This window comes from Spermophilus citellus, assembly GCF_964194105.1.
Source record: "Spermophilus citellus genome assembly, chromosome: 2".
Taxonomy (NCBI): Eukaryota; Metazoa; Chordata; class Mammalia; order Rodentia; family Sciuridae; genus Spermophilus; species Spermophilus citellus.
In genome coordinates, this window is record NC_138183.1 from 4126716 (window position 1) to 4384336 (window position 257621).

Genomic DNA, 257621 nt, shown 5'->3' on the forward strand with positions numbered 1-257621 from the left:
AGACCAAAAAAGGATAAGACCTAACTCAGCCCAGAAGCCCTCACACGATTCTCTACCAGAGACCACCAGGTTCCTAGATTCCATAGGACAATTTTTTTGTTCAAACTGTTTTCATCAAGACACTTGAAAGTAAACGTTCCTCATTGGGTAAGGAGCTGGGGGACCACGTTCATCTCAAAATGACACCAAGCCTTCAGTCACTTGAAAGATATCTTTTAGTTCTGGAGATGGTGTGCGCTGCCCTCCCAGAGAGGCCCTCGCGATGGTTAGGAAGAGCACCTCTCCACGCCGTCGGCTTCCTCCAGTGCACGGCTTCCCGTGCTCTGGAATGCTCCACAGCTCACGCCCTTCTACCCTCCACTACTGCATTCAGAAGACAGGAGAATCACAGAAAGGACAGGGGCTCTGCAGCAACCTCTTAATCCAGTCAGGATCTGCAGAAGGAAGATGAGAGGCGTCAAGCACCAGCCTAGAGCAGGCCCAAACAGGATGCGTGCTGCACAGCAGCACCAAGACCACATTCTGGCCCCAGTTCTGCAATGACCATGAGTCCCTAGACAAAGCACCCTACTCTTTGGGCTTAAGTTTCCAACATTCTACAAGCCCTGGTCAGTCCACAGTGACAGAGCAGTAGCCAAGATCCACTTTGCTCGAAGTAAAGGCAGTGTGCACTTAACAACACACACTCCAGGGACCATTTCCTAATCAGTTCTGGCTTCACAGCAACACTGTGAAGAGGCCGGAGCCTGCTCTGTCCCTGACAACGGACACAGCAGTGTGGAGCCCAACCCAGCCATGACGTGGGGTGCTAGCACTAGCACACTGCCCACCCACACCTCCTTGTCCCCTGGATGGGAAAGCACTCACCTTCTGGGGCTGGGTGCCGAGCGATGCTGTCATGGAGCAAACACCGTCTGTATATCAAGCTCTGGCAGGACTGGTAGGTTAAGAAGCACCTGAGAGAAGAGTGATTGTACTGTCAGGGCAGGGGCGAGCCAGGGTCCCACCAACACTGGGAAGGCGGCAGGGGCTGAGGGCAGCTCCAGCAGGGTTATGGCAACAACGCGCTCTACCCTAGTGCCCCACAGGGCAAACCTGCATCACCCGCACTTAGCAAGAAGGAAGTGGCCTGTCATATTACTGACCAGAGATACACTGCCTCCAGGCCAGATACTCACTGCAGCTGCTGTGTGACTGCAGCACTGGGAGGATTTAATCTGTCACCCCTGACTATTCTCAATTCTTATTATGTTAAAAAAAAATTGAGCACACTATTACACGGAAGGTCATTCTTGTTAGTCACTGCTAGGCTTAGGTAGAAGCACTATCTTTAAAAACCTGACAGCTATGCGGAAAACCCGAAGGGCACCAATGATTCAATTCCACCCAACAGGTCCTCACCAAGCATCTACCAAGACCAGGCCAAAGGGGCAAGTGGAGGCCATGAGGTGGTCAAGGGTGCAGGTGGGCCCTGGAGGTTGTCTCCCCAAAGGCCGTAGTTTTCCCTGAGCGATTAGGGAGCTGGGAATACAAACAGGTGAGGGTTAGGGGAAGGGGCTCCAAGCAGATTCACCTGGAGTGAAGACCTGAGCATATGGTGGAACAGCCCACCTGAGAGAAGCTAGCACCCAACCTCATGGAGAGAGACCATGCTGAGGTACTTTAGCACTACTTTAATCAACAAAATGGAAAACAACTTTTGTGAAAGAGTGCACCTAGGAGGGGTTGACACACAGAGGTCACACGTGGACTCTGGAGCCAGCAGGACAGGCGCTGAGCTCTGCCACAAACCACCGGTGTGACGGGCAAATTCACTCACTCTTGCAACGCAGTGTCTTGTCTATAGATGTGAACAACGTGGCATCTCCTGCGTGGGGTTTTTAGGAGGTACAGTGATGTAAGACACATCACTGCTGAGACTGTGCCTACAAGGTTGTCAGTGCTCAAGAAATGTTCTTTTTACTATAAACCGAAAGTCTACCATAAGCTTGTTTCATATTCTGAAGAAATTAAAAAAAAGAAAAAAAGAAAGAAAGAAGAAAAAACAAAGTCCGAAGAGTAAAATCAGAATCAGAACAAAACAAAACAAAAACAAAAAGACACCTTCCAATGAAGGAATAAATCACAGAGCGTTCACACACGGAGAACCCTAGCGCTGTTACACACGGGGCCGTGGTACCAATGCTGACAACACGTGCAGCACGCAACCTGGTGGCCAGCTGGCAGGCTCTAACAGCCCCTCAGTTAGTGTCTACTGAGGGCCTCCACACACCAGGCACAGTTTCAGAAAGAGCTGTGATGAAAACACCAAAGTCCCTGTCCTCATGGAGTTCCCCTGTCCACAGGAAAGAGAAGTAGACAAACGTAACATGCCACATAACAGTGACCATGGAGGAGGGAGCAAGGCGGGAAGAGGGTGCCAAACGCGGGAGGGAAGGGGGTCAGCAGGCACTACAACTTTAGCCAGTGAGTCGGAGGGCCGAGAAGGGGTCTTCTGAGGAAGGCACATGGTATCTGCTGGAAGAGCCTACAGGTGGAGGGGTCAGCCCCACAAAGAGCCAGAGCAGGTGTCCCTCACGGACCTGAGCAAAGAGTCCAGGTCACCTGGAATGCAGAGAGCGACAGAGAGATCAAAGCGAGGAGGTGGGGAGGAGGGCCCTGGTGTGTGGAGCGCTCGAGTCACTGAAAGGAATCAGCCCTGCACATCAGAACAGTTTGTTCAAAGGGCTGCAGGAGCTGACCATGTGTGGACAGGATCACGGTGATGACTGGGCTGAGAAGACTGTCGAGGCAGGGAGTCAGGCGGCCAGACCAGGGAAGACAGCTACGATCCATGGGCCAGAGACAGGGCAGAGACGGAGCAGTGAGACGAGGCTGGGCCGTGTAAAGCGCTTGCAACACCCCCGAGAGGCCGAGCAGCAGTGAGGCCCCAGGTCCAGAGGGAGGCCAGAGACATGAGCTCCCCAGTCATGGCTGGGGTGCGGGCCTCCAGGAGGCTGAGAGGAGGACAGGCCCCAGACCCACATGGAGGGGAGGAGGAGAAGAGCAGGGGAGAGCCAGGTGAGGAAGCAAGGACTCTCCAAGAGGCTCACAGTTGGTATAGACTATGAGGATGGGAGGAGAAAGGCTTCTACCTTTCATTATAAATTCAACAAATAAAAAATGTGTCCAGGAGCACACATAAACTCATCCATTCAACAGACAACATTTTGTAATAATTCCTTTAGGAACTTCCCACTACTTTACAGGAAAACAGTACAACCAAAGCAAACTGGAAACCTCTATAAACCAGGCAGCAAGTCTGTCCTTCAAGGTCCTGCTCCAGTCAGACTGAGGAGGAGTCCACACCAGGCTTCAGACTGCAGATCTCCTCTAATGTAGTGGTGGGCGACACGTAATGAGGTCACCTACTCTTGGCCACAGTGGCTCACGCGACACAACACTGAGAAATGAGCAAGAGCAGGGTTGAGATACCGGCTTACCGGAGCCAGATGTGCCCATTAGAGCAGACGGCCTGCTTGCGATCTGTGAACGGCAAGATCTCTTTACACAAGCTGCAGTGTTCAGGGAAAGTCTGTTTGTTCATCTTCTTTGAGATGTGTCCGATCAGCACCTAGCGAGACAAAGTGGTCAGCGGTCAGCAATGGTTGCAGGTGTCCTGGAGCAAAACCCGTTATGAGGAGACAGCCACACATGGCTGAATGGGACTCTGCACTTCCACACTAGCCAGGCTTGCTGTCGGACAGGAAAGCTGGACCTTGGACATGTCAACTGACTGAATAAAACAAACACATTCAGGCACCTTGTGACCACAGGGTGAACCAGGACCATTACGGGAAAAACTGTGAGGACCAAACTCACACTACTTGCCTTGCTTTAGTTGCTCCTGTCTGAAGCAAGGATTTTGCTGTTATTAATAATGTTTTGATGGGTTGGGGATGTGGCTCAAGTGGTAGCGCGCTCGCCTGGCATGCGTGCGGCCCGGGGTTCGATCCTCAGCACCACATACCAACAAAGATGTTGTGTCCGCCGAGAACTAAAAAATAAATATTAAAAAATTCTCTCTCTCTCTCTCTCTCTTTCAAAAAAAAAAAAATAATAATGTTTTGACATTAACCTCCATACAAAATATTGAGTGATACTGCCAACTTTATAGAACTCTACAAACGTCTACCCTTTGAGAAAGGCTTACGAGTACAAGAGTCAGGATTAAAAAATAATTTTCCTTCTGATGGCCCAAGATCCACGGCTGAGCCAGTCAGGCAGCCTGCCTCTGAGGTCCAGACACCCGCTGCAGAGGTGTGGCAAGACGCGCCTTGGGAGGGCAGGAAGCAGAGTGAGATGGGGGGAGGGGGGTGTGTGGGGGGGGTGGCACGCTAGGCCTTGCCCTCCTCTAGCTTTGCTTCCCTCTACTGTTAAGATCACACTCTTCAAAACAAAATCTGAAAAACACAAATCCACTTCATTATTTTCTTCTTTCCTTCCCTTTTTGGGGTGTTGGGGGTTAAACCCAGGCCTTGCACATGTCAGGGAAGCACTCCACCCCTGAACCATAATCCCCAGCTCTTTTATTTTGAGACAGGATCTCACTAAGTCGCTTAGGCTGGCCTGGAACCTGGAGTCCTCCTGCTCTTAGCTGGGATTACAGGCATGCACCACGGCCCAGCCATCATTTTACTGGGAAAAAAATGAAAACCTCTCTTCTATCTCATTGGGAATCACAGGACGTGCCAACCCTTTAGAACCACCTTTTCTAACTAGCATAGTGCCTTTCCAAATTTTGAATCCATTTATACTTCTTGTGAAGAATCTGTAAGATTTTGGATTAATTCACTAAAATTAGTTCACTTAAATTTCAAAGTAGCTCAGTAGCAAACTGCTTGCATAGCATATAAGAGGCCCGGGTTCAGTCCCCAGAACTACCAATAAAACAAAAAGGATCTAACTTAGGACCAGTCATAGACATGTCAAGCCAGCCCAGAGTTCCTGCAGTGCAGACGCACCTAAGACTACTGTGGGGTGCTCTCCGTGGCTTCCATCATAAAGCCCAACTACTTCATCTGATTCACTCTCAACGGGGCTCATAGTTCTTCATGAAAGACAAATATTGGTTCTTGGGGGACAAAATATCCTAAAAAAAAAAAATTTTTTTTTTTTTTGTTTTGTTACCAGGGATGAACCCAGGCACTTAAACACTGAACCACATCCCCAGCCTTTTAATTTTTTTTGAGACAGGATCTCATTAAATTGCTTACAGTTTCACTAAATTGCTGAGCTGGCTTTGAACCTACAATTCTCCTGCCTCAGTCTCCTGAGCCGCTGGGATTACAGACGTGTGTCACCATGCCCAGCCTTAATCTTAAGTATTCAAGTGTCTATATATATATATATATATATATATATATATATATATACACACACACACATATATATATATACACACACACATATATATCATGTAAACAAACAATATATCTGTCATATTAACATTTCATGGGCAGGAATAATCGGGAAAAAAAGAACACTCCAGGGGAAGGTGATAATAAACGAAAGGTTGAGAAGCACAGCCTGCCAGGCAGGAATCTCAGAGGTGGTTCATGACCACTGGTAAGAACAACATCCCAGGAGGGAGGATTTTCTTCTTGGCCCATGGTGCAAACACTCAGGCATTGAGCTACAGCCCAGCCCAGACCTTCAACTAAAAAGGCCCTCAACTGAAGTACACAGTTAAGATTTTAAGACGCAGAGTGCACTGTCTGCAGTCAGAATGCAGTTGGTATAGCCAGGTAGGTATAATCTTTCCATTTTTCAGACTGGCTTTGCTGGAACCAACCAGCTACACACAGCTTCCCAAGTTCACACAGCATCTAAACCAGAATTATAAACTAATAAGAACGAACTTTATTACTCATTCTCCACAATGCTTTTGCCATCTCAGTGACCCTCGAGTCAGTCCCATGACTTGATGACAACCAGAACACTTTCCCAGGCAATTGAAACATAAGGAAACACTACTTAAAAGCTGACTTTTAAAGTAGAAAAGTCAGTTACATGACCAGCGCACCTTGGCCACTCTGAGGGTCGCTGCAGACATCTTGGCAGTCATTTCAGGAAGGACAAGTGTCACTGCCAGCAAGAAAATGTAATGAGTGATTTCTGAATGATTTAACATTAAGGATGAAGATACTTGAATTTTCTGTTTTCAAATAATACTTGTTAAATGAGACTTGAGGCAGTGAGAATAGTGCTAGCCTTCAGAGCAAAAGGCCAGGCTGTGGTTCTGAACACCTGTGCACACAGCGTGCTCCTCGGAGCTGCGTTCTTTGGTATCTCAGCAGATGCTAGCTGCTAGGATGCTTCCCTGGCGGAGACATCTGGGTGACAAAGGCACATTTCTCGTCTGTAGGGAGTTTTCAGAACCCTCAGAATGGCTACCTGCATAGGGTCCCTTAAGAGGAACAGAGAGTATGCAGTCCCCAGGCTTGGGATCCTGGTGTTCTCTCAGGGACCCCAAATGCTACAGAACATGTTTTATATAACACTGACGACTGTTCCAGTGCCAAGAAAAAGATAATACTCAGTTTTTGTAAAAATAAAATATATATGTTTCCTTTGTGTGTTTTGGCAAAACCAGAAGGCCTCTTTAAGTCCTTTAAAACCAAAACTGTGCCCCCTACCTAGAACTTGTGTAAAACAGGATGGGTAGGGAGCAAGGCATGGAACCTCCACCACACTGCTCTCTGCTCACGCAGCCTCCCCAAGCTCATCCACAGACTGGAAAGCTCCTCTGGCAAGCCCTGTGCCCCAGCCCAGGCCACCAAAGGAAGAACCCAACATTCTTTGTGTACTAAGAAAGTGTCCTTGCATTTAACCCCTATTTCCTCTTTGTTTCCCTAACTTCATGCCAATCAATTACCTACAAAGTGCCAACATGAAAGCTTAGCTCTAGCGACCCAATCTAACACGTGTCTCTCAGAAAGGGAGCAGACGTGACAGTTTTGGGAAACACCTACCCGAGCCGTTCTGTCCTCGTACTCTTCGTCAGACATTAGAAAGTTGCACAGCCCTCTGGTGGGGATGCTGGTGTTCTCCGTGATCCAGGTGTGCAGGTACACTTCCCCCAGGACGCGCTTCATGTGCTCCCTGGTCAGGTGCATCTCCACAGCCTCGATCTTCCCTTGGATCTCAAGGAGCTTCTCCTCCACTGCCTCATGGCCTCCACCGTCTCCCGATGGGGGCAGTGAGTCGTCTGTGGGCTCCTCTGCTTCGCCCTCTCTGCTCCTCTCCTGCAGGCCTGGCTTAGTCACCTGCCTGGAAGAGGTGCCTTCTTCTTGCTGCTCATCCTCTGCATTGCCCATCCCAGGAGAGTCAACGATCAAGATTTTTGAGTCTTCATGGGCAGGTTTCCATAAGGCTTCTGAAGGAGTTTTCTGCATTGACTGGTATAAAATCCTCAGGAGAAAAAGCTTAAAACGCCAAAAATAGGTGACTCCACTGCTTTCGATCTTTTTTTCCAAAGCTTCATGTAAAAACTGAGGGATATGTTTATCTTTTAAAATTTTCCAGCGTACTAGGTCTATTAAATCCACCTGCTTAAAGAGGTTCTGCACTGAAGACTCCAGGAGCTGAGCAGCTGCCTCCTCAAAGGTTTTGAGAGTAACGAACTGGACCTGATAATTTTTGTTGACAGGATGAAGGCCATTGACCATGCCCTCAGTTGTGATGATGGCCAGATATGCACCACACGGGCTCACTGCTATCCCATGAGTCCTCACTGAGCCAAACACATCTGAGAGTTTAATTAACTGGTGCTCAAACTTTAATGCGACATCTGTGAAGATGGGAATCAACTGCCTCACCTTCCCATCGCTGGAACAAGTGTACACGGTTCCGTTCTGTTTGTCTGCAGTCATGGAGACAATGGGCAGGGAGTGAAGGCCTGTGACGTGGGAATTGTGAACATTCAGACCTGCCTTGGAGATCAAAAGAAGACACCAAAACACGTAGGAGCCTCTTGCAGCCACCACCAGGCTGCAGCTGCACTTCTGGTAGGGATGATAAAGCGGCACGCACTTAATGCTGTGCACAGGCAACTGGTCCATTTCTTTCCACAAGACAACAGGCTGCCTCAAGGTGAAGTAGCCCTTGACTGCTTTGAGATTGACAGGGAGAATTTTTACGGGTCCAAAAGCGCTCCCCACAATAAGGCCACTCATTTTCCGATTATTGTGCTCATATTCCCACCAGAATAAAACACTAGGGGAGCTGATTCCAGACTCGATCGTGTTGCATGAGGAGATGGACTCCTTTCCTACAAAGGGCAGCTGAAATTGCCACACGGCAATGTTACCGTTCTCAAAGAGGACAGCCAGGAGCACACTGCCCACGTCCCGGCACTCATTGTTGTGCTTGACCTGCTGAGTGGTGCAGATGCCCGACCACTCCATTCTGACTGGGGTCTGCATGCTGTGCCTCCTCTGAAATTCGGCAAAATCCCCGAGATTTCCCTCTGGAGCCTCATTTTTAGAGAGCCTGTAACTGGTCTCATAGAGACGCTCTCCGTAAATCTCAGTCAGATCAACCAGCTGGACCCACTGGAGTCTGTTGAGGTTCACCTGGACAGTCAGGCGATTGTCCATGGTCAGCGCTGCCAAGAGGCACCTGCCATTTGCATCACAACCCATGGGAGACCAGCTGGTGTATTTGAACCCTCTCATTGGTGGCAAGGCCTTCCCCTCAGGGTTGAACACCCTGTCCAACATGAAAGTCTGGCTGATGGTGGGGTCTTTGGAGCTGGCAAATTTCTCCTTGCACTCAGCAACTTCTGATTTTGAGCCAACCTGAAAATAAGAGAAACAGAAACTATCAGATAAATGTTCACTTGTATTAACTGAGTATTTATGATAATATACATAATAATTTGATGTCAAGTCCATTAATTTTGGCATTAAACACATTTAAAAGATCATGTCCAAAGACTGAGTATTTGCATAAGGAAATAGCAATTATTTTTTATTTTTTAGTCATAGTTGGACACAATACATTTTTTCTTTTTTTTTAGTATTTATTTTTAGTTTTCAGTAGACATAACATCTTTATTTTATTTTTATGTGGTGCTGAGGATCGAACCCAGCACCCCACGCATGCCAGGTGAGTGCGCTACCAGGTGAGCCCCGGACACAATACTTTTAATTCATTCTTTTTTTTTTTTTTTGTAGTACTGAGAATTGAACCCAGCACCTCCCATGTGCTAGGTAAGTGCTCTACCGCTGAGCCACAACCCCAGCCTCACAGTAATTTTTTTTAATTTTATTTTTTTTTTTACTTGTTGATGGACCTTTATTCTATTAATTTATTTATATGCGGTACTGAGAATCGAACCCAGTGCCTCAAGCACTCTAACACTGAGCCATGATCCCAGCCCCACAGTAATTGTTTTTTAAGGGCCAGAATAAATGTCATTATTCACAGACTGGTTCCCATATGCTTCTTGACAAAAGCAACAAAATGTAGCTGATTCTTAAGAGAGAATGGAGTACTTAGCTGAGCTTGTCACAGAACAGTACAGGTGCTAAAAACTTATAAAATATGTATCCATATTCATCTTTGATACAATTAGATACTAGAATTTTTATAATACCCTTACAATACAAACCCTAATTTGCGAACTACCCTGAGGGCTGACACCAACTGCTCTCATGCTATACAGCTCCAATCAGACTACTCTGCCTCTAGTTCTTGAACATTCCCTCCACTGCTTCACTTTGACCCCTTGCCTAGTCCATCCCCTATCCAAATCTCACCCAGCTCACCAGGCCTGATTCTAGGAGGCCTTCCGAGATCATTCTAGCTATCATTCACCTCTCCCTTCTCTGGGTCCATACATAACACACTAACAACGCCTACCGGTATGATGGCAAGTTCTTTATAAAGACTTTTAAGGGGATATTAAACGTGGAGGAAGAGGTAAATGACAAAACAAAAACTATAAAAAAGTGATTTGGAGCCATGAAATAGCCAGAAAAAGCAGAGGTGAACCAAAAGACGGTTTGTTTGCTGTAAGCATAAGGACTTCTTAAGAGAAATGGAGAGAGAAAGAAAGTAGCATCTTGCAATTCTTTAGTGTCAATCTCCTTATTAATAGAGACTGATCTTCAAACTTGAAAGGGCAAAACATGACTAAAAGAGTTCAAGTCTCAGACATATATGAATATAATAAAAGCCACTTTAAGTAAGTCCCCAAGCACAGAAGAACTACACTCTAGAACACAAAAAGAACTTGGAAAACATTAACTCAGAACTACAAGCTGCATTCTGGGTAAAGCTTAGACAACTGGAGACCTGTCAGAAAACCAGAGTGCAACAATAGTCTAAGAAGATTCCCCAAATGATGAACACAGGCAAGCTAATAAGCCTGATTAGGAATAAAATTTGTCAGCATATTAACAAATGAACAGTGAGTGCATGATGCAGCAGCAATCATTAGAAACTAGCAAGAGATAACTGGACGAGTCTTTTTTTCCTTCCTGCTAACACTGCCAGATAAAAGTTGCCCACCTAATGAATTAGTTGGCTAACTTTTCCTAAAGTGATTCACAGAACACTACCCCCCTAAACTGCTTCTTGAAAAACAGTTCTATGTCCCAATAGCTTTGGAAATACAAAACATTACATATCATTCCTACTTTCAAAGTACAGACTTGTTTAACTAGAGTTAGCCAAAAATAAAAAATAAAAATTTAAAGTAGGACCTTTTGGGGGAGTTGTCATCCTAAAGAACACTCTGGAAACAATGTTTTAGGCAGCACATCTTGATTTTAGAAACATATTTAAGATAATTTCTTGGACACGATATAGACCCACGGACAGCCACAGACTAGAAACCCCAATGAAATGAGCTGTAGGTGGCTACATGGGTAGATACAATGAAACACACCATAACAATGCACACCACCGGAATGAAATCTGAACCATGATCCCATACTTCATGTTCAAATGCTTGTTCCATTATACTCCAGTTCCACGACTGTGTGCAAATTGCTTAAACCTTTTGGTCTTAATTTTCTCATTTACAAAATAATAATAATACATGTCTCAGAAATTTAACTAAATCAAAATATGTAATACACATTAGTGTTTGATAAACATTGTCTGTAATGATGATTATTATTAGTATTCTCTGAGGATTAAGTGACTGTTAATGAGACCTAATATAAGTATGTAAAATGTAGGGTACATACAAAGTGGTGCTGTCACTAGGGAAGAGATGTCACTGGAGAAGGATCTTGAGGAGTTTTTGGAGAAGGGGGCCTCAACTCAGGACAAGTGGAGAGCTTAATGAAGGTGACAAAAATTTCAACATGAGTCTGTAGAGGCATAGAGATTTACTTAGTAAAGCAAGGAGTACACATTCAAGGGAGAATGTGGGCCATCTTCAGAGTAAGAGATGTATTCTGGGGGTTCCTGACTCTTCTTCAGAGGTAACTTGGTGAGAGGTGGGTATGGGAAGGTGTGGGGATGACCTCAGGCTGGGTATCCATAGGAACCTTGGGATGACCCAGTTTCCATTATTTGACAGGAAGCATTGGAAGGTCCTCTAAATAATAGGATTTTATTTGTTTGTACCAGGGATTTAACCCAGGAACACTAACTATGAGCTACAACCCCAGACCTTTTTTATTTTGAGTTAGGATCTCCTTAAGTTGCCTTAGGACCTCACTAAGTTGCAGAGACTGGCTTCGAACTTGTGATCCTACTGCTTCAACCTCCTGAGCCACTGAAAATTATAGGTTTCTTAAAATATCAGCACCCAAGAAAATAACTTAGAAATAGGCTGGTCATAAATGTTTGAACTGTTAAATATCTGCAGATTTTCCTAAAAGAAATTCATAATCTAAATAACAGAATCAGCAAAAGCCTAAAAAGGGCTCAGCATGTGTCTGAGCGTAGGAGTGCTACACACTGTAACTGTGATCCAGGTTGCAGACTGCCTGTCATTTGGGTCAGAACAAAAGCAAAGTTGGACAACACTGAGTAGATTTAAGTCTGCAGGGATCATCAATGGGTTGAGCCATCAAAGTGCTGATGGACTGTTACATCCTTACCATTACGCCAGTTTTATCCCATGAGGCCTCTTCATGTCAGCTCTCTATCAAATCATGAGAGGGCTAAAGAAGGATTTCCTGGTACTATTTAAACAGTGGTGGCAAACGTCCAATGTGGCAAGATGAGTCAAATTTAAAATATCCCAAGGATTTAAGGATATCTTCACATTCACACTCAAGTTGTGTTTGAAACTTGAATTAAGTTTGCTAAAAAGCAATAAATGCTACTGCCACTCTACCTACAGTGAGTGACTCAGATTCAGAATGGCTGTCCAGAGTTCAGTAAAACTTTACTTTCCAATTATCCCATCTCTGTCTGTGGACGTGATCTTTATGGTGGGTATCACTACCTGTTACTGCATTATTATTTGTTCATAACCAGCCAACGAATCTCAGCTCCATGAGGGCAGGCACTTACTCAATCAGTGGTGAATAACTATATAATACACTTTGACAGGACGCTTACTGTACTTAAGAACACAAAAATCTGTAAAGGGACAAGGAAGTTTTCATATTTCTTTTTTTAATTTATTCTGATTTATTATATCTGACAGCAGAATGCAATTCAATTCATATTATACAAACAAAGCACAATTCTTCATGTCTCTGGTTGTACACAAAGTAGAGTCACATCATTCATGTTTTAAGTTTTCATATTTCTAAGCTACTAAAATGAACAAAGTAAAACAAAGTAAAAGTCTTACTACTAAAAACCTGATTAAACAATAAAACTTGGGGCTGGGGATGTGGCTCAAGTGGTAGCGCGCTAGCCTGGCATGCGTGCGGCCCGGGTTCGATCCTCAGCACCACATACAAAGAAAGATGTTGTGTCCGCCGAAAACTAAAAAAAATAAAAATATTAACAAAACAAAACAAACAACAAAACTTTAGAAACTCTACTGAAGTTGAGGTGAACTTAGCTTTTAAGAAGCTGAAAGTACCAAGTTTATACAGAGACCTTGGACTTGAAAGTTTAAGCACTGCATCTGTTTCCAGAGGCTTTTGCATTGCACCTCCCAAAGATTTTCAGCTAGTAAAGAAAAACTAGAGTGTAAACCCCGAGAACCAGTGTTTACCTTTGGGCCCCAGGTGTGACATAAGGATCATTCACAGCAAAACCGATGAACCGGTAAAACAATGGAAAGGACCAGTTTTTCTTCTCCAAAGCAAAAGCGGCGCGAGAGGACGCGACACAGTAAACAAAGCCAGCCCAGGGCCTCGGGGAGCCGGGCCCAGACAATAGGAGCAAAGCTAGGGGCAGGTCCGGGGTTGGGTCAACAGGGGGTGGAGTCTCGGGAGCACGGCGGAGGGCAAGCAGCGCCAACAGCCCGCCAGAAGCAGGGGCGAAGCCAGGGCCGCGGGACCCGGCGGGGTCCCAGCCCGGGGTGATCCTGCCACGGCGCCGGCAGCCGCGGGCTAGCTCGAGTTCTCCCAGGCGGCGGCGACCCTCCCCCTCGGCCTGCGAGGCCGTGCGAGAGGCGCCCCCCGCGCGCTCGGGACGCGGGGCTACCCCGCCGGGCGCACTTACTTTGAGCAGGCAGCTGTTGAGAGGGGCGGGCACCGAGGTGCGGTGGATCACCAGGTCCTGGCCCGGGTTGTGCACGTCGCAGATGAGCTCCAGCACCGCGATGCTGCGGGCCGTGGACACCGACACGCGGTGGTCCTCCGACCAGGCCAGCGGCTCCAGGCCGCTCACCGCGTACTGCAGCTTCACGGCCGGTTCCCGCCGAGTCACCATGAGGCGGAACGAGGCGCTGGGCCCGGGGGCCGCGTCCGCCGCCGGGTCCTTCCCGCCCCCCTCGCCCTCCTCGTCCTCGGGAGGCGCGGCCCCGTCGACCGCGGGCCCCAGCCGGGCCTTGTCGGCCGCATTCATGTCCCCTCCGCGCAGAGGTCGGCTCCCGGCGCGCGCAGCCCGCGTCGCCGCCCCGCGGCCGCCCCCGCCGCGCGGCCACCGCCCCCAGCGCCCTCCGCGGCGGCCTCCTCCGCTCAGGCCGCGAGCGCCGCCGAGCCAGGAAGGACCCCGCGTTGCCAGGCGACCAGCCCTGCCGGGCGGCCACGACACTGCCTGTCTGGAAACCGCGCGAGCCTGCGGCCGCCTCGAGCCTCCCTCTGCCGGCGGCCGGCCGGGCCCTCGGGGACCTCGCCGCGGGCTGGCCACGCGAGCTGCGTCGGAGCCGCGGGCTCGGAGCGCGGCGGCACCCCGAGCGTCCCCGTCGCTCCCCGGCCGCGTTCGGCCCCTGCGCCGCCGCGTGCTCGGGGCCCGGACCCGGAAGGGGCGGTGGCGGCCCGGCCGCCCACGTGTCGCGCGCCTGCCATGGAGGCCGCCGGGAGGGCGCGGATGGTGAGTGCGGGGGGCGCGGGGACCGCGGCGGGTTGGCTGCGGGCGGCGCCTGAGCTCAGCGGCCGGCCGCTGTGGCCCCCGGGAAGGAGCACCGCGGGGCGGAGGCTGGTGCGGTCTCCGATTGCAGAAGAGCAGGAGGGACTCGGCGGGTTTGGGGCTTTGTTTTTTGTTTGTTTGTTTTTTGGGTTGTTCCTACAAAGCAATTCGTGATTCCATTGAAAAGTCAGTTGCGAGAGTGGGTTCAGCCCAGCAGTGTCGAGGACGAAGTTCTTTACCGCATGTGAACAGACTTGCACCAGCTAACACCCCCCGTCTGGGTTCTATTTGGTGATATTTTATTCTTCCCTTTTCTTGAGTGTGTAACAACAAACTCCTAAGATTTAGATGATCGGGAGCACGCAGTCTTCAGCTAGCCACTGGTACAGCTGAGTCTGTAGGAGGAGGAGTATAGAGAAGAGCAAAATATTGACCCACAGGGGCACCTACTAAGTGCCAGTGCTAAAAAAATCATATTGTCACATTTTGGATAATAGATTGCTACCCAGGGAAGTCAGTAGGTTTGCTTGTATCACATACAAGCCTAGTAACAGATACATAGAAAGCACTTACTAATACAAAGGAAGAACTAATATAGACCAAGCCCGAAAACTTTGAGTGAATTGACTAAACAGTATCTACTTTTTGATTGCTTTAATCACTGTTTCAAATGGGATTAACTGAGAAGCAGGGACAGGTATCAGCTGTGGCGGGGTCTGTATCTGCATTTTAATATGTGTCTCCAATGGGAGTGATCCACCTGCTGACCAGGTCTGCTGGTGGGTAGCCAATGTGCCAGATTTGCAAGCATCTTAAAGGCTGAAGTTATGTTGCCATGCCTAACACTGCATGGGATATTTTCTTTCCAATTGCTTCCTGATTATTAAATTGATACAAGTTCATTTTAGGAAGTTCAGAAAGAAGATAAAACTGCACTCATAATTGCCAAACTCGGAGAGATAACTTTTAACATTTCGGTATATATCCTTCTAGAAATGAAATTACATGTTTTATGGCCAAGCAGGGTTCAGTTCAATAAGTCCCATTATAGCATTTCATCAGTATGTAGAATCATAATGCTGGCACAAAGCCTGGTTCCCTCAGTGATCCTGGGACAAATTACCTCACTCTGAGTGTTCTCATTTTAAAATAAGGTGATACTATTGCCTGTATTAATAAATAATAATTAATTCACGTGAGTGCATCATGTACTGCCTGGCATATAGTGACTACTTGGTGTGTTTATTAATACCAAGGACATGGTACCACAGGCTCACAGGGCTAGGCAGGCCCTATAGATCACCTTCCATAGTTCCTGCCTTTCACAGGCACAGGAACAGACTCAGGGAAGTAGCTTAATGTTGCACGGCTAATTTTAGTAGATCTGTTATGCCCCTGTTCCCTCTGCTCAGTCGCCACCTCAGAATGAGTCCCTGATTTCTTTCCTCCCTCCCTTTGCCATAGGCCTTGTTAGTGTCCTCTGTTATAGTAACATGGATTTGAATTTATGGTTTGACACTTATCTTCTACTTGTCTGTGACTTCCTCAGGGTCTTGGCTAATCTTGGAACTTTGTATGTTCAGAATCAAGATAATTGACAACTAATGAGTGGGTATGTTATGGTCGCTGGGGAGAAGAGCTAGCAATGGCAGCAGTGTCCAGATATGTGAAGGGCATACTCCATCTTGTGTCAGTCACAAAATTGCCTCACAGGTGTTTGTCGAGTGCTGACTTTGTGTCAGGCATGGGCCATGCAGGGCTGGCAGTGTTGTGCAGGACAAGCTGGGCCTTTCCCTAGGAAGTTTGCAGCCTAGTAGGCAGGCAGGCAGGCACCAGACAAGGTGCTTTGCTTGTTATTGTGCTGAGCACCACAAAGGAGAGTCAGGGTGCTGGAGAGCCAGGATCCTGGAACTTTTGCCCAATGGAGCACAGGGGGGGCAGGAAAGGTGCTTCCTAAGGTAGGGCAGGTGAGCACTGTAGCCAGCCAGAAGGCAGGTTGGAGTCCCCTGGTGGGAATAGCAGGTGCTGGGCCTAGAGGAGGGAAGAAGCATGGCATGTCCTGGGAATCAAGAAAGCCAGGATGGCAGAGGGTGAGGCTGAAGCTACTGACGTTGGCTGAGGCCATGTTCTGGAGGCTGCGTGGATCTCACTGCGGATTTTCACTTTTAGCCTCAGAGCAGTGGAAAAACCTGTGATTTTGCTTGCTTTTAGAGAGATGTTGATGGGTTAATGAAGCGTGATCAGGATGATAAGGTTTCTAAAGCTTAGATACTACTAGGAATATTTAGTTCAAAGAGGGAGGAGGGAGTTGTAAGTCATGGGAAGCCACTCTGCTTGAGGAATGGAGCACAGGAGCCCTGTGTGTCTCAGAGCACATCCTCAGCTTGTGGATGCTCAAAGAGGCAGATCTTTCCTGAGGGCCCAAAGAGTTTCCTAATCCTGGGATTGGTCAGGAGCAGAATAGGCTGCCTCCTGGGCTGTAGGGGGTGTGTGGGCAGAGGCTGCAAAGCCTTCTGCTAGGGAAGGTGTGATTAGGAGTCCCAGATATAGTAGGAGAGGCCTTCAGGCCTTTGATGCCCCTCTCAGACAGTGTAAATCAGATGAAGTCAGCAAATTTCATAGTACCTTGCAGATGATTCAACAGGCCTGAAACTTGATTTCACCCCTTTCTTTAATCTTCAAGTTCATAAACTTGAGGCTTTATAAAAAAATAAATTTACAAAGTGAAGCAATTCGGCACATACGTTATTAGTATTACATATTTGAAATTATATTTATAGAATTTTTTAAAGTAAAGAAATCCTATGATCGTTCAAGAAAAATAACTGTGGTTTGTATTAGTAGGTTAGCTTGAAGTTACAGTCAAGGCTGATGCCAGTCAGTGTGCACACACAAGCCATTATTTCAGGCAAGAGGAAAATAACCTATTCCAAAACTCAGGAATAACAAGCACTGGCTACTTAAGAGGTGCTCATACATTCTTGAGTAAGTTGGGGGGGAAAGTGAAAGACAATAAGGAATTGGATGTTTCTCTTCCTAGGGAAACTTCCCCTTTGTGCATTTAATCTCATTCCTGTTATGGAAATAAGCTACAGGCTGGAAACGCCTAGCCGTGGCTAGTCTGTAGTCTTATAGTCTCCTATCGGGCAGGGAGGGATGGAACTGGGTTGGAACCGCTTGTGATCCAAGTGACGGATGGAGCAGTCTCTCATTTGGAATGGCAACGGCAAGTAGTGCTGTCTCCAGACCATCTGAATCTGGAGGAGCAGCTTGAGGGGAGAAGATGACAGAGCCAAGAGCTGGGTAGAGCAGTAATGAAGGTTCCCGCTTCCTGGGTGCATAAGCTGGGCTGCAGCATTGCGCTTCCTCCCGTGTTGAGGCTTGAGGTGCTCTGTTGATGGAGAGGTTCACTTTCCTGCCCCTCTGCTCCTGCTGTTCAGGGACATCTCTAGGGGTGTGGGCAGTAGCTGGCACACTGCAGCAGGTGGTTCTCACTTCCCTGCAAACAGTCTTAATTGGTGAACATCATTTCAGGAGGCACGTCTTCCTCCCTGATCCTCACCCTCCTTGAGGTGGTTTAAGGATCAAGATAGACAGTGAGGCCATGCAGATGAATGAGCTGAGACTTTTTTTTTTCTTCTTTTTTTCCATTTTGGAAAAAGTGGTGAAAGAATCTGGTTGCAAACCCTAAACTGTGGCTTGGCATATGGGGCGTAATGATCCCTGCAGGAAGAGCTGCAATTCCGAGGGCAGTCAGGCTTCACTCTGCTCTCTGTCTTCATGGACTAATGCACCTCTTGATCTTTCCTTTGGGGAATAACAGCAAGCAAAGGCTACCAAGAGAAAAGACCAAGCGTCCAGTGAGGCTCCCCCAGCAAAACGGAAGAAAGAAACGTCCTTTCTCCCAGCCAAGAAAACTGGTGTTGGAGAAACTAGGAGGGCTTTTAGGGGCAATGCACAAAAAACATTGTCTCCAAAGAAGAATTGGGCTAATACAGGAGATCAAAAGCAAGAGGATAAGCCATGCGTCAAGACTTCATCGCTGTTCAAAAATAACCCTGACATCCCAGAACTCCACAGGTATGGTCAGGTGCGGCTGCACCTCAGGCGTGAAGAATGGCCTGTGTCTGCCTTTCTCCTGGTTGGCATGGGCACTGATCCTGGGCTTTGTCCGTCCTCTGCAGACCTGTGGTACATCAGGTGCGAGAACAAGTATTTGCTCCGGAGACCTTCCAGGAGCTGGGCCTGCACCCACATCTCGTGAGTACTCTCCTGCCTCATACATCGTCTTGTGCCTGCATGTCTTTCAGTGTCTGCTTTTGCTCCTAGTTACCTGAGTGCATTCGGACTTCTGGACTGGCTGCTGGCGTGGTTGAGCTACGCCGAGGTTACTCTTCTCTGTCTCCTGGCCCTACCTGCCCCACCCTCATCTTTTTTTTCTTATTTTAAGGCCTGGAGACTTTGCCCACCTGATGCACTTTGAGGCCAGGGCTTCGATTACTGGACTTGAAATAGCTTGCTAATTACTGCATAAATGTGGTAAAGCCATTAGTGATTGCAAACGTCACATTGGCCCCAGGAGTAGGAAGCAGGATTCTTGTAGTTAAGGGGTGTGCAGCTTCAGATGATGAAGGTGGAAGAGACAGCTTTCAGGGTGTCTTCAACACACAGAAACCACTTTCCCCCTTTTTTGGTACCATGAACATGTTTCCTAGGCTTACTGTGATTGGGCTGAGGAGGCGTGTCCTGGTTTCCTGTGCCATGAAAGCCCAGCTCCCGCAGCCCTTCTTCAGGTGGCTTATGGAGGGTCATTTTCTCACCCATGGTGTGTAGACCAGGGTCTCCCCTCACCACCGTGGGCAGTTTGGGCTAGGTGATTTGTTGTGACTGTGCTGCTCACATTCAGATGTTTAACAGCATCCTGGGGAATAATAGTAGCACCCTCTCCCAGCTGTGGCAACCAGAAATTTCTCCAAATATTGTCACATGTGTGGGGGCAGCAGAATTGCCTCCCAGTTGAGAACCACTGGGTGGGTGGAACTTCACTTGATCCTGGCAATCGGTGTCATTCTAGTGTTTTCTCCTGTTTTGTGTGTCATTTCCATTAAATATGTTTGTATAAAAAAAATTTGTTTTCTTCTTCTCTTTTAGGTTTCTACAATAAGTACTGTCTTAAAAATATGCACTATGACCAGGTAAGAGTTTAGGCTCTTAACTTTCTTAGGGCTTAAGTGGGAAAGACAGAAGAAAACCGTCATCTGTGGAGGGCAGAGCGGGTTGTGAGTCTTGGCACTGGAGAACAGAGCTGGGCTGTGGGCCCTTAAGGGCTTGGCCTCGCACTCAGATGTTCGGGTTCCCACGTGGCAAACGGAGAGCCTCTGTTTCCACTTTAATCCTCAAGAGAGTCTGTTTAAGAAGATCTGCTGTTGCCAGTTCTTCCCTGAGAATGATTTGACCTGAATACATAATTTGGTCACCTCATTTTTAAATAGTAAGGTCAGGGTCAAACAGAAGTATGTGGTTAGATAACATGGGAAACTGAAAAAATTTTGTGTTTGTTACAGGGTCAGGTGGGGGAGGAGAGCGGCCTCATTAGAGCACGTGTACTTCTGTACTTTAGTCGTGATGGCTTTTTATTGCTATAAGTCAAAACGAGAATATTGGAGAATGAGGATGAGGACCTCTTAGTACCAGATTCTTCTTTTCTTTTTGGGGGGTGGTGCTGGGGATTGAACTCAGGGTCTCACACATGCTAAGCAAGCGCTTTACCACTGAGCCACATCCCAGCCCCTTTTTGTTTGTTTGGTGAGCCAGATTTCAATGACTCCTGTAACTGGCCTTAAACGCACTGCAGACACATCCTTCAGCGTCTGACACATGCCTAGGGAGGGGACCGTGCTTCTGGTTGGGTAGCTCGCATACTTCCCTTCGCTCTTCCAAATGGAACTCTCCTTTGTCGTGTCTGTAATCTCTATTACAGAAGGCGAGAGAGCATGTGGCATGTTACTGTGGTGACTCTAATTTGTTGTCATGCCATCTAGTTTTTTAAAAACAATGGCCAATCTCTGACTTGATTCACCATTTTCAGCCAAATTCAAACAAATTTACTAGGGACTTATCCTAATAACCAGCAGCCTCTCAGCTCCTTCCCTTGCACTTTAGGTGACTTCTTGGGGGACCATGGGTAGACAGCTCAGAGTATGGGGCAGCTCCTCCGCTGTCCCCTGCATCTTTGCCTACACACCTGATAGAGACATGTCTTCTCTTTTGGGTGATACCAGTGTTCAGAAGCAGAGCATTCCCGTGTTGCTGGAAGGCAGAGACGCCCTGGTGCGCTCCCAGACAGGCTCAGGTCAGTGATGTCTAGCTGCACTCCTCCATGGCCCCAGGACCATGGTCGTGCGGTGGGCTCTGTGTCTGGCAGTGGTAGCTATTTATCCTTGTTAGGAGGAAGGAGGCCATGCTTGTGTCTTATTAGAGCCCCACATTTGCTGATAGAATGAAGGGAAGGGGACAGTGGGTGGTGATGTGGTCAGCAGTGACAAGGCGGTAGCTGGCTCTCTTGTTATTTCCTTGGGGCCAAGTCCCACCACCTGTGGCCAGAGCCACCCATCCTCACTGGTTGGGGGTGACTCTTCTTCTGCTGTTAAAACAGTCTGGCATGAGCACAGGCTGCTTGGATGCCAGCTGTGGTCCTGGGGCAGAGCTCTGCCTGGGCGAACTGCCCCTCTGCCCCTCGTGTGCCCTCAGTGCTGCAGACGGCTGTTCTCCACTCCTGCCAGTGCAGCCCCGGGCAGGGGCTGGGACTTCTGCCTTGCTGGGTTTCCCAGGGCTTACACTGATCACATCAGCACTGCAGAGGCCTGATTGACCATGAGGCTCATCAGAGAGGTTAAGGGGGCTCCAGAGGAGGAAGGTCAAGCTTCTGCAGATGGCCATCAGGTTGAGCATTTTGTGTAACTTGGGAAATGCCGTTAACCTCCCTTGCTGGGTGGATAAAGGAGACAAAGCTTCAGACTTTTTAGAAGCACTGAACTTACAAAATAGAATCAGGAATTATGGCGATGGGTGAGGTCTCTTGATGTGCACTTGATCTTCTCCCAGCTACCAGGGACAGCAGAGCCTGTTTGCCCTTTAACTGCTTTTGTGCTCTTTTTAAAGGTAAAACTCTGGCCTATTGTATCCCCATGGTCCAGTCCCTTCAAGCAATGAAGTCAAAAATACAGGTGCGTGTGAATGTGCTTCTCTGTTCTCGTCTACAGTGCTGTGGGTGACATGCATTGCATTTATTACCCAAGTCCTGGCCAAAGACTGTCCAGTGTGGAGTGGAGCAGCGTCCTTCCCTGTCACCCTCATAAGTGTACCGTGTGTGCCTCGCACACCTCACCTTCCGAGCCTCTTGATGCCATGCGCCCACCACATGCCACCGTTACTCTGGCCCAGTCCACAGATAGAAGCTGAGGGAGGTGAAATGGCCAAAGCCATGCAGCAGGGAGGTGGAGCCAGATTCCCATCGCATCTCTTTGGCTCCGGGGTCTCACTCTGTGGCCCTGCAAGGGTTTCATGGGACAGTTCAGCACTGGGCCTCTTTCTGTGCTTTCCACTTAACCAGCATCGACCTTCTGTAAGACCATCACTCAGTAAATGCCTCAGAATGACCTGATTTGCATCTGTCCACCCGTGCTCTGATCTCGAGTGTTGTCATTATGTGGAATCGTGCTGCAGCCTTTATTCTGAGTTCAGTGCCTTGTTGCTTTTGACCAGAGAGGCTGCACTTGGTGTTTACAGTGGCGGCTTGTTGGTTATAGGTGTGAACAAGAGCGTCTAGTCAGCCAGCGTGCAATCGGGCTGCCACAGGTTGCTGTTGCCTAGAATTCCTCCTCAACTGTGAAACACTTAATGCTGAGGCCAGAGGGCCAATGTGGGGCTTCTGTGGAGGCCAGTTAACTGCTCTGATCCATGGGCAGAGGCTTTTCTCCTCAATCCCAGCCCAGGGGACCGCAGATGCAGCCCCAGTCACTCGGTTGACAGAAGTGGTGAGACGTGAGACCAGAAATAGGAATGAGTGCCCAGAACAGGAAAAGAACAAGCAGTGGCTTTCTCTGGGGTTGGACATGGAGAATCAGAAGGGCGTCGGGCCTCCCTGATTTCAGGTGAGAAGAGAAGTAACATGGACTTGTGCTGGGCTCCAGGGACTAAGGTGTGTGACCGTGTGCCCAGGCGGGTACCAGGAGGTTATAAATTATTGAGTGAATAGGTAAATGGGAGAGGAGGAAAGCCTTTCCTTACAGGGGAACCCCGTGGGTGGATGTGGTGTTGTGTCTGGCAGGGCCACGGAAGGCTGTCCAGGCATGAGGTGCATGGAGGCTGAAGTGGGTGTCCATGAGGCACATCTTGGTGAAGGCAGTCGGAATTGTACAGCGGGAAGCCCAGGTGACCAGGTGTGTCATCCCCCAGAGCCACCTGAGGACAAGGCTCTTTGCTGGGTTTGCCACAAACACATAACCTGATTTAGTTGCAGGGAATCACCAGACAAATTAAGGGACAACCTACAAAATAACTGGCCAGTAGTCTTCAAAAGGGTGAAGGTCATGAGAATAAATACTAAAGAGCTGCCTCAGGTGGAAAGATGTGGGGGGTGGGACAGCGGAAGACCTGTGGTCCTGGGTTGCAGTCCAGCCAGGTTACAGGACGTTTATAGGTCAGTTGTTGGCGTTGAATAAGGTCTGTGGAGTAGTTGACAGCATGCAGCGTTAACCTCCTGGTTTCGGTAATCATCCTGGGGTTTTGACATTGATGGTGGGGGAACTGGGATAAGTTATGGGAATTCCTTGTACTATTTTTGCAATTTTTTTTTATAAGTTTGAAGCTATTTCAAAATGTGTAGGTTAAACATATATAAAGATGGTTGAAAGAAGAAACCGCCACAGTCATTCCCAGTGATAGGATGCTACGTAGCCCCTGGAAGTAACGTTCCTTAAGTTGCTGCCGTGAACTTGAGCAGTGTCTGGCTCAATGGAAGAAACACAGGTTACAAAGCAGCATGTCGTGGAACTCGAGTGTTGCAGACGCCGGCCCGTGTCTCTGCATAACCAGCTGAAGCGCAGCCGGCTGCTGAGCCGCACTCTGGGCAGGGGAACCAGGGCTGTCTCCTCCGGGACAACGACTTTGCCTATGGAGTGCTTCACAGCGGGCACGTCCCCACAATGTGCCCAGCGTTTCCTTGGCACACAGAGGAGAGGGGGACTCATGTGGCGCTCCTGTCTGAGGTCCACTCACTCACACACTGCGGAGCTCCTGCCAGTGGGGCTTTTCTTCACACCAGCCTGAGAGTTAGGGCACCGTGGGAGTTGGAATGAAGCCGCAGTTCTAACCCAGCTCTCATCTCAGACTGGGAAGTGAGGGCAAGACAAGATGGCCTATGTGTCAGGTGGACGGTGTGGGCAGCTCTGCTTCAATCCTAGGTCTGGGTGTACTTTTTTTGGGGTGTTGGGGATTGAACCCAGGGCCTTGTACATGCTGGGTGTGCTCTCTGCTGCCACTCCATGCCCAGCCCCCTGTGTCTCGGTGTTGTCCTGGTTTACCAGGAGCCACAGTCGGTGCCTGTCTCAGCCAACTGTGCCTGTGAGGCTTGAGCCCTGGGGCCTGGAGGTGGCCTCTCGTGTTCAGAACCACGAGCAGCAGCCCTTTTCTGTGCTCAGGGACTCTACCGCCATCAGCAGACCTTCTATTAAGACTGAAGTGTTTTATAGAAAAAGTTTCCAAGCCCCAATTTAAGTTACCAATTTCCAGGAGTATTCAGTGAAGTCTCTTGACATTCATTATAAAATGATTTGGCCTGTGACCTCTGGGGGCCCCAGGACTCCAGATATCAATTGCCTGGTGATGGACTAAGGGTGGTCCGCTGCTCAGAGCTTGCACCGTGTGGCTGTGCTGTGTGGTGTCACATCTATCCTGCTCTGCATGCCTGTGCCCTGCAAGGAGCTGGCCTCATCTCTGAGCAATGCTTTGTGAAGTGCCCCTGACCTCAAAGTGGCACTGCAGTATGGGCACATAGGGTCCTAGGGCAGATGACTTAAGTGTGAGCTCTAAATCCTTCTCTCCTGTAGGTAAATGTTTCCTGTGCAAAACACAAAAGCTCTGCTGGTGATTGAATTTGCCACTGGGTTTGCTCTGACTCATTGAGCATCTCTGCCCTCTCTGGGTGGGACCAAGGCCTGGGCAATGTTAGGGTAATTATTTAGATGCAATGTGTCTAAACAAAAAATTCAGAGTACCAAGAGTAGATGGAGTAAAAAGTCCTGCTCCCCTCTCCAGGAGCAGTGTGTGGCTAGGGAGGAGTGATGTGGCCTGCCAGGCTCTGGAGTCCCTTTCCGGGAGTATTTTTTGCATATTATGCAAATGTCTTCCCCTTTCCCTGTGAACTTTTTCATTTTTGTTTGATTCCGTACACGAATGGTTGCTTGTTACACATGAAGTTCTGTGCTGTGCTTTTGTTCATATTTGGGGGTTGGTTTCTTATCAGTTCCACATTGAGCTGCCTTTGTACTGGCTGCCTGGTATTCCATTATACATATGCATCATAAATCCCAGGCCATTCCCTCATTGGTTGATGGACCTGACATTATGTCCAGTAGAGCATGATAGCCAAGGCTATTGGTAGTACCCTACAGCCTCTAAAATATTCTGTGGCTTTTTACACCCGCATGCCTGTCCGCAGCAGCCATTCCTGTGCGTGGCCTTTGCCTTTCAGCATGGCAGCTAGTGCCAGAGCTGCCAGGTGTTCTGCCAGCTTGCCCTCCTGCCAGCAGGCTACATTGGTTCATGTTTGCTCACATCCTCATCAAAACTGTCTGCTGTTTTAGTATTGGTCATTTGATGGGGAAAATATTATATCGTAGTTTGAATTTGAGTTTTTTCAGGAATAAAGATGAACATTGCTGGGTGTGGTGGCTCACACCTGTAATCCCAGTGTTTTGGGAGGCTGAGGCAGGAGGATCATGAGTTCATAGCCAGCCTCAGTAATGGTGAGGCGCTAAGCAACTCATACCCTGTCTGTAAATAAAATTCAAAATAGGCCTGGGGATGTAGCTCAGTGGTCAAATGCCCCCCCCCCCAATATGACTACATATATGTAATAATCATATTTTTGAATTTTAGTTTTCATAAATTATTTGTTTTTCTATTTGAGTTATTGATCTTTTAATTGAATTATAGGCCTTCTAAAAAGATTATAGAGTTTCTGTAAAAGTTAAGGAAGTTACCCTCTTCTCTTCATTGTAGCATATTTTTCCCCTAGACTGTTACTCGATTCTTTATTTTACCTAGGTACATTTCTCCATTTTGAAGTTTTAGATTTTTAAGTAGTAAAACTTACCAGAATTTTCTTTATGATTTCTGAATTTTGTGTCATCTGTAAAAGTCCAACTTTAATGCCAGTTTTGTTTTTCTAACTTGATTATTTTTTTTCCAAAGGACTTTTGAATAATCCATTTTTTTATTTATTGGTATAAAATGGCCTTTGTATATTTTTCTAAATTTCCATATGTATTTGATTCTATTCTAGATTATTTGCTATTGCAATCTCTGTATATCACTATCATATTTTAAATTGCTTTGGCTTATAATTTACATGTGATATGTCTTCACAGACATCAGTTATTTGTACACGTGTACTTTTCCATATTTACCTTGACATCAGCTTGTCTTACTATGTATTTTATTATACATTCGCGCGCGCGCGCGCACACACACACACACACACATTTTTAAGGTGTCTCGTTAGTATTACGTCACATTTATGGATTGGTGTAAAGAGAATTAATTTAGTTATAATATTGAGTCTTCCTATCCAAAAATGGGGTACAACTTTACCTTTATTCAGATTTTATTTTATGCCCCTCGGTGGTGTTTTTAATTTTCTTCATGTAGATCTTGTACACTTTTAGGCTTTTTCTTTCCATCTTTTTTTGTTGCCATGGTAAGTGTGAAATTTCCCTTTATTGTGTTTTCTAGAAATCTGAAATAGACAGCTATTGATTTTTATTCTCTAATTTTGCATTCAGCTGCTGGACTTGAAATACCTTGTTTGCAGTTATTTTTTCAGTTGACTGAAGGTCTTTTTTTCCTAAGATGAGATAGCATCATCTGCTAATAAAGGTGGCTTTGCCTCCATCTTCCGGTGCTTCACATCTATTCCTTTGTTTTATCCAATTGCATGGGCCAGGAGCATGGCCTGCTAGCATGGTGTCCTGTGGTAGTGGGGTTGGGGGACATGCATGTTCCTTTCTCCCGTGAGTGTGCTTCTGGTGTCTCTCAGCAGGCCATCTGGAGGCTGGCCTTTGTTGGTCCTACTCATGGTCTCTCTTTCCGGTCCACAGCGCAGTGACGGTCCCTATGCTCTGGTTCTGGTGCCCACGAGGGAGGTGAGTGGCCGGTCATGTGGTGTTTCCTTGACAAGATGGTTTTATGGTTTTCTCCTACTGTGCTGACCACTGCATGCTTGACCCCCTACACAAGGACCATCCTTCTGGTTTCTATCAAGAAGAAAAGTTGAAGTACTTGTAGAAAATCAGAAGATAGGCATGGGAAGGCATTTCCTATTGTTTAAAAACTAACAGCATTATTAAATCTCTGTTCTTTTAAAGGAATTAAAAGAAACATTTTTATAAACAACTAATTAAAAAACAAAAACAGCTCTGGAATGAACCTTTTTTAAGAAGCTGTTGCTCCTAGAACTTCACTTACACCTGGAAGTCAGGCTGCAGTTTCTTCTTTGGTGGAACATAGTGACATAGTGGGTGTGTCTGCTTACAGAGTCAATTTCAGATTAAGGTGTCCGGTTCCTACCAAATGACCCCGCTGCCTGCGGAGACCTGGTGGTGGGGGGAGTTTCCATTGGCCTTTCTCACAGCTGCAGCCTCGTGCTCTGCTCATCGGCTTGGCCTGGGGACGGAGCGGGCACAGAGACTACCGAAATTTACTACATCGAGCTGGCTGCTTCACGAATCCTGAAGTGGAGGCATGTGTGTGTCTCCTTGGATAGCGGGATTCTGAGCCTGTTTACACCCATTTTTTTTACTGAGCCTGCTGGTTTGGTTTCGTGTGAGAATTTGGGGGTGGTTACCCACTGGGTCTTCAGATTCCCTGGCCCAGTTCTAGGACACAGCAGTCACCTCAGGTGAAGTCCCTAACGTGGGGCTGTAGCAGCCCCGCCCTGGTCGACCCTTCCCACACACCACCTTTCTCTGAGGAGAGCAGGACTCCGGCTGACTGTGTTGCCTTCTGCTCCATCAATGGCTCTGGGAGCTCGGGCCAGCAGAGGGAGCACAAAACTAGGTTTGCACGTGGCTGAGAAGTCCCCGCACTCTCTACCTCACCCCCAAACCAGCAGGCCGCCAGGCCAGCCTGGGACAGGTCTGTTTTCAGAGTAGGTTCTGTGTAAAGAACTTTTTTTCCCTGAGTCTTAACTTGAGGTCCACGCTCAGATCCTAATCATTTTAGATTATCTTAAAAAAAAAAAAAAAAACCAAAACTGGATGCTGTGCTCATGATCTATAACTTTTAATATTTGCAGCTGGCCCTGCAAAGCTTTGACACTGTCCAGAAGCTGCTTAAGGTAAGACAAGCCTTGAGTTCAGCCTTATCTTCTTTTCTGCCATGTTGAGGAAAGATTAATATACTTCAGTCTTTATTTTCAGAGAGGTCAGAAATTATTCTTGTCTCTCTCCTTCCTGGATATCTCAGCTTCTCTAGATATACTTTGTAGGTTTTTACGATTGAAACCTTTGTAACTATTGATTTCTAGCTTAGCTAAGTTACCAGTGTTTCCTGGAGCTTACAGTCCCACAGCCTGTTCATGGTAGCCACCAGCAAGCCATGTGCAGGGACTCCCAGGTGCAACCCTCAGGCCACCCAGTGGAGAGCAATACAAGGCCACTGTGGGGTCTGTTTAAGAAGGCAGAGGGAGGAGGTTTCAGAGGCAGAGCCTCTGACCCACCAGAGTCCATCATGAATTGATCTGTCCTTTATCAGAGGTGAGAAGTAGGGAAGGGTATCACTTGGGTTTTATTTTAGTACCCCCAGCCCTGCCAGAAAAAATTGACTTACTCAAATTTATATTCTCTTCAGGCTCCATGGGGAGAGGTGGGGGCTTGAATCATTTAGGAAGCTCACATTAGTGTCCTCTGGCGTCAGCAACTAGTTACGTAGCTGTGATCCCAGGACCTGTGTGCACATGACACCCCACACAGCAAGGAGGCTGTGTCCCCAACCCTGACCTCCTTAGGGACTACAACTTAGTCTCTGTTTTCAGGAAATGGGGCTTTGATTCTGTTCTGTTATCTGTAGCCATTCACCTGGATTGTACCTGGAGTATTGATGGGTGGAGAGAAGAGAAAATCAGAAAAGGCCAGGTAGGGGCGCTTGCTAGTTGTTCATCTGTTTGTCCTGTTTCTGTAGCAGGACATGGTCCTGCTGAACCTGGCTTCCAGCTGTGCTTCCTCTTCCCAGTGCTAGGATAGACCCAGCCCGGGGGAGGGGGGGTAGGGGTGGGGGTGAGGAGGGTTCCCTAGTTTGGATTTACAAAATCAAGATCTTAAGTTTACACAGTGCTTAGCAATATGCTTTTACACCTGCACACGTTGATTCCTAATCCTGTATTAGAACTTGTAGTGGGTTTCTGTAGAAAATTGTTAACAGGTAAATCCAAAATTGCACCTGTATTTTGAACACTTTTAGTAGTTACACTGAACTCTGTATGTAGTCTCTAAGTGAAGAGTAAATGTGAAACTTAACACCTAAAAAAGTATATTGATTAGGATTAGATGCAGCTGAAAATAGTAAAAACAGTGATAGCACAGACAATATAGGAGTTTTCTCTTTCACATGCAACAAGTCTGGTGGACTAGGCCAGGGCTGGCCTGGTGCGCCAGTGTCAGAACCCAGGCTCCTTCCTTGTTTTGTATGCCCTTTGTTTCCAAGGTAACCTCTTAGTCTAGGACAGGAGCTGGAGCTCCAGCCATCATATCTAGTCCTTGTCATCAGTAACAGGAGATCATTACTCCTCTCTCCATAGGTACTTTTTGACTTACACACTCTGCCTTTTTATCCTATTGCTAGGACATGGCATAATACCATACTTTATTGAAAGGAAAGCTTAAAAACATACCGAGCTAAAAATTGTATTGTTTATGGAGTAATGGGATATAATGGTTGTTTGGGGAGTGAGAAATGAGATTTATTCTACATGGTCTATGGGGCAAAGCTTAAGCCCCTCTAATGGAAATTAAGGGTTCAGTATAAGAAAGAACATTCTAGGGGCTGGGGATGTGGCTCAAGCGGTAGCACGCTCGCCTGGCATGCGTGCGGCCCGGGTTCGATCCTCAGTACCACATACAAAGATGTGATGTCCTCCGAAAACTAAAAAATAAATATTAAAATTAAAAAAAAAAAAAAAAAAAAAAAAGAAAGAAAGAACATTCTAGCAATTAGAGCTCACTGGCACAGGAAGTGCAGCTTTCCCAGCTGGGGGGTTCCTGGTCACTGACACCTTCCAGAACCGGCTGGATGCTATCCACAGAGTGTGTTAGCAGACATCGACGAGTCAGATACCCAGCACTGGATCCTGTTGACGACTCTTCAAAGTAAAGGTTTAATGACTGGAATGTGATTTTAGATCTTAATAGGCACATTCTGTCTTCCTGTCTGCTTGTCACTGTGTTTGGCCGTGACTTCGGCTGTGGCACATTGGTGCTATACATGAAGTTAGTCTACCTCCTTTGTCTTTCCTGTGTTTTCTGTTTGATTTACTTTCTCTTATGATATATAATTTTAAACAGGCTCCGCAAAGGAATAAACATCCTTATCTCAACCCCTGGGCGTCTGGTGGATCACATAAAATCCACAAAGAACATTCATTTCAAACGGATGCAGTGGCTGATTTTGGATGAGGCAGATAGGTGAGTCTCCTCTGGGAAGCATGGAGGGGAAGCTGTTTCTGCTCTCCTCCAGGCAGCCACTGGCCTGGTATCACACGCACTCTCACGTAGATTAAATTCCTTTCTTATGATCACAGAATCCTGGACTTGGGTTTTGAAAAGGATGTCACAGTGATACTCAATGCTGTAAATGCCCAGTGCCAGAAGCGACAGAACGTCTTACTGTCCGCCACGCTCTCAGAAGGTGCATTGAAAAAGAGCTGAGGTCCTGGGGGGCCCAGGGAGGACTGGTTGTTTGCTGGTACTGATGCCCAAGCTCAGAAAGAGGGGAGGAATGTCCCGAGAGTACCACTTCCAGACCATTCTGTATTCCCCACCACTTCCAGCTATCCAGGGCCTAGGGCAGGGGAGTAAGGGCAGGTCCCACCCAGCTCCAGGGTCATTGCAGGTGGGAAGGAGGAGAAAAGGCTGCCCACCGCTGGCCTATCGTCTCCCAGGGTTTCACTGAAGTTGCAACCAGAGGGAGCAGGGCCTCTGTTCTAAAAAATGGTGGTGTGCATGCTGGGCGGGTGCTCTGCCCGAGTGGCACCCAAGTCTTCCAGGTGTGGCTTTTAATGTAATCCTCCTACTTCTTTCTCCCACCCTCATGGGGTGGAAATTCTTAGCTCTTCTGCAGATGGGAGAACTAAGGCTTGGAAACATGGGACCACTCCAGCAGGCTCACCTGCATAGGGAGGCCACAGCCCTGCTTCCTTGGTCACAGTTTGCTGAGCCAGGCGTCACTCCACAAAAAAAGCATCCTGTGGTCCAGTAAATAAGTTTAGGAAATGACCACCAGCTCCCCTCCTGGGAGACTCATGGTGCAAACACACTCGAGTCCTGAGAAGGCCTATGGCCAGGAAGTCTGTGGCACTGTTTTGATCTAAAACTTACTTGACCCAAGAACCTTGGGTGGCAGTGGAGTGGATGCAGACATCCTTTGGTACCTTCTGGATGATCTCCTCTTGGGGAGAGTTCAGAACATACAGACAGGTGTGGGCATTGGGCTGTGGACTGCCCCACCAAAGTGGCATTAGGACAGATCAGTGCTGGGACGTCAATCTACTTATTTTTATGGTTTTGGAGATTGAAAACGGGTGCTCTATCACTGAGCCACATTTATTTATTTTTGAGATAGGATAATGCTTAGTTACTTAGGGCCTTGCTGAGGCTGGTCTTGAACTTGTGATCCTCCTGCCTCAGTCTCCTGAGTTGCTGGGATTTGGTGGGTGTTTGGGGGTATGAATGTATGAACCATTTCTGTTGTCCTCCTCACTTTTTGTCCAAGGTGTAGCACGGCTAGCTGATATCAGTTTGCACAATCCAGTCAGTATTTCTGTTCTGGACAAAAGTCATGACCAGTCTAACCCAAAGGACCAAGTGACCCAGGACGTCACTCCTCCCCAAGCTGCTGACCAGCTGGGTGGCTTTGCCATACCAGAGAGTCTCGACCAGCATGTGGCACTGGTGCCCAGCAAACTGCGACTTGTGTGCCTTGCAGCCTTCCTCCTCCAAAAGGGCAAGGTACGACTGGCCAGACTTGGCCCCGTGGGGAAGGGACACTGTTTGGTTTGCGCCAGGCGTTGAGAGCAGTGGGTTGCGGAGACACACGTGCATGCGCGCACGCAGAAAGCAGACCTTGATACATCTCCTTTCAATCAGAGGTTCCAGGGTGGTGGTAAGGAGCTGGAGGTAGCGGTAGTCATGGTGTTCAGGTTGAAATCTGAGTACCTTCCCGGATTGAGTGTGGGAAGGCCATGGCCATGTCAAAGACGCGTAGGAGCTGCTGCTCCTGGGCCTCGGTGCTGGTGCCGTGTACCCATCAGCTTCAGGTGCTGGCTCGCCCTGCGCTGTGAGAAGGGGAGATTGCAGGACTTGGGATGAGGCTTCAAATTTATTTATGCATAGAGGACCGCAGTGGGTAGTATTGCATGTGATGAGCACTGAGCAAAGAAAGGCCGGAGATGGGGGGTGAGCTGTATCATTTTCCTTCCCTGTGTTCTTCGTAGAGTGGAGTATCAATTTTTTCTCTTGAGTAATTGAAAGCTCTGTCACCAAATCGGGGCCGGCATGATCCTGTACTTTAGAAGAGCTCATTTGATCCCAAACACCTTAAAAACTGCGCTTCTCCCCATGGTTCTGACACAGCTGGAGCAGGACCAGAAGGTGATCGTCTTCTTCTCGAGCTGCGAGCTGGTGGAGTTCCACTACCACCTCTTCCTGCAGACCCTGCTGAACCGCCTGCGGGCCCCAGCCCCTGGGCAGCTGCCCTCTGCCTCACCGCAACTGGCATTCCTACGGCTGCACGGCAACATGGCGCAGGAGGTGAGCGCCCGGCCCACAGCAGACTGCAGAAAATAGGGGCCCACCAGGTGGGCATGGGCGAGGGTCCCGTGGTTCTGCTTGCTCTTGCTCCGGAAGCCCACTCCTTCCACCTGAGAGCTTCCCGGCCCAGCTTGGCCCGAGTCTACCCTAGCCAGCTGTTACAGCAACAGAGTGCCACTAAGTAGCTGGCACCAGGGAAGGGTTTTGCCTTTTTAGTACCCAGTGTGTAATTAGGGCTTGATGTCTTCAAATTAAGAGCATTAATGGAGCTAAACTGTGGATCCCATATGGCACTGCTGAGCACGGCTGCTGCCATTGTCAACAAGACGCAGCGCCGCACGCTGGACGCTGGGATGGGAGGGTCCAGCGCACCACAGGGCTCCAGCCGTTCTTCTCGGAGAGTAGGACTCATGCTCGTGAGGAAGAGTGCCCTGTCTTCCTGGTCTCAGATGCTTAGTCCTACATGTCAGGAGGTCAGGGCAGAGTAGGGGAGAGGCGTGCTTGCCGGAGCTGGGGAGGGGAGGACAAGCGGGCCTGGAAGGGGGGCCATCTTGTCCTCGAGGTGGGAGCAAGGTTACCTGGAGCATAGGAGGTAAGAAAGGGAGGAGGGAAACCATAACACACCACAGTGTCGGGGCTCAGTGGTGGGGGCCCCCATGGGAAGCACTGGGCTCACTGACACCCCTCACCACCACCCCCAAACCAGAGCAGCTCATAGCACTCTGAGGCGTGAACGGCCTGATGAGGTCTTAAACAAGGCCATTCCCTCTTTGTCCTCTTTGTTTTCATAGCTCAGGAAATGGAGGCTCAAAACAGTGGCCTTATTCAAGGTCACTGGTGGACTCAGCTTATTTGCCACCAGATTACATAGAGGTCCCTCAATTTCCAGCCTTTGTGAGTTTTATTAGCCGTTGATTTTTATCTTCCGCTGAGTCGAGGCTATTGGTTCCGTTAGTCTTCTGGGCCTGTTTTCACAGAGAGGTTCTGCAGGGCGGGGCCGAGGGGCTGCGGCTGCACCTGGAGACCTCTGGGTATTGATAGTGCAGGCTTCCATAATGGGGCGGCACCAGCATGGCGCGCGCCCTGGGCCCCCCGGAGGCAGAGTGCTGTGTTCTGGTCCTGTTCTATCTTTGGCCACCTGTGAGACCTCAGGTCGTCCCTCTGCCTATGGCGCTGTCTGTGAGCTGGGGACGCAGAAGCACTGCACAAGTCCCTCTTGGCGCGCTTGGGCTCACAGGGCCGCCCTCGCATTGTTCTTTTTCAGGAGTAGTTTGGCTTTTTATGCAGCTTAACGACTGTCAACCTTTTACTGATGTTATGTTATTATGGATTTGGCTTTCATAGCCTCCCATGGCTAGGTGGAGGACAGGAGGTGGGGACCCTGCCTCCCATTTTAAATAGTCCCAGTTCCCTCTTCCTGGCCCCTGCCCCTGAGCAGTCTCCCTGGGTGCTTGACGTCCCAGACGAGTCTGTGAGCGCCAGCCGGGAGCACCTGCTGGGAGGAGAGGCTGGGGGGGGGGGGCTGCTGCCAGCACCAGGCCCGGGTTCGTCCCTTCCCCAGCCTAAGTACATCTGTCCTGTCTTCAAGACGTTTTCTCTGGCTTTCAGGAAATTTGCTGAATTTGAGGCTACGATGTAATCAGTAAAAATCATGCTTATAGAGACTGCCACACAGTTGGCTGGACAGTGACCTGTCCATGTTAAGGTCTGAGCACCAACCCCCCAACACAGCCTGGTTCACCATGGCGTGGCCTTTCCGTGTGTGCCCCTCAGGCAGGTTTCACAACCTCTCGCTGCCTCCATTGTCCGTCTGGAGAGGGAGTGAGGCTCGGCCTTCACAGGATTGTCATCAGCATGGATGAAGGACGCGTGCCCCAGTTGTGGGTTTCCTGAGGTGTGCTGTCACTAAAGCCTGCTCTGATACCAGGTCTTGGAGTTCAGCTTGATGTCTTCCTTTTTCCTGCTAAACCTCTCTGTGCCTAAAAGTAGAGCAGTAGGAAGGCAGGAATTCACAGAAGTCGTAGCTTTCCTTGGTGGCATTAGCTTGGTGTCATGAGGCCCTTTGTTCTTTGTTTTGCAGGAGAGAACATCGGTGTTCCAGGAATTCTCACGTTCCAGAACGGGCATCCTCCTCTGCACGGTACGTAGCGCTCTGCGCTTGCGTGGGGCTCGTCTGGGCTGGGGACGTGGCCAGCTCCTCGGGGGCAGTGATGTGGCTGCTCTCCTACACCTCTAGTTGCCGCTGTGCAGGAGATTTGGCGACTTGGTCACTAATAGTGGCAGCTGTTAGTCTGAAAATGTGTGAATTGTGGTGATTTCTATCCACCAAAAACTTGTAAATTACAGCTATCGGGAGTCATTAGAGCTGAGAAAGTCTTTCCGCAGCAGAAGTGACTGCTCACCTCTGCTCACCTTTTTAAAGGAAATAGATGCTCTTGGACAGCTCCGTTTGCAGTTGTCCAGAATTGGCATTTGCCTGTGATCTTCAGGACCAGGTGACTGGGCCTCAGTGGGCCCTCCACACAGCATGGGCTTTTTTAATCTCTTGTGCTCTCAAGATTGAGAACCACACCTTAAATGATCCCTCCTCTCTGGGGACTCACTTGACCATGATGTCACTCTCTCCCAAGAGGAGATGCCTTCTCTGCTCATGCCACATTGGATGGCATAACATGACCCTGTGTAGTTGCGCAGGAGTCCCGCGTGTGCATTGAGGAAGTGCAGCATGCGTGCGGGGTGTGCTGCGAGCGCGGCCTGGAGGAGAGCAGCCTGGAGCCGCTCCCCTTGCTCAGCAAAGCACTTGCTTTTTGAGGAGCTCCTGCTGTGTGTTCAGTTTTGAAGGTAGGAGAGACTGTGTTCTTTTTAAGCTTGGGCGAGTGCAGCTTTGTCTGTGTGAGTTTGTTGTGCTTGTTTAACAGAAGCTCTTCCTGGAGACTGCTTGGTGCAGTGCTGTTCTCACACAGGCATGGCAGAGGCTTGCCTGTGTGCGGCACTCAGAGCTGAGAAGCTTCTAGAATGTGTGCCTCCTGGGAGGCCAGCTGTGTCCGTCCTTCAGCCAGCTCCCCAGGCAGATACCGGAATTTGTTCCTAAACCAGCGTTAGGCTGGGGTGTGGTTCGGTGCTAGAGCACCTGCTTGTTCAAGGTCCCGGGTTCCATCCCAGTACCATAATCAACAAACAAAGGAATAGACCATCTTGAAATATCTAAAGATCCAGTCCAAATGGTCTGTTGATAAGGACACTGGGAATCCATGTCATGCAGCAGTGGTATTGTCCCAGGGCCTGTACCTCACACGCCTCGCCCCTTTCTCTCTACCTCCCAGCCCAACCTGCCCCTCTTTAAATTCCTTGAATGTGCCTTGAGAAGTGTTAGGTACTTTTCCTTTTGCCTCCAGTACCCAGACTGACTGGCCTGAGCCTGATATGGGTCAGAGCCTGTGTTTCGCCGCCTCAGAAGGCGGAGCCCCAGGTGCCTTGGCTGTCCCAGGGCCTCCCATGCCTGCTCACTTCTCTTCCACATGTGGCTGGGCGTTGCCGGGTCACAGGCTCCATGAAGACATGCAGTGCATTCTCCTTCATCCCGGAGTCACCCACAGAGCAGGCACTGCCTATGGTTGGCTGGTGCATGGGTGGGGCCAGGAGCTCGTGTCAAGGACCACCAGTGCATGCCGCTGTCTAAACAGGCACACTTAGCCACAGCACGCTCCTGCTGTCCGCTTGGTGGTGTGTGAGGCTGAGTGGTACAGGTAGTTTCTCTGGGAGCAGTAGGAACCTTGCTGGAGGGATGTAGGTGGGGCTGTGTACAGAGCATTGTCTCCTGGTCCATTAAGTTCCTGGATTGTCCTGGGGACATTGTTGAGGCTCCCAGTACACATAAGCATCGTGCTTTAGGGAAATGGGCGAGCACAGGTCTCAAAGCTGTTTTTTTAGTAGCCCTAGGTGGAAAGTAGACCATTCTTTCTGAAATGTCATTTCTCACTAGGTCAAAGCATATGATCGCTTTTCCTGTTCTTCCTGGCTGCTACCTGCAGTCAAGTGATATCAGCCAGACAAAAAGCACGAGCCCGAGCCCTAGCCCCCTGCCAGCCTGGTGACGAGTGCACAGCCAGCTGCCTGCCCGCAGCCTGATCTCCTAAAGTCTGTGGTTGAGGTCCCCGGCTTCCTGGTCACTTCCAGTGCCACACCTTCCGCCACAGCCTGCGCTGCCCCTGGCCCTGCAGAGGTGACTGGAGAGTGCCGAGCCGGGTGAGCCCAGGTGCTGGTGCTGGTGCACTCTTATTCACTCCGTGTTCCTGCCACTCCTGCTGTGTCTGTTGGCTTTCCTTTGACACTTCTGTGTTGGAGAACCACAGGGTACGTGAGGCACACACGCCGTGCTAGATCGTCTTGGGTGGGGCGGCACTGTCACTCTGCATCCTTTAGGCAGCCTGTTGCTTGCCAGGCTATCTGAAGGCTCCCCAGGAACCTCCTCGGTGCTAATGAGGAACGAGGCTGCGTCAGAATGAGGCAGATGGAGAACTGGCTTTGTCTGATAAAGGGGACTCATGTTGTTAATTGTTGCATCGGGATTTTTCTCTCCTTCATACTGTACCTTTGGCCATTTTAATGTATCATCCCAATACCTTTTAACAAGGCCGGAGAAGACAGTGTCTGCCAATGTGGAAGTGGAGATGGAACCACACACGCTCCTTCCTTCGCCCTCTTTCCCTTACTCCTAGGAGCAATTAAGGGCGGTGAGTTGTTGGTGTCCATGATGTTCATCCTAAAGCAAGGGCCTCGGGCCCCAGGCAGCCCTCCTGAGACCAGGTCCAGGCCTTTGTAGCCTGACTGTTGGGAAGTGCTGGACTGTGTCCAGATGGAGCTGAGGCAGAACTGAAGTGTGGTCAGGGAAGGAGAACACTTGCCAAGAGAAGAAGCCTTCACACGTTGGCAATGTGAGAAGCCAGATTAAGAAGGGAGTTAGGGATAAGTAGGAAGGAGTCATTGGAAAGTTCCAGTCCTGCTTTCCCAAGTGGAACTGGGAGCAAAGAAATCAAATGTAAAACATTGAACTATCTTCAAAATAACGGCTGCTGTATAGTGAGGTACCAGCCCACAGCCAGGGAAGGAGCCTGGTCTGTGGACCGCTGCGCTGGGGCTTTGGCAGAGGGAAGAGTGCAGGAAAGGGGGTCTGGCTCAGACCAGGCCTTCTCTTGGTGCATTGGCTGTCCATGGTGGCCCCTGGGAAGTGGAGCACAGAGACCTCCTCTCCAGGAGGGACAGGCCTGGGTTGGGCAGCTCTAGGTTGTCCAACACGTGTGCTGCTTTCCTTCACCTCCCTCCGCCTCCTGGGCATTTTTCTGCTTGGAACGCTGTCGCTCTTAATTTCCTGTCCTCCTGGGGAAGTTCCGCTGTGCCAGGCGGCTAGGAGACAAAGGAGCTGAGGTGTAGGAGTCGCGGGAGTGTCAGTGCAGCACCCCTCACACTGTAGACTTCTTGCTCTTCTGGGGCGTGCTTGTTGGGTACAGTGGGTCTTGCGTTCTGTTTCACTGGTGTTCACGGAGGATCATCTGGAGATGGGTCGCTGTTTACTCAGTCACGCTAACTCATGTTGCCAGTTTTTTGGCGGCTCCAGCCAAGCTCTCTCGCCTCTGACAGCTCTGCACTCTCCCCTTCCTCCTCTGATTACGCAGCCCAATCTGTCACCCGGACAGCGGGGGCCTGTACCCTGCTGATGGCTTTCCACACACGGCAGTAATGACTTTTGGCAGGCCGGGAAGGCGTCAGAGGCGTGTTTGCTGCGTCCCTTCTCAGAGAGGCAGCAGGCCCCCTCTCCCTGTTAGTAAAAGTGCTTTGCGAGGTTCTTGGGTAAATAAATGAGTCATTTTAATCCAACTGACAGCCTGGCACCTGAGCAGGCTGCCTTCCATCTGTACTCCTGGGTCTCATGGAGGCAGCCAGTTGTCAAGCCCGGGCCCTCAAGGCCTTGCTGGTGAGTGTCTTTCAGAACTGACTTTAGCGATTCTTTTGCCCTAATTAGGTTAGAGGGATGGAATGGGCGGCGGCTGGACTCGCATTCTGAGAGCAGGCCGCACACCGCGACCTTGGGAGTCTCCAGCAATCTTTGGTTCCTGTTGATCTGGGGCTGCTGGCTGGAGCATCTGGGAAGATGGAGCATCTCCTGCTTTCCGAGGTCCCTGCCCAGGATGCTGGGTGGGTTCTGATGGGGCAGAAGAGTGCAAAGGGGCTTGGGTTGCCACCGCCTAATCCCCACCATCTTCCTTCCTGACAGGAGGCAGGACACACGTGCACAGAGTTGAGGTCCTTTTTTCACATAAACTGTCTGATGCGCTCTCCACGGCAGCCTCATGAGACAGAGAGGGCTGTGCTCTAGCCTCTGTGTGGGTGACCACTTGAGGCTCAACTGACTTGACCCTGCTAAGCCAGTGGCCATCCTCCCTGTTCTGGACCACATGACCTTCCTCCTCAGCTCCTCCTCACTCTCTGGTAGCCACGGCTGAGCATGTTCGAAAGAAGCACTCACGGCAGTGTTGGCTCAGATCTGGGCAAGAGCCCAGCAGTGGGCAGCGCCACCCATGCCAGGCAGCAGGACCCAGGAAGGCAGTGTCAGCCAGCGGTGCAGGGCTGGACCCCACCTTCAAGCAGGCTGCCGCTCCCCCCGCCACTCGCCTGTCAGTGTGTAGGCGCAGGGAACTTCCCGCGGGTCGTGGCTGGCTTTGTTTTATCCAAGTTTCCTGATGGAAGTACTGAACCATCGAGCGTTAAATGTTTTACAAGGCCTATCTGTAGAGCTCAGGAGCCCCTTACCTGCAGAGCACTTAATAAGAGAAGTCGTTTCCTAACAAGAGCTTTGCAGGTGGGAGAGTCTGTCAGCTTTCCTGAAGCCATCGACTGTTGGTGTAGCCAAGCCGGTCCTCTCCTCTCAGATGGGAACACTCAGAACATCCTCTCTTGGGGCACTTGTGCCATCTGAAAACACTGCGGGTGGTTGACACACCTGTGTGCCAGCCTCTGCTTGCACACTTACAGGCGCAGCCTAGCACACTCCAAGGGAACTAGGAGTTCTCAGAGCGAGTAGAGAAGGTGGTCTCTGAGGTACCTCCGGGTGAGTGGTACAGGACAGCGCCTCATTGAGTCCCCCCTCACTCTGGGCGCACAGCAAGCCTGGTCTTACAGGATCTTGGCATGGGATTACTTTTCAAAAAAGCCATGTATATCATCTGAATCCTGGTGACACTTAAAAGTGGTGGAGAACCTGTTCCTTACTGAAGGGTTTCCCAGCTGTGCAGTGGAGGGGAGGGGTGATAGAAAGCCATCTTTTGTGCCATCAGGGCCACTATTGGTGCAGACAAGAGCGTCAGTGGAAGCCGGAGCCCTCAGCGGAGGTATCTTACGAAGCCGTGTTCCCAGGTCTCCATGTTCCACCTCCCATTCCCTAGTCATTGCCAAGAGGAAAAGTCCCCTCGCAGTGTCAGAGCCAGGCACTGCTCACTGCAGGTCCTTGCCTGCCCAGGTCAGACCACCCTGACGCCTCCTGTAAGGGGTCCTGGGACACACACCACCCTCAAGTCATGTCCTGCCAGCGTGTGGTGTTCCTCGAGACAGCCACACTCTTGAGAAGCCAAACTGACGAATGTCTAAAGGAGTCAGTGCAAGGCAGGGGTGCTGTGGTGAAATCTGGGGGACGCCGCAGGGGTCTGAGCTGTGTGTATTTGTGTGAGGTCCTGGGACTGAACCAAGGGTGCTTAACCACTGAGCCACATCCCCAGCTCTTTTTGAGACAGTGTCTCACTAAGTTGCCCAGGCTGGCCTTGAACTTGTAGTCCTCCTCCCTTGGCCTCCCCAGTTGCTGGGTTCCAGGCGCGTGCCGCCACACCCAGCTGTGTGATCTGCTACATTCTCCTGGATGGGCTGTTCACGAGGAGGTGGTTTTGTTCAGTGTTGGATTTCCTAAAACGTGCTGGTGTAGTGGTTATGTGGCGTGTCCTTTCACTTAGGAGATACCCAGTGAGTCTCCAGGGCTGAAAGGTGGTGGCAGTGTGTGGGGGAGGAGAGGGCACTGACCAGCAGCAGCTGCTGGCTCTGACCATGCCACCGATGCTCTCTGAGGCAGTCTTCAGCCCACCTGGGCTCTGATTTCCTGAATCAGAATTTTGGGAGAAATGATAGCCAAACCAAGGGAAACGCAAAGAGAAAGGTGAAATCACCTTGTCACCTTGGATCCCCCAGTCCAGAGATGACCCCAGCTGGCCGCTGTGCCCGCCAACACCACCCGTGCCTGCTTGAGCCATCTGTCCGTCTGTCTCTAGTGGTTTGGTTTTTCTTGCTCCTTTCTTCCCCCAATGCTGGTTGAAGGCATCAGGTGGCAGGTTCTTGGAGTCCTCCGTGGTTGAATTTGGCCAAGAGTGCCCCTGGGGGTGGTTCAGTGTCGTCCTCCCTGTTTGTTGCTGGAGTTGGACCTGGACTCTGAGGTCTGGGTGTCAGTTCTGCCGTTGGTCCCTTTGAAGAGAAACAGTACAGGCAATTGCGCTGCTCACTGCTGCCCGAGAGCTGCTTCTCCAGCTGCTCCTAGCGGCTCCACTTGCTTCTTAATTAGCCTGCACGTTCTCAAGTCCAAGTTCACTGAAGGAGCCAGTTTGGCTTCCACCTGTGCCTCCTCCCCTGTCCTCTTCCTGTCCTATGGCTGTTTCCGTAAGCTTTGGGGGTTTTCCTGGAATATAAGCAGGTGTGTGGGTGTCCCCCAGTTTCTAATGTGGGAGCACACCCGGCCCACTCAGCACGTCCTGGAGCATGTCCAAACCAGCATCCTGAAGCCGCTCTTTCTAGTCCACTACATGGAGCGCAGCCATCTCACACGGCCCGTCTCCTCACACTGCGGGAGGAAGAGCCTTGAGTGTGTGTCATTTTGTGTTCTTGCCATTGTACCCTTCTAGAATTGAGATGGTTCTGGACTGCAGGGCAAGTGCAGGGCAGTGTGCATGAGATTTTGAATTACCAAATTCCCCACTGCAGGGCTTGGTACCATTTTGCATTCCCACCGCCTGTGGGCAAGGGGGACACGGTGTCTTTTTTAATGGTGGAATGTAGCCTAATCTAACATGGCCTTGGAGAAGTCCCCCCTCTTCTTAGCCTGGACATGTTACTTAACCTCTCTAACTTTGGTTGCCTCATCTGCCAAATGGGGATGTAGTTGTTTTAAAGAGCTATTTTGAGGGTTCATTGAAATAATGCAGGTAAACCAGTGCTCAACCCAGTGCCTGGTGTGTAGTAAGTGCTCAGCAAATGTCAAGTGAAAATGTTCCTGTTAGACCAAAGGGGATGCTGAGTGAAGATAATTGATAGACTGGGAGCGTCCGTTTTCCAGGCCCTCACCAGCAAGAGACTTAGAGGGAACTGAGAGTTTTTGCTCTCTGGGCAGTGACCAGTTAAAAAGAAAAAAGAAAATCTCAGTTGTTTTTGGTCTTGGCTGTCTAGTTTAGCCTTTGAAGTGATCAGCAGGCATGGCCTGCCTTCTGACTTAGCGCTCAGAAAGGACAGCGGCATGCTCCACCCTTACTGCCCTTGAGCTTGACAGACAGTCCTGAGGAACACTTGGCAGCTTGCAACACCTCCCCCACCCCTGTGAGTCCCTTGAGGAGGGGCATTCCAGCAGCCTTACTGCTGGCCACTGGCGTTGCTGGGAGGGTGGGTGGGGCAACAGTCCATGGACACTTGCTTCATGGGCAGCTATTCAGATGGAAGGTGCAGTCCTTTAGCAACCTGAGTTATTAAAGGGTTCTGTTGAACTTGCCACAAAGATTTTTTTAGCCACAGAGGGATGTGAGTGGGTTTCTGACCTACTGAAGGTGTGTCTTGAGTTGTGTGTGGGCAGGTTGTGGGGTGAATGAACGTTCAGGGTGTATCCATGACCCCCAGAAAGTCAGTAGACTCCTTCTAAACATGCTCTTTTTCTCTCTTAAAGGATGTTGCAGCTCGTGGCTTAGATCTCCCACAAGTCACATGGATTGTTCAGGTAATTTTTTAGTAGTTCAGGTGTGAACTTGAGGCTGGAATGTATGATTATGAACAGATGCATTGGCCTTAAGTAGAATAATTATATCACCCTCTTGGGTGTTGCCCTGGTAACCAGGCAGCAGTCAGCCCTGTCTGCACAAGTCTTCTGGTATCTTTCCTTAACCCATCCCACCTCCCTGCTGTAGTAGAACAGCCAGGAGGGAGGTGGCAGCCTTGCTTCTGGACTGGTGTCACACACCAAAGTTTCAACAGTCTGAAAATCACAGGAATTATCTGTGCCCTTGGGAGGCCTCATTGTGTCCAGAAGGAGATGGCTCAGCTGTCCTGAGAACCATGTCCATGTGCATTGGCCTGCAGGGAACAATTAAGTCCCTGACACCATCTTATACACACCCCTAGCCAGAGGCGCTTTGCCAGTAGGTGCAGATGTCAGCGCTGGAGTCCGGTGGGTTTGCTTCCTGTTGTTCTTGGTTAGTGTGCAGAATGGTGTCTTCAAGCCCTTCTGTATGTGGCCAGAGGACACTGGCCTGTTTACGAGAATCAGGGTTTGTTCACATTTTAGTGGAACTGCATGCCTGTGTCTGGCTGGGGAACCTGATCTGCTCGTAACAGGTGATCACTTGGGGACTAGAGGCGTTGTGTCTTCTTTCCTGCTGGCCAGAGTGAATGAAAAATGAGAGGAGAGGATAATTTTAATGTGTCAGAGGTCAGACACAAAATTGATCATGGAGGGTAGTGTACTGTTAATATTGATTAGTTTAACATCCCTGGCCTCCTGTACAGTGGGCTCACATTGACCCTCTGATCTGTGGTTCATGTAGCAGCAGAGAGAAAAGGAAACGGTGACTCTGGTCATTTACCTTTAATGATGACAGTTACTGCCGTCAATGACAAACACACTGTGCCAGGGTGCTGCTGAGTTGGCGTGGCTCTTACTCCTGTGTCAGGAACGCTCCCCTGGAGCAGAAGCTTGGCTGGCCCCCCTGCAGGGGACTGAGGGCCAGCAGTAGAGGTGGACTCTGCCGGCACCATGGCCGGCCCTCTTCCTGTCCATGCCACCTGGCGTCCTCTGCTGCCTTATCCCTGCTGCTGCCTCCTGAGGAGGGGGCCAAGAAGCCTACCCCACCTGCTGCACCTGCAGCTTGCACATCCCCTCAGGGAAAAGATGCAAGAGGAAAATGAAGAGACCCATGGAGAGGGGAGATTAGAAAGGAGGCACTGGGATGAGTGATGTCTGGTTCATCTGGAACCTGGCCACAGCTCGCTTGGTGTGTCGGAGCCTGTTACTTCAGTGAGGCCAGGAGTGTCGGGTCCGAGTGACTTCTCCCTGTGGTTGTTAGGGTGACCATAGCACCGGGGTCTAATTCTTGGGCTACCTGCGGCAGGAGTGGGGGTTTGCACTTGTAATTATCGGCAGTCCCTTGATCTGTGAACACCTTTGTTTCTGTTGCCCTGTTCAGTACAGCGCCCCGTCTTCACCTGCAGAGTACATCCACCGGATTGGAAGAACCGCCCGGATTGGCTGCCACGGGAGCAGCCTGCTCATCTTGGCTCCTTCGGAGGCAGAATATGTCAACTCGTTGGCTGCTCACAAAATCAAGTGAGTCAGAAGCCCGCATGGGCTTCAGCTGATCTCACCTAATTAACTTCCTGTCGCCTTTTACAGTGCATGGCCCTTGTAAGCTGCCGACGAGCCATTAACCCTTGTGATCCCTAAATGAGTCCCAGAATAGCCAGTGGCAAAAACTAGAGCCCTTAATGCCATCAGCACCTGACAGTTCCCATTGTGCTGCCAGCGGAGTCAGGATCCGAGGCACTTGGCTTCTCCTGAATACCGAGGCCCGTGTTGGTGTCTCTGACTCTGGGTGAGCATGCCCAGCCTTCCAGCCAGCTCCTCAGGCCCTTCCTATTCCCAGTCTTCATTTCCTGTAGTTAAATGTTTATAACTTCAAAACAATAAGCTTCTTACCTACAAGTAACCCTGGGAGATATTTAGAGGCAGTTGAAAGGGCTCTGGCTGCATGTCCACGGCCAGGATTTCCCAGCCACCACCTCAGTGTAGCAGACAGCAGACCTCAGGCCTGGGAGGGTACGGGAGCCCCCAGAAGCGACTCACTGGGCCACACATGGATATGTTGTGTCTTCCATGAAATCCTGGCACCTGCAGTAGCAGTTCAGTGACGGGCTCCTAAAGGTGTGCTGTTTTCAACACAGATCTGCTTTGAAGGATTTCTTGTACTCCAACACAGCACAGTGATGGATAAAGGTATTTTGGGAAGCACAGAAAGAGCCCTGTGTCTGCCCGAATGGCAGTTGTGACTCTCAGAGCAGCACTGAGGTCGGGGCTGTTCTGGGCACGTCTCAGCTGTGCTCCTGGCTGCTACAGCTGGTTTCCTATAGTTTCTGTGCCCAGCCCGAGGTTTTATGTAAAACAGCAAATAAAACTATGTGACATTTTCCCCTCTAAAGTACAGACCTGGGAAAATGACTGTACTATACATCAGAACTAAACTGTTCAAGCAGACCGGGGACCAGGTCTGATTGCTGGCCGCCCCCAGGCCAGGGCTGCATGTCTGTCCCAGCAGTTCCCCCCATGCTCTCAGCCTTCAGAGCCCTGCAGGCCAGTAAGACTTTCAAAACCCTTTTAAGGCTGTTAGTGTGGACTGAGGCTTGTTCTCAAAACATACCTGCCTCCTTTGGTGATCAGGGGTGAGTAGTAACCTGATCCTGGGGTTAATTTCAGATGGGCCAAAATAAAGACTTTGGGTTTTTCTCTTCCTAACTTGTTCTTTTCCCAATATGATCTGTCATTGAAGGAGTGGTTTTTTGTTTTAGAAAGGTGTGAGAGAATTGCATGTCGGGCTGGGGATGTGGCTCAAGTGGTAGTACGCTCGCCTGGCGTGCGTGCGTCCCGGGTTCGATCCTCAGCACCACATACAAACAAAGCTGTTGTTTGTGTCCGCCGAGAACTAAAAAATAATTTTTTTTTTTTAAAAAGTAACAATTAAAAAAAAAAAAGAAATTGCATGTCAGTCAGTTGGTGGCACCTCAGGCAGAGGCGCTTGGGAAGTCCTAGCTGGGTTGAGATGGAAGCCCACTGACGGAGCCGGGTCCTCTTCTTCCACACCTGCAGTTCTCATTTCCTGTCCCTCTCTGGTTCCTGGTTTGTGTGTCTCTGTGCCCATTCATGTCAGCCTAGTCTCCTTGGGAAGCAGGGCCACAGTTGTAGACCACATGGCTGCCCAGGGCCTGAGCGAGCAGCATGGTTCTATTATGGTCCTTTTTTTAAAGAAGGTTAATAAATAAACACATTCATGTCTATTGCTATGAAGGGTTCAGATGTAAATCTAAAGCTGGAAAGGGAGAGCAGTGTTAGCCAGGCAGGAGTTATGGGGGCCAGGTACGATCAAGACGGGACAAGTGCAAGCCACTCAGTGCTGTTGTCTGGAAAGCAGACCGCCAGCCTCAGTGGGAGACTCTGCACCAGCTCACTGGGCGTGAAGCGCCAGGGCGGGGCGGGGCCAGGCCCAGGCCCTGGGAAGGGTGCCTTGTGCTTCCCAGAGGGGGAGCCAGGGTTTCTGGGGTCACGTGGAACTTCACAAGGAGGCTGGGTTGGCTGGCCAGATGGTGGAGTCGCACGCCTGTCTTGACTCCTGCTTGAGGGAAGGCTGCACACTGCCTGTCTACAGGTAAACTGTGTCTTTGATTTAATACAAGATAAAATAAAATCTAGTGAGAACTGGTTGCAGAGTGTGCAGTGGGAAGGTGCAGACTGGAACATTTCTGGAATCCAAAAGGCACACTCTAAAGATTAAAAGAAGGTGCAGAAGGAGGAAGCGTTTTGTGCCTGAGCACACAGGAGCCAGGCGGCAGGACACCGGGTGGCTGATGAATTGCAGAGAAGATGCAGGAAGGCAGGCAGAGGCTCTTGGCAGCAAGGGCATCACAACAAATTGCTGCCTACCTTCATGTACGGGTGCTGTAGAGCGCGTCCTGACAATTAAGTTTAGCAGACCAGGCAAGAGACAGGTGCCCTGGGCCACTGCTGCCATGCCTATGTGCCCAGAACTCTGCCTCTGTGTCCTTTCGACTTCTCTGTGTTCACCAGCTCCCTGACTTTCCCTGCTTCCCCTTTAAATGTGTTGATAATGAAAGTCATGACTTCATTAAAATGAAAATTCTGCATCAAACTGTGTATATCTTAGATCAGGCATAAGACAGACCCTGGATTTATTTATTTTTCCATCTCTCCCCCTGGCAAGGTGGGTGATTCAGATCTGTTGATAGGACCATAAATAATCACTGTAGATTTGCTTTGTTCCTCAGAAGCAGCGATTTCTTAGAAATACAGAAAGAAGGCCCTGGAAATCACTCCGCTTCTTTCTCGGTTCCTGAGTGCCTAGGGCAGTGCTGTTGGTGCTCCAGGTGCCCGGGCCATGCCCTGGCCAGGGGGAAACACTGGTGCGTCGAGCGCGTGGCCTGGCTGTGGCGTGTTTCACTGTGTGTATCCCTGGCTGTGGGGGCGTCATTCTTCCTTCCTTTCCCCCATTTCAAGGTTTCACTCCAAGTTCTTAGGTTCTTTTCCATTTGTACCCTGCCCCCCAAGAAGAAAGGTGCTGAAGAGAGCCAGGTGAGCTGGAGCAGGACAGGACAGGGCTGTTGGCACCTTGAGGCTCCCGGGAGGAAGGGAGCAGCCCTAGGTGCTGTGCCCCCTCTGCCTCCTGCCTTGACTCTGGCCACTGCCAGGGCCTCTCCTCTGTGGAGCGGGGACTGGGGTGGGGGCTGGGGAGCCAGTGGCAGTCTCAGTAGTGGTGTTTTCATGGCCTTGTGGGGGCACCTGTGGGAAAGGGGAGGACAGTCCCCTACCATTGCAGAGGCTGCTGCTCGTGCTGCAGTGTGCTGGTACATTAAAAAGACCACAACGGATCATTTATCTTTTTATCTGTTTTCTCACCCAGAATCGTTTGTTCCCTTTCCCTTCTCCCTGGAAGTAGCATTTCAGAGTTCAGATGGCACTCTCTGACTGTGGGCTTTCCAAACTTGTCTCTTCTTCTGCTCGACTTTTGTTCACAAGGGAAGCCGGTTCTGGTTTTAGCAGTTTGTGTGTAGGTCTTTGGCCCTTACCCGGAACATGTAAGCAATGGAATAGTGGCGGTTCTCCATGGCAGGAGCAGAGAGCAGAGGTGCTGAGCCCAGGGGCTGGGCGACTGGCACCCGTCACTGGAGTGTCCCCAGCATGGAGGGCCTTTGCCTGCCCACTGTGCCTTTCTTCTCCTTCCTCCTTTCACGTTCTCTAGGATGTTTATTTCATCATCTGCTCAAGTCAGGGTAGGACTTCAGCAAACAAGCCTACTTGTGTGGCATTCAAGATTTATTAAGAAATGATGGCACTGTCCCTCTGAAGGGGATTGTAGATGTGCATTGTCTTCCATTCAGAGAGGAGGGCAGTTGCTGGACATTCCAAGAGCTGCAGTGTCATGGGGGTCCTCTTGTGCATGGATTAGCTTGAAGATGGACCGGTTTTATGCATTGGGCTTGGAGTGTTTTTGAAAAAGTAGAGTGTTTACTTTGATGTGTGTTTCCTTTTACAGCATTTCTGAAGTTAAGATGGAAGATATTTTGTCCATTCTGACAAAGGATGATTGTTTTAAAGGAAGAAAAAGAAACCACGTGAGTCTTGTTGATTGTGCTTGTTGCTGGCCGCTAAGGCTCGTATCTGGCCCTGGGGTGGTGGAGACCTTGTGTGGGAGGTGCCAGTTTTCTTCTGTTAAGCAGAACTCACATCTCAAGGATCATGACCATCAGAGGAGGCCAAGTCTCAGATGTGTCTCTTCCTCCTCTGAGCTGGATGTGTGCGCTGGTCCCGTCCAGCTAATGGGCTTCAGTCTGTTCAGTCCGGGTGGCAGCAGACTCCCCAGAAAGATCTGGGCCTGAGCCAGTACAGGGCAGTGTCACAGCTTAGCCCTGGGGGTCATTTTGAGAGTGATTTAACTCAATGCTCCTGCCTTGGACAGCGAGGCAGGAGGAAGGCATCTATCTGCCTCACACACGCTGCTTCACCTGGTTTGTAACGCATGGTGCCGCCACACAGGAAGAAGACCCAGTTTCCGTGTGGTTCTGGGTGGAGGCTGTGAGTCGTTCCAGTGGCCCTGAGCACCCTGCACAGCTGCCTGTCAGGCCCACCCACCCTCCGGTCCCCTGTCCCCTCCAGCCCTTCACTCAGTGTGCCCTTACCCACACATGTGGGTAGTGTCACTGGGTGTGAGTCTGTCACATTTCTTGACTGTTTTGCATTTGGCTTCTTATGCCTGAGGATGGAGTAGACAGTCAGTCTGCAGTGTGTCTTCACGTGGATCAGACACACTCAAGACAGGGACTGGCCATGACTAGTCCTGGCCTGAGTTATAAGTTGACCTGATCAGAGGAGAGGAGAAGGTCACAAGGTTTGCTGCTGGAGTGTGTGTCTGGAACCTGGGAATGTGCCAAGCTGTTACCTCACAGGATCCCATTTAGTCCTCCTGGCAGCCCCGTGAGGTCACCATTGCCCCAGCTGACAGTGAGGAGATTGAGACTTGGGCGAGGAGCTTTTATGAGGGCAGAATGGCACTCACCGATCCTTCTGGGACTCAAAACCAGGTCATTGGGATTCACAGGTGGCACGTTGGACTGTGCTTTGTGCCTGTGTACGCACGACCAGAAATATGAAATGGTATTGCTTGGTTTTGTTTTGGCGGTACTGGGGATCAAACCGGGAGCCTCACATGTGCTAGGCAAGTGCTGTACTTCTGAGCTCTGTCCCCAGCCCTAAACTGCCTTTTAGATTTGTAATCTTAGCCACTTTCACAGGTGTGAAGTCTGGTCAGTAAATGGTACCACAACAAAGATAGTGGTGATCAAAAAGAACTATTATAGACATAGTTCATCAACAAGGTATGTGAGCAATTTTTCTCATAAAACATCCCTGCTCTACTAGACCTCAGACCATCCCTTGTCACGAGTATGTTCATTGTTAGAATGACCAGGCACCGTGTAGATGATCATCGGTCTTGACACACTTTGTTCCTTGGAACTACTGCAAGTTCTCGCTTAGGGTTTTTGTGGGCTTTAATGACCCACAGTGCTTCATCATGGCTGCAGTTGGCTCTGTGGGATCAGCTGGGAGCATGGAGTGCTGCAGAGCCAGCAGGGCACAGTGGTTGGGGCAAGGCCTCAGACTCCTCATCTGTCGCCAGCTGTGAGGCTCTGGCAGGTCTTGGACCTTGCTAAGCTGGCCCCTTCCTGTGCAGAATCAGGAGACAATAGTACCCTTCTTGAAAGGGGCACAGAGGGCTGGGTGGGTACAGGGCACAGCCCAGAAAAGTCTCTCCCTTACTGCTATTAATGTTGTAGCCACCCAAGAAGGTAGCAGGTGTAAAGTTGAAGCCCAGACTCAGTGACATGGGTCCCAGTGCACTGCTTTTTTTTTTTTTTTCCTATTTCTTAATAAGTGGAACATTTGCATCTGCCTGCTCTCCAGAAATAAGAGCCAGAAGGGAAATTGCAAAATGAGAGAGTAAAAGTTGGCTCCGGCTTGACCATACATGTCCGGTTGCAGACCCGCTTTGGTTTCAGTCTTTATCTGGGAACATAGACCTCTCTCTCTCCAGGGAATGAGCATTGTGTCCGTCTGTAGAGCCTTTCCTGAAGGACACGTCCCCAAGCAGGGCACAGAGCAGCTGTGTTCCCTCTGCCCTTTCAGCAACAGCCTACGCCATTTTTTTAACATCTGCCCTTCTGTGGACTCGCAGCATCAATTCTTGTCTTAAGCCTTTTCCCTGGCTGGAGGCCAGCCTCAGGGATCTCCCGAGCCTGGAAGAGCCGTTGTCGGTCTCAGGGAAGAGCGTCCCGAGTCGGCAGACCTGCATTTGAATCCTTGCTTCACAGCTGGTAGCTCTGTGGCCTGGGCATTGTGGAGAGTGGGAGTGCCCGCTCAGAGCACTGCTGTGGGGTTTAAACAGCAGGGTGGAGAGTGCTTGCAGGTTGTGGGCCTGATCTTAAGGCCAGAGCCGGTCTTAGCCCATCGTGCAGGCCTGCCTAAGCTGGAAGTGAGCTTAGATACAACACTTTAAAGATGTGGTCTTTTAAAAAAAAAAAAAAGAGAGAGAAAAAATGTTAATAAGCAGGGTAGGAGTTTCCCTGACACTAAATAGTGAACTTAGAAAATTAAATTAATCATATGGGGTTCCAGATGTCATGCCATTAAAGAATTTAATTGTGGAACTGAGTTTAACTTATATTCAAAAAAGAAAAAAGAAAAGAAAAACTGAATCAGTTACTAATTACATAGGTCTGTATCCTGGGAAAGTGGCTTATGTGTGCAGTCAGTGTCGGAGGTGGGAAGAGCAAGGCAGACGCTGGGCACCGCCGCTTGCTCTGTTCCGCATGAGACACAGGCGCCCTGGCACCCCTTGCTGCTGGGGCTCTGGCAGGGCACCAGGGCTCGTGTATGTGGCTAGTAGTCTAGCCCCTCATATAGAGCTCAGGCCCTGGCTGCAGCACCCTCCTCTGCACCCAGCTCCACTGGAGTCCATGGTAAATGTCCCTTTGGCACATGAGTTTTGGGGCTTCTGTGAACAGAAAGCGAGTGAGTGAGGCATCTGTAAAATGTATATTTCATATTTAGGTGTATGAAATATATATAGCTTCCTCTTGGTGTATGTGTTCACCCACCTACAAAGAGAATAAATTTGATCTTTCAACCTGACTGGGAGGCACTCAGAAGGTTCTGGGGACCGAGGGGTAAAGTGCAGCTTGGCAGGCAAGTGATTAAAACAAAATCTTTCCATTTAGTTAAAGATACCTTGGGAGTGGGCGATGTGGGCACACGCCGCGGCACGTGCCTTCCCCACCACTGCCCCCCAACACTGCAGCAGACTGGTCCTGCCCAGTTACCGGGCACCTCTGCTGCTGCGCTTTGGGTGTGAGATCTTCACCACCAGAGAGAGCATGCACACCCCAGCATATTTTTCTTACAAATTTTTTGTCCTGTGAGGTGTGCCTACAGACTTACCCTGACAACAAACTGTCACAGCCTTGTGAGGTGTTAAAGTCAAATCAGAGCCCTGGCTTGGCGTTCCACTGGTCTGCTCTTTCTTTCTTTTTTTTTTTTAAGAGAGAGTGAGAGAGGAGGGAGAGAGAGAGAGAGGGAGAATTTTTAATATTCATTTTTTAGTTCTCGGTGGACACAACATCTTTGTTGGTATGTGGTGCTGAGGATCGAACCCGGGCCACACGCATGCCAGGCGAGCGCGCTACCGCTTGAGCCACATCCCCAGCCCCTGGTCTGCTCTTTCCAAGATCTGCAGGACGTTAGAGACAGAGGCAGACTGTGCGGATGGACAGTTGGATGTGTGTCTTCCTAAACTACCTGTGGGCTGCTGGTTGCAGACTAGCGTCATTAACCAGCTCCGAGTTCCAGGGCATCTGTGTGCCCGCGGTTTTGACCTACTCTCATTATAGGTACCTGCCTGTCTTCTGGGGTGGCAGCGCCACACAGTTCTGCCCCGTCTTCAGTTTCCACCTGGCTTCAGCCCACCCCGCCGCCCCGCAGACAGCTGAAAAGCCCCCATTGGTTCTCAGGAGGGCCGTCTTAAGAGTATTTCTGCAGGTGGGGGTGGGGAGAGTACGACATGCTTTTTCCTAAGTATAATATGTTTTGTGTCATTAACGATTTCTTATATTTTACTAAAACTGACCTCATCATTTCAAATATGTGAACCTAGTTTGATTGTTTTTTTCTACATATTTCACTTGTATATACACTTGCGTTATATATATATGGTGGGGTTTTTTTTGTTTTTTTTTTTTTTTTTGGTTGGGAAGAAAAGATGCCTCATTTTGAAACCTAAAGGGGGGAATAAGAAAAGCCCTTTGTAATATATTGCCATATTATCACTAAATCCCCTGACAGTTGTGACACAGAAGCAAGTCACCTGTCACTTAAGCTTGAGGTCTCTTTAATTTTCTCCTGGAATTCGCACCAGGCTGTCTTTAATTTGAGGCCTTTATTGGAATTCTGAACCTCCCTGCCTCCCTGGCTCTCAGATCTATTCTGAGAGCTGTTACAGAATGTATACAGTAACCAACAGAAGGGATTCAGAGCGGGCTGCGGCTCTGTTTACTTAACACTCTAGAGGGATTCTTGTGCTTATTCGGTCCTGGCTGCCCGGCTTTCAATATCGCTTTGACAACCATTCTGCCCTTCTCATTAATTTTAAACAGTTAAAACACAGGAAAAAGAGGAAAAAGTTTTCATTATTAAAGTGCTTTACTTTTTAATAACAGAGGATTCTGTCCGCCAGGGGAAAGGGCATCCGCACTAATTTCACATTCATATTAAAAAAAGGACGGGGCAAGGTGACAGTGGTGCTGCTGAGGTGGCTTCAACGAAAGGAGGGCAGTGGGAAGAGTTTGCATTTCACATCGGTTAAGGGGGGTCCTTGTTAATGACAATAGCAAATGTCCACTTTGGTAACACAGTTTCTGAGTGACTCTGCTCTTGACATCCTAGTGGATAGAACCCTTAGGGGGACCACATACGGTGGAATCAGCCAGACTGTCATCAGCCAAACAGGTCGCAGGGGTGATGTGACTACACTGAAAACATTCCAGGTTGTTAAGTCTCTATTAATACAGAGAAGAGTGTCGATCCAGAGAGAGGCTCTCACCTGTCCCCCTTGTTCTTCCTCAGTCACCCTGAAGGGTGGAAGGGAGCCAGGGGTGTCCAGGTTGGGCCCGACACTGGCACACATACCCCATGCTCCAGAGGTGAGGGTGGCGGCCTAGGTCCATGTGGACTTTCCCCCGTGGCCTGTGTGAGGCTGGGGCGCAAGTGGGGCCACACATGGGCACCGCTTCATGGTGGGCATCACCTGCCTGTGGGCCTCGAAGGCTTAGGAGGCTGTGCTCTCAAATCCCAAATGCACCTTCAGTAGGAAGCATCGTGTTTGTGTTAAGATATAGGAGACAAAATTCACTACTTTTTAGTGGAGATATTTAAAAAGTAAATCTTTTCTCTGGTATTATGAAATATGAAAAGGAAGTAATTTTACCCTTCATGACCCTTCTCCATCTGTGGGTCTGTGAGTGGAAACAGTACTACGGTGGCCCAGACTTGCTGTGAAAGCCCGGTCCGTGATGGGCTGCAGGGAACTGGCTCTAGGAACAAACAGGAAACTTCTGGGGATCCAGGGAGTATGCCCTGCAAACCCAGGATAGCAGTGACTTTAAGGCTGAATTTCAGGAGGTCACTGGAATGCCCTTAGAGAGGAATTGCCATTTTCCACTGGTGAGTGGGAGGGAAGGGAGAAAATTTACAGAAATTTATTTGAAAACAGCTTGTATTCAGTGGTGTTTTCAATGCTAAATTGGAAAATTCCAGGGTGTCTCCAATGGTCTTTGGTTTTGAACATGAGTGATAAGAGGTCATGAGGAAAAGTAAGTAAATAAACACACAGACCCAGTCTGCCCCTCGCAGAGCCACCCGCATCTTTGCTTGACTTCAACATCTTGATAGCTCTCTTTTTTCCCTAGTAATATTGAGAGGATTACCCTCGTTGGCCCCTGGGTGGTTACTGTGTGGTTTTACTGTTATTAAATCTATTATAAACTGCTTCATTATTCCTGACTTCAACTCTGTCTCTCCTTTAATCCTTCCATCACCCTCCCAGAAATCCCACGCTGCTGGCCCCCAGGAAATCCGTGAGCGAGCCACAGTCTTGCAGACAGTATTTGAAGATTACGTGCACTCCAGCAAGAGGACGGTCTCCTGGGCAAAGAAAGGTCAGTGGATTTCGCAGGTGATTGTGGAGGACCAGCCCAGCAGGGTGCTGACCCAGCTTCACTCCCACCCCCGCTCGGGTGCAGAGGCACCAGCCATCGCTGCTTCCCGTGAAGCCTGCAGTCTCCGTGATTCTTCAGGCCTGGAAGCAGGCATGAGGGGCTTTAAGAGTGATATTAAATGTTAATTTCACCCTTCCCCATCCTGTGCACAAATGAGGCTTTACCTTGGCTTACATCGGGGCCAGAGCTTCGACCCAAGTCTACAACTTGGAACTTGGGGATCCGTTTTCCTTCTTTGAACACTAAATGGAAGAGATACGACACATCAGTTGAATTAGTAGTTGAGGTGGAAATTATAAGTAAAGCCCCCGGGCTTCAAGTGTTCAATCCAGACAGTTCCTGTTTGAGGATGCACAGAGGGGTGGCCTGTGCTGTGGGGGCATGGGCCATGGAAGGTGGCGTGCTGGCAGTGGCCAGACCCTCTGTAGGAGCAGTTGACCCGGGTAGCCAGTGCTGGGTGGGCTGGGCAGGGTGGAGGAATGTCTTGGCTGGCAATGGTCGCTGTGCTGACACGCCTTCCTTCGAGTAGAAGAAGCAGAGTTCTTTCTGTTAGTTACCCACGATTTTGAGAAAAATGCCCAGCAGGCTAACCACTATAAAAATTCTGTGGCACCCTTTCTTTCTTTTTTAAATAGAAGTATCTGGGGCTGGGGTTGTGGTTCAGTGTGAGAGCGCTCGCCTAGCACCTGCAGGGCCCTGGGTTCGCTCCTCAGCACCCCATAAAAATAAATAACATAAAGGTATTGTGTCCAACTACAACTAAAAAATAAATATTTTTTAAAAATAGAAGTATCTTTTTAAATCATTTATTCAACAATAATTGTTGAGTCGGACACCATTCTGGGTGCTTCAGAGACATGAAGGACCAGGACAGACATCCTCACCCCCGTGAAGCCAGAGCGTTAGTGGGCACAGAAGCAGCAGCAAGCATGAAGGTAGTAAGTTGGTGGCAGCCCGGTGAGGGCTGTGGGGAAGTAGAGCAGGGCAGGGGATGAAGGGGCCACAAGACAGCCTGCCTCTTAAACAGGAGGCTCAGATTACGCCCCATCGTGGAGGGGAACCCAAGAGCAAGATGAGCAAGAGCAGGAAGGGTGTCTCAAGGAAGGGTGCTCCAGGCGTGGGACCACCCGGCAGCTGAGCTCAAGGAGGGAGGGTGGGGAGGTGAAGTCACAGAGGGCCTGGAGGTGGCGCTGCGGTTTGGGGTTTGACTCTCAATGGAACAGACGCATCAGACGGCTATCAGCAGGGACACAGTACGATCAGGCTCATGTCCTGAAAGATGAGCTGGCTTCTGGGGAGACAGGGCCCTTGGGGGCAGGGGCAGCCATCAGGAGACTGGGCATGGACTAGTGTGGCCATCAGGGATCAGGTGAATAAAACAAGTGCCAGAGGCAGAGCACTTGCCTCCCATGCATGAGGCCCTGGGTTCTATCCCCAGCACTGACCCAAAATCCCACAGCAGGTTATCAGTTATTTCAAGTAACTGTCATCTACCTTAGCACATCATGAAAGAATGCACGAGGGGAAAGATGAAATCCCTGTAATTGTCACTACGGGTAGGACGTAGCCTTCTAGTCTTTTCTGGGATAGTCTTTTCTGTCTTAGCATCTCCAAAAGTGAACTCGGCGATTCCTAGGGGTCTTCCTAGTCACCTCTGAGTTCTGGAATATTTCAAAGAGGAATGAAGTATCTGTCGCAGTGTGACTTTACAGAGTTGCCACCTCTGATCAAATCTGGGCTGCCAGCCAGCCCAAGTCCAGGGCCACAGCAGTCTCAATGGAGAGGAGAGCAGGCCCACGCGCCGTCTTTGGATTTTGGTGTTGTGCTTTCTGAGAACTTTGGCAAGACTGCGGTTGATGGAGCCACCTGGGTCCTCCCAGCAGGTCATGGTGTGTCACCCTGCAGAATGTTCAGGAAACAAGCAGCAGATGTTGTGCCACAGCTGTGACCTCAGTGCCTTGGGAGGTTGAGGCAGGAGGATCACAAGTTCAAAGCTAGCCTCAGCAACTTAGTAAGACCCTGTCTAAAAACAAAGAATAAAAAGGGCTGGGGACGTGGCTCAGTGGTTAAGCGCGCCTGGGTTCAATCCCTGGTACCAAAAAAAAAAAAAGAAAAGAAAAAGAAAGAAACAAGCAGAGTTACTTTTCTCCTGTTGTAAGGATGTGGGAGCAGGGCTGCTCCCCAACATTATGTGCTGAGGGAAGTGAATACGTCATTTCCCTCATTTATCATCAGTTTCCTCAAAGGCTGGAAGTGGTGGGAACAGCCAGCCCTTCACTTGGTCTGCTCACCCGTTTCAGCCTCCGGCTTTTCTCTGTTCTCTCCCTGCTTCTTTGGCTTGGGACCTTGGGCCCGGGAATGCACATGCATCTGCCACCTCTCAGGAACTGAACACAGTGCAGGTCAGCCTCTGTGCCTGTGGGTGGTGCCGTGCCTCCCTGCTGTGCCATTTCGGAGTGGTCTTGTATGAGTAATGGTGCTTGCTTTGCCTTTATGACAGGACACTATTAGAAATGGGGCCCGGTGCGCTTGTCTCCTGTGTTTTCCAGCCCAGTCACTGTTAGTGACCAGCTTTTGGGGGGAGGTGGGGTTTGGGGGTTTTAACCCAGGGGCGCTTAACCACTGAGCCACATCCCCAGCCCTCTTTATTTTTCATTTTGAGACAGGGTTTCACTAAGTTGCTGAGCTGGCTTTGAACGTGATAGTCCTCCTGCTTTAGCCTCCCATATTGCTGGGATGTGGAGGCCACCAGCCCAGGTGTGGCCAGCTTTTACTGCTCCCAGCTTCTAGGAGCAGTTACCTTGTTTTTTTCTCATTCCTTAATCTCTTAGTTTAGGGATCCAGGTCCCATAAAGAGTGGTAGCATGCATTTGAACTGCAGGCTCCCGAGCAAAAATTAGGAAAAATGGGTCCTTTGGTGGCCCGTTACCACTGCTCCTATGGCTTACTCCTTTCCATCTTAGGCCACCCTGGAGAGCAGGACCCCCATGTGGCATTTTGCCTATTCTTAGAAGGGACACTTCTCAGCCCAGAACACCCATGCCAGGGATGGCAGGTCCCTGGGATCAGGGCAAGCTGGCCCTTTCCCAAACCCTGTGTCTCCGGAAGGGTCAGAGCAGAGTGCCTCCTTCCTGCATCCTCTGGGAATGGTCGCTGTCGACCTCAGGTGGGAAGGTGGGAAGGTGCACATGCCTGTCCCCACCCACCTCCTACCAAAGGGTGTCCTGAGGAGCTGGGGTTGACCTGCGGTTGTGATGCTGTCCCTGTCTGCCTTCTTCATCTTAGGAATCATCTGTGAGATGTCCCTATTCCTGATCCAGATGTCAGGATTGAAGAAGGACAGATGTCCGTGTGGGTTATTTTAAGTCTATTCCCCCTAATTCGTGCACCTTAGGTAGTTGTCTGGAAGTCAGAATCTGCAGCAGCTGTGGACTCCACTCTCATTGCCTGCAGCTTCATGTGTCCACCCAAATAAACATCTCCTCTCCAGTTCTCCACTTTCTGCTGTGTTGGTGCCACAGCTCTGTTGCTTCTGCACATTCTGGACGCTGCCAGCATGAGCCGCTTCTACCCGGCTGCATCAGAAACCCCTGCCTCTCTGAATTATCCTGGCACAGGAGTCCACGCAAGTCCACAAGGACTGCCCACTGTTGCTGTCCCCGGTGAGATGCCGTCTTGGAGGACGAGGAGTCAGTGAGGGTGTGCAGCAAGAGATGCTGCCTGGCCCCCTGTCTGGGAGGAAGCTCTCCCACCATGCTTGGCAGTCTCCTTATCCCTGTGAGGCTTGGCGCTGGGCAACTGCGTCTCCTGGGACAGACACCTGTGCTGGGCGTTAGGGTGATATGAGGAGGACCAGGTGAGCAAGGTGGGGGCCTAGGGCTTATCTGCTTGTGCAGGGGTGTGGTGGGAAGTGAGGAGGCCTTGGACCAGCACCGGGGTGGCCCTGTTCTTTAAAGTGCAGGCTCTTGTTTTTCTTGTGTATGTCTGGAGTTTGTAGACCAGAGTAAGGGTTGGGGTTGGGGGAAGGAGGGAGGGTAGAGCCGCTCACCTCTCGGCCTTCGCCAGGGTGGGGCAGCATTCCTCTCTGAGGACAGGGCTGTGTGGCTCTGTGGCTGGGAGCCCCGTGTCAGAACCCTCCAGGCAGTGCAGTCCATTTGAAGTGTTAAAGATTCTCTTTGAAAAAGCTAGTCCCTGGTTATTAAAAAGGGAGTGAGCATGGATTTAAGAGGGGTGCCGAGGAGTTGCCGTGGTTATTATTTCTTATCGATTGGGAAAAGGAGTTCACTTTGCTCAGTAAATAGAGCTTTGATGGATTCCCAGGATCCTTCCCGGAGCTGATCTGTTAAAATGACACTTTTTATTACTGTTCATAAACGCCGATCTCCAGGTGCTGCTGGGATATTGCGCCTAAGCTGTGGGCAAACTTGCCAGTCCAGTGGCTCAGCAGGCAAGGTGAGGGGGGCTGGCAGGTGCTGCCTCCTCGTCCGCGCAGTGCTGGGCTCCAGCTTGCCTCGGGGGAGCAGGGTCTGGAAGGATAGCAGGCAGTGGTGGCACGCAGAACACGCTTCAGAACGTGCCCCTCGACCCTGCAGGCCTGAGCAGGGGCAGGCAGCAGTTTCCAGCGTCACTGGGAGACTGTCGGGAGCTGCACACAGGAAAGCCTTTCCCAAAGGAGTGTTGAGAGGCAGCTGGTGCTGCAGCCCCTGGGAGCCAGGTCTGGCTCTTTGCTGGCCGGAGCTGGGGTCCAGAGGAAGCACCCCTGTTCCTCACTTCAAGTGGGACTGTAGCTCTCCCTACACAATGCTGGATGGGCTCTCCTACCTCTGGCCACCCTTGGGGCAGACTATTTCCTGGACTGTTTTAGATATTTAATAATTTTCCTTTTAAATTTTTTTTTCGCATTTCTTTTTTCATTTTCTGTTTTACACGTTCTTTGAGTGAGTTAGACATGCTGTGTTGGTCAGTCCTGGACACTGTTGGAAGAACTTGGTCCTAAAATCCCATGAACATACCAGGGGCTGGGTGGTGATAAGTGTGGACAGGGTGCCAAGAAGCACTGTCATATTCATAGTGAATGATAAAGCCTTTTCAACTTCCTGAATTTTGAAATGCACGCATTAACCAATACAGCAAATTCAATCGGGAAAAAAATTTTCCTAATGTAGCTAACAATTCCCTCATTTTTATAAGAAGGTGATGTCCTGTGTGATCAACTCTTCATTTCTTCACCCATTCTCACCTCATTCATTTATACAACATTTGTCAAGTGCCTGCTGAGCACCAGGTGTGCACTGGGTCCCGAGACCACAACCCAGAAAAGAAACAAGGTCCTCTGCCCTTGGATTATTACAAACTCTGAAGTAAAATCAGAGATTGTGTTGGTTTTATCAAGTAATTGTGACTATGATTGTTTAGGAATTTTAAATATACGCAGAAGTATAGGTTTAGGCCAACTGTGTTATAACCGTCCTGGTTGGGTTCCGTTGCCTGGGGAGATAAAGACCTGGGGTACGCAGCAGTCTGGGGGCTGTGGGACTTCAGGACCCAGTCCTGACAGCCTCTCTCATCCCTCCTAGCCCTGCAGTCCTTCATCCGCGCCTATGCTGCCTATCCCAGGGAGCTGAAGCACATCTTCCACGTACGATCCCTCCACCTTGGGCACGTGGCCAAGAGCTTTGGGCTCAGAGATGCACCCAGGAATCTCAGTGCCTCCACTGCGAAGAAGAGGAGGGCAAACCTGAAAAGGTAGGGCAAGCTGAGCCCGGTGGACCCGAGCAGCGCCAAGGAGTGGTGAGGTGCTGCAGTGGGCTGGTGGCCCAGCATGCCTTCGTATTTGTTTTTTGTGGTGAATTATCACTAGGATCTGCCTATTTCTATGTAATAAGCACCCGAAATAAGAGGAAAAACACCCAGTCCTCCAGAAGTTCCCTGGCGTCTCTGTCGGGCCCGCACAGTGGGGACTGTGGAGCACAGAGTCCTCACAAGTTGTCCTCGTGTCCTAGTGGAGGTGAGCCTCGGGGCCGGGCAGTGGATTCCTGGTGTACTCTGTGATTATCCCTGATAACAGGCCTGTCCTCCTGAGATGGGAAGGGTGAGTGCCAAGCCTCGGGCTCCAGGAGCCAAGGACACCCAGGTGTGCAGCACACCGGCCCCAGGGGCTGACGCTGGGCTGGGCCCTACGCGGGGCTGAGACACCTTGGTACTGAGGGCTTAGAGCAGTGAACTCGTCCTCTTTCCCCCAAAAGAGAGCGTCCCGAACAGCAAGAGCTGGTAAGAGGAGGCCCAGAAAGGGGTGCTGCCCCTGTGGGCTGTGTCTGGCCGCACAGTACCAGGACGACCACCCATCAGACGTCATTAGAAAGTCGTCTTCTCCTCAAGGATGAGGTGTTCTTTGAGCACCAGGCCCAGCCCTTGCCGTAGCTGGAGCTCTAGAGACCCCACAAGTACTCTGCAAGGAGCCGGGCACAGGCAGCACACTGGTCTCAGCCCTGTGACTTGAGGGCACACAGGGAAGGAGTGGGCACAGGCCTCTCCTGCTGCTGCCTGAACCCGTGTGGAATGACAGCTTGAGAGTCGGGGGACATGGACCTCAGTTGCCCTCTGATGTGCATTGCTCAATATCTCGGAGCCTCTGTCTCCTCACCTGCAAAAGGGAGAAGAAAGCCCGTGTTAGTTTTGAGATCAGGTGACACAGGTGAGTACACCTTTCAAACCAAGTGAACACTCAGACAGCTAAAAGGCAGAGGAACAAGGTGCCCGGCTGGATGACCTGCAGGTGAGACCTCTCTAGGCTCGGAACTTGAGGGTTCTTCCTCATGTGACCTCTCAGGTAGGACCAGGCCCTGCTTGTGCTGAGAGGCAGGTGTGTGGAGTCCTGCGTGTGTGTCGCCCCCTCCTCGCTCCACCCCCAGGCCTTGTGGCTGGGCTAGGACTCCAGCGCCCCAGACTTGGGTCCCTGTCTTTGGTTTAGGTGTCATTGGTACCAGCCCATACTGCAGCGAAACCATGGGCTCCCCAGTCCACGTCTGACGGGCCTCCTAGCGTGAGCGTTTAGCCTGAATGTCCTGCCACCGTCTGTAAAACACTGGCTCTCTGAGGAGGCGGGAGTGGACCTGCCCAGTGACCACTGTCAGGAACAGTGCCTCGGTATATTTTGCTTTTGGAGAACACAAACAGTCCCCACATCTTACTGTTCTCAGACGATCTGCCTTTAGGATGGAAACCACGAGTAAGTGTTGGCCCAGACAGTAGCCCCTCTGCCCAGAGCGGCCATCCTGTCCGGCCCCGGCCCCAGGACACAAAGCAGGAGGCAGTTGGGCAGGGGATTGAGGCAGCATTGTCCTACCTTGAGGAGCCGCTAGGGAGGGAGCAACTGCCGCCTCCTGCCTGAGCTGACCCTGGCTAACAGATGGGCACCAAGACCATGATACCCCTGTGAGCGGGGGATTTAACAGGGCTTTATTCAGGAAAGAATGGGCTGATTAGCTGATAAGGGGCATGTAAGATGGTGTGGGGCGGCCTTTGATGTCTGGCTGGCGCGGCAGGGAGCTGGGTGATGAGTGACAGCAGTGTGTCATAGGATTACTCGGCCGTGACAGTGCCGCTCTCTGTTCTTGCCATGTCACCACTCTGCTTAGCCACCTCTTCCGTTGTGCCCTTCTTCGCCAGGCCCTTCCCTCCCCACTCTCCCACCCTGCCTTTTCTGAGGATGCAGTGGGCACCTTTTGTACTGGGGAGCCTTGTTGCTCCTGGAGAGGAATGTCTGCAGCTCCCCTGCACACGGACCGTGTAATTGTGGCCACTGTGAGCGGCAGAGAGACCTGGCAGATTGTCACACCTCAGTCGGGCTCGAGCAACTGCAGATTGCTCCTTTTCAAGGACTGGAAAGAAAAGTCCTTTAAACCTCACAAGGTGCAGAGAATGGGGCTTGGCCACAGTTGCCATGCTGAGCCTCTTCTGAATCCATCTGTCAGGAAAGAGAAGGGGCTCCCATGTTCTGTGAGGGGGGTGATGAGCAGCACTGAATCGTCCACACTCATCCACTCTCCAGAGTGCGGCTTTCACTGCCAGAATAACTGCACATCGAGTGCAAAGCTGTGATACCTGCTACCAAGTCCACCACACTGAGCCAGAGCCCTCTCCCTGCCACCCCAGGCAGGAAGTTCAAGCTGCTGAAGTGTGAATTGAGGGTAGGGCCGAGGACTGTTGACCATCAGGCGTTTCCACTCAACATGAAAGGGACTTGGCGTTCCACCTTGCCTTTATCCCTTCACTCCACCACATTTTAGAACAACAAAATAAATAATGTCTCCAAATGAGCTCTTAATAACTAGATGTCTGTCACCTTCCAGGCCTCAGTTCTGAAAGGGAGCAGTGTCTTCCCCTGCACCTAGGGATACAGTTGTAGCCACAGAGCCTCTTCTGACAGCGACACACACACCTGTCCACACGGCCCCTCCCCAGATACCTACGCGCACACACACACAGTGGTGCTTTGGTGAGATATTGAGAGGCCCCTTAGCAACATCCGGCACAGAACAGCGCCTTCCTTCTGTGGAGCAGTGCCTGTCTTGAAACCGAGTAGGCTCCACAGCTCCTGGGGAACAAGAGGACACGTTCCACCCAAGCTGCCCTCCTTCCAGGAGCCATGACACCGAGCACTGTGTGCTGGCGAGGGCCACAGTATCTGCTGGCCAGCGAGCAGAACGTGCCCAGAGGCCGGGAGCAGGCGTACACAGGGCCCTGGTTCCCTCATCTGCCCATGCCCTCTGAAAGCCACGCACCTGAGGACCTCAGCATCACTGCAGGTCTCCTGGGAGTCAGGGCCACCCCCAGCACTGCTCTCTCCCCAGACAGGCATTCAGCTTGCAGTGCCCCAGACCAGTGCCACCTGGGCTTCCCTCTGCCTCCCTGATGCTGTCCCAGTGACAGCATAGTTGTCAGAAGCTAGTCAGCTTGTTCCCCACCTCAACTCCCTTCTTTAATGATAGGAAGACGACGACCTCAGTTGTTAATTGTTCCTAAAAGAAACATCTTACTTTATTTACGTAAACTTCCCCCGACCCTGCTAGCCCAGTGTTACCTGGTGGCTCCGAGTAGGGTAGATCCAGAATCAGGGGCCCTCCCTGGGTACTTCTAGGTGTGCTGCACCCAGTCCCCACGGGACCTGCACCCCCAGCGGCTGCTCCCCTGCACTGCAGGGCACTTCCTCAACCTCTGTGTTCCAGAGTGCAGAAGCCGTTTTACTTCCTAGAGTGAGCACACGTCCCTACGGAAATCCTGTCCGCCAGGTCCCTCCTCGTCCCGCCTCTTTGCAGGAGGGTCACACTGGGGCGTCACAAGTGCTGCTCACTGAAGCTCAGCCTGGAGCTGTGGAGTCCTGAGCTTGGTGTTCTTGGTCTTCGAAGCCTCTGTCGTTCTCTGACTTTCACCCTCACCTGCTCAGTCGCTGTAAATGGTTGGGGACGTCCATTCCCCGTTAGCTCCCTGCCTCACCACTCTCTTGCTTCTTAAATCCAACTCTCGGGGCATCACACGGGGATTATGTCTGAGTTGGTTCCCACAGACGTTGAGATTGAATCCTGTCTGAACCACTTATATGCTGTGTTCCTTTGGGCAGGTTAGTTGGCCTCTCTGTGACTTAGATACTTCCTTTGAGAGGCACTTGGGCCTTAGGGTGGCACCAGTTACTGAATGTACTGAATCCCACACAGGATCCGGTGCCTGACGGTCATGGCCCCAGCCCTGTGACTGCTGCCCTTTCTCCTTCCTCCAGCATCCTGAGCACCCTTGAGCTTGTCTTTTCAGGGACAACCTTGAGAGCACAGAGTGGGGTCCCTGGATGCTGGTCTTGGGCTGCAGCTGCCTCTCCCTGGGAGGCAGTGCTCTTGTTATTAGGAGCAGCTCACCTGCCAGTTTTTGTGGCACTTACAGCCGCCCTAATATCACTCATTGGCTGATGCAAACCTGGAATCCTGCCACAGGGACAATTTCTTGATTGCATGGAGCCAGTTACATCCGGTGGAAGACAGGCCAGACGTGTTCCCGGGCTGGGCAGCGCTGCCCTGGGAGGCGCAAGGTGCTCCCTGCACGCCTGCGGCCTCCCTCCAGCCACCTTGACCCCGGCCCTGTCTCCACCACAGCGACTCCCAACCCCTGGGCGCCATCCCAGCTCTGGACAGTCTCCTTCCAGGTCCCACGTGGTCGCTGCCAAACAGGCAGCGTGACCACCACGCCCCTCAGCCCGCCTGGCCTCACTGACCTGCTGCCCCTCGCTGTCCTGAGTCTCCTGACCTGCCTGAGCGGGCAGACACCCCATGCCCTGCCACTCTGTCACAGTGGGTGCTTGGGAAGGGTGTGGTTAGAGTCGTCCCTCCCCTCAGAGCCTCACCTGCCCTCTGCCCCTTGTGGCCCCAGCACCTACCTGGCGCACACAGTAGGTGCTCAGGGCATGTTTTCAAGGGGCTGAGTAGAAACTGAAAGCTTTCTGTGATTCTGAGAGGAAGTGCTTAAAGTGAAAGAAGGGGAAGGAAGTGTTCCGACATGAAAGGTGAGCCCTCTTTATCACCAGTCACCTGAGAACAGCAGACCCTGCCTGGTGGGGACGTTGTCTTTGCGAGCCCTTTGTGCCATTTGGCATCAAGTCCGTCCTGAGAGAGCAAGTGTGGGGCCAGGTCTCCTGCATTCAGTGGCCTGACCTGGCCTTCGCTTCCATCGCCCTGCTCCCCCGGTGAGGGAGGCAGGCAGCAGCTCACCTCAGCTGAGACCAGAGAGGACCAGCCAGGGCCAGCAGCATAGCGGGGCCCACCCCCCCCCCCCCCTGTGGATGCACCACCTGCCACAGCCTTCAAGAGTGCTACCAAATGCACCACCCAGGCCCAGCCCCGAGGCCACGGCTCAGTGAAGTCAGTCCACCATCAGGAACATGGAGATGATCGTGAACTTGACCTAGGGCAGCCCAGGACTTGGAAAGTATGGTCCTCAGAGCAGGTGATGGGGCACCCATACTGGCACAGCAGAGATGCTGGCTGAAGGTAATTGCCCTTTAAAGAAGAGTGTGAGGAGACATACTGTAACCCAGTTCGCAGGCTGAAGCAGGGGACTGCAGTCCAGGGGTGGAGCACCCCCCCTGCAATCCCAGGACTGCAAGAAAACCGAGGGCGAGTCAGGGCGGGTCCTCCCTGCACCTAGGTGAGCTGCGGATGGTGGAGAAGAGCACTCCAGGTGTCCTCCGTCAGGAGGGCGGGTGGTGACTGAGACACAGGTTTAGAGGTCTCTGGGGCCCTAGGGGAGAACAGTGCCCATGCCGGCACTCAGGTGTCTATTGACGCGTCCACTGCTGGTGTGGAGCTCCCACAGGGCCCAGCGGGTGGTGCTTTCCCCTGGGCACACCACTGAGAGTCCTCTCTGGGCTCTGGTTTAATTACGGCTCTGCACAGGCAGCTTTTTAGGTTAGGTTTTACTTCTGCCACTATTTCGTTTTTATTTGACACCGTGCGATTACCGGCTGCTGCCTCCTCCCCACCTGGCTAATGAGGCAATTAGAGAGGGCTCACAGTGACCCTGGCCTCCTCCACACCTGGGTCACCTGCAGGCAGCAGGAGCCACGTGCTGTGCGCTCCGCCCTGCAGTCAGGGCAGGTGGCAAAGCAGGGCCCAGCCAGCCTCCCCTGGGAGCATGCTGGAGACAATGACTCCCTGCTAGGGCCGCCAGCACCCACTCCTCCCCCAGTGCACCTGCGAGAAGCAAGGGAGAGCTGGGGCCCATGGCCTTTCACCCCTCCGCAGGGGGTGCCTGCAGCGGGAGGCAGGCCCTGGGCTGGCATTCCTGTCCTTCCAAGGACACAGCCATTCCCCCCTCATGACCTTTCTTGGTTGTCATTTCTGTTCTGGCCCCTGTCAGTCATCGAGGGGGACAGGCCCTGGTGAGGGTGGCAGTTGGTGTGTGAGTGTCACTCGAAGGTGGAGCTTCCTGCGCACTCTGATGCTCTCCCAGGGCTGCACCCGAGGTGTGTGCTGTGGAAGCCAGTCGGCCTATGTGCTTTAAGTTCTTTAGCAGTGGCCTGTCTCTTGAGGGCAGGTGTGTGGCCCCTGTGGCCAACAGGACCCTCAGTGACTGGTGAGAAGCCCAGAGTCCTCAGGCTTAGCATCCCTACCCACTTCAGGGCCTGGGCTGTGCAGCTGCTCAGGAGGCAGCCCTCAGTGTTCCCCAGCTCCCTGTGGGTGCAGGGGTAGAAAGGTGTGTGTTCCTGCCTTTGACCTTAACCCCAGCACTCAGAGCAGCCTACTGTGAAGTAGGCTGGCGCACACAGTAGGTGTCCGTGTCCCAGGGGCTTACCACTCCAGGGTGCCCGTTCTGCAGTGGCCCTGCTCATTGCTAGAACTCCCCAAAATGAGCCAGGCTGACCACTGTCACTGTCCATTCTTTGGTGTCTGTGAGGCTCCTAAGTGGTGTGCACACGGTGTGCAGACGCGGGTGTGTCGAGCCCCTCGTCCCCAGGGCGGTGTGCAGGCTGTCTAATGGTGGCATCTTTCCTCTTCCCTTCTCTCTTCTTTATGCTGTTGCTGAAGTTAATAGGCAACACTTGATCGTTTTGTAAGTGAACAAACATCTGGAGGAATAAGCACCCTGCCCAGACTTGGAGTATGAGTCCAGTGTGCAGGGCCACACCAGCACCCTCCTGGGCCTGTCTCAGCAGCCCAGGTTACCCCGGCTCTTTGCAGAATCTGGCTCATGAAACCACCCAGCAGCAGGACATGGGGCCCTGGTGGCAGTGACCGGAGCTGTGGCTGCAGTGCGTCCAGGGGCAGGAGCCAGGATTCAAACTCAGGCCTTCTGCTTCCAGGTTGAAACTTGCCATCTGGATCCCCTGTGCACACACCGTACCTTCTAAGGGCTAAACTTCACGTCACGTGGACCCTTTTGGTCTGCTGGGGTGTTGGGGGTGTTCTCCATCCATCTGCAAAAGCCACAAGTGTGCTTCAAAAGGGTCAGCATGCTCCTCTCTGTAGGCGAGACCATCACTCCGTACTTGCTGGTTCTTTTCCCAGTTCTTTCTGCCCCAGGGGCGCTACTTGTCACATTCTCTCCAGAGGTGCCTGTTACTCTGTCTTCCGACAGCCACCAAAACCTGTGGGCATCACTGCCTCTCCCTCCTCCTCCATCCAGGGAGGCACAAGCTGTCAGAGAGACTTGGAACCATCCTGAAGTCATCTGAGGCCACCATTGCTTCCTAGAGTCACTCAGAACCCAGGCTTTTCTTCCAGTTAGAGGGTCACACTTCCTGGGCCAGGTCCTTCAGGCCTTGCTGTGGCCCTGAGTCATTTGTTTACAATCAGTGTTCTTCATGGAAAAATGTATCCTCTGCCAGTGTGATTTAATTATAGCACAAGAGGAAAGTTCTCACAAAATTAAACTGACTAAAAGCCAAAGGCAGAAAGGTTTTTGTTCAGTAGAAATTACAGTACCTTGGGATTTCAACATAGGGCAAAATTTATTTACTTTTTTCTCCTTTAAAGCAAATATACAAGGGCTAGGGTTGTGGCTCAGTAGTAGAGCACTTGCCTTGTAAGTGTGAGGCACTGGGTTAGATTCCCAGCACCTCATATAAATAAGCAAATAAAGTAAAGGTCAATCAACAACTAAAAAAAAATTTTTTCTAATGAATGTACAGGGCTGGGGCTGGGGCTCAGTGGCAGAGCGCTCACCTAGCACATGTGAGGCACTGGGTTCGATCCTCAGCACCACATAAAAATGAAATAAAGATATTGTGTGTCGGGGCTGGGGATGTGGCTCAAGCAGTAGCGCGCTCGCCTGGCATGCGTGCGGCCCAGGTTCGATCCTCAGCACCACATACAAACAAAGATGTTGTGTCCGCCGAGAACTAAAAAATAAATATTAAAATTTAAAAAAAAAAGATATTGTGTGTCCACCTACAAGTAAAAAAATAGATATTTAAAAGAAATTAACATACAGGGGCCAGGGTCGTGGCTCAGAAGCAGAGCGCTTGCTTTTCAAGTTATAAAAGTAATGAATGCTTATTAGAGAAATTGAGGAAATAAAAGCTTAAAAGTCATTCTGCATTTGTTAGACATACACGAGTTTTTTCTCTATGATGATGTCATCATTTGTCTAAATTGTATTGAACAAATTACCCGTGGGTTGTTTTTTTTCCTTAAATCATTCACTGTGACTTTGAAGATGTGCTTTACCGGGCGTTCCAGGTTTTGAAGTTTGAGGCCATATAAACATTGTTTTTATATTAAAAATATTTTATGCAAGGAACTTGCTCCTTGTTTAGAGAACTGTGGTGTGGTCAGGTGCACAGGGACGGGGTCCACCTTCCTGAATTCAGCTCTCCTGTTACTGGTTGTAACCTGGACTCGCTACTTAACCTCTCTGCTCACTTTCTTCACCAGTCAAGTAGCTGTTTTGGAGGGTTGTTGGAAAGGTAAAGTACTGAAATGCCTGGTGGTGCCGAGCCAGGGCCCATCACCACCCCCGCCTGGCATGGCCAGTTGGCATGGCTCTGATTTTCTTGCTTTACATTAGACCCACATAGCCCGCATCGCTGGCATCTGCCTGAGTGTTTGTGGTAGGCTGTGGCTTCGTCATCATCCTTGTCGTCTGCGCCTCCTAGTGCGAAGCCTGGGAGAAGTGCTCAGTCTGCAGGAAGTGCCCTGGAGTGCGTGCGGTTCACAGCTCAGAAGGCTGACCCATCAGTGAGGTCGAGGAGAACTCCTGGGAAGAAATAGTTCCTTCTCCACACCCAACCCCAGAGCAGCATAAAATCTAGGTGAAATTAAAGCAATAGCAAACTAGAAGAAAATCTACTTAAATACTCTTCAAATCCTAGAACAAAGACTTGTCTACGTGTGACCCTAAACCGATACATAGTCCTAACCTATTTAAAAAGTGCCACCAGCAGCCAGGCGGGGTGGCATGCCTGATCCCAGCTGCTTGGAGCTGAGGCAGGACGGTTCCTCGGGCAGTCTAGCCAGCTGTCTCCAGGTGAGCACACCTGGCTGGGAAGTAGCTCAGTGGTGGAGCCTTGCCTCGTGTCAGGCCTGGGTTCGTTCCCAGCACAGCCGCTCTCCCTGTTAAGACAGCCTGTGGACAGCCCGCCCTGCCATGCCTCTTACCTGGGAAGCCCCTGTGAGTGTGTCCGTAGTGGAGAGGTGGCCTGCAGTCTCTCAGTGGCCCACCTGGCGGGGTGTAGATCTGCTGGTGAGGCCTTGACTTCACCACCCTGCCAGTGCAGGTGGCATCGGCCTGTCCTGCTGTGTGGCCCAGCCAGGGCTGGGGCGGTAGCAGGTCTTCCGTCTGCCCTACTAGGAGTTGTCTTGGTTAAATAAACTGATCTGTTGCTTGGTGACCCAGGATCACTGCCTGTGAGGGGTGGGGGTACTCGAAGGCAAGGAGTTTGGTAGGTCTCTGGGAGAACTGCAGCTTGGCAGAGGAAGGGGTGCGCCTGCCCCATGCTTGTCTCTGAGCCCTCCTCTCCCATCTGCACTTCAGCTTTTCAGTGGGGCCTTAGCACAGAGAGGACCAGGGCTGACCAGGGAGAGAGGTCCTGCAGGGCTGGCCTGAAGTTCTCCCACCGAGGGGCGTCTGGTTGTGCACCTTGTTGAGTCAAAGACATTGACCAGAGAAGGATGTGACCATCATGAGTGAGGGCATACGAGACCAGCCCCCAGGCTTCCTTCCAGGTACGGGAAGGATCAGAGGCAGGACCTGTGCACACTAAGTGCCCAGTTCACCCCGAGCCACCCCAGCCTTGACAACATGATCCTGGTGTCACCCTCCTGCAACGCCTTCCCTGCTAAACATCCCTGTACGGTGGCTCCACGTGCCACCAGAGCTCACCCTCTGCCCACACACAGCCACACTTCAGCCATCTTTTAATTTATTATTTTGAGACAAGTTCTCACCAAGTTCCCCAGACTGGCCCCAAACTCTTGATTCTCCTGCCAGCCTCCCAAGTGGCGCTCTTCTCCCTTTGGAGGGGGGCAGGGGCTGAGCATGCTGGGCACATGGTTTGCCACTGAGCAGTGTCCCCAGCCTGGAATGGGCCTTGCACACTGAGTAGCCTCTGCCTGGTAGACTGAGGCCAACAGCACTTCACACTGCCTGCCCCCCTGGGCTGAAGAGGTGTCCCCAGCCCACACCGTGTCTGTAGGCAATTAGTGCATCAATCACCCGGTGAGATTTGGGTTATTACTGTGCTTTAGCAGTGGCAGCAGCGATCATTGAAGTGATAGAACTCATGCTGGGGAGAATATTTGGACTGAAATTTTGCATATTTTGAAACTCAGGTTGTTACATTTAAAATTATACACATTGTGAGTACCTGGCTTCAAACGAGAGGGAGGGAAGAGTGCTCCTTCCTGTCAGAACCCCTTCACTCTGTCTGTCATGTAACCTGACTAAAAATAAACTACAAGCACAAGAGGTGGCAGCTTCAGCTGGGAGCAGGGCGCGTGCTCCGCCGCAGGGCCTGTCTGCGCTCCCAGCCACGCCTGGGCCTTCGCAGCCGGACCTCCGCAGGGACAGAGGGTGTCGGGTGCAGACAGATGAAGCAGGTGGGGAGCACTCAGAAGCACCCGGCCCAGTGCTCGCTTGGCCGTGGTCTGCCTGCCAGTCAGAAACCAGCACTTGCCTGCTTAGTCCTCTTAGACCTTTCGAGCTCCATCCTCAGCGCCCCCGCTCTTCAGATGAGGGAACTGAGGTGCAGAGCCCAGGCCCCTTGTCCCCTGTCCTGCTCTCCTCCACTCCGCAGTCACTGGCTCCTGCCCCGCTCCCTCACTGCAGCAACCCCTCCAAACCACTGAGGACTCCCCACCTCAGAGCCTGGTCATTGCCGCTCTCGGGCCTGCAAGGCCAGCCTGGTGGGAAGAGCGTACATGGGCTCTGCGTCCACGTCAGCCTCTGGGTCTGCTGACTGTTGGTCTTCACAGATTCCCCTCCTTGAGTCTTCCTGTCCTCACCTGAGAAGTGAGGGTAACAGTGTGCTTGCCATGGAGTGAGACTGTGGGAGGGGACGTGCACAGCAGGGAGTACTTGCTGCCCATCTCCTCTTTGCTGGCCCCTCAGCATGGCCTCCTGATCACACCTGGCCCCGGGCCTTCTCCCAGCACAGGTGGCCGCCTCCTCCCCCATGTCGCAGTGAAGAGCAGCACCTGCAGGGTGGGCACCAGCACACACACCACGCCACCCGTCCTGCATCAGGTTAATAGTGTAGTGTTGGTCTTGTTTCAAATTCTTGGGTTTCAGGGGAATCCTGTTTAATTTATTTTGACCACAATTTCAATCAATTTCATCCTCTGATTATTACAGCAAACAAAACAGTGGCACGTGTCAGCTGCCCTTGGTGAGCGCCGTGGACACGCTGTCAGGACACTGCTCGGCCTGGCTGCTGGCGCAGGCTCAGGGGCACGTTGCTCTTGTTCTGCAGGAAGCACTCTGCTCTGCAGTTTTCATAACCATTCTTCTGTGTGTCGTTGAACTTCCACGGATTTCCTCCTCTGCTCTGATCAGCTGTGAGACTGCTGTCTTGAGCACAGTTCAGCATCTGAAATGGCTTTCAGCTGTTAGTGTGGATTAGGACTTACCCCTCTGGGAAGGCTCCACACAGGTGCTGGCCAGGCTGCACCCTGAGCCCACCCTCTCAAGGTTAGAAACGATTTTAAGAATCTTCTGGCAGCAATGGACATCCGTGATTGACACCCGCCTTCCTATTGGACCCGGCAGGACAGGTGGGCCTGGTGTCAAGGTCACTAGAACGCCGACAGGTCTCATGGCTTCGTGTTGTTGAGTCTTCGGGTAGGTTTTCTGATCCTTTGGCAGACTGCTATATCACACGCCTCATTTACCATCAGAGTTTGAGGATGTAGAGTTTGTTGTTTTTTTTTTTCTCATAAAACAACACAGAACAAAGCCTCACTTTTAAAAATGCCATGATATTTTGCACCATTATGAAAATCTGTCAGCGCCGTATCTAATCTTCCGGTGCATAGAATATCAAAACAAGCACATTGAAGGGATTGCACTTCTATTAATACAGAAATGTCAGCTTCCGTCTCAGGGCCAGCTGCGCCAGCCTCTTTCCAAACAGGAGGAAAGCATACTAAAGTTTTTTTCCCTCTGCTGTCCCTGTCTTCCAGGCCCGGCCTTCACAAGAAGACCCAGAGCACACACCATCTCGCCCAGGTCCTGCGCTCTGAATATGCAAGTGGCCTGGAGGCTTCGAGAGGAGGCCAGAAGGCGAAGCCATCAGGAAACCTGTAGCCAAGGGAAAACAGAACTACCCTGGAGCCAGAAAACCCAGAGACAACTGAGGACAGCAGCACTTCCTCTCCTCCCTGGGACTAGGCCTCCGAGTGGCTCTGAGGCCTGTTCTCATCAGAGGAGGCACCTCTCCCTGGACACCCAGACCCCAGGACTCAGACATCAGGGCCAGCCCTGACCCCTTGGCAGAGGAGCCATGATGGAGTGAGTGGGGAGGGGCAGCCAGCAGGTCCGATAGCCAGGTGACGGCAGAAGAGAGGTCTTACAGGTGCTCCTCAGTGCCGGACGCCCAGCACCAGCGCGGTCTGCAGTGATGGCACCCTCCCCTCGCCCACCCCGTGGCCTTGTCCAAAGAGGCTTCACAGCTTGACCTCTGCCCTGCCTTGACCCTAACCTCTGCCCTGCCCATGCTGGTGTTGGCATGAATGATGTGAAATGGTTAAAAACTGGACTTGAGTTTGTACAAAAAAGTGTTTGTCAAGTAATTATTTTCTTTATGTTCAAATGCTGTTTTTAATGAAGAACCATAAAGTCTGGTTCCTCCTCTGTCGCCACAGCGTCGCCTGGTGTGTGGACTTCCCTTCCTGCGCAGGGAAAACTCACTCGGAGGCTGGCCGGCTCTCTGTTGCCTTGTTATTACTTGCCTTTCAAGTCAAAAGGCCTGGGCTTTTCTTCCCATCAAATCCCATCTTGCCTTCAAGAAAGGTTTGGGGTCTTTGTCTTGTGACCCAGACCTTAGCTGCCCCCCACTATTGTGTCTCTGGGAGGTTTGAAAGAGGACCCCTGGAGCGTATTGATTTCCCAATAAATGTAAGATCTGGACATGAGAGGGCTTCACAAGAGACAGCCCGGGAGCCAGGCCCCACTCAGGCCTCCGCCTGTTCCTTGTGCTTGCTCTGCACTGTGGCCCGACCCTCCGTGGCTTTCCCAGGACAGAGTGAGGCAGCACTTCAGTGACCCCGCAGCTCCAGGAGAACTGGGAGAGGGTGGCAAGAAGGGCCCCTCACCACCTCCTGGCTGGTCGCAGCGGTAGGTGTGTTTCACAAGTTTTGGACAAGAACGGGAGGAACCAGCTTTTCACGGCTGAGACCCAGCTGTGAGAACAGGATGCCACGTGTGGTCCGGACCACCAGTGTGAGCCCCCAGCACACCTTCTGTCCAGGGGGACTTGCAGAGTCTTTCAGTCCTCCGGAAGTACTGTCAGAACTTCTCAAACTGTGGTGACTTTAATTCTAATATCTAATTCACTAAGTATCAGGTGAGGGTGCCTCACTAGAGATGTTGTGTTGTGTGCTTCTAAATAAAACCAACATACTACCACCCTCTTAATAAAGAAACATGGATTTAGCAGATTTAGGGTTAATATTGTCTAAATTCAAATAACCCTAAGATAAATCTCTTATTATGGCTCCTGGCAGATTATACATTTCAGGCATCAATTAGGCAAAGATTTAGCCTAATTCCACTGCACAAGTTCTAATTTTGTGTGTATTTTTAATTGTGCCTGTTTTTCTAATTTCCCAAACTTACCCATTTATGACTTAAGCCTGGTTGCCATGTTAGAGTCAGAGAATTTGGACATTTACTGTAATGCTGTGACCTTAAAACTTTTCTCTCTGTGGGCTGGCAGAAGAAGGCCTTTTTGGAATCCAGAACATCTCCCTGTTTGCAGCGCTAGTCGCAGCCCACCTTCTGAAGGCCCCGTTCCCATGAAGGGCACATAGCCCTTGGTGAGCGACTAAGCCTGCAGATGCAATGCAAGCAGGCTACTGAAGGCTGGCAGAGGACAGTGGACAAAGCCCAGTGGGCTCCTTTGATTTTTTTCATTTCCCTCACTCCAGGGGAAAGGAGGGGAGATTGTGGGAGAAAGGGGCCTAGACAGGGCCTCCCGAGGCAGGTCTCAGTTCAGCACGCCGGCAGGAGGGACCGCTCACCCCTCTTACCTGTTCCTCCACTGGGGAGCCAGGGCAGGGCCCATAGGGGTAGGCAGTTTAGATTCTCTGGCAATCCCCAAACTGCCAGAGGGCCAGTGGGCATCTAAACTGCCAGCTGTCGCCCTGCCCTGTTGCTCCAGGGTCCCGGGAGAGGCTCTTGTGGAAGGCAGGAAAGGCAACTTCTCACGACCCCCTGTTGTTCCCTCTGCTGGGGGTCCTCCCCCACCTTTAAATGAAGGCTTACCCACCCCCAGGGGTGGGAACAGGGAAACCAATTTGGCCTTCTAAATGGATGAAAGCAGAAGCCCACCTTACAGCTAAGATTGTGAGGTTATTATTACAGATGGGAAATGCAGGACAATTTAAGATATTGTAATTATAAACTTGTAGGGAAGCCTTGTTCTTCATTAATGTAAGATATGAAATCGCCTCTGAGGTACAAGGACAATTACATAGTTGAGAACGTGTCTGTGATTTACACTGCGGCTGTGTAAATGTAAGGGTGGTTGCTCCAGTCTGCCTCCTCCACTTCCACAAAATGAAAAGCACACCGGTGCAAGTTGTCCTTTGATAGATTTTTAATATGATTTTAAAGAGTTTTGTTTGGTCTCATTCTTATTCAATGAGATTAATTTAAAGCACTTATCCCCTGGGTTTAAGTCAATCCATGTAGGATTTGGGCAGGGTTTGTTGCATGGGGGGTTTTGTTTGCAGGAGGCTATGAGAGACTCCTTTCCCACTTCATTAACCCTGAGTTGGGGACAGTCCCCCCTCACCCCCCACCAAAGCCAGAGCTGGGGATTTACCAGCCCCCATTCACATGCAAAAGAACTTGAAAGCCGAGGGGCTCCTTGACTTAATTAGCTGCTGTGCATTTTGCAAAATTAGAATAATACCCTCACCATCCCAGGAAAGAAAGACCAGGGTGTGTGGGGGCTGGGGCCAGGGAGGAAACTGTAACAGGCCCGAGTCTGGTTTGTGGGGTTATAGTCTGAACACGCCCCTCATCTCCCCATCTCTCAGTCCTCCCCCAGCAATCCTACCAGCAAAGGGGTGGTGGGCAGAGTGCTTTTGGCTCCCTAAGCACCCAAACTTCCCAGCCTTGGCCATTTTGCTGCTTGGAGAGGAGCACCTGTGCCCCCTTCCTCAGAGGAACGTCTCAGGGGGTGACCTTGGCCCTTTGAACGTGATCTAGAGGCCTGTAGTCTGGCTGAGGACTCAAGCCCCCTCCCTCCCCTGGGATGCTGGAGCCACAGGCCAGGGTGGTGGGAAGGGACAGGCCTGGGTTAGACACTGGGATTTGACTCCCGTCTGGGTCTCATTCTAACTTACTCCCAGGGTGAAGGGGGCAGTGGAGGATGCGAAAGGGGTTTACCGATGAGATGTCAGCTTCGTGGATACCACCCGATGGGTTCTACCGAGCACTAGAGGCCAGGGAGCCGCCTTGGCGCCCGCAAGCGTCAGAGCCGGGGTCGCCGGGCAGAGGAGGGTGGGATGATGAGGTAGCAGCTTCGGAGTCCATCTGTCGGCCCCACGCCCGGCGGGCCGGTCACCAGCTGCCGGCGCCCTTGCCGCGGCCAGATGAGTTGGCTCAGCCAGGGCACCGCAGCCCGCAGCCCGGCCTGCAGCCGAGAGGGAGGCCGGGCGCTGACCCCGCCGCCGCCGGCCCCGCGCCTCCCGGTCCCCAGGACGGGCTGGGAACAGATGGAGAGGAAGGGGGGCGGAGAGCAACGGACTTGCCTCATTATAGAGATGGGAAGACTGAGGTCGCTGGGGGAGACCCCTGCCCAAGCCCCGCGAGTCTAGTCACGGTCCCCGGTATACGACCACAGCGCCAGGGGAGAGAAGGGGGAGAAAACCCCATCCCTTTTGAGGACGGGAGGGACAGGGAGGCAAACGGTTCTTGCCAAGGAATGGGAGAGGGCCTCAGCGCGGGCCGACGGACGGGAGCGCGGACAGGCGCCAGGTCGTTTGTAAGAAGTTTATTTCGACATTTAAAAAAGAGAACCCAAGAGGCCTGGCTGACCCGGGGACCGGGCTGGAGGTGGAGGCGGGGCCGGGGCGGCGGGCGAGCCCTCGGCCTCCCTGCCCCACCCAGAGGGGAGGGCACAGGCCACAGACTCACTGATTCACGGACACGGTCACGGGCTCATGGGTCACGAATAAATAACTTCATATACACTTTGCACACGGTATGTACAGCGCAGCCGCGGCCTGGGCGCCGCAGCCTGAGCGGGTGGAGCTCCGCGCGCCGCTGCCCCGCCGAGCCCGCAGGGGCGCGGGGAGACGGTCCCCGGCGAGCAGGGAAGGGCAGAGGGAGGGGGCGAGGCAGGGGGTCACCCCCGCCCGCTCCTGGGGGCGGGAACGGGGCGCCTGGAGGAGCGGGCAGAGCGGGAGGGCTGGAGGCGGGCGGTGGCGCGGACGTACTTCAGTGGGTGGAAGTGGGGCGGCCGGAGAGAGGACGCCGAGGGGGTAGGGAGCCGCAGTTGGGTCCGGGCCTCTGTGGACTTGGCATTTGACCCTTCGGGGACACTGGGTGGGGCGCCGCGGAGAGCCAGGCAGCCCCCGTCCCGGGGCGTCGAGGCGCGAGCGCCCGATGAGGCGGGCGAAGGGGACGGACGCCGAGCGTGGCCCGAGGCCATGGAGCGCGGCCGGGGGCGGGCGGGCGCCTCACCGAGGCTGCGCGGCGCGCGGGAGGACGCCGGCCAGCGGGGGCAGCGGCGGGGGTGGCTCGCTGGCGCCCTGGAGTCCGTGGATGAGGATGCGGGGCACCAGAGGTCTCTGGAGGGCCGGAGGCGGCGCGCTGGGGCCGCGGTACAGGTAGAGCGCGGCACCAGGGTCCAGGTTGGAAACCAGACTCTGCGGATAGAAATAAGGCGACGGGAACATCCGCTGGAGCGCTGAGTAATTGCCCGCCTCTGCCAGCAGCTCCAGCCCGACGGCGGTCTGTCGCTTCCATTTAGTCCTGGAGACCGAAATAAACGCGTACCGAGGGGTCAGGACGAGAGCGCCGCCCACCCCTGCCCCTCCCGAATGCTTGGCCCAGAGAGCCTGCAGGGAGGCCAGAGGCACCATTTGTTAATAAACAACGGAGCACCGGACACTGTTCACATGCATTACAGGCATCATTTCGTTTAATCTTTCACTGGTCTTCCACGGCTGTTATCCCTATTTTGCAGATTAAAAAACTGAGGTGCGGTTTTCGTGGTGGTCTGAGAAGGGCAAAGCCCATGTTTTAAGCCAGGCTATCCCACCCAAAACTGGGCCATAACCTCGCCTGCCTCGTTCTGCCCAGGCCATCACAACCCTTGGAGCTCTAGGCTGGGGCTCTCCCCCCCCCACCCCCATCATATGTGTCCCTTGGGAGGACCTTATGAAGTCAGATCACTCAGGAGACAGCAGCAGAGGCAGTGGAGGTCTGGCCACCACTGGAAGCAAGCCCCATGAGTTAAACCTCCACTGTAAAGTGGCTGGCCCAACATACACCATCGGCTCTGCCAAACTGCCACACCTCCATATGCATACCATCCCCGAACACCCAGGTTTGAGGCTGGGGGCTAACTCTGCATCCAGTAAGGCCCTGAAGTTGGGAGGTCACTGGACTGGGCAAGCTATGGACCTGGGTAGTTTAGAAAATTCAGACTGGGAGCCCAGGGCTCACCTGCAGGTGAGGCTGGGCAGATCAGTCGGGGTTCCACTGAGGTGGGCTCAGCCACACCAGCTCATCTCCCTCCCTAAATTATTCATCATCATCATAATTGTGTAATTACTGCAACGGGCCTTAATTATTGATGCCTGGAGCAGTAATCATATTTATTATTAATGGGGCTGCGTGTTCTGAGGCTTGTTTATAAAAAGCACCATTCCTGCCTCTGCTAAGTATGTGAGCCACTGTGGGTATACAGGACTGTGAGTTGTTTGTTGGTGTGTGTCACTGTGGGTTGCGTGTGTGAGTGTGTGTGTGTGCAGATGTATTTAGAGGAAGATTGGGAAACTGATTCAAGACCAGTGCCCCAACACTAATATTCCAGTCACTATGCTCCCAAGGAGCTAGGGGAAAATCAGTTTACCCCGGAGACCCTTTCCTGACTGGGAAAACTGGGGAGTCCCAAAGAGCCCGGCAAATGCACAGCCACAGCTGCCTGGACAGGCAGGGCTACAGCAGGCAAGGGCTGCTGCCTGCTGGTCCTCTCCAGCAGGACTCTGGGGGGATCAAGGTCCACACCCCTTCCATGCCCTGGGGCTTCCACTGGGAGAACTCAGGGGTTCTGGTGGGGGCTGGGGGAAGTCCCAGGCTCGGGTGGGGGCAGGTCTTGGAGCTCATAGGGATTCTGAGTTTAGTCTCTTTTCTGTCCCTCACTGTGGGACCTGGGGCAAAGTCTTCTCCCCTCAGGGCCTCAATTTCCTCGCTTTTACAGAATAGGGGACTCAGGGGGCCCCTCCTTAGAGCCAGAATGTGGAATCTGGGTCCCCTCCGGGATCTGCAAGGGAAAGGCCTTTCCCAGCCCCTCGCCGCAGGGAGCCTCACCTGCGGTTCTGGTACCAGGTCTTGACCTGCGTGTCGGTGAGGTTGAGCGAGGCGGCCAGCTCCATGCGGTCCTGCACGCTCAGGTACTTCTGCCGCTCGAAGCTGCGCTCCAGCTGTGCCAGCTGATGGTCGGTGAAGGCGGTGCGCGCCTTGCGTGGCTTTTTCAGGCGCACTGGGGGACTGTCCCGAGAGCTGGAGATCTCGCGGTCTCCCTCCTCCTTCACTGCGGAGACAGTGGCGAGTCAGCGCCGGCCCGCCGGCTGGTGGTGCTTGTGCAAACGCGGCCTGGGACATCGATGGCCCCGCAGCACCTAAGCGCGTGGGGACCGCAGCACCGCCTTTGGAGCCGGGACTCCCGGCCCCCGAAACAGGGCATGAACCCTGACTGAGGGGGACGCCGGCCGGAGCACAGGAGGCTGAGAGCCGCGGGCGGCCCCGGGGAGAAGGAACCCTGAGCCGCTTTCTCCCCGCCGCGCTCCTGCGCTGCGCTCCTTGGACCCAGGAGGGAGCCACAGTGAGCGAGCCGCACCGACCCGTCGGAGGAGGGCACCCGGGTTTCTGAGGGTGGGCTCCGCAGCATCGGGGCCGCATTCGCCCGGCCAGTCGGTGAGGGGAAGGGAGAGAGCTGAAAGCTGGGGTTCGGGGAGAATCCCGCGTGGAGGGACAAGAGCCTGTCACCCCGCGGCAGTTCATTGTCCTGAAGAATAAAATAACTGTACAAGCACCACACGCGGGCCCTGTGTGGCTACCGATCTAGGGTCAAAGTTCTCTCGGCTCTTAGCGTCCTACGATCTTGGGCGCGGCCGAAGGCCGGCGCGGGGATCTGCCAGAGAAACCGCTCCGTCTGCCCTGGTGCGCGAACCGAGCGAGGTCTGTGCTTCTTAGGTTTCGTTGTCATTTCATTGCCCACTGGGGCTCCCACTACACCCGCGCGGAGAATTCGTTAGTCCCTGGGTCGGGACAGAACAGCACCGGGGTCCCCGCTCCTGAGGTCCAAAGATGGAACCTAGAACGACTTGGGTCATTTCCTTTTCCCCTACTTTCGTTTGGGGTTGGCTGTCAGAAAGCGCACACTTAATCCCACAAGCAGGACGCAGCCCCTCCTTGTCCCCCTAAAGAGACTGTAAAACTAAATAGGCCACTTCTCCAAAACTGAGGGTGCCGGCTGGGGCTCCCCCCCCCCCTTTTAAAATTTTCTTTTATGGTGAGTTTCATTGTGTGTGGCGTTTGCAGTGTCAGGGTTCAGCTGAATTCGAGTTGATTTCTCTCTGTAGGAAACAATAATCCGGTTAATTGAGCCACTAGGGAGCGAAGCTTTTCAACCAGAAAGGCAATGCTTCACGACTGGCCTGCCGGCACCTGGTGCGGAACCTGGCAAGAGAGGGCGAGGCTTTCTGCCGTGGACACAGGCAGTTCCTGCCTGGCAGGCTGGACTTCTTGAAGACACAGCCATCACCAGAGATGGGATTGTGTTAGGGTGAGAGGAAAAATGAGTTGGATTCGTGCATGCTGAGAAAGTTAACACAAGTTTAGGGAAAGGATTAACCAAACCTCAAACTCAATATTACAGAAATCTTACTTTTTAACCTACTGACCTGGGCTATTTATGAAAATCCCCCATTCAGGAAGAACAGATCAGCTACTGGGTTTTTAAAACTCCAAGAGCTCTCCAGCACAGGCTTTGGTGGCCGCTCTGTTTCAGCCTGGGGGCAGAGCCAGCCAGGGGGCCTCCCCTTCCCAGACTTAGGTCTGGAAGCTACAGCTCAATGTTCTAGCAACCTCTCCCTGCCTGGAGCAAAGATGTGGTTTGTTTTCTCCTGCATCTTGACTCCCATCACTACTGTTAAGGATGCCTTACTTCAAAGCTGGGCTCCCCCTTCAACTTCATTCGATGTTAGGCTGAGAAACCTTTGGTATTAGAAACTTGTGATGAGACTGGCCTTTCCCCCTGCCCTCCTTGGAGGAAGTGACTCAGCATTGATAGTGGCTGGGGAGGTGACCACTTACACACTGACTGTCTTCCACAGCTGGCTCCATGTGTCCATCTGAGCCAAACTTCCTAACTCTGAAAAGGTTGTCCCCACACTGGGGAAACATTCCAGGCACAGCCTTTGCGCCCCAGGCCCTCCTCGTTTTTTCACCCTAGGGCTTTTTAAATGCAAAGGTGGCAGTACCTAGGGGTGGGGGAGACCTACCCCTGCTCCTCCAAACCTATATAAGGGATATGTAGACAGCCAGCCCTCATCACCTCCCTGATCAGATATCATTAGGGACAGGAGAAGAAAACTGATATCCAATTACCTTAAATTAAACCTCTCCTAAAATTCTTATTGGGGCAAAAACATGCAAGGAGCACAAATCAAACTGTAAGTTCGAGCAAAGCTGGAGATTCTTGCTGCTTGCTCTAACTACAAAGCTGGGTGATGGTGGTAGAGATTGTTGCAAATTGTAAATAAACAGGATGTTATAAATTATATTTCACCACCACTGACACCCCCCCTCCCCGCCAACACACACACCTGTCTTTCTCCAAGGCAAGTTTTCTTTGCCTCTCTAAACAGGCCCTAAGAGAGGAGCAAGGGTCTCTGGTCCAAGGTCCAGCATGCCTTCGGATTTCTTCCTTAGTGTTCTAGTTTAACCTGCCTGTTTTCTAGGGATGACTGGTCCAGCCTAGATGAAGGAGGTTTCAGCCATTTACACGAGGAAGTGGAGAGAAATAGGATGTGAAATAAGACCCCTAGATGGTTTTCAATTTGGAGTCAGGGTCTGTTCCCAAATGAATTCTTATATTTTTGTTAAATGAGACTTCCTAAATTTTTTGAGGGCTTGATATAAATAGGAGCTAAGAAATGCAGACCCCTGAGACAATAAAGGAGCTGCCTTTATAGGGAAATTTTGTCTTGTGAAAAGAATTCCAGGGTTCTGACAGAGCTGTGAGCAGCCTGGACCAACTCCTAGTTTTCTGCAGGATGGAGACACAGAACTCTCTCCCCAAAGCCCTGGTTCTCCTTCTCACCTTGTGCTTCTTGACTTCTTCCAAAAAAGAACTTTATGCCTCTGACCCCAATAGGCAGTAAAGCTGAGGTATCAGCCGAGGATCAGAAACCAAATTAAGAAATTTTTTCCTTCTTCCCTCTGGTCTTCCCTTTTTTCTTCTTTCCGTCCTCCCTTCCTTTCCCCTTTCCCCCTCAGTCCTGATCTCAGCTCCCTTGTTAAGAGGGAACAAAAAGGGAAGAAGAACAACAATGAAAATTCACAGGGTGAAAAGGCAAGTGCAGGGGCACCAGCCCCAAGGAGGGAAGCAGGGCCGTGGTGCAGGAGCCGCTGGGTCTTGCTACAACCTGGATTGCTCAAAGCACGAAAATCCAAACAGCACTGTGTAGTATGGTGTCCGTCTCTCTCCACCAAACCTCCCAGCCTGTGCCAGCTCGCTGGCCAGCTCCGTGCGATTTCTCCTTTGAAGTGAACGTGTGTTCTTCTGCATGGCTCACAGGGCGGGTAGCACTGGGTCCAGTGGGAGGGAAAGCCGAGTTTCCCTTCTCATTGTGAAATTCAGATTAAAAGTCAGAAAACCCTGACTGTACCCAGAACTCCAGCCGAAATTTTCCTGCCAGGCTTTGGCTTCTACAAACAGCACCCTTCCGGCCTCCCGTTGCTGTGAGGCCTCTTAGAGAGCCACTGACCAGGCAGAGACCTGCTGCTGTCCGTTAGCACCACTGGTGGTCCCACTCCAAGTTTAGAAAGTTTATTTTGTGCATTTTGGGAACTCTGTCCTCAGGCACACAATATGCCTCACCAGCTTCCACTCTTTCCCCTGGACCCTTTGTTGCTCAGAAATACAACCATGGGCCTGGCCAAAAGGTTCAAGCAAAACCAACTGCTCCACAAGGGCCCTGGGGGAGCTCTGGGGTGAGAGCATGCCTGTTTCTGCATGTGTACCCTCAAGTTTTAAATAACAGATTTTAGAAATATACCATCCCCCGAGGTTTTGCCTCCTGTTTTCTTACCTTTATACTCAGAGTCTGATGAGGCGTTGCTGCCACTTTTGTCCAGCTTGTCTCTAAAGTCCTCCCCGGCCTTGGCCACAAGGCGGCCCCCAGGCTCAGGGGCTGCTGGCTGCCCGCTGCTAGAGTAGGGTGCACAGGCCGCGAGTGGTTTGCAGTCGGCAAGGATGTCCCTGATCAGAAAGGAGGAGGTGACGGTGCGCGACTGGGCTGGGGCTGAGAGCTGCCCCGGCTGCAGGTGAGAGTCCAAACCTGGGCCCGATGCCCCGCCAGGCCGCGGGGTGCCCGTCTCCAGACAGTCCCTTCCTGGCGAGGCTGGTGAAGAGCAATCGCTGCTGCTCTCCGAGCGTGGACTCAGCTCCAAGGGTGAGCGGCAGTCCCCGAGCAAGGGGTCCCCCTTGGGAAGGGCGGGGCTGCCCGCACGGTGGGAGAGAATGGAGTCGATCCCAAAGCCATTGGAGCCTTCCATAGCCAAGCTGCGACCTGTCCTCCCCCAAAGCTCCCCACCCACCCCCAACCCCAGCCGCCACTGCCCCTGCCCCTAGCTGCGGGCTGGCATGGGGAAGGCGGGCAGGGAGCCTGCGGGCACCTTGGACAGAGTTCAGCCTTGGGGGAGCTCTGGAGCTTGGGGCCAACCTCCTGTGCGCATTAGATCCAAAAGGGCTCAGCGCGTCTTCTGCAGCATCGCGCCGAGCCGCCGAGCCGAGGGGGGGTGGTGGGAGTGTCAGGGAGGAATGGGAGGAGGGCCGCCAAGTTGGGGAGAGCAAAGGGGGAGAAGGACGGCCTGAGGGCCCCTGTGGCACAGAAGATAGGCGAGGATGTTGGAATCTAAATAAAGAACGGCTTTTAAAAAATCCAAACCGCACGCGTCCTCCAGGCAAGCGGTGGCCGAGGGCAGCGTGGTCAGCACCGCGGATAGCAGCGGGCCTGGGCTGCGCTACCAGCCGGCGGAACCGAGCGCACCTGGCGGCGTCAGCACCGCGGATAGCGGCGGCGGCGGCCCGCAGTTCATGACGCTCCACCTGGCCGGGGAGGTCCTCTATCCGCGCTCCGCCGCTCCAGGGGCCCGTCAGCACCGTGGACAGCGACTTGCGGCTCCGAGGCTGCAGCTCTCCGCCCGTCCTCCGCGCGCGCCGTCGCCTCCCCCCCTTTCTTTAAAAAATGAACTTGTGTCACTTTTACTTTGGGGCTGGGTTTTTTTTGTTGTTGTTGATTCTCTCTTTTTTTTTCGTTGTGTTGTGTTTTTTTAAACGAGACTCGCCCACGTGTCCCCGGAGTGATGACGCTGATTGGCTCTGGCCGATTTTGGGGGTGATGTCACGGCTCCGCAAGCCCCTGCCCGATTCCTTTTCAGTTTGATTAAAAGAGACACTGAATTAATTACAGCACAGACCCAACTGTTTACCGGCGATTTCCACACGGTTTGCTTTCATTAGGCCAGTGATGAAGCCCCTAATGAGGGCGATTAGCCGAGGGGGGCACGGCTGGCGGGAGGAGGACCCAGTGGCTGCGCGGCCGCTGGATTGGGATGTGTTGTTTTTAAAGCGTTCCCCGACCCCTTCCCAGGTCACTCAGAGCTGCTTGTCCGTGGCTCTGTAGTAGATCATTTTTGTCCCCCGTTTTTCTTCCTCCAGTGGACAGAAAGGTATTAAACCCAGCGGAAAAAGAAGTGTCTGTGTGTGTGCGCCGCGCGTGTGTGTGTCCGTGTGAAGAGACAGAGAACCCCTTTCCTAGTTCGAGGAAGAAATTTTAATTTACGTTGTTTTCAGGGCGTTTCTGTTGGGTTCTAGATGTTTCCCGTGTAGGACAATTTGCAAGCCTCTCCTTCTGGCCGCTTTGGGCCCCGCAGTCCTGGGAGGGTGGAGAAGGCCTAGTGTCTGCCCGGAGAGTGACCTGAAAGATGGTTTTTCTCTGGGGCGAGGATGGAGACCGTGGGAACATCGTGCCCGGAACAACAGGGTAAAGCGTAGAAATCCTGTGGTCCAGGGAGGCCGCCAAGGACAAAGAAGGCAGTCACACGCCACTCCCCGGCCAGTGGCCTCCCCTGCGACGCACGTCCGGGGAACTGGTGTCTTGTACCTCGGAATAGGACCGCGCGAGAGCGCGAGTGCGACCGTGCGAGCATAGACTGTTCCGGACTCCGCGCGGAGCCGGGATGAGCGAGCGGTCAAGGCAGGACTGGAAACGTGGCCTTTGCCTTGGGAATATCGCCGCGCCCCCCACACCCCGGCCGCCCTCCCGACCTTGCCTCGGTCTTTAGTTCCACGTCTTTCTGGGTGGGCCTCAGGTGGTGCCAGGGCCCAGGACCCCAGGCAGATCTGGAGCGCACTCGGGCCTGATCCTCTCCGCGCTGCCCCGGGATCGGGACCGGGTCTGCGGGAGCGGAGCTCCAGAGAGCGCCCTCGCCTTTGAGCAGTCCTGCTGGCCCGAGCGCGCCTTTCACCCGCCGCAAGCTTGGAAACCAGGCCTTCGCCGCTCAGCGCGTTCCGCTCCCCTTCCTGGTTCCCCAGAAAACTACCGCGGGCCCGACGCCCGGCTCCTGGTCTGAGCCCGCAGCGGAACCATGAGGCGCCCAAACCCGAGACCTGGCCTGAGCAGCCCCGCGATGTCAGGCAAAGTAAAAACTTTCTCCTCCCTGGGGCCGGGTTGGCGGTGGCCTCGCGCCCGGCTCGCCGCGCTCTCCCTCTGCGCCCGCCGGCAGATTGGAAGCGGCCGGCCGCCGGCCGACCTGGGGGCGAGGACGGGCGGCTCCCCGGGGACAGCGGGCTGCGCTCGGCTGCAAGCTGTTGGGGAGGCAGAAGGGAGGGGGCTGCAATGGACGCCTCCCGCCATGGGGCCTTGCTGGCCCGTGGTTTATTTCAGTTTGGTGAATGGGGAAGGGGCCATAAATCAAGAGAAGGAGGCAGCAGCGGAGGGCTGCACTGGCTCTTCCCTGCTAGCCCCCAGCTTGGACCTCACTCCTGCTCGGGGTGCTTGTGGAGAACCCACTTCCCTCTCCTTACCCACCCTCCCCTGCTCCCTCAGCCTGTGTCTCATCTCCTGGAGCCACCGAGGTCCTTCCTCACTTGGGTCGTGAGATATCCCCATCTCCAGGGACTGCTAACGGTGGTGAATCCCCTGGCCACCTTGCCACAAGAGAGTCTGCAGTCCATAGCAGCCATTGCCCAAGCCAGCACTGGGGAGGTGCTCTGGACACACCGGATCCTTCTGGCCTCTGGGTCTTAGGCTGTGGTCTGGATCCCTGACCCAGCCACAGTAAAACCTAGGCAGCCGCTGCCACTTGATGGGAACAGGGAGGGTGGGGCTTGGGGGTGGGGAGCTGGCTGGAACCTCTGGGGTGGAAAAGAACTCTGTAACCCCAACTTCCTAACAGCCCTGGCCAACTTCTCTGTGCTTTTTGAAGGCGTAAGAATATTTAACAGACCACATATACTATCATTAGTATTGAATTATTAATGTCTATTATAATATAAATGCACTATGCAATTTATTTCATTTGGAATTTAGGATTTAGCTTCCTCTCACTAACATGGTTTTATTCCTATTCAGAGATGTCCAGATCCACTGAGGTACCTCCTTCCTCCTCCATCATCTGGGTGGGCCCTGCATCTTAGCCTGTCCGTAGCTGAGAGGTTTGTGTGTGCTCACCTGGGCTCATGCTCACCTGGAATGGAGCCCAGGACCTGGTGTTTTACTACATGTCCAGGAGCTCCTGATCAGCCCCACCCTTTGGCAAAGAAGCCTAGCTGGTAAGGAGGGGTATCAGGACTAGGAGGAGCTGGGTGTAAACCTTGGCAAATTGCCCAACTTCTCTGAGCCCCCACTGATACAGTGGGAGGCAGGTCTCTCTCCCCAGCCTACTGCTCTCAGCAGTTCTCGGTCTCCTCCCCACGGGCCTGGGAGACGGGCTTGGAGACCTCAAGGGAAAGAAGAAAATGAGTGTGACCAGGGCACTTCCAGGGCCAGGCTCTTAGGACCACTCAATCTTAACCTAGGCCCCAGAACTGCCACTCCAGCACCCATATTCCCTGTCCTGAGCATCCTTTCAAGACCCCAGACCCTGTACAGCCAATTCCCACCTCCTCTTGGAATCTCTTGCGTCAGATTACAGTTCCTCCTTGCCCAGTCCCTTGAGATTGTTTTCTTTTAAAACACTTAGCACTTCTGGACCCAGAGCCCTAGAGGGATGGGGCAGGCACACTCACTGGCAAGTCCTTAGAAGGCTCTGGTCAGCCCCTCTCTCCTGCCAGCCAGGACCCCAGCATTCCCCTTAGTACACAGCATCAGCATCAGGAGCCAGCTGTAGAATCCACATCCTTCTCTAGGCTCTTGGCTTGGACTTGACTTTGGGTGAGGGATGGCCCTGGGAGAGCACGGGCTTCAGGCTGGGTCAAGGCTCCCATCAGCACCCTCAGAACCCAGCCCTGCCTTCCTCTCTCCCCAACCCTGCTCAACCCTGGGGCTGGAGGAAGGGTTGCTTTTGCCGGTTTTGTTCATCTGACTCAGCAGACAGAGCCACCCGCCATGAGAGCTATGCCCAGCGCTCTTGAGAATGACCCTGAGGGTTCTGCTCACATGAGAACGTGGCACGCGGGCAGCTGGTCTAGGGCAGCATGTGGGGCTGGGGATGAACTAGAGCCCTGATTCTGGAATCTAGGACTTGGTAAGTGCAGCAAATCTTTTTTTTTTAAATGTTGATATTCTTGTCCCTCCTGGGCTTTAAATGTTTGGTTTAAAAATATTGTTATCAGAAATGTTAATTACTGAGTTTGTTTGGAAATCCCTTGAATTTTACACCTCAGGCAAATTTTGTTCCTGAAAAGTTGTTGTTGTTGTTGTTTTGTTGGCGTAGGTGGAAATGGGGACTGAACCCAGCGGTGCTCTCTCATGGAGCTGCACCCCAGCCCCCTTTGAATGTTGTCACAGGGTCTCACTGATCTCAAATTTGCAATCCTCCTGCCTCAGTTTCTTGAGTTGTCTCTGTACCTGGCTGAAGTCACACTTATTTTTAATTTCAATTTGGGGGATTGAACTCAGGTGCTTTACCACTATTGACATCCCCAGCCTTTTTATTTACTTATTTATTTTTATCTTGAGACAGGGTCTCACTATAATTTGCCCAGGCTGGCCTTGAACTTTCCATCCTCCTGCCTCAGCCTCCCTAGTGGCTGGGATGACAGGAGTACCACTGTGCCAGCTTTATGTATTTGCTTTTAAAGCAAACCACTGAACCATCTCTTCCAGCTGCATAGTGGGACGATGTTGCCCAGGTGACTTCATACGTGGCCTGGATCCTGGGGAAGGGTAGTCATGCAAATCATGTTACGCTACTACTAGTCATAGCTGGAGACTTTCCTTCAGTGGTCGGTGTCCCTAACTATGAGGATTGGACTGAGGATTGAGGTGACACCAGGCCCGGGTGCCAGCCTCTCTCTGCTTTGACAGCTAATGGGTTGGGCAAGGATCTGAAAAGAGAGTAGGCCTCAAGGCCAGGGTGTTCACGACCTTTTGTGTCTTTTTAGGTCAAAACCCCATGGCACTCCCGAAAGCGGGAAAGAACATTTTCTGGTTTTCTTCCCAGTTCCTCCCATCTTCTCTCTAGCTCTCCCTGCTCCCTCCCTCTCTTCTTTCCCGCTGAGCTTGCTGTCCTGTGCTTCATGCTAGATGCTTGCAAGTCATGGAGAGTGTGGCAGGGAAGACCCACCCCGCTGGAGCCCACAGAATGCAGTGGTGCCCATCGGGTGAATCTCCTTCATTGTGCGGAGTGTGGTCAGTGGGACAGTACTCCCCCAGCATGCCTGAGGCTCTGGGTTTGTTCCCCAGCTCCCCTCCCCAAAATTTTTCTAGATAATTTTCCATTTCCAGATTCAAGTTTGTAATTTTCCTGCATTCAGTTCTAGGAACCTGTATAAAAAGCCAGCCTAGTCCCCCGCCCCCCAACCCTTAATGATGATTCCAAGCATCAAAAGGTTTCCCAAAGAAAAAGAAAGGCAGAAAAACAGTTTTGGTCTATAAGAATAAATGCAAAAGAAAGTTCTTGGCTGGAGACGCAGACCTGCCCAGCTGCAGTGCAGGTCCACCTCAGTATGGAGCATGGACCTGCCATAGAGGCAGTCTGGTCTCTACCATCTGCTGTTTCCAAGGCGGCACTAGCTGGGTGCTAGGATAGTGAATCAAGAAGGCAGACTCTCTCTGGACTCAGGACCTCCTGGGTGGGATTGGATCTTGGCTACTTTCTCTTCCAGCTTCTAGGAGTCCCTGCCAGGAAGGTAGCTAACATGCCCAGGGGCCACTAGTCCTGCTGAGAATCCTTCACAGCGGTCAGCCTCCAGAAGCCCCTGACCCCCTCCTTTCTTCTGGGTTCAGGAAGATGGTTCAGGAAGTGATTTGCTTTAAAAACATACCTGAAGCCTGCATGGTGGCCTGTAGTTATGAATTTTCTGGGTATGAACCCGGCTCTGGTTTATAAATCTGGAAGTAGACCTAAGCCGGTGGTGTCAGCATGGAAGAAAGCTGGGCCCTCGGCCCAGGAGCTCTGTTCTGGCCCTGGTCCTGCTGGTAGAAGGCTCTGCAGCCCTCTTCTCCTGTGGGTCTAGGTGGTCTGAAGGGCCCTTCTGTCCTGGTGAATCCTGTCTTCCAAGGCTCCATCTCCATCTTGCATCCCAGCCTGCTTCTGCTCCCCTCTCCTGCCAGGTGTACACCAGAGGTCCCTCCCACCTCAGAGGGGACTTCAAAGAATTTCAAGCAGAGCAGAGGAAGGTCCAGATCAGCCGTCTCCCTGTGTCTTTTGCAGACAGTACACACAGTCTCTGGTTAGTGGTGCATTGCCAAGAAACCTAACCAGAGGTAGAATGCTCCCGAATGTCAACCAGTGGGGAAATCAGCCAAAACAGGGGCACAGGGCCGTCCCTGTGATGCCCATCCTCACGTGGTGTTTGCTGGCAGTGATTAGGAGGACTTGGGTTGCAAAGCCAAGCCCTCCCCACATTTGTGCATCTTTAGAGGAGACTGGGGGACAGACTGGAACACACAGTGGTTGTCCCTGGCCTGTGGCAACGTGTCAGCCTCCCTCCAGCAGACTCCCTTTCGAGAGAGTCTGTGAAATTGGGTGGTGGTAGTGGAGGAGGTCAACAGGATGAATCCCAAGGCCCCTCAAGCTGGAACCTTCCGGACTAGCCCGGTTCAGAAGGGCAGGTAGTTGCACCTCCTCCCCCAAGCCTGGTTCAGGTGAGGACAGGGGCTCCGCTGAAGATACGGGGTACCCAGGAGGGTGGGTCAGACCTGGGGCTTTGTGTGGGTTCAGAAATTAACAATGAGGGAAGAACCAAGCCCTGAGGGAGAGAGGGACGCAGGGCGGAAAGATTAGGAACCTCTGCTGTCGCTGACTCAAGCACGCCAGCGGGTGGTGCTGTAGGACAAGGAGCCGAGAGGCTCTCCGGAGAGAGTGCTGGGGGCCTGGCGGGAGGGCCTGGGCTGTGCACTCCAAGAGCTGCCCGGCATCTGCAGCAGCATGGGGCAAGTGGTGGGATAAACCAGCCAGAGTCCTGGAGCGCTGGGGGCTGAGCTTGTGCTTGGACAGGCCTTGGAAAAGCAGGCCTGACAGGGCCACTTGCAGGTGGTCATCTCTTGCAGCCAGGGAGGGGCTGGCCTCACCCTTTGGAGCAGCGAGTTCAATTCTGGGTCCTTTGGCAAACTTCTGTCCCCTGATGTGTCCCCCAACCCCCCACCCCACCCCCACCACAGGGAATTTCAGAGCAACCTGTCCTTCTGAACATCCTGCCCTTGTCCCCTGTCACCCACAGGACTCTGGTGCCTGCGCCTTCCCAGTGTGCTTTGGTAAAAAGAAATTAAAAGTTGCATTTACTTGTAGCTTAAAAGTGCCAGACTCTGTGCCAATCACGTTATATACTTTATTTAAAGCCATCGTTATCTAATGTACCTTGAAGAAATGTCCTATGACAGTCGAGCTCCTGGCTCACAGATAAGGCACAGAGGTTAGGGGTCTTGCTCAAGGTCCTGCAGAAAGTATTTGGTGGAGCTGAACCCGTGCTCTTGACAGTGGTGGCGTGGTACTGCCTGGGCTCTCCTCTGCCAGACTTGGTTGCTCAGTGAGTCAAGGGCAGCTTGGGCCAAATGAGTGAGGGTGTGCCAGGCATGGTAGTGCCACCTGGGATCCCAGCAACTCAGGAGGCTGAGGCAGGAGGATCAAGAGTTTAAGGCCAGCCTGGGCAATTTTAGTCAGACCCTGTCTCAAAATAAAGAAGGACTGGGATTGTAGCTTGGGGTAGAGCACCCCTGGGTTCCACCCCAGGACTGTGAAATGAGTGAGGACGTTGTCTCCATGGTGCTGAGGAAGGGGTCCAGGCTCATGGGTGGGTGGGGTCCATCAGGCCCTGCTGAGGCAGGGGCATCTGTGTGAACTGGCTTCTGGTGGGCTACGGTGTGGGTGGGGGGGTCGGTGCTTCCCTCCTAGAGGGAAAGAGGAGCAGGTCACGGCTCTGCAGAGAATAAAACAGGCTGCGGAATTCACCTGGGGCTCTTCCGAGAAAGGCCTTTGAGGAGGGGTGCAGCTAAGCTCTGAATGACAAGCAGGAGGCAAGTGACAGTTGGGGCTCAGGCCTGCAGGCAGAGAGGAAAAGGAGCACAAAGCGCAGGAGCCAAGGCAGGCGTGAGCCAGTGGCCACGGTGGGAGGGGAGCCTGAGGGGTGGGCCGCGGCTCTCCTGCCAGCGGATTGTGGCTTTCTCTCAGGAGTGATGGAAGGGGCTGCGCCGTGGGCCAGGAAGCAGGGAGGTGGCTGGGATCCTCCAGAGAGAGGACCAGGGTGCTGCCTCAAGCTGGTGCAGTGAGGTGGAAAGCCGTGGCTGGCCCAGGGTAGGGTTGGGCAGGTCATGGTGACAGGCTCAGGCGCCAGGGAACAGAATGGTGCAGTTTGGGCCGCAGCAGCTGGGTGGATGGGTCTCATGACACGGGAGAGGCAGACGAGGAGGCGGGCTTGGTGGGAAGATGGAGTCTTGTGTTTGGGTTAGAGCGGAATGCCAGGCACCACATGCAGGTGGCAGGTGGGCAGCCGGGTGGAGAGTCTAGGAGTCCGGGGAGAAGTCCAGGTGAATATCGGCCTTTGGGAGCCCCCAGGGTAGAAAGGGAGTGTAAAGCTCCAAGTCTTGCCTGACTCTGGACGGGTGCGGGGTATGTCTTGGAGGTTAGTGAACCTTGGAGTGTCTCCGGCAGCCACACTGACTCCGGGTGAGTCTCATATCGGTGGCTCACTACTTCAGGGTTTATTGGCTTACACCCAGGGACTTGAGGGAGAGAGAGGACAGACAGCCTTTAAATTTAAAACAGATCAGCATATAATTTGTGAGAAGAAGCCAAAGAACCTGCAGAAAATTGAATTAAGAAGCACCCAGAAGTTTGCCTGAGAAGTCCCACTGGCCTGGCAGCCTCTCTCCTTCTCGGGAGGGGTCCACACCCCAGGCAGGCTGGGTGGGAAGTCTAGCCTGGCCTGTCTGATTGACGGGGCCCTGAGCCGAGGGGTGGGGGCTGTCCAAGTAATGAACCATCAGCTCTGCCTGCTGTCAGAGGTCCCAGAGAGATTATTCTGCTGTGGCGAGACACCAGGCATCCCAAAAAGAGCAATTAAAACTCATGTTTGGAATATGGAATGAGAGCTTTCAAAGCACGTCACTGTCACGCTTTCTGCAGGAAACACAGGTGGTTCTTGATGCCTAATGGGCAGAGTCGTAGGATCGACCCTGAGCCTGGATTTTTAGAAACTGCTTTATAATTGGGGTTCAAGGGGTCAGGGGAGAGCTTGCAGAGAAGCAGGGTGAGCCTGGGGAGGAGGAGTCCCCAGGCCAAGGGTCACTGGGGTAGGCAGGGCTGGTATTGGCTAACCTAAAGCGGGGGCCTGGCCAAAAATATCAAGCTAAGGCCTGACTGGGTCTTTGCCCAGCAGAAACCGAGACGGGGAGGAGGGTCGCACTGGGGTTGGCGAGAGAGCCGAGTCCTCGGGGGGCTCCACTGCGACGGGCTTCTCCAGGCAGGCCAGGGCCTAGGGGTGGGTGTAGTTGCCCAGGCGCAGGGTCCCCTGGCGCACTGCGTATTCTTCCCGCTGGGCTCTGAGTGCTCTCTGGCGATCAGCCTCGGTGGGGAAGGTGTCAAGATGGCGGCCCACCTGCAGACAGAGGGGAAGAACAGTGGGGAGGCTCCTTCGGGGCGCTCCCCTCCTCCACCTGTCCACCCTGCTCCTGAGAAGGCAAGGAGCAGGAGACCCCAGGGGGAGAGGACCGCCGTGTCTCAGGTCCCCCTCGTGGCTGGGGAAGACCATGCAGAGTCCCTGTCACCCATGAGTGGAGCCACCATGTGATGGGACCTAGCAGTAGTGCTGTCCTGACATGCTGATTTCCCACCATTAAGAGCTGTCCCTCCCGGGAATGCGGTCTCTCTCCCCTCCTGCCTGTGTGATCAGGGCCCTGCCATTGACAGCTTCAGGGTCACAGTTCAAGAGTACCACCTTGCCCTTCTGGGGGGAAACACGCCATGGAGACAGATCCAAAAAGTGGCAACCTCTGCAGTCGAGACTTCATGCCATCAGGGGCTGGGGTGTGACAGTAGTAGAGCTTGCCCAGCTTCCCCGTCCCCAGCACCAGTTAGCAGCCGTCCTTGGCCTGCCCTCTCCTCTGGAGAAATGCAGCCAGCTGGGCATGATGGAGCACCCCTGTGAGCTCGGCTGCTTGGAGGCTGAGGAAGGTACTAAGGAGGCAGGAGGGAAGGGAAGGAGGGAGGGTGCTGGGTGAGAACCCCTCCTGCCGCCCGCCAGTTGTCCACTGGGCAGCCTCACCTCCTAGTGTAGGAGATCCCACCCATTAACTGAGCACAACACCCCCTAAGTGGCACTTCTGCCCTGGATGACCCAAAGGAGGCAGAGGAGAAAGGGCGTGGGTTCGCTGTCCGCTTAAGCGTCTTCTCATTGTCCCCTCGTCGCCCCTCCACGCACTCCTGTCTGTTGAGCGCGGCTCCACACCAGGATGGGGACAGACAGCCGCAGGTGAGGGAGACCCGCCCCACCCTCAGGAGCTGAGAGTCCAGCTCAAGGAGAGAGGGCATCCACCGTAGTGGCAAGACCAGGCCTTGGAGCCAGGGAGGCATCCCTGGAGAAGAGGTGCTTAAGGGGTGGGTGGGATCCAAGGAGGTGCAGGGGCTCCCCAGACACAGGGGAAGTACCCCTGCTGGCCTAGGCTCAGCAGGGCTCAAGTTCCCCAGGGTTCATCGGGGGACATGGTGACTGGGTGGAGGGCCAGCGAGGTGGTTCCCTTTGGATTTGCAGGGCAGCTGAGAGCCCATGGTGGCTGCAGGATAAAGCAGGAGCCATGTCCCCAGCAGCTACAGGTTCTCGTCAAGCATCCAGGGCACCGTTGGCTCCCTGAGGGGTGGCCAGCTCGGCCTACGTCTAGCCAGCAGCCTTAACATGACAAAGTGAGAAAGAAATACGAAAAGGGAGAAGACAGAACTTGTAGAGGGAAGTCTCTGTGCTCCGTGCAAGGCAGAGCCTGAGTCGGGTCACGGGCGCTGGTTTACCGACAAGAACGGAGGCTCAGAGCAGGGTTTGGGTCAAGGTTGCCCCACAGGAAATTGGTGGTAGAAAAACTCTGTTAGCCTCCTCCCGCTCCTCTAGAGTCTTTCGGTTTCTTCTTGGGGGAGTTTTGGGTTCTTTCCAGAACATTCTGCTGCAGCTACTGCTGGTGCTGTCTGGGGTGCTCCCTGTTCCTTGACCACAGGTGAAAAGGAGGTGGGGTCACGGGAGCTTGTTGGGAACCCACGGAATCAGAGGGTGGTGAGTAGATCTGGCTATTCCTGGAGTGGCCTTGCTCTTCACTCCCTGTCCTATGTGGACCCCACTTCTTCTGGAAAAAAAGAGAAGGCGCCCACAGGTCCTTGTGTCCAAAAAAGTGCAGGCTGCTTCAGGTTTGTGGCCTGTGCAAGTCCCTGTAGGGACCCCTGTGGCAGCATTCTGGCCTCAGCCCTGGTCTCAAGCTTCAGAAGAGCCCAACCCCAAAACTCGAGAGTCCACCAGGGCAGGCCCTTCCCCAGACACCTGATGTCCACCTGCTCAGGGTGGAGCACCCTGACTTCAGCCCCCAGTCCTGCAAAACTAAATGAATAAATTATGTGACGACTTACATATGGTTTTATAAAAAACTTAACATTATGTCAAAATAATTTCCAATTTTGTTACATCGTCACTGTCAAAATAATAATTTTTTCTTTAAAAACTTTTTAAAAAATATTTATTCTTAAGTTTTAGGTGGACACAATATCTTTATTTTAAATATATGTGGTGTTGAGGATCGAACTCAGTGCCTTGTGCATGCTAGGTGAGCACTCTACCACTGAGCCACAACCCCAGCCCCATCTTTAAAAAACTTAATTTTTTTTTTAGTTATAGATGGACACAATATCTTTATTTTTATGTGGTGCAGAGGATTGAACCCAGTGCCTCACATGTGTGAGGTAGGTGCTCAACCACTGAGCTACAACACCAGCCCCTAAAATACTTTTAGTAGCTGGGCATGGTGATGCACCTCTGTAGTCCCAGTGACTCAGGATTGCAAGTTCTAGGCCAGCCTCAGCAACTTAGCAAGACCCTGTCTCAAAATAAAAGATTGAAAAAAGGGGCTTTGGATGTAGCTCAGTGGTAAAGGATCCCTAGATTCAATCCCTAGTATCAAAAATAAATAAATGTGAAAATTTTAAAAACTTTAACAACCTTATTGGGGTATACTTGACATACAAGCTGTGCCCGTCACAGTGTGTGGTTGGAGTGTGGACATGCGCAAGTCCCTGGGAGACCGTCTCGCAGCCAGGGCGATGCAAATGTTCATTGCTGCCCCAAGTCTCCTTTACCATGTTGGTTTTTGTTTTTGGTAAGAAGAGTTATCTTTTAAAGTTCCATTCTTTTGGTAAGAATAGTTAACATGAAATTTACCTTCTTAGCAAATTTTAGATGCATAATGTATATGCACACTTATGTCATTGATTACAGGCACAATGTCACCCAGAGCCCCAGAACTTGTTCATTTTGCATAACTGAAATTTTTTTTTAAGAGAGAGTGAGAGAGGAGAGAGAGAGAGAGGAGAGAGAGAGAGAGAGAGAGAGAGAGAGAGAGAGAGAGAGAGAGAATTTTTTTAATATTTATTTTTTAGTTCTCGGCGGACACAACATCTTTGTTGGTATGTGGTGCTGAGGATCGAACCCGGGCCGCACGCATGCCAGGCGAGCGCGCTACCGCTTGAGCCACATCCCCAGCCCCTTGCATAACTGAAACTTGATCCCCATTGAGCAGTGTCCCCCCCCCCACGCCCTGGCAACCACTTTCTTCTCCATGCTCCCACGTGTCGCAGCCCTTTGTGATCCATGTCTCTGCTACCCCCGCCCACAGCTCTCCTTGGCCTTCAGACTGGGTTGACCAATGTCCCTACAATGGACAAATGTGACCTTATTTGGAAAGATCTCGTTGCAGGTGTATTAAGTGAAGGATCTCAGGATGAGATCATTCTGGGTTACTAAGGGGACAAGGGTCTTTGAAGAGACAGAAGACACAGAGGAGGTCAGGTGAAGGTGGAGCCCGGGGGTGCAGGGCCTTGGCCCAGGAGCCTCCCGAGGCTGAAGGAGGCAGCCCTGGAACCCTCAGAGTGGGTATAGGCCTGCCCACATCCCGGCTGTAAACTTCTGTCCTCCAAACTGTGAGAGTAAATTGTTTTAAGCTACCAAAGTTCATGGCAATTTGTTAGGAAACTTCTGGGGGGAAATGCAGCCCCCTGACGGCCCTGCACTCACTCAGCAGCCAGACTGGGGGCTCTCCTGGAAGCCTACTCAAGCAGAAGCCTCTGCGGGTGGGCCCTTGGGAGAGGAAAGGGGATGCTGCAGCCATGGAATCCCCAAATCCCAAACCAGTCGTCTGTGGAGAGGGACAGTCAGCCCTCAGAAAGCATCCTCCGGCAGGTGCTGCTGCAAAAGTGGCCTCGGAGGCCCAGAACGGGCACCTGCAGCTACTCCTTGTCACAGCCATGCAGCGTGAGTACAGATGCACTGGGCACCAGGCTATGGCCTGTCTATCTCACGCCAGCCTTGGGACCTCCTGACGAGGGTGGCACCACCCCTGGCTCCGTTTGGCAGATGGGACAACAGAGGCCCTGGAAGTCTCCATCACATGCCCTGGGTTTCACAGACTGAACCAGGGGGCAGGACGCCAGGCCTGAGCTCTTTGGCACTAGGCTGGCCTGCCTCTTAAGGTGCTCCTTGACGGAGTCGGGGAAGCCACAGACAGCGAGGTCCTGGCTCCGTCCCTTGCGCACACTCTCCCTCTGAAAAGAGCAGCTCAGCCACACGTGAGGAGCCTCAGCACAAATCAGGCCTGGAGCCCCGGTGCGGTCATGACCCCCGGCCCCCCGGAGTCCGAGGATGAAGAGCTGGAGTAAGGAATTCCTTCCGAGATGCTGCTAAATTAAGCCATCTGCGGGCTGTCTCCGCCTGGAGCTAAGAAATTGTAACGGCTCCGGCAGGAGACAGGCTTGCCGAGTGAAGCTGCCTTGCTCTGAGGCCAAGGGAGGTAAATACCAGGTGATGCCGCAGCCCCGGCAGGCGGTGCCCTGCCTGACTGGAAGGCGCTGGTCCTGTTGGAGCGGGAGCGGGGCACACCGAGGGACAGAGCACCTCCACCGCGCAGTGCCCTGGAGACAGACCAGAGAGAAAATGGGGGCCCATGCGAAGTCACGCAAGATGTCCTCAAGGGCACTGTTGTTGAAAGGCTGTTAGGAAACAGCTACCAAATAGATCCCGGGTGGGGAAATGGAAGTCTGTGGGGCAGGCAAGGCCTCCAGGGAGGGTGGAGGACAGGGTTGGGGGCGTCCCAGGCAGTGGGCACCAACCAAAGCCCTGAGTGGGAGGAAGTGGGCAGATTCAGGGAACTGAAAGCAAGCGGGTATGGGGGACGGGGGGCCAAGGGGAGGCAGAGAGGGGAGCAGCCTGGCTTTTTCCTGTGTGTGCTGGGGGTTGAGCCCAGGACCTCACTTCATTCATCCACGTCCCGAGACAGGAAAGTGGCGTTTGGGGTGTGGGAGGCTGCCCTCAGGCATCGCCCGCTTCCTTCTCAGCAGCACTGCGCTGACTGGGTCAGGGAGGCAGCATGCCACCTGGGTCTCGGATGTGGATGAATCCCATCCGCACTGGGATCCTGTGGTCTTAACTCACTGGAGATGGGGCTCAAGTGAGCACATGCAGCCCTGGAGTTCTGTGAGGCAGAGTCTGCTCCTGCCTGCTCTGGGAGGGACCCCCAGCACCTGGCTCAGGGCCCCCGGCATCAGACAGGTGTTTCCATAAGGCCGATGGGTGGGCAAAGGAGTGAAGGGATGTCCACCTGGCCTCAGGAGGTCAGGCGTGGCTTGTGAGGCCAGGTGGGACTTGAACGCAGCCTGGAAGGACGGGGAAGGGAAAGGTGGCTTGACGGGTCCTGGGGAGAGCGTCAGTAGAGAGGGAGGCCCACGGGGGGGGGGGGTAAAGAGGGCAGTGAGCCCGGGGGGACACTGGGCAGCTGCACCAGACACACCAGGGAGGCTCCGTTCAGCAAGGGAGCCCCACATGCCAACTTCCGCTCCTCAGTCACAGTGGCCATTGCCAGGGCCTGCTAGCCCAGTGTGGCCAGCAGCTGCGGTGGGCAGGGTTCCGTCCAGGGTTCTGTGTTGTTCCAGGTTTATCTGAACAATCACAAGTCTCAAAAACACAAATTTGTGTAAAAATAGAGTCACAGAAGTCACATGGATTGGAAGCAGGAGGCCACGGGTGCCTCATGGGACACTTCCTACGTGGGCAGCCCCTGCAGAGGTCTCCTTAGACAGAAAGGCAGGCACAGGGTGGTGCCTGGCCTGGTGTCTGGGATGGAGGGGCTGAGCCGAGGGCCACGGCCTGTCCCTCTTGCTGACAGGAAAACAGGTGGGGGTCCCGACTACGAGCAGGTGGGGGAGCAGGAGGAAGCCCCGCCCGGCCCCCCACAGCTGACTCACTTGCTGGAGGCTGGCATCCCCCTCCTTCCTGATGGTCCCTCCCTGGCCGGCAGACCCCAACGCCCCGGAAAACACCCAGGACCTGGAGCTCACGCTGGGGGCGGGCAGCGCCATCCTCCCCCTGCCCGAGGCAGGGGCTTTGCCAGGTGGGCAGCTCTGGGCTGCTTGCTAACAGGTGAGATGCATTTCACCTTGTCTTCCTGAAGCTCGAGGCCTCTGCTGCAGGTGGGGACTTCTGGCCACAGCCGTGGGCTCCCAGAGGAGGGCCCAGTGGTTTGCCCTCGAGCCTCCTCATGGGGTCAGCCCTTGTGTCTGCCAGAGACAAGGTGTGAGGGTCACACACAATGGCCAGGGGGCCCAAACCCACCTCTGACCCCACCCCACGCGGGGCCAGCTGTCTCTCGGTCCCCTCTCTTTAGTCACGCGATGGTCCCCCAACACCAAGCCTTCCTCAGACATGTCTGGGGACCGAGGAAGCCAAAGAAAGCCTTGGAGGGGAAATACCCAGAGTTTTTTCTTTTTCTTTCTTTCTTTCTCTCTCTTTTTTTTTTTTTTAAGTAAGAAATAAATCTGCCAAAGAGCTTAGGGGAAAAAAAATGACAGCCACAGAGATTTTAGTTTAGTTTTTTTTAAGTGACAACTGCTCAGGTGACTGGGAGAGAAATTTTGCTGCAAAGAGATTGAGAGGCTGTCTCCTCTAATGAGAGGCACTTGGAAATTATGGATCAGTCCCAGGTCAGTAATTTCTGTCAAGTTCGGGGCAGCTGGAGGTCAGAGGCCCCAGCAGAACACAGATCCACGCAAGGCCTCTTTGGAGAGCAGACTGGGTCCTCGGCTCTGATGTAGCAGGTTGTAGTCTAAGTAATTAATGAGGGTAACAATCTCTCCTGAGACATCTGGTCCCCGAAATTGTTATTCTGCTACTGGCTCTAATTTCTCTGTGGTCCAAAAATAGATGGAGCAAGGACACAGAGTCTGACCCTCCCTGCTGACACATGCTGTGACTTCAAAGAACATCCAAACCCAGGCTGTGAAAACAAACTTCCTGTCTCCCCACAAGGCTGAGGGTTGGCTCTAAAACCACACCTGTGCCCACCTTGGTCAGCTGTGTCAGCGGAGAGGGGAGCAACACCCTCTGATGCTGGGGCCAAAGGGGGCCCACCTTCATGTCTCAGAACAGGTGACTAAAGCTCAGGAAGGTCAAGACACCAGCCCAGGGAGGCCCAGCTGCTAAACAGCAAAGCATGAACAAGAGCCGGGTCTGTGTTCACTGACTTAACTGGGGCAGAAGAAGACATGGGAATTGGTGTGTTTGAAGATGGGACTTAATTTGCTGTTTCCAGAAATCATCCCATTGCCCTTCAGTCATTCAGCAGTGTGGACGTCAGCATGCTTGGTGCAAGTGCTGCTTCAGGCGGGTGGCTAACACCAGGCAGGCTGCCCCTGGACGTCCACGCACCTGGGGGCGCACCAGCTGCTGCTCTGGCTTCTGAGTTGGACAGGCCCAGGTAATGGGGAGGCAGGAGAAATTGTGGGGAGGGCTGGGGATGTGGCTCAAGCGGTAGCGCGCTCGCCTGGCATGCGTGTGGCCCGGGTTCGATCCTCAGCACCACATACCAACAAAGATGTTGTGTCCACCAAAAACTAAAAAATAAATATTAAAGATTCTCTCTCTCTCTCTCTCTCTCTCTCTCTCTCTCTCTCTCACACTCTCTCTCTCTAAAAAAAAAAAGAGAAATTGTGGGGAGCCGAGGGCACACCAGAACCCCCCATCATGTGCAACCACATCACAGAGGTCAATCGTGACCCTGTTGCAGCCTCCAAAGACAGGGCCTGGGTGGCCATGAGCGCTGGTGATTTTTCAAGTGACCTGATTTTTCTTGTTAACATCTTGATTAACATGTAATGCATATACCATAAACCAAGATTCCAGTATATTCATCATTTGTACGACCACAACCACAACCTAAGTTAGCATATTTTCCTCACCCCCCAAAGAAACCTCCTGCCATTGACAGTCACTCGGCTCCCCCTCCAGCAGCCCTAGTTGTCACCAGTCTACTTCCGTTTCTGTGGATTTTGGTTTTGTACATCTCATGTACACGGAGTCCAGCATCGTGGCCGTCTGCGACGGGCTTCTCTCACCTAGCAAATGTTTTCAGGGTTCCTCCAGCTTGTGGCATGGATTGGCACCGTGTTCCTTTCTATGGCCCCATAATAGCTGGTTGTACGAAGTCCACGTTTCTTTATCCCTCTATCGGCAGATGGTCGTGAGTCATTTCTGTTCTGTGCCATTATGAACAGGGCCACGAGGTTCGCCGTGGATGAGCTTTCCTGTGGGTGTGTTTTCACTTATCCTGAGTGTGTACCTGCGAGTAGAATTGCTGGGCCGAAGGGGGCGCTTCCTGGCCTTGGGGAACTGCCAGAGTGGCTTCAAAGTGGTTGTCTGGGTTCTTATTTCCACCAGCAACACAGGAGAGCTCCGGTTTCTGCGACCTTGCCAGCCAGGGGTACCGCGTCTTCCTTGCAGCTGTCGTCGTGTGTACAGCGCTCGCTCCCGTGGTGTTGATGGGTGTTCCCTGTTGACTGATACTGCTGAGCACCTTGTCATGTATTTTATTGGCAGCTTCTTTATCATCTTTGGAATAATGTCTATTCAGATCATTTGTACATTTTGAAATTAACTGACTTATATTTATCACTGAGTTGTAAGATAACTCATATATCCATGAGTACGAGTTTTCTATCAGACCTAAGATCTTCAAGTCCTTTTCCCCATTCTGCAGGCTTTCTTTCTACTTTCTTCATGGTGTCATTGAGAGTATGGAAGTTTTGAACTATGGTGAAGTCCAATTTATCTGTTTTACTTTAGTGTGCTGTGTTTTATTTCCTTTTATATAAACATCTTGGGCCAGAGACAGAGTGTGGTCTGGCCGTGCTCGATGGCCACATTCTGATACAAAATGTTCCAAGGCTGAGTCTAGGCTCATGAAAAAGTATGCGGTGATTGATTAACAAGGTCTGCCATGGGCACAGGGCAGGGAGAGTGCCATGGTTTTGCTTTAAGAGATGAAACCGGCCTTCTGTGGGAGCAATGTTGAATACAGATCCTGCCTCTCTCTCTAGGCAGCCTCAGGTCACCTGCACCTGGTATGGCCAGTGGGTAGGCAGCAGCCAAGGAAGAGCAGAGAGATTAAGGAGAGACGGGGAGGCCAGCAGGGGGCTGACAAAGGCACCAGCTGGGGCTCCCTGGAGCCTTGTTAGTGAGAGAGAAGCCCCAATTTGGCATGGGTGCCGGAACAGAATAAGCCCTAACAAATGCTCCCGTCGTCAATCTCAAGGGAGAGTCATATGCACCATTTATTTTTCTTTAAATGGTTCGGCTTTTTAAAACCATTCCATCCTTGTTTGGGGTGCAGAGTCGGGAGGGGGGTCAGCTTGCCAGTGGCAGCTTTAGCTGGGCCTATAAGGAAAGTGTGGGCACCCCATGAAATCTCCGCCCTAATGCCATCCTCTCTCCAATCTAGCTGGCATGCTCCTTGTGCCCAGCACCTGTCCTGGCCGGACCATGGTCCCCCAGGCTCTAGAGGTGACCAAGCTCAGGGTGCGCTGGGCTCTCTGCTGCGCCCCCACCAGGGCTCCATTCGGAGCCTCCGGATCACCATCATCTGGGCCTTGCACCTTGACTTCTCTTTGAAACTCTCATCCCAGGAAGAATGGGGCGCTGGGAGCTGCCGGCCGAGGCCAAATGAACACCAGGAGAGAAAGACCCCTTCCCAGTCCCCACTCCCGTCTCTACCCCGGAGCCCCTGTCTTTGCGCACACCCCAGGATGCAAATGATACCGGCCCAGCCATCACTTGTGAAGCTTGACAGAAAATAATGAGAAACACTAAATCTTTTATAAGGTCAACACTCGCCTTAGCCGAGCAGCTGTCAAACAAGAAAAGAATTTAGCGCCGGAGCCACGAAACTTCCATCGGCTCATTAAACCCAACAGGGCCCGGGCCTGGCGTGGCGGAGGAGGCGAGGGGCCTTCCGTTTTGTGTCAGTAATTTGCGGCGGAGGAGGCAGAAGAAACAGCCGTGCCAGAGGGGCCTGGGGGGTGGCTGGGGAATCGTTAGCGCGCCAGGAGCGGCCGCGGCTCCTAATTGGAAGCATTGGGCATTATCAACGGAGGATTTGCCTCGGTTCCCTGACAGCTAGTGGGCCCAAAATGATCGCCCACTTGTCAGTGTAAAAGACCATTAAAAACAAACCATTTTGATTTAATTGGAGGCGGTGCACCATGGGGCCAGGTGAGGAGGCTCGGCAGCCCCGCTCGCCCGGGCCATGCCCCTCTCCCTCTGTGTGAGGGGCCGGGGGTGGCAGTGTGTGTTTTCCAGACTTTTCGCCTTTCAAAAACTGTCTGAGCAAGGAGTGAATGGGAGACAAGTGAGGTCCACAGCGGCAGCGGGCCTGTTGTCAATGGGGGTTGTCAGCAGACACAGTGACAAGCGGGGCTGCCAGGAAGGGGGTCCCTCTCTTCTCATGCCCTGGTGAGGGGCGTCTGCTCCACTCTGTTCTTCTGGGAGGGGCCCCGAGAGTCTGGCTGAGGGGCGTGTTCCAGCAGGGTGCCCACTCCACTTAGAATGAAGGACGCGGACGGTCACGGTAAACGCTGATCTCCGTGGAGAGCAGGGCTTTCTTTTCCTTTAAGCTCAAGTGAAAGCTGAGGAGTTAGTGAAGGAGACACATGCACGGAGACCCTTCCGAGGAGTCTCTGTGAAGGCGACAGCCCCAGCCATCTGGGTTGCCTGGTTGGTGTCCCCCATTGGGGGCCGTGGTGTGGATGGTGTGTGGGCAAGAGCCCTACAGTGTCCCAGGAAGAGAAGCTGAACATACAGATGCCAACCTCCAGTCCTGGTGGACCTACCAAAGGGCAGTGCCGGCAAGTGCACGGGTCCCTCTGGGCGGATCCTCCGTGTGCGAGCCAGAGAGCAGGCCCCCCAGTGCCAGGCGCTGTCGGCTCCGCATGTCAGTTCTCTGCATCGTGCGTGCCGTGGCTACTTGACAATATATCACGTAATATACCAAGTAGCCAGGCATGCATGATAATTAGCTGGGGCTTGCCAGATCTCAGGGCGGTCTACATGTCTGTATATCAGTGTCTCCCCAGCTCACACAGGCCTGAGCCGCAGGAAGGCCTGCTGGGGAAGCAGGAGCACCAGCCAACCCTCAGAGACCTCCACTGCTTGTTCCCATGAAGCACTGGGCTGCAGGAGACACCAGATCCCTGGTGAGCTTCCAACTCCAGAGCTCCAAATTTTGCTGCTGAATTTGGATGGTGGGAAGGCCTTAATCACTTTCTCTGGAAATTCACCTGACTCTGCTTTCACAGGTGGCACACAGGTCCTCAGCTGGCGGAGTCTTTGATTTTGTGCTCGATTGCAAATGGTATCCTTTGCAGCGCCTTTCGCACAGTGCCCCTCAGTGCCCCTCAGTGCCTCATCACTTATTCACGCAGGTCGCGGAGGACTCCTGAACCACTGCCCAGCAGCAGGGCACTCTCGGGTGTCTGGTGTCAGCCCGTGGGGGTGGGGCGCACTGCGCTGGGGCTGGTGTCATTCTTCCCCTTTCTCTTATGGAATAATGATCAGCAAGAATCTTTCTGGTATCTTTTAGGCGGGAACGGAGCCTTTCTGTGGTTGATGAGGCCGACCCCATCAGTCACAAGTGGGAACAGTACAACAAAATGTCCTCAGTGAAACGAAAGATGTCAGTGATGTTTTCTGGACACTGTTCTGGGGAAAATGTCACAGACAGGAGATCTCTACGGGTCTTGAGGGATGAATGGATAGACAAATGGATGGACAGATGGATGGACAGATGGATGGTGGGTGAATAGACAGTTGGATGGAGGGATGGATAAATGGATATTGGGTGGGTGGGTGGGTGGGCAGATGGAACAATGGATAGATAGATGAAAGTTTGGATGCGTGGAAGCCCAGATGGATGGATAGACAATTGAAAGGATGGACAGATGGATGGACAGATGGATGGATTGGTAGATGAAAGGATGGATGGATGAATAGATGGGAAGATAGATTGATGGATAGATGGATGGATGGATGGATGGATGGATGGATGGATGGATGAATGGATGGATAGATGGATGGATGGATGGATGGATGGATGGATGAATGGATGGATGGATGGATAGATGGATAGATGGATGGATGGATAGATGGATGGATGGTTGGGTTAGCAGTCTGGGATGAAACGACAGAGCCCTTAGAAATGCATCTGAGATCCAAGCATCTGGAAGATCCTCCTGATCTGCTTTGCTCAGCTTAACCTCTAAGTGGAAGAGGTGTTTTATTTTCTTCAGTATTTGTACCCTGTCTCCTTCCAAGGGATTTGAAGGTACCCAATACATTGCACATAATGTGAAATAAAATATTCAGTAGCTACTTAAGTCAAAGATGATATGAAGCAAGTGTAGAGACCCCTCAGGTCCCTAAATCACACAGATTCTAACTGTTGCTCCTTTTTGCCACATAGGACACGGAGAAGCACATCCCACCATGACAACTTGGTCTTTTCCACAGTAGAGGGATGGCACTAGCACTTGAAGATCAGGAACACAGGTTTTTGAGTTGGACAAATGCGAATTCCAATCTTGGCCCTATCACTTTCCAGCTGTGTGACCCAGAACCTCAGTTTCCCACTAGCAAAGAGAGGATCATCCTGCCTACCCCAAGGGTCATTTCCGAGTCCCTGACAGGTGCCTAGCATCCAGAGCAGGCTTTCAAGACCTGCTGACTGCCACTGTTTGCTGTTCATGATGCACACATTCAGCTAGAGCTTCGCTGCCCTCAGCAGGGAATTTCCACATCCGGTCTTATATTAAATGATTCAGGCAGCTTTCATGCACATGTTCAAAATTTTGTTTAAAAATATGTGGAAATGCAATTCAATGGACAGATCTTCATGCCTGTGGGTAAAGGCGGAGAGTGCAGAGACTGGCCGGGGTCATGGCGTTGGATCTGCCTGCTGTGACAGCCAGGCTGTGCTCCACCTTCTGACACCCAGAACTCTGCCCTGAGGTGCAGTCAAGAACCCGGTACCTATGGAGAAACAGTCTGACTTCAGGGATTTGTAGGGCAGCGATTCTATAGGGTTCCAGAGGCCAAAAGCACAACCAGGAGGTAGGAGGTAGAAAGAGGCCAACTTGGACTGAACTTAAGAAAGACGTTGCTATGGACTGAGTTGTGTCCCCCAGAATCATACATGAAAGCCCTCCCCCCACAGTGATGGCACTGGGTTGGGGCTTGGGAAGGTGGTCAGGTTCAGATGAGGTCATGAGGAGGCACCAGTGGGCTCCTTTCCTCTCCCTCTGCCCCAAGTGAGGACAGTGAGGGCAGCCAGCTGCAGGCCGGGAACAGGGCTCTCATCACAACCAACCGTGCAGGCACCTCGACCTTGGACTTCTGGCCTCCAGACTTTACTCTTTGCTGTTGAAGCCATGCTGCCCAAGCAGACAGAGACAGAAGTTCACTAGCGAGGGCTGAATAGCAGGCAGCGCCCAGGCCAACAGCCCGTTTCCTCTCCCAGGCCCCACGGTGCTGCACAGCAATGGGAGAGCACCCCCCCACCCCCACCCCCATAAATACTTCAGACCCAGCTATGAGAGTGGAGCTGACCTTGACCTAGGGAGCTGGGGAGCTGCTTGCCCAAGGCGCAGGTTTGGTGGCTATTACAGACCTGCTACATCAAGGTCCCAGGTGGGGTCCTGGAGTCTGCATTAGAGACCTGTCCTCAGAGGACGCTAGGCACAGCAAGTCTGATAACAACTCATCTCTGGGAGCAGATGCCAGGGCCTCATCCAACCCAGATCCTGCCATTGCGCCACGCTCCTCCAGCTCCGCCCAGCTGGGCAAGCGCTCTGGGTGCACAACGGCAGTCACTGCTCTGTGATGGCACCGACCTGCAGATGCTGACACAGAGGCAGCCATGAGGTAGACTGGGACCTGGAGCCAGTCTGTGTGGCTTCTGAGCCCAGAGACTCAGCCCCTACCCGCTCGGTCTGCCTCCCACTTTTAACACGGAGTGTGAGTGGGATCGATGACGCCTTTCCTCTCTAGCTGCGGAGCCAAACTGCAATTTAAAAGGTGCTGGGTTTTTTCATCAAGGCCTGACGCTTCCAGGGCAGGGGAAGTGTGAGGTTTATTGCAAGGGCTTAAGTCAGCCTGAGCAGGGCTGCCACGACGCTCGGGCACGACGCTCGGGATGCCCATCAACGCCTCCCTCCTGACCACCCTCACTTTCCTTCCCGGGGCCTGCAGTTAACCCCACTGGTCTCTGACCTCAGTTGGACATTCTTAGCATTTATCGGCTCTTCCAGGGCCTAAGTCCTGAAGCAGCCAGCCAGAGTCCACATCCCCGACTGGCCCCTTGCTAGCCTTCACCTTGACGTGCTGTAAGCCAGGGAGCTTGGGCTTCCTGCCCCTGAGATGGGGCTATCCATTCCCGCCACACAGGTTCCTGAGAGTATTGATGTGCAATGGGACAATTCACAAAGCGTCCAGGCTGGAGGACTCTGGATGGGCAGGCTGCTGGGGTCACTGTCCTTGCAGCCCTCTGGGACCTCCGTCCTTACAGTGACTTCCTCCCTCCACCCTCCCAGCCATGGGGCTTTGGTCAAACTACTTGAGCACTATTGGAGACATCACTGCCCAGGACTTCTTTGAACAGAGGAAAGGGAGAGGCCAGAGAGCCCCTGCCATGTCTTCCTTCCTCCCCAGTGGACGTTCTCTGGGCAGGGCCATGCCCCTCCGGGGAGCCCAGAACGGCTGCGTGTGTCCCACGGCATCTCCATTCATTTCACCTGCACCTTCCTGAGCCCCGGTTTATCCCAGCAGGTCTCAGAGTGATGCTCCTCTGGGAGGACCTGCTGCTGGCCGTGGGTGAGGTAGCCTTGGTCCCACCGCACCAGCTCAGCTGGTGCAGGGGGACAGGCTGGCGGGCCGGGACACCAGGAAACGAGTGGGAGTCAAGGAAGACGTGGAGGACCTTGCTCCCGAGGGGACAGGCACAGGACCAAACTCCTCTGTGAGCCAGTGGCTTATTCTCTTAGGAATGAGCTGGAAGAAGAAGTTGGGGGCCCCCAAAGTCTTCTCTATTCCCCAAATTCCCCACGAGACTCTCACTCTCTCTAGAGACTAGAGGTGTGTACCTCATTCTAAAGCAAGCTCTCCTGCTCTATTTTCTGGTGGACTTTCAACACAAGAGTAGAATTTTCTCGCCTGGTGGAGGAGAAGAACTTTCTGGATGGAGCTAAAAGCTCTTGGGGGCCAGCAGGATTTAGGACTGGGCCCCAGGCTGCAGGACTGGGCCTGCATATGTGCCAGCCTTGGCCCTCCCTCTGCCCCCAACCTCCGGCTCCACGTGACACCCCAGGACTTCTCCACTGCTCAGGGACCTTGGCCACTGTCCCCTAGCGCCCCTCCTGCACACTTTCAATCCTCTTTCCCCCACCCTAGACCTTCAGCTCTGGTCATTTGTGAGTTGCCAGTATTTGACAGCAATGTCACCTCCTGAGCAGGTGCCAAAATATTTGGTACCTCCTAGGTGCCAGGTTATGTAAAACCAACGGAGCCCCCACCTCTGTCCCTGGGCGATCAGCTCTTCTGCGTGGTGTCAGTTTATAATAGGGGTGTCTGTGTTTAGGGAGGAATGTCAGCTGCGTCGGGGCCTCTGAGTCACTCTTCCCGTCCCTGCGTGTGACATGCCCCACTCCTGCGCTTGGCACCCTGCATGGCAACCTTGGATGATTCTTATTCCAATGCATGAGAGCGACAGGAATCTTAAAATACCACTAGTGTGGGGCCTGGGGAGGGGCAGCAGACCCGGCATCGGCCCATCCTGGGTCTGGGGAGTGGGACTTTGGGATTGGGCACACCTTGGCGAGGGCAGCCCATCCTATGTACAGGAAGCAAGGCCGATGGCGAGGCCGGAGGTGGTGGGTGGACAGGGCAGGAGCCCGCTCCAGGTTTAACAGAGAGTTAACTTTCTAGCCAGCCATGATTTGTAAGAGAGCTTAAAGGTGGCAGAGAAAATCCTTCTCTTAGATTCAGCAGCTTTCACTAATCAGCTGGGTCTCTGGGTGTCGGTGCTTGGCTGACTGCTGGTAATTTTTTTTCTCCATCTCCTGCTCCTGTTAGGGAGCCTGGGGCCCAGGAGACCCCAGGCAGGGTTAGTCTTCCACAAAGAGAAGAGCCCGATCCCGGCATCCAGAGCACAAGAGCCTGTAAATCAAACTGTTAGCTTAATAGCGTGGACCATTATTCTAGAGCAGTGGGGCTGAAACCGAAAGCCAAATGGAAATACCGTCAATTTGTTCATACTTTGGTGGCTGAACGACTATGTAATGTGGGGATCGGCCAGCAGCCACGGGAGGGGCGGAGTGCGCGGTGCAGGGGAGGCCGCCAGGTGCGTGGGCAACCTCTTCCGGGAGGAAAGCGAATCTCCAGTGGTAGCATGGACTTGGCCGTGCAGAGAGCCTCGGGAGGCCAGAAGTCTCCACTCCTGGGGACACGTTGGCCATCGGCCTTTGTGTCTGATGGAAAGTGAATGTGAGAAACCAGCCTCGGCCAGCGGTGGCAGAAAACAGGGTTCCAAGGAGGCGTGACCATGGGGAAACGCCTGGGAAGAATTTGGAGTCTTCATCCTCAAAAAACATTTAAAAAAAATAGCCTGACTAGTTTTATGCAAGTGACTTGTCCTGGGTTCAAAATTCAAAGCCTGCAGAACACAGCATCAGAGAAAGAAACCACCTCACCCTCTCACCACAGCTACCATGTGGGGGACTCTCCTTCTAGACGTTGTGGTGCTGTGCAGACACAGGGTCATACGGGTGTCCTGTCCAGGGGGGCCGTGGGCCCAGGTTCTTTCCCCTGGGAATATTTCGTCAAGTGTCAATCAGTGCAGATCAGAGCCTGGATTCCTGGGGCTGTGTAGGGTCCACTGCCTGTCTCTCAAGGGCACCCAAGCCATCTCTTCCTGGCCACCATCCAGCCTCGGAGAGCACTCACCCCTTGGCTTTGGGTAGAAGGAGAAACCAACTCCTTTTCATGGCTTATTATTAGGTGGCCAGAGACCACGGAGTTCAGAAGCAGTCACGGCCAAGAGCAAAAGGGACGACGGCAGTAACCACACCACTCCACGGGCCAAAGGAGAGAGCCTGCCTGCATCCAGAGGTCAGGGCTACCATCACGGGAGCAGACCCACACCCAAGCTAGGGCGGCCAGCCAAGGTTGTGCGTCTCGATCATTTCAGGCTGTGCACTGTGTACCTGGGGCTGGGGCTGCTTCAGACGTCCCTGTCCATCCATGCCAGCACCCCACTGCAGCAGTGATGGTCTTTGTCTGGTTCGTAGGTCACCCTGTCATCAGTGTCAAGAGCAGGGTGGCACCAACGGTGCTCAAGGAAGAGAGCTCTGAGTGAGGGACGGAGGGAGGGAGCGAGCAGTCTCCCCCACGGTCCTCACTGCCAATCAGCTGCTCCTGACTGGCAGCTCAGCATGGGCCAGGTGCTCTGCTAAATGCTGAACACACATGCGCTCGTCAGATCCTCCCAGCACCCCTGCCAGGGGAGCATCATGAGCTTGTTTTATGGAAGAGGAAGAGAGTTTAGCTAAAGCCACCCGCCAGGCCGTGGCAGGGTCACGTGTGACCTGGCCTGGCCGCACTCCCATACACAGTCCCCTGCTCCCTTCCCACCTGCCCCCTGCCACAGCTCTGCCCTGTGGCCCACAGCACACCCTGCCAAAGGTGTGAGAGCCTCCTCCACTTAGTAGTGGGAGATGATGGACTCACGGCCCGTTCCCCAGCTGGGGACCCAAGGAAGGGTGAGAGCGGTTCCCCTCATGGTGCAGTCTGGGCCTGGGGTCTGCTCCTTGCCCAGCTTGGAGCCCAGGGTGGTGGTTTAGAAGGCTCTTCAAGGAAACCTCCTCCCTCCCACCTTTAGATGTGGAGATTGAGGCTCCATGACCCAGGCCTCTCAGCACGGTGTGAATGTCCTGGCCGGAAGGCCCACCAGCTGCCACCAACCACCCCCTGGGGCGCCACCATGCTGTGGCAATTGCTGGTCACGGGGACCAGCGCGGGCAGCCCTGCCTGCCTGAGACGCTGCAGGGCCCACGGAGCAGCCACACAGAGGACGTGTCCCTCCCCTCTTCGTCCCCTCTCCTCTCTCACCCTAAGTGGCCTGTGCAGTGTAGGATTGGGGTCCCCCGGCCCCTCTTGCAGCAGCCCCTTGTGGCCAGCTGAGGGAGCAGAGAGCAGCCTGGGCCATGCAGTGACCCGGCCTTGGGCGGCCGCCGCCCGGCCTGCTGCTTTTCCGTGTGAAAGGTGTTTAATTATTTCTGACAGAGTTCAGCCTCGACATCTGTTCGGGAGTGGGAGAGTCCATTTAGGTCATCCATCACCCTGACAGGTTCAACTTTTTTGGAAGCGCTGTTTCCCTTCATAATGGGGCCAGTGGGGGCGGCGGATCAGCAGCCCCGAGACCCAGACAAAGGCCTCAGAGTCCGGGCGTGACGCAGGCCGGCGGCCCCCACCTGACTGCTGAGCGGGCCTTCGGTCCAGACCAGGCGTGGTGGGAGGGCAGGGGGCAGCTGGGGAGGGTCCGTCAGACCCCGGGGAGGCCTGAATGTCCTCGGTCATCCATTCACCTGTCCACTCATTTGTTCATTCCACAGACCACGCCCTTGGTGCCAGGCACCCTGCTGGGCTCTGGGGACATGATGGAGGGGGGACCCAAAGGTGGTTCTTATGGGCTAACGTTTTGCTGGGGAAGATGAAAACATCACCCAGTTAATTAATTAGTTGCAGAGTTGTTAAGTGCCACCGTGGGAAGAAAGGCGTCCCCGAGGTGGAGAGAGAGACTGCTGGGCAGGGTGCAGTTGAAGGGCAGTCTCAGGAGGCCCAGGGTTAGGCAGCCCTGGACTGGACCCTGACACAGGTGAGCCTATTTCCACACCAGTGGGTTGGGGACAGGAAGGCTGTGGGCCAACATGTCAGCACTCAGTAATTACCTCCCGACAGGGAGGGACTGCCTGTGATGTCCCACAACAGCAGCACTCTGAGGGCCGGGGTCTCTGTTGGGCTGACCCCTGGGCACCATCCCACTCCGAGAGTCTTGCTCAAGCCCCCGATTCCTGCAGCCTCAGGCTCCAGGCTGATGGAGGGGGTGTCTGCGGCATTAGCAGGCAGAGTCCCACGAACATCCTTAGGAAGGAGGAAGACCACCCACATAAAGCGGGGGCTGCATGTTACGTCTCATCAGTTCTGTGGCACAGTGGGGAGTGTGCGTGTGCCACTCTGTCAAGACCTGGATTCCAGGGTGAGGAGGGCACTGTGCTGCAGGGCTCGAAGCTTGTTCCAAGGAGGAAATGAAGTCGTCCTCAAAAATGGACTCTCGCGATGCCTGGCACCGAGCGAAAGTCACCCCTCCGGGCTGGGCCGTGTGTTAGAGCAGCTTTCTACAGCCACCAAGAGGCTTCATCCTGAGACACTCCCGCTGCTGACCACAGGAGCATTTGTTTCCTGTGCATGAAGCCCCTGCCTGGGCCTGCGGGGCCTGGGCACAGGAGACAGCACACCCGCGTGGAGCTCTCCATGGTACCTGGGCGGCCGGCCTTTCCCGAGCAGGGGAGGGGGGGAGACGGGGGGGGGGGGAACCTCCTGCACCATCCCGTGTCCATAGTGCTGGACTCTAATCAGAGGGGCCTAGAGGGGCCAGGAGTCAATGCTGTCGAGCAGAGCCTCACGGAGGGCCTCTCGTGCCTGTGGATCCACTGGGGCAATGTCCCCAGACACCTGCATCCTCACAGACACAGGGAACAGCAGAGAGGAAAGGCAAAGGACGGCCCTGGAGAGCAGAGGACTTGTTTTAAAGCTGGGACAGGAGAGAGAGAGAGAAATGAGAGGCAGGTGCACCGTGGAGGCCACGGCGGAAGATGCTCCTGGGAGCAGCACGGCCGTGACTCCTGCCACGTCCAGAACGGCGCCTGGGCATGTTCTTTCCTTGACGTTTGCTGTGGCGGCAGCCTGGGCTGACGGGCGGCAGGGCACATGGTCACTGACATATGCAGATGGAGGCCACATTAAAGGGGACAAAGCAGGTTTCCCGGCGGAACTCAGCAGCTTGCTGGCATGCATCAGGCTCAGGAAGCCCGCCACCCTCACGTCAGAACCGAAGCTCGAGTTACTCGGCCGCCAGCGGGCCAGCCAGGAGCGCCGCCGCCGCGCACAGCTGTCCTCCTGGGGCCAGGCCAGTCCCTGGTGGCCTCCAGAGAGCCTCTGTCTGCCCACATTGAGCCTACACAGCCCCCTCCGTGTCCCGAAGCCACTGTTCCCCATTTGCATTTCCCTAGGTCTGCGGTGCCCCTGGCCCTCACACTGTTCCCCTGCTGAAGGCCGCTGAACAGGAGCCCTGTCTGGGAGCCACAGGGCCACATGGCCACGTGAACACGGGTTCAGTTCTGAGGCCAGAGCTCACCGCCTCCCTGGACCCTTGACCAAGTCCCTCTGGCCCGTGCGCACTTGCTCCCCTCCACACGGGAGGTCCAGCACTGGAGGGCAAGCAGCTGGGTCCTGGGCAGAGGACATGGAGCATCAGCAGTCCCATCCCTGGAGGCTTGGCCCCGACAGCATCTGCACCGGGCAGGCAGATACCCAGGCTCTGCACCGAGAAGCCTGCCATCAGCCCAAGGCCCTGCCACTTCCCCAAATCCACCATGTTTCCTGTCTGCAAAGCAGGCCTGATGGCAGAGACTTCCCTGGACAGGGCACGTGAGGGGTCTGAGCTAAGAGCATCCCCGAGCCTGGCGCTCAGGAAGTGCTCAAAGGACATTAGTCCTTGCAATTGCCATCGATAAGCCAATCGATGGTGAGAGGCCTGCAGAGCTCCTAGACAACAGGTGGAGACAGCAATGGGGTGAAGTGACTGGCAGCCAGCCCTGTGTGCAGGAGGGGGTGGGCGAAGGGGACACTGACCTTCTGGAAGTGGGGCATGTGCCAGAGGGCATCCAGCTTCACGGGCGGCTTATATTTCCTCAGGTGATTGCTCCGGGTCTCATACAGCTTCCCCAGGATCACCTGCAGCCGGGGAGGTACACAGGTGAGAAGCCTGGGCAAGGACAGGGCACGTGAGGGCAGAGCCCAGGGTTCTTTGTGGGCCACTTCCTCCTGGCCCTGGCCCTTCTCCGATTCACAGGATTGCCCTGCTGGCCCTGCCCCTGGCTGCAGCTCAGCTGGCCCCGGGGAGGGACCGCGGGAGGCCCTGGGCATGTCCTTTTGTTTGGCCCTACAACACTGGAGGTTGTGGCAGTAGGTGGCTGGGAGGTGGGGTGGGTCCCATCCTCCTTGAAGCTGCCCTCCAAAGCTACCATGGCCCCGGGTTCACAGGGCCTCTGTGGCGTCTGAGTGAAGACCTGTACTACTGTCCCTGGGAGCACCATGGCCCATCAGGGAGGAGGAAGGTAGCTTCTTTGGGGAGAGGAATCCGGAGGCTCCTTCGGAGCCCACAGGGTCTCCACAGTGGCTCTCAGAGGTGAAGAGGAGGCTCTCTGTCCCTGAGCCGTGAGCTCCGTGCCCATGTCCACAGGGTGAGTGGCTCGTGGATCTGTCAGAACTGAGCAGCTCTCTCCAGAGTGGCATGTGGGAGCCCCAACCCCATGTGACCATGTTGCAGATGGGGCCCACCGGGAGGTGGTGGAGGTGGAATGAGGTCATAGGCTGGGCCCTGGCCCAACTGTAAGAGGGACACGGGGGGAAGTGGCATCTGCCAGCCAAGGGGAGAGGCCTCAGGAGGAACCAGCCCTGTCCCACCTTGATCATGGACTTCCCGCCTCCAGAACTGCAAGAAAGTAAACATGTGCCGCTGATGCTACGAAGGGGGACCTGTCATGGAGTCCCTAGAGGACAAGGTGAGGCTGAGACCTCCAACCTCAGAATTTGCTGAGGGCCTGGTGCTTGTCAAAAGTTCAAATAACCCACTCACCCCCAGAGCCTGCGCAGAGGGCTGGGACCACAGCAGCGCAGGGAGGCAGGGGACTTGGGAGAGGGTACAGGCACCCAGGGTTCCAGACAGGATGTGCCCTGAGAGGGTTGTGCAAGGGGACACAGGGAAGGGCAGGGGGTCCCCTCCATGGACTTCCAAATCCCCCAGCACTCTCTCTGCCCCTTGGTGACAGCTCAGCAGAGGGTGATACTGAGTTGGCACCTCTGGCTTGGCTGGGCACCTCACCGCCTCACCTGGATTCATTCCTTCAACAGATATTGATGGAGCGTCCACCCCTGCCTGGCTCAGGTACGTCACTGAGTACACGAGGACCCCCACCCTGGTGGGGGTCCAAAACAAGTCATTTCCAACGTCGGGTGGCATTAGTGCTTTAAAATATAAACAAAGCAAATCTGCATCTGGGCAGGAAGTCAGAGGGCGTGGGGCAGGAGGAGGTGTTTGGGTAGGACACGGAGGGCCTCCCCGACACATAGAGGACATCTGGGAAGTTTCCCATGACCCCTCAGGTCCGAGTGTGCAGGAGACGTTGGAGAAATAGCAAGCGGCCCACGTGGCCTAGCACAGTAGGGCCTTTGGACTCTGTTCTGGACTCATTCAGAAGCCTCTGGAAGTGGAGGAATGGTATGAGCCAACCCGGGTCTTGGAGGCTGCTGGGCAGTGGTGGAGGACAGGCCCTGGGTGGAATGTCCCAGGCCGGGTGCTGGGTGAGCAGGTGGGCGGCCACTGCAGCAGCTCAGGTGGGGAGCAGGGTGAGCCCTGTGGCCAAGACCTGGCCAGATGCTGGCCTTGCTGAGAGCTGGGTGTGGGCCTGGAGGAGAGGCCAGCTGAGATTCTGGCCTGCAGAGCTGGGCACAGTGGGCTTACCACTTGCCAAGACATTGGGGGGTGGTAGGCTTGAGCTGGGGATCTGGGGTTGTCTTTGATGTGCCATCGCGAGGGCATGGAGAAGTGGCTCAGGCAGCAGGGTGGCCCAGAGGTGCTTCAGCCTGAGCCACAGGCCCAAGAACAGCCCCCAGGGAGCATGGTCTAGGACAGGCCTGAAGAACTGGCTGAGACCACGGAACGGCAGACCTGAGGACACCTCTGCTGCCGTCTGCAGGCTGCTGCGGGTACTGGGGCAGCAGGGTGGCACAGTGGCACTGCACTAAGGGGTCCAGCGTCCATAGTAACTGTAGCCAAACTGCACTTCCTCAGCTCCCACCTGCCTATACCGGGCATGTCGCTGACCTGCCCCTAACTCACTGCCCCATCCTGAAGACCACAGGCTCTGTGGGTTATGCGACTTGCCCAGCCATACAACTTCCAGTGGTAGGAGAAGGACTGGGCCGGCCACCTGACTCCAGCACAAGCCCTGCCTTCCCCACGGCCCACCACTCTTTCCCTGCCTTCAATGTGGCTCCCCGGGGGAGGACATGGTCGAGCCTTCTCGGCCTGGAGTTGAGCTTGATGAAAGCTTGCAGCAGTATGTCTGGGACTGTTGGCTGCTTCAGAAACCGAGCCGCAGACCGCCACTTCCCTGCTGCCAAGAACTGTTCACGCTGTTTCTCAGGCGCAGGCACGAACCCTGGGGCCTGGCTAAAGTGACATTGAGAGCCTGGCAGCACCGAAAGCCTCCAGCGAGCAGGACCTGAGGAACCAGGAGCTGAGGAACCAGGACCTTAGAAGGGAGGGAGTGGCCAGCAGCTGCGACCTGGACTGTGTAAATGTCCAGGAGTTCCACCTGGTCAGGTGTTCCGGGTGTGGATGTGCCACCAAGATGTGTGGTTGCTCTTGGCCTCCATTTCCACCCATCCCAGGGCTGCTACAGGCTCTGAGCTGCACCCGGTGGGGAGACGACAGGAGCCGCAGTGGTCAGTCTCCAACAAGCCTGTTCCTTCTGGCAATCACCGGGTCCATGACACTGGCTTCTATGCACACTGGGCTGTGGCCCTTGCAGGTGTCACTTGTTCCATGCAGAGCTGGGTTTTCCATGTTGCTCACACAGCTTGGGGCCTGGATGGCCCTTGCTCAGGTATTCGTGGTTCCATGACTCTGTAAACACCCTAATACTACTGTGCTTTTATAGACTTAAAAAGGAAAACAAAACACCAGCTGCAAGCTGTAGAAGTTGCAGGCCCCACACAATCTGGAGCAGGCTAGGTGTTACCAGGGTGTTTCATCTCCTGAAAGCCTCTGTCTTCTGAGGGCAGAACACACCGACCTCCAGCCTCTCCAACAGTGAATCCCACTGTGGCATCTGGAAGGTGCCATCGACAAATAAAAACAGAACCAAATTTAACTGAGGTTACCACCACCCAGCAAACCTCATTTATTGATTTCTGTTGCCAATCAACTCTATTAATTCTATTGAGTGTGTGGGGGTAGCTTGTCAGTCCTGCAGGGCAGTTGTTGTCCCTGCCTTCTAGAACAGCTTTAAAATGCTGAGCTAAAGCAGAGGACGTCCACTCAGCAAACAGGGTTCCTGTGGGATCTGCTGAGGGGCTTTTGGCAGAGTGGCCCGCCCGATATGACTGCTCACTAAAGGTAGCTGTTCAGGAGCTTTGTTTGGGTGTTTGCTGTCCAAAATCCAGAGCACCCTCACCAGCAGCCAGACTTAAGGCTGAGACAGGTTTCCCTGGATGTGGGAGATGAGGCCTCGAGGACCAACCACCTCAAGCCCAGTATGTTGTCAACCACCCCCCAAACAGCGGCCTCCGGGTCTGGCGGGTTCACGGCCATGGTGAGACAACCAGCCACCAGAGGAGCTTGCCAGAGGAGCTTGGAGTCGGGAGGGCACTTGAGGTGGGCTTAGCAGGTGTTTTTGGAGCACCTGCTGCGTGCTAAGGGGTGGGGCTTAGGACACAGCACTCCCCAAACATTCCACGTCTGTGTCTTGGAAAAGGCAGCAGAGGGTCTGCTGTCTGACCCCACACTCCTCCGGCATCCCTCTTCCTGGAGCAGGCCGTCAATCCAAGGAGGGGCTTCCCTGCTCCTGCCCCAGGCCCTGAGACCCTCACTGGAGAGGCGCCTCCCTCCCACCTCTGGGAGTGTGAGCACACAGGCCTGGCTGCCCCCGCCCCCCTTCTTACCATCCCTCCTACGCCCTGTCCACTCCTGTCCGCACGACTGTCCACCTCCACAGTGTGAAACGCGGGGTTAACTGTTTCTTGTCTGCGTTTCCTAGTGGAAGCTCTGGTATTAGGTGCTACTTCATTTTGGACACTTTTCCCTTGTTAATCTGCCTTTAGTTACAGGAGCCTCGACCTTGACCCAAGGATGGCCAGGAGGATCCCACTTAGGCTCAGCGCAGCGGGCCCTCATGCACTCTGGCTCCTTTGTGTGCCCGGTGTGGAAACTCAGGCCTCTCAGAAGTGGTGGTTCACTCCAAGTCACGCGCCCGGAGCTGAGTTGTGGCGTCACCCTCATTAGCTGCTCAAGGGCCTCTGTTTTCGCAGGAGGGGTGCTGGCTACAAGGTGGGCCTGCAGAGGCTCCAGTTTCTGTGTCTTTGCCCACATTCTGAGTGCAGTGAAATAGTTGCTAATTAAAATGCGTGGCACTCATAGGGGCTGTAAAGCAGTTTGTAACGGTAATGCTCCCTCTGAAACCAGCCATTACCATCCCACGTTGACTCTTTGTTCGGCCATTAACAATAAACCAGCCGTGGGTTGCTTTTCAAACACCATTAAGCTTATAACGCCGAGCTCTGTAATGAGTGCTGGGCTGTGGAGAAGAGCCACAGAGGACTTGTGCCCATCCTGAGGGTCACAGGATCCCTGGGGAGACTCTTCTAATTCTCAGTTTGGCCCTGGAGGGTAGGCAGTAGCTCTGACCCCTGAGTGTCCCCCTAATCTGCAGGCGGGGACCTCACCTTCAAGGAAAGTCACACCCTGGGGACAGATACACCTCTCTCTGAGCCTCAGTTTCCCCCTGAGGTCACAGGATACCTACCTGATGAGGTTCGTGGAGAACCAAGTGCAGGGACTCGGGGTCCCTCTGCACGGAGCTAGCAGCCCCACGGGTGTTGGCTGTGAGACCCCAGAGGAGCTGTGTTCTTCATGAAACCTACAAAGCACAGCGATTCTGCTTTGGCCATCATTGGTCTGGATCTACTGCAGAAGAGGCATCTGTGTTCTCCAGAAGTTGGAATTTTGGGATATTTAAAGGAACAAGGTATAGTCTTTGAGTATTTTCAAATGTGTAGAACACCACAAATTAACCACCACAATGCTTTTCTTGGTGAAAATCTCACTGAGCTGACTTCCTGCCGGTTGCTAACAGCTCCTGTCAGTAGCAATCAGTGGTGTTTTTATGTGGGGACCTCAGCTCCAACTTCCTTTGCAGGCCTGGGAAATGGGGTAAGGACAGCCCCTCCAGGCTCCTGGGAAGTGGGTAGGTGAGGTGCTTGGTGTGGGGCACACGGAGGCCTCGGCATGGCCTGTTCCTTAATTTGTAACAAAATTCCTGACGTTTAATTCCTGCGTTCTTTTTCTGGGTGCTTAACCACTGAGCCATGTCCCCAGCCCTTTTTATTTTTCATTTGGAGACAGGATCTTGCTGAGTTGCTTAGGACCTTCCTAAATTGCTGAAGCTGGCTTTGAACTCACGAGCCTCTGGGATTACAGGTGTGTGCCATCATCATGCCCCGCAATAACTGTGTTCTTTGAAGCACCTTCTGAAGTGCACTTCTTTTTCTACTTTGTTTGCCTATATTTACGGGTAGCCCAGGGTGCACTTCTGCCTAGGCCGGCTGGATTATGTTCAACCTGACTTTTCGGAGGTGTGAAGTGGTGCGGGAGTTTGGTGGGAAGGGTCCTCCCGTGGGAGTCGGGACAGCTGGTTTCTCACCCCAGTTCAGAGGTGCACAGGGCCAGGGGACTAGCGTTCTGGCCTGTGTCTTACACCCCAGGATGACATGCAAGGTGAACTGGATGGTCATCCAGAGCCGGTCCAGATCCGAATCTGTGCGGCAGGACACCATCTGACCCCCGTGCCCCGCCCACCCTCCACCACCAACACACAGCGCCAGCCACAGCCAGACCTTCCTCCCCTCCCCTCCCCGACAATCCGCCCAGGAGGGAGGCTGTGTTACCTTTTGCTTTTTCTCCAGTTTAATGGCTTTCTGGGTGGCCTTTTGCTCCTGCACCCACAGCTGCTGGTACCGGTGCTGCAGCAGATCAAAGAAGGGTGTAGAAGGCCTAGGGGGGAAGTCCAGACAGGGACTGAGCCTGGGAAGAGGCCCCACCCTCTTCCCCCATCACACTGGGCCTCACTGTCACTGTCACAGGCTGCAGAGCAAAGGGGTCCTCAGGCTGCACGGGGTCTCTCGGTACTTGAAATCCCTGAGGATTTGCCAGGAAGGCCCTTGCCAAGCCTCTCCTCCACCAGCCCTAGGCAGGCCTCTCTGGAGCCCCCTTCCTCTAGGCCTGCTCAGGCCACTTGTGATCTGGAACCCTGCTGAGTTGATCCCTCCACCCTGACCATCTGATTTCCCTGGAGAGCTGACGTCTGACCTCGACCTCCCTGTCCAGGGACCCTGTGAAGCCGGCTCAGCAAGACCTCCCCTTGACGTCTCCTTTTCCTCATTCTCACCCACTGACCCTCCTCACTGGCAGTCTGCCACCTGCGCTGTATTTGGAGTCGAGCTCAGTTCCGCCCAGGAATCTCCCCTCTGCACCAAGCACTGGATCAAACCCGCCTTCACCACTCTTGGCTGGTGTCTGGCTCTGATTTTCTTGGACTGATTTCCAGCCAGGAAGCACTGGTCCTGTGCTGGGCATTTTGTGTGGCCCCTTCCCAACACTGCAACACACTTGTGCCCATCCTGGGGACAAAGGGGAGGGTGAGGTCCCAGAACACAGGGGGTGGTACTGCAAGTCGCCTGCCCAGCTGCCAGGCTTGGTGGCAACAGGCTTCATGTCCTCAGGGGGGAAACTAACTGCCAATCTCTACGCAGATGGAGAGACTGAACCCACAACCAGAATCCCACCCTCACTCCAAAGCAACCTGCCCAGGAAGCAAGGCCATCTCCTACAGTGACCAACCTGGGGACCAGCCGGTCACCTCCAGCAGCCCCCCAGGGAGCCAGCTGTGGTGCTGTAGGAGGTGAGCCTGCTCTGTGCAACAGAAGTGCTAACAGTACCCCCTACCAATCACCCCATATGCCAGGACCTGACTACCAACCGCCAGCTTCCCTGGTCTCGTCCCTGCTTTGAATTTAGGGTCAGTCAGAGAAAGCTAAATATGTACCTTAATAAATTACATGGGATGCCACGTACATATTAACATATGTAGCGTATGTACTACTGTACATATAATGTTATATATATATGATTTATAATGCTTATAATTCTATGCTTACACATTACATGATGACTACACATTATATGTACGATGCATATATAAATATGACACATGTGTATATTTTTATTTTCAAAAGGAAAAAAATGAAAGATAAACCAAATTTTACTATCAAAATGTGGGGTGAGGGAGAAGAAAGCTGGAGCTCTAAATAGACCGCAATGGATCTTACTTTGGAGCATGGAAAACGTGCTTTATAAAGAAAATAGTTGTGACAAAATAAAGTGAAGATGAAAGATCAGCACCTGCTTTAAATGACAGCAGGAAGCAATGGACCTGTTTGTCAGAATCATTTCAAGCAGTTTCAGAAGAGATTCGGGCAGAATCTGTCTCACGTGGGACCCTGGGGACGAGGAGAACCCAGGGAAGGCCAAAGCTGCTCTCATTGCTGATGATGTTATTCTGAAACCGTCACGTTTACATGGAAGGACAAAGCAGATTAGTAATTGTACAAATGCCATTAGAAAGCAAGGTTTCTCAGTATTAGAGAAAAGAAGTACAAGTATAAAGTCAGAGAGGTGAGAAGAACTCATCAGTCTTCCTCCTCTGCCCACTGAGAGAGAGGTCTAGAAGTCCCAGCCCAACAGCCTGGGCCTGGCCCTGCTCTCCCTGCCAAGGAGCAGGCCCGGCTGGGAAGCACCGGCGGGGAGGCCCTGAGGCCATCCGAGGACACAGCAATAGATCTCAAGGGCCAGATGGATGGGCCCAGAGGTGGGGCAGGCTGCCTGGGGATGCTACGCCATGGAGCCGTTTACCTGAGGACAGGGAGAAGCGTCCCCTGTCTTTCCTGGGCAGACCGCATAGCAGGGAACAACGGGGAATGCGGGGAGTTCTGTGCAGCAGAGCCAGGCTCCTGCCCACAGGGGGAATGGCTGAATTGGTGGGAAGTCACAGTTAGCTTCTCCTGGTGAAATGGTCACCGGCTATGGATAGGAACTGAGCTGCAGTGAGCAGGAGCAAGCCCCGTGCCCTGGTCCTCGTGCATCTTGGGGTGACTGTTGATGACAACGTATCCACTTCCCAAGGCTGGAGGAAGGGCTTGGAAGTTTTCACCATAAAGAAACGATGAATGTTTGGGGAGACAGAAATTTTGAGCCTGATCTGAACACACATGTATGAGGACATGACGTGGTGCCACTGGTATGTATGAGTCTTACATTTTCATGTCTCAGTCAAAAAAATGTTTTCAAGATATCTAGCAGCAGGGGTGGTGGCGCACACCTGTGATCCCAGTGGACCTGGAGGCTGAGGCAGGAGGATCACAAGTTCAAAGCCAGTTTCAGCAACTTAGTGAGACCCTGTCTCAAAATAAAATGGAAAAGCCTGGAGGGGCTGGAGTTGCGGCTCCGTGGTGTGGCACTTGCCTGGCATGTGTGAGGCCCTGAGTTCCATCCTCAGCACCGCATATACATAAATACAATAAAAATCCATTGACAACTAATAAAAAGTATTAAAAAGAAAAAAAAGGGCCAGAGACCTAGTCCAGTGGTGGTTAAGTGCCCCTGGGTTCAATCCCTGGTATCAAAAAAATAAAAAAGATACCTAGTGATCCTTAGATTAGGTTGGAAGAGACAAGAGCAATAAAACATTTTATGACTCTAAGAGAATAATAATAAAAGAAATAGTGGGTCTAGCTAATGTCCCGCTGGTCATTAAAATGACCAGTGGGAGGAAGGCTGATGGAGATGTCACATGGATGGTCAGTTGAACAGGACCACCAGCGTCATCATCATTTTTTTTTTATTGTGACACATTATACAAGACAAAAATCCCCCAAGGGACAGAGCTAACTGACGGGGCCCAGCAGAGGTTGTGCTGGAAGCGACCCCTGGGTGGCCTGGCCTGCTCCATGCCTGACTGGCCCCTCCCCATGCTCGGGTGTGTGGCGCCAGGGACAGATGCAGAGCTGGAGGGGACCCTCGGTACCCACCCCGCTTGCCCGCCCGCTGTGCCTTGGTAAGGTCTCCCCGACGTGAGGGTCTTCTTGGGCCTGGGCCAAGCTGGATCTGAGCAGAGGCTCAGAAACCTTGAAAAGCTGGGCTCCCCCCCACCCAGCAGCCTGTGAGCATCTACAAACAGCGGCTCTTTGTTTTCTGGCTCCTTTACCCCTGTGGTGACTTTTATTACTTAATTATTACACACCCCATGCTTCTGCGCGGCCTAATTTATAGCTGTGCTTTCTAATGACACTGGAGCGTGATCTCAAAAGATCCACCCCCAGAGGCCGTTCAGCCGAGGAGCTGTCTTCCCGCAACCCGGCTGCATCCGTCACCGGGCCGGCCCTGGCAGCCTCCGCAGCTCGCTGACCGCCCTTGTGTCCTCTCCGGCCAGGGGCTCTTATTACTGTGAATGGGTTGGGAGGAGCTGGAGATGCTGTGAGTCACGATGGCCATGGCCGGGCCTTTCGCGGCTCTAGGATAAGCAGGCGCGGAGGCTGGCCTGACGCAGGGAACCCAGACACAGCCACACTGAGACACCCTCAGGGCTCGGTTCCACAGACCAGACCCAGAGGCACCGCAGGACCCAGCCACCCCTCTGACCCCGTCCCCAGGCCCTTCCCCCTGCCCTAGGCCCCCCCTTGGCCTGGATCCTCTTCCTCCTGCTGGGCAGGTGCTTGGCTTCCCCTTTGCTTTCAGGACTCAGCTGACTTCAGGGATCAGCTCCTCGGAGCTCGTCTCTCATTCAGCTCATCCTACAACTGGCCTCACCAAGTGCCCTCTGTGGACGCGTCTTGCTCCCACAGCGTTTTGTCTTGGCCGTGGGATGCCAATGGCTTTATGTGGTGTGGACTCACCGTGCCCCTCTCCATAATCGTGTGTGTTGAAAAGAGTGGTTCAAATGAGTTATAATGAATTAAAGGAAGCCAATGGCTTTTACAGTTCAATCAAGGAATGATGGTCTTTTTAACAAATGGGGCTGGAGCATTGGGCATCTTACATTAGAAAAAAACAATTTTTTTTTTTTTAAAAAAGGGTGCCGTGGCCACGCCTGTAATCCCAGCGGCTCCGGAGGCTGAGACAGGAGGATTGTGAGCTCAAAGCCAGCCTCATCCATGGTGAGCTGCTAAGCAACTCAGTGAGACCCTAAATAAAATACAAAATAGGGCTGGGATGTGGCTCAGTGGTCAAGTGCCTCTGAGTTCAATCCCCAGTATCCCCCACCGCCCCCAAAAAAGCCAAAGCAAAAAAGTTCATTAAGTCTCACACCTTATATGAGAATTAATTCAAAAGGATCCCAGGTTCAACTCTAAGATGTAAAACTGTACGACATTTACATGATCTTGCAGGACGAAGTCTTTGGGACCTAAAGCTAGGTGAAGAGTTTCTTAGACTTGATGCTAAAAATAGGACCCGTGGAAGAAAAGGGTGATAAATTCCTCAAAATGAAACGTGTGTGAGCAACCCCATAACGACGGGAGATGAGCTGCAGGCTGAGAGAGGCACTTGCCTACCACGAACCTGGCAAAGGACCCCCTCTGGGACTCCCAAAACTCAGCAGGAGATCCAGCTATAAAATGGGTGAAGCCCTGGGAGACCCCCGTGAGGACACGTGGATGGCAAAGGTGCGTGAGAATTTCGCACCAGCGCCTCTGGCCACGGGAGGAATGCAAATGAGATCATGATCACACGCCACCACGCGCCTGTTAGTGTGTGTAAAACACTGAGCAGTGCCCCCGCCCGCTGCTGACGGGGACCCAGAGAAACAACACCTCTCACGCACCACGGCCGAGGGTGTCGACAGCACGGCTTCTCTGGCCGAGAGTTCAGCAGTTTCCTTAAAAATGAATGTATACTGACCATACACCCAGCAGCTGTCCTTCTGGCCATTTATTTCAGAGAAATTCAAACTTAGGTCTAGACAGGGACATATAGTTACACATGTCATAGTAGCTTTATTTGTAGTGGATACAAACTGGAATAACCAAAATGTCCTTCAGCAAGTAAATGGTTAAACAGACTATGGTACGTCCATGCTGCAGAGCAGTACTCAGCAATGAAAAGGAACCAACTCCTGATGCATGAAATGGCTTGGCCAGATCTCTATGCCCTATGCTGAATGAAAAAGGCCAGTCTCGACGTGGCTTTCCATATGATTCCACACGTATTCATTCTTGGAATTTCCTGGGGAGCAGAAAATAGTAGGAAGCCGCCGATCTGGGGTAGGATGAGGGGATCTTTGTGGTGATAGAAGAGAGGTATATTTTGGTGGTGTCATGTGAACCTCTACCTGTGACAGGAGTGCTCAGAGCGTGTGAGATGCTCAAGTCCCGGTGCTGCCCGCACCAGGTGTGGTTTCCGTATGGCACCACGGGTAGGCAAAGCTGTCATCAGGGGAGTAGGGAGGAGCATCTGGGGTCTCTGCTGTTTTTACAGCTTCCTCTGAATTTACAATTATTTCAAAGTAATGTTGTAAAGGCAAGAAGATATTTTTTAATAAAACTAGAGGAAAGACTGAAATAGCTTTCTCCTCTATAGAAAAATATTTAAAATTTCAATCACACAAAAAGTACTCAAAGAGTATGGACTTAAAGAAACCCAAGGGAAACAATCGATGCATGTATTAGGCATCTAATTTTTTTTTAAAAAAAGAATATATTTTCTGGATGTTTGTGGTTGGGTGTTTGTCAGCTTGTTCAAGTTTGTAATTCGTTCTGATTTCTTTTCCTATTACCATTAAGCATCCAGTTTGGGGCTTTAATCCGCATTCGTGATAGTGAAGTTTTTTTTTCTTTCTTCCTTAAAGCCTCTCTCAAACTTGAATAAACACCAGAACTATGACAACCGGAGCTGATCCCGAGTGCAGGCAAGATGGTTTTTAGATTAGAAGAGATTGGTACATGCAACTGTGCACCCATAAATGTGCAAACCAAGACAAGATCACTGATTTCTTCTAGGAAACTCCACACGGTCCACGTTGGCTGAAGGAGGTCTGCAAGACTTGAATAGTGCCACCGGAATCAGTACCAGCCACAGTCTACACATGCCTTCTCCCAACCAAGGAGAAAGTCACCAGAACTTTCCAGAACTTCTCAAATATCAGCTTCCCAAACCATTTTGTGATCACACACCAAAACAGGGAGTGCACACTCTCGGTCAGTCTCTCAGAGCACAAATGAAGGCGACTAAGTAAAATACCATAAAGTCAAACGGGCCATGCGCTAGCAGCATAGGAGCCCAGGGTGAAGCCCTCCGCCACCTGGAGTCTGGGACCTGGACAGGGAGGGACGGACACAGCTCACTCCCTGCCCTGCCCGGGAGCAGCCAGCCTGGGGAGCAGGCAGTTGAGATTACTTCACCAGGGCACCAAGACCAGCTTTTGTAACTAGAAGTGACCAGAAAAGCCTGGGAGATTTCACACAAGGGACGCAGAAAGTCGGCCCTGGGAGCAAGTTTGGACAGGCCGTGTGGGCAGGGCTCAGGTGAACCCGGATCCCTGGGCACCCCATCTGTCCACCACGCTGGTCACGGGTGTAAGCCTGTGGTCTTCGTGGTGAAGTCATACGCAGCTGTATTCATGAAGACCCAGAAAGATGCACAAGACAAAGGTCAAGGGTGAGAAAACAGGAGTAGAAAGAGACGCACACCCGGCGAGTGCAGGCAGGGGGCCAGCAGGTGGGAGGCCCTGGGAGGCAAGAGCTGCCGGGAGTCGGGGCAGGGCAGGCAGGGCCTTGTCCACTTAGAGGCTGTTTGACTCCTTCACAGTAAACAAAGGTCAGAGATTCCCAGTCTAAGGGTCCATGCGACGTGCCGAGGCCACACAGCCAGTGTGGAGAGCTCAGACCGCGTCCCCGACGCCCTGCCAAGGCCCACACCTACCCCACCTGCCACACCTAGACCCCTACTGCCCTTGGATCTGAGCTCCCAGCAGGCAGTTTGGGCAGCAAGTGCCCCACGGGGTGCAGCAGAGAGGGACCCCGCCGTCCAGGGTCCATGGGATGGTCCTTGGTACAGCCGGGCCCTGCTCAGGAGAAGCTGGGCACTGTGAGCATCTTCCACCTACTTGACCCGACCAAGCTGCGTCTTTAGAAGCTGGTTTTCCTGTTTTCTTTTGTTTTTTCCAGTGAGTTTCTTACAATGTGTTCAGTTGGTTTTTGAAAAATAAATATGGTTCTTTGTTGTCGAGAAATGCACTTTTTCCCATCTCCTAAATGAATGATTTTGCCACGGGGTGAGGGCCCCTGTGGTAACAATTATAGACATCCTTCCTGCACCTTGCTCTAGAGGAGCTAGAGGGGTCCACACAGAAGAGCTTAATTATTTATCTTCACTAAATGAGCATGGGAAAGAAAGGTGGGAGTGAGAAAGCTGAAGCCCAGAGAGGTCAAATGGCTTGCCCAGGGTCACACAGCACACTCAAGTAGCAAAGCCTGGACCAGCCCTCCAGCTTCAGGTCTTCAACTCAGAGAATCCAAATCAAAGTTTGAAAAAGGCAGGCAGTTAAGGCTGAAGGAGATCGCCCAGGAGCCAGCTGCAGACAGAGGCGGGTGAGTGGCGGGGGGGTTGGCCGTTTTCATGAAGGAGCCCGGACTTTCCCAGGCTCCATCCTCTAACCCTAGACCCTGGAATAGCCCCATCTTCTACCCCCACGGCCTTTGACCCCCTCCCACAGGTGCTGAGACTTTTTTAAAAATGCAGATCTAGGGCTGGGCCTGTGGCTCAGTGGAAAAGCCCTTGCCTGGCATGTGTGACGCCCTGGGCACTGGGTTGGATTCTCAGCACCACATGTAAGTAAATAAAACAAAGGTCCATTGACAACTAAAAAATATATATTAAAAAAAAATGCGAACCTACCCCCTCTGTCTCTCAGCCCCCGTGGCCCTGCGGGACGGACAGCTCTGTTTTCTAAGACCTGGAGCCAGCCCTCTCCCACTCCTCCCAGAGGCCCCCGTCCCCCCAGGTCTTCTTGGTGTCCCTGGCCCCTCCTCTCCTTTGCCTGGCAGGGCCCTCCCCTGGGGCCTCCCTCAGCCCTGCACACGCCCAGGTGAGTGTGAAGTGAGCCACGGCACTGGCTCTTGTCCACCTGGACCCAAGGCTCTCAGGACCGGGTGTGCCCTGTGACCCTCCAGCCCAGGACACAGTCCACACTTCGCAGATGAGCAGAGTGGCCCCAGAGCCTTCGGAGCTTATCCTGAGGACAGCTGACCCCTTCTACTGCATCACCCAGAAGGGGTCTTGGGAAGACATGAGCTTGTCCTCGGGGAACTGGTGATGGGACAGGGCCCCGATGTCCCCTGCACAGGTGCGCACCAGGCAGCATGGTGGCTGGGGTTCCTTCCTGTCTGTGCAGGAGGACGCTCAGCCATGGAGTCAGCGGAGCAGAGCAGGTCCTGGGGCCTCCTTGCCAAGGGGAAGCAGGGCACCCCCGCCCCAGGACAGAGGGCCTGCCAGGGCAGGAGACCCAGTGAAGTGGCTGGCCCCTGAAGCCAAAGTTGGGGACAAGGAACTAGGGAAATCCCATCCAACTTCCATCTTTAAGACCATGTTAAAAGTAGATCAGCTTGTGGAGGAACTTCCACGTGATGGACGATGGTCCTGAGCACTGGGCCCTGGGCCGGGTGCAGGGTTGAGGGCCCCCTGAGGCCCTCCCGCAGCTGGAGGGTGTGTGGCCACCCAGACCGTCCAGGCTCCTCCCCCCCCCCCCAGGAGGCCTGCACTGGGAGGGGCAGAAGGAAGGGGCCAGGTCCTGGGGAGCCGGGCAGGGGCGGGACGAGCCGCACCGGGGATGGAAATGTGCCGTCTCCACCGACACCAAGGTGCACATCCCGACCCGTCCCAGGGTGTGTGGGTCATTTTATTGTCGAAACTACACCTCAGTAAGGTGGTTCTGAAAGGAAAACGACAGTGACCAGACTGAGCAGGATGGCGGAGTCAGGAAGGTCCACGGGACAGCACTAGGGAGCCGAGGGCGGTTTCTGAGGGAGGGCAGCCGAGGGGCGCAAGGACAGCCAGCTCTAGAGGAGCTGGAGTGAGGGTGGGCGGGCTGGGGTGAGAGGAGGTGGGCAGGCCTTGAGGGTCCGGGGTCTTTCAGGGGGAGGAAAGGGACCGTAGAAGGTGAAGGAGATCTCTCACCGCTCCAGCCGACCCTGCCTGCCTACCCTGGAGCTTCCACAGGCCCCGGTCGGGTCTGCCCTAGCCTCGGGCTGCTTCCTCAGTCCTCCGCACCCTGAGACTGAGGCGGACCCCGTTCCACAGACGCGCCCTGCTCAAAACCACACGGCGGGCCGGAGAGGCCCTCCTGGGAGGCTCCAGCCCCGGCCCCTGCAGTGACAGGGTGACGGAGTGCAGGTGGGCTACTTCACAAAGGTGTGTCCTCTGGGCCCTGGGGGGGCTCTGGGGGTGAGCAGAAGGAGGCTAAGGGAAGTGGAATTAGGGAACTCCAAAGGAGGGAGGGGAAATGAGTGGGTGAGTCTGGAGCCAGGTACCCCCCCCCCCGCAGAGCAGTTCCTCAGGACCAGGAAGGGGGGCACCCTGCCCACTGCCGGATGGGAAATGGAGGCTCAGGAATCAGTGTCCCAGGGTCTGCTCCTACCTGTAGAGTAGCCAGGCTGCAGGGCTGGGACCCCATCTGGGTCCAGGTCCCTCTGACCCTGAAGCCCTTTGCTCCTGACCACAAAGCCAGCCTGTTGGGCCCGTGTCTTCTGGGGGCAGGGGGCGGTGGGGGGGGGGGGCTGGCTTCTCCATCACTCCTGCTCTGTGCCCAGGGAGTGGAGCTAAACCAGGCATTTCTGCAAATCCGCTCCCTGGACTTCTCCAGCCCTGTTTCCTCCCCGGGAAAGAGCCCACTCTCCTGTCCACCCCAGGGGTCTCAGGCCCACAGGCTGCCAGGGCTCATCCAGCCTCAGAGCTGGGCTGTGGGCAGGCCTGGGCCTCCGAGCGGAGCTCAGCAGCACCGCAGGGCCCCAGCCGGGAGCTCCAACAGATCATTTGCTGATAACCTGGAAGGAACCCCTCAGAAAAGTTCCTCACCACCCGACACCCCTGCTCGCCACAAAACCGTGTCAAAATTAAGTCTAATAGAGCGGAAAACGGGACTGAAATGAAATGCAGTCAGCGCTACTCAGGGGCAGGCCTTGGAGAAACTTCAGATTAGTTCACTCAGACCCGTCCGCGCAGCCGCAGCCGGCGATTGATACCCCAGACCAGGGGTTGATCTCCAATGAAGGCACGGGGGACAGGGACGTGCGAGGGAGTGGAAATTATCATTTGCAAACATTAGCCTGACACGGCGGGCGGCTGAGGCTGACAGCTCTGATTTGGCGCGCTCCTGCCAGGAGGGCCCTGTGGATTAGAGGCCCTTTCATGGCAGCTCATCTTCATCTTCGCGGCTCATTAAAACTTTGTGGAGCTGGAGAACTTGGCGGGAGCCAGGTGGAGGCTCCTTCTGAGGGACTCAGGTACACATTTGTTGAAAGGTGTTTCAGAAGGGAGGCTCGGGTCTGACAAACCGGATTTCAGTGCGGCTCCCGGTTCGCAGCGGGCTGAAATAATTGGTCATCAGTGACTACTAATTCGGTTTAGTAGCCAGAGGCGATTTTTTTCTTCCTGGAAAATCAATGACAGCGCAGAGGTCTGCGAACGCGCTTCCGCTCCAGACGGGTCCTTCTTTGGCTCTCCACCGCGTCTTCCAGTGGAGACAGCTATTTTGCTAAAATGAAATTAAAATCCATCTCTAATATGCCAGCGGTCTGCAGCTGCCTGGGGCTGGGGGGGCGCCGGCGCGGGCGTCCACACAGCCTCGAGGGGACGAAGGGGTGGACGGTGGCCTCCGAGACGGGCCATCTCCTCAGATCAGAATAGGCCTTGACGTGGACCCTCTGCTTTTGGAAGAGGGAGGAGACGGGTGGACTGGGCTTCTCTCAGATCAGAGGTTCTGACCCAAACCCAACCCACCATGGCCAGCCCTCTGAGGGCTCCTTGTCCACCTGGGGGCGTCCCCAGCAGGGGTGGGTCCCTCAGACCGCCCTCATGCTCCTGGACATGGGAGAGCAGCCAGCTCAGGCCTGGGGGCACCTTCTGTTTTGCACAGGACCGGAGGCCCCAGGGTGTGTGCCTGGGTCTGACTGTCCAGTGACCACCAGGGCCATCTTGAGTGCTGGGCTCCTGCCTGCAGCCGGCAGCCCGATTCCCAAAAAGCGATTCCAACCAGCGTTGCCGGCAAGGTACCAAGGCTACGGCTCCATCAGTCCCCTGCAGTGGTGGAATAACACAGGGATCCTGTGTCCCCATGGTGACAGGACCAGGATGCTGACTGACACTCATGCTGGGGCCAGGTGGCTTCGTCCTTACAAGAAAGCTACTAGAGAGAAACTATTAGGTCACCCACATTCCATTTACAAAGAAGTTTTACCTGAGTGACAACTCACCCTGTCACCACTGGGCAGTGGCTGCGCTGGTCGAGGACCACAGACCCTCGGCCTTGTGTGGCCCACAGCAGGCTTAGTTCTGCCTATAGCATTTCAAAAACTGTGAAATCACCCATTTTTTTAAAACAGGAAGACTTCACACAAAAATCCATACGGCTGGCTTTCTCCTAATGAGGTGTGGGACTATCTGGCAACTTGGGCTCCCATGCCCACCTATCGGCAAGGGGCTGAGCGGGGCTGAGTGGTGTGTGCTGCAGTCCCAGCCCGACTGGAGGAGGAGTGGGGGACTGTGAATCCCAGCCCAGCCTGGGCACAACACACCCTGCCTCTTATTAAAAAACAAACAAACAAACAAAAAAACAATTCTGGCACCTTATCTCAAGCCCGGCACAGGGTTGATTGGCCCAGTCCCCCTCTCCCTGTTGTCCTGCCCAGGGTCAGTTTTCCCTCTGTACTGCAGGCTTGGGAAGCTGCAACCCTGGCTCTCAGCTCTATGTCTGTTTCTTTTCTCTCTCTCTCTCTTTTTTTTCTTTGTGGTGCTGGGGTCCGAACCCAGTGATGCTCTACCACTGAGCTACATCTCACTCCTATGTTAAGAATTTTTTTTTTTGAGACAGGACCTCATGAAGTTGCTTAGGGCCTTGCTAAATTGCTGAGGCTGGACTCAAACTTGTGATCCTCCATCCTCGGCCTCCCAAATCTCTGACATGACAGCCGTGTGCTGCCACAACTGGCTTAGTTCATTTTTAGATGAAAAAAAGGAGCCCACAAGGACAGGAACACCCAGGGCATTCCTTCTGCAGCCCTGGAGAGGAGAGCTGACCCTCAGATCCTGCAGCCCCAGAGGTGGAAGAGGCCAGCCTCTCCCGGGTCGCCTTTCCCCCACTCCTGATGTCCACCTGTGATGTTCAGCCTCAAGAGTAAGCATCACCCGGGATCTCATGGAAAGTGGAGGTGCCTTTGCCCCTCTGCTGGCCACTGCAACCCCCCGGGCTCTGTATGTTAACAAGGGAGCCCCACACACCAACCCTCCCTGGTCCTGGCATAGATGTCCCTGGCACCCTTGGAGGGTGGCACCTCCGAGAATTCCCCCTGCAGAGGACTCGGCCTGAGAGCCAGCAGCATGTCTGTCCCCTGAAGGAAACTGGGGTGGACAGGCTGGTTGGCTCTGCCTTGGGGGGCTGCTGGAGTCCCTTGTCCACCCTGTCCCCTGGCCACCTTTCCTGGGTTGCCCTGCTCTGCCAAGTCCTGGCTTTGTGGGGCAGGGGAGGAAGGGGTGGTACGTGGGCAGCCGCCCTCCCTGGCAGGGCTCTGAGAGCTAATCAGCAAGAGGACCTCTGGGCCTGTGGATCCACATAGAAGCTGATGATGGGCGGGGAGCTGGGCTGGCAGCAGTCCTGACTCCTAAATCTGTGTAAGAGGTCATTTGTTATCTGTTAACAGTTTTGAAGAGGGTGAATTCAATTAGCAGTTCCCACGCGGGGCCCTGCAGCAGGGCAGCAAAGGACGGGGACTGCTGGATGAGCCCGAAGGGGAGATGGCTGGGACGTAGCCTCTGGACCGCAATCCACTGTGCCTGGGGCCAGGTGAGAACCAGGTGGGCATCTCTACAGGGAAGTAGTGACAGGGACGGAAAGAGCAGTGGACTTGAGTTAGGGGACTGGATTGTGAGCAGTGTGCCTTGGTTTCCATTGTCCAAGATGACCATGAACATCTCTGATTGTGTGCCCAGGTGGACAGACGAGAGCATCTCCTCACTGTTACCTGCTGATACTAGCAAAGTAGGAAAGCAGAGAATATGGGGTGCAGATGGCGTAGACGCTTGGAAGAACAATCCGGTGTCTATCATAAACGGAGAGGCCCCGGTCGGCTATCAGTTCCCCTACGATGTCAAACCGAGGAATCGCACACACGCAGCAGGGGTGCAGGGTGCCTGGCAGGGGCCTCGATGTCACGGGGTAGCGAGAAGTCTAGGATGTCCAGACATCAAGGCGGACGATCAGTGGACCAGGGTGGCGTGTCGGGCCACCATGCAGTGTGACTTAGAGGGACAGAAGCACAGCAGCTGATCCACATGGTTGGTGGACACTGAGGGACAGAGTGTGGCCTGCCTGTCTGCAGACACGGGCATTCCAGGCTCAGAGGGTCCCCAGAGAAGAGGGGCTTCTGTCCTTGTCATATTTGTTTCTTTAATAACAAAGGAGAGGATGGGGAGCAAATGCCACCAGACGGTGACATCTGTTGAACCTGAGAGGTGGGGCTTAGTCACAGAGCTTCTGAACTTGTCTGTCTGTTTGGAAAGTTCCCCAGTCAACACCAGAGTCCCCTTGGGCACTTGTGCCCACCAGCTTGGAGCCCATTACGACTCCTGCCTGATCACAGACTTTAGGTCATTCTCAGAAACACCCAGGGGGGTGGGTAGTGAGGCCCAGGGCACAGCCACTTAGAAACACAACTCTAAAGGGTTTCCTGAGGATGGCCACAGGGCAGGGCGTTCTGACCCGTTCAGGTCAACATGCTCCTGTTCTCCAGTGGGTCTGACGGTGGCTCCCAGAAGACACGTCCACAACCAGACCCCGGAACCGGGCCTTATCTGGAAAAGGGTCTTTGTCCACGTAGTTAAGTCGTCAGATGAGGCCACCCTGGAGGATCCGAGTGGGCCCTGAGTGACCAGCATCCTCACACAAGGAGACATGGACACAGGAGAGGCCGCGTGAAGATGGAGGCGGAGGCTGGAGCCGGCAGGAGCTGGGAGGGGGCTTCCGGAGGGCTGTGCCTTGAGTCCAGGCTTGTGGGCTCCATGCTGACAGACAAGGGGCTCCTGCTGTTTTAAGCCACCTACTTGGTGGAGATTAGTTCCGGAAGCCACAGGAACTAACAAACAGCGATTTTCAAAGCCCCTGTGGCTGAGACGCTGAGTCCAACTAGAGTCTGTGCCCCAGGAGAGGTGGCCCTGGGGTGGGGCCTCTCCGTGAGCAGGGGTGGCTGGGGCCGGTTGCTGCTCCTTCTCATGCTGTCAGTCGACAGGCTCCAGGCTTGGGCTCCACATTGGAAATGCAGCAGCGAGGAAACCAGACTGCCCGGCCGAGCCTGGCGGCAGGAGGTGGGACAGAACATCAGGTAGTGACCACGTGGGAGCTGAAGGGTGGGAGGCCTGGGAAGGGCCGGGTAGGGAGCAGCATCCCCAGCAGGAGGGAAGGCAAGGGAGAGGCCAGGGGCAGGAGGACCATGGGGAAGGGGTCTTGGAGCCAAAGGAGGCTTCACATAGGCTTCACAGCTGGCCTCCCCTGCCACCCAGAGGCAGCCCATGTGTGGCCCTTACCTGAGATGCCTCCTTTTGTCTCATCCTCCTCTCCATGTCCCAAACACCTGACATGATGCAGGCACATGGCACAGGGCAGAGCTGGCCCCTGTGGGCTTTTTATTTTTTTATTTTTTGGAGGGGGAACAGAGATGGAACTCAGGGCACTCGACCACTGAGCCACATCCCAGCCCTATTTTATATTTTATCGAGAGACAGGGTCTCACTGAGTTGCCTAGCACCTCACCTTTTGCTGAGGCTGGCTTTGAACTCACGATCCTCCTGCCTCAGTCTCCCGAGCTGCTAGGATTACAGGCGTGAGCCACCGTGCCCAGCGCCCCTGTGGACTTGAGATCAACTCTCAACACAAGCACTTCCTGCCTGCCTGGTTGTCTCCGCCTCGGCCTCAGTCTTCCTGTCTGTAACACGGAGCTAAGAGACTCGGTGCCAACGGCTTTGTCCTGGGGGGGTCCTGTGAAATGATGTGCATGAGGCAACAGCCCAGCACCTGCCCCCCAGGAGCTGGAGAAGTTGGGGGCTGGTGTTGTCATCAATCAGAGCACATGCAGGGCTCTGGGGTCCGGCAGGAACTGGACTTTGGCCTCCGCGGGGGCTGAACTGGGGGGCTGAGCCGGGGGCCCTCAGCATTGTGCACCATCCTGTGAAGCCTGCGGCAGGCCGTGGGCTGATGTGTCGGCCTGAAGCTGGGCTCTTCCTGGGGCTCCTGGGGGTACTGGCGGGCCCCCTGCCCTGTGTCACAGGCCACCTTGTCACCAGAGAAGCTAGTGACCTGCGCCCAGCAACCCCCACACTGCGAGGAGCTGGGAGAGGCAGGGGCCAGCCAGCACTTGGAGGGCTCCTCTCCCCCGGTGCGGGCAAAGCCCAGCTCTGGAAAATCAAAAGCGGAGCTGCAGCGGCTCGATGCGGCTGTGGAGACCCCGAGGGGAGCAGCCAGGAGCCTCGTTAGCGCTGACCTTGGCACCCAGCAGCTCCTGATGGATGGGGCTCCGGCCTGGACAGGCCCCTGGGGAGCCGCAGCCTTATCCATTATGGGCCCGTCAGCGCCTCCCGAGCATCAGGCCAGGAATAAATCTCTGTCTGGGCCACCGGAGAGCCAAAGGGGACGGGGCGAGGCGTGAAAGATGTGCCTCCTGGCTCTGGCAACAGGGCTGCAGCAGAGCAGGAGCCGGCGGGCGGGGCAGCGGGCTTCCTGGGAATGGGCCCCAAGCACCACCTCCTCTCGCCTCTGTCCCCACCGGGGCCCTCGAGATCCAGGCTCAGGGAAGCGGGCCGGCCCGAGGAGGAGGGACCCCCGTGGGACCAGCAGCAGTGGTCCCTGTGGCACAGTGACAGGCCTGGGGTGCCGGCCTGTCCCCTCCACGACCTGCTCTGGCCTCTGGGCGAGGGCCCAGGCTGAGCCCCCACCTCGCTAGGCACCTGCGACCACCTGCTAGGGGCAGAGCTTCTCCATGCCTCGGTTTCCTCAGGGCTGGCAGCATGATGGGCAGCCGGCCACACAGAGCTTCGGTGACAGCTATGGAGCTACTCAGGGAAAGCCAGGCCGGCTGGGTCTGTGCTCCCCAGAAAGGGCTGTTGAGACAGGAGTGTTGGTGCAGCCTGTGATCCCAGTGACATAGGAGGCTGAGGCAGGAGGGATTGCAAGTTCAAAGCCAGACTCGGCAACTCAGTGAGGCCCTGTCTCAAAATATAAAAAGGGCTGGGGTTGAGCTCCTGGTACAACATCCTGGGCTCAATCCCCAGTGCCAAAAAAAAAAGAGGAGGAGGAGGAGGAGGAGGAGGAGGAGGAGGAGGGAGGAGGAGGAGGAAAGGAGGAGGAAGAGGAGGAGGAAGAGAAGGAGGAAGAGGAAGAGGAAGAGGAGGAGGAAGAGGAGGAGGAAGAGGAGGAGGAAGAGGAGGAGGAAGAGGAGGAGGAAGAGGAGGAGGAGGAGGAAAGGAGGAGGAGGAAGAGGAGGAGGAAGAGGAGGAGGAGGAGGAGGAAGAGGAGGAGGAGGAGGAAGAGGAGGAGGAAGAGGAGGAGGAGGAGGGAGGAGGAGGAGGGAGGAGGAGGAGGAGGAGGAGGGAGGAGGAGGAGGGAGGAGGAGGAGGAGGAGGGAGGAGGAGGAGGAGGAGGGAGGAGGAGGAGGAGGAAAGGAGGAGGAGGAAGAGGAAGAGGAGGAGGAGGAGGAGGGAGGAGGAGGAGGGAGGAGGAGGAGGGAGGAGGAGGAGGAGGAGAGGAGGAAGAGGAAGAGGAGGAGGAGGCGGGAGGAGGAGGAGGAAGAGGACGAGGAGGAGGAAGAGGAGGAGGAAGAGGAGGAGGAGGAGGGAGGAGGAGGAGGGAGGAGGAGGAGGAAAGGAGGAGGAGGAAGAGGAGGAGGAAGAGGAAGAGGAGGAGGAGGAGGAGGAGGAGGGAGGAGGAGGAGGGAGGAGGAGGAGGGAGGAGGAGGAGGGAGGAGGAGGAGGAGGGAGGAGGAGGAGGGAGGAGGAGGAGGAGGGAGGAGGAGGAGGGAGGAGGAGGAGGAGGAAAGGAGGAGGAGGAAGAGGAGGAGGAAGAGGAAGAGGAAGAGGAGGAGGAGGAGGAAAGGAGGAGGAGGAAAGGAGGAGGAGGAAGAGGAGGAGGAAGAGGAGGAAGAAGAGGAGGAGGAGGAAAGGAGGAAGAGGAAGAGGAGGAGGAGGAAAGGAGGAGGAGGAGGGAGGAGGAAGAGGAGGAAGAGAAGGAGGGAGGGAGGAGGAGGAAGAGGAGGAGGAGGAGGAGAGGAGGAGGAGGGAGGAGGAGGAAGAGGAGGAGGAGGAGGAAGAGGAGGAGGAGGAGGAGGGAGGAGGAAGAGGAGGAAGAGAAGGAGGAGGGAGGAGGAGGAAGAGGAGGAGGAGGAGGAAGAGGAGGAGGAGGAGGAGGAAGAGGAGGAGGAGGAGGAAGAGGAGGAGGAGGGAGGAGGAGGAAGAGGAGGAGGAGGAGGAAGAGGGAGGAGGAGGAGGGAGGAGGAGGAGGAGGGAGGAGGAGGAGGAGGAGGAGGAGGAGGAGGAGGAGGAGGAGGGAGGAGGAGGAGGAGGAGGGAGGAGGAAGAGGAGGAGGAGAAGGAGGAGGGAGGAGGAGGAAGAGGAGGAGGAGGAGGAAGAGGAGGAGGGGGGAGGAGGAGGAAGAGGAGGAGGAGGAGGAGGGAGGAGGAAGAGGAGGAAGAGAAGGAGGAGGGAGGAAGAGGAAGAGGAGGAGGAGGAGGAAGAGGAGGAGGAGGAGGAGGAAGAGGAGGAGGAGGAGGAGGGAGGAGGAGGAGGAGGGAGGAGGAGGAGGAGGAGGAGGAGGAAGAAGGAGAAGAGGGAAGAAGAAGAAGGAGCTCGTGGTCAGTTGCTGAGGCCCTGAGCACACCCCCAGGCAGGGCTGTGGAGTTAGCTGCTGCTGCTGCTGCTGCTGTGTCTCCTCTGCACCCTCCTCCCTCACTGCCGCGTTCTCCCTGCACAGGGTCTCCCTCTCCTGCCCCAGCAGCACCCTTGGCTCCCTCTGCGTACCCTCCTGTCTGTGGGCCTTCTCCTGCAGGAACAGTGCTGGGCACTTCTGAACTTCATGCTGACCTGAGCAGCAGATGGAGCAGAGGTCACCTCCCTTGTTTTGCACTTGCTACCTCTCTAATACAGCCAAGAATCTATGACATAAGCAGAGATGGGGGGAGGAACAGGGACACAGGACAGTCTTTTAAATGACACGGGAGTCTCCAGCTTTACCACCCCTTCTCTTGGTTTCCAATAGACTGCCTTTTGACTTTCAGTAACTGTCTCGAAGCCTAAAAGAGTTCTGGACCGCGAGAAATATTTATGAATGCCTACTATGTGCCACGCATCCGGTTAGACTCTAAAACACACACACACGTCTAGATACATGTGTGTTTATATATAAAATGTGTGTGTGTGCGTGTTTTCTTTGAGGTGCTGGGGATGGAACCCAGGACCTCACACACACTAGGCAAGTGCTCCACCACGGAGGTGCACCAGCCCTAGGCACTGATGCCTATACAACAGTAGACAAAACTGATCTTGTCCCCGTCCTAGGGGACTTGAGTGTCCAGGGGAGACCACAGAGAAATGAGGCTGACAGGAGGGGCCGGAGCCGCGTGGCTTTGCCTGGCGGGACGCAGGCTGCGGGCAGGAGAGGGCTGCAGCTCCCCCTTGTGGTCAGCCTGGGTTCCGCCCGGGCGGGATGCAGGGCAGGAGCTGGCCCTTGAGAGGCTCTGGGAAAGGGCTTGTCATTATTTCATAGGAGTTTGGGTGGGTGGCTGGATTTTGGCCACCGGCTCCAGGAGAAACAAAATAACCCAGAGTGATTGATGGGCCCATTGTAAATTTGTAAAATAAATCAGCTTGGCAGAGAGATTCAAAAAACCTGTCAGGCAGCAAACATTTTTTAACAGGCTGTAAAATTTCCCCATCCTTCAGACATGTCAGCGTCAGGCTGGTGACACATCTGATGCAGGGCAGGCAGAGCCGCCCGCGGAAGGTTGGGCCCTCAGCAGTCTCTGTGCTTCTTAGGTTTCTTATTTCTCCATTTCTGTGTGTTTTCAGCACCCAGCGGGGGGTCCAGACAGGCTCCCTGTGAAGGGACGGAGGGTTCTACGGGAGGTGCTGCGGCTGTTTGATGTCGATTGTGCCTTCATTCAGTGAGCATTTACCAAGGGCCTCTGCATCGAAGGCCCTGGGGTCAGCCCTGCAGATCCTGGGATTAGTAGGAGGGGCTGGAGCACCTAGTGTGGTGAAGGTTCGGACACCCCGTCCGTCGAGGGATGTGGAGCTCATCGGGAAGTGGGGAGCCATGAAGGGTGAACCCTGGGTGCAAGGCCTGGCTCCCGGCCGTGGCTCTCCTGGGAAGCGGTGGGGACTGTAAGAGGTAGGGCCTAGGTGGGAGTCTTCCAGTGGCACCAGATGTGCCCCGGGGACGCTGGGGCCTGGCCATCCTCCCTCTCTGTGTGTGTCCGCTACCATGAGGTGAGCTGCTGCCTTGCCACAGGCCCACAGGGACAGGGCCAACCCATGTTGGGCTGGAACCCTGAGCCAGCTGATTGCCGCAGGTATTCTGCCACAGTTTCAGCCGACTGGCTCGTGAGCGTCCCCAGGGAGGCCGGGGGGCTCTCCCAACACGTTCAGGTTGAGGTCTAAAGATTTAAGAAAAAAGTCCAGGCGCTGTCTCCTGCCTCAGCGCCCCACCCCTCTAGTGCAGGTGTCATCTCTAGCCATGTCACCCCCACCCTGGTGTTTGTGAAGGACACAGATGAGTGCCACAGTCACATCATAGGCATTCAGGCCAGGCTAGTCGTCACCCTCCTGCACAGCAGCCACAGGCCAGTTCACTTCTCGGATCTTCGTCTCCTCTTCTGTGAGCTGGGGATGTGAGAGTCCCCAAGCCATGCTCGCTTAAGGCGGACGCCCGGAGCCCCTCCACAGTTTCTGCTGAGTAACAGCAGCAAGAGCAGAGCTGCATTATAAATTCATCCGGCCTGTGTCAGACACTGATGCTCGGGGGGGGGGGGGGGGGGTGTGCTCGTTGACTGAGTGATGGATCTCCCTCTAGCATTCTTTCGGCGTGAGGCTCCACAGCAGGGTGGTGGGAGAGTCTAGGTGCCCGCATCCAGCAGGAGCACCAGCTGCTCTCAGCCCTGGATGTTCCCCGCCGTCACTGACTCGTGGTAATCAGCAATGCTGGACCAATTAGGAGCGGTAACAATTAAGATGTGCCCAGGGCATGTGAACATTAGCGACACTTATTAAGACACATCAATAATTAAGCGCCTCTTTCATAGTTACATATCTGGCCTCCAGACATATCTGTTTATGGACCCCAGGTCACAGTCTGCTGAGATCTGTGTTATAGCCTTACATGCTGGTAATGAGAATTTTAAATGCTCCCCTGACTTGAATGCTGAGATCAGAGAGTGATGGGGAGACAGTGCCTGGATTCTTTCCAGCTGTTTGATTCCAGAGGTGTGGACTTCATGGGGCCAGCTAGACCTCATGCAAACAGGCGGTGCCCTGTATGGCTGCAGGCTCCCTTCCCAGGCTGGCGAGTGTGCAGAATGACATCTGACTCACAGGAAAAAGGAGGGATGAGCGACCGTGCATGTAGAAGGCCAGCAACATTGAAGCTCAGCCCATAGCTGCACTGGTTGGTAGCTGCCCTACTGTTCTCAGAGGTCAAAAAGAGGCACAGGGAGCTGAGGCCAAGACCATAGGTCTACACCAGGTCTGCACCAAACTCGGGGTCTACCTGGACCAGGCAGATAATGCAAATGATGGGAATCAGGCCCCATGAGGACTGGGGTGCACAGAAGAGCACTGACTCCGCACCAAGAGCTGCCGTCCCTCAGCCCCAGCCCCCACCCCTGCTGCCCAGGCCTCTAGTCTGTCCAGAGAAGCAGGAAGCCCAGAGCTTTACAGGGCCTGACATTTTAAATGTGCCAACTCATTCAAATCTTTTTTTTTGTATGGTGCTGGGGATGAACCCAGGGCCTCATGCATGCGAGGCAAGAGCTCTACCACCAAGCTACACCCCAGACCCTTGTTCAAATTTTAATTTTTTTTTTTTTTTTTAGTTTCTGCACTGGCCAAAGAAACACTGCTGTTGACATGAAGGGCCCCCAGCCCTGACCACAGGTCATGTGGCTTCCATTTTCCAGATAATTGCTTAGGCCTCTGCTTCCTCGTAGCAAGAGGCTCATGGGTTGAAATGCACCCCTAACAAATTGCTGTGGATTGGGAACCAAATGGGCTAACTGGAAAGGAAGTAATTGCACAATTCCAAGTTCAGGTTTGAGTCTCGTCAGACATGGAGAGGCGGAGGGGGTGGGAGGTGGCGGTAAAGGTGGGCACCCTCCCCGACATTCATCTCACGGAAGGAGGATCTTATGGGGGGCCGGGGCTGGCTGAGGCCGGCGCCTGACTCCCCGTGTGGTCCGGGCTCTCTGCCGCTCCGCGTCCCCAGCTCAGAGTGAGTTTGGTGCATCGAGTCAGAAGCGGGACTTCAACGCACCGTAGTCGTGAGTAAACAGTGCTCATTTGTTTCTTTATTTATTTATTGGACCAAATCGGCCTGGCAATTCCTCGGCAGTCTAGTGTAATCGGATTTGGTTTTTAACATGCTTTTAAAGTAAAGGAATAAATACAACTGAGCCTTGTAAAAGGGGATCGTTAGAGAAGGGGCCTCGGCCCGTAACTCTGAAGTAATAGCCCCATTATGGAGACGGGAGGCCAGTTTCAACTGCCCCTGTGCCTTTCCGTGGGGAGGTTGAGGGTTTGCCAGACAGGTTGGGCGTCTCAGTAAAAGCTTTTCCAGCAGCCATTTAACCTCCATTTACGGAGAAATAAAGCAAAATTGATGCTGATTCGGGCTTGCTTGGGGGGATATTTCCCTTCCATAAAAGCCTTGTGCCTGCAATTCGCCGAGCTACCCTGTCACACGGGGAAAGGCTGCTGTTGATAAAGATAAAGCTTTATGGCCACGATGTTTGCTGCTAACAGCAACCTAATGTAGCATTTTCATTTCTGTGCAATTAATGTTAATGTCTGCTACGAAAATTGTCATTAAATACCATTTTAAAATCCATTCAATTTGCATATGCAAAGCCCATTTACCATCACAGAAGATGTAGCGGGCACTTCATCACGTCCTTGCCCTGGAATTGTGGCCACTTGGCTTTATAGCAATTTAAGATTTTATATTGAAAGCTGGATGATAATGGGGGTCCTCTCCAGGCCCAGCCGACTGGAGCAATGACAAAGGGAAACCGTTGCAGAGATCTTCGAATGAACTAGAGGCAGGGCCCAGAGGAAAGAGCGCTGGACAGGGTGTCCACCAGCCTGGCCCCTGACGACTCGGCTAGCACCCTGCTGTGCCACCTCAGGAGGCTCCCTGGCTCTCAACTTTCCTCTACTTCCTCTGCTAAGGGCTCTCAGCCAGGGATCCTAACGTCCCCGAGCTCTACTTTTAAATATTTTAAAAATATAAGCTCGATGAGCGGGCGTGCCCTGGAGCCACTGACTTGGGGATCACCTCCAGGGTGGGGAAGGACAATGACAACAGCCAATCCAGCCCAGAAGTGACTTCCCATGTCCCCAATGTCACATTCCAAGTTTTAAGGGCACGTTTTCTGGTGAGAGCTGAGCTGCACACGGGAGGCCACGGGCGAAGGAAAAGCTGGCAAAGCCAGGGTGCGGGACTGACCCTGAGGGTCCAGAGGGCCTCAACCTGCCTGAAACACGGTAGGCGTGTTCTTAGAACTGGCCCAGAGTCACCCAGTGGCCCAGCAGGGCCACCCCAAGAACCCAGAGCAGGTGTCTGCACACCCCGTTCACAGCAGCACTAGGCACCACAACAGGAGGTGGGGACAGCACTCAGTGAAGACAGGTGGACAAGGACAGCAGAGCAGACACGGCGCCCACGGAGCTGGAGACACCCTGGGAAACCAAGGCGCCGGAGACCCGAGGGCGACGCGGTGTGACCCCTCCACAGGAGGAACCTAGAATCCTCCAGTTCCCAGAAACAGGAAGTGGGGCGCGCGGAGGGGGCGGCGTCACTGTTGGGTGGGGTGGAAGGTTCTGGGGACAGCGAGGGGCGCAGGGCTGCAGGGCGGGCGAGTGTGCGGAGTCCCCCTGCACCGCACGGGAAACGGCTCAAGGGGTGGCTCCTCCAGATAATTCTACCTCCGTAAAAATGGAACAGAACAAATAGAACGTGGAGACGCCACCAAAAGAGAGAAAGTCGTCCCGGGAAGCCAGGAAGGGAGGCTGCAAGGGAGGCTGCAAGGGAGGCTGGGGTTGGAGGCTCGGTGACCTCCGGTGGCAGAGCAGGGCCGCCCACAGGTGAGCTGAGACGTTGGCCCTGGGGCCCACCAGCTGGACTGGTCGGGGCAGCGGGGCCTCAGCCAGCTGCTGTGGTGGGGAGCAGGCTTTTCTACTTATCTGTCCAGAGAAGTGCTTGGATGCCGGTGACCTTTGTAGGTTCCTGTGGTGATAGAGAAGGGGGGGCTGGCGAGCCCCTCTGAGTGAACCGCTGCTTCAGCGGCCCAGCGAGCTCCCCACTTTGGGAACAGAAGGCAGTCTACACCGTTTCCACCACCCGCCCAAGTGCACCATGTGGACTCCTCTCTCGGCCTCCAGGAAGGGCAGTGATCAGGCCTGGCCCACCAGAGCATTTGATCTCCCTGGCCTCGGCCATTGGCTCAAGGCTGACATGTGACCCAGGTTGGCTAGTCATAGCCAGCAGTCAGTTCAAGCACAGGCCTGTGACCTACTGAAACAAAAAGTGTTGGTCATCAGCCTTGTATAGTTCCCTAGACCCTCCCCACTAAGAGAATAAGATGTAAAATGGAATAGCCACTGCCCACTTTGTCAGGCAAGGAAGAAGCCCTCAGGGAATGGACCAAGCCCTGGCCCACAGCCATGACTTGGAGAGACAGGCCATCTGCTGATGACATCACCCGACTGCCTGGACCCAGCTATACCTGAAGCTCTGTCCTATCCCAGGCCTTTCGATCTCATGAGCCAATACATTCCCTGAACCATAGTCAAGGCAGTTCAAGTTGAGTTTTGATCACATACAACCGCTTTCTACTTTTACAGCATGTCATGGGAAGTGAGCCACCTGTCTGCCTCTGAGGCCACCACTGTGACCAGGGCTTGAAAGTGCATGGACTGGCCAGGCCTGGGTCACACCAATCACTGGGTCAGGGGAACCTGATGCCCTGATAGGCCAGGCCTGATCACATGCCCCTCCCAGAAGTCAAGGCGACATGGGTTCCCACGAAGTGGGATGTGGAGGCAGGTTCCCTGTGCCGACAGAGGAGTCTGGTGCCAGGCAGGCCAAATCAGCAAATAGGGCAAAGTCCCCAGCCGTTGCCTTCCTCTGCCTGGGGAGTGGCGCAGCTCAGTCTGTGCACCAGAGGGTGACTGGACAGTGTTCGAGGTGCCTGGGGAGGGGCTGTTCTGCCAGGACGGCAGGCGGGTAAGAACGGGAGGGCGCAGGGCTCTCCAGCCCCTTGCTGTTGTCACCATCTCCCTGCCCGTTTCCGTGTGGATGGTGGGTCCTCAGGCACTAAGCAACCAGCCTCAGGCCCAGGCTGGTCGAGTCTCTGCTGCAAAGCTCAGAGCGTTGACGTTAGCGGGGACACGCCAGAGCACACAGGGACACGCGCCTGATCTATGGTGACCACAGGGCCTGAGAGCAGTGCTTTCCCAGGCGATTCTCCACTCCGAGTGGCTGGTGCTGAGCATTTCCATCCATAAAATGCACAGAGCCGAGCCCTGGGCGATTCGCGCCCTTTTCTATGTGTACGTCAGACTTCAATTAGATTTTTAAGAACATCATGACTCCCAGGACTGCAGTCGTCATTTTAACCATGACAGTAGCTGACATCTGTGGAGTACTCACCAAGTCCTGGCACTGAGCTGAGGTGAGGGCAGAGAGCTTTACGTCACCAAAGCCCCGGAGCAACACCAGGCACCTACTGTTTTCCTCCTGTCCTACCTGGCCTACCAGGGAGGCCAGGTGCCCGCGCGGCTAGTCACAGGCAGATTCCTGGTTTGAGCCAGTGCCTGGTCCTCCTGGGCTGTCCGGGGTGCAGGGCGCCGGCCTGCTCCTGCCCTCCCTCACGTCACCACCCCTGGGGCAGAGAAAGGTCTTGATGCACACCTGTGCCTGGGCCGCAGTGGGTGGCCTGTGTCAGCACAGCCCCCTGTGAGGCCCCGGGAGTCGGGGAGCCGGGCTTCGGAGAGAGGAAGAGCCTGAGAACCACGTTTGCTCTCTGCCTGGCCAGCCCCCTACCTTGCCCTCCCATCTGCGACCAGCCAGCCTCCGTACCGTGCCTGGATGCCATAGGTCATGTCTGGGGGCAGGGAGGGTGCGTCCTTCTTGGTCCGCCGGTCGTCCTTGTCGCTGATGCGGATGTCGTTGAGCTGCCGGTACAGGATGTTCTCCCGGGCGGTCACCAGGCCAGCCTTCACTGCCCCGCGGTTCATGGCGATATAGTTCCGGGTTAGCTCTTGGGGGCAGGTGGGCTGCTGCTTAAACACGTCCCAGTGCCCTAAGGCTGAAGGGGGAGAGAACACAGGGCAGTGGTCAGCTGGGGTAAGTCACTCAGGGCCCAGGACTGAGAGGAGACAGGCTCCTGTCCCAGCAAAACTGCTGGGTGACAGCCTGGCCCCAGAAAGCGTGACAGCCCCAAAGGGCAGAACGGCATCCCCAGGGATTCCCGAGGGCGCCTGGCATCCTGAGGAGGTGGCTCTCCTGCTCCTGGACCTCGGCTGGGCCCTCAAGACGTCCGTCGCTGCCTGAGCAGCTCAGAGCAAGGCAGCCTTCCCTGGGCCCTCGTTCCTGCCCTGGCTCAGACCTGGACCCTGCTTGGTCCACTCCGTCTCGGCCACACTTGTCTTCCCAGGCTTGTGTCCCCGCCAGAATTGTCCTTCAGAGGAGGCCCCTGGGGTCTTCTCCGGCCCCCGGCCAGCTGCCAGGCGGCCGGCCTGGGTGGAGAGTCCAGGGAGGGGGTGGGCCTCCCGCTACCCCTAGGCCCCGGTGCTCCAGGCACAGCCCCTCACCTTCGGGGACCCCTCCGTCCAGCCCCCGGATGTAGAGTCCGTAATTGAAGTCGATGCCAGGCAGGCTGCAGCTCCTCTCCCGGGGCTTGCCGAGTTCAGCCTGTGGGAGGAGAGAGCAGCGTGAGGGGCGGAGGCGGCCAGCCCTGTGCCCAGCCTTTGGGGCCCCAAGGTGGGCCGCCGAGGCCTCCGGAGAGGAGCCAAGCTGGGGCTGGGGACGCGGGCACCACACTGCACGGCCTGCTGGTGCCGAGAGCCGGGCAGCAGGGACGCAGCCCATCCCCGGGAGGCCAGAGCTGGGCAAGCAGCTGTGCCGGACGGAGCCCGGGCCTACCCCACTGTGTCTGGAGACCCGGGACCTGGGTCAAGGGGACCGTCTGGAGGCCACCAGGGGAGGGCGTCCTTCCTAGCTAACACTTCCTTCCTGCTGGGGCGGCTCAAGCCATTGTCGCGTCCCACAGGGCTGGGGACACAGTGACAGCGCCCACTGCGACCGCCTTGGCACCTGGGCAGCTCTTTCTACCCTCTGGGTCTCTGGAAAGCACCTCCTTGGGCCCAGAAGGGGTCGGTATGGAGGAGATTGGTGCAACTTCAACCACATTGGTTTCCCCGTTGTGCAGACAGGAGCAGACCCAGAGGGCAGGGCCTTTGCCCACCCAGGATGCCTTTAGGGCAGCGGCTCCCCAGGTCAGAACCCTGCTCAGGCCCTGAGCATCGACCTTGGTCATCCCTGAGCCCCAGACACCGGACTGTGCCCTCCCACGCCTTCCCCAGGTGCCACCTGTTTCCTCCCCACTGTTTGACAGGGACCCTGAGGTCACCATCAGGCCCCGCAGCCGATGTGGCGAGCTGGGCTGGAACCCGGCTGTCTTCCACTCAGATCCACGGGCTGATCAATACCAGCCCCAGGTTCATGGCTCCCTGGTGCCGTCGGCCTATGGACAAAGGGTGGGCGCAGCAGCCCCCCACCCCCGCTGCCCCAGGCCCACAGGCCGAGGACTGGCAGCCCTGGGTGTGGTCTGCCAGCACCTCCCCGCTCCAGCACCCCTGGAGGTCCTGGAGGCCTCGCACTACCCCCGGCACCTGGTCTGTGCAGGTAGGTGCGTGGAGGGAGACACTGGTTGGGGACCTCGGCCAAGGGCCATGGATACCTTTGGAATGAACCCCCTCCCTCGGGCTGGCCACCCAGGCCCTGCCAGATGAGCCCACTGCCCGACATCCGAGACCTCGGAGCCCAGCAGTCGATGCTCCACCGGGCTTCCTGGAAGGCCCTGCCTCTGCCCAGGACCCCCGGACCCCACCCACGCTCAGCTCAGCACTCAGGGGTTCTGTCCTGTGCGACTGCGACTGCGACTGAGACATGGAGTGACTGTGTTCGTTCCCCTGAGTGCACCTGCCGGGCCACCGCACTCGGGCCCCAAATGCCCAAATGCCCAAGCCACGGCTTCCATACCGTCTTTTTCCTGGTGGCACACGGCAGAGCCCTCTCTACTTTCCATGGTGGCCACTGCAGTGTCCGAGGGTCATGGCAGCGTGAGGTGGGGAGGACACACACGGGACGCAGCCTGTGTGGCTCCAGGAATGTTGAGGTGCCCTAGAGGCAAAGCCACAGAGGCAGAGGGAGGTTCACCGGTGGAGGCTGGGGAGGCGGGGAGGGCAGGCCGAAGAACTGGGTGAGGGGCCAGCGGGCGGAGATGGCCGAAGGCTGTTTTGTGGGGGACATGAGAATGCTCCTAAGTTGTGGTGGCGGAAGCACAGCTCTGCAGGTGCCGAGAGCCGTGACTTGTCCACTCTGAATGGTGAGCCGTGGCCTGTGAGTTCCGCCTCGAATGAGGCCACAGAAATCCACAGAGCAGTGTCCCTCCCAGAGAGCAGCGTCGCGTCCGTCTCCCGGAGGAGAGTGTCCCAGGGCAGGGGCCAGTCCTTAGTTATTTGTTAAAGTCAACTCAAACTTTGCGTATTTTACATTTTAGGGCAGGTTAATTTAATTCACAGCAAAATTAAGCGGAAGGTACAGAGACTTCAAATACACCCCGTCAGGCTTCCCCAGGGCCTGGCACCGAGGGGATGCTCATCCCCGCTGGCCGAGGGCTGGGCGGTGGCGGGTGGGAGAAACGCCTGCCATAGTCCCAGCCCACTGCAGAGCAGCCTCGATCTGTTCCTGAGGGCTCTGCGGGCTGGAAGTTCAAGGTCTGGCCTCTGGTGGAGGCCTGCTTCCCAGTGAGCAGGTGGCGTCTTATGCGTTCTCCTGGAGCCGAGGGAGCGAGCCTGTCCCCTTCCTACCAGGATGAGGACGTCCGCAGTTCCTGGCCTGACCCCTCCTTCCCCTCCCATGGGGACTCGGCCCCCGGACCCCCGACCCTGCGAGGAGTGAATCTCAGGAGTACAGGACACACAGCCGCAGCGGAGCCTCCTCGGGTTCCTCCTCGCCCTCCTCTCCTCCTTCTCAATCCCAGGCCCAGCCTTTCTGGGGTCCGGGTTCCGAGTTGGGGGCACAAGGACTCTGTTTTGAGTTCCTTCCGCTGGCCTCACCCCTCAGGCTGCAAACAAAGCTCTGGCCTCTTATTTGTTTACGAAAATGATCCAGCCTCTCCAGTGATGGCTGGGGAAGTTAATTAAAATGCCACTTCTCCAGGAGAGGCCCCGCCTCCCCGGGGCAGGTGCAGGTGGGCAGACTTCCAGCTGGCAGAGGACCGACAGACTCCAGAGCTGGCTGCCACCCTCCAGTGGGTGGGGGCTGGGGAACAGGCAGGCGCCGCCGTCTCTGTGCTTTTTAGCATGGTTGCCTGGGCTCAACAACTGTGGAAGGCTTAGGCTGCAAAAAACATCCCAACTGAAGTTTGCTCCTGCAGTCTTCCCACAAATGTTTGTTGTTTTTTTTTTTTTAACCTCTTGTGAACCAGGCCCTGTGCTGAGAGTCCCAAGGTGAACAAAACAGATGTGCAGCCCCTGCTGTTAACGAAACCCACTGTCTTGCAGGAAGGACAAGTAACGGCAGTCAAGTGCACCAGCAGGTGTAGTTGAGGAAAGCGCAGAGTGTCCCCTCCACACGTTAAAAATCTCAGTGTAGAAAAAGTGAGAGAAGACATCTGCAATGTATGTACCCAACAAAAGACTTGTATCTGTCACAAATAAAGAGCAACTACCAATCAATAAGAAAAAGGTGAACACTCCTACAGAAAAATGAGCAAGACTTGAATAGGCACTTCATTCAAAGGATGCCCAAGTGGCCAAGACCCATATGTCAAGGTGCTCAACTTCTGGGAAACACAAAGTAAAAGGTCAATGCTGCTGGTGAGGATTTGGAGCAATCAGAACACTTGTGGTCTTGCCGGGACTGTCAACTGTCACAACCACCGAGGACAATGGCTAGTGTACCCACTGAAGCTACACATGTCTGTCCTATAGTCCAACACTGCCCTCCTGGGCACCCAATAGAAATGAGTGACTGTGCCCATCCAACAGACATGTCCACGGTGAACAGCTGGCCTGAGGGCCAAGTGCTGGACACACCCGGAATGGCCCTCGCAGTGGAAGGCATCTGGCGGGCTCAGGCCACAGAAGGTCAGGCACTGGTGGTCCTGGGCCAGGGCTGACTCGGTCCCTGGAGGACGCTTGGCCATGCCTGCCTACTGTGAGTGTCCCAGCTTGAGAGGAGCCTGGCCTTTACCTAGTATGTGGAGGCCAGGACTCTCTCAATGCCCTGAGCACGTGACGGCCCTCCCATGACAGGCAGGTGTGGCCCAGGTGGCCAGGAGGCTGGCTGAGGCCGAGGAACCCCGGAGTGAAGCCAGAGCCAGAGTCCTGCACGGGTCCTTGCTCAGGGGGGAGGAAGGAGCCAGGCCGCGCCCCGCTGCTCCTCGCAGACCAGCCTCTGGTGTCTGGGAGCTGCCAGGAGTCGGGGGGTACAGGTCACCATGTTCCTCCACCTGGTGTCTTCACCCCAGGCCATCCTGCCTGTGGCCCAAGCAACAGGCTCCCCGGTCCACACGGGAGACGCGGCTTCACGAGAGGGCTGCGGGGGCGGGGGAAAGAGAGGCGGGGACAGACCCTGGTTCCACTGGGCCCGGTGCCTCTGACCCACTTCTGAGGCCGGCGCCGTGTCCCAGAGTCCCTGAGAACGCAAGGGGCCTTCCCGAGTCCTCAGACTGTCACCCGTGGGACCAGCTGAAACTTCCCGAGAACCTACCTGAGAAGCAGAGGGGGCCATTCGGAGGCACCCCCCGTCCTCGGCCTCCTGCCCTGGCCACGACCCGCTCCCTCCTCCGCGGGTCGCACCAAAGTGCCCACTGACAGGAAACCCCAGCGGTCCCCGGCCGGTCCCCGGCCCAGGCAGAGGACGCCTGTGGGCCTCATGGAGCTGTTGGAGTCCCTGTCACCTTCTCTCTTCCACCTGTCCCCAAACGCCTCCCACACCTGAAACCCCACGGGAGCTGGAGTCCCTGAGGAGTCACGTCTCCGCGTCCCCAGAGGAGCCCAGAGGCACAGCAGGTTCCCCACCCCAATCATCGGCCCAGCAAGGTGGCCTGACTGGACAGCCACGGGCCTCATGCTCCACGGCAGTGCCACCCACACTGCACCCGGGGGTGGCGTCCCTGGCCAGGCCCGCCCACTCCTGCCAAGGCTCACCACGATCCTGCAAAGGGGTGTCCTGCCGTCCCCATTTCCTGGACGAGGAAATGGAGGCCAGAGAGCTCTCGAGCTTGTCTGTCCAAAGCTCAGGAGTGCCCAAGGCGGGATTCGAACACAGGCCACCCTCCTGCTCCTGGCGGCCCCATCAGTGAGCGAGTGTTCAGCATCGACAGCTGGGGACCATTCACTGACTCCTCCTGTGCCCAGAGCCACTCCCTGCAAGGGGGGTCTTGCCCCCACAGGACGGCAGGGCTTGGACTTCTTGGCACGGTGGGTGGCTGCACACACCAGGAGCAGAGCAGACCCGGCAGCTCCCACGGAGACCCCAGGGGGCTGCTGCGATGGGTCGACGGGGCTGTGGGCGAGCTGCCGGTTCACAGGGCGTCCTGGCACACGCTTCCCGACCCGGGAGCTACGTCTTGGCTGGGCCTGGGAAGGTGGTCAGGAAAGCAGTCCCAGGACCCACAGAGATCTTGGGTTGGCATTTTGGGCAGAGCTGGCCCAGAAAAAGATCCCGGGGGAATGTGTGCTGGAGCTCCTGGGGGACAGAGGTGCCCGCTGACCCAGGGGGCTTCCGAAAGCCTGAGGGGAACCGCTGTGTGACCGAGGGGGCTGCAGGTCCCCTGGTGCCTCAGGGGTGTGCAAAGCCAGCTCGGCCTGACAAACAGGTGCTCCGAGGAGCGCCCAGCCCTGAGCAGTCTGTGACAGCTGTCTGAGATCAGCTGCCACCGAGAAGCCAAGCAAAGCAATCTGAGGCCTCCCGGTCACTGGCTTGTCCATGGCAACCTCCCTCTGACGTCCCCAGAACTGATGGGACCCAGTCCCAGATCTCAGCTTTGATCAGCTCGAGGAGTCCCCAAGCAGTCTACCCCACCTGCCCAGGATAGGATGAGAAATGGCTCTTGGCAGACAAAAAAGGGGTCCTTCGGCCAGCTCTCAGGCTGGGTGGTGCAAAGGTCCTGGGGCAGATGGCAGGGCATGGAGTCTGAGAGCACCCTCCCTGCACATGGATCTCTTAGACCCACCACGCTGTCTTGCTGAAGAAAGTGAAGGTGGAAACAAGAGAACAAACATTTATTGGGCACCTCCTACATGCAAGGCAGGTGTATGTCCAGGGACTGCCTTTAGCAGCCCCCTTTATTGAGTGCTGACTGTGTTGCTGAGCATGTGCTAAGAGCTTCCTGTGTTCCTCCCAGAGCTCCGCCAAGCCTCTGTGAGAGGTGGTGCCCACACCACGCGGGGGGAACCGGACACCCTTGAGACCACACCCTCACGGTGACTGTGAGGGAGGCTGCGCCAACCCCCTGGACAGATGGGAAGTCGAGGCTCAGTCAGGGAAGGGGCTGACGAAGCCCCTCTGGCCCTCAGACCATTTCTTATGGCTGAATCCTTGTGGTATTTTGTGCAAAGTCCTTGATACCGTTGGAGAGGCGTGCCTTGGTTTTCACCCAGGGAGCTGTGGAATATTGGAGGCACTTAAAGTGACTCCTCGGTGGGAGTCCCTTGTCCCCCGGTGTTAGAATCAAGAGGCAGACGTGGGAGGCAGATCCCCGCTCGACTCTGGCCACCCCGCCCTCCCCAGCGCCTTCAACTGCCTTTTCCTGAATTTCCTCTTCACAGAGTGGCTTGGCTGGAACACAGCTCTGGGTGACAGCTGTCCCCACCAGCAGACAGCTTCATTAAACCTGATTAAGATGCCATCCCTCCCTGCCTTATTCCCATCTCTCAGCTCTAATTAAAGCCTTCTCTCTCCCTGTCCCAGGGGTCCTGGGATTCTCCAGGCTCCTCCTCCAGCCATGGCTCCCTCCACTCGCCGCCTGAAGGACAGGCCCTGAAATGTCACTGGAACCCAGGGGACAGGCAGCCCCCAGAGGGGCCAGTGGCCAGTGCGAGAACCCTGGCCCCTCCCAGAGCGAGTCAAGGTGGTATTTCCTGCAGGTTCTGCTCTGGGGTCCTCCCTCCCCTGGACCTTGCCCAGGAACCTTACCACAGCCTCCACCCAGGTGACCCAGCCCCGCAGCCCAAGCGCAGTCTTTTCCCTCCAGTGCCCTTTCTCAAACCTTAGTGAGTCCACAACTGAAAAGGGGTGAAGTCTGTCGGGTGTGTTGTTCATAAGGCCCCAGAGGGCCCCCTGGATCAAGGGCCGGGCTGTTTCCCACCTGGCAGGTCTCTAGGGGAGCTGGAGCCTGGGGTCCTCCCTGCCCAGGACGCTCATCGCATCGAGAGCAAGCCCTGCCACGGCATGGCCACTCCCCGCTGGCTGGCAACCCACGCAGGGTCACTCATTGACCTCTAGTCCGCGTCTCAACTAAAGGAAGGTCTGTCCGTCGGTTGAAAAGCCTCCACTCAAGTTTCCTGCATCCTATTAAAGCCTAGAGATGTGAAAGCCCACAGTTATTGCCTGGTAGTTATTAAATAAATATCTGTACATAGCTCTACCCATGCATACAGATGCACACGCAAACACCGTGCTCATGCAGGGGTAGTTCATTATTGTAAAACAACTTAGGATCCTCGAATGAAAACCACAATATAAATGCAAATTGTGATCATTATTAGCATAGAGGATATTTATTTATTTCCATAATGAGAGGCTCAGATAAACAATCATGTAAAGTAGGCGCATTAGGCATCAAAGGACCCAGGCGTTGCCGTCAGAGAAGCCGGGTTCTTTGAACCCCGTGCATAGTCTGAGTGGCAGTTGAACATTGCATAATGATGCTACAAAGCCACACACGAGAAGACCACATCTACATGTGATCAAAGGCACATAAAATAATGTCAAGTGAAAAAAAGACTCAGCAGGATCCACCACGTTACATACACCGCGGTTCCGACCGTCATTTCTAAACTGTGTTGGAAAAAACCTGGAAGGAGGCAGAGCGGAACCGGCCTGCGTGCAGGTGTGTCGCCAGGGCCCAGCTTCGGGAGGATGAGATTCTACTTTTGTCATTAGAAAAGCCAAAGAGCCGAGCTAGACTTTAGGACTCTGCATCCTGTGAAGCAGCTCCGCAGTGGCTCTCCAGAGTCATCAGGTCCCTGCAGCAAGTCTGTAGGGGGCCAAGGTGGCCCCAAGGGTTCAGGGAGGCCTGGAGGGGGAGCTGGTGGCCACGTGGGAGAGACAGGAAGACCCGCCTGTCAGTGGCGTCCTGTGGGACTGAGATGGATTCCCGCGTGACCCTGGGCAGGCCGCTCAGCTTGCCTGGCCTCCTGCCCTCACCTGCCAACCTCAGGGGCCGTTGTCGCGCTCAGAGCATCTAGGAGCCTGCTGGGCAAACAGCAGCTGCGGTCACTCCCGCGTGGCCCAGAGTCACTCTGTGGATGAGCTCCAAGGGAGCCCGGGGCCGTGGGGACGCTGCTCCAGGGTCTACCAGGGCACCTGCCCTGTCTGCTCTCACGCCCTGGCTGCCTGTGCCCTGCTGCCCACCCGGCTGCTCCCTGGGGCGGCCAGCCTCCCTCTGCTGCCCGTGCTCTCTCACAGCTGATGTATGGCCCTAGCTGAGTGAGGCGGAGGTGGTGACAGGGCCCTGGTGTTCCCTCCCCTCCCCCTCGACAGCTTGAAACCAGGTCCTTCATTTGCATTTACATGATCTCGCTGTGCCGCTTATGAGATGGAGAGATTTATTTGCTACTTAGCTTGATGTTTGATCACACCCAGAGAAGGCTGCGGCAGCACAAGGCACACGGACACATCCGCTCTGCGCCGCGGCCTCTGGGGCCCCCTAACTCAGCAGGTTTAGGTGGATGGGGGGCGACACGCACTGCGTTTTGAAAAAAGGCAAACGTGAGAGATCGGGAGGAACTAACACCAAGATTTAGATTTTTTTTTTAAGCTATGAAAAGTGGCTAGGTGTCATCTGAGACAATGAAGAGACCCAAGTCACTCCCAGGAGGTAGCCTGGGCAATGAACTCCTGGAAACTTCTCTTGGGCAAAATCGGATGTTCCTGAGGGAGGGAGGCAGTGGGCAGCATCACCCATGTGGCCACCAAACCCAAGCTTCTGGATGGACAGCAGCTCCGCCATCTGCAACCCTGTGGTCCTGACCTGAACACGAGTCAATGGGGACCCAGGTCCCTTGTCTGGAAAGTGGGGACACAGAGCCCCCTAGGTCTGCACCATGGCAGACAAGAGTAAGTCACGGTCATGAGCAGTTCTGGGTGACAGGCCTGGACTTTGCGGTGGTGGGCACTCATCTGTGTCCTGGGTGATTTGCCTGTGGGGCTGCACTCTGGCCAGCTGTGGGTCAGCGCCTGCTGTCCACCGTGGGTGTGCTCACAGCTGGCAAGCTCACTGTCACAGCAGTCTGTGCCTGGCCAGATGAGGACCACAGGTCTGCTGCTGCCAGCCCCTACCTGTCACCTTCTGAGCCCAAACAGAATCATTTGGCACATTCCGGACACATGGGGTTAGTGATGGAGAACACGGCTGAGGCCAAGCCTCCCGACATGGAATTCTGCCTTCGTGACCCTTCGTGACCTTCAGCACGTTGCTTAGCCTCTAAGTCTCAGTTGCCTTCCCTGGAAAACAGGTCTAACAAGGGCACCCAGCTCCGAGGGCCGTGGGGGACGCTCCACAGTGCAGCTGAGTTCTTAGCCGAGGGCTCGGCAGGCTTTAGATAAAGCAGCCACTCCTGGAGCCGGCCACCTAGGCCTCCCCAGGGGCGAAATCACTGGTGACTCCATCTCCATCAGGATGAGTAGGAGCTCACCACAAAATGACGTCGGAGGGATCCTCCAGAGCTAGAGGATTAGCACGTGACCGAGCAATTCCACTCCTGAGGCGGTGCCCAAAGACGCGTTTAAGCTCATTCACACACGAGCGTTCACAGCGGCACTGTTCACGGTGGCCCAAAGGGAAACCACCCAAATGTCCCTCCACAGAGGAGAAGATAAGCAAAATGTGGTCCAGCCACACAGCGGAATGTCACTCAGCCATGGGAAGGAATGGGGCCCTGGCCCATGCCACGGCGAGGACATGCTCCCAGGACAGAATGCTAAGGGAAGAAACCGGACACGAAAGGCCACGTGTCGTCTACGAAGGTGAAGCGTCCAGATGAGGTCACCCAGGGACAGAAGGCAGATTGGTGGTCGCCCGTGGGGGGGTGACTGCTCGAGGTCCACAGGCTCCTCTGGGGTGACGGAAGTGTCTCAGACCAAGCAGAGGGGCCAGCGGCACAGCTCGTCAGAGCCACTCAGCTGCACGCTTATGATCAGCTTTACGTGTGTTCTCCGCAGGAGGAAGACCGTCATCGCTCCCACAGGAAGGACACGCCAGGCTCACGTGTGGCTGTGGTCTCACGCTGGGGCGGCGCACTGTGGACACCTGGCTTCACTTGCAGGAAGCAGGACTGTGGGGGTGGACGTGGGGCACAAGGAGCAAGGCTCTGGGCTGCCATGGTCCCCTCATTTGGTCCTCTTGCTCTGATGGTCCACATGGTGACAGCTGAGGGGCAGCAGGTCTCTTGGAGCCTTCTGGGATCTCCTTGAGATTTTTGTTCGAAGGCAAGCCGACCTGGATGGATCCCCTTGCACAAGGTGTCCCTCCTCTGCTTTGGGTAGCCTCACTTTAGGAAGGCCAGCTGCCCTGTAGGGGAGAAGGAGTCCTGGACTGCAAGTCCAGGGACATGGGTATAGGTCCCTGTCCACCTGCTTCCCCCCAAAGCCCCCTGGTCTGCACCAGGGACACAGGAGGAGGCCAGTGACTTCCTTGAGGTGGATGCCAAGCAGAGGACACCAGGGGGCAGACAGCCCCTCTCCTGACCAGCTGGACGGTTGACCATTACCTGGGGCATGGAAGGGAGTGGTCACATCAGACTTGGTTTTGAAGCGTGACTCTGTGACCTTCAGGAAGAAAACAAAGTTGAAGGCAGCGCCACGTGGAGGCCCGCGTCACCCCCGGTGAGACAGAGGACCAGAATCTGGACTGTGGGCCTGACCTGTCTGAGGCTCCTGAGATGGGCAGCCACTGTCCCCACCTCCTGGCATAACGGCAGGATTTAGAGCAGAGGTGAAGGGCCGCGCAGTGCCTGGCGTACAGTGGGGACGGGGGTGGGAACCCTTCTGCTCCCCTTCAACTCCAGTGTGACCCCATTTCACAGGAGGAAGACCCCCCCCCCGCCGTGAGCCTGCTTTGATGTGGACTCCAACAAGGAAAGGAATGACTGGGCCACTGAGGGGTCACCAACGGAGACCGCGGGCGCTCCTGCCTCGGGCTGATGGTGCAAGAATAAGAGGCTGTCCGTCTGGTCATCGGTCAGTTTGGCTGCCCAGGTTCAACACTGGTGAACCCAGAGTGGGCAGACTGAAGAGGAGCCTCCTGTGAAAGGAAAAGGAAAAGAAAAAAAAAAAAAGGAAAGAAAGGAAGGAATGGAGAAAGCAGAGGATGATCTATGTACTTTTCAAAACTTAAAACAGAAATCAAAGGAAAGCTGAACTGTTTTAAGTCTTGACAGCTGCAGGGATCATCCTGTTTGGTTACTCTATTTGTGTTTTCATTTTCTTTATAGATTCATTGAAAATCGCATCATGTAATAGGGAAGAAAAACGTTCAGTGTCCCCCCACCCCCCATAAACCCTGTTCCTTCCCGAGAACAGATGAAGCGCCCGCGTGCCTCCGGTTTTGATGTATATTTCATCATATCTCATTGATTGTAAGTTTTATTTCCATGTCAATGAGAAAAGAGCGGCATTGTGATAAATGAGAAGGAGTTTAACACGAGGTAGGAGACGCCCCGCCAGCATTGCAGGGCGTGGGGCGGAGGCAGCACCTAAAAGGAAGCCTGTTAATGAGGCCGGGGTCGCCCGGGGACAGGACGGGCGGCTACTGATTTCAGCTCCAAACGGGAGGACAGGACGGCCTGCCTCTTTGCAGCTGTGGGGCGGTTGGCGGTTCGCAGGCAGGTGTGTAGGAACAGAGAGCGGCTCCTCCTCCGTCAGCAGCAGGGCAGTGGCCACTTATGGGGCCCGAGTCACCAAGTCACCGTTCCTTGTCCCTTGTGATCTGTGAGGATGGGGAGAGCCAGGGAGGGAGAGATGCAGGGAGCGATTTGGGGGCTAATGAAGAGAGCAGGTTGGAAGCTTCGCTGGGCGGTGCCTGGACAGGCTGCAGGGAGGGGAGCACCCAGAGGCTGGCAGCCAGGGGTCCCGGCTAGGGTGCCTCAAGGTCAGGCAGCTCCCAAGGGCATTGGCAGCAAGGCTCTCACAGTCCCAGGCTCCAGCTGGGCCAGCACACCCCAGGGCAGCGCTGTGGGGTGGACAAGGCAGACAGACCCTGAGGGGCTGAAAATCTGCTTGTTCCGGCTCTTTTAAAAACAAGTGGGTGTTTAAATTTCTGAGTTTTGCGTCAGTGGGCTTTTGAGCTAATGGGTCTCAGCTGCTGTGGAGAAAGGACCTGGACAGTACCCAGGGTGGGCCTCTGGTGGCTTGTGTAGCAGGAGCCCAGCTCCACAGAGAGGGCGCCTATGCCGGCTCCAGGCTCCTGTGTGGCCCCTCACTTTCCACTCCCGGCCTCTGGCCTCCTAGCTGCTCAAGTGGCAGGCCCCCCCGGGCACCAAGCCACTGCCCCCCTCATCCACTCCTGGGGCTCCTGAGCTCCTTGCTTCAATACCGCCTCCTCCGGGACCCCCTGGAATCGGCACCCACTGAGAAACCCCAGCCCCACCATCTATTTTCCCTGCTGGCCCCACGACAGTGTGACCCTTTGATGGCTGGGTGGTGGTTTCCACCACATCTGGCTCAGCAGCAGGTCTGACCCACCCACCGATGGTGTCCCGGGAGCCGGGCCCACAGCAGGTCTTCAGTCCACCCTGTAGGAGTGCCGGCAGGACAGAGTGCCAGCGTGGGGACAGAAGGATGATATTCTGGAAGCTCTTCAACTTCTCCTCCCGGGCCTGGGCCAGCTTCTGAAATTGGATCTGGAATTTGTTCTTGAACTTTCCAGGGAGTTGAGCTCTGAGGGCTGAAGTGGGAAAGCCCTGTCCTGCCTGGCTGTGCACCTCGAGGAGGGTGGGTTTTCTGTACCCAGTGGGAGCAACACAACCAGGCAGCTTCCAGCCTGTGACCACGTCAACACAGACCCGGGCCAGGTGGGGCCGGAAAGGAGGAGGATGTCCAGGATGGCAGACCCGAGGTCACCGGTCTCCCCTCCTCTGTCCTCAGAGTTCCCCTTTGTAAAATGAGGAGCTGAGTTCTCTGATATCTGGGGCCCTTCTGCTCTGCCATTCCTTTCTGGAACATGTCTAGATCCACGTCATGTAGATCCACATCTTCTAGACCCACGTCGCCTGCTTCTTGCATTCGGGAAGTCAGTCCAGCGCAGTGGGAGGGTTTGCAGCCCATCAGATCTGGGCAGCAGAGTCAGCGCTCCCGCTTGTGCCCAATCTCTAAGCCTGGGGTCTGGTGAGACTCTTCAGTGCCCCTCACGTGGCAAACCATGCCAAATGTCTTCAGCTGGAACAGGTGCCGGGGACTGCAGGAGCCAAGTGAAGCCGCCGTCCCACCACCATCAGCGCCCCTGCCCCTGGGATGGACGGCTCATGTGCTCCCTAGGAAGATACCCGGGCTGCCCTGGGATGGTGCTCGGGCCCTGGGACGGTTCACCATGGGGCTGTGGGCCCCAAGCCACTTTGAGGAGCCCTGCTGGGTTGTGGGGAGGCCCCTGGAAGGCCAAACTGCACCAGCTAGGCCTGGGAAGTGTGGAGGAACGGCAGGACAGAGACCAGCCACCCAGGCCGGGGCAACCCATCTGCCTGGCAGGTCTCCACAGGTGACAGCTGGAAATGACATGGCTCTGTGTTCAGGGCAAATGATGGCCAGGTGCCACAAACCCAGGTGAGGGCCGCCCCAGGTGACTGAGGGCGGCTCCTCAGGAGCAGCAGGGTTGTGCAGCCCAGGGAAAGGTCACCAACACGGCAGGATCGCTACATGTGAGGTCTGATCGTCCTCAGCTCAATCTTGGAAAGGCCCTCACTCTGCAGGGCTCTGGCGATCATGGGAGAATGAAGAAGAATGGGGGTTCCGTTATTGTGGGGGACGCCCGCGACATTCTTGATCCAACTTATAAAAGAGACAGATTTGGTGCAACTGAATAATTTCAGAAAATCAGGAATGCTGGTCATACTCCACGGCTGGAGTGAGCTCAGCGCCGGGCGGAGACCAGCCTGTAATTACCAAAATAGGAAAAGAGCAGCGTTTTGTAATGAATGACAAGCTGCTGAGTGGAAATCTAATTTGGTCTAATTAAGCAGCCTTTTGTGAGGATTTGTCTTTAGATGAAAAGGGGGAGCAGGAGATCTAAATGCAAATGAAGCCCACGGTTTGGGTTTTAAAGGGCCAGGCTGAGGAGAGCTGGGCCCTTGTCTCACCCAGACCCCGCTGTCTGGTCCCTTCCCTCCCATGTCTTCTCACGTAAGACCCTCAGCCCACAGAGCTGCTGGGGAGCAAAGGGCAAGCTGATATTGTGTGGACCAACCTCACGTTGTTAGCGTGGACCAACTGGCCTGGCCCAGGCCCCAGATAAATCCCCACCTCCCCATTAGACGGGACACGCCAGGAGCCAAGAGGTCGGGTTGCCTCCCAGGAGCTGGGACGCACAGGGCGTGGTCCACCCAGAACTGCGGCGATCCCTGGGCACACATTAGTGGCTGCTCTCCCCAGCCTCAGACCCGGCAGTTTGGCCGAGGTGGTCAGTACCCTCACACCGATTCCACGGTCTCCCGACAGAGCCTTTCTCTTAGTTTCCAAGGAAATTGCAAAATCTGGACCTTTTTCATCTTCTGGACTAGAAGGAATGGAGTGAGGGAGCAGGTGGCTGTGGCCAATCGTATCCGGCTGAGCCACGTCATGAGCCCTCCTTTGTGACCACTGGTGGGATTCACAGCCCCCGACCCGTCCATCTGAGTCTGGGCAGCCCTCCCCTCACCCCACAAGCTTGCTTTGGTCTGTGGAATGCCCGAGACAGGGGGCTGGAGGAGGGACATGAAGGCTCGGAGCACTGTGTGGAGAGTAGAGGGGTCAGCTGGTCTGGAGGACAGCAGCAATGTGAGCTGTGCCAGTACTATGTGCCCAGTGCCTTGACCAGGCCCGAGTACGTGATTCCTGCTGACCCCTTGACCTGCCTGACCTGGCTGCGCCTGTGACTGGCCTCAGCCCCTCGCAGTAGCCCCGCAGCACCAGCCGCCAGCCGCGCATTCCACTGGAGGGTCTCTCTCATCGTCTTTTTCTTCTAGCTGAAATGCCAGCGCTGTGTGGCAGAGTCTGGTGTATTTTTTGTTTCCTGCTCTGTTTCCAGTGCTGGGAAGAGTTCTTGGTGTAGAGGAGGTGCCCAGTGCATCTTCCAATGAGGGAATGGAGACTCCTCCTCCTGTGAAGCAGGCCTACCCTTCTCCGGGCTTTCCAGGTCAGTGCTCAGAGAGGTCACCCCACTGGTCACCTGGCTGGTACCTGCTGGCCTTCCTGTCACCTGGAGCACAGACGGGACAGCCAGCTCAAGGTGAGACACTGAGGAAAACACAAGAGGCTGTGGACGCTCTGGCTGCCCCGAGGTCTGCAGAGTGACCGTCACTGACAGGGATCAGAAGACCTTCTCAGGGCATCTGCCTGCTGGCCCCAAGCCTCCTCCTCTGTGCTTGTCTCCTAGGAGTGCTACAACAAATCGCGGAACTTGGTGGTTTGAGACAGCAGAGACACGTTTCTCTATTCCAGGCCAGAGGCTGAAGGGAGATGAGGGTGGTGTTGGTTCCTCGGGGCTCCCAGCAAAGGTTCTCTGTGGGCGGTCCCCCGTGCTGCTTGGCTCGCAGCCGCGTCACGGGAATCTCAGCTGCTTCCCCCTGGCCTGCTCCCGGGACCCTGCCTCCCCTGCCATCTGGCATGGTATCTTGAGATCCTAGACTTAATGACATCTGCAAAGACCCTATTTCCAAATAAGGTCATATTCACAGGTACCGGGGTTAGACCTTGGCCCTGTCTTTAGGGGGACACTGTACAACCCACCATGCTCTCCAGCCGCAGGGCGCCGCAGTGTGTTCCGGTCTTCCACGCGGATAAGCTCAGAGGGGCACCGGTCCACGCGGTGATGCACAGTGAGTCGTGGGCACCACCCAGTGCCATGCACTGTGTCCAGGTGGCCCAGCCTGACATCATGTGGCCACTACTGACCACTGCTCACACAGAGACAGATCAGACCCCAAAGAGAGGGGCTGAGTTCTGGGGGCCCAGAGCTCTCCACCCAGCTCCCCCACACTGCCCAGGAAGCTGGGGTCCTGTGGGGAAGGTCTCAGACAGTGTGGTCAGTGAGGCAGCAAGGGGGGGTCAGTGATATTTTCCTGGTGTTTGACCTGGAGGGGCATTTTGGAGGTGTCCAGCCTAGGGACCAAGTGTGGGGCACCCGGGGAACAGAGGGGAGTGGCTGGTAAGGGAGAGGTAACGGCTGCAGGGATTCCGCGAGACAGTGAACTTGAGGGCCTGGCAGGCACAGGCCAACCTCCCAGAAGAGGCCAACTCAAAATGCTGAGCAGGGACCCGGGCCGCGTTTCACAGTATGTGCCAGTTCTGCAGAAAACCTGAGCGGGAAACAGCAAACGGTCCAGGTGACCAGGGCAAAGATGAGTGATGGTGCCAGACGTCACCAGGCTCGCTTGACAGGTGATAGGGAGCCACGGGGAGTGGCAAGTCAGTGGTCCTCCAGTGATCAATACTGCAGTTTAGGAAAGTCAGACTGGCGGTCAGCACAGGAGGAACTGGAAGAGAGAGTGAGCAAGAGGTGCACCCGGAGCCTGGTTCTACACTCCAGGGGTGAGGTGGCAGGGTCTGAGCCACTCTCAGGTCCCTCCCAACACAGTGGAAAAATGCGGGCTGCTTGACTTCTGTTCCCAGCACCTCCAAAGATGAGTGGATCAAGAGAAGCTGCTTGGCCTTCCTCCCGGGGGGGTTCGGGCCAGGAGAATTTAAGGCCGTTCAGAGAAGGTTCTCTGCTCAGCTTCAAAGTCGGCTCCCTCCCACCCCTAGGTTCCCTCGGCAGGGAGACCGGTCAGGGGCTGGACCTGCCTGGGGTCCTATGATGACCCCATCTGCAGACCCGCCTTGGCGCTGGGACCCATGGTGAGCTCAGAATAAGAACGGAGCATCTGCTCTGCCCAGGTGTGTCTTTCGCCTCCAGATGCAGGATGCCGACCCGGGCTTCTCCAGCCACCTGCGGGGTCTGCCCATCAGGAAAGCCTGATGTGAAAGGTCGGGAAAAGAAGCTGCAGAGGACAGTCCCACGCTTGCTGGATGGTAGAAAATGTGATTGGTCCCCCGGGAAGACCTCTCCGGCTAGGCTGATGCTGCCAGCAGGTGACAAAAGCCTCTTGTCCAGAACCGTCTCCCGTGCAACAACAAGAGAGTCAAAGTAGTTGTCCAAAACGGCTGGTTCCCTTCATGGAGAACGACCTCGGCAGGACTCGACGTCTTTAGTATTCTATACCCAGAATTCCCACAAGAAATCAAATGTAATCCTCTTTAAGAAGCTTTAAATAATTTTGAGCTTTCTTATTGACTTATTAAAATGCAGCTTAAAACGCGCCTTCAATGCGATCCTTTTACAAGGGTCAGGGATGTAAAGTTGGAGGAATACAATTAGTGGGTTAGCTGGAAGGGTAGCTCCGTCGAATCTGATTTTGACTATTTCAGAGAAAACTTCCCTGGGCATTTCTGATTCCCCAGCGGATCGGCCCCAAGTCCTGTGGCCATTCCAGACTTCCTCTGAACCATGAGCCTCCCGGGCCCACCATGACTTGGTGGTTCCCCAGCCGTCTCTGTGCAAAGAACCGTACCACCTGCCGCCACACTCGGCTTCCCTTGCCACCCACCCCCAGTGCTACCTCTGTGAGCACCCATTGGTCCCAACGTTTTTAGACACACTTTTGCTGCTGGTTTTGGAGTGCTTGGGTCATCCCAAGGGTGGCCTGTGACCCTGCAGGCTGAGTGACATGGAGCAGCCATGAACCACCCATTGCACATGAGCACCACTCCTCCCTGGGAAGAGCACACCCAGAGTCATAGCTGGGTAATTGTGGGTTTGGGTGAGCCGATAAACCAGGGAGTGAGGGACTGCCCAAGGCCCTCCTGAGCGTGCGCCTGCCCAACAGGGAGCTGAAGTGAACAGGGGCTGGGAAAACCATACTCTTGCAGGCAAGGGATCCTCCAGACCACACGCATGCCCTGCTTCCACCAAAGACAGATCTTATGTGCACCACAAACTTTGTTCTTAACCAGGCAAGACTTTTATAAATGTGAAACTCACAAGAGGCAAGCCACCCTCTGTAGGACAGTGTGGCATCTGCAGAGGACCCCAGCTTCCTCCCTAGGGCTGTCTCAGGAGACTGGGGTTTTCAAGAGAGGACCTGTCATCTGGATGGGAAGGAGCTCTCGAGGGTAGCGACAGCCCCATCACACCCAGGAACCTCCCATGCCCAGCTGGCAAAACCCCAGGGACCTGGCCTTCAGCTTTCCCTCTCCGATTTGGCCTGGAATCCCTCCCTGGATACGGGAGCATCTGCTGGGCGAGTGACTGCTGGGTCCGTGTCTAGGCTCAGGAGCTGACTGCCTATGCTGCAATCCAAGCTTTTGTTTCTCATCTGCTGAACAACCTCGCCCACCTCCCCTCAGCCCTCTCTGCCTCAGTCTTCCCAGCTGTAACACGGGGGTGCCCCAGAGAAGCCCCCTGCAAGGGTTTTCACGAGGCTCAGATCACAGAATGCTTACCAAGTGCCCAATGTAGGAAATTGCTGGTTCCGTGGGTCCAGATTGGGGAAACCCTGGCGGTTCTAGATGGTTCAGTACCATGCTCTGCCCTGTGCCTGTGGTGAAGCTCACAGCTGATGCAGAGCTGATTCAACCCATGCTCCGGGGTCCCAGGGCCTCTGCCTGTGCTCTGCACCCCCCGCTGCTGCATGATGTAGGCGCCTGGCAGCCAGGCCCCCACGGCCCACACTGAAGCCTGGCTTCTTCATCCTACAGAACACAAAGTCCCCCTAACTGGCCAGCCACCCCATCACAGAAACCTCCCTGAGTGTCATCATGACATACAACAGATTGTCTAGCGTCACGTGTGTGCAGGTGCTAGGCTCGGTCCTGGGGATGGAGAAGTGAGACCTGTGGGGCGTCTGCCCGGGAGCTGGGCTCCACTGTCCAAAACAGCAGATAAAAACCCAGGTGCTGGGCTGTGGTTGTGGCTCAAGTGGTAGAGCGCTCACCTAGCACGTGTGAGGCACTGGGTTCAATCCTCAGCACCACATATAAATAAAATAAAGATATTGCATCTACCTAAAACTAAAGAATAAATATTTAAAAAAAAAAAAACCCAGGTTCTCAGTGAGATTCAAATGTCAGGTGAGCAATGAACGGCTTTTTGGTATAAGCATGTCTCAACATCACATGGACCATATTTATTATTGCACAGGACATACTTGTTATTCACTGTGTACGTGGAGTTTGAATTTAACTAGACGCCTTGCATCTTCTCCAGGTAAGGACAACCCAAAGAAAACCCCAGTCCATCCTGAGAGGGGGGCCAAGGGCTGTTTTCATCCTCATCAGAAATCATCTGGAATTGTGCAGCGGCTCCTGCCCACTCCTTCCTGGTGCTCTATCAAGTGACTGGGGTACCTTTGTCATTCAGGTAACAATTGGGCTCCCCTGAAAACAGATTGTTCCTAGGAAAAGAAAAAAAAAAGCCTCGTCTAGCTGGTTGACTGTAGTCGGGGCTGGCCAGGTCCCCGTCACCAACCTACCTGGTTATGTTCACAGCCCCGTGGAAAACATCCCCCAGTGGAAGAAACGTGAGACTCTCAGGAGCGGCTTGGGGTTGGTGCAGGGCTTGCGGTGTGGCTGTCGACTGGTGTGCGAGAGGGGTCTGTACGGCACCAGGAAGGAGCGGGCAGGCGGGGCTGCCTGTGGCTCCTGGACCTGGACCTGCAATCTGCTATGGAGTTCTGGGTGGGTGGGTTTGTAGCCACCTTGTCCAGGACATTGTGTGGGAATGTCCCAACCTCTGCCTCTCCGCCAGCATCATTTCCGGCTGGGGTGGCGGGATCCTGTGTGGCCTTGGCTTTCCTGACCACCCCATTGCTTCAGTGCTGCCTGGGTCCTTGGAGCTGTGCCCCACCTGCCGGTCAGACTCCGTCCCTCATCACTGGAGGCACGAGCCTCTGGCCCGGGTACTGGGGGGGGGGGGCCTGCAATATGTTTTCATTTCCAAACAGAAGGGAAAAATAAACACACTCACTTATAAATTATCATTTTAAATTTCTCTCAATGCATCCCTGAAGGCAAAACTGAGCATTTGGCTTGCTTGGGAAATAGGCCACATCTCGTTCTCAGAGAGAACAGAGCACTGCTGCCCAGCAGGCACCGCACAGCCCGGCCGAGAGGGCTTTGAGGGGTAAGGACACCTGGCTGCCACCCTCTCTGACCACTTCTCCACCCGTAGCCCCTGGAGGTTCAGCTCTCTGGCCACCTCTTGCTGGCTTGGGAAGCTTTGAGCTTCCTCACCTGTCACTGGGGATCTAGGGGTACTTCCCTCCTGGGGTCCTAACGACTGTAAGATGGCCACTGCCGCACCCCCTGCTCAGCGCATCCCAGGCGCCCACTAAATGGTGGTTCTCCATCCTACACTAAGTGGTAGTCATTACTGTCATTACTGCATGCTGGGATGTCTTTGAAATGCCCACTTAAAGAACTAGGGAGCAACTGGTGGAATCTGAGTGAGCCTGTGAGTAGTGCGAGGCAGGTTTCTGGGTTTTGCAGTTTCGTGAGTTATTAAGGTGGTCACCCCAGGGGTGGCTGTGAGGAAGGTACTCGGTGCAATCTTTCTTTTTTTAAAAACAGATGGGCAGATGAAATAAACTTCAGAGAGGAGGATGCCGAGGCCAGCGAAGGGTGGAAGGGCCTTGCAGATAACTCCGGCTTTCTGGAAACGGGGATGAGCCTGTGGGTCCCCTCCCCCCCCACCCCCTCACCCCCGTCCCTGTTCAGCTGCCGTGGTATTTCCCTTCATTATGCCAGCGCCTCAGAAGTAAACCTCTCTAATTTCCTACACCACAGCTATTTATTTAAATGCTAACTCACATTATGAAGTGATAATCCACACGCGCAGGAGATAATTTATGAAGCATTTAAATTAAGAGGAGCAGCTAATTGGGAGCATGTGTCTTGTAAGCCTTGCTAACACCAGAAAACTACAAATTAGGGGGATGGAAGAGGGTTTCATCTTGCCTTCGTCTTCTTTTGTAAGGTACTTGGGGGGCGGGATGTCTCTGTGATTGCATAGGCGGCCCCCACTCCCCGAAGCCGCACCTCTGCCCTGGCCCCAGCTTCTCCCCGAGTCCTCCTGTCCCAGCAGGTGGACCCCCCCCCACCACCATCCCTTTGGATTCTCCACTCCATTGAAAAGGTGCAGGTGGCCCAGACTGGCACTTTTCACCAGGCCCAGTGACACACACCTACTTGGGAAGCTGAGGCAGGAGAATCACTTGAGCCCAGGAGTTTGAAGAGTTTTAACCTCTTCTCAAAAAAAAAAAAAAAGGTCTACTTTTTAGGCATTTATACCTATTGAAGAAAGAGAGGCAACTTGCAGGGAAGGGGCAAGAAGCTGGAAAATATAACTAAACTGGGATCGTTTTAGAGTGACTCTGACTCTTCCCACTTGAAAATGGCCATCCTGATCTGAATCCAGAGGCTGAGTTAGCCTGGGTGCTCATCCACAAGGACATGTGTGCGTTTGCCCACTGTTTCCTTCAAAGTCGTTAAATGAACCGCCACTATGTGGAAGCACTGGGGACAGAGCAGCCAGCAAAAGAGACACTGCAGTCCCCGGTCACCTGAGGCTCACATTCCAACCACAAAGACGAATTTCGCAGGACCCAGCATTTGATTCCCTGCCTCGGGTGTCAGACAGTGCAGGCTGCTGTCAGGTGAGGGCTGTGGCCGCTCTGCTGCTCTGCCGTAGTCCTGGAGACATCCCTGGGGAGTGGGGAGGAGCCGGTGGGAATGGAGAGGCCCAGCCCCTGTGCTCTCAAGCCACACTGAGATGTGGCAGCCCAATCCTAGAGTTTGTGAGTGATTGACACTTGCGATTTCAGAAGCGTGGTCCAAAAAGAGGAATGAAATCCACCGGTTCGTAATGTTTACGTTGATTACATGTTGGAGTGAGGCCATTTTGGACAGAGAGGGTTGAATAACGTGATTAAAATGACGTCCACAGGTTTCCTTCCCCCTCCTCCCCAGTGGCTCTGGGACCCTTCCTACCACACGAGCCGCGGATGCTGCTTTCCTGTGGGCTGGAGCTGCCCCTGAGCTGCCCGCTCCAGCGTCACTCGGGAACCGGACAGCTCTGCAGACAGGTGCGTCCCGTTGGCCCTCAGCTCTACCTGTCAGCTCTGTAGCCTGGGAGTCGTTTAACTTCTCCGGCCTGGGTTTCTGCCTCTGTGAGATGAGGGACATCAGGAGCGTCCCTGGGAGGAGGTCCACAAAGGCCGAGTCTCCTGACCCACCTGGCTCATGCCGTGGTGAGCATGGCTACGGACGCGCTAGGCACCAACCAGGAATGTAGCACGTTTCCTTCAAACACGAAATTTTAAAATGCTCGAGATCATATTAGGTACCGTCTCCTGGAAAGACCTGAGTGTCTTCACGGTTGGGGAAGAAGCTGGCCTTCCTCAGGGGACCTCCCGGTAGGAGAAGCAGGCTGAGAGGAGGCACCAGGTGGACACTCCTCTTTCCCATGTCCTGCCCAGCCTCTCTGCCTCTGTCCAGGAGGAAGGAGGAGTTCGGCCAGCCCATGCCTAGCTCAGAGCACCCGGGCAGCATTCAGGCCTTTCCAGGACAAGCCGGGGAGACTGCGCCTCCTCCCCGTTGGCAGCCCCATTTGTTAATGCAGACTCCAGGGGCCCCGCGTCTGTTCTCAGGTCTGATTTCCTGCTTCTCTTGAAGTCTGGACCTGCTTCCAGAGCCCTGGGCGGCATGCGCAGGTGGTGAGGAGGATACTGTGCAGAGCACACTTCACCACGTCTGTGGTCCACCCTCTGTGTCACTGGGCTGGCGTCCCTTTTCTCCTGCACCACTAGGGTGCTCTATTGGCCAGGCTGGCTCCTCTAGTGTGAGTGACCTGGGACATCCAGCCCATGGCCAGAGGGACACTGAGATCCCCACCTCATCCAGAAGTCCATTTGGATGTCCTGCAGAGAATAAGCTCCCTGAAGACAGCCCGGGTCTTTCTCCGCAGCACCAGGAACAGCACCTGCCACCGGAGCAGGGTGCACCGGAAGAGGCAGCTGGAAAAGGCTGGGAATGGGAAGGCAGTTGGGCACACGTGGCTGCAGGGGAGTGAGTCGGCCACCTGTGAAGGGCAGGTCTCAGCACCTGTGATACTTGACAGTGTGGGGACCCTTCAGCCCCCCCACCACACCCAATGGAGAGTTGTGCACCTACGCACCAACGTCTCTCATAACCTTGAGAAACGAGATGACATACATGACCACGGACGTCCAGGGCTGGCATGGGGAGCAGAATCGTGTTCTCTGGGACAGAGAATAAGGGGACGACTCACAGCCATTATCAAGGAGGGAGGTCACACCTGCTGTGGGAAGGTTGAGCCTGAGAGACAGACGGTGGAGCCGAGTCCCACATGTGGAAAAAGGGAGCAGGAGGGATAGGAGCACTGGCATATATTTAAAATTTTTCTGGAGTAACTCAGAAGCAGCGCCCCCCAGAGACCACCCCACCCCCAGGAAACAAGGCTGGGCTTCTCTCTGGGTCCCAGGGGGCTGCTCCCTTCCTGCTTGCTCCAGCACTGAGTTCCGTGAACAAGGCCAGATGAGGAAGCAGCCAGCTCACACTGGGAATTGGGAGACCCACTGTGTGACAGTTACTAATCGCTCCCTCTCTGAACCTCTTTCTTCTCTCCCATAAAATGAAGCAGCAGAGATGTTCAATAAATAGATATCAGGTACCTGCCGTGTGCGAGGGACCACAGAGTCCTATCTGGGTTTCCTTGATTTCTCCTCCTCTTTAACATTTGCAGAGAAAACTGGAAAGGACCCTTGGGGCTTTTAAAAAATGCTTACTGCATTCTCAAGGACGCGGGCGCCGAGCATCAGCGGGGAGAGGCGGCTGGGGCTCTGCGAGGCGGGTGACGCTGCATGACAGAGGCCCCAGCCACCCGCCAGCGCAGGAGGGCTGCATGTCTTTAACAAAGCTTTGCCCACACACACCAGTAATTGCCTTGTTATGGCCATCGGTGTCATCGTTCATCGGCCGGTCCAGGAAAGGCCCCAGGGAGCAGTCTGCCTTTGCTGAACCAATATTCCCTATGACAAGCCCCTCAGCCTTCCTCGTGCCGTCCCCATAGAATAAATCTTCCGTTGCTCTTTGCTGAATGATCATGAAGACATGATTAAAGTTCGAGATTTATAGCTTCCTTGGGCTTGAGGAATCAAGCTGTTCCTGCGCTACGGCCGGCCCCCCGGGCTGCTGGGGACCAGGCAGCCGGGAAATAGTGGTCCCCGAGCTGACGGAGGCCTGATGGAGCAAATGCAATTTGTACATTGGCCAGATGGCAGCTGGTGCCCCTGGCTGCACCTTGAGGCCTCGGGCAGGGGCGGGAGGAAGCCGACCCTGCTCCAGCCTGCCCATACCACACCCCTTGGCCAACGTGTGGGTTTTGTCTAATCGGGAAACAGCAGGGCCTTGGCCTGTCCTGTTCTCAGGCGCCATCCAGAGCACCCTCCTTGCTACGATGACTTTCCAAGCAGTGCCAGATATGTGTGGCCTGATCCTCCCGAGGGATCTGGGGTGGACGTGAAGCTTCCTGCGGAGGTCAAGCTTCCTGGTACAGCACCGTTTCTAAGAGCCAGCCTTCATCCAGCATGGGATGGACGTGCCGGTCACTGGACCAAGGGCTCTGACAATAATATTCATGAACTTCTAGATCTTTTTTATTCATGTGGAAATTATATAATCTAAAACCAAGCATCTTAAGGTTCTCTCCTTTCAGGACATCCAGGACGTTCACAGTGCTGCCCGACTAGCTCTCTCTAGAGCCAGAACCGCCCCCTCACCCCGCAGGGGAGCGCCCGCTGAGCCCCACTCATCCATCTGACCCTCCGGACTCCGTGACTCCTGGGCGTGGCCTGTGGCTGGCTTCTTCCCTGGGTGAGCTTCAGGTTCACCAGTGTCGGGGCCGGACCTGTCCTCGCTCCTGGTTATGGCCGAGTTCCACTGCACAGTGTGACTCAGCAGTCTGTGTGTCTGCTGCTCTGTGGTGGTGGGTGCCATCATCGTCTCCACTCCACCCTGTCTTAGGAGGTCAAGTCTCTCTCCCAGGCCCAGGGCCTACATGGAGGGAGCAGGTGGGGCCAGGCAGTCTGATCCCTGGGCTGCCCAGGGCCTGGGAGAGAAGCTGGGGCCAGAGTAGAAGTAGGGAGCAGCAGCAGGAGGCAGAGGAAGGGCTCTTCTGTCCCCGGAGCTGGTGCAGCCAGAGAAGTCCTTCCCTGTCCCCTGCAGGGTTGGTCAGTGAACCCCGTGGTGCCTGTATGCAAGGACCCTGGGGGACCTGGAAGAAAGAGAGATGCTTCTCCAAGGTCTGCCACAAGTACATGCTCACACACACACACACACACATACACACACTCATGTTCACACACACACTAACACACACATATACAGACTCACCCACATACACACACTCATGTTCACACACATTCACATATATACACGTGTGTACATGTATACACACTCATGCCCACATACACATGCACACTCATGCTCACATGTGCACACATGCAGCCACACATACACACATTCATACACATATACAATACATATACACACTCAAACACACAAGCATTCACACACACCCGCTAACCCGGCTAGGCTGGAGTAGACACACAAGGATTAAATCAGACAATTCCCAGATTGTAAGTCCAGCTGCTACCAGGAAAGCAAGTCACAATTTATTGGGATTATCTTTTAATTTTGCCACAGGAGGGCTTCTGCCAGGATCTGGTCTCGTTCTCAAATCTGCCCCCATCTTCACCCCGGCTGTACTTGGAGAAAGAGGTCAACTTCAAAAGACCTCAATCATTTCATGATTTTTCCCTACACTTTTATTTCCTATGCACACGCTTTTCCATGCTAGTCTGCTTGAGAGAGTGGCCACCAGGGTAACATAAGACACGACCCAAAGAAGCCTGCCCTCCGTGTCTTCCAGAGAAGCGGGCTTCATCTGTGCTGCCGAATTCAACAGCCACTAGCCACGGTGCCATTTAGACAATGAGTTAAAATTAAATTGGACCAGGAATTTGGTCTCCTTCCTCAGTAGCCAGATTTCGAGCGCTCAGCATCCCCGTGTGGCTTGTGGCATCCCTGCTGGACAGAGCAGAGACCAAGCTCTTCTACCCAGAAAGTTCTGTGGGGCAGTGCTGAGCTATTCAGTGCCAATCTCCCAACTAGTTGTCTCCTCTCACTCCATCTTGTGTGCAGCTGGCCTCTGAAAGGAAATAGACATCACTCTCCGCTGAGCAAAGACCACTGCTCAGATGAACACCTGCCTCCCTGGAGAGATGATGGGGAGATGCAGCAGTGCTGGAAAAGTTCAGCCCAAATGCCGGATGCAGAGAAGGGTGGGCAGAGGGCGAGGTGAGATCAGCAGAGCCTTCCACGCCCCCGGCCAGGCAGACAGAGGTGGAGAGACCTGGGGTAACGCCTGTCACTGTGGCTGTGGCTGTAAGCAGCTTCAGTTGACTCAGGCCCACGGGGGCCAGGTCTGTGCAAACACGCTTGGCTCCGGTGTCATGGGCCCCGTTTTTAGGCTCTGATTTAGGGCCTGGCAGGGTTTTCATTGCCTAGCCCTGGATTTCACACACACACACACACAGAGGCTGCTCTGAGTCAGGAGGGGACCCACACCTGGAGTTTCTCTGCTGCTCTGAGCTGCAGAGAAAATGGGACCATAAAACATGACAGGGAGAGCAGGCACGGGGCTTCCGGAAAGCAGCGATGGCGCTGTTAGACTTCTAACTGTGCCTGGGAGAGCTGGACAAGACCCAGAACGCCAGATTAATTATGTCCAACCCGAAGGCACAGTCTGGTTTCGGGAAGGGAAAGAGACGTTTCAGGGGCCGGCGTTCGCCGAGGTGGGATCCAGAGGAACACGCAGGCTCCGATGCTCCCACCCTGCCTGCGCCGCTTTCCCCTTCTCTCGCCTCCTTGGGAAGCAGGCAGGAGCAGTTTGTTTTCGCCTGCCGGAGGAGACTTGAAATATGACGGAGGCGCCACGCGGAACGCTCCCTCCGGCCCTGCCCCGATGGCACGCGCACAGACATGAAAAGCAAATACCATCAGTAACCTGTCGCTAGAACCCGGCTCCAAGGCGGGAGTTTTTCTCCCTGCCGGGGCTGTTAGCAGCAATGTATTTCTCCCTGCACTAAGCACCATCTTTCCCAAGGCTGCATTACAATGATTTATAAACCCCATTTCTGGGGAAAACGAATAGATCAAAGCGAGGAGAAAAGAAAAGGCGACATGAGCAGCTGGAGGAAGATATTGAAGCATGAAACAAAAACACAAATGAAAAACCAGGCAGTGGCACGATCCAGCTCTTCATCGCCACACTTTTATCAGAGAAAAATAATAGCAAAGTCTCTATTTTAATCCTTTTTCCTCCTCTGGCCTCCTGTCAGTTACCAGGGCTCTGCTCATCTCCTGGGCATGCGCTGGAGTGGGGCCACCCGGGGTCCCACTGCAATGGGGCCCAGGGATCCGTGGGGCCGATGCTCCAGCCCCAGCCTCATCTTCCTCACCTCGGGGGAAGGGGCTCAGCGGGCTCCTGAGTGCAGGAGAGGGATTGTCCTTGTTGTTTCACAGGGGGACCAGCCAGGGGTCTTTCCAAAGAGCTGCCTGGGATCTCTTTAAATCTACAGCTGGCTCCAGAGCCTCTTCTCATCGCCCAGGTGGTAGTTGTTCAAACTGAGCAGTTTCTTTGACCTGATGTTATTTGAGACCCGGGAAAAAGAAACGGACCCAAGGCAGAGTGAGCTCACCAAGAAGGAGGTGCTGCAGGAAATCTTCATGAGACCTGCCGGGCTGCACTCAAACCCATCCACACGCTTGGGTCCACAGCCAGGGCTCCTGCTCCCAGGGGGGCATAGGACACTGCCCCATCTCACTTTTTAAGGCTCAGTTGAATGCATTCTTGGAGCCAACTGGATGCTCCCAAACAGAACCGAAGGGTGGCCTAGAGACCATCAGGGCAGGCAAGTCATCCCAAGAGCTGGCTGAGCAAATGGGAACAGACTGGGAGCTGGGCAGGCAGACCTCAGGAAGGGTCAGGCCAGGCTTCTTGGAGGAGGCGCCTTTTGAAGTGGGCCTGGAAGGAAGGACACACAAGAGCCACCGAGGACAGAGTCCCTCCTTGGTCATCAACTGGGGACAGCCTTCCTCCCCCTGCTCTGGGCATTTACTACCAGAGATGCTAACGAGGTCACTTATTTACTGTCCACCGCTTCCTACCAGCTGGTAAGCACGGGACCCATTTCTCCCACCCCGTTCCCCAGAACCTGAGATGGTTCCTGAAACACAGCAGGTGCTAGATAAAAACCCATCAAGCAAATGAACGAGTGCACGCCAGGCACCACGCTCCCACATTCTCAGTGAATCCCTAGCCATATGCCAAGGTTTGTGACAGTCCCATTTTACAGACAGGAAAACAAGAGTGGTCGGGTGGCTGGCTCAGGGTTCCGTGGGCTGCAAGTAGCTGAGGCTGGATGAGAACCTGGGTCCGTGGGCCTCAACGCCCACACTCCATGCCCTCCAAGTCCTAAAGTTGGGGCTTAACCCCTCTCTTTGGGGGTTGCTTCCTGTTGGGGCAGAGTGAACACAGGTGTGGGTGTCCCAGTTCCGTTTTCTAAGTGAGAAGCCCACAGACAGCAAAGTACCAATGGGTCTTCTGTGAAGATGAACACCACCAAGAGCAAAGCTCCCTCCCCAGAAGGCCTACGGAGGGTCCAGCTGCATCTGCAGGTGGCACAAAGAAGACGCCTGCTCGGCTCCGGGAGGGCTGAGCCTTCCTGCCTAAGGCTGCTGTCCTCCACTGGTGTCCTCGTACAGTCTAATTTGTCAACTTCTTTCTTAAAGGCCAAGTCAATAAAACAAAGTCTAACCAGGGCTGTAACTGGAGGCTAATTTGCATGTGGGGTCATGGCATCTTATGATGTCCCCATTCCAGGTGGCCCTGGATGCTCTGAGAGATCAGTTAGTTTTGACTTAAGGGGTCTCTAAAAGAGGTGGCTGGGCCTGGAGGCAGGGCTGGCTCTGCAAAGGGACTGATGGAAGTCAACAGGACATCACTGATACCTGAAGGTTGGGCCACTGGGTGACTGGCCCTGTTCACTCAGTGGCCAGGACGGTGCAGCCCTTGGCCACACTTACAGGTATGTGGCTTTCTTCAAGGCAACATATCGGTCGCATAATTAGGAGTGTGTATTTGCCTTCCTGAAGAAGCCTCCACTTCTAGGAGAGGATTCATCACACAGTTCTGCTCAAAGGGGTGTCTGTCGTATCAAAGCAGCCTCGGTTGGTAAAAAAACAAACCAAAAAGAAGAAGAAAAAAAAAATGTGATTTGCGGGTGGCTTCTCTGAAATGCACCTGCCACTAAACAGTCAGAGACGCGGGCTCCAGCTCCTGTTCCTTCAGCTGCAGCAGAAACCTGCTAACGTCGGAGCCTTGTGACGGGAAAAGAAGCTTGATTCCACTTGATTCGTGTGGGGAAGAAAAGCCAAAGTTTCACCCTAAAAGTTGAAAGACACTTACAACTGCCTTACACCTGTTTGTTTAATATTTTAGAGAGCACCTGGGTTTCTGGGATGATGAGCTACTCACTGTTTCCAGCCTGGTCTGATTTTTAAAAGATGGATTACAAACCTCCTGAAAATTGGAGTTTATAATTGAAATATTGATAAACTCTTTCCCATAAAGAAAAGACCAGATGCTGCAGTAATAACCAGGAAATAGGCAAAAAGTAATAATGCTTTTCTCTGCTTAGCCAAGAAATACAATGACAGTGTTTATTGCTTACAAAACACGTCTGCCTTTCCTCAAATTGGATAGAAGAAACGAACCCCGATAAATTATGACACCCCTAAACTCCAAAGAATGTACATCAATTCTTGGGGTGCCACCGCCATCCTCCTGGGCAGCCTACTTATTAGGTCTGTAATTTATTATTATTATGCTTTGGTGCAAATCCGCAGGCTGATAAAATGCTAATCTATTAAACAAACGTCCTCCTTTCTCTGAATCGGTAAGGGACAGCGTTCCAGAAGAGAGTACTGTAAATTAGCAAAGCCAGTGGCTCCTCTGTACTTGGAAGCCGACACCAAAAGATAATTAAGGGGGAAAGCGTGCAGTGTGGTCCAGGCTTTCTGAATCTTACCCCAGAAACCAGGAATTGTTCCAGATGTGGGCAGCAAGATGCAGGAGGAGGGTCCCTCGCTGGGTACTCCAGGCCCCACACCCCCAGGGCCCTTCTCCTAAAGACAAGATACTCCTGTGTCCCTTCAAGCCATCAGTCTTTTGCCTTCAACTCCAGCCAGCACGAGACACAATTCCTCCTTCAGGAAATGTGAATAACAACGGCTTTTTCAAAAGCTGAATTCTAAATTTGGGAAGGGCTTCAGGAACCACTGAGTTACCTGCTTCCTTTTATAGAAGAGGAAAGGGAGCCCCACTGTGGGCATGATGGAGAGGTCGGCCAAGGTCGTGGCCATGGGCCAGAGTCGACCAGCTTCCCGGCCACAGTCCTTGGCAGGAGAGGAGCCTGGTGGTTCACGCTGACTGAGCGCACATGACTCCACTCAGCACCCCGGGTGCTCTGCAGGCGATTTCTTAATGGAAATGGAGATGCTTCTCAGAGTCCAAGAATCTGGGAGGCAGAGAGGGCCACGTAGACGGTGGGTCTACTGAAAGCATCTGACCTACCTTCCCTCTCGGGCCCAGGAATGTTCCTGGAGAAGCCCGTGCTCTGCAGCTGGGCTCGGCCTTCCCAGGGCACCGCAGCCCCCTGCAGAAGGCGCCTGTCCCACTGATGGGCTTGGGACATTCTTGGGCACCTCATCTTTACATCCCGGTGGACTCTGCCTCTCGGAGGTGTCTTCCAGGGCCCTCGTCCAGAGTCTCAGCCTCATCCTGGGCACAGGCCTGATACCTGGTGGGGGTCTGCTGTTGGTGGCAGCTAAATAAACCCAACTTTTCCAAAAGGATTCCTCTTCAAAGACTTGAAAGTCACAGTCAGATTCGGCTTTGGCCTTTCCTTCTCCGTCACCTGTCCACCTGTGCTTTCTGGGTTGCTCGCCTGCCCCACTTCACTTCAGGCCCACTGTACCCCAGGTGACCAGAATGGAGCCAGGCCATGAGCACCGGGTATCGCCTGTTCCAAGTGTTTGTGCCCAAATCAGCTCCACCGGCTGCGGCAGGCCGGCTCCCAAGGAGGCAGCGTCAGCGCCCGGTCAGGAGGAACCACAGAGGACTCTGTCTCGGCCCCCTCCCTGCCAACTCAGACCAAGCTCAGACCAACCTGAGGGAGCAGACACAAGCGACCTGCCCTCCCTAATGGGTTTGAAAAGGGGGAGTGATGGGGACAGATTCGTATCTCTGGAAGAGAACTTGACTCCAGGCAGGAAGCAGACTAGAGGGGCAGGGCAGGTGGGGAGACAGCAACTGGCCCAGGAGCAAACCACAGCAGCAGGACTTGGGGGGAGGGGGCAAAGGTCATGCCAGGAGGACAAGAGAACTAGAGTGGGGTGGCAGTGTGGGTGCCAGATGCCAAACCAGGCACACTCACCAGTCTCAACAACTCCTACACACACAGGGCAGGGCTCTCGACCCCAGACCTCCACAAAACTGTGAATCACCGAGGGCCGCAGGCCTCTGGGCTCCTCATTGAGTGCTAAACCCAACAGCACCAAAGGCCCTCTGTTTGTGAGACCCTCTGTCCACACGCACAGGTCAAAACCTAGCTCCTGGGTTCCCTCTGGGCTGGAGGCACTGTCCTTGCCTGAGGCCAAATCCCCATAACTACCCTCAGCTTCTGCACCCTCCCCCAGTCAGGCAATCTGAGCATCCCTCTGCCTCCTGACCCACACCCACCTCCCACCCACTCAGCTGCGCAGCCTCCTCCTGGGTCTTCCCTCCTCCAGGCTTTGCCCCCCATTCCATCATCACTCTGCAGACAAGTGGTCTTGCAAAAAGCCAGGCCTGTTCATTTCACATTCCAGCTTAAAACCTTTAGAAGTGGCCCATGGCCTGCAGAACCCAAACCAAGATCATCCAGTGGGTGGCATGGTGTCCTGGTTACACCCATGGTCGGCACAGCCAGACCGCCAGAGTTCACATCTCTGCTTACTTGCTAGTATATATGTTAATGAACCGTGCCTCGGTGTCCCCATCTGTGAAGAAGGGATAACTGGAGGACCTATCTCCTAGAAGCTGGGTGCCTGATATTCAGGGTTTAATGGGTGCTGGTTGCAGACCTTGCTTTTGTTATGAGCAGTCTAGGCCCAGGTCCAGCCTCAGTCCACATCCCCAGGTCATCTCTTGCTATCCTGACGTCCGCACTCCCAGTCATTACCCTGCTGGCCCGGCAATGCTGGCCCACCCGTGGTACCCCTCCCGTGGTACCCTTCTTGTTTCTGTTTCTCCACCTGCTATTTCCTTTGCCTGGAATATCCTTCCCACCTCATTTGCCTACCAAACTCCCAGTCATTCTCCAAAATCCAGCGTCAAAGTTTAAAAAAAAAAAACTGACAATCCCAAGCCCTGGTGAGGACGTGGGCCCCTGGAGCTCTCAGCTCTTGCTGGCAGGAACTCAGGACAGAGCAGCCACTTTGGAAAATGGTGTGGCAGAACCTTATAAAGTCAAGCACGTGTTTATTATGTCACCTAACAGTCCCTCTCCTGGATGTTTACCCAGAGCAACCAAAGTCCATGCCCACAAGACATCCATGTGCAAAGTCCTCGTAGCATGAGTCACCATTGTCCTAACTGGCAGCAACCCAGGTGTCCATCAGTGGACAAATGGATAAGCAATGGAAGCACATCCATGCCACTGAAAACCACGTGGCAATAGAAAGGAGGGAAGTGCTGGTGCCCCCTGCAGCCCAGGCGATGCCCAGGCGCACCAGGCTAACAAAGGAAGCCAACAATAGGAGACGGCCCCGCGGCCTAGGGGAGACCCAGGAAAGAGACCCCAGGAAAGATGCAGCTGGGCGCGGGGAGTGGTCTGTCGCTGGGGCAGGAACCAGAGCTCAAGGGCAAAGAGCTTTGGAAGGTGAGGAAATCGTCCTGTGCCCTGAGGGCGAGGTGACTGCCCACGACTACCAGGATTAGACACGCCGCGTGCTGAGAATGGCTGAGACAGACGCACAAAAAATACCTTAGTAAGAGAGAAAGATAGAGCTGCTTAAAAACCAACCCCCAGACTGGCCCTCGGGGTGCCTCCTCTGACTTCCCACCTCTGGGCTGCCCTGTCCTTGTCTGTCCCAGTGATTGGGCTTCCCTGTCACCTCATAGTGTCTCTGGTGGCTCTAGAGGCAGCTCCTCGGCTCCCCGTGTGCCTCTACTGTTTTAATAGCAGGAGGCTTTACTCAGCAGCACAAGGGAGCCCCAGAGCCGGCCACGTACTGCCCACACATCCTCCTATGATGCCTGCCATACTGCAGGAGGTGGGTGTCACCGTCCCAGCTTTACAAAGAGTTGGGGGTTCAGAAAGGGTAAATAATGCCTGCCCAACTAGAAGTGGTATGTTTCAAAACCAGGTCCCTCTGTGTCACAGCTCCACCAAAACACGCCATTCCACCACCCCATGCCATGTATGGAGCGGGGAGAGAGTCACTTAGTCCAATTGACTGCAGGAGCCAGACTTCCTCCCCGACTCTTAGGGCCACAGTCCTTCCCAGGCTGATGCAATGGAAGACTTGTGATGTCATTTAATATCTGCAGGTGTGGGATGTGTGTGTGTTACCATTCTACCCCAATCTGAGATTTTTCCCTCTCCTCCTTTCTTTCTTTCTTTCTTTTTCTTTTTTTTTTTTTAGTTGTATGTGGACTCAATGCCTTTATTTTTTATTAATATTTATTTTTTAGTTGTACTTGGACACAATACCTTTATTTTATTTATTTATTTTCATGTGGTATTGAGGATCGAACTCAGGGCCTCGCACTTGCTAGGCAAGAGCTCTACCTCTGAGCTACAACTCCAGCTCCCCTCTCCCCATTTCTGAATTCAATGAAAAAGCTAAATTAGCCCTCAGCTCAGGAGACTAGCATTATCTTGCAAATAGCTAGCACCTCCAAGTTGTCATCTAATTAAGCTTCGCTCCCAAACAAAGCACATAACAGTGTCAGCACATGGACAGTAGCTACCTCTCCTGGCGGCCCCCACCTGCAGGAGGCGGTGGCTCATGGGTCCATGGAAGACAAGCAATCCTGCCAGCGTGTGACCTGTGCTCCTGAAAGTCTTGCTCCTTCTTTGGATGCTGAGTGTTCTATTAAGAAATATTCTAGGGTCAAGTTCAGAAAGGAAGTAGCAGGTTGATTCTTTAGTCAGCCCAATTTTCTGGTGTGTTCTAGAAGTTCATTCTAACCAACATATACGTGTGCTCAGTGTTTGGAGTCCTGTGTTCACCACTGCACACAGCTGAGTGTCTACTTGAGAGCAGTGTTAGGCCAGAACACATGAGGACGCCCTGGGTGCAGCTTGCACACTGATCTATGCAGACCAGGGCCACATCTGCACATTGCTGTATGAATGAGCACAGCCAGGGAGAGGCCCCCCCGCTCCTAGTAGTAGAAACAGGCCAGCAAGGGGAGAGGAGGCCTATGCTGCTTGCCTGGGGGGGGGGGGGGGCTGCTTTACTCTTCTCTGGGTTCTGCTTTCATTATTTTCCAAGCTTGAAAGGAGACCTGAATTAGAGCAAAGTGGTTGCTTTTTTCCTTGGCAGGGGCCTGCTAAAATAAAAAATGATCCATTCATTTGACCTAATTCATTCTCTGCATTCCCCCAAAGAGGCAGGTGCTAACTGGCAGGTGACGTGGTACCACTGTGCCGGCTTTACCGTGCAATGCCATAAGGAAGGGAGGCAGCAGCTACACTGCAGGGTCCACCACTGGGGGCAGCCATGCAGATTCTCCAGAGCAAGGCTGGTCACATGTGACTGTGCGGATGTCTAGAGGCCTGGCTCTCACTGGGCTGCTCTGACCACACCAGCTAGCTGAGCTTCTAGTTCAAGCCTCTGATGCAAAGGGTACTCTGGGAAGGAACCGACTCAGGACATGAACAAAAGATGATTCTGAAATTGTGGTATAGCCATCTTGGAAAATGGTAGGGGAGTTGCTAGAAAAGTCAGAACTACCCTATGATCCAGCAAGCCCACTTCCCAGTAGATAGCCACAGAGATGAAGTCAGACTTCTGTACCCCCAAGTCATGACAGCATTATTCACAGTGGCCAAGATATGGAAGCCACTCAAGCATCCATCACAAGATGAACGGAGGAAGAACAGGTGGTGGCAGTACAGATGAGGTGTCACTCAGTTTGGACAAGGAAGGAAATCTCGTTCTTCGTGACAGCATGAATGAATTCAGAGGACATTACGCTGAGTGAAATAAGCCAGGCACAGAGAGGTAGCACAGCAGGACTTCACATTCTCTGAATCAGAGAGCAGAAAGGCAGTTGGCTGAGGAGGGGGGACAGCTGCTGGTCAGAGGCTACCAAGTTTCAGTCACAGAGACAAAAGTTCTGGAGTCTAACTCACAACACGGGACCTCTGGTCCTATCGTACACTTGAAATTTGCTAAGAGGGTAGATCTTCCCCACCCGCCTCTAGTCCTGGGGATTGAACCCAGGAGTGCTCAACCACTGAGCCACATCCCAGTCCTTTTTATTCTTTATTTTGAAACAGGGTCTTGCTACGTTGCTTAGGGCCTTGCTAAATTGCTGAGGCTGGCTTGAGCTCACAATCCTCCTGACTCAGCCTCCTGAACCTCTGGGATTACAGGTGTGCACCACAACTGGCGAGAGTAGATCTTAAATGTTCTTCTCGCCACACCAAAACAACAGCAGCTGCCGCAAAACACGAGGTGCGGCAGCGGATAGGGTAATGACGATCCCCTCCTAACTAAACATGTATCAAAATGGCATGCTGCAAATTTATTTTTATTTACCAATTACACCTCAATAAAGCCCCAAACAATTCTAAAATCAAGGTTAACACTTCTCCTGACCCCAAACTCGCTGGTAAGGAATTGGCTGCTTATGATGCATCTTGCCCTCACCCACTCCCTGGCATGAGTCACCTCACAGCAGGCAGGGGGCTGGCAAGAGTGCCAGCATTGGGTCCACACAGCATCACAGCTGCACAGACGGGCTCCTGCTAGTGTGGCCAGAGGTGCTCGAACGGGTATCACAGGGGAGTCAATAACATGCACATTCCTGGGCCTCCCTGAGTCGGACTCTGCAGACCACAGCTGGCCAGCTGTGATTGACAGGCTGCCTAGTGATTAAAGGACAGTGAGAAGCAATAGGAAGTGTCTGTCCTGGGTTTGTGGGAGCTGATGTTTCTATGGTGACAACACTTGAAGCCCCGCCCCCGCCCCTGGGCCCAGCAGGCTCAGGCCCAGAGTCCAGTCCTGCTCCCTGGAGCCACCATAGCTGACCCTTTACCTTCCTAGAGTCTAAGGAAGCTTTGGCAACCTTTTGTCCACAGTAGACTGTCCCAAGGGCCAAGCTCTCTGGTGTGCACAGTGCCCGTGAGCAGACCGAGCGCTGAGGCCAAGTCCGTGATTAGGTGACTCCCAGCCGCATAATGGGCACAGCCGTGTAAGGCCCACAGAAAGGCCGTGATCACACAGGTGTGGAGCTGTGCCCACCACCATCACCCAGCTGGAGCCCCCCCAGGACGGCACTCTGGAAGGCACGGGGGGGGGGGGGGGGGGCGAGCGGTACAGGACTGGCGGAAGGCTCTCATCTACTTCATTTTCAAGAGCCAAAAGGTGTCAACAGCCAAAAGAGTCCATGGGTGGAGGGAGATCCACCGAACAGAGCCAACTGGTGTGACCTCCTGGCCGGCACCCCAACCTGCAGGATCTGTGAGGACAGCGAGCTGAGTGAAATGAACAAGGCGCAGAAAAGACACACGCTATAGGATCCCACTACATCCCCCCACAGAGACGGACAGTAGAGGCTGGCCACCAGGGCTGGGGGGAATGGGCACTGGAGCTTTGTGAGTCCACTGTCACCTGGCAGGACCAAGAGTTCCAGAGATGGGTGTGGCCATGGTCGCAGAGCACTGCGAATGTAGCCAAGGCCACTTACCTAGTCACTTGAAAATGGTCACATGGGCCAGGCACAGTGGTGCATGCCTATAATCCCCGTGACCTTGGAGGCTGAGGCAGGAGGATCTACAGCTCAAAGCCAGCCTCAGCAATTTAGTGAGGCCTTAAGCAACTCAGCAAGACCCTGTCTCTAAATAAAATATTTTAAAAAGGGCCGGGGATATGGTTCTGTGGTTAAGCACTCCTAGGTTCAATCCCTGGTAACAAAACAACAACAACAACTACAAAATGGTCACATGGCAAATTTTATGTCTATTTTACTGCAATTTTTAAGAATTTAAAAAGAAGGAGGAATGCTCAAGAACCTGAAAATGCCGGTATTTCACCAGCAGTGACAAACGGCTCACAACAGGCTTCCCGGCACATCCAAACTGCAGGTTTTCAGAGACCATGGCCCAGACGCTGTCAGCCAGCCGGGGGCAGGAGGCTCGGCCCTTCTGCCATGCCGTGTCTGTCTCTCTGGAGTCTGGCCTCCACCCCTCCCAAGAGGGGAGCCACAATCCCAGAGGACGAGGTGGCATGGATGTGCTGAGAGAGGGCGGCTTCTTATCTCTCTCCAGTTCCTCTTTCCTGGCATGTAGCCAGCCCATAATTAGGCAGATTCTCAAAGGAGAGGGAATACTTCCTGCCCGCATGACAAGCTGTGGATTATGCAGATATCTTTCCAGATGTGGCATTTGTCTTCCTGGCAATGCTGCAGGTGGGTCCGGGTTTGCTTGGCTGCAAGGATCCGTCCAAGTGCCTCATCCTCACAAATACCTCCTTCCGTTGCAGCTGCTAACGCCCAGGGCTGCCGTGTGCAAGCAGTGTCCCCGGGACTGAAAGGCCTCTCTGTAGAAACGGGAAGGGGCGGGTGGGGGGTGTTTTCAGAGGCCTGTGAGGGGCTGGGTGAGGCTCTTCACCATGGCCCTTCGGGTCCCATCCCTGGAGTTCCAAGCACCTGACCTGGAGGCACTGGGGGTCCACTGTCCTCTACCCAAGGCCCAGCTCAGAGCTGACACGCAAAATGTCGAACTCGATGGCCGATGGAATGGAAGGGGAACTGGCCCAGAACCATTGGGACTCCGCGCAGTGGTGCGGTTTTCAGGGCCAATATCCACTATTCCAGTGTGTCTAGAAACTCCACGCCCGTCACCTGAGCCTCACAGACCACACTGTTCCTCTGGAAAGAACACTGGCTGTGTCCAGGGTTGACATATGGGAACACGGCTGCATATGTCCCTATAAATGACAACCAGCCACTTGTTGACCGTGCAATAATCCAAACAGCACTGTTGCCTCGTGGAGGGCCAGGCTATCAGGGCAGTCCATTTCCCACGAGACAGACAGAGGCCTGTTTTAAATTGAGGTTTGCTTTTATTTTTATTTTTTAGTGAGCACGAGAGTCCCTGGACACGTGAGTTGATAAACTGTGTCCTATCTATGTAATGGGGTGCTACTTAGCCACTGAAAAGAATGAAGCCCCCACATGCTGCAGCGCGGATGACCTCAAAAATACCAGGCTAAGCCGAGAAGCCGGAGGCTAAGAGGATGTTATAGGATTCCTGTTCTACAAACCAGAAAAGGCAAATCCACGGAGACCAAAGGCGAGAGGACCGGAGGGTGACTTCTTGCAGGATGCGGTCGTTCTTCTAGAGTGAAGCGGCCTCCTAGCAGGTCCTGGTTTGCTGCCTGTGAACACACCAAGTGCCACCAAACCCTGCACTTTGAAATGGCTAATTGTACAGTATGTGAATCTCATCTCGATTTTAAAAATTGAGCAGATCATGAGATTGTGTGAAAGATACAGTGTGGATTATAACCCAGGGGTGTGTGTGTGTGTGTGTGTTTTCTCTTATTGGATAAGTTACAATCCCACCAAGATGCCAACGCCACCCCTTCTGGGTGAGAATGGCCCCTGACCCATCTCCCTTGTGATGCCTCCTTTCTGGCTGCCCCCCACTGGCCTGCAAACTCTCTAAGGAGGCACAGGGGCTTTATCCGTCTATTTCCCTGCATTTCTAGTACCTAGATTGGCTCTTGGCACGTAGTAGATGCCGACTAAGTGAATGACTACCAGCAACTGAGCTTCACATAAGCTGAGCAAAAGACAGAGGGTCCTCTGGGCCCACCCAGCGCTTCTCACCCTGTAATATGCCCGTGGATCCCCTGTGACCTTGTTGAAATGCAGATTCTGTTGCTGCATAGGTCTGGGGCAGGGGCTGAGACTCTTCATTTCCAAAAGTACTGGATGTACACACTGCCGTCCACCAGCCACACCTGGAAGAGCAAGCGGCCATGCACAGCAGACCCCAGCCGTGCTTTACAAAAAGAGCAGGTTTCCAGTATTCAGACCGGCCCAGGTAGGTCTGTTGGCCTCCCCAAACTCCCTGCTCACCCCTTGCACAGAGGCACCTAAGCACCTCCTGGTTACCTGGAGGAGGATGATTAAGGTAATTGGCAACTCTCTCCCGTGATTCCAAGGCAGCCTGTCATTTCAAGGAAAACGAGTCCACTCCCATTCGGAACACTCCGCTTGCAATGTTTTCTTCTGTGTGGTGGGTGGGAGGAGGGGGAGAGGGAGTCTGTGGCCCCCAAAAGAAATATGCTGTTCTTCTCCCTTTGTGTTTCGGAGCGTGTAAACTCAGCTTGAATCACAGATAATAAATAGGTCATCTTGTACTTTCAAAATAAAAACACGCCATATTTCAGTGGAATAGCAGCTGTGCATTAAAAAGCTGTCAACTTCACTACAATTTCCCTGAACCCTGCACTGCAGAAAGATACCTTGTCACTCAGAGTTGAGTGCAGTTTTACTGAAATATCTCCTTGTCTGCGTAAATAATGAGCAGAATTGCATGAAAATATCTGGCCCACAGCCTCCTTTTCCCCCTACTCCCAAAGAAACAGTATGCAAATGACAGATTTGTGGGGTGTGCTTCTCAACGCGTCACTCTGAAAACAAAGGCAGGCTGTCCCAACAACCCCGGTGTTGTGTACTTAGGAGGGGGGCCAGGAAGGAAGGCTGGTGGCGATGGAAACGGTGGTCTTCACAAGTTTCAAATCTGGGAGGCTGGACTGTCATTCAACGGCTATTTTGGGAACACACACAGGATGCATCAGAAAGTGCCATCTATGGGACATATTTGCTGAGGAACAGCCCAGACTCCAGATGGTGCTGATGTAAAATAGGGCAGCCCACACCCCGCAGAGTTCAAGACCAGGCTCAGGGTCCATTCTCTTTTCTTTCTTTTTTCTCCTTCCCTCCTTCCTTCCTTCCTTCCTTCCTTCCTTCCTTCCTTCCTTCCTTCCTTCCCTCCTTCCTTCCTAGGATGGAATCCACAGCTTCATGCATGCAAGTCAAGAGCTCTGTCACTGAGCTACATCTCCAGCCCCACTGGCGGGATTTAAAAAGTCCCTTCTCCTCTGAGTCTCTGCTTCCTTGACTCTCAGATGACAAGAGCAAATGAAGTGCTATACGTAGGATGCCGTGTGACCTGGTGTATGTTCTAGGGTCAGTCGTCATTCCTCTGGAAATAGCCAATGACATGGAGTGGAGTGGACGGCCTTTGGAGTCAGCCAAAATGGAGGTTCAGCGCTTGGCTTGGCCTCTCACTGGCAGGGTGACCTCAAATCAGTTTCTGTTCCTCTCTGAGCTTTGGTTTTCTTGGCTGTCAAATGGGAATAACAATAGTACCGACTCCTGTGGGGTCATTGGAGGATCTGACCCGAGAATGCATGCTACACCAGTGTCTGGCCCACGCGAAGGGCTCAGTGGAGCCGAGCTGTTGTCATTGTCACAGCTGCTGTTGCTGCGGAGGGCAACAGTGGTGACACTGCTGATGAAGATGATGGCAAGGTGCTGATATTGCTGATGCTGACGATAGTGATATTCCCTGGGTGGTGACCTGGGTCACAGCACCATAGGATCCAACCATAGGGAAGGTCCTGGTTCTGGACAAGTCAACTAGAGCAACATTGAGACTATGACATGACTGGTTTATGTGAAGATGAGTCGGGGAGGCTGAGTCAAGTTACAGAAAACTGCATCCCTCAGCCCAGAACTCGGGGAAGAGAGGAAGGAGGACAGTGCTTCTGCGTCCCAGTTGCTGGCTCATGGAGCTTCCTGGAGCTGAGCAGCCAGGGAGAGAAGCAGTGAGGGAGCTGGGAGGTGGCCCTGCACCCCCACCAGGAGGGCCTCGCTGGCTTAGCAAAAAGGAAGGGGGAGCGGGGACCCTGGATTTTGATGTGTCATAGTGATTACATCCTCCTAAGACACCTGTAAGGGAAGCCGGCCTGTACCCTCTCACCAGCCCTTTAAGAACTCAGGAGCGTGGCAAGTCAACTGTTTAACAGACATCATTGAATTAAATCACCTAAACTTACCTGGGTGCTATTAAAGACGAGGCAGTAACTAATCAAAGGCACCACTCCTGTTTACTCTAGTTTGCAATCACTCATACTCGAGACTCACTTACAGCCATACAATCCATACCGTGAGAATGCCCCCCAACCTGTTTTTCCACATTCAGGGGCATCTTTCTAAAATGCAAACCAAATCATGTCCCACTCCATGGCTTCCCTCTGCCCTCAGGCAAAGTCCTGACTCCTGCTGGGACTTCCGGGCTCCGTCCCCCAGCCCCATGCCAGTCCTGAATATCACTGAGTCAAGTTACTCATTCATAGATGAGTTTGCATGTGCAAGTCTGGGCCAGCTTCCTGTTCCTGGGACACACCATGCCACCTTCCTCTCTGAGGCCATACCCATGCTGTCACCTATGCTCAAGAAGCAGGAGTAACTGCCCAGTTGAGGGAGATGTGATAAGCCACTGAGTGTGGACAGCTGAAGGAGCCTTCAGATGCCGGCCCAGCTCCCGAGCACAGGTGACTGGTCTTTGGAACAGATATCACATGCACCTGGTATAAACTCCAGGTGATATAGGGGGTGTAAGGGGTAAGCCTCCTCCTCCTTCCTGTCTTCTAGGACCCCCTTTTTCCCTCAGAGGTGACCTTGGTTATACCTACCTGTGGCCCCCAAAGAAGTATGCTACTCTCTTCCCTTTATTTCTGAGTGAAGCAGTCTTTGCCCCTGTGCATAGCCCGAACCCTTTCCATTTTCCTGAGTTCCCTTGCAGGCTCTGCCCATGGAGAAGGATGATTTTTGCACGAGGTAACCACGGTGGAGGAATAGTTCGGCATGCTGCTCCCCGCTCCACCAGCACCTACCACGAGCGCGCCCTTGGAGTGTTCACAATGGTCACTTTTTCTTTTTGCAGGACTGGGGATGGAATCCAGGCGTGCTCCACCACTGAGCCACGTCCCCAGCCCTTTTCATCTCTAAATGTCTCACGAAGTTCCCAGGCTGCCCTTGAGCCTGCAATCCGCCTGCATCAGCCTCTCAAGCTGCTGGGATGACAGGTGTGCCCCATGGCACCCAGCCATAAAGACCACTTTTTAATGCTATAGCATTAAGATCTCCAACTTTAAATGTAGGGTGTTGGAATGGTTATAAGTGACATCTTTAAAAAGTTGTATGCTTTTCTAATTTTTTTTAAAAGGGGGCTCTGCATATATCTTCATGCCATAGGGAAAAAAAGGGGGAGCAGTTTTCTCTTGAAGGGAGGGTGGGAAATGCTCATTTAATCTACTTGGAATGACTGGCCAACTCAACTGCATTTGGCACACACTCCTATGAGGGTGGGTCTAGCAGTGACCCCCAATACCTGTGCACCTGTGATTAAGACCTTATTTGGAAAAATGGTCTTTGCAGGTGTTTAAGGTAAGAATCCTGGGATGAGATCACCCTGGATTATCCATGTGGGTCCTAAAGCCTATGAAAGTTGTCCTCAGAAGAGTATCGGGAAAGACGGACACAGAGGCGAGGCCATGTGACCACAGGCGGAGATGGAGTGATACGGCCACAGCCTGGGCATACCTGGAGCCACCAGGAACTGGAAGAGGTGGGCAAGAATCCTCCTCTAGAGACTTCGAAGGGAACTTGGCCCCGGCAACACCTTGATACCAGACTTCCGACTCTAACACTGCGAAAGAACACATCTCTGTTGTTTCGAGCTGCCGGGGTTGTGATCTGTCACGGCAGCACAGGAAATGGGTGCACCTCCAGTTCCACAGTTCCACAGCCCGGCCATCCTCTCTTCATCCCCTGGGTTCTCCTGGAGGAGAAGCACCTGCTGCTGGCCCCAGTGCTCCTGTCATGCAAATTCCCTGCAGCAACCCAAACACCCAGCCGCACCAGCAGAAAGATCCCACTGAGCAGCCCCCACTCGGCATGGAGCCCTCAGTTTCTTTCACCATCTAGAGTACGTGGTGCCGACATAGCCAGTGGCTGGAGTCACCGGGCACTTTAGGAAAGGCTAAGGTTGAAGGCAGAGAATGCTGGGTACCCTCATGGCACTGGGCTCCTTAATTGAATTCTTACCATCCTGGTGGCCCAAACGCGAATGCAACAGACATCAAGTTTGAGCGCCATGCTCCTGTCTCACCAACCTCTCAGCATCAACACGGAACCTTCAACTTGACCTGCCACTCACAGGGGAGCTGGGGTTTTCATTAGAGGACTGGACTCCTGGAGAGGGTGGGCATGCTCTGAAGAGGGAATCAGATTCCCTTTGCTTTTATTTGGTTCGGGACCAACATGGGCTCTTCCTGGGATCCTTAGAACTGTTCATGATGGACAACTGGAGATAAAATCTCAGATCAGGGCTGCGGCTGTGGCTCAGAGGTAGAGCGCTCACCTACCATGCATGAGGCACTGGGTTCGATCCCCAGCACCACATAAAAGTAAAATAAAGATATTGTGTCCACCTAAAAACTAAAAAATAAATATTTTTTGAAAATCTCAGATCACTAGCCATATGCTTCATGATAACTCTTGCTGCACAGAGCTCGAGCAGATTTTTGAAAATCTCTCTTCCTCTCAGAACCCCCAAATGGAAGCTTCGGCATTAAGTAAATAAATAAAGCAAGTGGGCAATCTCGCAGTGACGTGTCCATTAGCCACTCTCTCTGTCTCATTAGCCTTCATCAGGAGAGGAAGGATCGTTTTAATTAGCGGGTTGAGAAGTCTTGCTCAGGCCGGCTCCCTTCCCTCTGCTCCTGGGATTACCCCGTCAGCGGATGAGCACCATACCTCATCACTACAGCCCGCCATGCCACCTCCGAGGGGGCAGAGGAAAGGGGCTCCGCCCCAGCCCGTGTTAAGTGTCTTTGAACACTGCTCTCCTCTAAGCATTCAGGTCTAATTCAAGCGTGATATTGGGCTTTATCAAACGGCCCAGCATCCTGTCACAGCAGAGCCCTTCCACTCTGGGACCCACCAGGCATTCCCACTGTTAGCTTTGTGCTCCGGGCTGCTCCAGTAGAGCATGCATCCCACAGAATGGCCATGCTCCATGGGGTCGCAGGTTCAAAATCCCCATTTGGATTTACTTGTTAAAGGCTCAAACCACAAGCTGACCACAAACAAGCCCCCAACCCCCTACAGGTTCCTATCTGTGTTTCCATTGCTCTTAGGACCCGGGGACTTGACAACTCATGTGTCATTAACAAGAATCACCTTTCAATTACACAGAGTTGTACACGGAAGATATTTTGCTTCTCAATAAGGTCAAACTACAAATCCATACCCTCCACCCACCTGGGCACAGGGCTAGTTCTTCTTTCATGGAGAAAAGCCTATCTCTGAATTTTAAGATGAAAGTGTCTTAAGTTTGAATTGAAAATAAATTTAGACATTCATAAGGATGCCAAGGTAACTCTTTTCTAGGAAACAGTCTCCCCGGTGCTCATTAAACTGTGTATTTGTCCATTCGACATACATTTGTTGAGCACCTTTTTTATACCATGCACCACCAGCACTGGGGATAACAAGATGAACAAGACCTAGTTCCCGCCCACACAGACGGACATTTCAGTGCAGTAGTAAGAGCCATGGCAGAAACACACACAGGATATCACAGAGACAAAGGTGGGGGGCACAAAACACCTCACAGCAGAGGTGGGATCAGGAAGGACTTTCAAAGGAAGAGACTCAGAGCTGGGTTTTAAAAGAGGATGGAGCAGAGCATGGGGGCACATGCCTGCAGTTCTGGCTCCTCAGGAGGCTGAAATTGGAGGACCCCTTGAGTGTCCAGGAGTTCAAGGCCAGCTTAGGCAACATAGTGAGAACCCACCTCAAGAAAAAAAAAATGAATAAAAAGGAATGTACTCATGAGGCCAAAAAGATGTGGTGGAGGGCAAAGAGGTGGAGCCAGGCCGGAGGCTGCTCATGCCATCGGGGTGTCCATCTTAGTGGACAATGGGTACCACCTAGCACAGGAACACCTAGCACAGAGTGATGGGTATGACGTTCCATGAAGGGCCTGGAGCACCCACAGATTCTTCTCTGCTGAAAGACAATATGGTCATCCCTCGGTACCAGCAGGTTCTGTATTCACTGTTTCAACCAAGCACCATCAGAACTATTCAGAAAAATAGGCACGTGTGTGTAGAACGTGTACAGATTGTTTTCTTGTTATTACTCCCTACGCAACACAGTAGAACAATTATTTATATCACATTTACATTGTCTTAAGTATTATAATTAACCTAGAGATGGTTTCACGTGACACACGCCTGAAACCCGAGGGACTCAAGAGTTTGAGGCAGGAAGATCACAATTTCCAGGTCAATGTGGGAAACATAGCAAGACCCTGTCTCAAAATAAAAAATAAAAAGGCATATGGGGGTGGCCCAGTGGTAGAGCACCCCTGGATCCAATCCCCAGTACCAAAAAATAAAAATAAAGGAGATGGGAGGCTGTGTGTGAGTTACAGCAAGCACTGTGCCCTCTTCTGTAAGGGACTTGAGCACCCAGCACCATGACATCACTGGGGGTCCTGGAATCGATCCCCTACAGATACCGAGGGGTGGCTCTAATAATGGTCATAGCAATTGCCACTTAGTAGACCCTAGCACTCCCAAGCTTTGCCCCTAGCTCTTGGCATACATTTATCTCCTTCCTCCTTTGCAACAACCACACAGGGAAGCATGATGATCAGCCTCTTTTATAGACAGGGAACCAAGGAATGAGGAGGTGCAGCAGAGAGTTTGTGGCTCTGCAGAGTGCAAGTAGCAGAGGAGGATTCGCATGCACATCCAAAGCCTGGGCCCAAGTCCACATGTGGGCGTGGCTCCCAGCAGGACTCCAAAGGTGAAGACTCAGACCTGCGCTCCTGGCCTCCCATCTCCGCACCTCCGATGCCCCCAGGTCCGTCCACTTTTCCTTGTTCTACCCTCTTGAATCACTTTTCTGGCACCCTGTCTGCCTCCCCTGCCCCAAACCCAGGCAGGCTCACATTGTGTCCTGCTCCCTGTGGTTCTTTTAAAGGACTGAAAATTCTAATAAGTGAAGCCAGGTCAGGGTCTCTGTTGCTGGGCTCCCTGCTTCCAAGAAGTGAGTAGTGATCATTTCCCTTGTGTACACTGTGCTAATTCTCTCTGATTAAAAAACAAAAAAACAACAACAACAAAAAACCTCTGTATTTTGTCTTTTTAGCTATGCTGTGCATTGGTGTGGTTTTGCTATTTTTTAAAAAATATTTATTTTTTTAGTTATAGGTGGACACAATATCTTTATCTTATTTTTATGTGGTGCTGAGGATTGATCCCAGTGCCCCGCACATGCCAGGCAAGCGCTCTACCTCTGAGCCCCAGCCTCAGCCCCCGGTTCTGCTTTTTTTTTTTTGAGGTATCCTGCTTGGGATTCCCTGAAATGTGTGTCTGCATAAACTTAGGGAAACATGGGTTAGCTTTTCTTCATTTGATCATGTTGGGCCTTTGGCTATTTCCTCATGGGTTCCTGAGGATCTGCCTATTTTTCTTCCAATCTTCTTCCTCTGTTCCTTGATTAAATAATTCATAATGATCCATTTTCAAGTTCACTGACTCTTCTGTTATCCAGACACTGCTGTTGAGCTGATGAAGGGATTTTCTTTATTTCAGATATTGCATTCTCACTTGGGGAACTCCATCTGCGGTTCTTGTTGCTTCTTGCCCCTATCTTTTCATTCATTATGAACATATTGTCTTTTACAGATTGAGCACAGTTATTACAGTCGCTTTAACTTCCTGATTGCTAATTCCAAAGCTAGATAAGCTAAGACGTTTGTCTCAATTAGACGCCTTTTTACTTGAGAATTACTTGTGTTTTTCTATTCTTTCTGTGTCAAGTGATTTCGAAGTGTATCTTGGATATTGTGACTGACATACTATAGGGACCCTGGATTCTGGTTTATTTCTCCTGGAAGTTTTTGGTTTTGTTTTGTTTGCAGGGATTTAATTTGATGGAACTCAAATTGCAAACTGCTTTTTCTGCAACGGACAGCAGCCAAATCTAGGTTGCATTCTTGGTCTTAGTTGGGATTTTTATACCCATTTACATGTAGTTCAAGGCTCATCTAGAGACTTAGGCAGAGTTTATTCACTGAATTTTTCCTTCCCTTCTCTGAATATCTCCTTTCCCCATTCTTCTCCGACTCTCCAGTGGCTGTGGTTGCCCCAAACTCTGCTCCTGGTTCTTCAACAGAGGTCTAATACAAATCACAGTTTCTGTCTGAATTCGGGACACATTGTGCAAATGGCAGTAAGGTTACTTTTAAAACAGGAAAACCATGGTCTGCTGTTCTCCCCTTCCACATGTTGGCCTCACCTGCCTGCTGTGTCTGCCTGTGCACCCCTGCTTTCCAGCAGTGTTTAGGAATGTTCTAGCCAGAGTTTATGAATGTCATCTCTGGGAGGGTTGGTTCTGGCAGGATCTCACTTAGATAAGTATGGTGGTGCTGGGGATGTGGCTCAGTGGTACAGTGCATGCTGAGCATAAGCAAGGTCCTGGGTTCAAGCCCCAGCACAGCAGGGTGGCGGGGCAAAGGCTTGCTATATTGCCTCTTCCCTTGGATGCATAGATGGAGATCCCAGATGTCTCTGGGAGAAGGGTTCTGTTGAGCCAGGCATGGTGGCACATGCCTGTAATCCCAAAACCTTGGGAGGCTGAGGCAGGAGGATGGTGAGTTCAAAGCCAGCCTCAGCAATGGCGAGGTGCTAAGCAACTCAGTGAGACCCTGGGGACATGGCTCAGTGCTTGAGTGTCCCTGGGTTCAATTTGGGGAAATTCTGAATTACAGCTACCAGACAGAATCAAACAGAAAGACAAGCCCAGAGGAAATCCGAAGCAGAATACAGTGTAGGAGATGAATGGCGTGGAGCCTGGGGTGCGCTGGAGGCTGTCAGGTCCAGTCAGCACCTGGACAAGGTGACAGGAAGGGGAGGAGCCCTGGGCAGTAGTCGGACTCTCTGGGGGGCTACTTTTTAGAGCAATCAAGTTGACTGGGCCTCCCTCCTTCCAAGACTTCACTACACAGAGAGCAGCAGTAGCATTTGCATCCAGATGAAAGCAGAGACCATGAAAGGAGAGGCAGAAAGAACCAGGTGGCCACTGGTTCCCAGGTGCATGGAGTACGCCCCTACCCAGAAGACAAACTGCCAGTTCACCCACTTTCTACTCTATCCCACCTCTCCCCCACAATCACTAACAGTAGACCAAAGTGAAGAGAAAAACATCCACTAACAAATATTTAGAAAATGGTGATTATAAATAAAATGTACAACCCAAAATAAGCCAACTTTTGAGAAAAATCCTTATCATGGAAGAAAACAAAGAAAAATTCACACCTGAGGAAACAGAGTTAATAAAGCAAACAGAAGAGGACTTTCAAAAAATCACGATTTGGGGCGGGGTTGTGGCTCAGCCGTAGCGCGCTTGCCTAGCGTGTGCGAGGTCCTGGGTTCGATCCTCAGCACCACATAAAAATATATAAGTAAAATAAAGATATAAAAAAATTACAATTCATACCCCAAGGGGTATCAAAAGATAGCACATTTTAAAAGATAATATACACTTACAAAGAACCAATTTGAAAGTACCTACCACAGCCTATCACTGAAGAGACTTTTATACCACCAATTTATTCATTCCTTCCTATATCTACTCATTCAATCCTTCACTCAGAAACGTCATAGAATACCCACTATATGCCAAACACCAACCAAGACCTTGAAATGAAGGAGTGGAAAAGACAGACTTTGCTCTAGAGATACTCAATGTTCACTGCAGTAGAGACATAAAAAGAGACAAAGCAAACCATGACCTTCTCCCCAAACTCTCCCCACCTCCTTTCTCTACCCCCCATTCACAAGTCCTGGCAAATCTACCTCCTAAATATCCCTGCCATTCACCCCCTCCTCCTTCAAGCACTGCCTCTCACCCCGATTACTTCATAAGCCCCCTGGTGGATCTGCCCGTGACCACAAGGGCAGGAGGACTCCAGTCCATCCCACTCTGTGGCCAGAGGGGCCCTTCCAATGCCAATTTGACCTCTACCTCTTGTCCCCACCCTTCCTTAAAGACCTTCACTAGCTCCCCAGTGCTTTGGGCTAGAGGTCAACTCTTACTGGCCTCTAATAAAACCCTGCAGGATCCAATCCAGGGAGACCCTGGTCTCTGCTTTTTCCCTTCTCTACCCCCGACTCCAGTTGCACAGCCTTCTAATACTGGAATCCTCACACTCCTCCTGGGTCCCTGCTTGGGCTCTTTGACATGTTCTTCTGAGTTCCTCCTCCTCCTCCCCAAGCATCTCCACTTGTCCCCACCCTCATCCCATTAGTTCAAATCTCAGCTCAATTTTCACTTCTTACAAGAAGTCTTTCCACCTCCCAATCAGGAGAAGTGTTCCCCATTAGCTGGCCTGAACTTCTCCTTCTTCATGCTTATCACATGACAATCTTTCATTTATGTATTTGTGATTATTCGATTAGTGTGCACCCGTCTGATTGGACAGAAAGTTTCCACAAGGGCAATGACCGTGTTAATTTTTGCTCACTGGTGTCTTCTTAATTCCTATTTCAATGCACGAAGGATATTCTGTAAAGTATTTGTTGACTAAAACAATGATGGATGGATGATGGGTGGATAGATGATGGGTGGGTGGATGGACGATGGGTGGGTGGATGGGAGGATGGATGGATGATGGATGGATAATGAATAGCTCTGTGGAAGGAAAAAAAAAGTGTATTGTAGACTCTGCCCTCGAGCAGTATCTTACAGATTGTTAGTGACCTGAGTTAGTTATACTTCTGTGACAAGGCTGGAGTGCTACAGATGGCACAGGAGCCCAAGAGATGGTCTATCCTGAGTGGTCCTCACCCCACTGGCAAGGGGACCTCAGAGCTCTCAGTACTCACTGTACCCCAGGCTTCCTTAACACCAGGGCCTCAAGTTCAGCATGAAGGATGCTGCTCTGGTGCTTACACTGCTATCCGTACCCAATCCATGAACAAGGACCGGGAGCCAAGCCCAAAGCAGCCACATGTAAATGGAAGGAAGAGAGTGAGCAAAGATGGCCCAATGTGACAGTGGCCAATGTGTATGTATGTGTGTGTGTGTGTGTGTGAGTGTGCGCGCGTGTGCGCGCGAAGGGGGTTCCAGTGTAGACAGTGACAAGCCTCCACCACCACAGCCTCTCAGCGGGACACACAGTGTCCACAGACGGGGCGAGTCCCTGGAGCCCTGACTGCTGAAGGCCTCAGTACTGCGTGTGCCCCAGCCACAGGACCCACAGCTATGGATGGCAAGATAATGGCCCCCCCAGTCATGTTCAGAAGGACCCTCATGGCAGGGCTCTCTGGATGTGTCTCTTCCAAGTTACCAAGAGTCGAATGCTCTGCAAATGTGGGCCAGGAGGTCAACAGAGAGTATTAGGGTGGAACTGATCGTCTACCAGATTCATGTATCACCTCCTAACTTCCACTATCTTAGAATGTGACCTTATTTGGAAATGGGTCAATGCCAAGGTAATTAGTTAATAAGAGGTCATACTCGATAGGGCAAACCTCTAACTCAACACGTCTGGTGTCTTTATAAAGAGGGGAGCTTCAGCCACACCCAGGGGAAGACTGCCACAAGCATGTAAGATACCTCTGCAGGCCAAAGAGGGACGTCAGTTTCCAAAGGCGCCTCCATTCCAGACCTCTGGCCTCCAGCACCGGGAGACAGTACCTAGCTGTTCCCACTAGGTCGGTGCGATTTGTTCCAGCAGCCTAGGAGACTACCACAGAGGGCAAAGGCGCTAGAGACAGAATGCTGGGCACGTGGCCTGGCTGGACAGGGCAGGAAGAGTCACATGGGGAAGGTCAGAGTGGGCAGTGGCTCGGAGCAGAGCGTTCATGTTGAAAGGGAAGCAGTGGACAGGCTGGAAGGGAGTCTTGCTACCTGAGGGCAGGGAAGAAAAACTTCTTGCACCAGAGAGAAGAATGGGGCCTCTTGTGCGCCACCGAGGAGGCCAGTTCCGAGATGCCCAAGTCTGGGCGGGGCTGGCCCACCTGAGTTTTCAGATGCACTCTCCCTAGCCTGGACATAACTCAACCGCAGGCTTTTTATATTGATAAATTCATGCCATTATTAGGCAGCGTCTTCTTTATATTTAGATTAATAACCACATAATGATCACCTTTGCTGATTTAGATGGTGTCATTTTAAGAAATTATGGGTTCGATCCATCTTCTCTTTCCCCTTTCCCTCTGCCCTCCCTGAATTATTCCTGAGGAAGAAACCAATTAATAGTGGCTTGACTGCTGTAATGCGGCCTGCTGTACAATGTAGCAATGCCTAATGGAGTTTTAATTTCCCCATGGTGAGTCAATATTTGCTTTAAGAAAGAAAAATGTCACCATAAACCACTGCCCCAAATGAATTTGGTAGCATAAAGGGTGAGATGCTTTTCCTTTTTCGGCAAACAGTGATGGATAGCAGATATATGGTGGGGGGGTTTTCCCCTCTTCGCAAACAGGGTTGCGGATGGTTTTGCTGCTATTTCAGACAATGATGGTTATTAAATATTTTGCTTTGCAAATGCAGATGACTGTCAGAAACTCACCCACAGTTTAAAGGGTCTGAGACAAAGTCATTATAATATAGAAGACAACCATTTATTCCAGCCTTTTAATAATCGGTGGTGAGTCGGGAGGGGGACATCATCTAGGCATCCCTGTTTGGAGACATTATGGGTTTCTCGTCTCTCCCAAGGAGCTTGCATGTGGAAAACGAAGCCTACTTTTTACAAAATGTATTAGACTTCTCAGGATCATGCAAGGAAATAAAGTTCTGCAATTCTCTCTCTCATAATAAGTCTGTCCAAAAATGATGTTGCTCGTTCTGTTGAAAGATAGTTTCATTTCCTAACTCAAAATTGGTATGAAAAATTTGCCTTGCCAAATGAACATTGTATACTGAACTTGTCAAATCCTTTCTCCTGACACAAATAAAAGATAACATTGGGTGGCAGCATGTAAAACAGCTCTGACAAGACAGCAAAAGAAGAGAAAGAAATATACATATTTTGATTCTGTTTTAGAAGCTGGGGGGAGGCGGGGGGCAGGGCTCCCAGCAGAATGACTGGCCAGCTCAGCCAGAGACTGCTTCAGGTAGCAATCCAAAGAGTCACTTTCGTGTAGATTTTCAATGTTATAATGACCCCATTTCCAATTAGCTAAAATATGACAAAATCTCAACTTTTATAGCAGCAAAAGCTGCCAGGGAGAAGACCACCCCAGTGACAAGACTCTTCATTCAAAAGTTTACGGGTGCATGGTGTGGCTGTAATTACTAGTTCTAACACAGTGGGAAATTATTCCGTGTGTGTTTAAAAATAAATAAGGTAAATGATCACCCTTTCATTAGATCTGTGCTCACACCGCGTAAGCGACTTTTTTTTTCCCCCTATTAAAATTGTTGATTGAAGGCCGTTAGCTGTTTATCAGCTCAAAATTACATTTCTGCTCTCTTAGGCGCTGCCGCCTTTAAAAATCACACTCGGAGCCTAGTTAGTAACAAGAAAAGACTCCTAAAACTGCAATTTCAGGGGGAAAAAAAAAAGCCCGAGCAAGAAACCCAGACTGCACCTTCACACCCCCAAAGGCATCATGCTTCTTTGTTCTGCTAAGAAAAATTAACCTCAATCTCAGCTCAGGGTCCCCAGATTGATTACCATAGTCATTTAAATACTGTAATCTCATTTTCAGCACCGGGGATAAGGGAGGGGGGAGCACTGTGAGAGGGGGCTGGGGAGCGAGGCTGGGGAGAGAAAGAGCAAGGGGGGAGGAGAAAACAGAATAAATTATCTGACAAAGGGAACCGGGCCTTTCTGCTCACAGAGCCAATTTCGGATCCTTCCACTTGATTGGAAAAGTTGATGAAGTTTAAATGAAGCAGAATTAGAACCTCAGGCCGCTGAGTATTGACGGGGCTACGGGAGAATGTGCAATTCAATAGCCCCGGTTTGGGCTGAAAACGAGGGAGGCCTAAATGGTCTAATCTTCAATGGAATCAACATCCACTCTGACAAGGCAGGGTAATGAGTTAGGCCAGATCAGGCCTGTTGGTTAAAGAAATTAATCCCTCCCGCCGCCCTGAGCCGGGCTTTGATGCCTATCGGGTGGGCCCCTGGCCCAGTCTATCTAAATGCTAACTAACTGCGAGGGGCGCCGACTGTGCTTTTCATTGCTGGCGCTAATCTGATAACAATTTGCTCTCTCTGATTAGGGAGGTGGGATAAGAAGGGTGAGGGGTGGAAGGAGAGGAGGGGCACCGTCTCTTTGAAAGGGGGAGGCCATCCTGGTCAGCCTGGACGGTTGTGTCCCCCCAAGACACCGCAGGCTCCCCAGCCAGCAGAGGCAAACACAGGCCTCCTCGGGAAGCCAAGTGCCCAGGCTCCTTTTTCCTTTATGCCGAATTTCTTTCTAAAAGTTTGGGTGTTGTCACAAAAGGTGAGGAGTCTGTAGCAGTCCCACCCTGATCCCAGGTCCCTCTCCCAGGTGACCCCCTACTGCTGCCTTCTTTGTATCACTCCAAATGCACACAGACTCATGGCCTCCAATGTCTTTCCTGGCTGTCCACGCTCCACTTCAAAAATGACCTCAGCCATCCCACTAGGCTTCGCTGGGCCACCCAGGCCAGGACCTGCTCCTCTCCTAACCCCTGCAGTCCTGTCCGTCAGGACAGCCACACCCTTGGCCCTCTGGGTTCCAGCCCTGTGTAAGCAGCTCCAGATGTGGGTGCGTGCAGGGGTGCAGCTTATCTGCCAACTAGACCTAAACTCCTTTGAGAACAGGAAGCTGGCCCTTAAGACAGAGACAAAGCAGAAGATGCAGATGTGCCGGGACTGCATTCCTCTCTCCCACGGGACAAACGAGGCTCCAGGGCGATGGCCGTGGCACATCATGGAAGGAGCTGGCAAGCTGCGGACTCCCGCAAGCCATGGTGCAAACCCCAGCTCTACCATTTGCCCTCTGTGAGACCTTGGGAATGCTACTGAGTCTTTCTGAGCCCAAAACTGGACCTCACGTTGTTGATCCAATGTATGAAAAAGATTTGGCACTTGGGGGCTGGGGGTGTGGCTCGGTGGTAGATCATGTGCCTGGCTGCTCCAGGACCGGGGTTGGGAGAGAGGAATGCAGTCCCCGCACATCTGCACTTGGAGGCATTCAACAAATGCTCTCACTGAGGTTTTTGATTTACACAGTGATAATGGGGCTTGTGCTTCGGGGTTGCAAAAGCCTGGCTCCCCTGCACACATTATCTGGGTGACCGTGGGCAACTTGTGGGGCCTCTGTGCACCTCAGCTTCCCCGTCTATAAAATGGGAACGACAGTAATGCCATCTTTTAAAATCGGGGCACACATGTAAGGGACACCCTGTATTGGAAGGGCCAGCACCATGCCTGGCACTCAGTGGGTGTGTTCCACAGAGGGGTCTGCAGTCGGCAGCTCCCTGGAAGCCTGGCTCGGTACCTGCTCAGGCCCCTGTGAGGAAGGCAGGCCTGTGAGCGTCCAGCCCAGGGACCCTGGGAGGGCCTGCTCCCTGCAGCAGGCAGCAGCAAGCGGCAGCCTGGAAACAGCTTCCAGAGACGCCCAGCAGGCGCCTTCCTCTTAGAGGGGAGTTTTTAAAAGACTTACTTAAACCTCCAAATTTATGCCTCCAGAGAGAGCAAACTCTTCAGCGACAGTTTATAAAAGTTTTAGAAGCAGCTGCAAAGCCCGGCACTCAGCCCAGAGGGACCCCTCAGAACCGCGCCTGCCAGCTTCCTCAAACAACTCGCTGGCAACACACAGCGCTTCAGACTTGGGCTTGTTTAACTTGCAAAAAGTAAACAAATCGCAGTTGCTAACCCTAAACCATGTGGCCGCGCACACCCGCCACACACAGGTGCTCCCAACATCAGCCTGGTAGGGGACCAGGATGTGAGCAGAGCAATACTCCAGCAGTCAAATCACAGGGCCCTGCAGGGGGTGTGTGTGCGCGTGTGATGTGTGGCACTTGTCAGCCAGCCTTGTGCAGGAAGGAGGCACGGTCACCTGTCACCTCAGACCCACCAGGGATTTGTGGATCAGGCTCGGGCCTTTGGCGTCGGTCTCCTTGGTTCCTCTTGCTTCCACGGGAGGTCTCTGGCCTTCCTGCAACCTCATCGGGGCATTTCCTTCCCCAGTGCTTCATGGCTTTGCCCTGCCCCTTTCCTCCAGTGCTCCAGGTGCCTTGGGTCTACCACAAAACCTCATTTACCTGAAAGAGTCTCCTCCCACCAAACAGCCCCTCTTAACTGACCACCTGTGCCTTCTGGGAGAGAAGCTGGGCTGAAGTGTCCCGTCCTGCAGGGAGGCTGCGCGGGGCTCCTGGTGGTGAGCCTCTCAGCCCCCTGCCTCCTTCACAGGCCAGGCCTAAGTGCAGAGCATGGGCTTGCTGTCTGTCTCTCAAGGCCTTGTGAGCTGCCAGCTGCAGGGACAAAGTCTGTCCTGTCCCCAAGGCACCCCTGAGGTCCAGCAACAGGCTGATTTTGAAAGGGACAGCCTTACATAGAAGGGCTGGGCTGGGCTCAGTGGTGGAGTGCTTGCCTAGTATATGTGAGGTACTGAGTTTGATCCTCAGCACCACATAAAAAATAAACAGGGCTGGGGATCTTGCTCAGTTTGAAAGAGTGCTTGCCTCTTCCCAGCACCACAATAAATAAATAAATAAACCATGCCTTTTATAAATAAATACATATTTTTAATTAAAAAAATTAGACTTGCAAATGGTGAGCTGTGTAAAGGAAGGTGAGCTCAGGCTCATTCTCAGGGAAGGAGCCATTCAAGTGTGCTGGAACAAGGCTTCCGGACCTCCAGGGAATTCCCTAAGGGGCCAGAACCAACAAGAAGATGCAGGGTCAACTTTGAGTTCATCCCTGTGGTCCTTGGTCCCAAGGAAGTATCACTGCTTAGTGAATAAATGAATGAATGAATAACAGTACCCTGGGGAAGAACCAAGGACCCTCAAGTCCAGAAAGCCAGCTGCCCCCACCCCAACTAACTTTGGGTTCCCTCACTAAAGACTTCTTCTAAGACTTTCGACATGATTTCTAAAACAATTCGTAATTTGGGGCTGTTATTTAAAGAAGGATCCCAAATTACATAAGCTTCAGAACCCGCCTCTGCCCCACCTCACCAGGCCTCTGCACATGCTTCACTAATCTTTGTGTCAAGATTCAGCAGAAGCCATCAGCCTGTGACACCTTTCCTTGCCTCCCAGCATCCAGGTAGAGCTGTCTGCAGAGCCAGCCTGGGTCCCATCCAGATGGTTGTTACCACATCCCTACCACTTTTTTTTTTTTTTAATTTTTGTATGGGACACGATACTTTTATTTTATTTATTTATGTGGTGCTGAGGGTGGACCCCAGTGCCCCATGCATGGAAGGCAAGCACTCTACCATTGAGCCACCACTCCAGCCCCACCCCTACACTTTGCTGTTGATCTTTCTGTTTCTGCCACTAGAATGTAAGTTCTTGGAGGGAAGAGCGGGCAGCAGGCCATCAAACCTGTATCTGTGGTTCTGGCCGTGCCTGTACACTGGGCGAGCTGGAAAAGTGTGTCAAGGCAAGCGGTGAGTGAAGAGGGCACCGAGTGGAGGTGCTGTTCATTTTTGCCATGAAACACCTTGCACAGTTCAGACACTGCACCTTTGCCCAGGCCAGCCCTTCTCCTGGGGCCCTCCCTTTCCTCTGGAATCCAACCCATCTGACAGCCCCAGCCCGGTCCTCAAGCTCACTAAGCAGCCTGGCTGGCGATCTCACGCTTCTTGGGACTCAGCTTCTAAACAGGGCACTCTGGCTGCTCATCTCCTCTCCTTCCTCCCTTAATAACTTGTGTTGTGGCTTTCACAGGGGAAGTCTGCTGGTCCCTGACCAGACCCTCAGCTCATTGGAAATGAATCCTTAAACCTCCTGTGTTCCCACCCACACTTTGCACAATCTACATGTTTAGTAAACATTTGGAGATTGACCAACAGGTTCCTTAGCAGTCTCAAGTGCATACAAAATAAATACTAAATACGACTCTTTTCCTAAAGAGCTCCTGGGAGGTAGGGGAAATGAAAAGGAAATTCTACAAAAGGGAATCTTATGATGGCATTTCATTGTGGTGACACGGCCCCATTTTCCAGTAAAATGGACCAGCAAAGCTGCCAGCAAACTTCCTAATGCCTTCAACAGAAACGCCACGCTGAACAGTCCCCTCTCTCCGTGTCCGTGTCTTTTTGGGTGCTCTGTCCTGGTGGGAGGCTGTGGCATCTGGCTCAGGCTCACTGGGGCTCTCTCTGGTGCAGCAACTTGGCTTGGATGCTCTGCTCTTGGTTCCAAATAGCCGCCACCTGGCAGCAGTGCAGACTTTCACTAAGGCCTTGAAATCAAACAGCTTCTGAGCATCCACCCTCATTCTTCTGGACAGACACAGAGGATTCTAACCCGCACAAAGAGCTCTATCTTGTGGGCTCCCGGGTTCATTGGCCTCCCAAATATGTATTGTTTGGTTCTTATAAAAGATCAAAAGGCCTCTTTTCAGCCCATTGTGCCTTTTGGTGGCCAGTCTCCCTCCTGTGTGCTGCTCCTGCTGACCTTTCTGCTCACTGACCCGAGTCTGTTTCTTGACTGACCCCTGATGTGCCTTTAAACTACTGGGTGTAAAATTAGCTGTTTTCTTTTGGAAGCGTGTGTTTTTGCCTCTCCAAAAATGCCACAACATGGGGGCAGGGTCTGCACAGGGGCTCCGGCCCACTGTGAGTTTAATTTCTGGTTTATCAAATCGGTTGTGTTTTAAATCTTAGATTGGTTCACGCTGAGGAATACAAAACCCTTGCAAGTTGGTGGGGCAGGGAAACAAAGCTGAGTGCTGGCTGCTCAGTGACCACTCAACAAAACAGCCTCTATGCTAATTAGTGGGTCTGATGAATTATTGAGCCACTCTGCAGGGATCACTGGAAATGCTTTTTATGTTTTTAAACTACAACGGGGTGAGGCTGAGACAGGCAAGCTACAGACAAGAGCTAGCGAACTTACGTAAGCCACACCACTAAGGGCAGGAAACGGGATTCAGAAAGGGGAATTGGAAATACAACGGGACGGATGGACGTGTGGGAGGAGGGGAAACAGGCGCAGATCATGGGTAGAGAAGCAATTAAAACCAAACCATTTAGTTTCTATAATTTTTGGATTAGGTTTCCAAGAGGCTGTGGTGAAGGAATTACGAGTGCCCCACGTGTCTGCCTCTCCCAGTTCAGGGCTTCTCAGCCTTGGTGCTGACGGATGGTGGATGCCCCTTTGCGGGGTGGGAGGCGCAGTCTGCTGTCCTCCAAGGATGTGGAGCAGCGTCTCTGCCAGGTGCCAGCAGCGTTAACCAAAAATGTCTCCAGACACGACCGAAAGTTCCCAGGAGAGCAAAATCACCCCCGCTCAAGTGAGAACCACTGAGCTGCTTCCAGAATGTCAGCCTCTTTCCCGTGATGTAGAGTCTCTTTTTCAGGCTGCCTCCCTCACAACCTTGAAAGGAGGCAAGGTGGGTCTTAGCCCTCCGCCCGCCGTGGCTCAGGAAATCAAGCCAGTTGCCCAAGACCACAGCTCCAGAAAATGAAGGCTCTAGCTCTTTTTTTTTTTTTTTTAATTTTTTTTTTTTAATATTTATTTTTTAGTTCTCGGCGGACACAACATCTCTGTTGGTATGTGGTGCTGAGGATCGAACCCGGGCCGCACGCATGCCAGGCGAGCGCGCTACCGCTTGAGCCACATCCCCAGCCCCCTTTTTTTTTTTTTTTTTAAAAAGATAGAGTGAGAGAGGAGAGAGAGAGAGAGAATGTTTTAATATTTATTTTTTAGTTCTCGGCGGACACAACATCTTTGTTGGTATGTGGTGCTGAGGATCGAACCCGGGCCGTACGCATGCCAGGCGAGCGCGCTACCGCTTGAGCCACATCCCCAGCCCAGGCTCTAGCTCTTAACCAGGGTGTCCCCAGCTGGCCAGGGTTGCAGGGCGAGGGGGATGGGGCTGTGGCAGTGTGTTTCAAGGACAGCAGGAAAGGGGAAGACATAAGCGCAGGGAGGAGGATTTGTCTCCTTATCAGCTCCTGAGATTTCCCTGAGTTCAGGGTTTTCAGCATTTACTTCTAGTCAACTGAGGAGAACAATAAGGTTACTTTGAGGAACAAGAATATTTGAAGTCAGGATGTCGGGAAGGGCAAAGTGCTCACTGCTCCTGGGCCAGGCAGTACCCCGTGAGCTCAGGGAATCCTGATGTCCAGGTGCTAAGTACCCTCACCTCTGCTCACAGGGAGGTCTAGAGGAGAAGCAGCGTCACAGGGGGCAGAGCAGGGGAGGGGGTGGTGGCAGGCAGAACTCTGCTGGCTCCGAACAAGGAAGCCTGACATCCGAACCGCCCCGCAGGCCTCTCTCTCCTGCAGGTAGCTGGGCTTGACATCTGCCTGGGCAGCCAGGCAGCGGATTTCTCTATTTATTGTGGTTGTTGAAAACAATAGCTGCAGCCCTTCTCATTTGCACAGATGCAGGAGCCTGGAAGAAGCATCTGGGGACAATTTCGTTGAAAGTCGAATTGTTAACAATGGACAGCACTATTTTTCTTGTTCTTCTTTCTTTTTATTTTTCTTTTTCAAATATAAAAGTCAGAGGAAAAGCACTCCACGTTACAACAGGTCGGTCGTGAGCTTGGAGCCCTCCTGTGGTTGGACCAGCCTGCCCAAGGCCCTGAGCAGGGGCTTGCCAGAGCCAGTCCTCAGGAACCAGGATAAGGGCACACCGTCCCCCACGGTGTATTGGCCCCCTACCTGAAAGTGGTGGGTCACAGTCTCTGTTGCCTGGGACACATTTACTAGCATCTCTAGTACAAACACAGAACCAACATCTCAAAATTAGTGAGCTCAAAGCACAGCTAATGGATTGGTGGGCTCCGTGGTTAGTATGTCAGGTAGGATACACTTGATGGTGTTTGTTTATTTTTATTAAACTTTTTAAATAAAGATGCATTTCCTTTTTCTGTTTTCTCTTTTGCAATTGTGGGAATCGAACCCAGGGCTGCAGTGTGCTCTACCAGCAAGCTACACTCCAGCCAAGATGCATTTTCTTAATACAGGGTTGAAATCAGTCATCTTACGGGACAAATGATGCTTTTGGGGGTCACAGAACAGCTTGAACCCAACACAATAGAGATCGGGGTTTGAAACTTTCTGTGCAGAGCCAGTTTTAGGTCAAGGAAACTTTCTTTCAAATAAGGAAGAGGATGGAGGAATAGCTCATTGGTAGAGAGCTCACCTAGCATGCATGAGGCCTCGGGTTCAATACTCAGCACTGCAAAAATAAACAATGTACACCTAATGAGGAAGCATCCTGACTTATACAGTGAGCATTGGCTGAGCCTGGAATGCTCTGGAAGTTGCTGGAAGCCCCCACTGACGTGTTCACCAGGCCTCGGAATTCTTCCTATAGGAACAGCCCTCCCACAACACCACAGCAGTGTCCTGAGAGCCTCGGAAACAGATGGTGACTTGATTCAGTGGGAGGAGCACCAGTTCTGAGGTCTCAAAGCTTCAAAGCCAAGCACCCCTTCTTCTTGGTGCCAAGCCAGCGGAGGGGACAGCTCCACTCTCTGGAGTGGCCACAGTCCTGGGCAGGGCACAGGGCACTGCTGCAGGCTGCACTCACTGAAGGCCACCTGGGCGCCAGGAAGGGAAAGCTCTGAGTCAGGAAGATGGGGAAAGGAGCTGCGAGGACCGAGAATCACCTGGTGTCCCTAGAAAAAAGCCCTTCCCCCTGGGCAGGATCTGCCATTAGGAGGGGCCGCTGTTCCTCAGCCTTCCCTAACATTGATTTGCTCCTATTACATGGTAACTGCAGATAAATCTGAGGCCGAGCCTCTTCAGAAGAGAAAACAAGTCTGTCGTGTTTTCACACCGTGCTCCGACCTAACACAGCCACTGACCTGTGCTGGGGTGTGAGCGCGGCTGTGTGGCTGTGCCCTGCCTTCTCTGCTCCGTCGCTGCCTCAGCGCCTGTATTCACGGCCTCCATGTACATTAGTGAAGTTCAGCTCTCACTGGGCATGGGGTGGTTGCCTGATTCTGTAGTGTCTGATTCGAACACTCTGGTAAGGACCCCACCAGGGGCACCACTCTTACAGACTGGACTTGAGTTGGAGGCAAAGCCGACTAACACTTTGGATCTAGGGGCTGGACTCCATGGGCCCCAGAGGGCTGGGTTTTTTATTTTTCCTCAGCCTTTCATCCTGATATGAACCTGGTTTTTAAGTTCCAGCTCCAGATCTGTTCCTTCATAAAGCCTTCCCAAGTCCTGCCAGCTTAGCCTCCCCCTGGGTTCAAGAACTGAACCCTTCTGGGTAGCGCCGTTCACAGGGGGTAAATCAGGACATTGCCTGTCTTGAGTGTGCTTGTGTGTGTGTTTAGTGTGTGTGTGTGTGTGTCACATCTCCCCAGCTAAATATTAAGTGGTTAACTCTTTGTGGGCAAGGGCTGAGTTCTAAACTCCCAAGAGCTTAGGATGGTATTGGGCATTTAGTGAACATTTAGTAAATATCTCTTTGCTAGCAACAAGTCCCGTGAAATCAGTAGAGCTCACTTGAGAGGGAAGGTTGAGTGAAATGACGTTGGAATCAGATTCATTTGTGACAGTTTCTGACTGCCTGCTATGCAGGATGATTGATTAATCGTCAGTTAAGGCCAATAGAACTTGGGATCTAAAGTCAGGAGACCTGTGCCTCATGTCATTTCTACCTACCAGGTAAGAACAGCTCCTCTGGTGAGTCTCTTCACCTCACCAGACCTTAATATGCTAGAGAGAGAGAGAGAGAGAGAGAGAGAGAGAGAGAGAGAGAGAGAGAGAGAGGGGAGTTGGATTAGCTGTGTGTAAGCTTCTTTCTAGCCCCAAATGCTGTGTGATTCTATAACTCTATTTCACAAATGCATGCACTTCTTATTTGTGACATAAATGCCCACGGAAAAACAAAGTCAGTAATAAATTATGAAGAACTCAGGTGCCACGATCGTTTGCACTTTCCAAGGACGCTCGATTCGATAAATTCCACCCCTGTAAGCAGCCCCTCTCCAGGGCGACAGAAGATTCCAGGCTGTCAGTGAAGCAAACCAAGCAGTCTCTCCCCATAATTGTATTGACAGGATATCAGCAGAGTCCCGACGGTAGGAAGGGTGCGCCCCTGACAGGTTTTGTGAGGGAGCCTTGAAGGCTAGTGTTGCCAGATTCTGTGTTGAGTCACAGGATTCTGGGGGAAATGAGAATCAAGCAAGGAGAAGCTCGGTTCTTTATTTAATTTTATTCTTCCAGGGAGTCACATTGGAAGGCACACTTCTGCCTGCACATCACTTTACACAGCGCAGGAGAGGTCCGTCCTAATGAGAACAGCTACATCCTTTTGTGGCCACATAAAACATCATCTTGATGCAATTAAATCCCGTTCAATAACCAGTCGTCTTGTTCTAAATGAGGCAGCTAGTTGTTGAGCATTTGTAAGGTAAAACGCCTGCTTGGATGTCTGGGATTCTCACTTTTCACTTGGTTACCGTGGCACCTTGCAGACATGTTCTTTTTTTTTTTTTTTTTTTAAAGAGAGAGTGAGAGAGGAGAGAGAGAGAGAGAGAGAGAGAGAGAGAGAGAGAATTTTTTTAATATTTATTTTTTAATTCTCGGCGGACACAACATCTTTGTTGGTATGTGGTGCTGAGGATCGAACCCGGCCGCACGCATGCCAGGCGAGCGCGCTACCGCTTGAGCCACATCCCCAGCCCGCAGACATGTTCTTGAATAACTGATGTGCACACATCCTGGTAAATTCATTGGGTGGGAAATACCAGTGCTGGGTTTGTTCAGTCAGGGTCTTTGCATTTTAAATAAAACAATGCCGATTCCACCCACTGCAGAAAACAATTCAAGCGACAACCTCCAATATGGTGGGATGAACTACTATTTCTAAGGCACTAGCCTCCCTCAATAGAAATGCACAGCTTCAGGCTCAGATTAGAGAAAAGCAAAATATGCCTCAGCTCCAGTCATCCTCTAAATGGGTGGAAGGCACTCCTGACCACTGCCACCCTCGAGGAGGCAGCACAGGACCTGAAACTCTGGGCCAGTGAACCGGGTGGGCCTCAGTGAAGGAATTCACAAGCCAACTCAACAGAAATTTTAGTAACATCATCATTATCATAAGGCTCCACAGCCTTAAACATTTTCAATTTCTCCCTTTTTAAAAAAAAAGTCCAAACCCTCAAAGTTTCATAATTCAAATTTTCTTTCACATACAGGATGCTGTTTTAAGCAGTAAAAATAATGTTGGGGCTGAGGGGCAGTGGAAGTAGCCGCCCACCCAAGCTCTGCCAGAACCCAAAGCACAAAGTCAGGCAGAGGGGACTGCAGGGCCCTGTTTTGTAAGCGGGTCTGGAAGGAACAGTCACGTCCAGGCCGCCAACCCCAGTTCAGGTTTTGCTAGATCTTACGGGATGTGGAGAGTATTGTGATGTGGATATCAACTTGACCGAGACAGAAAGGTGAAGAATCCAAGGAAGGTCCCAGGGAAGGCTGCCCCCTGGCGGCTCCTGGCAGAAGAGAACCCCAGGGTTAGTCACTGCAAAGCTTAGGTGGGGGACCCCTACTTCTCCTGCATGGTCCCCAAAGGCCAGGACGGTCCTGCCAGCCCTGAAGACAGAGGCGCAGTCAAAGGTTGGTGATGGACTCTGCGTTTTCATCCTAAGGTCGGGTTCAGAGCCCATTCTTCCTGGAAGATGTTCCGCTAATGCCACCCAGAGGCCAAATATTGAACTTCATATGGGGGATTTTACATATATATCTATACACATTGTTTTACACATATGTGCGTATATTAACTACATTATATCATGTATATTGTATACATATTATACACATGCATATTACTATATATATACACGTGTATGTACAATACATGTAAACTGTATGTGCATGTGTATACACATACTATATATGCACACTATATGATGTATGTATGAATACACACAAAAGTACGCGTCGCTTGGGATGGATGACTATAGTGCCCTTCGTTGTGCATTCAGGAAGGAGTTGGGCCACTGGTCACACTGGAATGACATCAGAGGAGCTGTTGCAGGGGCTGTGGGCTCCATTCTCTCCTCAATCCCAGAATGGTGGACCCAACTCACCCCTCTGTCCGCTGAGAGTGCCTCTTCTCACCTTGAAGTAAGTGAAGGACCGGACCCTATTCCACTGGAGGTGGGGGCTATTAGTTGGAAAGGCGCTGCTGCCGCTTCCCTGCAGTGTACACCCTCTGCAGGAACATATCTCAGGGAATATGGGAGGAAAGAGTCTGTGTTTCCCCAGCCAGCCAACTCTGTTAATTCTGCAGTGTCAATGAAGCCAGAATTGGACAGGCAGACAGGCAGGGTCAGATCCAGAGAATGGGGGAACTGAAATGTTAATTCCTTCAGAGCCCTACCTCCACCTTATCAAGGTAACCTGCCCCTGCTCCAACCTGTTGCTAAGGTGACCAGTCTCAGGATTGTCCCTCCCTACAGGGTGTGGTTAATTACTCCCCTTCCTGATCTGGATCACTCCCACTCGCCCCCGCCCGTCGGCTTCTCACCTTTTGGCCATCCACCCAGCATCTCCTGGGCCTACTCACAGTGCCTGAAGGAGAGAGCCAAGGGGAAGACAGCAGGAGAACAAAGGAGGCCTGGGACACAGAAAAAGGCAGAACACCCTCGCTTCTGGGGACACAGGATACACCTCTGGTCCCCTTCTTCCTCCCAGGAGTAGTCTGTGTTACCCCTTTTTGAACAAACCCTGTTTTACATCCTCGGCGTGCTTCTCTAATGTTATACTTCAACCTGCCAAGGAGCAGAGCTCATCACCGATAATGGCGCATCTTCTGGAAAGCCTACATTCCCTTCACGAAAACAGCAAAAAACACCCCCCGGCAACAAAACCCTCCGCGCTCTAACCGGCGCTGGGCGGTCGTCTAAATCCCGGTTGCTGAGCCCACGGTTCCCGCCAGCGCCCTTCCCACGCGCCTGGAAAACCAGGCATTTTTAAAAGCACACTGCCCTCCAGTGGCGCAAAGTCAATTTGCTCCATGGCTGGCTCCTCAACCACCAAACTTCAACCTGACTTTTCTTGTGGCAGGGAGGGAGGGAGGTGTGGCAGTGCCACCACGGCGTGCGGGTTCCCACCAGGCAGGAAAAGACACTAACGTGCCCAGAAACCGGCAGTAAGTAAAAGGCTAGATAGTCTAACTAAAAACGCAACGCCCTGCGAGTGCCCGCGGGGCCTCTTAGGTGGGAGATGCGTGCTTTTTCTCTGGAGGTTGTGATTTGGATAAAGTAAGTGTAAGAAAGACGGAAATTAACTTGTGACGCGTTCTGTCCAGGAGAGACACACAGCACCTGCTGCCTAGAAGTAGCCCAGGCGCACGGAGGAAAGCAAAAGGCGGCCTTCACTGGGGGCTGGGGGGCTGACAGGTGGTAATAAACGTCCTGCGGGGTCACCGGCCAGCTGCTGGGGAAACCAACCACAGCAGCCAACGTCGCGCAGGGCAAGGGTCCTGCTGGGATTACCCCATTCCGTCTTCCCAGCCGTTCCCGTTCACGTGTGTCGTTATCACCCCACTTTGAGGATGAGAAAACTGAGGCTCAGAGAGGCGACGCGACCTGCCTTTGACCCTGCAGAGGTCCTGGTCTGTCTGGACCAGAGCTGGAGTCCCCAGTGCTGCCCTCGAACCCAGGACTTGATGGCTGGAAACCCTTGACTGTGGGTGGCTCACCTTGACGATGAGCGGGTTCTGAAACATGGAGTCCCGCACGACCCCCAGCCTCTCGTTCTCCATGCCTGGGCGGATGTCAGCCACCGTCAGGGGCCGCCGAGGGGGCGGGCAGATCTGGCTGACAGTGCGATGCACCTGCTGCTTCTTCTTTTTCCATCGCTTGAGGTCCTGGCGGAAGTCCCCGGCCTCTGGCATCCTGGTGGTCGCCGTGGAGTCGCCCCGGAGTCTCCCCGAGGGCTGGATGCCTGGCTCGTTCCCACGTCTGAGGTCCCAGCTCGCTTCGGGCCGCACCACTAAAACCCCGGGGTGGGCGCTGGATACGGGCCACCTCCGGAGCCGGCCGTGCGCACCTCGCGGCGCCCTCTCGGTGCAAGGAGCCTCGGGAACGTATGTAAGCACCGCTGGTTCCTCAGAGTGTCTGGGACTCGGTGCTGCGGATCCGGGAGGAAAGGAGACCAAGGCCACCCCTTGAGGAGGCATGGAACAGTCCCGTCTCCTTGGCGACGGGACGCCAACAGCTCCCGAGCCTATGCTAGCTCTTTCCTGAAACTATTGGCGGCCAGCAAGATGGACCTTTTAGGGTTTTCTTAAAACATCAGCAAAATCCAAGAATCACTATTGAGTGTGCCAAACACATAGGATTCTAGAGGGCCATTTATACTTGACTTCCTGGTCAAAGTTACCTTCTTTCCATCCACCGACCCCACTCATGGCGCCCTCCCAGCCTGTGCCTTGAGCTGCAGCATACACCGGAGTTTGAAGCCAGATTTAACATAGGAAGTTACTGTAGTTAGATAAATCCGTCTAATATCGAGTAAAATCAAGAATGGAGGCCATTATAGTACAGGAAACCAGAGCAGCGCTTGGGGGAATTGAAAATGTCCCCAAGGCCCAGAGCCCATCCCAAGGAAATGTTGTTGTTGTTGTTGTTGTTTCCCAAGGAAATGTTAATGAAGCAGCTCCCAACAAACAAGGAGATGCTAATCCAAAACCCTTCCTGCCCAAATGACTCCTTTGGCCCACCTGTCCCCAACCCTTTGGGCCTTCCCACCTACAATCCATCGCTGCAAGATAACAGAACCAAGGACGGACAGGAAGGCGACAGGAAGGCAGGAAAGCTGAAAGTAGACCTTAGCTATAAAAGAGGGAAGACCTCCTCCTTCCATGGATTCTACCTCTTGGGTCCCCTTCTTCCTCAGGGAGAAGTCTTTTATAAATTTAACCTTTAATAAAGCTTCTACTTTCCACTCTAAACTTGTTTCGGTGTGCTTCTCTGCTGTTATACTTCAGCATTGGGGAAGCAAGAACTTGTCACCGGTAAACAGCGGTAACACCTTCACGGTGAAAAAGAAATCCACATACCAAGGCTGAATGAAGCTGCTGCTAACCCATAAGGGCATCCCCAGGCACTACCCCTGTTGGATCCCCAGTTTTTCTTCTGGGAAATGGGCGGGAAGGAGAATCTAAAGTTGGATTAGATCACTGGTATCCAACTTTGTGCAATAGAATGGGGAGAGATTGAAAAACTCAGATTCACTGGATAAGGTGGTGTACACCTGTCATCCTAGCGACTCCAGAGGCTGAGATAGGAGGATCTAAAGTTGGAGGCCAGCCTCAGCAATTTAGCGAGGCCCTATCTCAACAATAAAAATAAATAAATAAAAAGGGCTGGGGATGGAGCTCAGTGATAAAGTGACGCCTGAGTTCAATCCCGCTACAATAAAAAGAAAGAAAAACTCAGTTCTGTAAGGGTCTGGCAAAACATCGGAGTAAGAGACCACAAGAGACTGTCTTATGCAACAGCAGAAGGGTGGGTTTATTTGGAGACCAGCATGCTGGGGCCCGAGCTCTCTATAGCAAAGAGAGATGGAGCCCTGAGAACAGCTTGAGCAGAGCTTATATACTTTCCCTGGAGAGGGCAGCGAGAGAAGTTACATTTTGTAGTTTGGCAGTTGGGGACAGCTCATTCTGGGAACAAGATTAGCAGACAGTCCACAGTTAGGGACAGCACATTCTGGGAACAAGATTAGCAAACAGTTCTTAAGATTTCAACAGTGTTTTGTTAAGCATATAGAGAAACGGAGTGACAAGTACCTATTTTATTAACCTTTCAGTTCCACAAGACTCAATCCAGACTCACTGAATGAGATTATCTGGAAGCAGTTCCTGACACCCTGCATTTTAATCCACCCAAACTTTATTTTGAAAAAGTTCCAATCTACAGAGAAATTGAAAGAAGGCTATAATCATTAACCATATAGACTTCACCAAGTTTCATTGATCCTTGAGCTTGCCATGTTTGCTTTTACATTTGAGAGTACGTGTGCATAGGCACGTATGTGCACACAACTGATATATTTGAAAATATCTCAAACGATAATATCTTTGACCCTAAGTATTTCATCCTATATCTAGGACATTTTTGTGTGCTGAGAGCCACAGCTGAGTCGGAATGGCCCCTGGCATTTTGCCAATAGTATTGACAGGCGAGGCACTACTATCCGCCTTGGCTGCTACTTTGCAGTTCTCACGCTACTTTGGAGTTCTCGTGGGGATTCCCGGGGATTCCCGGAGAGTTCCCATTGGTTGGGGAAGTGCAGGAGGACGGATTTCCGGAGGATATTTCCGGCTGTTGGTTCCTGGACGAGCTGCGTGGCGTTCAGGAGGGGTTCCCAGGAGCGTGTGTGGAGCATGCTGGTGGAGCTCAGAAATAAAGTTTGTTCCTGCTTCAGTGGCTCGTGATTTGTGCCCAGCCAGACTGCAGCATTTGTGCATCACTATAATATTCTTATCATGTCCAAGGATTTTAATGTCATGCCATAATAACATCTAATATGCAGTTCATAATGTAAAGTTGGGAATCTGCATTTTTAAAAAGCTACCCAGGTGATTGATGCAGTGTTTCTGGACCCAGTAGCCTGTTGATCTCTAATCTCCCAGTATTTCCTTTTGTGCATTCATTCATCCATCATTTGCATCTTCATTAAACATGTTAACATCCACTTATCCAAGGCTCTGGGTTCACTGGAGGGCTGGCTGCACTGACAATCAATCTGACCTTCGAGGCCTTACACACCAATAGTGCACGGTCAACGCACTAGCTGAGCAGAATAGACAGATTTCCAACTGCTCACCCAGGCCTGGAGCCATGGCAGCGTGGGCACATGCATGCTCCTGGCTCTCCAGCCTGTGTTGTGACTTGCACAGACATATAGCTCTGCACTTTGCAATTAAAGGTGCTTTGCCCGATCACACAGGCAGGATGGTGTGGTAATGGAAAGAGCACAAGTTGGAATTCTAGGCCAGGAAGGGCATGTTGGACAAGTTACCAAAAGCCTCAGTTTTCTTATTCGCAGGATGGGACTAACACAGTATTACCTAATGAAGATACCTCCAACAGAAGGGCTGTTATGAAATTAAATGAAAAATTTGTTGCCTAGATGGCTACGTTCACCATGTGAAAAGGTTAAACGTTTGATGTCCTGATTGTGGTGCTGGAGATGGAACTTGTGCTAGGCAAGACCTCTACCACTGAGCTACATCCCCAGCTTTAATCTGAACCATAATCATAATCTTTACAATTCTGATGGTCAACCAGTTTTGTTTGTTGGTTGGTTTCCACTTTGTCGCACCTTTTACTCGACCTCTTCCCCTAAGACTCTGGGAAACACGCGGGCAGGCAACTACGCATGCGCCATTTCGGGCGGAGCCGAGTTACTATGGCAGCGCGACGCCGAGAGGACCGGAAGGCGACATAAGACTACTTCCGCTTGCGCGGCGGCAGCACTTCCGGGTCAGAAGGCTGGCTGCGACGGTCCTGAGGGGTAGGTTGGAGGGCACGGGAGTTGGCGGGGTCCTGGTTGCCGAGCGCCAGCTGGCGACCGTGATGACCCCGTTATCCTGGAACGCGCGGGGGCGCAGGGCGGCCGGCGTCGCTTACTCCTGGCCTCGTCACTCGGAACTGAGGCGGACGGCGTGGGAGGCCCGAAGTCCGCCTCACCTCGCCGCCCGGAGGTGGCGGGGACTGCGAACGGCGCGTGCTCGCGGGGGGGAGCCGTTGGCCCCGTCGGTCGGATGAGTTTCGAGCCCGGGGGAGCCGTTCGCGAGCGAGGGGACCAGGCCCGCCTGAGGGCCGCGGGTTGTGCGCGGGGAAGCCGGGTGCCCCCAGGGGCCCGGGACGCTGGAGAAAGGGGCCTCCGTGCCTGGCCCAGTTGAAGGGAGGAGGGCGGCGCGGAGGAAGAGCGGTCTTTGCCGGGCCCCGGGAGGAGTCGGAGCATGGTGTGTTGTGGGAACTGAGGGACGGCGGCGTCCGACACCCAGCCCAGGTGAGAGGTGGATTGCTGGGTCGACGGGGCGGATCAGGACCAATCCTAGAGCCTTGTGGTCGCGGAGCCCTAAAAAGTTTTTAGCAGGTAATGACTATGTATTTGTAACTGAAAGCTTGATCCCTGTCCCCAATGCCAATCAATGGCAATTTAATAATGAGGACACGGTTTTGAGAAAAAGGAAAAAGAAGGTTTATTGCTTTGCTAGCAAAGGAGAAACACCTGGGACTCCTGTCCCAGAGGTTGTGACTCTCCAGATCCAGAGGGACAGGGAGGTTTTAAAGGGACTTGTCAAGATTTACATTTCAGGTGCTCTGGTAGGGGGTCCCAGGGCTTCCTGATGGCACATTAGGATTCACTTGTTGATTTGGGAGGTATTCACTTTCCACATCCTCAGCAGGCATCTCCTTCCTGTAGTGGGTGTGTTCAAGGGCAAGATTATGATTCTGAGAAGGCAGAAGAGGGTTGGGATCCAGCGCACACATGGCTGGAAATGGCCTTTGTCAGGAGAAGGGATGCTTTGTTGCAGCAAGAGAAGGGGAGAGGAGGAAGCAGGGATGTTGGGTTTGGAGGGTGAAGTATTTCTTTTCTAAATTGTATGAGTGTGAAGTTGGAGGCAAGTTTGTCTGCTGCAAGTGAGAGAGAAGAATGGCATTTAAAACTTTGTTGAAGTGAAGGAACTTTGAAATATTTCAAGAACAGTGTAAAGAGGGGCTGGGATTGTGGCTCAGGGGTAGAGTGCTTGCCTAGCATGGGTGAGGCACTGGGTTCAATCCTCCGGCACCACATAAAACTTAAAAAAAAAAAAAAAAACTAATAAAATAAAGGTATTGTGTCCATCTACAACTAAAAAAAATTAAAAAAAAAAAAGAGTGAATGAAGTGCCTGGAGCAAGGCTATCCAAAGTAGTACAATACAAGCCATGTATGTCGTTGACAATTTGCTAGTAAACACATTAAAAGTTATCAAAGCAACAAGTAGAATTAGGAGTGTATTTCACCTAACCCAATACCCAAATTCTGATCTCAATATTAAGTCAGCATATAAAAATTATTATTTTTTTTTAAAGAGAGAGAGAGAATTTTTTTTTAATATTTATTTTTTAGTTTTTGGCAGACAAAACATCTTTGTTTGTATGTGGTGCTGAGGATCGAACCCGGGCCGCACGCATGCCAGGTGAGCCCACTACCACTTGAGCCACATCCCCAGCCCCTATAAAAATTATTAATGAGATATTTTACCTTCTTGTTCTGAATCTTGAAATGCAACATGTATTTTACAGTAAGTGCAGTTTGGCCTGGCCACATTTCAAGAGCTCAGAAGCCTCATGTGGCTACTAGCTACCCTTTAGGGCACATAGATGTAGAGAAACAGTTGGATTTCTGGGCAGTGTTCAAGTCCCATCTGTAGTCAGGAACCATCTATTTGCAGCGGTTCCCTTCTGTCTAGTTGTGAGGTTTTTTCCTTCAGCCATTCTGAGCAGGTTAAGGGCAGCCAAAGAGAAGGCACTGATTTATTCAAGAAGACATTCATTGAGCCAGGTGGGCATGGTGGCTGGTGGCTCAGGAGGCTGAGGAGTTCAAAGCCAGCCTCAGCAACTTAGGCCCTAAGCAACTTAATGAGACTTGTCTCTAAGTAAAAATTAAAAAGCCTCAGTAGTTAAGGCCCCTAGGGTTCAATTTCCCTTACCCCCCCCAAAAAAAAAAAAAAAAGACATTGAGCTCCTCCCAAGAGCCAGGTACTCTGCTAGATGCTGGGGCTATACAGGTGCATAAGACAAAACCTGCTAGACACTATCTGAGTAGGGAGTCAACACAGTACTCATTTTTGCTATAGCTGAGTCCTCAGAGAGGTCATAGACCCCTTGTCTTTCTGGAGGGTGGTTCCCAGCTTGCTTGACAACTGGGAGGAGGCTACCAGACCTCTAGGGGCTGTTAGGGGAGGAGCCGCTTCAGAAAGCACTCTTAAGTCCGAATTCAAATCAGAAGAGATCTTTATTTACCTGGCCAGGGACTGTCACCCAGCATAGAGACTAAAAAAGTTCTGTGAGAGGACAGTAGTTTCCTGGTCCATCCAAGAAGAATATAAGGACAAAAACCACAACTCAGTGACTTGCTTATCGCCGTGTAAGCTAGCCAATTGCAGAAATTAAAACAGTAAGTGGGACCTATGGGCTGTAGGCAGGACTGGAGTTTTCCAGTCAGCAAGCAAGTGATAAACAGAAGCTAAAAAAAAGCATTAGCTTTGCAGTTCAGTTGACCACAGTCCTGGGTTCAAGCAAGTGCTAGACAGTCACATCCTGAATTTGGGCAGGAGTTGGCAGGGCGAGAGTCTACTTCAAAGTCATGTAGACCCACAAGGGCATTCAAATCCAGGATGTAGCGCACCACGACCACTGCTGCATCCTGAGTAGGGTGCAATTTGTGGGGTACAAAGTACGGAAAGACAATTTTTATAAGAAAACAGTTTTCATTTCAGTTTCTCAGAAATAGCTCTTATATAATAGTTTTTTGTTTAAGAAGGTGACAAAATGGAGTCTTAAGCCTGCCTATGACAGTTCTTGCTTTATAATTATCTCACTTATCAAAATCTTATAATCTATATTCTTTACTAATCTATAACTTACTCTTATTGATTGTATTTATCAGTTCACACTACAACAGTGCTTGCATGGGAGATAAGGTCCAGGGGCCAAGGGACTTGCCTTGAAGTGTAAGTGCAGATGTTCTTTCATATCCTTTTCTTTCAGCAGCCCTGTTCTCTCAGCTGCCATTTATTCCCCAAGATAAATTACGTGCCTTCTGCAGAAAACACACAGCCTTCAGGCTTGAGGCCATGGGGGTCTGTCGTTTAGTGACAGCAGTGGCTGCAGATCAGAATACTTGGGTGCTCAGGAGGGGGAATGCAAGGAGATTTTTTTGATTTATGAACCACATAAATGAATTACCTAGTCAAAAACAAATGAAATCTAAAATTGTGAACTTAGAACCAATATAGAGCAAGAAGTATGTGACATTTACAAATTTTTATTTTTTAACCATTCTCTTTGGTAAGATAAGTTTCTTACTATATTTAAATTCTAAAATGTGTGTGCTTTATGTATTCATATTACCCTTACAGCCTTATGCAAATTTATTCCAGCACATTGCAGGATTTTCACTCTTTGTTGGACACTAAAATTACAACTAGGCTAAATGCTACCAAAGAGAAGCACAGTTTTTTTTTGTGAAAGATACCATTTGGTGAGTGGGCCAAGCCCCAGGGGGCAACAAAAACTTTGTTGAAGAAGTGACCTTAAAGCTGTGCTGTGAGGGATGGCAGGAGGCCAGAGAGTGGGAGTCAGCAGAGGTCACCCAGGAGACCTAAGGGCATATTTAAAGGACCATAACAAGGCATATGTGGCAGAAGCACAGCTGGACAGGTCAGAGATGAGACTGTGAGGGGCAGGGACCTGAGTGTGCGGAGTGCTGTCCTTTACATCATAAAGGTAATGGGACTGGACAGTTGGTTGCAGTAAGCCTCCTCTGCATTTTTAATAGTGTATATAATTTACAATTATGGTTCCAAGCTTCTTGTTTGTCATATAGTTTCATTTTGCCGGATCCCCCCACCCACACTAATGTTTAAAATCCAAAAAATTGCTGGGCAGGGTAATCCTGATTAGAGGGTAATCACCTGTAATCCCAGTGACTCTGAGGCTGAGGCAAGAGGATCACAAGTTCAACCAGCCTCCACAACTTAACAAGACCCTAAGCAACTTAGTAAGACCCTGTATCAAAATTTTAAAAAAGAGCTGGGGATGTAGCTTAGCAGTAAAGTACCCCTGGGTTAAATCCCCAGTACCAAAATAAAATAAAATAAAATGCAAATACATTTAAAAATTAAATAAAAGTTGTTGTCACATTTCCCTGTAGGAATAAAATGGAAGGAGAGTCAAATAAATTTGAGATTCATACTCCAGTTTTTGACAAGAAGAACAAAAAGTACTTTGCATATAAGGAAAGACCCCAGAAACATGCCCATGAAAGTTTCAGAATCTCCTCTCTGGAAGGTGACCAGCTTCAAATAACTAAGAGTAAGAAGAAAAAAGATTTCCAGCTTCTAATTTCTTCTCCTTTGAAAAAACCAGAAATCTGTGATCAGACTGAAAAGGCTACTTCTACAAACAAGAAGAAGAAAAAGAGGAGAAAGAGTGCTCTGGGGGTAGACCCGGAAACAGGGGTTGCTTATGTCCTCGTGGATAAAGAAAACATTGAGAACACGCCCAAGAACTTGGGGAGAGACGTGGATGTCGTCTATGTAGATATCAGCAGAGAGCAAAACTCAGCAGAAGGGTGTGTGGTGGGTGAGCATGCGGCCACTGAGTCTCCTAAAGGTGGGCCAGAGGAGCCGTGGAGCGGAGCCAGGGGGAGAAAGAGTCGGAGCCAGCCGGGGGGAGTCGCAGCACCCCTGGGCCCTCAAGGGAGCATTGTCCTGCCCCAGCCGGAGTCACGGGCACAGCCACCCTTGTTTTCTCTGAGCCTTGAAGGGGAAATCTCAGAACCACCAGTGTCCACTGGTAAAAAGAAGTCTAAGAAAAAAAAGAGGAAAAGGTCCAGCGTGCAGGAATGGGAAGCCTCAGCGGGGCCTGGGGATCTAGCTCACCATCCCTCCGAAGAACCTCAGGTAGCCATTGAAGCAGAGGCTGGAGAAGGCAGTGACACACTAAAGAGGGTGAGAAGGTCCAGTGCTGTGAAGAAGGCCAAGAGGAGGAGGCACGTCTCCGCAGAAAGCCCTGTGGAGTCTGGTGGTTCTTCAGCACTGGATGAAAACTCTGGGAACACGCGCTTTGGTTCACCGGAGGGCAAAAGCACCATGATGGAAGAAGGGGTGACAGTCCGGCCCCTAGAGGGGAGAGCCCAGGCTGCACAGGGGGAGAAGCAGGTGCCAGAGGCGCAGAGGTAGGTGAGAGTGGCTGCCTTGTGCTGTGTGTGTGAGGCCTCTTCCTTCAGCACAGGGCAGTAAGTGGCAGGTGTCACAGGCGCTTTCACATGCAGAATAATGCACATATTTAGTTGAGCACACTTGGCAGGTGGCTTAATATCTTCATGTCTAAAGTAAAGCAATTAAACTAGATTTCAGTAAGAGCTATTTTGAATCGTAAAACTCTATATAAGTTGAAAAGATATTTAAGGTCCCAAAATGCATCCATAAAAAGGAAGAAGGATTTGATATGTTATACTTCACATTCTATAGAACAGTCCCCCAAAAAAATCTTGGTTTAATATTGTCACTACATGTTAATTTAGTGAAACCATTATTTATGTAAATACCATTAAAGTGTGCTATATAATAGATGAAGATAAAGAGGTGTTTTAAAGACCACTTTATCTCATAGTCCCTCAGGACCTATTTTCTCCCCATTTTAACTCAGTGACTTAGTGACTTTCTCACGCCTGTTCTGGCTTAAAATATTTCCACATGAATGTTATGAGGAGGGCATGTCAGGTGGCGTTGATGAGAGTCATGGGCCCACTCGTGTCCTCTGTCCTCGTGTGAGGAAAGTTTCCACACAGACCCACCCTACCCTTTTCCCAAACTGATACCCAGATCAGTTTCCAGATCACTGATTGCAAGGCAGGAGTGTGCCGGAGTGTGTCTTGTAGCTCACCTCAGTTGTGAGTTTCTGGAAGCTGTTCTCCCTTCCCTCCAGTGGTGCCAGTCTGAGAGGGTCGCTGATGTGACCAAGCATACTAAGGGCAGATGGGGACGCCTTGCAGAGAGTTTGGGGAGGACTTAGGGTACCTATATAGAAAATAAATCAGAGGAGAAATGATGCCCTAACTATCTGGAGTAAAAACAACTCTGACTATGCCAACCCGGAACACTGACCTAACCGTTTGGTAACATCGTGTTATAAAGCTCAGCTCGTTGGGAGGGTCTGGAAGAATTGTTTTTTCAATTCTGATTCTTAGTGGAAAATAGAGAGGGTTTTACTGATGAGAGTTAATATCTAAAATCAAAAAAAGATGAGAAATTGTAGTATAAACAGTATTTGGTAGAATTAGGGCTTCACATTACTTCCTAGGCCACCTTGGACACATATCCGTGTAAATCAAGTTACTTTGAGAATCATGAGCTGAATCAACTCCAAGGTCCTGTCTAATTTGAACTCTGGTAGACTGAGGGTCATTTAGGAAAGCAGTTGACTGGCTGGCAGGGCAAGCGATAGTGTTTAACCCGGTTTCCCTCTTAGGTTAAACCCTGCAGTTGAGGAAGAGCATGGCTTGGCATTGCCTGGGGATTCCACGGCAAGACGTTTATCTGAAGAGCAGAGAGAGTCTGGTGACTCAGATGTGGACTTGGATTCCGCCGTGAGGCAGCTCCAGGAGTTCATTCCTGACATAAAGGACAGGGCTGCCACTACCATCAAGCGGATGTACCGCGACGACTTGGGACGGTTTAAAGAATTTAAAGCTCAGGGTGAGGTTGTGGCCCCTAGTGGAGGTTGGATTTTCCTGGGTGGTGTTGTGAGTTATTCAGGTTGACAGATTCACAGAGAAAACATCCTTTAGCCCCTTGGGCTCTCTCCTCCCAGAGTTGTTTTCTGAGCTGTGGAATGTCAAAATGAAGGGCCTGTGTTTTCCTCCTTGCCCCACTTCTGGTGGAGGACACAAGGGAGATAACAAAATTAAAATATTAGCAGCTTAATTCAACTGAGATGAGGTGTAATTTCCTTCCCTAAAATGGTGATTTGAGGATGAGCTGGTTGTGGTGGGCATGGACTCCAGCAGGCAGAACCTGCTCTCCTTGATTCAGTGCTTGGTGTAGGCTGTGTTCTGCAAATGAGCACCGTTTCCTGCATGTCTACCAGGGGAGGCCCAATAGCACTGGTCAGTGAAGAAAGTAAAACGAGTTTATCAGTTTGAAGAGACGTAGAAATAGACAAACTACATGTGCACACCATTTATAGAGTAGTTTCTAAGGATCCTTTTTATTGATTTTGATCCTTTTTATTGACATCTTAAAAATTTTTTAAAATATTTTTTTAGTTATACATGGACATATGTGGTGCTGAGGATCGAACCCAGGGTCTCTCACGTGTGAGACAAGCGCTGTACCACTGAGCCACAACCCCAGCCCCATCTTGAAATTTTTTGAGTTACGTATTTCATAAAAAGTATTCTTAGACTGAGTGCAATTATATACACCTTAATCCCAGTGACTTGGGAGGCTGAGGCAGAAGGATTGCAATCTCAAAGCCAGCCTCAGCAACTTAGCAAGGCCCTAAGCAATTTAGTGAGACCGTGTCTCAAAATATAAAGGGTGGGGATATGGCTCAGTGGTGAAGTGCCCCTGGGTTCAATCCCTGGTACCAAAGAAAAGTATTTTTAGAATAAATTTGAGAACAAAAAGATAATCTTTGGATTTCCAGCACATAAAAAAGGAAGAAAAGAAAGAAAGACAAATATACTATGTAGCAGTCAATGAGTGCTTTGCTTGGTGAACAGGAAGAGGGTGTGATGTGTGCTGCCCTTCCCCAGAGTGCATGCACTGGACACCTCTGACACTTTCCTGCCGGCCTAGGCAGAGCACCACCCTCCATGTGGGGAGGGAAGGGACTTTTTTAAACTTTTCACTTGATGCTATCTGGATTTTTAATGAATATATGTTATTTTTAGAAGATTGATGAAGTAGGAAAGTTGACTGGGATGAGCAGGAAGGACCTTGGGGAAAATCTGAAGGAAGGGAGGGGTTCTGAAGGTGGGGTCTGGGATGAAGGGCAAGGGCACCAGCCCAGCTGCTCCTCACAGGTGGGCCTGGTGCTCTAAGAGCCAGGGGTTTGCTTTTGTTCTTACTGACAAAACATACTCTCTCTCCCTTTCCCCTCCTCAATCCTAGGTATTGCTATTAGATTTGGCAAATTTTCTGCAAAGGAAAATAAGCAGATAGAGAAAAATGTGCAAGAATTTCTGTCTCTGACAGGAATTGAAAATGCGGACAAGCTGCTATACACAGACAGATACCCAGAGGAGAAGTCTTCCATTACTGAATTGAAAAGAAAGCATGCGTTTAGGGTGCACATTGGTGAGTTCAGAAGTGCTTACCCTGACCCTCCAGTTTTCCCATCCCCTGCCTGCAGTACGAGTTAATTGCTCTTGTGGTGAATAGCATTCTTACTGCCAGTCAGAACTTTTGGGGATTTGGAACGTGTCCATGTCTCCCAGCTGCAGTGCTTTTATGAATTTTGTGAAAAATAAAGTGAAACCAGGAACGGTGGCAGATGCCTGTAATCCCAACAACCCTGGAGGCTGAGGCAGGAGGATCATAAGTTTGAGACCTTCCTCAGCAACTTAGTCCGTAAGCAATTTAGTGAGACCCTGTCTCAAAATAAAAAGGGCTAGGGATGTGGCTCTGTGGTAAAGTGCCTCTGGGTTCAATCTATGGTATCAAAAAAAAAAAAAATTAAGTGATCACTTTTGGTCTTTCCTACTTGGCAATATTTGTGGCTTTTGGTGTCTTGTCCCATTCTTGTTACTCTGCATGTGCTGCACAAAGCCCAAAGCCCATTCCTGCATGCACCTTGGTCTCCTGCGGTTCTAGAGGTGGGCGGTGTGCTTGGGGCTGGGGCCCTCCTTCAGGATGCTGTGGGAGGTTAGGAGGCCATGCAGTAAAGGAGCCAAGGGAAGAAAATCTGTCTGGAGGGTCGGGGTCATGTCTTCTAGAGAGGGAAAATGAGAAAAATGTAGTTTCATCTTATGGAGAACTGTTGATGTGTGTCCCCTGCCTTAGGGTGTTTCTCTTTTTAATTCAAATGATGTTAAAAATACTTTGCCTTCTATGGGTCTTTTCCGTGAACTGAGTAGACCAGAATCTGGAGTCTCCAGTGCTTTAGCATCCAGTTTGCAAAGCTCTCCAGGGCAGCAATGATGGCAGGCATCTGCTCCCCAGGCCAGCTCTGCAGGACCAGCACGGGGCTGAGGATAGTTAGTGCAGCTACAGAGGGAGGCTGTCCTGGGTCCCTGCTGCAGTTGTGACTATTTCACTCCAGCCTTTTCAGGCCCCTCTGACTCTTGTTTCTTCTGACTGTAGGTAAGGGCATTGCTCGGCCCTGGAAACTCGTATACTATCGAGCAAAGAAGATGTTTGACGTCAATAATTACAAAGGCAGGTAAGAAAAATGTCTTAATTCAAGCCAGAACTTTTTTCTCTACTTTGCTTACATTATAAGTCAAATATCCTTAGCACTAGATGGAAAACAAAAGTCACGAGGAACTTTACACGTGAAACTGGATTGGATAGGGCTGGAGATGTGGCTCAAGCGGTAGCGTGCTCGCCTAGCGTGCGTGCGGCCCGGGTTCGAGCCTCAGCACCACATACAAACAAAGATGTTGTGTCCGCCGAGAACTAAGAAAAAATAAATATTAAAATTTTCTCTCTCTCTCTCTCTCTCTCTCTCTCTCTGACTCTCTCTTAAAAAAAAAAAAAAAAGAAACTGGATTGGATATTTTTCAATTTGTCTTCAAGGTCCTTTAAGTTTCCACCTCTTTAATAACCCTTTTGTAACCTTTGCCTGAATCTCGGCATTCCTTTGTATTTGGTTTAGCACTCAACAAGCCCTTCCGCTCTCACGCCACCCCTGCTCTCTCCTCTGTGTCATAAGTGCCTGTGGACTTCAGCGCTCCCCACATGATGCACCCGCCTGCCTTTTAGCACAATTCTTTGGATTTGAAGGTGGAAGTAAAAATGAACATTAGATCATTTACATGCAATTCTGGGGTTTCTACACAGAGCGCTTAATGTGGTTCTTACTCTCAACTTTTGGTGAGGAAAGTTTCCACACGCAGACCCACCCTACCCTTTTCCCAAACCCCAAGATTAGACAGTGTGAGTAGAGCTTTAGGAAAATTCACTGAAGACGGTGTCTTAAATGGCACTTAAAAGCATGCCTTTGGCAAGTCTGTGGTGGCAGCAAGGGTAACCTGTTTTTGCTTGCAACATAAGTGCGAGAATAAACTTTGGAATAGTAATACTCTTATTATTGTGATGATTTAAGAAGTTAATTTGTTTGTGCTACATGATTTGTGTTGGGGTGGTCACTACCTTAGAGTATTTCTTTAACTGAAGGGTTCCTCACTGAAAGGAACCAGGAAGTCAAAGACCAAGGCTTTAGGCTTAGAATTTAGGCTCAGGTGTTCAAAGTCAGCACACCTCTTTCCCTGTTGTACACTTATCCTTCCTAGTTCCCTTGTGCTGTTGCTGCAAGCATCTTTAAGTTGCTGTTTTATCTCAGGAAGACCCTGACTTCCTTGAGGGGGAAGTACTAGGAGGTTTTGTTTTATACCATTATTCTTTTTTTGTGTGTGTACTGGGGATTGAACTCTGGTGCCCTTGACCACAAAGCCACATCCCCAGTCCTATCTTGTATTTTATTTAGAAACAGGGTCTCACTGAGTTGCTTAGTACCTCGCTTTTGCTGAGGCTGGCTTTGAACTACTGATCCTCTTGCCTCAACCTCCTGAGCCACTGGGCTTACAGGTGTGCATCACCACACCCAGCTACACCATTCTTCTTCTTTTTTTTTTTTTAATATTTTGGTTTTTAGTTGTAGTTGAACACAGTACCTTTATTTTATTTTTGTATGGTACTGAGGACTGAGCCCAGCACCCCACATGTGCTAGGTAAGCACTGTACCACTGAGCCATAACCCCAGCCCCAACACCATTCTTCATTTTTTAATTTTTTAAGTTGTAGTTGGACACAGTACCTCTATTTTTGTTTATTTATTATTACGTGGCGCTGAGGATCTAACCCAGGGCCCTTCGCGTTCAAGGCGCAACCCCAGCCCCACCATTATTCTTAATAAGTGTAGAGTCCCTGTAGAGTCCCAGTGGTCTGCATTGACAATGACTTTCTGAAAGCCTTAGGGTGTTATTGTGCTGAAGGAGTTCTGGATTGCCTAAGCAGTACATAACCTGCGCTCCTCTACCCATACTGAGGGGATGATTACTTTATTTCACTTAAAATATTTAAGGTATTTCAACCTCAATGTATTTTTAATTTTATAGTGCTTTTTTTGGTAATTGTTTTTTTCGTGGGGTTGGTGCATTTTAAATCTTTAAAAAGATACATATTTGTGTTCAGCCATTGGCTACATGTTTACTGAATATCTGTTGTCTCTCAGGCATTGTAGATACCATAGAGGACATGACCAGCAGGGTCCTTGTCCTTGTAGAACTTCCATTCCAGAGCTGGGCCATCCACAACATGACCACCAGCCTCGGGTGGCTGTTGGACCCTTGAAACCTAGTGGGTCCAAATTGTGGTGTGCTGCAAGAGTCAAGGAAACACTGGTTTTGGGAGGCCCGATATGAAGGAAAGAATGTAAAACAGCTCAGTGTTTTTTGATACGAATTACATAATGAAATGATAGCATTCTTCATGGGGTTAAAGAGAATGTATTCTTCAATTAATTTCATTAATACTCCATGAAAGTGAATCCCTGTGAGGCTAACATATTTCTATCAGGCAGCCATGGTCTAGAGGAAGCCACACGAGCAAGCGAGAGCCCGTGATGTGTAATTGCAGGTCATGACCAGAGCTGGGGAGGGGAGCAGGGCAGCCTTCTCTGAGGGGCACCTTTGTGGGTCAGCGGACTGCCTCCACCACAGGTACAGAGGCTGGGAGGTGAAAATGGACCGAGAAGTTATTTGCTCTGCTGAGATCCTGAGATGCAGGGATGGGAGCGGGGATCGTCAGGCCTGGATGTGGGCTTGTGGCGCCCTGCATTTGGCTCTTCCCATGCTGGCAGCATGCTGCAGTGATTACCATTTTTAGGAACATTCTTCTTCTCTCAGGTATAGCCAAGGAGATACGGAGAAGTTGAAGGCATACCATTCCCTCCACGGGAACGACTGGAAAAAGATTGGAGCCATGGTGGCCCGAAGCAGCCTCTCGGTTGCCCTGAAGTTCTCCCAGATCAGCAGTCGTAAGTGACTCACCTCATGGTGAAGGAGCCACAACTGAGCCAGCCCCCAGAGGTTGCTGCTGGCTGGCCTCTAAGAGTACTCTTTATTTTAGGGTCATTTTCTGTGCTCATTCATTTCACTTTTTTATGCATTCAGTGAACCTGTGCTACCTTTACTACACTGGTTTTGACTACATCTAAGTTTAGTGAGAATATAACTGTCACAGAGGCTGGATGGGGAGCTGGGTGGAGGAGCCTGTGGGAGGGAAGCGCGCTCTCGGTGGCCTGTTGGCAGGGAGGAAAAGCACTGGTGTCTCTTGTCAGTTTTACTCTTCATTTAGAGAAAGTTCCTTTAGTTATGTTCTTCCCGTTAAAACGTCCCAGATTGCTCTGAGAAAGCGGGCCTCAGGTGGGGTGTATTGAACACAGAGTCCGTGTTCTGGCCACTCAAGTAGTGTGATGCAGCCAGTCCTTTCAGTTTCCAAGAAGAAAAGCAAAAATCTGGAATTTTAAAAATATTTTGGGCCAGGCGCGGTGGCCACGCCCGTAGTCCCAGCAGCTCAGGAGGCTAAGGCAGGAGGATCACAAGTTCAAAGCCAGCCTCAGCAATGGTGAGGCGCTAAGCAACTCAGTGAGACTCTGTCTCTAAATAAAATACAAAATAGGGCTGGGGATGTGGCTTAGTGGTTGGGTACCCCTGAGTTCAATCCCCGGTACCAAAAAAAAAATTTTGTGAATTCTAAGTATCTTTTTTTCTCCCTTTGGAAATCTTTTTATTTCCAAATATTTATCCAAATTATTATTGTGGAGCAGGAGGGGGTAACACTCTGGGAGCCAAACTGAAGCCCTGTGCAGGCTGTGGTCTGATGCTAACTCTAATGCTCTGACACCTGCCTATCCACAGGGAATAAGCTCCTCTGATGCTTCTTGACATCTGCACAGGAGGATGGCCTTAGGGCGACTCTGGGACCTCTTGTCAAGTGCTGGGTGGGCATCACAGTGACCACCAATATCACAGGAGGAGCTGAGGAGGGAGGTGTGTGCATGACAAGAGAGTCGTTGGACTCTTTCCTGGCGCATGCTTGGGAGCCTCACAGTGTCGCGTAGTAGACGTTGCTCTTGGAAACAGGAAGAACAACTTCATTGAAGTTGAATGAAATCATTGTTTAAAGAAAGGACTTTTTTCCCAGCACTGGGGCAGAACCCAGGGCCTTATGCACACTGCAAGTTCTGTACCACTGAGCTACACTGGCAGCCTGGGACGTCTGTTTAATAATTTCTGGCTTTGGTTCTGAAAAAGAATCATGGCCAAATACTAAAGCTTAATAATTTTATTTAAATTGGCATGTAATTTGGGCTGGGATTGTGGCTCAGTGGTAGAGTGCCTCAGGTAGAGCGCTTGCCTAGCACATGTGGGGGCCCTGGGTTCGATCCTCAGTGCCACATAAAAATAAATAAATAAAGGTATTGTGTCCAATTACAACTAAAACTTAAAAAAAAATTGGCATGTAATTTGATTTTTTTTTTTTTTAATATGTTTGTAACTTGATAATATGCCTGACTTTTTCATGTTTCGGGTTGTTTTTGAAAGCACGTAGATTAGCAGCTATAAGGCCATCCTTTTATGTCTATAGAAAGAAATCACGGTGCTTGGAATAAGACGGAAACACAGAGGCTCATCAAGGCTGTTGAAGAGGTGATTTTAAAGAAAATGTCTCCCCAGGAGATGGAAGAGATGGATTCACAGCTCCAAGAGAATCCTGAAGGTCGCCTGTCAATCGTCCGGGAAAAACTCTACAAGGGCATATCCTGGGTGGAAGTGGAAGCTAAAGTGGAAACCAGAAATTGGATGCAGTGCAAAAGTAAGTGGTAAGTTTACGACTTCTAATACAAACTTCAACAAGACTCTCCTGCGTTGCTCACTGGTTTAGGGCGGAGAGGTGAGGCTGCTAAGAACGTCCATGGACACTCACAGATCAGAAGTGAACTTCTGCGGTCCACTGCCCCAACTGCTCCAGTGTCAACATCTGAATTAAATGAGCACCTGATTTGCCCTGACTCAAAGATAGGTGCAAGCTGCTGGCTTGAGGAGTGTTCCATGCTGGAACAAATGGCTTCTTTACCCAGAACTTAAGCCTTTTTAATAATGAAATGGACTTCTGATTTTTGACTCTGACTTTATTTCATTTATAAAACTAGAGAGCATTTTTGTTTTTTGAAAGAGAATTTTTAATATTTATTTTTTAGTTTTCAGCGGACACAACATCTTTGTTGGTATGTGGTGCTGAGGATCGAACCCGGGCCACACGCATGCCAGGCGAGCGCGCTACCACTTGAGCCACATCCCCAACCCACAGAGAGCATTTTTTTTTTTTTAAATGGGAGGAAACTCGGGTTTAGAAGAGAAGTCCTGAGAATGGTTGTCATTGATTGTGGCTTTGCCTTTTTAGCTTTGCTCTCTGTGGCTTTTCTGTTCTCACCTGCAGTGAGCCAGTGGCACCCTTTGCTGGTCAGTCACCCAGAGGCTCAGTCCTGATCTGGCTGCAGCCGCAGCCCCATATTTGTTGGTTTTCATGGGAGACTACACTTAGGGAAACTCCAGAGAACAGAGTGTTGGGGGCATGTGACACGGAGGGAGCAGAGCCCTTCTGCCCAAGCTGTAGCAGGAGGTGACGGCTGAGCATTTCAAGGGGAGTGATCAAGGCTGGTGCCCTTCAGAATCAACACATCTAAGGCAGACAAAAGTGTTTGTAATTTTAAAATGGGAAACTTTGCATGCTGAACATATGTCTACCTCAGGTAACGCTGAAGTGGCTGCAGGTGATACTTTTCAAACATGTGAACAACGGGCTGTTGGGGAGATCAATGTCGGTCACCTACGTGGGTGTCTAGCATCTCCTTTATCAAGAATGTGATCTGAAGAGCTAACAGTCTGTCCATCAGATTGTACCAAATTTCATTCTTCAAGATTAGTGTTTTTTAAGTGTTTAGTGGGGTCAGCACTGTCACTCAGAGCTTTACTGACACTAGAAGGCTCATTACTTCTCTTACCACGTTTCTAAATGTGCTCTGCTTGGTGTTCCAGACACTGGGAATGGTAACAAGGACAGTGTCCACCTGCTGTAGAAACAAAGGTGAATTGAGTTTATTTATTTATTTTTAGTTGTTGTTTAGACCTTTATTTATTTACACATGGTGCTGAGAATCAAACCCAGTGCCTCACACATGCCAGGCAAGTGCGCTACTGCTGAGCCCCAGCCCTAGCCCGTGAATTGAGTTAAAAGAGCACCTTTAACAGGCTTAGCACCTGTTAATAGGCTTATTTTTTCCCTCCCTTCTTAAAACTTTCATTATGAAAATTTTATAATTTGTGTACCTGTATTATTTCCCATCCATCATTCAAATTTAAGAAATCAATAACTTTCTATCGTTTTACGGATTCCTTCCCACTTTTTTTTTCTTCAAATAGGTATGTTCTTGATGATGGTAAATGAGTTGAACATTAGAAAGTCATCGAAATGTTAGAAATAAAAAAGAAATTTTTATTCCTTTTCACACAGGACGGAAATTCTGACCAAGAGGATGACTAATGGCGGGTTTGTGTATCGTGGAGTGAATGCGCTGCAGGCCAAAATCAACCTTATTGAAAGGTACAGGGACAGAACTTGGTGCTATTTTAATGGGTTTTCTCTCTAGCCAGAGTGGCTGTTGACATAGCAGAGATTGCCGTGTCATTGCTAAGGGTTAGGTACAAGCTCTGGCACTTTCTACATGTACTGTGGGTGGAACAAATTCATTCTGCTTGTTTCCCTTAAATGAGGCTGAAGATGAGAAGTTCCCTGCCTCCTGCTGTCCTTGGGAGGGTCGGGTAGAGACATGTGCATGGAGCACTCTGTGCACTCCTTCACTGGTTATTTCAGTCTTCAGAGCTTTCCCTATGGATGGGAGTTATTTCTGTCCATTGGAAAATGTGAGTAGAAAATTCAGACAGAGGGGCTGGGGATGTGGCTCAAGCGGTAGCGCGCTCGCCTGGCATGCGTGCGGCCCGGGTTCGATCCTCAGCACCACATACCAACAAAGATGTTGTATCCACTGAGAACTGAAAAATAAATATTAAAATTCTCTCTCTTTCTCTCTCTCTCTCTCTCTCTTAAAAAAAAAAAAAAAGAAAATTCAGACAGAGCCCTGCTGCTCTGCATTGTGGCTTGGTCTCTTAGAGTCTTCCCAGGAGCATTCCAAGGGCAGAGGAGATGTGGCCTGGGCTTGTATTGACCAACTAACAGCAAAGAGTGGAGAGCTTGGCTCTGGGCTCCCTGTCAGCCCTTCTGCTTGGTTCACTGGGGTGCCTCCTGGTTCTCGATACTCGCCTGGCTAGTTACATGGCCACCTTTCTTCCCTTGCCAGAGAGACAGACAGCATAGACAAGCAGGTCAGGTCAGACAGGCCGGGGCCAGTGCTGGCACACCTGTTAGTTGTGAAGCCTTGAGCAAGTGGCCTGCCTGTCAATCCCATTTCCTTGAGTCTAGAATGGGCCTTGTCCCCCGACCTCATCACAGATGTCAAGGGTCACTCTAAGTGACGATGCACAGAAAGGTCTTCACACCATGGCTGTCGTGCTGTGAGTGCTGAGCACAGATGCTCAGTCACTGACTTGCCTGGTGGCCTGGCCTTGGATGGGACAAACACCCCAGCTGCCTCCAACCCTTGACATCCTGGGGTTCCATGAAGATGTGCTTTGTCCTGATTTTTGCTTGAGATTTTCATTGTTCTTTCTTACAGGTTATATGAAATAAATGTGGAAGACGCCAATGAAATAGATTGGGAAGATCTTGCTAGTGCCATAGGGTAAGACCATTTGTTAAATACTAAGTTAACTTACAAACTAGAGAAGACTCAGAATTTAAAAAGTGGGTCTGAAATTCATGCTGCATATGGAATTATGTGTAAATGATACTTAAAATTAATCCAGTTTGCAAGAAAACCAATTTGATATAACTCAGAGTAAATAATAAATTTTAGAAGCAGACAATTAAAGGCACTGAGTTGTTAGCTAGGTAAGCTTTCATTTCAGTAAATAGCATTAATTGAACGTTTTTTGTTTTCTGTGTTTGTGCACTTGAGGGCTGTGGCTCGTCATACCCGAAGTGCTCTGAGATTAGACTTCAGGTAGAGCATGATACTGTGACCCCTGCCCACTTAGTTGAGTGTTCAAGTGAAAAATATGATTGTAGACTGGGCGTGGTGGCATACACCTGTAATCCCAGCAGCTCAGGAGGCTGAGGCAGGAGGATCTCGAGTTCAAAGTTAGCCTCAGCAATAGTGAGGCACTAAGTAACTCAGTGAGAGCCTTTCTCTATTAAAACACAAAAATTGGGTTGGAGATGTGACTCCACGGTTGAGTGTCCCCGGAGTTCAATCCCTGGTTATACCCCACCTCCCCCCCCCAAAAAAAAATATGGTTGTAACTAGGAAAGTGTCAGCATGCTGTCCACTGACCATGGCAGGTGAGGCGGCAGAGACAGATTGTGCACACTCTGCCTTGGAGACCAAGGGGTTCTGGCGTGTGCTCCTTTTCAGTGTCTTTACTAGAAAATTAAGGCCCAGTCGCTCTTCATCTACCAGGATGAGCAGCTGTGTGCTATGCGTTTTCCTGGCCTCAAGATGGAGCATTGAACAAGACAGCTGCTTTCCCTGGCAGAGCTTCTGTTCCGTTGATAGAGATATTTTTGTATACTAAGGAATTGACTTAAAAACCCTCAACAAACTATGCTGACAGCAGTGATGGCACTAACGGAGTTTACTTCCTGACCCCGTATTGCATACGAGACACAAGACTCGAGTGAGTTAGGACTCCAGGGCTCACCTCTCCTCTAACAAAGACTGTAAGCAAGTAAGCTAGTTTCAGACAGCTTGGGTCCTAACAAAATAATAAAGTAGGGTAGAAGAGACCTGGGGAAGGGAGTCATGACATAGGATGGTTAGAAGACCTCTCTAGGTGGTCACAAAGGGCGACACATAAACCAGATGGGAGTAGAAGAGTGTCCTAGGCAGAGGGGAGCAATGTGAAAGTCACGGGAGGCAGGCAGTGGCTGGCACATCAGAGGGACAAAGGATAGCCAGGGTGTGTGATGGCAGCGGTTGAGCCAGGCTGCCCTGCATCACAGGTTGCTGAGACATGAGTGCCATGACAGTATGGCATTGTCTGCTGACATGGCAGGCGTTATGGTTCTCCCTGTGTGCCTAGTCTGGAGCTTTGTGACCCTCGTGGTTCCCTGACTTGGGTTCTCAGCCCAGCTTGCACATTGAGCTCATTGGGGAGCTTTTTGGGAATGTTGATGCCACAGCCAGGCAGTCCAGGAGTGTTGGTCTGGGGTGGAGCCTGGGTGTCCTCTGTTTTCCAAGCTCCCCGATGGTTATAATGTCCTGCCATTGCTCTTGCTCTGGTGAATTAATGTGGTTCTGGGACTGTGTTCCAGTTAGGATTTTTTTAGAGGCATATGAGAATGCAAATACAGAATTGAATATTACACCCACACCCAAAAGAAAGAAGGACTTGGGTTTATTGTGTGAGATTTATAATATTTTAAAGAAAAGGAAATAGGTTACATGGTCCATAACTGGAGAGGGTGCCAGGAGGGGAAACAGTAAAGGGTGGCCCCGGCCCCACGAAGCCCACACCCATGCCCCTCCTGGGCATCCTACGCTAGGTGCCTGCTACAGAACAGGGGCACTGTTCCGATTTTTCCTCTCTCTGAACAAGAGTCATAGAGGTTGTCTTTTAAAAGAACCAGCTCTGAGCTGCCCACCCTCTGCTGGTTGTTTTGGGGTCTGCTCTGCTCTTTATTGTATTTTTCCTTCAGCTCTCTTTGAGTTAATATTTTGCTTTGTTTTTCCACTTTTTAAGATGGGTGCTTGGCTTCTTTTAAATTTTTCTTCCTTTCTGCTGTAATTCGCCATATGTTTTCCTCTACAGCATTGTAGTCCCCCCCCCCCCCCGGAACTTTTTGTCAGAGAAAGTTTAGACAAATACAAAATAAATGGCCCTTTGCTTCTGTCACCCCCTTCAGTAGCTGAAGCCATCCTTGCTAAGCCTCCGTGTTTACCCCCTCTGGACATTGTTAATATGTGGCAGATTTGATGTGCTCTATGGCCTCAGTGCCATTGAAAATTCTAATTTTTCCTTTTGAGTGAATCTATTTGGAATTGAGTAATTCCATTTCTAGAAATATATTCTACAGAATAAATTCACACAAAATTGAAATGATTTCTGGGGCTGGGGATGTGGCTCAAGTGGTAGCGCTCTCGCCTGGCATGCATGCGGCCCGGGTTCGATCCTCAGCACCACATACCAACAAAGATGTTGTGTCCGCCGAGAACTAAAAAATATTAAAAATTCTCTCTCTCTCTCTCTCTCTCTCTCTCTCTCTCTCTCTCTCTCCTCTCTCACTCTCTCTTTAGAAAAAAAAAATGATTTCTGTGCAGAACAATGTAATGTATAGTGTTTTTCTAGAACAGCCTGACTGCCCGCTGATAGTGTCCTGGGTGGGTAGATAGATGGCTCTGGTGCGGTGAGATACTGTGTAGCTCAGTAGAGAATGAGAAAGCCTTTAAGTGGCAGTAGAGAGCTCCAAGATATATTCTTGGTGACAAACTGCGTGGAGCTTTGGTGGGTACGTGCATGTTACATAAACACATGTGTATTCAGGAACTTTGGGGCTTGGGATATAGCTCAATTGGTAAAGTGCTTGCCTCACGTGCACAAGCCCTGGGTTTAATCCCCAACACCACAAAAAAGAAAAAAAGAACTCTATGTACTGTGGATCAGCAAATCTGATCAGCCGTCCCACCTCCACCCCCACTGAAGACACTAAAGGTAAATGAAATGTGCTCAAAGTCTCTTAAAACTTCCCAGCTCTTTTTGAGTCAATATTTTGCTTTGTTTTTCCACTTTTTAAAATGGGTGCTTGGCTCCTTTTAAATTTTTCTTCCTTTTTGGGCGTGGTGCACACGCCTATCATCCCATGGCTCAGGAGGCTGAGGCAGGAGGATCAAGAGTTAAAAGCCAGGGCTGGGGATGTGGCTCAAGCGGTAGCGCGCTCGCCTTGCATGCGTGCGGCCCGGGTTCGATCCTCAGCACCACATACCAACAAAGATGTTGTGTCCGCCGAGAACTAAAAAATAAATATTAAAAATTCTCTCTCTCTCTCTCTCTCTCTCTCTCCTCTCTCACTCTCTCTTTAAAAAAAAAAAAAAAAAGAGTTAAAAGCCAGTCTCAGCAAATTAGTGAGAGAGTAACTTAGCAAGACCCTGTCTTAAAATACTAAAAAGGCTGGAGGTGTGATCCAGTGGGTTCAATCACCAGTACAAAAAAAAAAAAAAAAATCCAGATAGTTTAGTTAAGTGATTTTTACTTTAAAAACAATATTAGATTTGGTTGTTTCTGTCCTGATTATTATTAGTTGAAATATATTGTAAATTGAAAATCAAAACACCGTAGGCTTTTTTGTTTGTTTGTTTGTTTGTTTGTTTAGTTCTGCACATAAAAAATATATATATCCACCTTGGAATTGTGACAAATGTACCTGTCTGAAGGGTGGTGACCAGGGTGTAGATCTGGAGTAGACTACTCAGCACAGGTCCTAGCACCCACCTTTGTTAGCTGTGCCTCAATTTCCTCATCTCCAAAGTGAGAGGGAGAAGAGAGGAGCAGCTCAGCCCAGAGTATTTCGAGGATTGTTGGTGCTGTGTGAGGCCATTGGCAGCCAGCCCCAGGCAAGCTCCGCGTGGGTCAGCCGCCACATCGCGTTTCCCTGGTGACTTCCTGCTTCAGCTGAGCAGAGCCGTCTGAAGAGCTGCTACTGTTTGGTGCTGCCGATTGAACCCAGGGCTTTCCACACTAAGCATGTGCTCCTTAATGATGCATAAAAAGTTAATGGACAGGCATCACCAACTTGACTGTTGTAAATTATCCTGTAGAAAAAGTATTTTCCAACTTACCAAGATTGTTCATAAGCTGGTTAAAAAATGTCATCTTAGGGGCCTGGGGTTGTGACTCAGTGGCAGAGTGCTTGCCTTGCACATGTGAGGCACTGGGTTCGATCCTTAGCACCACATAAAATAAATAAACAAAATAGAGAGATCGTATTCATGTATATCTAAAAACAAGATTTTTTAAAAATGTCATCTTGGACCCAAGTTTATACAATAAATAAATCTAACTTTTACAATCAGCCATTTTATCTTCAAAAAACAAGCAAGCAAACAGTGTCACATTTCTTCAGCTTTTAAAACACTTGCCCAAGCTGCTTGCTGGAATAGAAGCACAGGGCTGACATAGAGATATGAGAAAAAAAATTTCTGTGAAATTGTCCATTAATGCTTTTTGACAGGCAGGATTTATACTGGTGTATCGAAATGTGTAATAGAAATGAGACATTTAGGGCTGGGGATGTGGCTCAAGCCACACATTTATGCATGTGATGATTTCAGGTTCAAGATAAGAAAACTAGGTGTGTCTATAGCCCCCACCTGAATAAATGTGCTTACTACACAAGTATTGAAATGGTAAGTTTTAACTGACATTTTCATCTTTTTCTTTCTAAAGTGATGTGCCTCCATCTTATGTTCAAACTAAGTTTTATAAGCTGAAGGCGGCCTGTGTTCCCTTTTGGCAGAGAAAGACGTTTCCAGGTCAGTACTTTGAACATGGGTGGCTCAGAGCCCAGTCATGTGGGCAGGTGATGTGATTCCTGGAACCTCAGCTTCACCAGGTGTAAAATGGTGAATATTGGCAATCATATCCTCATCTAGCAGGAGTTTCAAAAGGACCAAGTGAGGGGATGCACCATGTTATGTGGTTATCATGGTGCTTGGTACTTGGTGACCACTCAGTAACTGTGTCCTGCTGGTGCTTCTGTCACACACACTTGTGCACACATGTGCAGACAGCATAGCCCACACACTTCCCCGTGTATTCACACCACACGACATGCTGTTCCAGAAAGAATGGAAGGTGCCTGGTTCCATAGGGAGTTTAGCTGTGTGGCTCCCACACTCAGATCCATCGGGGCTCTGTGGGGCACTAGTTAGAAACATAGATTCTCTGAACAGAGTGCACAATCTGGGTTTCCCTGTAACATGCTCCAGGGAGTTGTGCTGTAGCCTTCCCAGCAGTGGTGCTCTGCCTGGAGCCACAGTTGGGGTGACCTTGGACTCTGGAGCCTGTGCTGAGGCACTGCTCTGCAATCAGCTCACGCCACTTCCCAGGTTGCACCCCCATTAGCTCCATGGCCTTGGGCAAGCTGCTCTTTCTGCCTCAGTTTTCTCACTGGGAAACTGGGTTAAAAATAGGGCCTAACTCATAGGGTTTGTTCAAGGTCTGGGCGAGAGAAAGTGAGTAACCTGTGGTGATAAGATCGGTGCATTATTGTATCCCATGTTCTTTGATGTAAGAGGTTTTGTGCAGGTGAATAATTTCAAGGTTAAATTTGTGTTCTGCAGAGATCATCGACTACCTTTACAATACTACTCTGCCTGTGCTTAAAGAAAAGTTAAAAAAGAAGATGGCGAGAAAAGGGACCAGAATCCAGACTCCCACAGCACCCAAGCAGGTTTTCCTATTTAGAGATATCTTTCATTCTGAAGATGATAGTGAAGGAGAAGACACAGAAGAACAAAGTTAAGCAGAGGTTACCATTTCTTTTCCTTTTTTGTTAGTTTGTACACATGTTAACATGTTAGCTTTCCATTACTCTAACAAAATACCTGAGACAGTCGGCTTGTAAAGAGAAAAGGTCTGTTCTGGCTCAACAGTTTTGGAGGCTCCGCTCCGTGATCAGTTGATCCTGTTGCCTTGGTCTGTGGTGAGGCAGCACAGCATGGTTGGAGTGTACGGCAGAGCAGAACTGGTCACCTCGTGGCCAGGAAGCAAAAGAGGAGGAGGAGGGGGGGAGGCCCCACCCTGGAGACCTTGCACCAGGCCCCTCATCTTAAAAGTCCTGCCACTTCCCGGCAACAGCACCCCGGGAACCAAGCTTTTATCACGTATGGGGGGGCCATCCCTGAGCTATCTGAATAGCCTCTACTCAGCCTTGAAGCCAAGGAGATTTTGGTTTGACATTAAAAGTCATTTTGAGGCTTCTCCCACTTAATGGATTACACAAAGCATGTGGTGAGCTCGGTCTTCACTGGGCTAGAGAGGCTGTTCTTTAGCTCCGGGCTTGGGCATTACCCACTGGGCTTGGACAGCCCCCCTCCTACCTTATTTGGCAAAAGAACATTCCATTGAAATCCTTTGCAGCCCCCTTGTATAAATAAAGCAAAAGTGGGCTCTTCTCTCTCTCCTCCCACTGTGGAGGCAGGACCCCTGAGGTTGCAGAGCCATCCCGCCCTCGCTCTTTGAAAATTATTTTCTGTGCTGGGTAGTTTTTCGCTATATTTCTCAGCTAGCTTACCTCACACTGAGGGAAACTCAAAAATTATATAGTCCATGCAGGACCAGGATGTGGGCCAGAAACCCATGCACCTTTGAGGGACATTTGGCATCCAAACTATAGCACTTAGTAAAGTTCTTTTTGGCAGTGATGTTTACAATGGCCGGAGCAGGTGATGGCGTCTATTGTGGAGCATGAGAAACTTACTAACATTCCTATGAAAGTGCTGTTGTGTGGAGAGGAGCACGCCCATGGGGCTGCAGAGCAGTAGAGGGGAGGGCACACCCGTGGTGCTGGTTGTGTGGGTGCACGGCACACTCAGCACCGAGACACATGCCACTCTGCACTCTGTTCCTCCAGGGCTCAGATGTAGTTTGTTCCTGGTGCAGAAAGGCGAGAGGTGGATATGTGGATCTTCTCTTCCTCCAGCTGGTGTGTCACTGCTTGCACACCCCATCTGCCTGGACTCTATTTGTTTGTTTGGGTACAGGGGATTGAACCCAAGAGTGCTTAACCACTGAGCAACATCCCCAGCCCTTTTTTTTTTTTTTTTTTTAGAGAGAGTGAGAGAGAGGGGGACAGAGAGAGAGAGAGAATTTTAGTATTTATTTATTTTTTTAGTTCTCGGCAGACACAACATCTTTGTTGGTATGTGGTGCTGAGGATCGAACCCGGGCCGCACGCACGCCAGGCGAGCGCGCTACCGCTTGAGCCAGATCCCCAGCCCCTCTGCCTGGACTCTAGTATCTGTGAATGGTACTCATATCAGCTGTCCTCTGAAAGCTGGTTACTGCGTTCACGTGGTGTCCAGCTGAACAAAAAGAGGAGCAGCAGTTTCTTCTGTCGTTGATTGAAAGCCTGGTTCTGAGGCTTGTCGGAAGCCTGGGACAACCCCTGCTGGGTTTTCAAGGGTAATTTTAGTGGCAGGCTTTTCTCTCATTCAGGAAAGCAAAACAGAGAATTTGTTGGGCTTTAGGTTACAAAGGTTGTTAAATGGGATGAAGGAGTCAGCGTGGGGGGGGGGGGGCGTTGGATTATCCAGAGTTTGGGACTATACAGGTAGCTGTTGTAGCCCCTGCATGGGGCACTGATGCCCCCGTTGCCTCCCAGCAGCTCCATGAACTCCTGGCTGTCCACTGCTGCTGCCCTCACGGCAGCCTGTGCACATGTCCCTTCGCCAACATGTGCCTCTATAGGAACATGTGTCTCCACGCTATATAAGGGCTTCTGCCTCCTCCTGCCTTCTAGTCTCCGAGTGCCTTGTGTGGGCTGCCCCTTAGCAGAACCCTGCAACAAGGGCATCTGGGCCACCTGTACAGGAGAAGAAAGTGGCTAAACGTGGGCCATCAGTGCCGAGTGGGGCTCCACTGTGTCCTCAGGGCTGAGTGGTTCACGCAGCACTTGTCAGGTAAGCACTGTGCCATTGAGCCACACCCCAGCAGAATATGCAGAGAATTCTGGGTGTGTGTTGCTAGGGATCCAGCCCAGGGCCTGTGGATGCCAGACATGTGCTACAGCACTGTGTGCAGCACCCCTGACTGGTTACTAGGCTACAGTGCCCTGCCTGTGCCCAGACCTGCCACCTGGGGAGACGGAAGAACTCAAAGAGGGGTGAGAGTCTTATTCACCACTATATCCCCAGCACCTGTCACAGTGTTATGCAAAAAAATGGACACACAATAAATATAAACTAAATGAATACTGTCTTAGTGAGAATCTCTCCTGTGGTCAGCTCCTGTCCCTAGACATGCCAATCTCCATGCTGATGGGACAATAAATGCTATATTCCTTTTGGAGGACAATTTGGTAAGATTCATCAGAGCCTGAAGAATGTACATGTTCTATGACCAGCAATTTTTAAGAATTTGTCCTGTAATATAGCAGGAAATGTAAATATTTGTAATAGGAAACTTGTTAAATTATGGTATATCCCTAGAATTTATGGTATATCCCTATAATATTGCACAGTGTTTAGAAATGATGATAACAGGTTTGATTGATGTGAAATATTTCAGAAGAGTATATTTTCTCAATTTTGTAAAAGTAAAAAAATTAAGGAAATTGTGTATGTATAAGCATTAAAGTGAATGAACTGAACCCAAGATGTTGATGTCAACACTGGTTCTCTCTGGGCAGCGGGATGGTGAGTTTGTAACACAGAACTCTTTGACGTGCTGGGGTTCGAGCCCAGGTCCTGGGACGTGCCTGACAAGTGCTCTCCCTGATTCACAGGCACAGTCCTAGTCTAGAGCTCTTGACTGCATCTGCAGCAAGACAGACTCACACAGCCCTCTGTGTCTGGACTCAGCATTAGTTCAGCTCCTCTAGGTCTCCAGAGATGTGGTTCCTAGCTGATTCTCCACTGTCCCTCTGCAAAGTCTGTTTTGTCTGAGTCCACACATACAGTCCCTCAGCCCCCAAGACAGGCTCTCATAGCCTCACTTCAGTCTTCCCTCCGTCAACCCAGAAGAGAAAAGAGATTGTCTTCCTCTTCCTGCTGAGGCCCTGGTGTTGTTCCGTGACCCACAGAGCACATGCCCGGCTGAGTGCTCACTGTAACCTGGAAGATGGGACTGGCTCCAGCCCATGGGCCCAACTCAAGCTACGATCTAGCTGAGTTGGTAAATCCCCCAGTGGAATGTCTCATGGGTTCTGTGAGCAGACAAACGGGTGAATGGACTTTGAGGAAGCGACCCACAACTGTGTGTGTGACAGTGGGTGATTACTTGAACTATAAATTTTACCCAGTGACTGTGTACTTTGTAAGTTTTACTTTGTAGTTTTTTTCTCACTTATCTCCCTGCCTCTAACCCTCAAAATGGGCATACAGAAGCAAACCATATGCATCTTACCTTTGTCAACCACCTGTTTTACATGTAAGAATCCAGGAACTTGCAAGGAAAAACAGGGCAGGTGGTATGTGTCAAGGGAAGTAGAGTAGGTTGCCTGGGGAAGCCATGAGTATGTTTTGGGTGGTGCAGACCTTGCATTAGGGCACATTTGAGCAAACTCCCAGTCTGGTACAAGAGAATGTGCTGAAGAGGAAAGCCTGCTGGAGAGATGGATTCAGGGGCTCACTCCGTGAAAATCAGAGCTGACTTGGCAAGACTGACGCCCCAGAGTGGGCAAGAGAGGGCGGGGGTGGGGGTGCAGTGAGAGGAAGGAAGATGAGTAGACTTGGGTAAAGACAGAAACCCACCCTTCCCACAGGAAGCAGGCTGGGATGACAGAAGTTGTTTTTAAACAGCCGTGATTGCCTTATGAGGGTCCATGGCCCAGCTGCTGATGGGCCTCACTTTCCTGTACCCATGTGTTTCAGCTATTTATTGTCTCTTACAGCCTCCATTAGCCAACAAAGGCCCAGGACTCTGCAGCACATAAACAGCAGCTCAGTGTGGAGCACTGGCAGTGAGCCAGCTCCTTTTGGGGCAAAGATTCCAGAAGCATTGTGGTGTCTGTTTTCTTGGAGGCTATAGGATCTGCTTTTCTTTCTTCTATTAGATGCCTCCTTTTTAAATATTTCGTCATATGTGTTGATGTATAGTTTGTAGGTATCCAAAGAGGTCATCAGCTTCACCTTTCAGGGTTTTGATTCTGACTTTGGTAGCTTGAATGGAAAGTACTGAAACCCCATCAGTAATTCACTGGGGACACCCTTGATGTATAAAGTTTGGCTCTTAAAAAAAAAAAGGTTCTTCTAACTCCAGGTTAAAATGTTCATCTGCCTCCTTGCCACCTCCCCACAGTGTCTTTCATCTCAAGGTTAAGGTACTGACAATTTCCTGACCTCCTGACCACCCCCATGCACACGACGCACACCTTGAAGTCCACCTCCATCCTGGTCCCCAGGCTTCCTAGTCTGTCAGCATGTCCTTCTCTTAGCTGTTCAAGTTAGAAACCTAGAAGTCATTCTTGTTTCATCCTCCCCCACCTCCACAACCCCTCTGTCAGCAGATCCCTTCAATTCCACCCCCAAACACACCCGGAATCTCTCCACGGCCACTACCATGGAGATCATTCTCTGAATGACACAGATCTGCTGCTGCTACTGGGCCTTCTGCAAAACATACTCCCCACATCTGCAAAACTGATCCTGGGATTTGGATGTCCATCATTCTGCCTGCTACAGCCACCATTATTTTTATTTTTTTTTTTCTTTTTAGGTGTAATTGGACACAATGCTTTTATTTTATTTACTTATTTTTATGTGGTGCAGAGGATCAAACCCAGGGCCTCGCATGTGCTAGATGAGCCACAACCCCAGCCCAGCCACCACTTTTAACAAGAATTTCAATGTCCTAGCAATGAACCCAGAGGATGTGTTAGTCCCCTGTGCCACAGTCTGGCTGGGCACAAATCACGAGCCACTCAAGCAGGAACAAGCTTTATTTCCAAACTCCCCCAGACGCCACCCACACGGCCCTCTCAGGAACACCACACACCAACCGGAACTCCCTCCACCGGAACTTCACCAACCAACGTGAACTCCCCAGGAATCCCCACAAGAACTCCACAAAGCAGCAGCATCCCAGGTGGACAGCAGGGGTCTAAATACAACTGAATACACAGCTTAACTTAACCATCATCATCTCAATGGCTCCCTGGCATCACCTCTCAACCACTCCCTTCTGGCAAAATGCCATGCCATCATTCTGACTTGGCTGTAGCTCTCAGCATCTCCCCACTTCTAATTAAACACCAAGCATGTGGCTTAGGGACCGTGCCTGTCTTAGGTTGTCCAATACTACATATGGTTCTTACCCGTCATCGGATGAGCTGACCTCAAAGCGTCAGCCTCCTGTCTTAGGTTGGTACCATTGCAATTAGATCTTACCCATCATTGACTACTGGTCTAGCATACAGACATACTTGTGGATAGGCCTTTGCACCAGTGGGGGGGGGGGGTGAGGTTCTTTGCCCCACTTCTGTTGGCCCCCAAATTTGGCTTTTGCACCAGTTGGGGGGTGAGGTTCTTTTCTCACCTCTGTTGGTCCCCAAATTTGGCCTTTGTACCCGTGGGGGGGTGAGGTTCTTTGCCTCACCTCTGTTGGCCCCCAAATTTGGCTTTTGCACCAGTTAGGGGTGAGGTTCTTTTCTCACCTCTGTTGGTCCCCAAATTTGGCCTTTGTACCCGTGGGGGGGTGAGGTTCTTTGCCTCACCTCTGTTGGCCTCCAAATTTGGCCTTTGCAAGCAGAAGGGAGGAGGATGTAAAATACCATGACACCAAGCCAAATGACAGCTCTTTTGGAAAAATTGTACCACCGATGACACCATCAGCAAAGATACTCCAGCACTACCACAATTCGCTGCACCAATAGACAGTTCACAATGCATACAAGTGATACATAGTCCAGGCAAGTTCTGCAAGCAGTTCAAAGCAGAGGAATCTATTAATATGTCCATTTCCTCCCAAAGTAAATCGACTCCTTGATTGAGCATCACTTGTTGAGTTACATTATTAATTGATGCATCAGTTTATACAGTTTGTTGTGATAGCTATCGTAGAAGCTGTAGTTTGGTTTTATCTTTGTCTTCACCGGCACTGGGATGAAGATAGGAATTCTGGCATTGATGGCTAAAAAAAAATTATGTAACATTCCAGCAGGCACTAAGAAAACAATTTTCTGAACAATTTACATTATCCTGAACAGAATTATTAAATATAATGAAAAGGAAAGGTGAAAGTAAACAAACAGATCTGTTAACCTCCTTTTTTGTTCACATATTAAAACAATCCTCAACAGCTGTTTACCCAATTAAAATTAAACCATTTAAATCATGTGAATAGTAAAAAATATTTGGATCCATTTTTTCATGAGCGCTCCTCATATATGATATATGGACATAAGCACATACAGACATACAACACAAAACACAAATGTGCACACATAGCATACAACACATAAGACAATAGTAAAGGCCTTGTAGCTTTTCACAGGTGAAATCTCCATTGCAATGTTTAAAAACTCCACAGTCAAAAAATAGAACTGATCAGAAAAACATTAACCTAGGTCTGTATGAGCTCAAAAAATAAAATAGAACTTCATGATGTGGGAAAGGGCAATAATAAAATAGATATTGAAAAAAAGCATCCTGGTTACCACCTAGGTTTGACTCTTCTTTTGATATTCCATCCTTCTTCCTGTAACTTGCATAATGGGTCTGAAGGTATTCCCACAAGCAAGCCCCAAGGTTTTACATTTGAAATAGGCTTTAATGGTGTTCATTATTCATTAGCCTCCAGGTGTGGGAGAACCACTGTTGCAGATGTAAGGATATCAGCTGTTATGGATTTGAGCCAAGTCATCTTTTTGGTATGTAGAAATCGCTTTAGTTAGTCTCTCTGGAATCCAAATCTGCTGCTGTTCTCCCTGTGGAAACATACAAACAGACCCCTGACTCCAGACAATCACTGGGTCAGGACCTTCCCATTGTCCTGTTAGAATATTCTTCCAAAGTACCTTGGGCTTATGTACATTTTTTCGGACACATATATCTTTCCACAGCACTAAGCCCTGATGAATCCAAATTTAAAAAGTTTAGAGTAAAAAGGGTTATTTTAAATTTATCTTTGGAGGATATATATATATACCCCTTCCCAATTCCCTTTTTTTGCTTTAATAAGTACATTTTAATAGTTTGATGAGCTCTTTCAACTATGCCTTGTCCCTGTGGATTGTATGGGATTCCTGTTATATGAGTAATGCCAAATGATGAGCAAAATTGTTTAAAAGAGGTAGAAGTATAGCCAGGACCATTATCTGTTTTTAACTGTTTTGGAACGCCCACAATGGCAAAATTTTGTAAGCAATGAGCTATAATATCTTTCAGTTTTTCTCCGGTATAAAGGGAGCCCATCAAAAATCCGGAAGAAGTATCAACTGTAACATGCAAATATTTTAATTTTCCAAATTCTGGCAAGTGTGTGACGTCCATATGCCAAACATGGTTAGGTATCAGTCCTCTAGGATTGACTCCAAGATTAACTTGTGGTAAAAAGGTCACACAATTTTGACATTGTTTTATTATTTGTCTAGCTTGTTCCTTAGTTATTTTAAAACACTTTTGTAAAGTATTAGCATTGACATGGAACCTTTTATGAAAATTTGTAGCTTCTAATAGTGTAGAGAAAATATGTATGTCATGTGTAGTCTTATCTGCTAAATCATTGCCCAAACTAAGGGCTCCAGGCAATCCTGTATGTGCCCTGATATGTCCTATAAAGAATGGATCTTTTCTGTCCCAAATTAGACTTTGTATAGTGGAAAACAAAGAGAAAACAGTAGAGGAAGGGGAAATCTTACCAGGATCTTCAAGGGATACTATAGCATTAACTACATACTGACTATCAGAAAATAAATTAAATACAGAATCTTTAAACATCACAAAAGCTTGTAATACTGCATCAAGCTCTACCTTTTGAGCTGATTGTTTGGGTACTAAAAATGTAAAAGTTTGATCAGGTGTAACTATTGCTGCTGTACCATTGTTTGACCCATCAGTGAATATATATGGAGCATTCATGATAGGTGTTTTTCTTGTCATTTTTGGAAAAACTACAGAATGCAAAGACCAAAAAGACAACAAAGGGTTAGATGGTAAGTGGTTATCAAATGAAACATTAGATTTACACATGATTATTGCCCAAGTATTTAACTCATTAGCTAACTCATCAATTTGATCCATAGTATATGGAGTAATAATTTTATTGGGAGAAATTCCAAACACTCCCTTTGCTGCTTTTATTCCTTTGAGTATTAATTGTCCTATAGCCTCAGGATACTTAGTAAGAATAGTGTTAGGAGAATAAGATAAATGTATCCATAATAATAGACCTTCTTGCCAAAATACTCCGGTAGGAATATTTTTTGTTGGTAGTACAATAAATAATAAAGGCAAACTTTATCAATTCTATCCAAATGCATATTTTCCATATATGTTTCAATGATTTTTCAATGCCTTTCTTGCTTCAGGCTTTAACAAGCGGGGTGAATTTGGATCTCATGGGCCTTTTAGGATATCTAATAAAGGTCCCAACTCTCCTGATGGTATGCCTAGATAAGGCCTTATCCAATTTATGTCTCCTAATAACTTTTGAAAGTCTTTAAGTGATTTGAGTTGATCTACTCATATTTGAATTTTTGGTGAATTTGAGGCGGACAGCAGGGGTCTATATACAACTGAATACACAGCTTAACCATCATCATCTCAATGGCTTGCTGGTGTCACCTCTCAACCACTTCCTTCTGGCAAAATGCCATGCTTCATTCCGACTTGGCTGTGGCTCTCAGCACCCCTGTGCAAAACAAAAAAACTATAAAATATTGACCAAAGAATACAATTTACATAAAAATTCAGGAAAGTCACTAACAAATAACTACTGTAACAGAGTTTATTTGTCCCAGCTGACAAAGGCTGCCGCAGTCTTGGCTGGGCCCAGAATCATGAGCCACCACACAGCTTTGTAGATTCAAACAGCAATTCTTTATTCCCGAACTCACACCGGCCTCCACACACGTTCTGGGGAAGTCCCAGTTCTGCTGCCGCCCAATTCACCTACTACACGAGGCTTTTTCTCCCATAATCCTCTCTGAATCTCACGAGAGCTCAACGGGAGCTCAGGCAGCAGGAACGCCCTAATCCCGGCAGCAATAATCCTCAACATCGAACTTCCCTAAAACCCAAGGTCTTAAACTGGGAACGCCCTTAACCCAAGGAGCGGGATACTTCCTCAAACTGCAGGATACACCCTAATCCTGGATCCACCCTGGTCATTGAGCAGGGTCACCTACTCAAACACACATGTAAGGTCACAGCAAATTTAACATGGGGTACGCTGGCAAGGAAATTTCGATGCGTCATTCCTACTTGGTAATGGCCCTCAGCAAAAGGCCATCTCTATAGCAGAGAAAGGCAAAACAGGCTTGGGTTCCAGGACTTTCATGGGGGAGGCTCATGAATCATAGACAGGTGGGTCCTGATGCCTGCTGTTAGGGGTTGGGTTGGTATGATAGACTGGTGAGCCTTTCTCAGAAACACCCTTGGGCAGGAAAGGGAGACTTTTTCTTTAAAATGGCCAATCAGATGCTAAGCAATGACCTTTTTTTTTTTTTTTTTTTTTTTTTTTAAATGTGTGATCTGGGATGTTTGCTGTTTTTTTTTTTTTTTTTTTCTCGGCGGACACAGCATCTTTGTTGGTATGTGGTGCTGAGGATCGAACCCGGGCCGCATGCATGCCAGGCGAGCGCGCTACCGCTTGAGCCACATCCCCAGCCCCTAAGCAAGGACCTTATAATATGAGTGGCCAATAATGACATAAAGTAGTAGCAAAGATCTTGTAGACTATTTAAATTAAATTGGTATGACTCCACATAGGAGTGCTATCCTATCAAGATGGGCAAGGTAATTTCCTGAGCAACTGCTAAGAAGGTAACTCAAAAGCACACAGTGAAACAAATGATGGGGAGTTAAAGTGCCATGCCAGAAAAGATCTCAACACTAAGGAAGGCGGCAGTGGAGGCACTGACAAAAAGAAGACACAAAAGCACAGAAAAGTGGCAGGAGTCTTACAAATAACTGCACTAAATTTAAGTAGATTGCAGGCTGGGGTGGAGCTCAGTGTTAGAGCACTTGCCTTGTGAGTGCAAGGCCCTAGGGTTTCATCCTCATCACCACAAGGAAGCACAAGCAAAAATAAAATCAAAAACTGGATTGAACTCTTGAATGATAAAGCATAGATTGGTAGATGGGAAAATGATCCAATTGATGCTATCTATAAGAGACTCATTTTAGATTCAAATACAGTTGAAAATGAAAACTTCGAAAACTACACTCTTTGCAAAAAATAACCAGAAGCAGACTGGAGTGGTTATACTAATGCCATGCATCTAAGACAAAATTGTTTCAAGGGACAAAAAATGACGTGATATAATGATACAAATATCAAGCCATCAAGAAGATATGTTGGAAACACACATACATATGATAACAGAGTCCCTCCAAAAAGTTAACCAGAAATTGACTGAATTAAAGAGACTTAGATGATTTTACAGTAGTATTTGAACAGTTTAATGCTCTACTTCCAATAATGGATATAACAAAATTTCATTAAAGAAACTGAGAACTCGAATGACACTATAAACCAAACAGACGGAATGGAGATACACGAGAACTTTCCAACCACTGACAATAGGATTTACATTTTTTTCATGTGTACATGAAACAGTGTCTAGAACTAATTATATATTAGGTTACAAAAACAATTCTCAATTTGTTTAAAAAGTTTGAAATCATGAAAAGTATGTCCTAATGCTATGAAAACTAGAAATGAAAGTAGAAGATATAAAAAAAATTTAAATGCATGTAGAAATTAAAGAAAATGGTCTAACGCAATAAAAACATCAAAGAAGAAATCCAAGAGAAATCATGAGCTATTAATTATTCTTTTTTGTTGTAGATGGACACAATGCCTTTATTTTGTTCATTTATTTGCATGTGTGCTGAGGATTGAACCCAAGCACCCTACCACTGAGCCACAACCCCAGCCCATCATGAAGTATTTTGAGACATGAAAATCCAACATCTTTCCTCTGATTTGGTGTAGGAAATGATTGATTTGTGTGTATGGAACCAGCCTTCCATTCCTGGGGCAAATACCACTGACTCATGGTAGTGTGGTCTAATACTGGACTTGGCTGGTAATTTTTTTTAAGGTTTTTGCATGTCTAGTCATAACGACATGGTTTGTGGTTTTATTTTCTTGTGATGGGTTTTTCTGCCTTTGGTATCAAGGTAATGTTGATCTCGAAGAAGGAGATGTTAATTCTTTAAAAGTTTGGTAGAATTCACCAGCAAGGCTATCCTAGATTTATTTCCTTCCTTCCTTCCTTCCTTCCTTCCTTCCTTCCTTCCTTCCTTCCTTCCTTCATTCCTTCCTTCCTTCCTTCCTTCCTTCCTTCCTTCTTCAATCTCTTCAATTGCTATAAGACCCTTCAGGTTTCCTATTTCTTTCTCTTTTTTTCAAAGAGAGAAAAGAGAGAGAGAAAGATAATTTTTAAATATTTTTTTTCAGTTTTTGGTGGACATAACATCTTTGTTTTATTTTATGTGGTTTTATTATGTCTCTTTTTGTCATTATAGTTAAACATTTGCCAACCATTTGATCAAGTTTGTGTGGCTATTACAGAATACTACAGCCTGGCATGTGTTTAAACCACAGGAATTTATTCCCATAGTTCTGGAATTCAGGAAATAACAAGACTAAGGTGTGGGCTGGGGCTGGGGCTCAGTAGTAGAGATCTGCCTAGCATGCCTGAGGCACAGGGTTCGATTCCTGGCACCACATACAATAAACAAATTAAAAATGTATTTTGTTTTAAAAAATTCATTTAAATAAAAGACTAAGGTGCTAGCAGATATAGGATTTTGTGGGGTGCTCTTCTTCGTTAGGAGACAGACATCTCCAGGTTACATCTTCACCTGGAGGAGGATTCAGAGACAGGAAGCAAGCTCCTTCATCTGAGATACTGATCCCAAGCTGAAGGCTCCATCCTCATGAACTAGTTATCTCCCAAAGACCTTACCCAGTAATAACTATCCCACTGAGGATTAACAAATTTGGGGGAAACATACATGTAGCCCAGAATACCAATTTTGCTAATCTTTTCAAAGAATGAAATTTTTGTCAGTTTTTCTATTCTCTTTCATTTATCTACATTCTTATTTACTCCTTTTGTTAACTGTAGATTCTCTTTGCTCTTCTTTCTATGGTTTCTCAAAGTGTAAGGCAATTTGATTTTTTTTTTAATACGCAGCCTTTATTTTCTTCAGGTTTAGAGTGTTTTGTGATTAATTATATAAAGATGAGGAACCAGTTTTACAACCTAAAAGTTTATTTACTTATTAAAACTATATTAATATTTTAATGAATTATACCAAAAAGATGAGACAAATGTGCACTATGGAATTGCATGTCAGGCCAGATCCCTACAGAGGGAATTCCCAGCATGACCTCATTGATCTGTGAGGACACAGAGCAATCCTTATTTAGACGTACACATTCATACTTGTCTAGCAAGGTCAGCCCTCTGCTTCTTAACAGTTTCCTTCTGCTATGGATGCGTAAGTTTAGTTGTCTGCTTCTTAGAGCAGACATCCACCACCCCTGTGGGAGGGCTTGTGCCCTGAAGATGATTGATTCAACCCATTCTTCTGGGAGGGTTTCCTGGTGGCCCTCTTCCATCATCATATCTGGAATCAGATGAGTTTCCATAGCCTCTTCTTTTTTTTCACATCTTGTTGAAGCAGAGTTTTAAAAAACAAAACCACAAACTCAGCTATTCCCCCAAAGAAATCTGTTATCAAAAAGATAGTCTCTGTTGGGACTGACTCTGGCCGTCCAACACTTGTGCATTCGAGATGTAAACCATCTTGCCTCTGCTTCCTGGGTTCCCCCTTTCTTTTTTTAATGAAAGTATTTACAGCCGTAAGTTCTCCTCTGAGACTGAGTGAATACATCAACAATGGCACAGGTGCCAAGATGATAATCTTTTCAAAATGTAGTTCTGGAACAAACAGATGTATATTTACTTGAAAAATCGAACCTAGACTCCAACTTCTCCCAAACACACAGAAAATAAACAATGAAAACTTTAAGATTTCTAAAAGAAAATATATGATCAATTTTTTTAAAAAACATTTTTCAGTTATAGGTGGACACAATAACTTTATTTTATTTTTATGTGGTGCTGAGGATCAAACCCAGTTCGTTATAGATGGTAGGCAAGCACTCTACCTCTGAGCCACAATCCTAGCCCTAGGATAAATCTTTTTAAGTTTTAGATAGGACACTAAAAGCACTAACCGCTGAGGAAGCAATTGATAAACTGGATTTCATTAAAATTTAAAGCTTCTGTTCTAAAGACACTGTAAAGTTCACAAAAAATGCAAGCCACAAACTGGAAGAAAATATTTGCAACAAATACATAAAAACAAAGGCCTTATTACCCAGAATATGTACAGAACTCTAATAAGACAAATGACCCAGTTTTAAAATGGCCAATGGACTTGTGCAAACAATTCACAAAAAGAGATACACTAATTGCCAAGAATTAGTGACAAGATGACTAACATCGTTGATTATCAGGGAAATACAAAGTGTGTGCTTATAACCCCCCAGAACAACAAGCACTAAAAAGAATAAGAATAAAGAGTCTTGACAAGGTAATGAGACAAGTGGAACCCATACATTGTTTATGGGAATGTAGGAGGGTATTGCCATTTTTGAAAATGAGTTGATAATATCTCATAAAAACATACACCTAGCCTGTAATCCAGCTGTTTTCACTCATGGATATTTGTCCCAAGTTAAATGAAAATGTATCTATTAAAATAATTGTACCACAGTAGTCTTTAACATAATATCATAGTAGTCTTTAACATATTTAAGTTTTATTCATAATATCCCCGAACTTGCATTGATCTAAATATCTAGTAACAGATGAGTGGGGGAAAACCACAAATCATGGTATATTCATTTAATGAAATCCAAAAATAAAATTGAAAGACAGGTGCCTGCAGCAACATCTATGAATCACATTGATGTTATATTGAACAAAGGCAGGCAGATCTAAGAGACCAGAATGTAAATATCATGGATACTGAGTTCTAGAACAGGCTAAGTGAATCTGTGGTCACTGATGCAGACATAGCTATCTGAAAAGCAGTTCCATCAGCTGAGTGTAGAGAAGGGGATTGCTACAGAAATGTCATACCTTGAATAAAGATGGCTACACAAAGTATGGAGGTATTAATGCTAATCATAAAGGCTAGGTATTTTATTGTGTATCACTATGTGTAGATTATATAAATAGGTATATATAACTGGCAACAATTTATGGAACACAAGGCAAAATGAAGATGAACAATGATGAAGTCAGGGCTGGGGATGTGGCTCAAGCGGTAGCACGCTCGCCTGGCATGCGTGCGGCCCGGGTTCAATCCTCAGCACCACATACAAACAAAAATGTTGTGTCCGCCAAAAACTACAAAATAAATATTAAAATTCTCTCTCTCTTAAAAAAAAAAAAAAAACAATGATGAAGTCAATAGATGCCATCATCCTTCTTTTTGTGGTACTGGGGATGGAAACCAGGGCCTTATGATGCTAGGCAAGTTTTGTACCACTGAGCACTCCCAGCCCCAATAGACATTATCATGAGGGAAAATTTTAAGAAAAGGTCCATTTGAAATTGAAATAATGAGTAATAGTCTTGATTGTTGATAAGCCAAATGATGTAGTGGAATGAGTTACATGATCAAATAGGTAAAATATGACCCCAACTTGCTCTTTTAACATCATACACTGAAGTATAAAACTCATAGTATATATCTAAAATTGAGAACAAATAGGATGATTTGGTAATTGAGTGGTCGATCCAAAGTAGGCTCAATCACCACCCTAGAAAACTTGGTTGAGTCCTCTGACATCTTACAACTCATAAATGAAAAAAGGCTTGATAATCCTAAAAATTTACATGGCATCATCAAACTAGATCATTAATTTGAAAGACTTTTCTAAACTTAATAGATTTGATCAATTTTGCCAGAAAAAGGACAATTACCTGTTTTTAGTATAAAAAAATCATTTTACATTTCATTGTTGATTTAGATAATTATATGTAGTCAAGATGAAACTTTCATAGAATTGTTGGTAGTTTAAATGTCCTGCTCTTTTTTTTTTCCTGGATTTTTTAATTTTTAATTTTTTTTTTTTTTTGTACCAGGGTTTGAATCCGGGGTGCCTAATCCTTGGGCCACATCTCCAGCCCTTTTAAGTTTTTGACAGTGTCTCCCCAAGTTGTTTCGGACTATTGTGAGGCTTGTCTCCAACTTGGGATCCTCCTGCCCCAGCCTTCTGAGCCGCTGGGATTTATATTATTCCTTCCAAATACAAAGTAATTTTCATTTTTACTTTTGTATTCAAAATTTTATTGCAGTGCTTTCGTTTGATGCAGATTGTATAAGTTTGGGGTTCCACTATTCCTGAATACACTGTGGATCTGTGAATCTCAGGACATGATCTGGAGTGTGGAAAATAATTTGTAGAAAAAATGCAATCAGTATAATTCAATAGAAAGTATGAAAAACTTAATAGTAAATATACTATTATTGTTCACCAATAATCACAAAAGCGGGATGATTATAAAGAAAGGCCCTATACAATTTTGTCTTTACGGTGTTTTTCTCCATTAAAAAAGGAAAACAAAGCCAAGCGCTGGGTACACGCTTATAATCCTAGCAACTGGAGAGGCTGAGGCAGGAGGATCTCAAAACAATTTGTTGATACTGGTCTTGTCTCAAAAATAAAAAGGGTCGGGGATGTGGTAAAGGGACTCTTGGTTCAATCCCTGGTACCAAAAAAATAAAAGACAGACATTTTATGACGGTGTTGGTGCGAAGATGCATTTTAAGGTCTGGTCTTCGACCCCTCCCTCCCGCCATAAGAAGAAACATTCCTTGGCAAAGTGTTTCTTAACACTTTCTTCATGACCCCGTGGATTCACACCTTTCCCTGAGACACTGTAGCCCTGGAAACTACCTCCTGCACTACCATCTGGAACCAGGGTCCTCCAAACAGCCCGACTGAACAGTGTCAGCAAAGTCCCCTCTGTGCAGCAACACCCACGCTGCCAGAAGAGCCCCCCAAGAGCTCAGCCAACCCCTGGAAACTTTCACAACATGAAACACAAATGTGTCTCCCCAGCCCAGGGGTTCTGCATCTTACTAGCATGCTTTTATTTATTTTTTGGTGCCCTTACGAACCTTTACCCCTACCCTGCCCGAAGTGCCAGGTGACTGAAAAGTGGCTGCTCTACAGAAATGGTTACACTGCTCCTCTAAACAAGAACCACCCCGATTCCAAGCCTCCTAAGGCTGGAGATAGAGGAACAAAGACAGCCCTCTTATGTGCCCTTTGTCTATGACAGGTGGGGATTTCTATACCCTGGGCACTGAACCTTCCTTCCTCTCTCTGTTATGAATAAAGAACATGCTTTATGGTTGAATGCAAATTCAGTTTCTCTTCTTATTTTATTCCCATTAAGTAAATAAAAACCCTGCTTTCATTTTGGCAAAAAAAAAAAAAAAAAAAGAAAGAAAAAGAAACATTCTTCGTCAGCACTAAAAGCCCCGGCGCCGGGACGCCCGAACCGGGCGGGCAGCTTGCGGTCAGGTCCTTCCCTGGCCCACGTCATGACCTCTGCGCGGGCTCGACAGGGCACGACGCGGGTGGCTTTGGCACCCTCGCCCGCAGCTCCAGAGTGTCGGAGGCGCCGGGCGGAAGCACCGTTCCAAGAAGACTCCGCGACCGCACGGGTACCGTCTGGACCCTCGCTGGGGAGCGCAGGCGGCCGGAACCTTAACGGTCCAAGCTCGCAGGCCGGGCGCCCCAACGGTCACCGCCCCTGCGGCAGGCCACGCCCCTTCTGGAACGTTCCCCGGCCGATGTCCCGTTC

The 257621-nt window shown here is 51.9% G+C and overlaps 5 protein-coding genes and 1 long non-coding RNA gene across 11 annotated transcripts; 2 read left to right on the forward strand and 4 right to left on the reverse strand.

The window, feature by feature from the left end:
• Nucleotides 1–369: 369 nt before the first annotated feature.
• On the reverse strand, nt 370–9845 carry GTF3C4 (general transcription factor IIIC subunit 4; the record flags this gene model as incomplete). The annotated part of the gene is made up of 6 exons (XM_081269553.1): nt 370–434; nt 868–956; nt 1402–1521; nt 3483–3613; nt 7014–8840; nt 9804–9845. The coding sequence occupies 6 exons, from the start codon at nt 9843–9845 to the stop codon at nt 370–372; spliced, it is 2274 nt and encodes a 757-aa protein (XP_081125679.1).
• A 3789-nt stretch (nt 9846–13634) lies between these two features.
• On the forward strand, nt 13635–73333 carry DDX31 (DEAD-box helicase 31). The gene is given in 22 exon segments (XM_081278711.1): nt 13635–14050; nt 14052–14131; nt 14133–14445; nt 18305–18561; nt 18666–18741; nt 19633–19676; nt 20763–20833; nt 21643–21707; nt 26862–26906; nt 28058–28099; nt 28831–28895; nt 30321–30440; nt 30557–30663; nt 31747–31982; nt 32607–32783; nt 34864–34923; nt 42745–42795; nt 44258–44397; nt 48389–48467; nt 54506–54617; nt 60254–60422; nt 72839–73333. Coding segments are annotated over 22 exon segments (2769 nt in total). The 5' UTR covers nt 13635–13714; the 3' UTR covers nt 72963–73333.
• Nucleotides 73334–77566: 4233 nt separating this feature from the next.
• Nucleotides 77567–83897, reverse strand: BARHL1 (BarH like homeobox 1; the record flags this gene model as incomplete). Its single annotated transcript, XM_081264622.1, has 3 exons — nt 77567–77861; nt 79425–79647; nt 83432–83897. The coding sequence occupies 3 exons, from the start codon at nt 83895–83897 to the stop codon at nt 77567–77569; spliced, it is 984 nt and encodes a 327-aa protein (XP_081120748.1).
• Nucleotides 83898–91502: 7605 nt separating this feature from the next.
• On the reverse strand, nt 91503–213597 carry CFAP77 (cilia and flagella associated protein 77; the record flags this gene model as incomplete). 2 transcript variants are annotated; one of them, XM_081278718.1, is made up of 6 exons in its annotated part: nt 91503–93603; nt 114529–114630; nt 120625–120730; nt 146388–146616; nt 147122–147221; nt 213403–213597. In XM_081278718.1, 6 exons carry the CDS (start codon nt 213595–213597, stop codon nt 93481–93483), a joined length of 855 nt encoding a protein of 284 aa, XP_081134844.1. In that variant the 3' UTR covers nt 91503–93480. The 2 variants fall into 2 exon arrangements, with proteins under 2 accessions (XP_081134844.1, XP_081134843.1); XM_081278717.1 differs by having other exon boundaries at nt 147122–147275; nt 213328–213597.
• A 3566-nt stretch (nt 213598–217163) lies between these two features.
• On the forward strand, nt 217164–241577 carry TTF1 (transcription termination factor 1). Of its 5 annotated transcripts, none has more exons than XM_081282590.1 (12): nt 217165–217226; nt 221642–222667; nt 223963–224189; nt 225609–225794; nt 226800–226878; nt 229565–229695; nt 231309–231543; nt 233235–233324; nt 234454–234519; nt 239279–239364; nt 240175–240362; nt 241467–241577. In XM_081282590.1, the coding sequence occupies exons 2-11, from the start codon at nt 221649–221651 to the stop codon at nt 240354–240356; spliced, it is 2301 nt and encodes a 766-aa protein (XP_081138716.1). In that variant the 5' UTR covers nt 217165–217226; nt 221642–221648; the 3' UTR covers nt 240357–240362; nt 241467–241577. The 5 variants fall into 5 exon arrangements, 4 of the variants coding, with proteins under 4 accessions (XP_081138716.1, XP_081138718.1, XP_081138717.1 ...); XM_081282592.1 differs by lacking the exons at nt 217165–217226; nt 241467–241577 and adding exons at nt 217234–217814; nt 218834–218903 and having other exon boundaries at nt 240175–241127; XM_081282591.1 differs by lacking the exons at nt 217165–217226; nt 241467–241577 and adding an exon at nt 217234–217814 and having other exon boundaries at nt 240175–241127.
• On the reverse strand, nt 241270–244438 carry LOC308643026. The gene is made up of 2 exons (XR_014020686.1): nt 241840–244438; nt 241270–241567 (listed from the first exon to the last, which is right to left on the reverse strand). It is a non-coding gene; the product is annotated as an uncharacterized lncRNA (long non-coding RNA).
• Nucleotides 244439–257621: the final 13183 nt, after the last annotated feature.

Bases quoted from the DNA above. Each gene is read 5' to 3' on its own strand.
- TTF1 (XM_081282590.1), top strand. From the start codon at position 221,649: ATGGAAGGAGAGTCAAATAAATTTGAGATTCATACTCCAGTTTTTGAC. The intron at 225,795-226,799 runs GTGAGTTCAGAA...TTCTGACTGTAG, and splicing joins TGCGTTTAGGGTGCACATTG to GTAAGGGCATTGCTCGGCCC. The intron at 229,696-231,308 runs GTAAGTGACTCA...TTATGTCTATAG, and splicing joins GTTCTCCCAGATCAGCAGTC to AAAGAAATCACGGTGCTTGG.